Below are 245,656 nucleotides of genomic sequence, written 5' to 3'. Positions count from 1 at the left end.
TTAGTTTAGAACAGAGGAAAAGAAATCTTTCCAACTACAATTACTGAAATGTCTTCGTGTTTAGCTCTGAAGAAATTCAACACAACCTTGAGGACATTTATCTGGAATTTTTTACTGGTACACATGTATCCCTAGCATTGCTCGTGGACTTGCAAACCACAGGACTCTGAACAACTTTGTATGCTCCATCGCACACGTATAGCTGTTTACTCATGTGGAATATTAGTGTCTGCCATGACTAGTCCTACTTTAACCAGGGGGACTATTTCCTCAGAGAGGTACTACTCAACATGAGTAAGAACATGACAGCTTGAGAGAGGGTGAAGATGTGCAATGAGACCAAACCCCAGTATGTCTCCAAAAGGACTGATCGTTGCCTCTCTGATACTCTTGAAATCTGGTTGACATCACTGCGTCAGCAGCTCTCTGTCTGGACATGGGGCCGGATAGGATACCCCAGTCATTCTCAGGACACAATTTTATTCTTTTTCAAGAAGTCCCTTGAAAGACCATTGCCAGACACCTCGCTTCCACTGCCCTCCATGAAGAGCCTCAGAGAGAAAGCTGTCTCTTACCAAAAAAGCAGCTCATTAAAGCCAGTGGAAGGCTTCCTGCAGCAAGGTACCGTTACTCCCCAGTCGGCACCCACAGCCATTTTAAGCCTCTTTTCCCTACAGGCGTACTCCCAAGCGCTCAGTCCAAAACACAGAGGCACCGAAGCACAGCAGCTGACTGAAATCAAAAGTGATATCTCAACCATCTGTTTAAAAATGTGAGGCCATTGACTCATTAGTTTCATCTAACTCTACCAGCACAATAAAAAAACCCGCACGCCTTCTGGAGAACAATATCAACACACGTGGGAGGATAATATCTCTGCAAGATGAGGGGGGGTGTTGCAGTTAAGAGCATCTCTCTAGGGATTTGCACTGAGCACTGTCAGGTCAGAGCTTCTGTAGATGGTTGTATTGGGGTCTGGGCTGTCCGCTTCCCTGGTGATGAGCAGTTTTGTTTGAGTCCTCTCCTTTGTCTGGGCTTTTGGTGAGGTAAAGCTGGGTGGGAGTTTGTCTGCTTTTACCATTCTATTTCAGAGCACTTTTTAAGCAATTAGTTTTTGAGCTGAAGTTGCGCAAAATGACCAAAAAGAAAATGTAAGCAGCGACCTCTCCCACCCCTTCTGTCGGCTGTCCCAGTGTCATCTGGCAAGTCCCAATTATCTGGGATTGGAGTAATTCTGGGGGATTACTCACAGGCTGACCAGAGCCGCTCACAGCAACTTTTCCAGACAAGGAGGAGTAAAAGCCGGTGAAGATGAGTTTAACAGTGTGTGCCTCAGTTCATGGAAACTCCTGAACAAAACATAAATAAAGAGGGAAATCAGACCTCGGTCAAGTTCAACATTTGAAAGTTGAAGTCTCCTGCTTATGAGCTCACCATGCTCTGCTGAGCAAGTGGAAGGAAAACATTTTCTCTTCACAGTGTGACTTCAAGAAAGGAAGTTGTGTGGGCAGAAGCACCGGGGTGACTCTAAATACAGTGATGTCTCCTTCCCCAGGATGCAGGCTTGGGAGCACTTGCTTTCTTCCAGTTGGGGAAATTTCAATGGCAAGATGTAGGGAGGAAAATATCCAATACCTCCTGCTTTAGAGACATTTATTTCTACAGCCAATTATGACTCCAGCCACAAACTTTTTATTGCTACTTCTCATGCAGTTTATTTATTGTTAACTTCCTTTTTTGAGTGGGCTGTTTATTTTTAAGCAAGTTTTGTTACATTTTTCACTAGATTACTAATAGCCACGTGCTCTGGCTGCTGAAGCTGAATAAGCTGATGTAACTGTAGGTCAGGATCTTAGCTCCTTCCTTAGCCTGTCCCCAAAGTAAATACACAGAGGATGAACTCAGGGTTTTCTCTAAAAGCCCTGTGTACTTTCCACTTGGAGGATAAGGCAGAGTCCCACTTCCAGCCTGGCCACCAGACCTCTAGGGTGCAACAGCTGGGACTGAGACTTAAATTAAGTGAAATCTCTACCTACCATCAATAGAGCTTTGCAAAATGCAGGGTTAAGGCAGAATTTTGCATTTAAAATTACTTTTGCAACAGCCCCTTTTGTATGATGCAGCTCTTTCAGCTAACAATAATTTAGGAACTTCTCATCTCAGCTTTCCAAAGTTGTAGAGACTACTTTCTAAAGCCCCAGCAGAAGGTTTACTGCACTCTCAGGCTCAGCTAGCAGCATGATATTGCAGCATACACCTGAACGCTCTCCTGGCATTGGCATTTGGGGTGCTTTGGGGCTTCCTCGGTCCAGCAAGCCCTTGTCTATATGACATGGGCCATCTCAAAGCCCTTCCTCCCCAATATTCTCTACCCACCAGGTATTTTATCCTGCTGAGATTTTCTGACAAATTTTGGTTTCAGGGTTTTTTTGGTTTTGTGTGTGTGTGTGGAAATGAGGAAATAAAATTGCTCTGGGTTTTCTAAACATGCCTTCCTCTCATGAGAGGAGCTTACTGGAAGCACACATTCCTGGATAGGGCAAACAGCCCTGGGCTGCCCTTGCTGGGTCCAGAGTGAGCCTTGTTGAAAAACAGTTGCGACAAGCTGGCTGCTTTGGGTGTCTCCTTGCACTCATCTGCGCTTTGCTCTTGGGCATTGTGCAAGATGGAGCGGGGCCAAGGCCCTCCGAGCATGGCCAGCTTCAGAGACAGCCCCTCTTTCCCTGCCCAGGGGAGCTCAAAAATACTTTGTCTGCTCATCAGGCTGCTGAGGACCTGGGTATTAAACACCTCCACTCTTCCTAGAGAAGAGATTTTTAAGGAGATAATATACACCTTCTAGCAATTTTTAGGTTAATTGTGTTTGCAGGTCTCCCTGAGGTAAAATGCCCCTGTCTTATCAAGAACAACATCTCCACGTTATTTTCAGTTGCTGAGATCAGTCCAAGATGTGGTACCCAAATTTTCAGGTGATTGGTGTATCTCTCTGGCACCTCCTATATGTTTACTGGAAGATGAATTTGTTTTCTATTGTTCAAAGTGAAGATTATTGGGATGAGTATACTCCAAATTCCTCTGAAGCTTTGGGATGGGCTTTGAAGCCAATATGCTTTGGATCAAGCCTTCAGCACATTGCTCAATTTTCCATTCTTTTGCAGGAAGACAGTTTACCAGTTACAGGGTGGAAAAGGGCAGCAGAGATGTTTCCAAACAGCTCTCAGCTCAGCACAGCAGTGTCAGTCCTCTCATTTAATGACCTCACTAGGTGCTGTGACAGCCACCACCCAAAGACTGCTCTGTCCCAGAGCTTTCAGATGCAGAGGTCACATCTGAGCTTCCTCCCTTTATCAGATCAAACCAGAGGTTTCAACCAACTTCTATAACGAGGGCAGATGTATTTCCCTGTACCACTTTCCACTTGAAATGCCACAAAGGCTCTGTGGAAACTTGACATTTCCTATTTTAGCAAGACACATTAATATCTGAGTTTGTATTTCACTCAGAGCACCAGCTTAGTCCATTGCTGTTCACTAAGAAGCACACGAGCTGTTCCACTGAGCAACTTGTCTTAACATTTGTGTGATTTATAGCACGGCCTGTAGTCAGCATCGAGCCCTGATGTCCGTATTTAACCCCAAATCCTAGCGGGAGCTGAGACGGAGCCTTTAAATACAATTTTTTGCTGCATGAAAATAATTCACACCCAGGCATGAACAAAGCTTCCTTGCCAAAGGGGGGTGAGAACCATTTCCCAGCTCCCCTGACGCCCATCCCCGTCCGTAACAACCCGGGCGGCCCGCGGGAGCCCGGCGCTCCCCGGCCCCCTCATCACCCGGCCGCCGGGGCCGCGCTGCCGTTCGGCGCCGCGCGCAGCAGGGGGCGCTGCCGGCTCGCCGCCCTCGCTCCCGCCCGCGCAGCGCCGGGAAAGGGCCCGGGCCGTCCCCCGGTCACCTCTGGGCGATGCTGACGGGAAGCTCAACACGAGCCGGCGATGTGCGCTCGCAGCCCCGAGACCAAACGTACCCTGGGCTGCATCCCACGCAGAGTGGCCAGCAGAGCGAGGGAGGGGATTCTGCGCCTCTGCCCCGCTCCCCTGAGACCCCCCCTGCAGGGCTGCGTCCAGCTCTGGGGCCCCCAACATGGACATGGAGCTGTTGGAGCGAGTCCAGAGGAGGCCACGGAGATGCTCAGAGGGCTGGAGCCCCTCTGCTCTGGAGACAGGCTGAGAGAGCTGGGGCTGTTCAGCCTGGAGAAGAGAAGGCTCCAGGGAGACCTTCTAGCACCTTCCAGTGCCTGAAGGGCTACAGAAAAGCAGGGGAGGGGCTTTTTACAAGGGCATGGAGTGACAGGACGAGGTGGAATGGTTTTAAACTGAAAGAGGGGAGATTTAGATGAGATATGAGGAAGAAATTATTTGCTGTGAGAGTGGTGAGACACTGGCCCAGGCTGCCCAGAGAAGCTGTGGCTGCCCCCTCCCTGGCAGTGTTCAAGGCCAGGCTGGATGGGGCTTGGAGCAACCTGGTCTGGTGGAAGGTATCCCTGCCCATGACAGGGGGTTGGAACTAGATGGTCTTTAAGGTCCCTTCCAACCCAAACCATTCTGTGATTTTATGTCTTTGCATTTGTCACCTGTCAAAGGGCCCCTGGCACTAACTCCATCCCTGCAGGTCTCTGGCTAGCGAGCTGGCCAGGCATGGGAAGTTCAGGTTGAGTCAAAGAAACTATGTGCAAGCCATGTATTTGCTAACATGTGTAGGATCATTTTTGGTATTAAAAAATATATTTTCTTATATACCCGTAAAAACACTTAGGGTCCCATCCTAAAAAAATAATTACTTTTAGCTTTTTTCCAGTTTCCAATCAGAAATGCCATGTGCTCATTTCTAATTTAAATAGGGCATCACCTTTTTCCCTAGTGAAAGCAGGGATTTAGATCTTTCAGAAATGCTAGAAGAGAAGCTCATTTTCTGTATGACACCACCTATGCTGACTCCCTGCCCCTTGGACTGCTCCATCACCCTCGGGTCAGACCTTGTCGTCCGGCAGCTGCGGCCCCTATACAGCTGAACTATGGCTTATTTTTCCAAGCTCAAGTGGAAATAGTCAAAATAACCCTATGATTTTTCACCAAGTCAATATCTGAGAGCATAAATTCCTCACCACATAAAGCAATATATCAGTTCTAAATAATAAATGAGGTAGAAATGTACGGCTGGTTCAGAAAAAACAAAGAAACAAAGCATTACAACATCTACTTCAAATTACCAGCTGTCACTGATTTCATAAACAGCCTTACCTTGTGATCAATCAGCAAATCCTACTTTTCTGTAGCATAACTCCAAACCCAGGACAGCTGTCACATGTCCTCAGAGGGACCTGCAGTAACCATTTGATATATGCTCCTTTAAATTACTCCTCAGTACCACAGCCACTGAGTCCCACCCTAGGCTGGTCCCCTCTACCAAACTGTCTGGCTCCAGTTAATTTGGGCAAGTCTCTGACCGCAATGAGATATATATTTTCACTGTCACATATGACATCAGCTGGTGATGTAACACAGAATCTAGAAGAGGTATTGCTACCACCCCAGTGCATCTTCCAGTCCCGGAAGGAAAGGTCTGGCTTATGGGTAGCTTTAGGCAAAGTTCCCCACTGCCAGGGCAGCAGCTTGGATCCGCTGAATTATTTTGCCCTCGACTTTTTCTAGCAGGCTGCTGGGAAGCCCTGCAGATCCAGCCAAACCTGTATCAGCTGGACAAGGCACAGGGTTCCTGCCACCCACTGCCCATCCTGTCCAGCTTGTTTGGGGTAAGACAGCCCAAGCAGAGAGGCAGGATTTTAGGAATAAGATTCCTAGGTCATCTAGATTTCTAAGGGGCAAACAAGACATTTAACAGGCAGTTTGAAGCTCCCAGGGAAGGAGCACATACCACAGAGCAATGACCGAATATGCCAGTTGCAGGTTACTGTTTACTAAGCAGATGATTTCCACATCACTTGCTGGATGGTTTTAAAGCTGTCAGGTGCAGCGTCAATGGTTTTTAGTCTTATCATAAGCCTCTTTCCCTCACAGGGACTCTAAAATAGACAAGTCTACATTTGCAGAACAATGACAGAAATCCCCAAAGCATGAAAATTCCCATTTGGGGTGAAGATTTGCTGAATTCCTTTCCAGCCCAGCAAACCCATCTATGATCCGATCCGTGCACCGAAGCAGGGCCTCGCTCAAGCGCAGCAAGCCTTTCTGCCTGTGCAAAGCACCTTTCAGCGCAGGGGATTCAGTCAGCATTGATTGATGAACAGGTAGTTGCTGGCCTATAACAGGATTTAGGAAGAATATTTTCCATGCCCAGTATTATTTTGATCTATGTTACCAAATCAAATTCACCTCTTGCCCTCTCTGATCAGATTACAAACCCCAGCACATACCAGGGTGCACAAAGCAGAAGACGTGGCACTTCTGCTCGTGCTCGTGACACTCCTTTTGCAGATAAGCAGCTCCTCGAGATTTATGGCCATGCCCTCTCCTTCCCTAAGCAAGCAACAGAGAGGATTTTCACTTCATCAGGATATGCCCATGCTCTCCTGCATCGTTCCTTGTGGCTTAGAGGGTTAAGGGTAAATGATTAGCCCTGTCTTTCACTGGTACATGTCATTGCTCATTCCATATTAGCACAATCCTTATCCTGGAAGCAGGCAGGTGATGGCAGAGAAAGGGAGGTATGGCTGCAGGGCTGAGCTCCAGTCTTTAGCCAGGTAGCTGGATTTGGGGTCTGGGGGAGACAAAACCAGCTCCAGTAATGGGTACATCAGCTCTGCCAGCGACAGCAAAGCACCGCGGGGAAGGTCTTTGACTCCGCAGCAGAGATGCTTTCTGGGCATATCCATTCTGAGACAAAGAGGAGCCACACACAGGGAAAATAAAAGTGATCTCTGTGCAAGTGTTATTTGAGAATGGCAACTTTAAATATTAAAGCCTCCCTGGCTGCAGGTGCAGCACACTGAAGTTATCAACATTTTATATGGTACACAGCAAGCTGATGTTGACCCTAAGGCTTAATTTAGTAACAAGATTACTCAGAGAAAAATAATGTACTGAAAACCTTTATGGGACAAGGAAACATGCCAAAAGTAAACTTGGCCAGTGTACTTAATAGATAGAAAACCAGTTGTTTCTTTTTGAGAACTTAATTAAATTTCCCATGAATTCATTTGTAATAACAGTAATAAGCACCATATATGGAAATCTTCAATGAGCTGTTAGCAAGGTAATTTCCTGAATTTGGCTTATATCTTAATAATGTCTAAAGCCAGCTAGTTTTTAAAATACAGCTGGTATGCATTATTCCATTCTAAGTATGAGGGTGTGTATGGACTTATTTGCGAGCCTGGGTGTGTAAAATAAATGACTTTGGTGCTGCCTGACACCAAGTTTTATTGCCTGGAGAACAAAGCTTGATCACATTCTGAACAGCAGTAAGGAGAGGGTTAACATGATTTCTTCTGTTTAACAAAGAAGCCTTCAGGAGGGCAGCGCACATACCTCACACACTCTGACACGATCGCTCCTTGGATCACTCAGTACCTGGGAGGGGGAGGCTTTGAACCCAGCCACCTGGATTCAAACACAGCAAGCTGGAAGCTCTGCCATGCTCTGCAGCCTTCATGGTGAAATGCAAAAGAGAAGGAAGTTAGGGGGGGAAAGAAGAACCTCTTCTCATCAAGAGGGAAGCACACACCCAACTTCCAACCCTGCCTGCTTCTCAGGCCTTTTTCTGTGCTTCACATGCACAAACATGGTAAAAATCAGTAGCTAAATGGCCAAGAAGAAATAGTCATTGCTGACTAAGACTGATTACTGTATGGAAGAAGGAGACTTGCTCTCAGAGAAGATGAGCTCCATCAGCAGTTGGAAGGACCTTTCTCTCGTGCGCTCAGACACTCGGAGCCCAAGTGCTAGGGTGGGAACTGTAATTAAAACATGGACAAGATTTCTAAAGCCTTAATCTCCCTGCCATTAATTTTGGATGGTATTAAATAAGTATTCCAGTCCTGACAGGGGTAGGGTAAGTCACAGTACAATCAGACATCAGGATTTTCTTGGGGCATGAAGCTGAAATGAAGTGGGTGAAAACAGTTGTGGCATACGGAGTACGCATTTGGTCTTTGGAAGTGCTGCAGGAATGGTGGGGAAGAGCTAGAGGAGAACCCAGTGAAGAAAAACACAGAACAGACATCTGCTGCAGAGAGTGCTGATGTTTCCCCTTATGCCCCAGGCAGGAGAGCACTATCTAAATAACACAGAAGTGGAGTTCCTGCTCAGAGAGTGCAGCAGCCCAAGGATAAATTAAAGCCCATTTAAATCACTGGACTCATCCTCATAGATTTCAGTGAGATCCAGATCCAAGTGGGAAGAGTGTCAAGAAATCCCCCAGGGGATTAACTCTGTGCTCAGCAATGCCAGCTACCAAAGAGTTCACATACCTCAGAAGGAAGTGATATTATATTTTCCATCATGAATATATGATAACAAACCTTCTGCTTGGTGGGAAGCTTCCTAAGCTCACACAGTGACTCGGTTCAACAGCTAAAGACCTGCAGCATAGCCACCTCATCCATAATCTCCTTTTTACAGTCAAGCCAACGCTCCTCATGTGGTAACGCAGCTGCCTCAGGGGTTAGCTTGTATGTCTGTGCCTCCTTAGAAGTAGAGGTGGGGATCCTAGCTGGATCTTCTCTCTTCTTCATGACTCACGTGCTCCTCCTGAGACAATGCAGGATGCTGAGACATCCAATGCTGCCTGTACTATGGGAAACTGCTGCTCTACACAGCACCTCTCCTAGGCACTATAAGTGCCATACTACCAGGCAGCCTGCTAAGAGCTCTGCCCTCCTCCTGCCTGCTTAAATACCCTGTACTCAGCGCTGGCCAACGAGAAGGCACAGCTTGTTCGCATTAACTATATAATCACTCCATTCGATTTGATGGCTCTCCAGCTTTCCAGGGATGCCATGGCCTTGATTATCCCACCTGCCCAAGCAGTATGACAAGCCCAGGGAGAACCCCTCTGATGACGGTGGTGGATCTTCTCACCCCACTGTGGGTTTTGCTCTCAGTATGAGATTTGTTAGGGTTTTAGAAGTTTTATTGTTGCCCCACTATTTTGTGGACATTTACTCAAGAGTCTTTAAAGCTTCCTTTCCCTAAAGGCAACATGCCCACAGGGGTAACCTCTGATTTTGACATGACTTCTGTACTGAGGGCAAAGCAATCAGCAGTCTCACCAGTGATAGCTTCAAAGCAGAGTGTGAGATCTGGGATGCAACGAGGATCTCTACCGCATGTTAATGACTTGCAAAATTAATATCAAGAATTCCCTAATGAAACATGAAGCTTGAGCCTGCACTTGTGCTCAGGGAAAAGCCTCATCGGTACTTGCTCCATCCTCCTCCTCCGCAGCTCCCCACCGCCCTGCCTGTCCCTGTCTCACTGCACTGTAAGGGTGTACTGTGGGACTGTGCGTGGCTCAGATGTCTGATGTCTCCTCTGGGTGATCTCCTGACTCTCAGCGGTTGCGGGGAGCACAGCTGGTGGTGCAGGACCACTGCCAGTCCTCAACTTTCTGTTGTTCAGTCGAGCTCCCCACCCATCAGATTCCCCAGACCGCTTTGGCAAGCCCTTCTCCTAACACAAACTTCATCTCAAGGCCTCCTTGCTGAAGCATTACCCTGTATTTCTTGTTTCTTAGATCATCTAGGTGAAACTGGGAGAGATTTTCCACCCTGGGAAGCTCTGCTCTGGACCGGTTTCCTTCGCCCATCCCTCCAGGCTGTCCTCCCTGCCTTTTCCCAAGGAGCTGGGGCTGCGAAGGGCTGGCCTTGCGAGAGCTGCCCTCACTCCAGGAGCAAGATTCTCTTACGCTGGGTACATCCAGGCTCTGAAGAAAAATAATTAATGGATTATCGCTTTGCTTTTATGAGCAAGAGACAACCAGTAAACCTATGATATTTAACGGTCAAGAAAATGATCTAAACAAAATTGCCATCGGATATCACAAAAGCCCGACCTGCTCCTGTTAATTTGTTCTTGGAAAGCAGTGCACGTAACCGATACAACCACAAAAGGAACAGGAGCTTAGCAAAGATCCTGTGCAAAAGGGACCCTTTGCATTTGACATGCTCTGTCACATTGAATTTTAATTACAGCTCCCCTCTGGTGCTGGTGCGGGAGGGGAATGCTAATGACGTGCCGGAGAGGCAGCGCCGGGCAGGGAGCAGCGCTGGTGATCTCCAGCCCAGCACTTGCACAAAGGGCAAGGTCCCCAACCTGATGGCACGGAGCAGCTAACATAGGTGTAGTCAAAGCACACATCTTGCTGGTTTAGTTCCCCCTTTAGCTCCTACTATTTCATCCCCAGTGGTGGGCTACTGGTTGGATTAAAACACATTTAAGTGAATTTGATGTATTAAACCATTGCAAGGTACAGCCCATTTGTGACAAGAAACCCACTGAAGGGAATCAGGGTTTAGTTGAACAAATATGAGCACAGATCGCTTCCCTAATGATTAGTAAGCCGTGGCTTTGAATTATTACAATGTAATGATGCTACTTGCTCAGTGTAATGTCTGTCAGGATCCTGTTTGTTGAGTTTTATAAAAGCGCCTTTGGGAAGCATCACTTAAAAAATGTGGTGTCACCGTGGTGGGTCCATAGCGCAAGTAATTCCAGCAGTGGTCACGTGTAGGCTCCTTGCATGGAATAAGCGCTATACACACACTTAGTGCTCTAAAACAATTACAGGCAGCATCAGTAACATCCCTGCTGTTCTCTACCTAGAAGGAGAGAAAACATCTTAATCAGATGGTGATCATTAAATATGTGTCAAGTATTAGCGCAGCAAAAGCTTCCAAATATATGGGATGCTGATATATATCTCAACAAAAGGCAATCAGGACATTAGGGATCCATGTAAAGGTTCAAGAAAGAATGAATTTGGAGTACAAAACCCACTTTTAAAACCTGTATAGATATTTAGAGGCTAATCAGAATGTTATTTCTTCTCGAGGTCTAGTCAGAGACATTCTCAGTATTCATCTGGGCATCCTGTGCATTGTGAAGATACTTCAGACCTCTTCTTCCTTCCCCCCACCAAAAAAAGAAACAAAATTTATATTTCTCAAAATTATCAAAAGTACCTCAGGTTTTTTTTATTACTCTATTCAACCATGAGCCAGCTTTCACAGAAACGCAAAGTCTGCTTATCAGGACGAATGGCTGATCTACACAGATTGTGTGACAATTCATAAAATCCTTAGGGATCAGAACAAAGACTTTCACAACGCTTTTGTTGTAAGAGTGCGATCTGTTCCAGAGGGGAAATTCTGTGTTATATTGCTGTCTGCTTGCACAATAGAAAGATGCTTCTTCCTGCATTATTGGGGTTAGTAATGCAATGTTTGCTATTTCATCACTGTATACTCCTGCCAAAAGAATTCGTATTACCTCACGCACAATTGATAAAATGGAGTTGCTTGGGAGAAAAATGTTTGACCCAGTGAAATAAATCAGACAGGAGTTTTATAAAATGAAAATACCATTTAAAGCTATAAATTACCTATAAACAACAACACATGTTGCTGTGCTCTGTTCTTGGTTTCTATGGTTTCTAGTTTATTTTCTATATTTTTTATAGTTTCTACAGTTTGTTCTCACCTTATGTTTTGTATGGAGAAATTTTAATGGAATCTGGAGGGTTGGTAAAGTCCTTAAAAAGGGTGGACAGATTTCACAGAGCAGGAAGCAGCTAAACTTTAAAAAAGTCATCAATCATTTATTCCTCCCTCACATAAATTTTTGAGGGTGGTGTTCAATACTCTGATACAGAACTAGAAGAGCTCCTGGCATAGTTTGGAGTGTGACTGCATTGATGTAAGGGCATAAAGGCCAGCTGGGAATGTCTCTGCATTACAGAAGTATTTTTCAAAGAGATTTTAAGTAAAAAATACTCATCCTTCTACATATCTATATAAATTTATATATATATGCTATATTAATGTGTATTTACTTTCCCTAGCTGCATGCTTGGCGGTGTGGCCAGCCCCAGGCCAGCCCATATGGCTCCAGGCAGGCTGAGATGCTCTGGCTCCACAGGTATGGCTTTCACCTGAACCCCGCTACTCCCAGGTTACAAAGGGAGTGAGAAAGTTGAGCCCTAATGAACAGACCCGCTGCTTCTCAGTGTAGCAACATAAGCAGCATCTACTTCTACAGCTGTGTTTGATGCTATTTTCTCCTCCAGTATTTCATGTGTTTCATGTTTATAGCCTGACTGACCAGGATGGGCTCTGAGCATCCACCAGCCATCAGTGCAAGAGGGAAACTGAACCTTTAAGTTAGCACAAATTCCCATCAGGAGAACCTCTAATTCTTCCCTAATCAAGCTTGGCAGATGAAGCTGAATGAAAACCATGTTGTGTTCCATCCAGCATTTCAAGGGGTCTTTGCTAAATGAGAAATAAGTACTTTAATCTGTGTAAGGAGATATTTTAAGCACAAAACTGTGTCTGGGAAGTCAAATCCTTTATGCATCCCTCAGGCACATGAAAAGATCCCCCCTGGCAGTGCAGGAGAATACCAAAATCTCCTATAGCAACTGGCCGCTAGCAACGGTAACAAACAGTCTATTGTCCGATTATTTCAACTTTCTGAATTATTCTGTGAGAGGCAGAGCGAGCTGGAGGCTGACTGTGCACGAGGTTCAGATTTTGCACCCTAAAGGGCTCAAGCCTCAGCTTGGCTGGAGACAGAGAAGATCATGGGCTTGATACCTTTGTGCCTCAGTTTCCCTTCCCCAAAAGAGGAATAGTGTTTCGTTTCCTTTCTCACTCCCATACGGGACGCAGAAGTCCAGGGAAGTGGATAAACCAGGGGCCCTACATGAGTCAAAATTATTGCTTGTACGTATTTGTGCTGTATTTGCAAGGAATCCTGTTGGCTTAAGTAGGAATAAAAAGTTGGACAGATATTTTCTGGCATCTTGAGTGAACAGACTTAATATTTCAGTTGTTTTTACGTTTCAAAATAAAAAAAGTGAGGTTCTTACCACTAAAAGGGGCTCACAAAGTCAGGCAGCTTCATGAGATGAGGTTTTTGGGCCACTGCATTAGAGCTAACAGAGATTACAGCTACGCTTTTGCCATGCAATTACTGGAGCACCCACCCCTGCTGGAGACCCATGTGAAAATGAAGCAGATCCAAGCGTTTCTGCAGATTGTGAATGGCCAGTTCTCTTCACTCCACACCTCTCTGAGGATTATCAGTGTGGGGAATTATCAATCAAAGTTCACCTTTTGAAGGAAAAACCTCCTACCACCCTCAAACTTACTATTACCCTTCCCCATTTACTGCATTTCTCCTTCTGTTTGGATTCTCTGCTTGGGTTTCCCTCTGGTGCTGCCTAAAAGCAGAGAGGACCCGTCTCCCTGTGCTTCTCGGGGACCTCCCTCCTACCAGCCAGGGGAGAGGCTTGAAAATCCCCATAAAGTGCTCAAGGAACTGCTTTTGTACAATAAAAAGATTACAGTCGAAGCAGATAACCTTTTTACTTGGTACCTGTGATGCACATTACATACCGCCTCTGGCAACATCATGAGCTGCTGCTTGTAAGGGAGGTTTAGTCCACAAAAAAATAATGGATTTCATCCGCTCTGGTGCCCGGAGGCGAATGGACCATCCACCTTAATAGAAATTAGATCTATAAGGCCCTTGAAACACCTGGCTTGGTTTACACTCAAATGCCACCAAAATAGTCATATTTAATTGGGAAACTGTCAACACAAATGTCAAAATGCCTTACCGTAAGAAACAAGGGCAATTTACTTTAAAATTAACTGCTCAATTGGTTTTCATCTCAAAAGCAATGCGCTGACTCCATCATGACAAGCTTGCTCGTTTTTCATCTGTGTTGTCTTATTATGCAGGATCCCATCAAATGATACCTTTTTCTCTCCCCACAGCGAAGCCCAGGAAAAAAAACAATCCTCTTGTATGCTAGCATTTTACATGTAGAACTTGCCCAAAAGCCAGAAAGCCAGAATAATATAGGACTGATGAATAATACATAGCCAAAATGGATGGGTCATATATAATCTGTTGGGTTATAAATCTCAGCTTTACAGCTCTTCTTTATAATAATCCTTTCTATTTTGTTCGTTTTGTCTGACAAGGTTAAAAATAATCTTGTAACCCCAAAATAGCATTTTATTCCCATCGGTTACTCCTCCGCTCTCAGCGGGTGCTGAGTGGTGCCACCGGTGAGGTTGGCTGTGTGTGTGGAGGCATTTATTCTGCTTCTCAAGAAAAATGCAAAACGCTGACAACTCCGCGACTGCTGACAGCCGTGCAGGGTGTGAGAGGCATAGTCAGGTCATTCGCGTTTGCTGCTGCCACTTTCTTTCTCAAGCCCACACGATGGGTTTGATCTTGCCTCCAACACACTCTGCCATACGCGCAACTTGCGATTTGACCCCAGGATGGACTTTACAAACCAGAGAATAAAATATCCTGCCCAAAGCATCCTTTTGAGACCGAAGGATGAGGGATGTAATGTTTGGATATCTGGATTAATGGTATCCCACTGTCAAGGAAGAGCAAGCATGGGGAAGGAGTCCACAGGCTTTCCTTGGAGAAAGTGGACATCGATGAGAAATGGTGTTTTGAAATGAAGAGTGAAAACCATTTTAACTAAAACAAGATGGAGCTGATATGAAAATCCAGCTGCAGAAAACCTGCTGAGCAAACCTGGTTCACAGGAGAGCGAAACCATGAGGCGCTCAGGCTACATCAGGCGTATCACTGTGTTTTAGAATCAAATACTTTGCCTTTTGGAGTAAATATTGGGGAGGAGGGTCTGAGTTTTAATTTAAAAGCCCTTAATTTTCTGCCAAAGGAAGAAGTTCTTTTGTTTTTAGTAAAACATCCAGTTTTGATAGAACACACTTACCAACTTAGCTCCAGCTTCTGAACCAGAACATTCTGAGAAGGCAAAGCTGGTCCCAGCAGAACACACAGCTGCCACAGGCTCCCATCACCACCACTGCCGCGTCTGCACCATTGGATGCTGCCTGAGAGAGGATCGGTGAAGGAACCCAAGGCAAGAGGCTAACACGTGCCTTTTTTCCTACTGCGCTGTCAAAAGCAGAGCGCCAAATATACCAACAGCAACCCCCTCTGCCCCAGGAGCCTTGTCATTCTCATAAAACCACTTAAGCATGTTATAGCAATGTCAGTGTCTTCAGAGATGGGCAACGTCTTGCTATATGTAATATTTCAGAGTAGAAAACTATTATAATACAGCACATGCCGTCACAGCTGGAGGTCAACTTGTGTAACATATGCTAGGGTTATTGCTAAGCTTTCTTATGATGCATAATCTGATATGTAAAAAAAGGTAACATATTGAAAAAAAAAAAGCCAGTGCTCTCTTCTGGCCTCTTCCTTGAGGATGAAAAGAAAAATGCAGAAAGTGCAGAAGAAAATTACTTCAAGCGAATGACCTGATCTCAGAAGAATTCAGGTGCTTGTGTTCTCCATCACCTTTAAAAACGCCAGAGGAAATCTGATAAGAAGAAGAATGAGATTATTGTAATTTGACGGTAAATTGACAGCTGACCCCAGCCCATCTCTCTTTGAAGTCAATGGAGAGATGGCAATTTCATTAAGTCAAATGACAGTTTCATGAAGTCCTAGTGAAAGACTAATACACGTTGCTTGTTCACCCCTGTTTTAAACCGTAGGATGGATCACAGCTCTGTAAGTGATTCACAGCATGTTGGAGGATGTGTTCCTGAGACAGGTACGGAGGTACCGCATAACTCATAGTGACATATCGCTTCCTTGATGGGCTGCTACTTTGGCTTTTTTTCACTATTAAATCACTCTATCAGAATATGGCTCTTACGGGCATATATAATCTAAATGAGCCATTATTGCAGCGAGGGTTGCGCTGGGAAGCGAAGGAACTTTCTGCTGGCTGCCTAAGGGGGTGCTCGTGGAAGCTGCATTTATCCAGCACCTAGTAATGCTTTTAAATTCACCAAGAAACTTGGACCGGGCTTATTTTACCACACATCCAATCCATACAAGGTTAAATGTTCCTGATGATTGCAATTGCATGTGTAGCTCATCATATTTTCATCTGGAGGGATGATGTGGGGTAACAGGCTTTGAGTGATACTGCACCGAGGCACCTGCCACCTGAAAACCATTCGGTGAAGCCTGTAACTGGGTCTTCTTCATTACTTTGTGGAGTCTGGTCTTGGTGGCTTCTCCACACAGCTACAATGAGATCATACCAGGACAATACACTATTATATTTGAAGGGAGAATAAATGAAAAAAAAAAAAGCTCTTAATCACAAATAACTATTTCCCATAATTGATTACATCCATTTTGACCCTTATATAATAGGGCTCCTAATCTGCAGTGTGAGTAAAATAAGCAGGAGATTAAAATAAAGAGATAGGCAAGCAAAAAGGTGAAGAAGACAGAGAAACTCATTTTTTGAGTTTTATCTCCAATGTGCAGAAATCAGGATTTGAGAAAACATTCCTGAATAGTGCTGGGAGAAGAGGCAGCATTATATTGCTCTGATATGAAAGGAAAAATGCTTCTGGAGTCCAGGGCCAGTTGCACCTTAGAGTTGGGACTTAGACATGTTTTTAAGGCTGCCTGTTTCAACATAGCCCATTCATTGAAGATTTTGAACAAGCCAAGAGCTAAGACCTGAATTTCAGGTAAGATTCTACAGTCTCAAAATAGCAAAACCAAAAAACTGTGGCAATGCTAACCTCTGTCTCTGCTGTTTACCTGCTCTGAAAGATAGCTGTAATGCCCACCTGGACCTCAATGTGCTCTCAGAATTAATGCCTGGAAAGGATTTGAAAGATCATTCAAAGTTCAGTGTCATGTACCAACTGAAGCCAGGAAATGTAGATAAATCATAAGGAAAATAATGAGGTTCCTTCAGGAGTATTTCTATCACTAGGTCTTTGATTTATTTGCCTGATTCCAGAATACAACTCAGAAACCACTTCTGATGGAAGCTATTCAGTAAGTAGAAGGAATTTTGCATGATTTTGATGTATTAATTAAACTGCCACTGAGTGATTTGAGACAAAGATTGAATACTCTAAAAGTAATAAGATATGATTGAAGCTGAGGCCTTCTATGGATTAGAATGGACGGCTTTTTCTGCCACGCTGCTATCATTTATCAGAACACTAATAATGTTTATTACTTTAAGGCTTACAGCTCGCTGGTTAGATTTAGACAAAGCTAAAGCTGCATGGGTCAAGCAAACCCATTTACTCTTAGGCATTTAAAGCTGGACAAGGCAAAGTGTACAGAAAATGCACTAAAGTAAATCAGTGCTGCTGAGATAACTCTGAAATGGAAGACGCCAGTGCAGAGGCAGCAGGGCCCTTCTGGACCAGCCAGACCCAAAGTGGGGTATGTGTCTGGTAGTCCATCTGCCATACACCAGCCTTTGCACCCATGGGCATGAAGCATCTTCGCAGCACCCAGCTGAGAGCCAAGAGCCCATGACTCTCCTCTAGACATTGCTAGAAAACCATGAACGAATTAGTCAGAATGGAGGAATATGGTAACCACTACAATGCAAAATACACATCCACTCTGCCCTTTGCTGGCCACGCTCCCTGCTGCACCTCAGTGGCCAGGGAAGACCCGGTTCCCTCTCAAATCCCATATTTCCCACACAGGGCCAGAGAGAGACGGAGGTTTGTGTCCTTAAAGCATCTGACAGCTAAAATCCACAGGAAGAGTTATGAACTGCAACCATTTGAGACTCATTTTTTATCCGAAAATATGCTGGGTTTAGATTTTCTGTGCTCTTTCCCTTCCTCCTGTAGAGTTTTCCCGACAACATTCCCTCTCCAATTTCAGCAGATCCCAACAACCCCAATTCTGAGCACTCTTTCAACTAATTGCACAGCTCCTCTCTCAATAATGTAATCTCCGTTAATCATTTATTAAATATGTTTGAGTCATCGAACCAGAAAGGTCATACAAAGATAGCGACTATGAAATGGAAAATGTGTTGGTCGGGTTGCTAAATGAATTGCAGATGCATGCTCATAACGTGGAAAAACCGAAGTACATCACATTTTGGGGGACAATAAATCCTTGAAGTGCATTAATGGATTTATGACCACAAGCAAAGCTACAGCATAAAAAAATATTGTCATTACCTAAATATGCAAATATTCCAAGTATTCAGTATGCGAGAGAAAAGCATATCTATTTGTCTAGTCTTATAAGCTATTTGCAAACTAATGAAAATGAACTTTGCTGCATTATATGATCATGGAGCATGCAAAGAGCAATTTGTACTTCAATAGTGTTACTGTGGAGTTATGATTTAGGGGTCTGATTTATCAGCCCCGCTGGCTCTGGTGGGGCTCAGCAGCCCCCGTTGTGGGTTTTGCAGTTTGCGTGTCTACACAACCCGAGCTGGGGCTGCCCCTGGCTATTAGATAAATGAATATATGAAGGTAAAACGCCTCTGGAGGAAGACTGTGCATTTTTAGTCGACCCTGAGGGAATTTTAAAGGTAACATTCCCTTCCATCCCTTCCAGAGCTGAAATGTCTACATTGAGAAGCCGTCTCTGGTTCTCGGCAAGCTCAAGTTTTTGAGGCAAAGCTGTGGATTTGAAGCTGTTCATCTTTGCGGGGGCTCCGTCCTGAGCACATGCCCCGTGCCTGCCCTTGCCTTCCCACAGAGGCTCTCAGCTTGTTCAGCTCTGGGTAAATTGCTCCGGTGGTACATCCCTGTCAGTCATGCCAGGGGTGATCGGGCAGCAAACAGAATCACTCAGGTTGGAAGAGACCTCTGGGATAATCGAGTCCAACCATTGCCCTGACACCACCATGTCAACTAGACCATGGCACTAAGTGCCATGTCCAGTCTTGTCTTAAACGCGGCTTCATTGCAGCCCTGTTCTGCTTACTGGAGAGTGAGGGGGAGAACATGCCCCCACGCTTGGGTTTGGGGATGAGCAGTTTAATGGAATGCTGAATCCACTTCTCTGACCTTTCATGTCTGCCGGGTGCCCTCCTAGGGGCAGAGGGTGTATCCGTTTTGATGAATAAAGCTTTAAGGACATAACTTCACGTTATCTGACATCAAAACTAAACATTCTCTGTGTTACAGGGCTGTAATTCATTTAAATTTCTCGCTGAAGGGTTACGCCACAAAAGGCACAAGCGCTGAAGGCCCCATCTGCCAAGGCAGCCGGGTGTGCAGGACGGAGAGGCCACCACTGTGCTGAGGTGGCCACCGATAACCCACACCGGGCTTTTGGGGAGCAATCACAGGTTTCCCCCCTGGTTACTCTTTGCCATGAGAAAAGCCCACTTGCTGTTAGCAGCAGGGAAGGAATTTCTGCCTCCAAAACCCGTAAGGTGACCTAACAAAAAGAAATGACGAGGGTAGCACTGGTTTGTGCCATTTGTAACAGCTCTGGTGTCTACAAACCCATGCTAAAAAACGGACACCGGCATTTGCTGGTGATGCTCATCACGAGCATCCCGGTAGGAACAACTCTGCCCTCTAAGACAGCTGGATCGTTTAAATGAGCATTTGTCACGCACCCACGGACCGCGCCGCTCGCTCGGCTGCGGGTTTGCTTCTTAGAGGTCCCCAGGCAAAGCTGTCTGGCTTCAGAGATGTTAATTATTTGCGTCTACTGTTAATTAGCTGTCTGCAGTGGGTCATGGCAGAGTAGTGACAGCCTGGGAGCCTCTCCCCCAGAACAGCCTGTGGGCTTTGGTCCCCATCCCTCCCGCCTCCCCCTCCCCAGCTCCCAGCCAGAACATTTCATTTTAGTCACGGTGCCAGAGGCCAGACCCCGGAGGACCTTTGAAATTAAACACGTATGAAGTACAGTGGAGAGGGAGGGTGGGAGGGGGAGAAAGGGGCACTTTCAGCTCCTCAAGCGTGCAAGCCGAGAGCTTTTGTAATGCCTCTCAATGTGTTTTTTTCAGCTGGCCACAAATCATGTCCTCGGCCGTCCAAGGGAACCTGTCTCTATGCTGGAAATTTCCACACTTGCCTCAGCTGGTGGCCTGCTCTTTGTTGTTGCTTTGCTGCCTTCAAGACATTGTAAATAATTGAGTTTTTACAGAAAGAAGTTTTTTTTGTTGTAAAAAAGAAAATTCATCCCTGGTTTGCTAAGCCCAAAAATGCAACGTCCAGCATAAATTCTCCCTTCGATGTTTGCAGTTACAGGGAAGCAAAAGTTCTTCATTCACCAAAGATTCTGTAACTGAAGACACGTCACATAATTTTCATTAAAGAGGTTCATCACAAGACATATTTTCTAGCTGCATTAAGTCTGAATCATCTTTCTTTTGTTAGGATGTGTAACAGAAATAAGTAGTTTGGAATTTCAGCTAAACAGCTGTGAAATAGACTGGGCAAAAAAATTCACAGGTAATAATTTATTCATCACTTTCCACCTGCAAATTGCCTGAGAACAGGTTGAGTTCTTACCCAAATGTTACAGTGACTGGTAAAACATTACCAAATGATTTTCACAGATGTTTCTTGCTTGGTAATTTCCTGGTGCCTGAGTCACTGTAGATATTTGACATTTGAAATTCAGATTTCGAGCCCTTCTGACGGGACGCACAGATTGCAGGAACAGGCCTGTGCTCCGCTGGCCGAGCACACCTCCAACCTCTCTTGCAAGTGCTCTGATGACACAGCCCCAGCTGCTACCTCTCATTCAGCATCCCAAAGTCAACACAAGCTCCATCAGCTCTGAAGGCAGCCATCATCACCCTCTCTGCTTCTCCAACCTTCGTCTTTGGCCTTTCTCCCAAGCTGCAAGGTCACCTGCCCAATCCCTCCTCGCCTGCCAAAACGCAGAAGGACCGAATCATCCGTGATTGATTGTGATCGTCAGCTGTGATGAACACATGAACACGGTGATCTCTCTGACCACCACTGCCATTAGCACGCAAGCTCCTCGGGGCAGAGGTTGTGTCTGTAGCACCTAGCTCACGTGGCTCAGGGATGTAACTCTGAGGTGCAATGGCAACGCAAGCAATAAACAATAACAACAAATCTGAAGTTCCCATCAGAGGGTACTCTTTCTCCTGCATCCGTCTGAAACTCATTTGCTGGTGCATTCAACCAGAAGCGAACACAAAGGACATGCACACACACACCAACCATGCTTAAGAATTCACATGAATATTCATGGCGATGGGATGTTTTGCATTGCTCAGCCCCCTCTCCTTCTGTCATTGATACAGAAATGCCACCGGGAAGGGAGGGCTTGTGGCCATTTAGGCATTCACTGCCTCGACCACCAGCAGATGCTTTGATGCTCTGATGCTTGCGTGTGACGGACTAGCCGGCATTGGTGGCTGGAGAGGACAGGCATGGCACCCAGCTGCCACCGCCGCTCCCGCGCCTCTGCTGCCTGCTGCGCTCTCCGGCTTGGTGGAGTTGGGCCATCGCATTTTGGAGAGGAAAAACTGAAATGAGGGATGCAAAAGAAGATTTTCAAGGACTTAAAATAAGTGTTTTGCATGAAAGCACCCAAGATTTGATGGCTAATAATGTCCTTGCTGAAAAAGCCCTGACAAGTGCCATTGGGGGTAGCTCTGCTTGGGGCTCTGGAAGGAAACCTGTGTGATGCTGTAGTTATGTACAGTCCTGCCTTTATCCAAATTAGGCAGTTCTTGTCCTAAATGATTCTTTCTTATATGAATAAGACTTCTGTTTCTGTGAGGCCTAAAATGTCTCCTTCTACAATAGTTTTTCCTTTTCCCTCTCCCCAGCTCTCCCATCACTGCTTCCTAAAGCAAAGCAGCTACGCAGCGTTTCTAGCGCAAGCGCTCCCCGCAGCCCACAGCTCCGTGCGCTGTGTCATTTAATGTGTCTGTGTCCTCCTGTGCATAGGCTGGAGTGTTTAGTTGTCATTTACAGACTGAGCGAGGGTTAGAAACTTGGTGATCCAAACGCATGACATTTGGAGTGCTGGGAGTTGCAGGGGCAGTCCCTGCTCCACGGGAAATGGCACAGGTAGGATTTTCAGGGCTCCCTGGGGTGTGAAATGACAGTGCCCCAGGATCCCACCTCTCTGCAGCGCAGGGAGCAGAAGTGCTTCTCGTCAGCTCCTAAATCACCACTTTTGAGACACCCCAAATGATGCTGACTTACCCCAAAGTGCTGTGTTATAAGCTACAGCCTCTCAGGAGCTGGTTCTCAAGCAGCCCAAGCACGCCTGCAGCAGGGCAACAGGGGAGGCTGCAGGAGGGAATCTGGCAATGAAGCAGAGATGTTCCCTGGCAGTAAACGTGGGTATGTAAAAACATCTTTACTATCTGCAGAGCGAACCGAGAAGGGAGAGTGGGGAGCCATCTCACTGCAGCTATACGCTAAATGAGTTACAGAAGGTGAGAGTGAGGGAATAACATTGGAATTAAAAGGTTTTAAGATAAGATGGGAAGTGGCAGTTGAGCCAGGAAAGACGGCTGGAAGTGGAAGGGTGTTTAAATGATGTTAGCAAAGCTTGATGGACTGTGAGGGATCCTAAATCACCTTCAGAAGCTGCTGTTGATGGCAGCACAACTGTGGCCACACCTGGGATTCCCGCAGGAATGCTTTCCAGGGAGAGGTGGCAGAAACAGGGAGGTGCTCCTCTGCTGTAAGGTAGCATAACTCCAATGTCTTTCGTGGAGCTGTGCCTTTAGATCCACCCCGCTGCCACCAAACTGGTGTCAACGCCGGTGCGGGGTGGTGGGGTGGGAGATGCTGTGTTCCCACCACAGGCAGGGACATCAGCAGCTTTGGTCTGACTAGTTTGGATCAAATTATGGAAAATATGGAAATACTAACCAGCTTGAGTCTGATTAGTTGCCAAAAAATCTTAGCACAGCTGAGAAGACATAACTGTCCTGGCAGTTGTCTTGGCAGGTACTGGGGGTGCCTGATCAGCCTAGCGTCAGTATCAAAGGTGATTTAAATAAGTTAATGGATTGGACTGGATTGTGCTGATCTCTGTATATTGTCATTGTGGACCATCAGCTGTCAACAAAGGAAAATGTTACTGAACAATGTGTTTGAGGCAGTTTGATTTTGTGGATAGAGCTGTCAACAGCAATGAAAAAAAAACCTGTCACAAAATTAGAAGATTGTGCCCCAGGAAACAAAATGCTCTAAAGCCATAAAAACCATTTCAAACTTCACTACTTATTCATTTCAGGAGGGAGGGGAGAGGAAAGAGGGCAAAACTAATGAGGGGAGAGTACTACGTGTTAATCTTGCATGGCATGGCAAGTGGATGGTGGAAGAGATGCCTGGTCCTGGAAGGAGCAGGGAGTGGGCACCCGGGGGTTAAGGCCAGCGGGGGCAGGTGCAGGGGACGTGGGCTGACATCTGAGCACAAAGTGAAAAATCACCTCTTGCAGAATCTGGTAAGCGGCTGGGGAAGCTCGACTGTGCAAGGCAATTTAGGCTCAATAAGGCTGTAAGAAATGGAGAGATAAATCAACGCAATAAAATAGGATGCAGCAAACCCGAGTGGCTGTTGTGGCCCTTGATCGTTTTGTGTGTTGGGCTCTGCTGGCACTCATGGAGCTGGCGAGGATGTACAATTCAAGGATCTTTGAAGAATGGCTCCCAGGAATGAAAAACGCTCAATAACCAGCTGAATATGTCCCACATTAAACCTTTTCATATGGCCTTAAATGAGGCGATGTGTTCCCTGCATGGAATCATTTACAGCACCGTTGTGCCGTTTGACAGCGTTGGTTTTACACCGCTGGCCCCTACCAGAACGCCCCAGGAGCATCCGAAATAGAAAAAGGAGCACCCTCACCTTCCAGCAAACACATCGCTGGCCTATGGTAGGACAGGAAATTACAAAATGCACTTATCATCTCCCAAGTATGACATGGCCTCTGCGTCACAGGAAGAAATCTACCCCATAAGGTTAAATCACTACTTATCTGCTTAATGTCAATCAGACATTAAGCAGATTGACTGGGAGAGTCGATGTATTTATTTTCAAATGGAAACCCAAACAACTTCATACTCCTCCTTGACTTAATCTGCTGGCAGGCGGGGTATCCAATTTATTGTGTTTATTACTTTATTTATTTATGCCTCTTTTAGCCTCCCATGGCCTGTGAGTTCCTGGGGGAGTGGATGCCCCGTAACTGGGCTGTTGTAGCAATGCGTGAAACCCACACAGATTATCCTTGGTGTGCAGCCGTCTGCATTGGCTGCACCAGGTTTAGCAGCAATTTTTAAGCGTAGGCTTTTGTGGATTACCCACATGCTTCAGTGAATACAAATCAACTTGCAGTTAAGATTAAGATACAACAATTTCTATACCTGGAAACTGTACGATTATTAATCGAAAAAAAAGTAGTGAAGTGGCATACAGGTTGCGAGGTAGAGTCAGCAATTTGAGTAAATGGCTACGTGTGAAGAACACTGGAACTGGGAACGCTTTATGGTTTATGAAAGCAGAAAATGTAGATCTAAGATGGCATTCATTAAACACGACCCAAACTGTTCTAATCCTTTCCCATGAAATCGTCATCTTCTAAGCTGTAACATGTTAAGCATACTTAGGAAATACATCTGATTTAATAACCTTTTATACAGCTGTACCCCCAAAATGAAGGGCAGCGAGTTGCCCCCTCACTTCTATTCTTTTGATCTGGGTTCCTTAGTATTTTGGTGCAGATAAAGGAGGTTAGAGAGAAGCTAGCAAGGATCTGATGACAATTTAATCGCTGTGGTGATTGCCATGTGGTAATTAAAGGCTTGCTGCTGTGAGATGCTGTGTACTTTTAGTGCCTTCACAGACGAGTTTTTCTACTGGTAGTGGATAGTCTTTTCTAAATGAGCAGGGTGGGATTTTCAAAAGCACGTGTAGGAGTCCAGGTAACTGGAGTTTTAATGAGGCAGGCACTTGTGGGTAATTTCTGGAAGCCCCATCATATTGTGGTCTAATCAGAGATGTTGTTTGTTTATACAGTATAAACAGGTGTGAATCCTCTTCTAGACATAAAAATCTATAGAATCCAACCTTCCATGCTAACCTGCACAGGCCAGAAAAAAAATGAAACCTTTATTCTGGTTGTAAACTCTATTCTCAACTGCAGGAAGACAAGAAAACGAGGCATACTCGAGTTCAAGTTGTCTCATTGCAATGCATCCCGCCTCTGTGAAGCGGTTGCGCTGTTCTGAAGTCAGATGTTAAAAATCACAGCTGGCTTTATGGTTTCTTCCTGATGCTACTGTCCCCCGCCTTTCTCATACACAGACACATTCTGTATTATCTAAACCCTCCCTGCCGCACACTTTTCTGATCTCTTCTTTAAACCTTCTGGAAGTGAAGATGCCTACACTATCATGTAATGGAGATGAATATTTGCAGAAAGTGCAGATTCTATTTTGATTGTGGAACAAGCTTTAAAATCACTATGTGGAATTGTCCAGAATTCACTTGAAGGGGTTTCTGAGAGGGCCCTGAGGGCACTAATTAGCCTTAATGGCCCTGACCAGCCTCACCTGGTGCCTCTGCCCCCTCCCATGGGCCCAGCAGCCCATTTAAACTCAGCTGGGGGCATAGAGTCCTTTTCCTGAGTCATGTTGGAGGAGCGTTGGTCTCCGGTTCAACCATGCCTGGCGGTGGCCACCACTGCAGAGACTGAATTCCATGCTTGACCATGGATATACTTCATCAATGAATTTGCTTCATGATATGGACTCTCACCTGAAGCTGGTCACCAGCTCTACGCCTGCCTTGCTCAGCCCCGGATGGTAAGGTCCATACTCTCCTGTGGTGCCATGCTCTGCTCCATGTCGCTTAGGGATCTGCTGTCCCTCTTTGCTCTGTGATGGTCTCTTTGACAAAGGTAAGATCAACTATACCAGATTCTTCCATAGCAAACACTTTCCTAACCTGTTTTTTAAACCCTATGGAGTATTTTTGCTACTACTGTACTGTAGAAGTGAGGTTTTTGAGCAGAAGTTGCTGATGCAGTATCTGGAGGTGTCATGGTGTTGGATTTGTACTAATGTTTTTTTTTTCATTGATGTTGTGTGGATTACACACACAGGATTTGAATTGTAGGGTAAACATGCTGCTAAAATGTGGCTTAGATGATGAGCTTAGCTATGCTCATTCTTACTGGGTTTTTTGGGCGGAACATTCAATGTATGGCTTTATCTTCCTGGAGCTACATGACATTCTACTTTGAATCACAGATGGGTTTCATGATGAACATGCTTGTAGGCTCTACCCCTTGATATATGGAGAGACCAAGACTTTCCATGAGTGTAATTGCATAGTTGACTCATTCATCAGAAGTCATTTCAGAGTACCCATGGAGAGCACTCTGGAGGCTGAGAGCATTAATGGAAGGTCAGCAAGTTCATTTCAGATGCTTCAGGGTCAGAGTCTGATCTAAGTTGCATTACTGGAGAGACAGAGCAAATCTCATGGGCTAAAGGTCATTGTTCCTCCTTGACACTGGCATAACAAAATCCTTTGGAGCAGTTTCAGCTCGTATGATCAAATTAACAGGCTCCAACAAGCAGGACCCTGTTTGTCAGAATTATGTCTGTTGACCTGCTCATAGTATTTTTAGCTGGTTAAATGTCTCTAGTATTATGCTGTTTTCCATCTTAATGTGTCTTCCTAGACTGGCTGGTGGAAAGGCAAAACAAAAAGCCCTCACGTCAAACCTCTGTGTAACTATCAAGATATGCCTGACAGCTTGCAGAGTAGCTGTGCTTCTGGTTTATGGTTGTCAAATGTGCCTGGAGATAAAAGCAAAGTAGCCTCATGCTCTGGCCCTGATAAAGAGAACTAAAATAAGTGTAAAGCAATACTTTTTTAAGGCATCAGAAAAAGTTTGACAGCACTTCCCTAGTGAGCAAACAAAAGTCACAGGACAATCAAGTGGTGGAGAACAGGCTTGGACATGCTGTAAAATATTCTGTAGAAAGAGAAACTAATAGGTAAAGTTCTAAGGGCAATTATTTTATGGTAGGATGGAAGCTTAAGCAACCTTTCCCCTGCATCCCAGAAGCACTGCGGTTACAGCCACTGACTCTGGGTATGTGTACAGCGGCTGTCCTTGCAGCTTGCCCTGCCCATCCATGAGTGTTGAGCCTCCAGCAAAGCAGTGCTTCAGGGTGAATGAAGAAGCCCCTCCAGAGCCTCATTTTATCAGCCTTATATACTGGAGTAGTCCATAGTGAGTGTGATTGGTCTTTGAGTTCAAAATATGTAGTTTAGCAAAGATGGAAAAGGGAAGTAGGTGAAGTTCTGGAGACATTTGAGTAAAAGACACACAGAAGGTGTCTGTGTGTGAGGATGGATTTGTGATGAGGACTGGGACTCAGGAATGTAGCTTACTTGCTGGTCACAGTTTCCCTTTCTGATCTTCAGCTATCTCCATCTGTCAGAAATCGGAAGCTGCTAATACTTAGCTTTGTAATGTGCCTTTGGATCTCCTGAAGAGACAGAGTGGTGTTTTTATTAACACATGGCAAGGTCTATAGGTCCCCTTGGCATGAGAACGCTAGACTTTAAACCGTTTGGATAACATTTTGAAATGTGGGGGACACAACTTGAATCTTTAGGGGCTAATATGACTCCAGGAACAAACTGGGGAATTGTTTTATAAGTGTATATTTAAAAACTGATAAATATTCAAATAATTCTGAATGCACAAATCTATTGGGAATATGAATGTAAAAACTTTTTCACAATTTCTGATTAGATATAAATATATAGGGATGCAGAGAAATGCTCAGAAGCAGAGTCCCTTCTAGCATTAGAAGATGCAGAGATAAGAGTTCGTGTCCCCTGGAAAGACACATTCTTGCTCAAGTGTGGTTAGGAGACCTACAGTAATTGCTGGGTGAAGTACTGTGGCCTGTGGAGTGCAAGGTGGTTGAACTGAATGACTGTAATGAGACACTCTGTAATCTGCCTTTAATTCTACAGAGACAATAATAGGATCAGTGAATAATGAAGCAGGAGAAATGCAGGAAAAGCCCAGCAGATTGTGCTATCAGCCATCAGAAGAACCATCATTTCTCTGTATGGTTTTGGTGATAAAGGAGTAACACTTGTGCCTCCAGCTTGTTTCTCCTGTTATTATTGAGCATAGATAAGGGGAAGGTCTGTGAGAGCATGTGTAGGACTGGGGTGTGTGTTTCTCGTCCTGCTGTTAGCCTGCAGAACTGCCTCTTATTTAGGAACTAGAACAATTAAGGGCCTAGAAACCAAAAATTTGAAAAATTGTTCAGCTGCTTCTGCAGACTTTATCTGCAGTCTCTGAGCTCAGCTATTGTGTCAAGTCTGTGTGTAGGAGACAGTATCTCATCTGCAATATAAATGGATGCTATGAGTAGATGGAATAGATCATTGCAAGCTCAAAGCATGGATGTGCAGGGAGATGCCATGAGTAAAGCTCAAGTTCACTCCATCTAATTTTAGTCCCTTAAACTTGGGCATCAAAGTCAGTCTGCATGAAAGACAGAAAAGTGGGTTTTTATCACCAAGTCTTTCCCTGCCATGGGGAGACCAAAACTGGCAGTGGGGCACTGGGTATAAGCATCAGTCAGACCTATAGGAAAGAGCAAATTATCCAGACTAATTGTGGTTACAGTCATTACCATTTCTAATTGCCTTTGTAGTATTTTAGAAGAATATCTGCTAACAGAACCACATTGAAATGAAAACTGAGGATTGTGCAGCAATATTTAAGAGATTATTCACCATTGGACATATTTAGCAGCCCTAGTTTTTTGCCCATGTTTAAGTAACATTGATATAGCTTAGTGCCTTAGAATGGCATCAATATATCTAAATTTAAGGCAAGGGGTAAATGAAAAATAAAGTTAAAACCTGCAAGTTTGATCAATGAGCTCTTTAAAGCATAGAAGTAGGCAAGACAAATTTTGAAAGTTGTATATGGGCACAGTGTTCAATAAAAAGCAAGAATGTCATCTGTTTCACTTGTGTTTGAGGCTGGGCACAGCCCAAGCAGCTCACTTTCTGGCACTTGGAAGACTTGAAATTTTAGTTACTTTTCTACTAGTATGATAAGACTGGACAGTGCTATTTCTCATCTCCCAGTTTTCCCATCTGAACCAGGGAAAGTAACATCTTCCTTTGCAAAGCAGTTCAGGTCTCCGAACCCTGTGTACAAGCCAAGCTGCTTGTACAGAAATGCTGTAGCATTTTAAACTGTATGTTGAAAGCTCTTTTGCCTGGTGCCAATAATAAGGGGCGTTATTGCAACTGGGCAGGGTACTGAGAATTGTTATCTCAATAACCAACAAAATTCTTATTCCCAGTAATAATCCAACATCTGTTAGAGAATCTTCATGTCACAGATCTCATTTCAGCCACAAATAAGGCAGGAAAGACCCTTTGTCAGGTAAGGGTAAGAAAAGCACTGCTGATATAGAAAGGTTCCTCCTACATGTGGTTACCAGTGCTGAATGCATCCCACATCCTTTATTCAATAACTGGTGTTAAGGGAACCAGCTTGAAACAAGACAATCAGGAAAACGTGGTTAATTATTTTAGACAATACACAAGTGCCTATGCCTGAAGACAGGAGTTGTGTAATGGTGCAGAGGTGGAGGAAGACACTTCAGCCCTGTCAAGCTTTGTAAAATTGGCTGGTGCAAACAGGCTGCTCACATCAGGAGTGCGCTGGTGCCCCAGCAATACCCCAGGAGCCCCACTGAAAGCTGAGATTAAATACGTATCAATGTAGTTGCTGAATTTGGACCTTGGACTTGAATCCTGGCATCTAGAAGTTGGCTTTGTAAAGAGTTTCTCAGGGCTCAGGTCTGCTGGTGTATTTTTATAACAACACTTTGTGTGTTTTGGCAGTTAAGGTAAATTACATCATTTTACTCTATCTTTCTGCATTTTATTTACCTCATTTCCTGTTCTAAAAATATACAACAGTTGACTATTCAACCATATGAATCTGAAAACAGAGAAAAGCCAGCAACCCCTTGTCTTCCACTTCTTCATTTAAACCACATCAGCCACATCAAACCACACAAATAGATGGTGCTTGCAAAAGGTCGTGATGAGGAACAGACCCCAGGATATTCTGGAGAAGCAAAGGAAGGAAAGTAGGAAGGATGGAGGGGCTTCAACTTCCTTTCCTTATGGAGGAGGGTTGTGCTCAGGAGAGTGACCAGCCTCACCGAGCTCTATGCAGCTGCCTGAAGCTCTTGCCTGTCCTGGAGTCTTCAGTCCTCTTCATGACAGAAACATGGGATATCACTTTGCAGAAGCATAAAAGGAATGTGTATGGTAAAGACTTTTCTATCCAGCTCAGCAGACCTGTTCTGAAAGGGAAAAAACACTTAACTGGGAAATCATTTTAGATGGGAGCATCCAAATTGTTTTTCAGGACTGAGCAGCTTTTAGAATCTGCCCATTCTGGTTTAGCTTTGGAACACAACAGGTGCCTTGTGGTGTTTCTGGAGCTTCTGTGAGGCGGCTGTGGGAATTTGGAGTTGACTGTAGTTTACCTTGGATTGTTTCTAACATACGGTGTGCCCATACTGTAAAGGTTTATGCACATATTTGAAACTCCAGAACTTGCTTAAAAAATGAATATGGATCATGTCCAAGCTGTTTGCTATCGCTCTATTCTGGAGGTTTGTGCTCCACCGCAGGTGTACATCTCCAGCATGTGAGCTCTTGTCTCTGCTTTAGGACAAAACCAGCCAACTTAGCTGAAATCAGTAACAAAGGCATTTTGAGCTAAGCTGCCTGACTTTGCATGAGTGTATAGTCTGTTTTTCCAGTTGGGCTGCAAGGAAGGAACCTCCAGTCAGGAAAAGTGCTTTATTACTGGAGTGATAATCTCTTTCCAGCTCCAGAAGAATCTGAAAGAGGACTTTTGGCATCAGTCTAAACAGCAACTCTTCCCCCAAAAACTGGATACCCTCTGCTAGCACACCTGGATGAATATTGGCTGTGCAGAGGGCAAGAAATACTGCAAGTATGTGCCTCACGATCACTCAAGTGATGCTCACTTTAGGATCTGTGTATGTCAGTGGCAAACTACATAAACAGCTTGTTTTTATTGGGGTCTCCCAGAAGAATGCTGCAGTGGGTTAGACTAGCAGCCCATTTAGCCTGGCATTGCACGGTTCATCCTAAATAATAAATGATACCCGCTCTGGCAGTTTGTACAGATTAACATCAGTGGTAGATCTCAGCAGAGAGGCAAAGTACCTTTTTAAACATTAATATTCCTCCCTTGCTCTAAAGTGATTTTGCAAAGATCTATGGTCAGTGCTGGGGTCTACCTTTCACATAAGGAAAGCGGCATACATTCAGCCATTTTTTCCTGAAAGATCTTTAACCCAATCTGACTCTCATGTCCATAGGCTTTAGATATTTACTTAAGAAGTTGATATACAAAAATTAATGTTTCAGGGCTAGGAATGCAGAGTTTTCACTTCAGACTGCCAAACCTTCAAGAAATAGCTGTTGACTAATTGTGCTGCAATGCATTTAACCTCTGGAGTTTTGAATTGTGTAAACAGCTGTTGGCTGAGAAAAGCAAAAGGACTTTATTGTTAAGTCCTGTGTTGAGGTCTGCTCCCCATCATGGACTAGAAGTGGGATTTCTCACCAAACCCGAGGCATCTTAATGTGAGACAAGTAGTCTGAACTAGCTTGGTGGAAAGTAGAAGAAATTCTTTGTGGCTTGCTGTGGGACCCCAGACAAACCACATCTTCAGGTTCCTCACCCTGTGCTTCATTTGTCTGGTGTCTCTGCTCTTGAGGGCAAGAGACCTTGTAGATTTGTCAGACACCTACCACAACAGGGTCCTGGTGTAGGTTGGTAACTCGGGGTCAAGTGCAAAGCCAGCAGAGGCTACTCAGCTCAGGAATTTTGCTCTGCATCCCTTCATCAATCGCATCAGAAGGTCTTCTCTGCTGTCATGCAATGCTGTCACTCATTTTCTGTACATACTTGGTTCAGGTGCATCTGCATTATTTTCTGTAAGCTTTTGATTTTATTATAATACAGCTATAAAACAGATAAAGAGCGTTTATTTCAGCTACTATAAATATTGGCTGACCTTTCCTGTTCAAAGGAAGCTTACTCCTCTGTCTCTAGACTTTGATTTAGGATTATTTGTGGAAGGCAAATGGATGCATACATCATATCAAACTATCTGTCAGTGTAATTTCCCCTAACAAAGTATTACATGCAGGAAGGAGGGTATGGTGAATTTAATGGTTGAAGTAGTAGGTAGTGTTGGAATTTCTTGTGATACAGAACAACGTTTTTAGGGAGATTGCATAATGGCTGTTCATCTTCTGCAGTACAGAGCTCACTGGGGATTGGTGGTTGATGGTAGCTGGAAAGAAGGGATGAGGCGACTAATAGAGTGGTACATGTAGCCAAAATAATCTGTTTGGTATTTCTAGGGAGCAGATAAACTCTCTCACATGAATGTGCAGAAGTTTGTGAGGTCCTGTGAGTAAAGCAGGCAGAAAGGATCCGCAAGATGCAGAGCATAGAAGAAAGTTTTGGAGGGTGATGTGCAAAGCCTGATGACCTGAAGTTGTTGCTGCATTGCTCTTGACTTGTGGCAACTTGGAGCAGAAGAGGCAAGTGTTGCCACCTTCCTGGCAATGGGAAACATCTGAGAGCACAACCCCAGAGGAACTGAAGGAAAAACCCAGAAAAGTCAGATAGCAACAAAACCCAAGCATGGGGCCATGGGTGTAAGCAGAAATGAGGGAGGAGAGGCAAGAGAATGAGCTGGATGAACAGCATTAGCATGACTGATGCAGTAAGTACCAGGAGAGCATGAACAGATCATTGCTAAAATGGCATGTGTGCAATATAGCCAAGGAATCCTGCCCGAGTGTAGGTGGAGATGTGTGCAAAATATGTAAGTCAAGCTGTGTTTATTACCCTCCTTTGAGAAAAGCACAGGTAGTTTTGTACTGTAGTCTGTAGGTGTGATAAATAGGAAGACCTGATGTTGCTGGGGTTAATGACCAGTTTGATATGAGATAAACAGATTTTTTTTTTTCCATAAAATTACCTAGAAGGATCTTATGATCCTCTTAATTTTCGTTAAATGAATGATCAAGCATTTGTGAAATTCCTGGAAAAATAACAGCACACTCCTTCATAGTGAAGTATTGGAGTGAATTTCTTCACAAGTGCTGTTCTAGCTGCAGTAATTTGTTTTGTGGAATATATAGGACTTGCTGTGGTGCTGCTCATTTCAAACCGCAAGCCTCATTTCCAATGTTTGCCAGCACCTCCAGTTTATCTGACAACCCCCAAACAATAGCCAGACTGCTATTCATTACTGTACTTTAGTGGGTCCATTTCCATATGGTAATTAGAAGCCTGCATTTGTACCATACTCAGCGTGGATATTCTTGAACTCATTGTTCAGTTTCACATCGCAAGGATGACAAAGGGCCCTTATGAGCAGGGATAGGTGGATTTAGGCAAATCCAGCCCCCTTCCCATTGCCCTGTAGAAATCCCCATATATCACCTAAGGGAGATGACACACGTCTTCCGCCTATATTGTGAATTGCAGTAAATCAAAGGCAGGGGGAGGACCCACGGGGCTCTGGGGATGCCGGCGCAGGGGAATTGCCGGTGCTGCCCACTCTCGTTTGTGGAGTAGGGCTGGACAGGTTCCTCCGCTGCTCCGGCTGAAGTTGAGGACGAGGATGCTCTAACTTGCCCGTGTCCCCTCTCCCGCGCAGGGAGGCGGCTGCGGCGCTTTGTGAGGGGTGAGATCGCGTCTGCGTGTCCACACGCACACACACACGGATGTAAACATGACCCGAGCATCCCTCGCCATCGGCTCTCGTGCTTCTGGGGGTGGCTGCGGATCTGCCACCCCCCGGCGGGAGCAGCCTCCCCCTCACCCCCGAGGCGGGGGGGAGCGGGGCCGGCGCTAAGCCCTGCCCCGCCGGGGGTGCGGGACCCGCCGGCGCTAAGCCCTGCCCCCGGCGGGGGTGCGGTGAGGAGCCGCCGCGGGGGTGGATGCGAGGGGAGAGGCGGCGGCGGGGCCGGGGCCGGGCTGCGCTCCGCGGGCGGCCGCCAGCCGGGCTGCCCGCACGGCCGGGCCCCCGCCAAGGTAAGGCCGGGGCGGGCGGCGCATTGTTCTCCTGACGGGGCGGGGGCGACGAAGGGGATGCGGCGGTGCCGGCTGCGTGGGGGCGCGGCGCGGGGCTCCCGTGGGGTGTGTGTGGGGTGAAGCTGCGGGGTCCCCTCGGCCGTGACAACGCGAGTGAGTGGCGGAGGGGACACGCGCGGCCACACCCAGGCGGGGGGGGGTTCCCCACCCGCTCTCGGTTCTGCCCGCACGCCCCGTGCCCCGCAGCCGCTTGGGCTGAGTTCGGAGCGAGGGTCCGCCGGGGCGAGCAGCCCGGGGAGGGATGGGGAGCGCTGAATTCCCCGCGGAGCGCAGGGAAGAGCGGAGCGTCCCCGCCGCGATCCCGCTCTCGGCTCGGGCGGTGACAAACACCCGCTCGCTCTCAGACAATGAGTGCCGGTGGTGGGTTGGGGGGTCCGAGGAGTGTGCCCACCCCCACTGAGCCTGCCAAGCAGGAGGGCATCCGCCGGCGCTGTCATCTTGCCCTTCCCGGCAGAGAGAGGAGCCGCGCAGCTTCAGCCGCCGCGCAGGGCTGGAGCAGCGCGCCCGGACACCGGCCGGCCCGGCCGGGGGAGCCCCGGCGCTTCCTCTGCCTTTGTTACCCTTGTTCGCCTTCCCGGCTCGGCCCCGCATCCTCCCTCTCCCTGAGAATAGCCCCTTTCCCCGTATTGTTCTCGGTGCGTTTCCTCTCCCCTCTCTCTTCCTCCCCCCTCCTTAGCCACAGGTCCGCTGCGGACATGATACCCTGACACGCTTTTTCCTCCTGTACAGAGTTTTTAAGTCCAGACCTGCCTATTTGGAGTGTAACAGCCGGGTTTCTGTTTAACTCAAATTGCCCTTGAATGGGTTTGAACGAAATTGAAATAAACTTCGCTTAGAACCTGCTGCATAGTAAGGCTGAGATTTCTGGTTGCATATAGAATTGTTTTGGTTGGAAAGGACCTTTAAGATCATCAAGTCTGTTTTATACCAGTTTAAATCACACTGTGTGCTTGTAGACTGGGCTTTCTAACCCAGTCATTGATATGATTCTATGATATGATGTAAAATAATGTAATGCTTTACGTTTGACCTCACTGCTCCTTTTTTTTTTTTATACATGGCATTAGGTGGTCCTTGGCTAAATGAACGTAGCTTTGTTGAATGGAGCTGAAGACTGTTACGTTGAACACGCTGCTCTTGGAAAAAAGTTTTGGAGTGCCTGTAGTGGCTGAAGGATGAGACCTAGGGAGAGGCGAGTGTTTGGAGACACTGTTAGAACAGTGTCTCCAAAAGGGTCCAGTCTCCATCCTCTGTAGTGTATTGGTTTTCAGTCCTAGAGCCATTTGGAAGTGTTCATGTGTCTCTGCTGGAACAGAGGGCAGCGCATAGCTGCTGTCTGGGGGACTTGTTGGTTTTCCTGTTAGGGGATTGTGTTCTTTAAGCTCTGCCTTTATTTAGAGTTTTGCCTAATGGGAAGCAAAGAGCAGCTGAGCTCATTCTTGTAACTTTTGCAGGATTCCCAATAGCCGCAGTGAAATAGTTGAGTCTTTAATCAATTTTTACTTGGCTATGACTTGAGAAATCTTTGAGCAGCTGCAGGGGCACTGACTGGAGAGCTGCATCTGCAGGCTGGGGAAGACTGCAGTGCTTTGCTTATACCTGGTTCATAGAGAGGCAGGAACGTACATTTAGAAAAATGTACGTATTTTCACTTGTGTTCTCTGCTTTTTAAAAATTATTTTCTTGAAGCTCTACTTTCATCTTCTATTTTTTTAAGAGCTTATTCTGCAGAAGTTAGCAGTGCTTGCCTTGGAAAGATTTATATTGCCTGCAACTGCATGAATTTCAAGGTTTGGTCTGTTTTATATAGGGATTCATCTTGCTGATTTCCTTGGACTTTCATGGGTGCAGTTACATCAGACTTGATCTTTTCAGTTTGGTTCTGATGTATTAAACATGTCAAAACCCTACTAAGAATGTGCACTTCAGTCCATTAGAAATACGCATGTCATCTTGGTCAAAAGACGGGGGCTGTACAGAAACCTTTCATCAGGTTAACGAGCCCTGGAACCCCATAATTTTGAAAACATGACAGGAGTGAATGAAGTCCTGAGGTCTAACATGTAGGTGACCATTTTTCTGTGGTTTGCTGTGAGGATGCTGGATTTGTGTTCACTGAAGCCAGGGTGTTTTCTGGCTAGTGAGATGAAATTGCTGTAGAGCTCCCCAGAGTAAAGGTGGTGAATGCATCTCAGCTACAGAAATCAGGGTTCTTTCCAAGGCTTTGTGCTATGACATTAAAAACAAAACTCCATGTACCACCTATAACTTATTTTCAGTGCATGTTATTTGGTTCAGTCTTGTGAATGCATGGAAATGAAATGTGGCATGAAAAGACTCCTGTGACAATGGCTCTGTCACCACGGTGGGACTTGGCTGATGTGGCCATGGATGGGCTTTTTTGGTGTAGGCAAGTCTGCTCTTAGTTTCTGGTAATTAAAGCAGCAGAAGGTAAAAGGGAGGCCTGCTGCAGGGCTTATATAATTTTCAAAGAGCTCTTGCATATTTTCTGAATCCTGTTTTCTTCTTCCAGTGCTTCTTAATATCCATTGAATGGCAGGGAGGAGTGAGGGAAGGACCTGGATAAATGGAGTATTCTGGGATCCAAGGACTCTGTTCGTGCTTATTGCACCTTCCCAGGGAAATGTCGGGCCAATGTGTCAAATCCATTTGCAAGTGGTAGTATAAATTAAAGCTGGGGGATAAACAGGTTAGAAGGTTAATGAGGTGTCTGAACTTAATTGATTTTCCATAAAACTGGCTATAATGTCTTTTGTTTGCCTTTTTCCCCCTCCCTGGGATGCTCTGTTACAGCAGTTACATGAATATAAGGAGTAGCAAAAGGGATGGAGGGAGTCATGGCTATTTGGAAGACATGGCTAGGAAACCTTGGCCTTATTCCCTAGGGTGGGCTGACGTGTGATTTTTGGACAGAATAAGGTAACTCTGAATGAGGATCCTGCACCCCTGTGTCTTCTGGGTCTCAGTGCCTTTGACTGGTGACAGTTGAGCCACGGGAGTGGTGTGCCCTGGCTGTCATGCAGAGCTGTACAATCCCAGGGTGAATAGAAACCTTTTATTTAGGTGTGGTGTTGTACAGGCTTAAGCTAGGAAGACCAGTAGAGGAGGGGCTATAATATTGTATAAAATGATTTCTAGGTCCTAAAGTTGTTGGGCAGCATCCCAGTCAGGGTGGCACTACTCTTTCTGTAAGCCTGTGCCTAGCTTTAAAATCCAGAGTAGTGGAGCTCAAGGGGGAGGATGGCTAAGTAAAGGTGTTGACTTTACGAATCTGACTGGAAGTCCCTGACTTAACACTGGGATAAATAAGATGCTCAGACCACCAATTTTTGGTCTGTCTTTTCTGTGTATATTTCCATTCCTGTTGGGAATATGTTTGAGGTAGTGATTGGAGCCACACCAGTGCCATGGGAGGGTGAGAAGAGCTGAGATCCTTCCAGCTCACGTGGTTCCTGAACAGTGCAGGTGTCATTCAGTGCTTCTTCCCATCTGTGCTGGTTTCAGCTGACAGGTTCAGCTCAGGAGCAGACACGGGTTGGTCAGCAGCACCAAGCTCTGCCTTTTCATGGGTCTGAGCTGGGTGTCACAGCCAGCCCAGAGAAGAAGCAGCACATGGGGAGAGGAGCAGACTTTGGAGATTCTCTCCGTCACCCTCTCCAACAGTGGCATGGGGGAGGAAAGACATTGTGTGTTCAGTCTACGTGGCAATAAAAGTTACAGCTCTTCCAGAGCTCATTTGCTATGAGACCCTTGTGGTTAAATCACTTTTTAGACTTTTCTCAGATTATATACCAAAACATAAAAAATAAACCAGCAAATTCTCAGGGGTTAATGCTAGGTTTTGACTCATGTTCTGTTTTTTTCCACACTGGAGTACCATGGTGAAACAGGTTTTTTGTGCTTAACATGGAAATTGATTGCAGAGTGAATGTGAAGAGTTGCCTGCAGACAACAGTTCTCATAAAGCAGCTATATTTTGATTTAAGGGTTTCTGAGCAGCCGAGGACAGCAGTAGAGCATGCACAAGAGAGAAAGAAAGATCAAGGTTTTTAGATCAGCACGTCATCACAGGAAGGACTGATTGATGGGAGGCTTGGGCCTGGCACCTCTGTGTTTGTAACCAGGCTTCAGATAAACCAGCATATGCCATACGCTGCAAGATTGGTCAATACTTAAAATTAGTTGCTGAGAATATGATTAAGTCAAGAGCGGAGTGCGGTAAGTAGGTTGCTGGGCATCATTGATAAATGAGCTATGTCCTTATCTTGCGTACATCACCAGCGGTGTTGTATGACAATGTTTAGTTGTAGGAACGATTCCTTGTCCGGCTTAGAGCATGTGTATCTGTTTTTTTTAACAGGCTAAGCAGTTTGCATCCGATATAATGGTGAAAAGCCACGGGCAAAGCTGCTATATTGTTTGGTTGCAGCCATTTCAAAGCATTAAGCCTTCCTCTTGCCCCCAGTTGTAATGCATCAGTGCTTTTAGCAATGGTTAACAGTTCTGTGGTTAAATGGTATAGATTATAGAAAGAAGGGATTTCTGTTTTCTTTTGCTATTTAAAGCAACACAACAAACCATCAAACTGTAGTTCCTTCAGAATTGTAGTAATTTTTGGAAAACATAGACTCCACATTGAATACATGCAAACTGTAATTTCAGTTCTTTGTTGTCTGTGTAGTCTGTTTACAGGGTGAAGTCAGGAAAGGGTATACTCTTATGTGATGGGCTCTTTGTTTAGAGACTAAACTCCTAGTAGGTCAACTGTACGTAGAGCTGATGAGCTTCAGATTTTCAGCAGTTGTCAAAGCTTCAGTGCAAAGGAAGGGGGATGCTGAAGGGGGAGAAGAAATGCAGTTCTACTGGGGTTATCTTGTTAGTTATCTGCCAGTTTAACAAACTATTATAAAAACTGTTGTCCAAGAGTGTTTGCCAAGATGCCCCAAAACTCAAGTGTATGAAGCCCCAATCCACCCGGATCCTTTCATTCCCCTGCAAGGGCAGGACTGATCACTACTACCCTCCTCTATTTCAAAGCTGAATTTTTTTCAAACCCTTTACGTATGTTTTGAGATCGTATAGTCTAGTTACTGAGCCAAAAGAATTGCTTCAGCCACTGCTTGTTGATCTTAGAGCATGCAGGTGATCAGTTATTGTAGTTATTGATCAGCAGTGATCACTTCAAATCATCTCAGCACGGTCCTGTTCTGCTGTGTGGCTGTGCCTTCACAGTGGGAGGTGGGTATCTAAAACCCTTTCTAATATGTGTAAAAAAAAAAAAGTACCCCTAACAGTTTTTCTCATGCTAATGTCTGAGCTATCTTTAGTTCCTTTAGAAGAGTTTCATAGGCTGGTTAATCTCCCCCTATATAAATCTCTTTCATGCAATTAATCCTTTATTTTTTTCAGATCCCAGTGTAGGAGAGAGGTGGTTTTAGAAACAAATCCATTTACTTTGTGTTGCATTGAAAACAAACCCCTTTCACTTGAAAGCAGAAACAAAGCAAAAATACAGAGAGTTTTCTGCACACTCTTGGTCATTACTGCTGTAATGGTGTTAAAATAAAAGATTTCAGAGAATTATTCTCTCCCTAAAAACTTTCCAAGAAAGATTACTTTCAAGGCTTTCTATCCTGAAAAATCTTATAGAAACTCAGTGACAAAAGAGGCAAAATCAGTTATTAAATCTTGACCCTCTTGAAGTTAATGGGAATCTTAAGGCCAGAATTTTCACCTGGAGTTTTAATTATCTCCTTGGCACATCATATTTGTGTGCTTTTAGAAATGAACTGCAGAGTTTTACTGACACACCAATTCCCAGGTGTTCCAGCTTTATTCATAAATGATCCAGCTGATTTCTCCCCCCCTGCCTTGAAGTGAGGCATAAGATGAGGAAAGGGACTCCTAGAATATTTCAGTTATTTTTAAATAATAGGTTAAACAGCATCAGTGAAAGTTGTGCATCCTTTTTCTTTCCCAACAAGTCCTAGAAGGACTTGGAGAGACATTAGAAGTATCTTGGGGCAGAGACCATTTTCTCTTGTTTAGAAACAAGTCTGAAAGTAATAAAAACAGTCAGATATTTTGAAGAGTGTTTTCACTTGTGAGCCTGCTCTGGCCATGAGAACACAGCAGAGGTGGTTGGTCTGTAGTCAGACCTTGCAGAGGAGTTTTGTATGGCAGTGCTTGATGTGCTCATTTCTGTGGTTTAAGGCTCACCTAATGGCGAGGAGGAGGATGAGAGATGTAGTAGAGAGATGTGGGGTGGCTTTAGAGCAGGAAGCAAACCCAGGTTGGTAATGGGGGCAGGAGTCTAGACAACCAGGAGGCAGTGGAGGAGAGCAGCTAGGCAGAGTCATCGTTCTGGACCAGGCTGGGCACTGCACAAAAGGTGGCTGCCATCAGTAATGTAGCCTTGGGCTGCAGTCATAGCATATTGATGTTTTATGTGACATAACTCCTCTAGAGGCATTGCAGTGCTCAATGTATAGGTTACATGAGCACGGTTACTGCACCCATTGTAACAGTCCTGCTCGGATGTTGTGGAGAGCAGATGTACGCGTGTTCAGTAGCTATTGTGTGAGAGAGCAGGGGCTGAATCAAACCAGTAAAGAAAGCAGCTCTTATAAAAGGTAAAGTGTCTTAAATCTCAAAAGATTTAAGAAAAAGGGGTGTGTGTAAGATTAACCCTTGATGTGGTCTGTTGTGCTGTTTGTCCCTGAAGGTGAAAATGATGAAAAATGTGTGTCTGGAGCTTGGGAAGCATCTCCAAACAGTCCCCAGTGCACAGAGGTAGCTGCAGTTGTCTAATGATTTGTGGATTTTCTCCACCTTACTTTTCTCTGACACTTTCTCCTTACTCTAAATTAGTTTAGACTTTTGTTTCTAGTTTAGAAAACAAACTGCCAACCCCTCTGGATTGCAGATCCAGCAATTTAAGCGTATTAACTCTGACACAGTTTCCTCTTGTGCATAATATGAAGGAAACATCTTTGTTTGCAGGAATGCTGCCTGAGAGCAGGGCCTGGTTAAAAGTAAATTTAAAATGACCAAAATTTTAATAATATTCTTTCAGTAAAATGACTGCACCACATATGATAGTTGCATATGGAGCAGAAAGGTGAAGCGTGGGAGATATAAAAGGATGTGCTTCAGTCAGTCTTTCTAATTCATACCGTATTACTCAATTTGACAATAAAATAGAATAAGTGTTTCAAATCACTTGTTCCTCCTCCAGTGTCAAAAAAAGCTTAGCAAAGAGCTGATAAAAGCTAATGTTTTAGCAACTGAAATACAATCAGCACTTATTGTCAGCATCCTTATTAGTGGGATGGAGAGATGTGTATGTATCGTGTAGCTAATGTATTAGAGATTCTGAATGCCTGGACTTGGTTCGTCCTTCTGTCTTCAAAAATGAACACTTTTTTTATCTAAGTAACTGAAATTTTCTTAGCAACTTTGCTGTTGTCTCAACCAGCTTGAAAACCAGTTATCTGTCTGATTTAACAGTCTGTGCTCCTGTGCAGAGGAGAAAGTTTGGAGAAGTAACCTTTCTTCATCACTTTCTCCAGCCCCACATGATTTTGTTTACATGGGAGGCAGAACTGGGAAGCTCCAGGAGGTGTCTGTTTGTCAGCCTCGAGGCTGATGCATTATCTGGCATGGAGCAAGCGGTTATGTGCTTATCTGTCAGTATTTCCTAATGCTGACCACGTAAGTCTGCATCTCTTGGCAACAGCATAACTCCCTTTCCATGTTTTAGCCTTCCTCGCACTTACAAGTAAATCGCCGTAAGGGTTGGATGTATCTGCTGGAAACGAGAAAGGAGTTGTCTAATGACAGGTTTCCATGAAACAGAAGGTAAATTGAAGTTGAAATCTGGTAAGTAAATGTGCCCTAGTTGGCCTGGGACATCCAGGAGACACCAGCAAACCTCTCTGGTACAGCTGTTTTTGTAGGCAATAGCATGAACCTGATGAACATGCTGGTGTTGAGGATTCCCGAGTGTCTCATTTAGATGAATTGATTATCATTGGGGGAAGAAAAGGAAAACCATGGGCTTTCTCAAATCAGCCTGGCAGCAGGTGTGGGCAGGGAAGAGGGGGTGTATGTGTAGGTACTTGGGGGTTACTGATGTGATAAAAGAACCTAATTTTCCCTTGCAAACCTTGCTCATCTTTTAAAATGTTAGTGACTACTGCTTCAGTGCTACGGACTTGCAGGAAGATTTACTGTGGGGCACTACACTACTTGTTTTAATGATCTTCAGGGATGGGGATTTCTTGATGACCCACTCCTAGTCAAGGGGGGATGTGGGTCAAAGCCATGTGGGTATGTGGTGGTTTAGAAGGGAGGGGAAGGGTCTCCAGCATGTGTGTGTATAATCTAGATCTGTGTGTGAAAAATCAAACTGGAGGAAGAAGAAACCTGGAAAGAAAAAGGAACGGGTCCTGCAGCAGTGTGTGGTGTATCAGATCTCAATTTATTGTTACACAAGTTTCATAACAAGGGTATTTGAAGAAATCTTTAGGAACAACTATTCAGCCAGGCTAAAGTAAGCTCCATCTTTAACCTTCTGTTGGAGTACATTGAAAGTATCTTGATACCTTGAGTTAACTTGGCTGCTAACTCGATTCCTTCCACTTTGAGCATTGGGGTGCTGGTGTTAGTAGAGTATTTTTAACCCCCTTGTTTTCAGCCTGAATCTTTTTTTTTTCTTTTTTTTAACCTAGCAGGACTAGCTTTGTTGCTTAATGGCAGAAAGTGTTGTTAGCGATGCATTAACGTCTCATCTTTCAGAAGTTACACCCTGTCACAGCGTCATATGCTTGTTGGGGCAAGCTGTGCCTCTCTTCTCCCAGGGAGAGAAATCCGTCCCCAGCTTCAGACTCCCCCGTATTACTTGAATGGAGCCTGGGCTGTGCGGTAGCTGAAATACGGTATGTTTGCTCAAGTATATTTGAGTGTGTCATCTTTGCTCTCAACTAAAACGTAGCTGTGTGGGATTTTAGTGGCACCAGAAATAAGTCTCCCAGTTTGCTTTAACAGTTGTTGTCTCCGGCTCTGCTGTTTAAGTACAGGGTGGCAGGGTGTGCTGCGTGGCAGACTGTGTGTCTAGCACTTCCTCTGCAAACTTGTACTTGTTTGGTTTTGTTTTTACATACTAGTGGTGTTCTGTAGTCCTGTTCTCCTAAAATAAAATGTGGGGGGGAAAAAAAGTCAAGAACAGCTAGCCATGGGTGGGACTGAGCTGGCAAGAGCAGCCGGAGGAGAAACAAAGGCGAGTGGTGTTAAATGAACAGCAGCAAGTGTGGAAACGCTGCAGGGGTGAACTGTGCCTGGCAGTTTATCCTTAGAAAGCTTCACCCAGTGAGCCCAGGTAAGTGGAAACTTAATCTAAGATTTGTACTCAGACCATTGCTGTGCTGAGTGTGTGCAGTCCTGCGGGAGGCAGGGAGGAACGTGTTTACAGCTTCTGTGGCTCTTCCTTTGTCTCAGTAAGAAAGCTGTTGGGTCATTCTTTTCCCTTATGTGTGCAAAAGCATGAAATGGGGCTGGGAGATGGGGTCTGTTGTTTCAGCTGAGACCTGAACTGTGAAAACTGCCAGAGATGCTGGCTCCCTGGGGCAGGTAGCAGGGTCGGAGGCTGCAGCGTGGGACTCGGTTGAATGGTGCAACTCCTCCATGATAAACCTTTTAGAGATGTGTGTTATGAAGGAGCAGTAGTTGCAGGATCAAACCTCTGCTTTGAGGTGCCAGAAATTGCATTTAATGTGTTTTCTTTTTTTAATGTGCTGTAACTTTTATAGTTGCAATCCAGCCTTTTAAAATCTTACTACAGGCTACCCAGAGTCCCTGGCTAATGCTTAGGTGTGTTGGCCTGTGTTGTAGCAGCTAATCTTAGACAACAGTGGGCACACTTTACTTGGTGATGGAGCTGTTAAGTGCCTTCAACGGGCACAAGCTGAAACATGGGAAGTTCCATCTGAATATGAAGAAAAACTTCTTTACTTTGAGTGTAACAAAGCACTGGAACAGGCTGCCCAGGGAGGGTGGGGAGTCTCCTTCTCTGGAGATATTCAAAACCCACCTGGATGTGACCCTGTGCAATGTGCTCTGGGTGACCCTGCTTTGGCAGGGGGTTGGACTGGATGATCTGCAGAGGTCCCTTCCAACCCCAACCAGGCTGGGATTCAGTGCACAGCAGGAAGGTGGTATGTTACTGGGAGAGGAGGAGGAAGGTGGGATATTGTTGTCTGGCCTAGTTGTAGTGTCTTCCACACCTCTCCAACTGCAATGCAGTGGGACCTGGCCCTCACACGCTTTAATTTTAGGTACGAGCTTCCCTCTGTGGTTTTGTAGCCTTGGGCTGCAAGGTAGTGTGGCACAGAACTGCCAGAAGTAACAAGGAAATGGCAAGTGGAGCTATTTGCAAAAATTAAGATCCTGGTTCCTTTCCCACAGGAGGAGTCTTATTTGCTTCCTTGAAATTGGGAGGAGGAGATGGAGGCACAGGTATAAACTCCAGTAATTTCTGTTTAGAAGAGCATACTAGTGGACCTAATGCAGTATCTATTGATGGCACCATTGACTGTGCTGCTGAGATGTTCCTGCAGTGGCCTGTTTGCTCAACTAAAACAAGTAGTCAAGTAGATTGTTTTACACAACAAACTGGAGAGAATAGAGGGGAAAAATGGGATTTTTGCTTCCTGCGAGGTTCATACAGGACAGTATGGCACGCAGTTATAAAATACACCATATGTGTGTACTGTATTTTGTACTAACGGGCTGTGTCAGTGATGCTTCACCAGGATGCCAAGCTCATACTGTGGTTAAAATGAATTTTGCTGGCAATTTATTGTTTGTGCCTGTTGTCTTCCTCTGAAACTTGTCTGAGTGAAAGTACCATTCTGGGTACAGCGGGACAGTAGTGACCAGCCTCTGGAGGTGTTGTGGATGTGCTGTGGGAGCGTGTGTGCAGGAATGCGGGATGGAGAGGAGGGGGATCTTGACTGATGCTGTCTCCAGATGTTCCTCCCAGCACTTGCCAGTCCTGTACCCCAGAGCCATCAAACCCCCAGGGCTCTCCCAGGTCTGGGGAGGGGGTTCAGGGTGGCTCTGCCTCCTGGGTCGGGTGGGAGTGGAAACTCCCGTTGTACAGGAAGAGATGGTTGATAATGCTCTAGGTACTGCTCTGCCCAAAGCAGCTGATCTCTTATGCTTCTGGAAAAGAATAAAAGGCTTGGGAGGAGGAGATGGTGCCTGACTAGGAGGTCTGTAGTAGATGAATCACAACACCTGTGTGTAGCCTGCTTTCTTCCTCTGGGGCTCAGACAGCTGTAAGAGTAGCTTGCAGCAGCAATGCCTCAGGCTGGAGGGACTTTTATTTTAAGGCTGCACGTTGTATTCAGTCCCTGATATCACTGGGGTATCTTGTGCAGGCCTTGCCTGGGCCCACACAACTCACAACATACCCCCTCTGAGCTCTGGAGGTCCCAGGGTCAGTCCCGATGCTGGTTATCATGCTAGCTCAGCATTGCCTACCCCCCAGAAAAAGGACAAGAGGCTCATGTGGAGTTAGCTTATCTTAACTAGTTTCTTTATCCTGAGAAAATCTACATGTTCGTGACCAGTACCTTCTTTTGTGGAATGTGAGAGGCTGTCCTGAGGCTTGTGACTTTAACTTCAGAGGTTGTTTCTGTGGGGAAGAATAAAGAAGGTGAAAGATGCTTGTGCATAGGGAGAAAAATCATGGAAAGCTAAAACCAAAGCAAAATCTGTGTGTATTTTTTCTTTTTGAGGATTTGGAAATATCTGCTTGAAATACTTCCTTGTTTTAGTGGTCTCTCATGTGAGCTGGTTCTTGTAACTGGTGTGGTACCTCCTAAGTAAATGATTTTGAGGGCTGCAGTTCTGAGCCAAGAGTGGCTCTTCACAGCACAGGCCAGGTCTGCGAAGAAACATCAAAGCAAGAGGGGGTTTGCACAGGGCAGGGCGAAGAAACACCATGATGAATGTTTGATGGGTGCAAACATGAAGGCAGCAGAGCTACTCAATATAGTGTAAGAAGGGGTGACAGCAGAGAAAGTTGAGAAAGCAGGTACAAGCCTGATTTGGGGTTGCACCATGTCAGGGAATTTTTACATAAAAATCTCTGCCAGGCCCCAGAAAGTTGGTTTGAAAAACTCACGGAGTGTTCAAGGCAGACCCATGGCTTGAAAGCAGGTTAAGTCTGGAGCAGACATACTAATGGGATCCAAGGGGGTGGGCTTTTTTGTGAGTTCATGCAGTTCCTCAATGTTAGCATCTCACACCTAGTGACTGGCCTGTAAGAAATAATTAGCACTTGTAACTGGGTCTGTCCATGTGTAACTTTCAGTTGTCTTCTGTTCTATTGTGGCTGTTTTCTTGCTTGAAACAGTTTTTCTGTGCTACATCCTGATGATCTGGTATTGTGCCCAACGACGCTGGGTAACGTATGGCATCTTACTCTGGTGGGAGGAAGGATTCAGAGGTGTTTATCGATGGTGCTTTGAGCCTTTCTCAAGCACAAAAAGTTGTGACAGTTTTGCATTTGCCACTTCAGTGTGCAATTATTTCAGGCAAGCAGTTTCTCTGCAGTTGTGACACCCATGTCCAAGGGGAGGATGGGGCAAGACAGGAAGAAAAATGAAATTAGATTCACATTTACCACAGTCTAGTAAATTCTCAGTACTAATATGACAGTAATATAACATTAGCAATGTCTTTATTACCATAAAGCATAGTTCTTTACATACAGGATGCTTTTTTTACCTGCCAGAACCTCCTGGCATGGTTACAGCTACTCTTTTTGTCTAAATAATACAGTTTAGAGGAAACATTTACTGTGATAAATCTGTCCACTGTAAAAGTTTAACAATATTGATTAGCAGAGGACAAAATCAGTTATGTCATGTCCTTGGTTTTAGTGAAAAACCAGGCAGCAAGGCGATAGCCATTCTTTCAAATTCTGCTCCTGCAATTAGAATCCAAATTGTTTGTGTGAGCTGGGCAGGAATGTGCTGGTATTTACCCAAATTTTGAAGACACTTAACAGAGGAATGTGCTCTGCATGCTCGCCATTCCGCTAAGAAACTGTGCATATAAAGCAAACCTCAAGCAAATATTTGGAGGGCCAGGGGGGCTTCAAAAGAACAGCATGTCCTCTAGATTTTATGAAGAACAAGTCATCCCCGCATACTCAATTGTCTTGTCCTCTCTGCAAGCTCCATCCCAACCAGCGCTGCTCCCTGGGTGGTTACAATAAGCCTCTTTATTTCATTTTAATATGTGTCTGTGTGAGTACCTGATACTCAGAGTGGGATTAGGAGAGATGAATTGCTGCTGAAATTGGTAATAACAGAAAGCAAACCTGTCTGACAGCATCTGCCCTGTGATCTTCTGAGAGCAGGTGAAAGAATCCTTAATTAACTTTTTGCAAGGGTGGGGTAGTGTTTTTGTGAAGAATTCATTTTGGAAAGTTACAGCATTAATTGTTGTGGCCTGAATTAGAGTGGCCTAATGAATTGCCATAAACTAGCTCCTAGCCTATAGTGAATACTGGATTTAAGGAAAAAAGCTGTAATGTTTGCTGTAGGCTGAGGGGGAGGGAGCTGACTCGGAAACTTGTTAAAGGTAACAGAAGAGTGTGGTGGCTCTCAACTGTTGTTGTCGAAGCATTTCCAAAAGCTCTTTGCACTGCTCCTGTTTCGCTTTTCTGCCTCCTGTCTGCATGAGACACCTCAAAGCTGGTCAGAAGCTCTGGTACAGGTGTGATGAGTGTGTTGTGGTTGCGCAGGTCCCAGGCTGGTTACTCCATGAAGATTTTATCTGACAGTTAAACTCCTGGGACTGGCCCAAGTCAGAACCAGTTTGAGGCCTTTGGTGTTTTACCTTCCAACTTCCATAACATTGGAAGTCACCTAGTTGATGGTTATTTGTGTGCACAGCTGTATCAAACCTAGAGCAGTGGAAGCAGCAGTGTGTTAAGCTTGTCTCGCATGGTGCTGAGGGCTCAGTGCAGAGACGGTCATTGCTAATTGCTGTCGTGGCAGGAACATGTTTTCTTCCTCCAACAGTGGAAGTTTTCTTCCTCCTCAGTCAAACTGTCACCAAACAAGACTTGTGTCTTGGATTGCTTCAGATTCCTTATTAAAAAGTAAACTTGGGTGATGGAAAATGGTTATTGTAAAGCAGCAAATAGTTGAATACTTATTGTGGGACTAAATTAATGTTGGTCCTGAAGAAGCAGCATTGATGGACTCTTCTGTCAGCTGCTGGAGTAATTAGAAATGGGGCTTCACCTCGGTAAGGGCTGCACCATGGTTTGATTAGGGTTGCTCTGGATGTCTCTTCGTTTCAGGAAGATTGATAAGCGTGTCCCCTCGGTGGTGTGGAGTTAGCTGCTGGTCAGGAGAGGCAAGCAGATTACCACCGTGGGACTAAATAGTGTGTTGTCATGCATGTAATCTGGTAGTTTGCATAAAACAAGAGGTGTGGGGTGGTTTGAGGGCAAGTTTGGAAGAGCGAAGGCAGGGAGGGTTGGGGCCCCAACGTGAGTGTCCCTCTGTTGTCTGTGCCCTAAGAATGGATCTGGGTGGCTTTACCTGTGGGACAGAACTAGTGAGAGACACTTTGCTTTCCAATAAATCACTGTCCCAAAGTAAAGTACTCCTCTTCACAGATAATAAAACCACAGTGGGTTATTTGAATGAGAGGCAACAAGTACCTTTAACTCAGTGTAATTGCCTGGGAGGCTTAGCAAGTTTGTAATGCTTATGTTTGAGTGAGCTCTGTGCTGCTATATTGGTGCACTGAGATTCATGTGCTTCTTGTGTTAAATGCCCTTTCAGCTTGATCACTGTTGATACCATTCAGTTCAGCAACGGTTTAGCAAGAGTAGGCCTCAGAGTAGGCTCTAAAAGGAGATGAAAACTTTGTACAAAATACAAAGTCTCAAGTGAAACCTGTAGAAATAACCTGAATGAATTGGGTAGTTTAATATCCCATCTCCAACAGCAGCCAGTACCTGCTCCTTCAGAAGCTGATATTTCAAAAGCCCTCTGTGTGTTGGGATGTTTTTTCCCAAGAAATTTTTCTCAAATCCCGGTTAGTTACAAACTGGCTCATGTCCAGATAAAACTCCAATTTACTTAGACCTTGCTCTGGAAAAGGCCAAATGTTGTCATGTCTTTATGCTTTGGAGGTGCAAGAATTTAATCGTATGTGTTTGGCTTGCTGGAGGCACATGGTCTGAATTGCTGAATTCAGGGAGGAGGAAAAAAAGCTGTAGCATGAATTAAACATAGTCAGTATTTCTAAAGGCATGATGTCTTGATTGAATGGTTTTAATTAGCATCATTTAAATACTCTGTCATTGCTTAGCAAACAAAGTCCTGGTTGGCTCAGAAATATTGAAAAAACAAACTAGGCAATACCCCTGCCAGGGTATTCTCATCTTCCCAGTTTGGTTTCTCTCTATACACAAGCAGGATGAAAATGGTGCATGTGGAGGAGCAGATCAGGGGAGCTCTTCTGCATGACTATAGAGGTGCTTGTTTGAGATGTCAGTCCAGAAAACAGCTACCTGTCTGCAAAATGGTTTGAGGCCCCACTTCTAGAAATAGCCCTGGGCACCTCCTGGATTTTGCTGTGCAAGTTATTTGGGATTAAGCATGTTTTGAGTGGAGAGGGTCTGGTTAAAACAGCTGGGCAGAGCGGAGGAACCCCCCCAAGATGTATTCTGTGGAGATTCATTTAAAGAAGAATTGCTAACATAAAGCTGCTTGTGTGTTCTTAAAATGCATGCACAGCTCTGCAGTGTAAACTGCTTCTTCTGCCCCTTGTTTTGACACTCTGCATGTGAACCTGGATTCCTCACATAGTCATTACGTTAGGCAGAGGACTGTATTTGAGCTTGCCCTTTCTGCACAGCTCTCCTGCTTGCCTGGGCTTAAATGGGAAGATGGCAAGTCCTGGAGGAGAGGTGTAACAAGGAGGTATGGCACATGGCCTCTCCCTCAGTGGCCTTGGAGGTAGCTGCTGTAGGAAGTGGTAGGCAAGCCATGGCTTGTTTTCGTGTAGGGATCCCGGCACTCCTGGAGGTGTTGGCAGTCTGTTACCTGGCTGTGGGGAGAGGGTAGCCATGTGAGATGGGTGCAGCTCCCTGGATCGGAGTGTGGTAAAGCAGGAGGTTCATATGAATCGATGCTGCATGAAATGAATGCAAATAGAGGAGACAGAGCAGAAGGAATTCTCATGTTGATATTGAATTGACAGGCAGGTGCTTGTTCAGTGCTGCTCTGTATTTGCAGTTGATCCTATGTCTGAATAACAGACCTAGTGGTCTTGGTCCCCCCTTTCCAAAAGAGGATATGTAAGTGTACACTCTGAGCCAGGGTTAAGCCCCAGACTTCCTGACAATATCTTTCACTACATCAGCTTAAAGGCAATTTCTCTCAACAGGCAAACACCCACCGCTGGGTTGTCTGAGATGAGGATGCACAGCACAGCTGCCCCATGGGGACTGCACATTCGTGTGTGCAGGAGCATGCCTGTAGGCAGGAGTACCTGCGTGGCTGCTCTCCAGGAGTCCCATAAATCTAGCCCCTCTTCCAGGCTCTTGTGGTGGTTGCACAGCCTTGTGTGTAAGGAGACTATAGTCTTCTGATGTCCCTGTATTTCTGAAAGCTGATTGTTAGATGCCTGGTAGTGTTAAACGAAGTATGAATTCTCGAGGCTTTCCAGGCATGTTGATGCTGTTATGCAGGGATGTGTGCCAAGGTGCTCTCATCCGAGCTGCTTAGGGAAATCTGAAGCTGTTTGGAGCTATCTGGCTTTCAGGGTTGCTCTGAACCAATGAACCTGGGCTGCTACTTTCATAAAAAGGCTGCTGAATCCATAGTTCTCTGTTAAAGGAAATCTAAGCCAGCTCCAAAATAACCCTAGAAAAAGTGGTGTTGCTTTGAGGAAGGAGAAATACGACAGACCAGTGTCTGCGCCTTTGCTAAATTATACAGGGAACTATTGCAGTGAGCAGGAAAACTGCTGTTCGCTGATGTTTCTGTGAGTTATGACCACATTATCCTGGTGTGTGTGTGCCGCTCCTGCGGATGCTCCTGGGTGTGGTGATCACTGCAGTGGGATACAGCTGCTTTCCTGCACTCATCTGCTCCCTTGAAATCTTCCCATATGTTTTTCTTGTTGCTTACAGTCTCCACTCTGGTGTCATCTTTTTCCCTCCTTGTTTTAGGCTCCCTGGTTTGGAAACTGTCATAAGGTATTTTCAGATAAATCCTTCCCTCTTCACCCCCCTGCACCCTCCCCATCACCATGTGGTCTCTGGGTCATCTTGTAGCTGTTTTGCATCCTGCGTTGCTGAGACAAAGGAAGACCCATGTTCTGTAGGGCTGGTTTCAGGCCAAGCCTGCCTTATTTAGAACCAGTGCAGGTGCTTTCAAAAAAGGACATCAAATCGCAGTGTTTGAATTACCACTGCCCTGCCCCTGCCTGTAAAGGGAAGAGCCAAATCATACATGTACACGAAACTAGTTGACATTTTTACGTCTAGGTGTGCACTTATAATGTGAAAGTTTATAGCCATGCAATGGGAACCCAGCTCAGGTAGGTACAGTATATTCCCAGGGAGGTCTCTGCCAAGGCAAGGAACAAGAGCAATGTATCCTCTTTGCATTTCTCGGGCTGCTGGCAGGGAAGAGCAACAAGGTCACTGGTTTTCCCAAATGGTTTTCGTGTTACGAGGATATTTATGGCATGTGTTCTCCCCATGTTGATGGATATGAAGAGCAGGTCAGCCCTCCATGTAGGTCTCCTTGGCCCAGGAGCAGTGTTTGTGTGCACAGCAATGCAGGGAAGGGTTTAGACAGAGAGGGGAGGGGGGCTCTGGGGTTGTAGAGTATGTCCAAAAAATAATTTAATAGCCCCTTTCCTTCATTTAGTGTAGCACAGGGAATATAAAGAGACAAATCTTGAGCTGGGTTTTTATTAGAGGGCTAGATATGTCTTTTTGTGACAGAAAGCTTACTGCTGCTCTGATTTGTTGATAATCAGGGTACTTTGCCCTGGCAGGTAAGTAGGTCACTGTGGTTGGAAACAAGATGTGTGCTACAGCTGTAGAAAATGTACTTCACTTGTTCATCCTGTCTTCTGGATGTCTATGGCTGGTTGTGCTGGGGCTATAGCATTTCATGGACAGGACCTTTTTTTCTGGTTTTGGGGATGAGCTCCTGGCCCGGATGGATGAACAGCTTGACAGGCACTAGATGTTGGCCACTCCTGCTTCCACACAAGCTCTTGGGGACAGCTGGTGTCTGCCCTGCTTTGCATGGGCTGTGATGTCCATTTGCTGCTGTACCTCACACCCAGTTCCTTGTCCTGTGGCAGCTGGACTTTCTTCCCCTGATTTGCAAAGGGGTAGGCTTTCTTTTTCCCCTTTTGAGAGCAGCCTCATATCCCCAAGAGCCCTTTGAGGGAGCCCTGGCTGGTTTGCCTGGGCTGTCCCTTAAACATCCCTTGTTTAAGAGACATTGCAATGCATATTGCATCTTCAGCAATGATTACAGGTCCCATACCTTGGCCCTGCGGTGAGAGCAATGGTAAATGATTTCATAAGACCCACTGAAGCAGGGGTGTGATGTTTGATGCGCCATTGAGGGGAGCAAGTGTCCTGGTGCCATTTGTTGCAGGGGTGGGCACAGCCCTTGCTCCTGGATCCGTGCAAGCCTCGGCAGGGGCACAGTGAGCGTGTGCTGCCGCAGACTCTTTGTTCCTTTTTTATTGGACCTGTCTAACAGCAGAGCAGGGATTTGCCCTGCCACGGTTTCTTCCGTCTACTTAATAGGTGCTTGTGGGCATCTAATAAACCCGAAATAAAATGTGTAAGACAGTAAGGTTGCAAACAGGAGATGTATGAGCTTTCACCTCTGTATGTGTGGGATATGCATCTCTGGGGATGTATGTTCATAGATGCCATATTTGTTGATGGCACAACAGAGACCTAATTACAGGTCTGTTCTCTGTCACAGCTGTGCTGTCCTCTTGTACAGACCAGGCATAAATTTGGGTTTCCCAGGGGAAAATATTGTGCGTAATTATGTGTGTGTATTTTAACATTACCCAAGTAAGCTAAAATGAAGAATTTCCAATCTTTTTGCTCTCTATCCTGTTGTTGTGCCTGTCTTTTTTCCCTTGCTCCTTAGCCAGGAGCTCTGGATTTTTAGTATTTTGCTTTAAATTTTTTCCCCTCTCCAATTTTATGTTCTGTATTCATAAACTTTAGAGGGTGCCTTTTTCTGGGTCAAACCTGGAGAATCGGCAGGTTTTGTAATTTTTGCTCATTGCATCTGCATGTCTCAGAAGTCAGCAAGTTATCTGACACTTTTTCCCCAAAAAGTATTTTTTTAAAAATGTCGTGTAACAATTTCCTGCAGTAAAAGTGGTTTTAAATAGAAGCCCTCCTTGGAGCTATTGAACCTCAAAGCTTAATGCCACCCAAGACTGTAAAATAAAGGAGGGGAGGGAGGGGCAAATCTCCATGTTAAATCACAGTAAAGCCAAAACAGAGTCCCTTGGGTATCCCTAATGCTATGTGATGGATGACAACTTCACAAAATAGACATTTGGAAATTTTTTTAAAAAAGGACTTTCTTATACCATGCAATTGCTGACAGTAATACAGAAAAGCAGTACAGGGAGCGAGCTCTTCTCTTGCTTCCCTTCCTCTGGTAGAGGAATAGAATAAAATCTGGTTTGGATTCATCTGCCACATTTCTTACTGGGGCAAATGTTGAAAACATTCCTGTCTATGGGCATAGAGCCTGACTGCAGTTATCTCGTGCCTGTGCAGAGTGCCTGGTTTGATTTCTGTGCAGCCACTCAGGACAGAAGGTGGAGATGTGAGCTCAGGGCATCACCTTCCCAAAGACTGGTCATAGGGAGCATAATATTGCAATGCACATGTCCTGGTTTGGCCTAAACCAGGCCAATTTTCCTTTCAGTGATTTTTACTTTCAGCTAATTCTCTTCTAAGTAACTGCACTTTCTGAAAGTAACTGCATGTTTTGCAGACAGTGTCTGCTTCTAGGACTGATAATGCTCAAAGTTTGTAGTTATCACTGAGGCACCAGTAGGCATGTTACGCAGAAAGGCTCTTGCTGTGCTTATTCTTAGAGAAACCAAGGTCACTGCTAAATTCCTCACTGCTTACGAGTGAAGAGCCGAAGGGGGGTTGCACCTGCAGGGAGGAGTGGACAGGGCAGGTGACACAAAATTGACCAACGAAGGTATTCCGTCCCATACATGTCATTCTCAGTATAAAGCGGGGGGATCACGAGGGTCTCGGCCTGCTGTTTTTGGGGGCCTCTGCCTGTTTGGGCAGCTTTGGGCTGCTTCTGCGGCTTGAGCCTTTGGCCAGTGTCCAAGGAGGACTCTGTCCGTTTTCCTGCTGCCCCCGATCCCGATCTGTGCATCCCTGAATCCAGTTCTCAACCATCGCTGGGCCCAGCCTGGGCCTTCCTGGAGCCTGCCCTGCAGTGCCGGTGGTGGCGTGGCCGACATCGGGGGAGCTCGATCTTGGTTTCGTATGTATTTGTATATATTTGCTTATTCCAATATTATTATCATACTCTTTTTCATTATTATAGTTTATTAAAACTGTTTTAACTTTCCAGCCCATAAGTCTCTCTCCCTTTTCCCTTTCCCTTTCCCTTCAGGGTGGGGGGAGGGTTAACAGAGAGTGTCTGCCATGGGTTTAATAGCCGGCCCAGCTTTAAACTGTGACAGCACAGTTGTTGCATTAGCCTAATTGTGGCATACAGTTGAAAACAATAAATTAAAGCTGTTTTAATTTCTGCTTTCATGCTCTCTTTTCCCCCCATACCCTTACTTAGGACCTTTGCAAAGACTTTATTGAACTGTGGTGGTTGAAGTGTAGCAACATCAGGTGAGGCATCTGTGGGGAATGGTCGGTTGCTCCTGGTCACACAGCTGAGAGTCTGAGCCAGCAACATCTAAACAGACTCACAACTTCCCAGCTTCATAGCAGGAGCCAAGAAATTGGCAGAAAAAGAGGGACTAGATTTGAACCAGTGGTACAAATTCTTATGAACTCAAGTGCTGTGTACAACCCAAAATATTTTGAAGTTCTTTTTCCTAGAAAATAGTACTTTATTTTTTTGGCAGGGGAGGAGGAATAATCCCCCAAACTTGTCCTGTCCATTCAAGAAACAAATCTGCTCATAGTCATTCTGTGTCTCATTTTTCTATGTGACTCAGACCATCTAATGCCTTCAAATAACCAGTGTGATTGGTCTTGGATTCCCAGGTCCATCTGAAGGAGGGAATGGTGTATAAACTAAGCTCTATGGGAACAAGCAGTCTTTGGGGGAGAGCTGGTGTGCTTAAGCAAAACTGTATCTCTTGAGTGATGAAGAAGGTGGTGGAAAGATCCAAATTCTCCAGATTGTATTAAAAATCTCACTGATTCTTAGCAAAAAGAGGTGATACAGCCACCCTAGGCAAGGTGCCACAGCTTGGTGCCTGCTAAGTTAGTGGCAAATAAACAGCTTGAACTTTCATGTCAAGTCTGAGAGAGGTTAATAGGTGCCCAGTTTTCTAAACTATTCAACAAAGTGCTACATCAAAACAGTCACTTGTGACTGTGTGCCCTGAATTCATGACTCTTGACTGTAAATGGTATGGGAGTGTGAATCTGAGGACATTAGCCATCCAGTGGCTCAATTTGCGTGAAGAATTAATGGTTGAGAATCAAATCACGTTCATTAACTGGAAAGTGGCTGGATGTAGGAGGGTGGCCCGCAGAGCTTTGAGAACTTCAGGAGAAAAGCAAACTTGGCTGTCACCCGTCAAGCTTGTAGAGGATTTACAGTTCAGACCCTGATTCTGTTGAAATTAGTGGAAGAGCTTGTATTCCTGATTAAAAACAGGGAAAATTTCTTACTGTGGCAACAGAAGCCTCTGTGTGTGTAGATGTCATTTACATAATGCACCATATCAAGACACCTGCTAAACTGAAAGTGGCTTTCTCAGCTGCAGTGAGCCACCTTATTTTCTGCTATAAATAATGAATCCATTTTTTGCAGTGCAAGTAGGTCCCTTTGGGGGAGACTGATCACGGCCATTCCCAGGGTCTTGGAGCTTTTAATGTGTTTTGCAGCTGGGCTGCTTTGTGTCTGTTGTGCTGGTCCTCAAGCCCTGGCTGGCGATTGCACAAGACTAAAGGTGTGTTTGCAACACTGTCGGTGTGACGCAGATCCAGCGCAATGCGGTCATCCTGTAAAGCTGTAAGGGAATTGGCTTGTGTCATGTCTCAGGCTATTGACTGGAGAAATCCGTGGGCAACTGCTCATCCATCACTTCCAACATTGCTTCTAGTGGGATAGGAGTGTACAGTAATCTTAAATGCCCTCGCTTTGCCTCTGTCAGGTATTTTTTACCCTTTTAGACTCTTGAAAGGATCATTATTTGGTTGGAGTTTGGTCTGTGAGGATTCATTGGTGTTTGTAAAGCAATCTGTGATCTCTTACTAAGACAAAAATCATATTGTCTCATTGCTGTGAAAACGTAACTGGTGTTGACTTTGAATGCAATAAGGCTTCTGCCAGGGAAGGCTTTCTTGACTCTGTTCTGAGGATAAATGACTTTAGGAGCACTCTATTATGCAGGGTCATGTCGGTGGGAAGACTCGATGCTCTGGCTGGTGCTGCATCAGTGTGAGAAATTAGAGGTGCTCAAAGGTGCAGCAGTTTTAAACACAGTTCTTGCTGGGAAGATGTGGCGTTAGCCGGTGGGTCTTGCTGAGAGGCAGCTTGAGGCCTTTTCGATTTTTGTGTAAGTGTAAGTTCTCATGTGAACAGTAGCAGAGGAGTGGTGAAGGTTGGAGCTGCAGTAGATGCAGTGATATGTGCGTCAGCCTGCAAGCAACTGAAGGCTGCTTTCAAAATTGGAGTGCTTTTTCTTTCCTTGATACTGTTGAAGACTGAAAAGCGTAGCTTGAATGATTAGATGTTCAATTTGCAAAATTCAAATGAAAAGGAGCTGTTTCTCTTGTATGTTTTGAACAGTCTCGGCCAGTAAATAATAATGCTTTGGTGGTCTTTGATTAAAATTTGCAGTGAGTTAACTGCCTGAGAGCACAGTAACATCAAAGTTACTGGGCAGAACTGGAACAGCCTCCTGTTAGTGTTGCTCCTGCTTCATTATATCAGTGATATAATGGGAAAAAATCCAGTGTTTTGAGAGACAAAGCCATTTTCCCTGGAAAAAAATGAGGAAAAGCTTCTGCATTAGCTGTAGTTGGCTTGAGCTGAAATTTATCACTTTCATTTAGTAGTCAAGTTTAAAATTACTTACTGATGCTTGCTTAATTCATAAAATGCTGAAGAGAGAGTACTCCTTGGATTAAAGCAAGTGCTTTTGCAACTGAAGTAGATAGATACCACATCTGCTGCAACCTGGGCTAAGCCTGGTCCCTAAACTCTGCAGCAGAAAATTGTGTGGGCTGGTTGCCTGTGTGAATCTGGGGAAGCCTCTGTATTTGGTAGCATGGGTTAGAGCATCAGGTGGTGTAATAACTTAATGGTATCCTAGTGATTTATGTTAGCTAAGGATCTAGCTGGTTATTCTTTAAGCAATGTGGAGAACTGGGAACCAGGAGAATGTCTGTGGTTCCAGATTAGATGGTGGCTGGCGTCAGTAACTCAGCTTGAAAAGGACACCTGGTGACCCTGTCTGTGGGATAACGCTTCTTCATGACCCCATCTTGTAATACCACCTTATGCCTCGAAGCACGAATTTTGATTACCAGTGTGAGCAGAGCCTGGTAGCTATTGCCTGAGCCAGGAGGGGACAAATCTGCCTCCAACTATGGTTCAGCTGCTCTGAAATTGCTGGAAGTGAGGAGGATGCTCTGGGTGTTGGCATACAAGTGTAAAACTGTTCTGCTCGAAGCAGAGGTGTGAATCTATATATATTGTCCCCTTACTCTTCCACCAAACAGATGTATTAAATGGTGTAATACATTTTGTGTGTGTGTGTTTGGCTGGGGTGTGTGTATCATCCCTTTGTGGCAGCTCTGTTATGAACAGGAGCAGCACAGTGTTGGCCACAGCGTGCTGGCTCTTCCCAGTAATGAGCTGCAGCGTGTGTATCAGCCTTTTCAAAAGCTGGCCCTGACACTGCTGCACTAATCCTGCACTATGGGGTGCGATGCTCTGCCAAAGATCTCCCTTGCCATTCCCTGTACCTGGGCTGCAGAGCGGTGGCAGGTGCTGTGCTTGCTCGTGTTGGTGGGTGCCATCGCTTTTGTTGCTGTTCTCATTTGAATTTGCTCTCCTACTCCAGCTCTGGGCTTTAAATACTTGCAAGTGGAATGGGCTGGATTTTGATCTAAAATAAACATGATACAGCTGTTATGAATGTGATCATAGAATTTCTGCTCCCACCAATGCTAGGTGGGTTTAAACAAAAGGAGGGGGGTGGCTAAAAGTGGAACTAGTTTGTATTAAAAAAAAAAAGCTGAGTCTTCTTCAGGGCTGTAAATCTGTTTGTCAGATTCATAAGTGCTTTGATTCATGGCAAAGTCCATAAGATACTGAAAACTAGGCTTTCTGTTGCTGCCCTGAAATAAAATGAAGCCAAAAATCACAGAACCAAATTAATCATCTTTGAGTTAAATCTTTCAAGTAATACTGTATAAACACTTTAGATCCAAAGGGGATTATAGGCAAATACTGAGCTGATGGAGGAGTTTAAGGATGTTCTGAATTGCAAAGCAGGCATTTAGCATTTCTGGAGCCATGTGGGCTGGGAACGCATGGAGGGGAGGGATGAGGTGGTGCTTAGGGCAGGCAGCTAAGAGGAAATTAGACTTGGCTGAGCCTGGAGAGACTGAATGAGAGCAGAAGGCCACAGGGAGAGAGAAGGTAAGACTGCAGATCCAAGAATGGCCAAAGGTCCGTGGGTCAGCAGTGCCTTACCCCTGTTCCATCCCATCTGCTCCCACGTGCTGCCTGTGCCAGTGGTGTTTCCTACACTTGGTTTGCTCGATGGGCTTTGGGGTGTTTTCTGCTGGGTACTGTGGCTGAGTGGGGTAGGTGCGAGCCCTGTCTGCTCCTAGCCCCAGTGCTGACTTGCTACACGGTCTTGGGCAAAAGTCTTAACCTTTGTATGGATCTGTTTACTCACATGTAAAATAAGCATCAGCCATAGTAGGGAACTCAAATAAAGTGATCATCATTAAGTACTTGGGATGGCATTTTTCTTTGGATCAGTCTGTGAAACAGTGGGGTATGCAATTCTGTGTCATCATGACGTGTTATGGGTCACTTCATTTATTGTGATTGGAGGGGAGAGGGAGAAGAGCCAACTTATGGGGGTTTTGTGCTGAAGAAAGAGAATTAGTGTATTGTGTAGTTTTTAATGCTCTATCAGAAGGAATATCTCCAGAAAACCCAGTGCCAGACTCTTTCTTGTAGAAGACAAATTCTCAAGTTCTTCATCCTCTTTCTATCTTCAATAGAGTACACATGATTAATTGATGGCCTCATCTCCCAAAGAACAGTAGATGAATCTAAAGTCTCCATTATCCTCCCTCTTCAGGCACCTGCCCAGATTTTATATTTGTTAGAGAAATTAGTTGTAATATATTATTTTGGTTTCCTAGTATTTTGGAGTTTTTCCTCTGTTTGAAATGCTTTGACTTCTCTGTTATCATTTTTACCTGCCTGTGACTTGTGGTGCAAGCTCCCTGCACAGTTAATTTCCTTGAATGATTTATTTACCAGTGACACAGCAGAGCCCTCAACGTAATAACTGCAATGACATGATCATCAAAACATCAAAGGCAGGAGCCCGTGGTTTCTCATCTCCATCATGCTGCTGCAGTCCTCCCACCTCTCCCTTTGTGCTCCCTCTCTGTTGCTTTAATCCTCTTGGGGAAGGAAAAAATATATCCCATAACTAGATAAAAACTGGGTGAGTGCTGGAACTGCTTTCTGAATGTAACTGCTTACATGGTTTCCTTTAGTCAGAGTACCAGAATGCCGTGGGCATGATGGGGCACTGGGCTGGGATGTAGCGATGCTGCCAGCTCTGAAACGTTTTGTGTTGAGTCAGGCCACTGGTGTGTGCTTCAGCTTCTCTGTGAGAAGGGAGCTGGGTCTGTGAAAAGTCTTCCTAGGGATGGAAGAGCATTTACGATCTAGCTTTGAAACAAGATGTGTTTTCTGTTTTGATCTGGGACAGTGGCTTGAAAATACACTCTGACTTTCATGTGCTGCAGCTAAACATATCTGTCTTTGTAGAAAGGGATATATCTGCCTTGGTGTCTTGCTGTAAGGCAAATACTGCAGAATCTGCTGCAGGAGGATGATCTGCAAACCAATTCCTGAGCAGTGGGATACCACAAACAGCTGCATGGGATACAGTGATGTCCCTCTGCATTACACCACTCCATTTATGCAGGGCAGCCTGTGATGTACCTGGTAAGTGAAATAGGAAAGTGTTGGGGTTTTGAATACTTTGTTAAAAGGAGTAGCTGGTGAATATGATTCTTTCTTTTTTTTGGGGGGGACGACTCAGTTGTAAAATATATTAACTCTAATCCAGTCTTTTGAGAGGCATCCTCCCAGTGCATTGAAGCTGAACATCACTGTGATTCAGCCCTGTATGTGTCAAGTCCAGTGCTCTGGGATTGCCATCCTGGAGCAAAACAGGTTCTGTTCTTCTGATCTGGCTGCTGAGTGCTTCAAAACACACAGCAAGAGCCCTTGGTGTGTATTAGGAGGTCTCAGGGTAAAGCTCTACTGTCCGAGGGCGTGACAACACATGGGATGGGATGGAAGCATCTCCTAGATGGGAAATGCCTGGGACTTGCCTAGATGCTGGCCAGCTTTGCTGCCAGGGTTGGTGTGTTGGACACTAGTGTGGGGCATGTCCTTTGTATCTTAGTGAAACTTGTAGGACCCAGGGAGGAGCCATCATCTAACTTCTCCCCCCTGTAACAGGAAGGAGGAGTATGTTGGGAGGCAACTGCCATCATCCTCTTCTGTGCTGCAAAAAAAAAAAAAAAAAAAAAACAACCCTAGGCAGGACTGTTTAAATCTGCCCTCAGAGCTATAGAGCAGCATGGAAACTGTTCTTCCCAGTAGGGAATTCACAGTGGGGTGTGGAGAGAGAGATGTTTGGTTGTAAGGGCTTTGTTTATGCCAGAAGCCTGGCTATCAGTCTGGGTGAAGCAGATGGAAGTAATTTTAAGGGACAGGAGCCAGCTGACAGTTGCATCTTGATACAGAACAACTATGGGCTAGCCAGTCCTTGGGGAAGTTTTTATCCTAACCCCTGTCATTTAGTGGTTGGCCTGTGCCCTAAGAATGGGTTTTTATACGCCCTTACTGTCTGTGCATGGGGTTTTTAGATGCTGCTGCAGCTCCAGCCCTCCCCGGGAATGATGGGGAATGATGATCTTCACCATGTTCACAGCTCCTGCAGGCTTGGGGCCCTTTGGTCTTGTTTTCTCTTCTTACATCTACAATTCCAAACTCCTGGAGTCCTGATACTGCAATAGCTGCTCTCCCTGTGGTAGGTAGGTTGGTAGCTTTCAGGGTAGCTGAGGAGATCTTGGAGATAAGAATCTCCAAAGACAAATGGAAAGAAGCCCAAATGATAACTTTATAATGTGTTTCTCACTTCTTTATGCTCCATCCCAGACAAAGCTTTATCTTTCATCTCGTAATTATGTGATTCCCTGTGGGCAACTTAATCAAAGAGAGTTTTTGAAAGTGTTAATTTTATCTATTAGATGCTTTTTATGATCTCCAAGTGTAGACATTGGTACTAGAAGGAAAGTTTTGAGGGCAAATTCCTATAGTTTCAGTGAACTGCACGAGGAGACCAGCTTTGAGCCTGTTTAACAGGATTGTCTGCATTTGCATTTGTAAGTGATAGGGGTAAGTAATGTGCTGCTGCAGGGGGCTGCTTCCTCTTCCCACCTTCCCCTTCGGATTAAGCTGTGTTGAGTGTATTTCTCCAAGATCCTATTCTTTTGCCATTTTTTGCAAAAAGTGCTAAAACTTTTCATACGCGTCCCAGAAAGTGAGCAGAACCCATGGCTGAAATTTTTTCATCTTAAAACTAATGCTTTGCGCTTTGTATGCATTTTGCATTTTATAATGTGTCCGCTTTTATTTTTGTGTGTCACCTTCTAGATTGTACTATGTGTAATGGTTCATACTAAAAGAAAACAAACATCAATAGGTGGTAGGAGGGGGAACAGATGTTTTTCTAGGCTGGATTAAATTGCAGCTGTGTAGGACAACACTCTTGCAAAGAGCTGCTCAGAGATATGATTCAGGGCGCAGAGATGGGTCAGACCAGTAATTACAGAAACCACATCCACTCCTAGCTCCTGGCTGCTGCTGAAACCCACAGCCCAAGCTGGTATGTGGCCCTTCCCAAAGGGAAGGGGAGAAGAGCAAGCTTGTGAGCTGTAGGCTCAAGTGAACAGATAAGAGGCTTTGAAAACAGAAGGGACTGGTTTGAATCAAATCCTGGAAGGGGGAGTGAAAGGAATTGGGGGCCTGTACACAAGGGAGGTGACTCACTGCTCTTGTCATCAAGGTCTCCTCTTACAGGATTAGTGATTATTGCCCAAGAATGTGATCACTTATCAGAATCCAAATTGAAGACAGAAGTCTCCAGCTGGAGGCTCCTCAGCTAAGGCGCAGGGTGCTGTGTGGTGTCATCTCATTTCTCCAGCAAGGTCCTTCTGCCACTTGGGCCAGGGCTCTGGCAGAGCGAGCTCTCAGCTTGCTGCGAAGGGTCCTGCAGGCTGTCAGGGGCTGAAGACTTGCCAGCCCTGCTTGTTGGAAATCTATAAGCAGCAGGAACCCCATGGGATTGCATCAGGGATTAATTTGGCTGGTGTAGAGATGAAGTGGAATGGTTGCAGTCTTTTTTGGAGAGGAGAGCATCTCTCTTTCTAAAATGCCTGATGCTATGGGAAACTCCATTTGGAGGATGCTGCCAGTTGAACCTCTGCACTCCCGTGTCAAAATACTTTCCTTCCTTTCAACCAATTAACTGTGAGTTCGGGTGCCTGGTACCCTGCTACTGCAAACTGGCCCATCCATGGGGGTATGTGTGGATGTGTGTCGGGGAGGAACCCTGCTGCCATCTTCTCACAAGCCCTAGTCCCACAGCAGCCCCCTGCTTCCTCTGGAGGGCAGCATGGCTTTTAGGCACAGCTTGTCGTCGCTAAGTCCAAATCTTGGTTTTGTGGTGAACTTTTTAAAACTGTAAGAGAGCAGTGCTTTGCTCAGGAGGGGGCTTCTTGGTAGACAAATAGATGAAAACGGGGGCAATGGGGAGACAGTGGCAAGTGAGAACATCACTTGAAATCACCCAAAATCACTTGAGTTTTCTTTCCTTGTCAAGGGCTGGTTGCCACTGACCCAGGGAGCTGTGAGTGCTGCTGCAGCCTTCTCTGCTTCTGCTGAGCCTGGATCTGTCCCAGCACTCGCCCAGATAACTTCCCAGCTTGCATGGAAAGTAACAGCTCATAAATACAAGGCTGCATCTCCGGGTGGGAGGTTTCCCAGGGCAGCCGGTCCGGCTGTCCACATTAAATCTTCCTGTGCTGGGAGGAGATAAGTGTTTGAAAACGCATGGCCACAGGACCCTGAGCTCCTCCTGCTGAGCTGCTGTTTGCAATGTGCAAGGCTGGAGTGTGCCCTTCACTTGCCTTGATTTTTAGGACAGGGGTTGCTTTACATAATTTGTTCACTGCTGATGTGGCTGGTGCTAGTGGGAGCTTCTGTGGCTTCTTCCTGGCTGGTGGGTGACAACTGATGGAGAACAGGACTTCAGGCCCCTTGTTTTCTTCCCATATGATGGGACACAAGAAGAGCTCTGAACAGCCTGAGCACAGTGGCTGCCCTTAAGTGTCCCCCTAGACGTGGGATTTGTCATGGGAACACTGGCCCAAGGAGGACTCTCCCCTAACACTTTCTGCTGGGTGCGTGGAGGATGTTTGTCTTTCTCCATGTGGTGATATGGTCCCTTCTCAGAAATGGCACTGTCACCTGTACTGAGGATGACAAGCTCAGGCCACCAACTGCTGAGTTTTCTTCTCTGTTGTGAAGTAAAACCTGTCCTCTTACTGGGGTCCCAGCATGTCCCAGTGGGCTCTGTTTTGTGCAGCTGGGGATGAGACCAGCCGAGGTATCCCACCCTGGGATGAGCGGGGAGCAGCTGGGATGTGGCATCTGCCAGGGGTGTCGAGTAAGCCTGCACACATGTGAGCTCTTGTCACTGTGCTGTAGACCCCCCTCTTCTCCCCAGCTGATGCAGGATGCACATCCTGAGCAGATGGAACTTCAGTACTTTTTTTCCCCCTTTTCTTTTTCTTAAAAAGAACCAAAAAACAAAGCACCAAAACCCAACCCTAACTCTGCACGTGTCATTTAACAGTAGAAAGCAAGAGTTGTCTTGCTAACCTCCCCATTGCTGCACATTTGTTCTGTGCCTGGTTAGAAAACATCAGTTGGAGACTATAATGCTACATGACAAGTACAGCAGAGTCACAGCTCTGCAGGAACAGGGGTTTTTCCTCTCCTGAGGTAAGGTGGCAAAGACTTCAAATTGTGCCATGTATCAAAACAGCCTCTTCAGAAGTTGTGCTCAGCAACTGGAGCCAAGATCCTTGTTGCCTTGCAGGGCGCTGCAGATTAATGCTGGTGCAAGATTGGGCTCTTACTACAATCTCAACCCTTTAATTAAAATAACGTGGAACAAAAAGGGAGAATTAGTTAAAAATAACAACTCTTGGAAGCCCAGCTTGTCTTTTTATTAGACTTGTCCTCACTTTCTCTGCTGCTCTGATAAGAAGGATATTCTCCCTCTGGGATGGAGTGAATAAACTGGGATGAAACTCATTTATTTGGGCATTATGTGTTAATTAATTTCTAACACTAATCCCTTCCCCGTACACTGTTTCTTTTTTTCTTCTGGTTTTTTAGATAGTTGAATACAGTCCTGTTCCAAGGAGAGGATGGGCAGGTTTTGCCGTGTTGCAGAAGGATGAAGGTTGTGTTGTCCTCGTTGACCCTGGGGCTGTGGGGGTTTTACGTCTCCCTGTGCAGCAGTTCATTTTTGGGGAGTACAGAGGTTTCCAGAAAGCCAATCCAGACCATGTGAAACTTAAATTCACCTGAAACATTGCCTTGGCCCTCAGCTGTTGTATTGCAGCCTCTTGCTGGTGTGATTTCCCCTGAGGGCAAGGTGAAGGTGGTGCTCCTGTGTGGCACTGGTGCTGCTGGGAGGGAGTCCCGTGGTCCTGTACTGGTCAGGAAAGCACTAGAGTCACTGATGGATAATGTTTTTAGTGGGGGAAAAAAAAAAAATACTACATTCTCTTTTTAGAATAAACTGAAATAATCTTTGAGCCTCTGGACAACATGGGATGGTTTTCCTTTTGCACCCAGGCTTTCCTAGACTTCTGATGGAATAAATTTTGTTTTTAAGTGGTCTCTTTAAACTGATGGGAAGTTTGCCATTCAGTCGGGGGCAGACATGGACTCTTTCTCTGATCTTTCAGTGTTTTAGTGATTTTATTTTTTTTCTTAGTCCTTTCTCTCACTTAGCAGTTATTCCTGCCTGCTGCTGCATCCTGCTTACTTAGCTTTGTCCATTCTTTCAAAATCAATATGTGCTGCTAAATCACTGCAGTTGGAGAATAAAATAAAGAAAAAGTCCCATCTGAGGCTTTGGCATGTGTGTATTACTTATGAAATGATGGCATGGTCTTTAATTCAGACTGGCTTGCTTTTCCATTTCTAACCTGTACATAAGTGTATGAGTGAAAATCCCTGTTCAAGGAGAGGCAAAATAATAATAGGCAACCCTGGAAAAGGGCTAATTTTTCAGTCTGTCCAAGTATCTAAGTTACTGAAGGTGTCTTGGGCAGTGACTTTATGTGCTGCCCTGCAAATGCTTTCCCACAGTGTGATTGCTCTGGGCTCACCTTCCAGTCACAGAGCAGAGGGTGACCTCTGTCCTGTTGTCTTGCTGTGATTTCAGGTGAATTAAGGAACAGACTGGAAAAAATGTGTATGAAACAAATTCCAGCTTGCCAGCATGCTCTTAAAATACCAAAGCAGGAAAACATCACTTATACCGTGGCTATGGACTGTGGAAAGGACTGATTTCTCACAGGGAATTCCTTGGATACAGTGTGTTTGACTCCGTAGTCACAAAGAGACATTTGGGACCTGACTTAGGTCTAGGTGTGGCGTTGGGACTTTGGTGGCCTTGAAGAGCTCAGAGCAGCTTATATAATGAGGAGGAAAATCATCCTCTTAATAATCGATGTTGTTTCTTGTGGTGTATTTTAAATTATGTTCCTTTCTAGTCTGAGAGCAATTTTCTTCTATTAGATATCAGTTTGCAAAGACTTTAGCTATAGTAGAACTGACTTTGGTTGGTTAGGAAGCAGAGCTGAGTGAAGGGTAGCCACTGCTGAGATGAGCTGGGGCTGTCTGTGGAACTGTGCTGGGTTCAAGCCCCTGCAGAACCATCTGTTGGCCTTGGAGGGGACTGATCCAGGGTGGAAAGACTCTGACGGACTCCAGTAAGCTTTGGGTCAGGTTGTTGGTCCCTCACGTGAATAACAAGCTATCAGAAAAGGGTCTGTTGGCAGCGTTTGATCTGATTCACTGTTGATATAAGCAAATGAGTCCCACTGGAGATTATTAAAGCCTGGTAAGAACTTACACTATCTACCTTAAATCCCTATTCCCATGGTATTTCCTAATAGGATAATAGATTGTTGCCATACAAAGGCAATTACACCCTGGTAAGAATTTACCAAGAGAATAAATACTTAAGATACAGAGGAAATCTCCAACCAATGGGGTTAGATCTCACTGTTTCTGCCTCGCATGAAGGAGCCTGGCAGATGAGCTTGTGGGTATTCCTGTACAAGAGGGGGACTTTTCTGGGGAGAGGGGGATGTGTTTGTTGGTGCTGCTGGCTGACTGATTTATATATGCCCAATATAAGCTAGAAAACAAAACTATGGCCTGTTTCTTTTTTAATGAACTCTGTTTTTTTTTTCTCCAAGAGTCCAAGCCTGTGTCTGAGCCACACCACATGCATAGTATAGGGTTAATAAGGTTTTTTTACTTCTCCCTCACTGCACCAGCACTTGTGCAAAGTCAAATGTGCCTTTTATATGTTTATATTGGAGCCCCCCAAGGCTGTGTGGGGCCAGGCTCTGGGGTGGTGGGGGTTTGGGGTGGCGGGGGTTTGGGGTGTGCTGGCTGCCCTCGAGTGAGCTGCTGCCCCCCAATAAATCACTGCAGAGAGTGTGGCTCTCCCTCTGCAGCCTCTTAAAACTTGTGATCGGTGCAATCCTTTAAATCTCAAACTGATGGTGCTCCATCTTGCTGGTAGGAGTCTGATTGCTGACTAATTAGTGCGTGTTAAGCAGGGGGGGAGGTAAATTTTGCATATCTGAGGAGTATCACTGCTGTGGGAGGTGCGAAGGAGCGGTATCAAACCTCTGCATTTCCACTGGCAGTGGGGCTGGTTCTGGCCCTGCCCTATGCTTTTTGGTGTGAACAGCAGCATTGCTGGGGACTGATCCCTTGGAGGAACGGCTGGCTCAGGTGAACAGCAAACTTCTGCACTAGATTTCTGTCCATATAGTAAAATTTGTAGGGTGTTTCCATAGGGGAGAGATACTTCAGGGTGGGCTGCTTTTATCCTGTATTTCTCTGGCTGTTTGTGTATTGTGGTGGTCTTGGTGGGTATGTGTGTGGGGAGGATTGAAACTGATGCAAGTCCTGTCTGACAGCTACCATCATCATCATGATCACTAGCATTCAAAATATAATTATTAAGATGTGGTTGGCAACACTGAAAGCCCTGGGGGGGCTGCCCAGGCGGTGTCTTGGGGAGTTCCTCCAGGCTTGGGGTTTACACATGTGGGTCACTAAAATTATAAGCAATGTGTGCTGCAGCCTGCTGAGGAGAAAAGCCACAGAGAAGAGACCTCAGCAGCCTTAGATGGTTTTAGTGCTAGAGCTGCCCTCTCTGAAGAGCAGGTCTGTGGATGCAGGAGGGGCATCGTAGCAAAATTCACCCGGGAGGTGAATTGGATGGATTCCCTACATGAGAGCGGTCTCGAAACAGGCACCGGTGCCCTGGGCTGTTGAAAGACCGGTCCTGCAGCAGCAAAGTGCTGCTGCTCTGAGGAGCTGCTTGTAGGGGATACCCAGGGGGTAGGATTGGGTAAGCGGGCTTAGAAGAGCTTAGTCAGGATGTGTTTGTTTAAAGGATCTGCTTCAGCCTGACTCTTGTAATTAGGTAACGTGTATATTTGTGTTCCTTGGAAACACTTCATTCATTAATCTAATGGAGGGAAGGATTATGCAGAGATGAACTTAAAAGATGTTAAGCAAGGTTGGGTTTGCATCTGGAAGGAACCAAGGCATGCAGCAGTCGTATCAGGGAGCTGTACCACAGTTCAGTCTGTGCACCAGTGTCTTGGCAATATACCTGGTTTCATCTGTAGACCAAGTCTACTGTTAGGCTTGGACAGGGAGGTTGTTCCGTGTGGCTGTGGGTAAAAATTTGGGAAACTAACAGTTTAGGATGCATGAGACTTTTGTAAAGGAAAATAGCCACTACTTGCTGTAGTGTCCCAGCAAAGGGACTGGATAAAAGGAAGAGTGAAATGATGAAAAGGATGAAATCCATATGTGGTGATGGGGAGTGAGGATTAAGCAAAGGCAGGAGACTACACCAGAACTACAGGTATGAATTGATAAAGGCTTCTCGTAGCAAAGCAGTCTGATAGCGTGCCAGAGGTGCACCTGCATGGAGATGTTTCAAATTCTGAATGTTGCATTTGCCACGCTGAGCACTCTGGATGCTGTAGGGAAGCCAGCGGCTCCTTTGGGGGTGCTGATTTTATGTGCATCCTCTGGGGATGCGCAGTGAAGTGGGTGAACATCTCCCTGAACAGCAACAGTTCTCTACTATAGGCAGCAGTAGCTGAAATGCAGCAAAGTGCACACACTAAAAGGGCTGCAATGATGAAGAATGAGACATCTAATACCTTGATTTCTCCCTAGGAAGATCTCCCGAGATCAGCCTTTCCCTCGGCACAGTGCTGGCTCAGAGCTGTGGCAGCCAGTTGCTGTGTGTGGGGCATCCTGTGTACAACAAAACAGCTACTGAAACCTGCAACTGTGGGAATTGGGATATTAAAGGCGTCAGAAAGGTATCACAGGTGATATTTCTAGATCAGGTTAAACTTTCTTGGAACATTCATGGATCCTCTCCTTTCCTTCCATGGAAAGATAGGACAAGGGGGCTGGTCGTTTGTAAAGTGATGCTGGTTGTCTTGATTCCTTACAGCCTGTGTGGTAGATGAGGCTGGAGGGGAAACAAGACTCCCCATTCCTGACTCTGAACAGTAAAACTAGGGCTGTGGAAGGGGAGGTGTGTATATGTAAAACAGAGTATGGGAGAAGGAAGAGCTTGTTTCGGTACAACTTTGGCATTGAAGTTCTAACTCTTGTTTTGCTCTTTTTTAGTCATCGAATATCCCCTTTGAAAATAGTTAGGTGAAAGTCTTAAATGCTGTGGAGCCACTTTCTCTTCTCTTTTTTCCTTCCAAGCTGGGGCAGGAGCAAACACATGACTTGAACACCTCCTGTGCCGAGCTGGCCTTTAGCACAGGCAGCAACAGGCTGAACCAGTTTGCTCATTGCTTTCGTCTCCTGACAGGCGCTCTCTTGTTCCGGGCGCCCTGGGAGGTTCTTGGCCTCTTCTCCCAGCGCTGCAGGAATTCCCCTGCCTCCAGCCACCAGCTTGAGTGCCGCAGTGTGTGGCCAGCAGCCTTCGACCGGCAGCAGCCCCACGGAGGAGGCTTTGCAGAAGACCCGAGCTGAGGTTGGGTGACTGAGCAGAGCATCCAGAATACAGAGTTAAGGAGAGGTTTTTATGGCGTGTGGCAGAGGGTAAGGTGTGCAAGCAGCTTTCACCTCCAGAAGGTACCTGTCTCCCGAGTCTCAGGTGAGAAAAACTTGCTGTTTGAGTTGACAAGTTGAGTTGCTTGAGCCTGAGAGGCTGTTACTGCCTTTTGAGTTGGGGGGGTGTGTTCTTGCGGTTGGTGGAGGTGTTCCTGGGAGCTCAAATCAGAAGGGACTGAGTGTGAAGGGGGTTCAAAAGCTTCTCCTAAGCTTACTTTGTGTGAGTGTTGCCGGTGGTAGACCTGCTCCTGGTGCAGTTCCTGATGCTGGGCTGGCTGGGGGATCAGGCATTCATTTGGATGCAATGTCTATGATCAATGTCAAGGGGACCAAGGCTTAACCATGTGGGGACGCTGCCCTGCCTTGGGCTGCGTGCTGGCGCCTGTACCGAGAACCTCACAGGCTAAAAGCGTTTGCTACCGCAGCAGGAGCCAGCCCAGACTGTGGTGGCCTTTGCTTTCCTTGCTGAGCACAGAGCTTCAACAGCTGCTCTGCAGGCAGAAGAGCAAGAATTCGGGGTGAGTCAGGGGTGTGGGTTTTGCTCCGTTGCTTGCCAGGGCTGTCCTTTAGCAATAGCTCCGTACCCAGCCGAGGGAGCCGCAGGATGGGGCAGCCCACCCTCAGCTGCACCCCGAGCCCCCATCACTGGGCCTGGGCACCCACCGAAACCCCACTGGCGATGGTTGCCTTCAGGATCTGCTCTATACTGGGTTCCCTGGTGCTTTGGCTACTATTTGAGGTCTGCTTGGAACAGATGCAAGAAGTTGAAAGCTCCCTGATTAATGGCAGAGACTTTCAAGTGTATTTGTATAAAAGTCCCTTAAATTTCTATCTAAAGATGTGCAAATGTTGGCTACTTTTCTCCTCCCCCGTCATCTATCATAATAGAAAAACTTGCAGCAACCCTTGGAATATTTAGAAATGAAATTGCTGATATGTGCTCTGGCATGAGGCACAAACAGCTGGAAAATGTACTTTATCCTGCGGTATTTTAAGGATGAGTAGCATCATCAAGGGCTTTTCACTAGAGCTGGCACTGTGAGCCTATCCTGTATGTCAGAAAATAAACGCTCTGTCCCCACCTTTTGGTAGGGTGTATCCCAAATGTGCGGTGGGCAGGTGACAGATCTTTCTTTGGTGATAGACGTTGTGCCCATCAGCTCAGCCGTACCTTGGAAGGGATATGTGGATAATCCCTGCTCCGGGAGCTGGCAGCGAGCATATTGAGGAACAGATGGTGCTGTGCTACAATTTTACCTCCCGTAAGCCCAACGCATAATTTAGCAATACAGCAACATGAATTGTATTCCAGTGGCTGCTGCATTCTCGTGGGGTTTTTTATTTGATTTAACAATCAGCAGGAGAAAGGGATAAAGGACATTATATGTAACTTTTTTTTAAGTCCCAGAGGATTTGGAAATGTAACATTCACTAGATTTGTTTTTGAATCCCTGAATTTATTTTCCTCTTGCCACTTCTGTGTGTATCCTAGGAATGAACTGTGTGCTGAAGGAGCTTGCTGCTGCTGTGTGGAAGGGGCAGATGCCCCTGTGTCCTGCCAGGGCCAGTCAGTGTGTGGGAAGGGGTGGGAAGGACAGGGCTGTGTAGGGGAGGGACAGTCCCCTCTCTCTGTGGCCCTAATGAGAAGTTATTCTCTCTGTAGGCAGCCTATGTACATTGGAGCCCCTTTCAGCCTACAGCTGTGCTTTCTCTACCTGCCAAGACCCTAGTCCCAGAGTTTTTTACCACCCTAAAGCTACTGCCTGTCTCCTGGCAGTTCCTCCAATCCTTTTTCCCCACTGTGGCCCAAATATCCCTGTTTGCCTTCCTGAAGGATGAAAAAGATGTTTAGGATGTAGGGGGCAAGTGGCATACAGCAACCTCAGCTTTGGGGGATGCTGAGGATGGGACAGGACCTGGTGAGCCACCTGATATCCCATAGTCCACAGTGTCCTGTACTGGGAGGGGCAGGTGCATGTAAGGAAAAGGAAGTTTGGCCCCTCTGTTCCTTGTGTGGCTTTTCAAGACTTGAGAAACAAGTGTATGGGACAAGAGGTAATGAAACTGTGGGTGTAGCAGAGCCGAGTCAGCAGTACCTGGAAGTCCTCCTTCCCCCTGATGTAGTACTAGAGGAAGAGAAGGACTGGGTGCTCTGGTTTCCCTGGGCTTGATGTCCCCTGTTCCCTTCCACCCACGTGTGCAGGATGGGAGCAGGGCTTCTGGGAAGCATCCTCCAGAAGCAGCTGGGCAGGATGGCATGACCTGCTGAAACAGGCAGGCAAAGGGCTTTTTGTGCTATAAACTTGCCCATTAACATGAATGAGAACAGCTATTTTTTTTAATGTCAATTTGATCCTCTGACCTCAGAAAGAGCCCAATATGAGCACTCCAGCTCCGTTTCCAAGCATCCTCTTCCTGCTCCAAATGGCTTCCTTTCCCTGGCTAACCTCAATCGTGTCCTCTCCAAGGAGGGTGGGAAAAATGCATTATGATTTTGCAGTCTTGGCAAATGAGGAATCATGCCCATGAAAACAAATACCTGTTAATTAGCACCATGAAATGCTGATTGAATCACAGCTCTGATAATGGCAAGGGCAGTTTGCAAGCCTGCTTTATATCCCAAAGCGGGAGAAAAAAAAAAAATGAGAATTTTTCTTGTAGAAAGCCATTTCAGCCACTCCTATCCATCTATTTAAAAGTTTCTCTGCCAACAGGTACTGCTCGGTTACTGCATTGTTTCCATTTGAAGTATGAGGGGGAGACAAGTTATTGCCTAGGATAATTGCTAACAAATGCTGAATTCTCATTTATGCCCATTATCGCAGGAATAACTTCTTTAAGCATACGAATGGTCTCGGATTGACCCCCATTGGGGAGTTTATGTTGTTGCAGGATGGCCAGAAGAGAGATGAGGAAACTGTGGGGAGCCTGGCTGGGGTAAAGCCCTGCTCCCAGCGTGTCTGCTCAGCTTTCCTCTCTGCCAAGGTGACTAGGGAGAAGTTTAAAGGGGTTAAACAGAACAAACCACTGAACCCAAACTATATTTCAAGTATTTTGCTGAAGATGAGCTTTAACAGTCCATGCTATCAACAGCCCTTTGGTAAAGTCCCTTCTCCCTTTCTGCCATCACCTCTCCCCAGTAAGCTACATAACAAGTGACTGTGTGGTTTAGTAGCGGGCTGGGGTAACCCACACCCCTGTGCCCATGTCATCACCCTCTGCATGGATTGGGTAAGGAGTTTCCCAGCTTTGCCTGATGGATCTGGACCCAGCTGTGGTGGCAGATGTGCTGGCAAGCGGGGAGCTGGGATGGGTGAGACAGCCGATGCTGTGCCCCACACGTGTCTGGTGGGGGACTGTGAGAAAGGGGTGAGGTGTGGGGAAACCTCACCTGGCAGGGGCAAGGCTCTGTGCCTGACACCTGCACCCTGCTTTCCTCCTGCCTCCATCAGGATGGCTCAGCAGCTGGGGCCATCCCATCATCCCCTCCATCACCTCCGCCTTTCCCTCCCCACTTCTTCTCTCCTTGTTTGTATTTGAGTTTCCTGAAGTCACTGCTCCCACCCTAGGGGCAGCTGATAAAGACTCAGGCCTTTCCCTTGGAGCTTTTTTTTTAAAAAAAAAAAAAAAGAGGGAAAATTGGACTGGAACTCCTGTGTGTGTTCTTGGAGGGGCTCTGCTCAACTTGAATATGCAAAATATGTGTTGTCTTAACTCAGCCCGTCTTTCTTGGCAAGAGGAACTTTGGATTTCTGTAGTATCAGTGCAGATTTCTTCTCCAAATACTGAAAGCTTCAGGGCAAGTGCAAGGGTGGTAACTGGGGGAGGACTGACCTGTGTGGTGGCTCCAGAAGGCACATCATGACTTATGAGGCAGAGTTATGGTTCAGGCTTTCCATGCTGATAGATATCTTGTGGGCCCCAGCTACAAGGGTGATTGGTTCCTGACCCATCCATGTTCCTGTATTCCCAGGGCTGGCTAGAAAAAAAACTATTTCAAAATAAATTGTTTTAATTTTAATACAACAAATAATTTTGTATGGCTTGAGTAGCTAATGACTGCAAAATGCCTGCTGAGGCCGAGGAGAGAAGAACAGAGCAATGGCAGGAGGAGCTGTGGGACGTGGTGAAGAGTCACCATTGGGGGTTGATGTGTTGGTGGGGCAGCGCGTGGAGCTCTCCTGGCATGCCCGGCCTCACTGTGAGCCTATTGAGGGCAGTTGGAGTCTTTCCATCGATTTCAATGGGCTTTGGATCAAGCCCATGCCATGCTGCTTGTTTATTTTGTAGGCCTTTTGAGGATAAAAGCACTCTTTCAAGGCTGCTCTTTTTCTTTCTCCTTTGGTTCAGTTGCTCCTTGTGCCCCGTGGCCTCGTGCTGTTGGATGCACACAGATGTTCTGAACGGCCCGCAGCTCGTGTGCTTTGGAAAGCTTGCTTTAGTCCTGCTTGTAGCAACGTTTAGTGCCCTGTGTAAGTAATGTGGTCCCTCTGTGGCGAAATGCCATGAGCTGCTTGACTTGTTTCCTTTTCCATGGTCAAACACTCGGCACCGGAGCTCACCTACAAGAAATGCTTATGCCAGAGCTCATCTGCTCTAACAGCAAAACCTACTGATCTGCCTGCTTTTGAATTCTAGATGGTTATTCTCTGTTTATTTGTCCAGAGCTGGCAAATGTGCACTGTGCAGGTATTTTGTTAGTAAGATGAGGCACTAATTCCTGTAGCAAGAGATGATACATTGTGAAATTATGTTTTCTTGCTTCCTAGCTTGAGAAGCACAGTTGTAGCAGCCCTGCATTCTTGAAAAACATCACTGTAGCACCAAGAGTGCTGGCAACCTGTTATATAGATTTACAGTACCAATTTCTTTTTGCCTCTTCTATTTACCGGTGCTGTCTCTTCCCACTGCTGTGCGATTCTCCCTCTGCACAAATTGGCTGGGAAGATGCACTGCTCTGAACTGAACTCACTCATGGCAGGTGGAGCAAGACCTGTTGACTTCAGGTGGTGCTGCATCAAGTCCAAAATAAAAATGGTCTGAAACTGGGGGTGGGGAGCAGAAGCACAAAGGCGTCCAAGATGGTCTCTTTACTACATCCTATTAAATATGAACAATCTAAACTGTCATTTGAGTATATGTACGCAGGGAAGGACAAGTCCTTTCCTGGGTGTACACCTTTCCTGGGCTAGGCATGACCCATAAAGTCTAATCAAGGGCAGAGCATTGCTCTGAGTCATGATTTTTCTGGAGGCTACAGCATCCTGGGTTACTCATCCTGAGAGAATGAATGCACTGAGGATATAATTATAATAGTTAGACATCATTTATTCTCACTCTTTAAAAGATTCTTGTCAGGAGATTGATAGGTTTGGGTTATTTTTGTCTTCGTGGCCATATATATCATACAAAATGCTGAAACTTTACTATCTCATTTATGCTGCCTCTTACAGCGTTATAGATCTCTGCCCAATATTTAGGTTATGTAGTAATTCTACCCCATTTGCCAGAGATTAACAAGGCTATGAAATAATCATAAAGCTGGGGCAGCCTTGGTTTTTCATGCTCCTCACGTATTTGTATCTACCACGAAATACTTCATCCAAAAGCAATTACTTGACTTCAGGCTCCCTTTAAATACTCCCTGGCAACTCAAAGTGCTGGAGACACTGCCCCATTTTTGGCAGCAACAGCAGCAGTGCGATGCCAGCATCCACTGTGGACCGGTACCTGAGGGAAGCTGGGCAGGTTTGGTACCTGTCAGGGAGTGCAGTGCCTGCCCGAGTGGCCGGTTGCCAGAACTGGGGAAGAAACTGCTGCTGGGGCTGGGGGAAGGACAGGACAAACTGGTGGGGCTGGACGCATCGCCCTGCCTGGCACTCCGGCCCCTTGGTCCTCCAGACTTTGAACCTGACACTCCTCTGATAAGACCCTGAAGCATTTTGTGGCTCTAGTAGGGCGATGGACAGGAAGAGTGACATCCATTGCTAAAATACAAACCACAGAGAGACGTGTGGCATTGCTCCGAGCTGCTGGGAAGCTGCTGAAGCAGGTCTAGGGAGGAGGTGGGGGGGACTGTGCTGACCCACCTGAATGTGTGTGAGATGGAAGTTTGGTCAGAATGGTGTGTCAGTGCACTTGAAACTATTATAACTTTTCCTCAAAACTAGGATGCTAAAAGTATTTTGTGCACTTTGTTACTCCCCACCAGTCTGGGAGAGGTAGAGGTATGATACTGCTGAGACTGCAGGCGTAGAGGGAAAACGTGGGTTTGTCCTTTCTTATAATTTATTTTTGTGGCATGTGACAGCTGTCCCTTTGCTTCACATGGTCTCAACCCCTCTTCTGCAGAGGCAGCAGGCTGCGCAGCCTGAGTCACTGCCCCAGCAGTGCTGTCACCGCCCTGCCCACAGCGTGGGTCTGGGCAAAGCCCTCCCCAGGAAAGGCGGTGGCAGTGGTGGTGGTGGTGTCACTTTCTCTGCAGCCCTAAGGATGCCCCAGGTTTCCACCCTGTGCTCGTTTGCTCTCTTGTTTTCTCCAGATGTGACTTGGGAGTAGCACCAAGTGCCGAATGATTTCCCATGTCGCTGGTGGTGACTCTCCTCTCCTGATGGAGCTTCCCTGAGAAGGAAGCCCTTCCCTTCCCACAGAGCAGAGGAGGAGGATCTCCAGGCTCCTGCCTCATCCTGGAGCATCATCACGTTAATCCCATGGTACAGGACACTACTGTGTCCCTGGGGCAGAGCTGCAGACAGCAGCACTGGTGGCTGGGCAGATGGCAACCTTCCCGTGGGTCCCCAGCCTGCTCAGCTTGCCATCACCTGCGCTGCTGAGAAAGGGCATGAAGATGCAGTTTGTCTGAAAGCATTCGCAGACTCTGTGTGTGTGATTGAAACAAATCCTCTTTCAACTGGAAATAAATTTTTTTCATTTTTTTTATTATTCCTTCCCCAGAAGTCTGGGGTGCTGTTTCCCCTTATGTATGTTCTCTGTGCAAACTGACTTTACAGGGCTATAGGCTTCTACTGACTTAAAAATATGCATGTATAAAAATTTAAATACAATTTGTATATAGGTGTATGTTAAATAGTGACATACACTAGAAGTTGTGCTCACTGCTGCCAAATTGCACGTAGACTTCTTGAACTCCATCCTCACCTGACTGTGCATATGGACATGGGAGGTTTCACTGGAGTCAGTGGAGCTGTGCCAAATTATACCCCTGATGCACTGGCCGTAAGCTACTGGAGGAGTTGGATTTGTGTTATTAAAAACTGGGTGACGTGTTCTGATGGCGATAATGCAGTAGTGAAAGATGATAAACCCTGACTTGTGAAACTGGAGCGTGTGCCGCTTGTTTTGAACCTGACCTGATTTTGTAGTTCTAGGTCTAGCAGGTATGAAAGTTCGCTGTTCGAGGAGTCAGACTGCAACTGTTTAATCATTTATTAAGTTAAAAGGTGGTGGCACTTCATTTCTGATGTGAGGGGCTAATTAGTTTACTATGGGATATAGACTGCAGGAAATTCATGTTTCTGGCATGGTGGCTGTTCATCTTTAAAAACATGTTTATTTGTCGGGGTGTTATGTTTATATCATTAGTGTAGAGCAATACATGTACAGCCCGAGCTCTCTGAGAGGAGGGAGAAAGGCAGCACCTCATTTAAAAGTATTTAAGGCTGCTGTTAATTGAGCTTATTAGAGGCTGTGGATCATTTTGGGTGTAGTTGTGGCTTTCAGCTACATCAGCCACTTGATGTTGGGGCAGTTCAGTGTGTAGAAGCTGGGAATGGAAATTTCTGGTGCAGCACCCAGAATGGGAGGGGATGTGTCTCCAGACACCAGCATCGGATGCTGTTATTGGCCTTAAAGGAGGGTGGCATGGCCCATTCATGCAGGTTTCATTTGCTTTCTAAATTAAGGTTTGGTAACATGAATGATGGTAGATAAATCTTTGTGCAACTGTAGACTTATTTCTGCAAAATTTGTGCTAATATAAAGAATTAAAGTCGGTGAGTTAGGAATATTTTGTGATTTTTTTACGGTAATCTCAAAGAACCAAATTGGTTTGCAAACACCTTTTACCAGAAGTTGAGTCTTGGTTCAAAAGCTCTTGATCAGGGCAGGTTGGATTACAGACTTGTCCTGTGCACCGGTGCTGCTTTTTAAGCATCTTATGTACTGAGAGGTTACAACATCAAAGAGAGCCAGATGACTGTATTTCACTTTATCTTTATTAACTTGGTAATTAAGGGCCAGAGTGTGGCAAAAAAAGATTTTTTGAAAAGTCACTTCATCTTTATTTGGGATTAATTGTATTAGTGGTCACAGCTTGACAAGCTTGTTTCATGACAGGAATTTAAAAAAAAAAAGTCAGGGATATGCAGCTTCAGCATTGTCTGAGAAAGTCCTAATTCCCAAGTGATCCTGTTGTTCATGCTCATGAAAGCTCCTATAAATCAGCACCTTTGGGCATTTTTTAAATGTAGTTTTAAAAGCAGTGTAATCATGTGCCGTTGGCTTGTAACTGGAGCACAAAGGGAAAATTGTGATGAAAATCTGCACACAGATTTGTGCAGAAAGGAGAAGCGTGTCTGGGTGTAGCAGGATGAGGTGGGATTGCAGCCGGTTTCTGGTGGGAATTCAGTGGACAATGTGGTACCATAGCCCTTGGAGTCCTAGCATGGACCTCAGTGATGCTTGTCGTTGCCCTGAGACCATCCCAGCGTATCAGGGCTTGAGGGTTTGAACTCTGGGAGTTGAGGGTAACAGCAGATTTCAAGATAGTGATGTGTACCACGAAACAGAACTGTTTCCCATAACCTTGTGAGGGCTGTCTCGGTGTTCTTTCTGCCTTTGCTCAACTTTACTACTTGCTCTACAGAATACTATGAATATCGTTTGCAATCATGTGTGGTCAATATATGAGGACAAATGATGGATTGAAGTGTGTTTTAAAGCACTGGTTAGGATAGACATCTAGCCTATATAATTAGGCATTTTGTGCATCTGCACAGTAACTCGGATTTTACTGTTGAAGGTTCCGAGACCAAAAATGATCAAAGCTTTAACTTCATTACCTGCCACTAGGGACTTTGTGTGTGTCCTTTTTCCTATATGTCTAATCAAAAGTCATATCTAGGGGCAATACTGCTTTGTAGATATAAGGGAAGATTGATGCTCTTGTCCTGTGGTCTCACAGGTAGATGAGTTCTCTATTCCTGTGAACTTCATATGAGCTACTTTGAAAAGAAAAGCAGCGATTCAGCTAAGCCTCATTCCATTCATTTTGGCACAGAAGATAACATGCAAGGAAGCCTGAGAATCCACTTGGGATCATCTTTTCCTATTATGTTGCTAGCAAACTCTTTTAATACTTATTATTCTGGAGCTACGATCAATAATGTAAGGAAAAGCATGAATCTGCCACACATCAAGCTTTCTGTCATCTTTTTAAGTGATGTTCTCCTTAGATTCCTGTTGTGTAGGCTTATCCCTTACCAGAAATGAATGCTCTCTTGTTCATATGGCTGTATATCAAATAGATTTGCAGTAGCCATCTCTTGTGTTCTCTTGAAAGTGGTACATACATCTACAAAGACCTTTCCTGAGATATCTATCTTATCCCCCATCTTCCTCATAGAATAGAGATCTGGATACTACAGCCTTTGGAAATGATCCAGGTATCCTACTGGTTTTCCCTTGCTGAATTTTGTGTGATCTCTGTTCTGACTCTAAGGAGCCTGGATATTATTTAGGTACTTCAAATTAACCCACTTGCAACTCTAAGGAGCCTGGATATTATTTAGGTACTTCAAATTAACCCACTTGCAATCAGGTCTTGAAAGTGGAAGTCAATAAAATACTAAGATTGATTTGAATAGGTAATTCATCAGCTGCATATTAAAACACCACAATTATTCTAAATTGCATTTAGCTCTTCACATCATAAACTTTCTTTGCTCTTTTTTGTTCTGTGGGTGTTGAACGCTATGCCCCAGGTTCAAGAGACACTGCACTATGGTGTGATTTCTGCCTTAAGTACTTGGGTCAGCTGGACTTCAGCTTTCTTTTATAGTTCTTTTATCACCTGCTTTTTCTGCAGAAGGGATGACAAGACGTGTGTGAAGCTGTTATTCATGAGACTGGACTTGAAGTCCATGTAGCCTAAGTAAGGGTGTGGAAAAGGTTCTTGCCTTGCTCTGGAGCTCTAAGTTTACTATAAGGGCATAAAGTGTGCACAAGGTAATGGAAATATTGATGAGTAAAGCAGCTGGGAGCACTGAGGAGGGGAGGGCCTGAGTACATATGGCTCTGCCTTCTGAGATGGAGCTATCTGAGGCCGTCGCTCAGGCACACAGTAACTTGCAAAGCATAAAGAGTAACTGTGCAAAACATGTAAGTTCTTTTTTTAATTAAAAAAAAAAATCCCTTGTGCTATGTTAAAGGAGAAAATCCTCATCCTTAATTTTTCCACTCTAATTACATGATAAGAAAAACAAAAAGGCACTGAAGGCAGCAGGCACAGTAGAAGCATTTGAACTTTTCGTAGTGGGTTGGATTTTCCTGGCTCAGGACAGGCTGCTCCCTGCACTTTCTTCCACTACAAAACTCCTTTTATTTTCTTTTAGAAATGGAACTTGCAAATTGGATTTTCTTTTTATCTGTGTTTAAATTTGGGTATGACTTGACCATAACACAGATGCCACTGGAGCTTTTCCTGGCTGGCTGCTCTCTGAAGCAGTGTTATCTGAGGGAATGGCAATTACCCACTGCCAAGCCAGGCACTGGTACTGGATTAGGTTATTGGAGTAACCCTCTCTAGATATTTGTCACTGCTCTCTCACGATGGAAAATGGAAACTTTTTCCATTTTGTACGTTCATGTTGATGTTAAAATCCTCTAAACACAGAGCAGTGATGATGGGCAACACAGCAGGAGGAGGAAGACTTCCTTGTGGCCACAGGCACTAAGACAGCATTCAAAGGAGTAATAAAGCTCTTGGGGTGGGTATATGGGTGCTGGATTTCAATTGTAGAGCCTGAGTCTTTACTTACCTATTTATAACAAGCTGCATCTCTCACTGCACAAGCTCACTTCGTAACAGCTTTTAATAACGTTTGAAATATTGTCATTTTCCCCATGGGAAAGCAAGTCTTGGAGAGATTTAAACTCCCTGGCAGCAGCATAGCCAGCAGATAGCAGCACCAAGAGGAGCAGAGCTGCTCTTGCTTTGTTATGTGTAGAAGGGAAAAGTGTGATGCTTGGAGACACCCAGGTCCAAAGCCTGTCTAAAATGGGCACTCATCTGTCTGCAGAGTGGTATCACCCCAGCTACGACATGGGAGCTGACTGTGCATGAGCATAGGCTCTGGCAATAGGAAGAAGGTTGATTAATATGGAATAAAATGGGCTTTGTGAGTACTTGTGCTGTGCTACAAGCATGCAGGGTGTCTTCTTCCCAGGAAGAGCATTTGGGACAGGGCTGCTGCAACGCTGGTGTAGAGGCCATTTGCAGGCAGTGCCCTTGGGGAAGCAGTGCCAGCAACACTGGGATTTAGCTCTCCCACGCAGACTTTATGCAAGCCATCCCTACCCCCTTTTCATTCATTTCATTGCACAAGAGAGATTACTTTTACAGAAAGGATGGTCTTGCTGATGGTTTTAGCCAAAAATCTGCTCTTTGAGGAGTTTCTTCAGCAAGGTGCTGATGGTGGCATGTGGGGCCTCCTGCATCTTCTGTCCCAAAAAGCTTAGGAAATGTCAAATCTTCTGAGGGGTCTTAAAAAGATTAACTGCCCTTTGACTTCCACCTTCCCTTAGCTTTTAACAGGAAAGAACTCACAAGTGAAAGGTGCAGCTTGCTGGCATTAACAGTTTAATCCCCAGAAGGACAGAGTGCTGCTTAATTTTATACTGTCTATCGAGGCAAGGCTGGAGTCTCTTGTGGGCTATTATTTCAGTGTTTACTCGCTGTGGGCTGTTTGTGAAGAGCTCAGCTAGCGTAAGCAGCTTTGTTTTTCTCATGCAGCGAGTGCTGCATTAATGGAGTTATGTTAGTTTAAGAGTAGAGCAAAACTGTCTCTTTAGCAGGTGTTGAGTGTTTAATCGGTACCCAGAGCCAAGTGGGAGGTGCGGAGCAGGGAGATGGCTCTGTGCTGCGGGCATCTGCTGCAGTCTGAGCTGGGGGAGAAGTTAGTGCATTTAATTGGTACCCCCAGCCAAGTGGGAGATGGCTCTGTGCTGTGGGCATCTGCCGTGGTCCGGGCTGGGGGTGAAGTTAGTGCTTCTATTTCTGCAGGAACCTTCTGATCCTTTTTTCCCCTCTCCATTCTCTAGCTCCCAAAAGTGCTTTTTAAAAATAGCATTTCTAGTGGTTCAGCGGGGAGAAAACGATGATAGCTTTGTTCCCTGCGTGGCAGATAAGGAGGTGTCGGAGGCAGATAGTGCTGTGTGAGGTGGGAGCTGTGCCTGCCCCGGTGGCCATGAACGCTGGCCAGTAGTCACCTCCTTTTCCCACGCTGTCTAACCGCCGTTGTTGTCAGGACGTAGGGCAAAAAGGTTCAAATTTAATTAGAAAACATAGTGGTAGCTCCTGGAGCTTAACAGAGATTTCTATAAGCTGCTAAGAAGGACAAGGCTGCTGTGTGACCTGCTGGTAGGGCTGAGCTACTGCAGCCGCTGGCTCGGCTTCGGGCGCCGCCGGCCGGGCCGTGCCTGGAGCCTGCCCAGGAAGCGCCGTGAAAGAGGAGTTTGTTCTCGGGCTTGACCCTGGCTCCGCGCACCAGCCCTGCCCGCCGCCCGCCCTACAAAGCCGGGGGCCGTTATGCCAGGCGGTTGAACGGGCGAGCGAGAGCCGTTGGGAGCCAGGCGGTTGAACGGGCGAGCGAGAGCCGTTGGGAGCCAGCCGGGACGGGGATCTAATTCTGCCGGCGGAGCAGCTCATGGTTTCGGTGTTCGTGTGCGGGGTGGAGGATCTGCTCTTCGGTGGGAGCCGCCTGGTCCGGACGATGACCATGGCAGCGCTGCGGCGGTGGTACGCTGCCGGGCTGCGGGCGTGCCGGCAAGCCCTGCGAGCGTGTTTCGGCCTCCACGATGTCTACCAGGTAAAAAAAACGTTAATCGCCCCAGGCTTTGGTAAAAAAGCATTGTGCCACCTGATGGACATGTGCTCGCTCGCCTGTCTGGGTTCTCAGGTGGCTGGGATGGGGTGAGATGAAGAGCATCGTGCTGGAGCCCCAGCTCCCACAGCCCCCGTGTGAAGGTACCTGGCAGGTTTATCCGTTGAGTCTGCGCTGATGTCCAGTATCGCTTTCAAACAGCCAGTGCTGTGCATCTGCCTTGAATTCAGGGTTTGGGGGAGATATTTTCCAGTATCTGAAGGGTGCCTACAGGAAAGCAGGAGAGGGGCTTTTTGCAAGGGCAAGTAGTGACAGGACGATGGGGAATGGTTTTAAACTGAAAAAGGGGGGATTTAGATTAGATATTAGGAAGAAATTATTTACTGTGAGGGTGGTGAGACACTGGCCCAGGTTGCCCAGAGAAGCTGTGGCTGCCCCCTCCCTGGCAGTGTTCAAGGCCAGGTTGGATGGGGCTTGGAGCAACCTGGTCTAGTGGAAGGTGTCCCTGCCTGTGGCAGGGGGTTGGAACTAGATGGTCTTTAAGGTCCCTTCCAACCCAAACCATTCTATGATTCTATAATATTGTCTGTTAAATGTGTTTTATCAGCGAGTTTATCTAAAATTGTTTTGGCAGCCAAGTGCCCCTGTATGGCAGGGGGCCCCTTTTGCTGCTGTCACTGTCCTCACCCTTGGGGTCTGGGGGACAGAGCTCAGCTCTCTGCCTGCGCTGCTATCGGGCACTTGGAGCACGATGCTGCCGTGGCAGAGACTGGCTGTAGTTTTTCCTGCTGTTTGTGGCACTGAATAGCAGCAGACTGTAACGTGAGAGTACGTTGGATTGCAAAGGGATTGCTGTTCGGGGGGGACTGCAATGAGTCCCGAAACAACTATTGGGAGGCTCGCCTTCCTGCAGGCAAAAAATACAGCTCAATCCTTGCAGTTACTGTGGTATCCAGTTGCAGTTAGTGTGGTGTCACTCTTTTTGGAGTCTGTTTCTGCTGGCAGTTATTTTTGTCTGTATTTCTTTTCATCTCATGTGTAAACTTGTGCTGTGTGCCTGGTCACAGTGTCAGTGTGTGTGTTTGCTAGATCATGTTGAATATTTCAAAGCTGCTTCTCCCCTCTCCCTGGTGCGTTGCAATACAGAGAACGGCACAGCTCGTAGCAAACAGTTCTCCAGAACCATCAGGATGTAATGTCCATGGGAAAGTCATGCTAAAAGGACATCTGTGCCTACTTAATCCCAAAGGGGTCTGTTGCTGTTTAGCTTTAAGGTATGCCCAAGAGTGTGAGAACAGCTTTATGGTGATGGAAGTGCTTCCAAGTGCTTGAATGCATCTTGGCACCTTGTACAGATGATGGATGTAAATATTTTGTGATGTAGGTGACACGTGTGTCACGAGGAATATGGATTCTGTATAGTTAGGGAATGCAGGAGTACAGGCATCATTGCTACCCATTTGCCCACCTTTACTGACCTGAAGAAATGTGGGATGCAGCCCTGGCTCCCTTCTTTCTCTATAAATCCAGCTCCACCTGTACTGTGTGGGTGTTATTTCTGGAGTCTCTTCCCCTGAAGAGCATGGAGCTCAGACTGCCTTTGCTCCCCGCTGCATCCCCAAGGAGGCAAACCCCATCCCTCCAGGGCTACAATAAGGGCTCAGTAAGGACCGGCTCTGACCACAGCTGTATTCAGCCTGTTCAGCTGTGATTCCCCCATGGTTGGCACAAAGTGAAAAGAGATTATTTTTTTTTTTCAAAACAAAGCATGACTGTACCTCTGTCCAAACTTACTGTGTCCCCGTGGCTGTTGGTGGATTAATGTCATCTTTATGAAAAGCATCGCTGACTTGTGCCTGTGTCCTAAAGTGGGGATGTGAAAATGTGCAAAATGAGATGGATCCTCACACCATCCTGTCAGGGGGGTGGGCAGGGAGCTCCCCTTCCCTGCTCCCCTCTGCCCGCAGTGTGTCACAGCCCCAAGGAGAGCACAACCAGGCTGCTGGGGACGTGCAGTGACCTGTTGCTCTGGGCTCACAGCTTCGAGGGTCCAACTGTGCCGTGTCATCCCTGGAAGATGAAACAGGGCAGAAACAAGGCGACTCTCTTAATGTCAGGAATTTCCTAGTGGTAATTTGGAGTGTATTCAAGAGAGATGGCTGAAAGAACCACCCTGCAGCTCTTCCTGGGGTTGTGTAACATGTTGCTGTCTGTGCTGAGGTCTTGGCTCTTCACTGTTAAAACCCCTGGCAGTATCCTGGCGGAGTCCAGTGGGCACAGGACTGAGCACAGAGCATTAAATGTCACTGGTCTGTTTGGATATCGGAGCCCTGTAAGAGGTTGAATGAAATATGACTTTTTCCTTTTTTTTAAACACTTGAAGCTATGGAAACATCTGGAGTCAGTAGCTGGATGATCCTTGCATGCAGAGATGTACTCTGAGCCATGCTGTTATGCTTGTCCACCTTGGGCTTGGTGGAGCAACACAGGAGCAAACGCACAGGGCAGAGCTCTCCACGGGGTCGTTTCTCTGAGGAGGTGGATGTTGCTGTGTCTATAGGACTAGGCTCTAATTTTGGATATGAGTTTTCATGTCCCATCATTACCATAGATCCTGCATTATCCTGGGAAAACTGTCTTCCATCTGTGCCCTTCTTCTTTGTCTATAAAATGGGTATGACAACACTCTCCTACTTGCCAGGGATGCTGTTTGTCTTCAGTTCTTGCTAGAATAAGTCCTGTAGTCAGTGCAGCCAGATAAAAGCACATTTTTGCCTTGTGTTCTTATTAATATTGGCACCTGGACAGGTGCTTAACAAAGTCCTTTCCCACCTTGGCTTCATCAAGAATGTTCATATTTCTATAACTCCTTCACATTCATAATCCAGATGTGAAACATACCACGGGTCGTATATAAAGGCTCTTTTGACTAAACTTACACTTTTGCCCCCTATGAGGACTCCATGGGCTGAGCATGGTGTAACAAATCAGGAAACAAGTCAGAACTTTGTCACTGAGCTGCATGCAAGGGACGTGCAGGGAAGGGTGAGGTGACGGGCACTTACACTGCTGGTCAGCCCTGGAGGCTTCAGTTTGCTTTGATCCATATTTGGGGTTCATGTTTTGTGGGTCAGCGGCTATTTTCAGGTGAGTTGAACACTGCCAGCAGGTTTCTTTTTTAATTATCATTACGTTATTGTGGTGAAAGGAAAGCCACTAGGATTGATCCTCCCTGGGCTGGTAACTTTGGGGATTTTTTATTTGTTTTTCTTTTTTGTGTGTGTGTTTTGTTTTTTTTTTTTTAATAAAATGCTTGCTAGCCTCATGGGAGACTGAGCTTGAGCCCCAGCACGGAGAAGCCACTAACACCTTCATGCTTCTCTGCAGGGCTCTTGCCTATGTCTTTTGAAGTTGGCATGTGCAGAGATTGTCACGTGGGCAGAGCCTTCTGGCCAGGGGAGGCTGAAATCCTCTCTGCCAGCATAAAGCCTTTACCTACCTTAGCAGCTTTAAGTAGAAAAAAAAAAACAAACCACAAACCCCAAACCAACAAGAACAAACCAGCCTTTGTCAGTCACCTTCTCTTTAGCCTTCTTGTTTCTAGCATGTGTGTGTAGGAAACACCTTCCAAGGTCTTACTGGCTGTTGTTTCACCTGGTCATCGGTGCAGGGACTTCAGCTGCAGCCCAGTGAGCCAAGCTCTGGCGCTTTCCCAAGCCGATCTCTGCTCCAAGGTGCTTGCTGTCATCTGTTTCTTCTGCCAAAAGAAAAGGGATGTCCTATTTGCCCAGGCCTATTCATCTGGAGGAGTCTGTGAGCCAAAGTGCTGATGGGGTGTCCCGTTTCACTCTGAAATAACCTCTGAGCCCATGCGAGGGGAGGAGGGCTGTACAGTATGTGAATTATCCTCTGTGAGCCCTCGGGTTGTATGCCAGGGAACATTGTCTTGTCCATGGCAGAAAGCATCTGAAAGCCTGTCCTAGAAAAGCCATAGACTTGCAGAGACAGCTGATGGAAGAGCTGGCATGGATCTTCTAACTGCAGCAAGTCAACACGAGCTGTTGGAGCTATTAGGGCTTGGAAAAAGTCCTAGGTGAGAATTCAGCATAGAAGCCTTCATGCAAGGGTGCCCGTTTCCTACGAGGGAAAGGAGCAAGGGCTGTATTTTGTTGCAGAGATCTGGCACGCAGTGCTCTGGCCTGCCAGCCGGGCTTTGGGGGGCCTTCCCGTCTTCTCTAATGCCCACAACAGGGCAGTGTGGCACTTCTGGGTGTCCTGATACTTCTTCCAAAATAAAGCTTTTGGCAGGGCTGTCCATGTGCTGGCTTTACAGGGCACTTGCCTTAGATGTAGTTCTAGAGCAGTAAAACAGAAAGTGAAAGTTTTATATAAATGAGGTTAACAAGCAGCAGCAAAGCCAAAAACTTCCAGGATCAACATCTGTCCTGTGTTTAGTTACTTCTGTTACCACGGGCCTGACTTTCACTGGGATGTCAACACTACCACATACTGGTGCACTTGTTCCCTGAGCTAAAAATACTAATTTTTTCCTCTAAATCCCCTGGCACAGTCATTCCTCCCTGTGCTTTAAGCATGAAAAAAATATTGCATCAAGGTCTATTTGATAATGCAACTAACTTTTTATAAATTAAAAACTGGTCAAGTGAATGCTTTAGTGTTGGGGTTAAAGTGCACGTCAGCCAGTCTGCTCGTTGCAAAGGGGAAAAGAGAAGCCAGGCAAACTGTCCCCAAACTCCCTGCAGAATATGATGACACGTTGTGGTTAATACCTGCTGGATGTGGAGCTGAGTATGGGACAGTCTCTGCGATTAAGCTGTTCAGTTACACCAGTGAGTTGGCTAACAGTCTCTGGTGTAAAAGTGTGAATTGAATTCATGTGGGTTTTTTGGACAAAGTGTTTTTAACCTCTGAAAGGTCATTTCCTCTGTGTGAAGTGAAAAAAAGTTTGCTGATGAAGCACAATAAGTAAGCTTTGTACGTGTGTCCATCTCCTACGTACCTGGGGTGGAGGAGCGAGAGAGGAAGCGGTTGACGTCTGTTTCCTATGGTGCTAACGTAGTTGGTTTGGGTAGGGAGGACCGTGTTTCCTCTGCTACCACACCTTAACTTTTTGTTATGAAAAAATGCTGACAACAGAATTGGAGATGCCTTTTTCCTTCTCGTTTCACAGTGATGAAAAGCGGTGAGGGGGGAGCGCTGCGCTGTCAGGGCAGAGCCTGCCTTCCTCAGCACCGGACAGACCCGGGAGCGATGCTCAGAGGAAGCGTCTTGGGCGTCCTTTATGGGTCAGGGCTTTCCAAACGAAGCTTGAAGACCTTTTTAGAGGATGCTGAATATGTGCCCCCTCAAAGATTTAAACTGGGGCACTGGGAATTAACGGTTGCTCTGGAAGAGCTTTGCTCTGACTGCTTTCATCTAGATGTTTTTTTTTTCTTTTTGAAGGGATCTAATCTAATGCTGTGACACTGCTTGTACATCACCTGCAGAGCTTTGGCTCTGCTTGCAGCCTCTGTCACATCTGAACAGGATACACGGAGGCTTCCCCGGGGCTGGGGCTTTGGGGGAGCCTCTTGCAGAGCTGAGAACAGGACTGGCTCCAGACACCACCTCCTGACAGCTTAGAGTTAAACTTGACTTTACACGCTTCCAACAGCAGCTTTCCAAAGCTCTGTGCCAGACATATTTCCACTTGAGCTCATGATATAGCGTTTTCTGTTCAAGAGAGTTTATTCAAACAAAAATATGATTTTGTACTGCTCCTCCCTCTTCCCCAGCAGACAAACTTCACAACCAGACTGTGAGCTTCACTTCATTTCCTTCAGGGTGTCGCGGTGCCAGTTTCAAACAGTGCCTTCTATTCACTAACCACTTTGGCCCGTATAAATATTTTTTTTCGATCTGACGCAGCTCACAAAATACGTTAGACTTCAAATCTCGCTGGCGCCACTTTTCAGACCCTGACTCCTGTACGAAGGTACCACTGCATGAACTTGCCTGGGTAAATCTCTGTTCCGGTCTTGCTCAGAGAGACTGGCCAGCTTGCTCTGATGGGACAAGAGGCCTATAAAAAGGCAAATTAAAAGTGTTTCGGGCACATGCTGGTTTTTCCATACTTCATGTTCTGTCCTTCGGAGTGTTTAGCTTTGTCACTCGTTTTGCTGGTGCTCTAACTGCAGCTCTTTGCAATCTTGGATGGGCTGTCCATGTGCTTAAAATAACACTGTGCTATCTTTGTCTCCTCATTTTCTAGAAATCAGGCCACCCTTGTACAGTCTGTGTTGCTCTTAAAACCTCTGAGTCATAATTAGTGATTAGTAATTCGACTAATCTTTTGTGCAGATGGACGCCAGTTCATTCTCAGAGACTGCAAAGAGGATAAAGCTATCAGCACTGGAATATATTAGCTTAAATACCCTCCCATACACAAATACACATGTACACTTTCCCTGCTAATTGGTCTGTCATTCATTTAAGCATGCATCAACTCTGAGTGTTGAAAGGAGAGGTGAGGAGATAAGGGTCATCAAAATGCTGAGAATACCCTGAATGTGCTGCTGTTTGGCCACTAAAAGCCATTATTGATGATCTAAGCAACATTAGGTTGAAAACTGTGATGTTTCTGTGGTTGGCTTTCCAGCTGACATAGAATAGGTGCTGTCCTTGTGATGAGTGTCACGGTGATGGGTGCCCCAGTGTTCATCTTCCTGCTCACCATTGGGTGCAAACATGTGGTGCCAGCAGAGCTGGGAGTGGTGATGGAGAAGTTACTGCGTACAGCAATTATACCGCGTTGCTGCTGCTAATTATGTGCTGTTTTCTGAGCACCCTGGTTTTACCTTTCGTTGGGTCAGTGGTTTCTAGGTAGGGTGATGTGGGCTGGGGTGAGGGTGCATGGTGGGAAGGACATGCTTGTTGGTATCTCGTGCAGGCAGGTTGCTGGCTTGTGTATGGGAGAGGAGGGCAAAGGACTGGAGGATGATCGTTCTGACCCCACTCAAGTGTGTGTCAAAACCCCCAATGCTCCAAACTGAGTGCAAACTTGCAAGAAAGTGTGGGAAAACAGGGCGGGGGGGGGGGGAAGCAGGAGTACAATAGGAGGGGAAAACTGTAAGGTTGTAGATAAGAAAAAAAATAAGAGGGGAGCAACCTCTCCAGAAAGGTGGCTGCCCCAGGCAAAGAGGTCCCTATCATGCTGAGCGTAGAGTTGTTTGGCTGATGCCAGACTGGACATGTCTGGTTGCCACAGTTGTTTTGGGAGAGCAAGTATGTTGGTGTAGATGAAGTCCGTTGGGGATCTGGCTGGGTGGGTGCACTTAGCAGGCGTGCAGGTCGGTGTTTGCTAAGCCATAGCGAAAGAGGGAGTAATTCCTCTCTAATCCCAGCATGTTGCATCTGCTCGCCTCATTCAGAGAGGCTGGGGTGTGCTGTGTTTGCTGTGGGGTTACGTACCCTTTGGTGGGGGGTCACAGCGCTGCCATCCCCAAAACCCAGCTCGGAGCTCTTCTGGTGGCCTCTGAGTGGCAGCGGCTTTCCCCCTGCTTGACTCTTGCTGCTCTAACAGCTTCCCACTGCTGGAACCTCTTAGGGGCATGCTGTATTTCTTTTAAACTCTTATTTTTCTTCTTGTTTAGAAAAATTATCCGTGGCACAGGGTAGAGGTAAGTTGCACAGCCCAGATCTGTATTTGTTTGGAAGCCCTGGATCCTCCAAGGATCTGTGCTCTTCCCCTGCTCCAGCTATTCCTGTCCCTGTGGTCATCCCAGCAGGGCAGGAGCTGGCACCACCCAGGTAACCTTCACGTCATTTCTCTAAGGAAAAATGACTCACTGTCTATTTTCCATCTTAATTTGGGGCTTTGGAGTCTGTGTTTTGGAGACAAACACATTTTTTTTTACTCTGAAATACTCTCCCAAAACTGTCTCGGCTGCCACCCCTTAGGTTGCTGGTGCAGTCTGGACCAGCTGGCTGGACCTGCCCTGGCATCCTTCTGCCTGATGTGGGGCCAGCTCATGGGTTTTTTTTTTTCATGAAACCTGTGATATTGAGCATTGTGTGGAGAGCTTTTGTAGTCTCATGACTATGAGAATGTTAGCTTTTACAAAGTAACTTTACGGGAAAAAATAATCAAAGGTGGATATTTGATCAAAGCTAGTTCCTCTGCATTAAACAAGGAGGGCGAGACACCTCTGGCACCATGTCCCAGGTGTGGGGGGTAGCTGGGGTGAGTTGCCCTCTGGAGGTGTCTGGAGTGATGGTAACTCACGGAGCCAGCCCCAGTGTCTGGCCCAGGCGTGGGAAGCAGGGCTGACTCACGCTCTTTGATCGTGTGGACCAGGCAGCCCTGCTTCTTGTCCAGCAGCATCAGTAAGGCTCTGGCTTTACACTGTGCAGCAGCTTAAAGGAGCCTGTTGTTTGCCTCAAATATCGATTGGTACATGGAGCCTCCTGTTCAGGGGAGTTTAGTGGGACCAAGAGTAGCTCTAAGAAGGGGGAGGTGTGCATCTCTGATCGGGTGTTGCTTTCAAAAGTTTGACCCTCAGGTTCTTGATTCCCATTCTGATAAAAACAAGCTAGTTTGTTCCAGGTGTTGAACTTAATTTTTCTATTAAAATAGATCTGTTGACTATAAAAAATGGGGTGGAAAAGTCTTCACAGTTTGTCCCCTCTGTGCATAGTCACTGCTCAGTCATGGGGAGCATAGGTAACTGAAGGAGAGCATCCAGCTGAAGGGAAGAGATGGTTCTGTCTCCCAGGTGAGGTTGTTTTGGTGCATGTCTGGAGCTCCTACCCACTCTGGTAGTGTTTCATGATGTTGCCCCTGGCCTGTACCTTCCAGCCCATGCTGGATGCTGTGGTGTTCCCTTGGCATCAGTCTCCCTACCATAATTTATGTGGCCAAAGGATGTGAGTCAGTGGTGTGATTTTGAAAGCTTGGGTACCCCTACTCACATCACATCAGAGGAAATTAATAATTCTGAGCTGTGTTTGGGAAGGAGGAGCAGGCCTGTATTTTAGAGTTTTGAAGGAACTGCGTGTGTAAATTTGAGGCCTCTTGTGTACCTGCCTGGAGGTCAGGTTGGAGCTCCGGAGGTTACAGTCTCCTGGATTGGAGTGCACAGTTCTTTGGTTTTCTGTTCTGTTTTTTTTTTTCCTGTTTTCAGTGGAAGCAGTGTTCTATAGCTATCTGATGTTTCTTTTGGAGGAGAGCTCAGTTTTTGTGCCTTTCTGTGATACCTGTGCTCTGCCTGACACAGTTAGCGTTGCTGTGTCAAAGCCCGGAGGTGTGAGAAGCCTTGTAGGCTGGTGTGCCAAAAGGGAGGAAGTCGGGGAGATTAAGTATAACTTGGTGTTTTGCACACAGAAAACAGCCCTGCAGAGGGACCAGTGGAACAGCAGGTAGATGATTTACTCCTGCCCCTCTACCTCTAGCAGCAAACCGCACTCCTGGAGATCAACCCTGACCCCAGGGACTGGAGATGTGAGCGTGTGGGGCGAGGGCAGGCGTGCTGAGAGGACAGGCTCTGGTTATCTTTGCTTGCCCCTATACCTTCAGACGGGCAGATGAGCCTCTGTGCTGTCGTGGGGCTGAGCCCCCGCTCCCAGGGACAGAAAGTGGAGGCGGCTTGAAGTTCTAGTGCTGTGCCAAGTTTTGGCATAAAGGTCCCTTCTGTCCCCTCAGCAGGGGTGAGTGGGGAGGAAGAGCTGGAGGGGCGATGGCAGCTCCCAGCAAACACAGAGCTGTGGGTGTCAGGGCCCTGACAGGGACCCACGGTCCCACAGCAAAGTGTCTCCCTGCCCCGGGGCTGGCACCTTGTGCTATGCCTTTGGTCAGTAGCTGCTGTTTTTTTTACTTGCTTTTGTTTCATGATAAAGGGGTTAATATTACAAAGGAAAAAAAAAAAACCTGCTGGTAATGCTTTCCCAGCTCGCCTCCATGTTTAACAATCACGTTTCAACCTCTTGTGTCTCCTGACTCACGCTGGAGGGGCTTTTGTTTCTGAATCTGTAATCAAAGCAACAAATGCGAAGGTCACTTCCTCGAGATGATATGGCAACGGAAGAAGTCCGGGATCGTGTCTCCCTTCTTCCCCCAGCTGAATGTACAGCAAACGCGAAGGCTTAGTACACGCGTGCTGTGGAGTGCTGCTTGGGTTTCCTCAGTCCTTTTAAACCAGTGGGGTGTGTGTGGAGGTAAGAGGCTATCTTTTAATTTCTTATGCTTAGCAGCGACAGATAACGTTGTTTAGTGCTGTTACATTGTGCCCTGACTAAAACATCACGCAGACCTCGGAGCTGTGAGTGCAGGAGAGCAGCGTGGAGCAAAGTGAGTTTGCTTTGGGGTACCTGGGTAGTGCAGGCTGAAGCCTTTTGACTTGCTCTTTTCTTTGCCCTCAAAGATCAGTCCATAAAATTTTCTTTGCATCTTTTGCACTCCATTGCAGTGCTAAGGGGCTGTTTTACTCCCGGCATTTACAGCTGCTTTTTCCTGCCGTTGTTGTAAGTGCTACCTTGGCTGCTTTAGGAAAGTGCTAAATCCAAGCTTGATTCTGGTAACTTTGCTGCAGCTGGAGAGCAGGTCTGTAATTTCTGATTATAGAGCAAACCCATTTTCAGAGATTACCCTTATAGACTGCTCTGAGATATCATTTAAACTGAACAAAGCACAGATTCATAAGTCCCGAGAAAAGGCGGTCAGCGCCTGGTACAGTAGCTCCTTTCAGCGTGTAACTATTAAATGTCTCATCAGTAAGGTCCCCACCCCTCTTACCCGAAGAAAAACCTCATGAAGAGATTGGCCCTGGAGATGCAGCAGTGCACATGGAGCTTGTTAACGGCTCTTGAGAAAGAGCCTTTGATCCAAAACGCTTGTTTTGCTTTAAAAGTGGAGTGTGAAGCAGTCCAAATCCGTCAAAGCCCCCGAGTGCCTGGCGAGGTGCTGGCGGCTGGGCAGGCTGGCTCCGTGCCACAGAAACGCTGCTCAGCACCCGCTGCAGCCGATACCTGCTTTTTTGACATCTTCCAAAGACCTTAGGATTTCAGGCTTTCCTTGGTTTATTTGCTTGCTCGTTGCGTTTTTTAAGAGTTAGATTTAAAGGCAGCTCAGATGGACTTGTGATGTAGCCCTTTTCTTTAATTATTTTTCATTGCCTACTTCAAGGCTGACGTGTGGGTTTCCCGAGGGGCTACTGCCAAGCATGAGAGCAGCTGAAAAGTCCAGGGAGAGGATGGGGGATGAGCTGGGTGCAAGGACCCTGATGGGGCAGGAGGGGAAGAAATGCAAGATGCCCTCAGAGGACATGGTGCTGCCTGGAGAGGATGGCAGATTTTGGTCAAGGCTTGCTCTGCCTGTGTCTCCTGCCTCAGGAGCCTTCCCTCAAAAACACAACCGAGGGACTCAGCATCCACTGATAACACTGCCAGCAAGATCCTGTGGCCTTTGGCGGTGTCAGGAGAGGTGAAATGTTGTCTGGATGCTGCTTGTCAGCTGAAAAGCATGAGGCCAGCGGAGCCAGCAAAGGCTCTTCTGCAGCAGTATGTCCCTCTGCCTCGTGCCGTGGGAACTGGTGCTGCCTGTGCACTTGTAGCGCGCTTGTCCGCGTGCTGGGGCACAGGCTGTGCGTGGGTGAACACCCCCTGCACCCCCACGTGAGAGGGAGCAGCAGCAGGTCCATGAAACCACCATCGGTAGCATCAGGAAAGGCAGCCACGCTGCCAGATTTCCTTGTGGGGAGCAGAGGGGTGAGGTTTTTACATTGCACGCTCCTGGCAGAGACCAAGAAGCAGCAACTCCTCCTGTTCATATTTTGCTCTTGACAAAGGGCTGTATCTCCTGGCTGGGATCCTGTATTTATCATTTTGAGGAAGACTGAATTAATTTGTTCCCTGGCTTTTCATTTGTCACTGGTTTTGGTTTGTTGTTTTTTTTTTTTTTTATTGGTGTGCTCATCGTTACTTCTGAGCATTGCATTTGAGCATTTTGGGAGAGGAGGATGAGACTGAGCGTCCCACGACCTGTACAGGATCTTGTCCTGTACAAATCAGCAAACCATCAATAAAGTGAAAGAGTCCCTTAGATTTGCCATCCCCTGCAATGAGAAATAGTAGAATAAATAGGGAAAAGGAGAGTTGCATGGAAAGCGTGCTGGCACTTGGCCCTGCAAAGCTACAGTGCCTGCGGTGAGGGAGAGCACTTGGGCTGTTGCTTTGCCAGATTTTTTTACTGGCTCAGCTGGTGGGGCTTACATGAAAGTCAGTTGATGCTCTGCAGGAGCCAGTTTTTTCATCGTATCTTCAGTTCATGTGGCTATTTTAGGAAGGTGCCATGCAACCCAGAGAGCCTCTCGGCCCCCTGTTCCAGGCACTGTGTTTTATCTTTAACTCTTTGCCAAACTTGAGCAGAGCCAACGTTTTTATGGAAAGCATCATCAAAGGGGTATTTGTACCAGCTTGCACTTAAGTAAGTTTTCTCCAGCCTGTCTCATCTTAAAACATTATTTCTGTGCATGTTGTATTCAGTCTGGTCTTCAAGTGTCTGTCCCTGCCTGTCTGGTCCTGAGACAAGAAGCACAGGGACACCCTGAGGTCAGGAATGGCTCTGTACAGTCCCTGCAATTGCTGCGGGTAAATACCCCATGAGTGGTGGGACGGGAGCGTGCAAAGCCGGGGGGGCTGTGCAGCCCTTGGGAAGGACAACCTGGTGAGGTGAGACGGGTCCTACAAAGTGGCTTGCCATAGCATGAAGGGTGAAAGATGTAGCCAGCCACCTTGGTGCATCACCAGCTATTTAACATTAAGCAGATATTGGCTTCTGTTAAGGTTAATAGCAAGATAACCAATGATTTAAGGCAAAATCCTGGCCCTATTAAAGTTAACGGCAAAATCTATTGACTACCTTGGAGCCAGGACTTCAGCCGAACGTTTCTTTATGATTTGAAGATGAGGAAGGAGAGGCAGTATGTCTGGAGACATGGTCTGCTCCCTGCAAAGCTGGTGGAAGCTCTGCTGTTGCCTTTGGAGGGATCACAGCAAGTTTATCACGTCTTCGTGAGCCAGACTGTGGCACCACGGCAGGGAACCCACGGGCTGCCCAGGCTGGCGTGTGCTGAGACTGGGGGGAAAACCTGAGTTTTTGGACCCAGAGCCAACCCCTTGTGTTTAGCAGGAGGTATTGGTGAGTCTAGGAGACTTTGTGGGGAGGGTGACCATGCAGAGGAGGCATCACCTGGGGGCTTTTGCACTGCACCCCTTCCTGGCAAAGGAGGTGGTGGAGGGGTGTGTGGTGGGATGTGATGTGGAAGCAGGATGGGGGTGTGTTTCTCTTCCCCAGATCTCCACCTGTGGGTGGGTGGAGGATTTCCAACCCTGCACCCATCTGTTTTCCCCTGAGCACCTCCTGCCACGGGGACACTGGGTGACGGGCACCTATGCTGGGTCAGGGAGGACCCGTGGGCTGCAAACAGGCTGACAAGAACTGTGTATCAAGGCATTTTTGGAGACCTGTGTGGGTCCTTTAAAAAGTTTCCATAGAAATGCTGGTATAAAACCAAAATCCTGTTTGTTATTTTTGTGCTTATTCCTTAAAGTTTTGAGCGACTCTGAGTGCTGGAACATGACGAGGCTTTGCTCTCCCAACAGACACACCAGGAAACTCTGAGGTCATTTCAAGCATTATAACTTTTTTTCCCCTCTTCCCCCCAGCTGCATGCAGGCTCCTTCCTTCCAGAAAGACAGGCAAAGGCTTTTATTTTCCTGAGATATGTGCCTAGTTATGGCAGCTCCATATTGCAATACATCCTTGCATCTTATTTCATATTTTTATCAGACTGTGCACATTAACAGGCCAGACATAAGCTGGCTGGTTGTATTGAAGTCAATGAAGCAATGCTCATCTAAGGCAGCTGAGGATCTGATCCTAAATGCCTTCAGGACTGAAGGGGGGAAAAAAAAACCCACCTAAATGCCAATGAAAATCTGAGGTCAGTGTAGGGGCTTCAGTATTAAGCTTTGAAATCCTACAGGCTTATGAGTTACAGAAGAGAGGTTTGGAGAAAAAAAAAAAAAAAAACAAAAACCCTTACAGGAAATTACTGGTCATGCTTTATAGCTGGTTAACTGCAGCTCAGGTAGGGATTTTGAGATGAAAATCTTTTAAGTGCAAGGCTGGTTCTCTGGGCTCCTACACCTGTGAAGCTGCTGCCTCTGAGTCATGGGTCAAAAACAGGACAGCAGGGTTTTGGGGCTCCCCCCATTCCGCAGGCTTTGTGGAGCCTGGGTCTTTGTGGCAAAGGGACAGCATTTCCTAACAGACTATGTGCATCTTGTGGGTGGGAATATTGCTCTTTTGGGTTTTGTTATCCATAAGATTCTCTTCAGCTCTTTGAGGCGCCGTGATGTGCCTGTTTCAGGAGTAAATGATCCAGCTTGTACAATCTGTGTTGTAATGACACACCGCAGTTTGATTTCTCACTTTTAAAAATGCGGGTTTAAGGCTTTGTGTGCCAGCCGTTTATTCAGTGGAAATGGTTCCCCTTTCTCTCTCAGTGCTGGATGCATCAGTGCAGGTGTTTTTTCTACCTGTAAAATATCTTCTGGAGCTTACCCACCTGCCAGGGAAGTTTAATTTCACGTGGTTCCCCTGCGAGGAGCTTATGGAAATACCATGTGCAGTTCTGTGCAGCTGGGACCAAGTCCCCCGTGTCACCCTCGGGTGGTTTCCAGGGAGAGCCCCTGTGGGGGCTCAGTGTCACCCGTGCCTGAGCACGAGGGTTTATCATGAGAGGAAGGGGATTGCTGCGGGAAGGGGTTTGCTGCTTCCGAAAGATTTCTCGTGGAGTTTGGGGTATTAAAGACGTGAAGCCTCACGGGATGGGGAGTGGTTTTAAAGCTTCCAGCAATGTGTATTTACATGGTGCAGGACCCTGGCGCAGCCGTCCTGTCCCTGGGCAGGTCGCAGTTACCCATCGGCACAAGGCGGTCGTGCCAGGAGCATGCCCGTGGGCTGCTGAAGCCCAAATCACGGCGTGTCCCACACGCACCCACAGACCTCCGAGCGTTTCAATGGTAGAAACAGTTCCCAATTTTGTCTCAAAATTATGTGCAGCTTATGTATAATCCTCTTCTCTTTGGCCACGGATTTGTTAGGGTTGTTTCTGGCTTTCTCTAGTAGCGAAGACTCCAGACCTTAAAACAAAAAAGGCTTAAAAATAGGAGTCTGTGACAGATACAGCCAGCGATGCCAAGCGATGTCTCTGTAACTTGCCCAGATCTGGGAGGTGAAATCTAGTCTGGAGGGAGTGCAACACATTTTGGTTTGCTTCTGACCTGAACCCTTCATGATTTCCTACTCCTAAGATGTGCTTCAGGAGATATGTTATTCTGTCAGCATTTTTTTTTTTTGGCTAAAGCTTTTCTGAGGTTTCCTGTTTACACCCTGTCTAATTACTTTTTTCTTTTTCTTATTTTTTCCTAACTGGATGACACACATGGATGTCTAAAAATATTGCGTGTAACAACCAGCTTCAAATTGGGAGGATGTTTCTGCTGAAGAGAAGTAGCATAAATATCCTGTGTATATTCCCCCCCCTCCCCTAAATAAACATTCAGGCTCAGGATATCACAGGGAATTGGCTTAAGTAGCCAAGAAATAGGCTTTTTCTCTCTGCCTTCTTGTTTTTTTTTTTTTCTTTTTGAAGGACTGGTGTTTTGGAAAATCTGTTTCCATGATTTTAGGTGGAGAATTTGTCTTAATTTTTGTGTCATAAGCAAGATGGAGGGAAAAATGTGGTTTCTTCTCCAGCTACATGAAACCTTTCTGACCATTTTAACCTGCTGTATAGAATTACAATTTCACCCTCTGCTTTATTTTCCACACACAGAGATTCTGAGAATTGTGCATTCCTCTTCCTTCATTATCTTCCTTTTTCGTTGAAGATCTGGGTAAATCAGCTCCTTGCTGAAAGCCTGTAAGTTAGGAGGGCTGCAGAAATACAGTGATCCCAGAAATATTACATTGGGCAGCGTTTGTCCTCCTTTTCATTCCTCTCCATGAGTTTTTATTGCTTGTGCACAGAGCATACGAGTGACTTCGGGGTGGGAAAAATAAGAATCCAGCATCCCTGTATCTCAGTATGGCTTTGCCAAAAATGAGGCTGTGTTACGTTGCTCTGCTAATTTCCTGTTGGGAATGAGATGAGATACAGGGATACTTAATGAATTTTATGCTGCTACTTCATTTACTGGGTAATAGCTTAAATATTAGCAGGCTTTTAAAAATAACTGCTACAAAGACCAACTTGGGGGTGTGTTGGAAAAATAGAACAAAATTGTTCATTTGCCCAGACAATGCAAAATCAATGAGAATAAGCTGGAAACACAGATGTGCACATATATATCTCAAGACTGCTCACGCCACCTCTTAACTGAGCCAGACAGCTGTGCTCATCTCGTGATGGATTGGTCCAACTACATAGAAAATCAATTACATCGTTCAGATTAGCCAGGCGTACTGAATTAAAGATGAAAATGTATTTGCAAAGGGCTCCCGGGTGTTGGGTCTCTGATGAGGGCGAGCCCAGCACCCCGAGAGCTGGGGAGTCAAACACGGGTCCCTTCCCAGAGCCAAAGGAACCAGGCCTGCGAGTGGGTGGGCTGCGGGGAAATAAATCAATCGGTGTCATTGGGGGAGTTAAAAACGAGTCCTTTGCTGCGTTGGCTCCAGGAGCTCAGGGTCTACGGTGCTGAGCTGGTGGCACTCTTCCATGGCCCAAATCCTGTATACGTCCTATGATGCTGTGGTGGTGAAGTCCTCTTTTTGAAGCTCCCCGGCTCTTCTTCAGGCAAGAGGAGAGGACCAGACCATTGATACCTGTGTCAGAGTGTGCAGCATTGCTGCACCGCAGTCATGGCACACCTCGGTGTCACTGCGCTGGGACAGTACGGGGCCCGTGAAGGTGACTGATACTCCAAAGTTTGTGCCGTGGTTTGCAGCTGCGATAGCCTCTGAAGCTTTCAGTTCTGCCTCCTGTACGAATGAGGCTTGGAAAATGTGAGTACTGTCTTGTACGTAGGAGAACTGTCCACACAGCTCCACGTGAGGAGAGAGGAGTCTCCTGGAGATGACCTCTCTGGTGGGCGACATTCCTGACGCAGGATGGGCTTGTGTTGCTTTGTGATAGTATTTGGGAGTGATTTGCTTCTGATTGTGTTTGTGAGTACAGAGCAAGCCAAGTGAAGTGCTCTCTGCCCCATCAGGAATGGGGTGGGGATACTTGGAGTGAGCTCTTGCACAGCTGCGGAAACCAGGGTGCTGGTTACTGAAGCCTTGGGTCTGCAAGAGGAGGATAAGGGCAGATGTTTGGACTGTCCTGGTTAACACCACTTTGCTTAGGGATTGGAGCCTGCAAGTGCAAAGCTGGTAGTCACCCTGGCAGCTTTCTGTTCCTTGATGGGGCTGTGGTGCCACACAGTGAGTATCCATGGTGTGCCTCTCAGCCCAGGTGGAGAAGGCATCTTAGCAGGGATGTAGCCCTCAGGTGTGTGCGCGTGGGCTGGGGGGGCAGAGGGGTGCAAGTAGCAAATAGAAAGGGCTCCAGAGACCACCCCCTTCTTCCTTGAGCTACAGGCAGCAGCAGACACTTTATGGCACTGGACACTCTTATGTCCCATCATGCGACAGCGTTCCTGGGGTGACAGGAGCCCGTTGCCACGCAGAGCTCTGGAGATGTGTGTGGGAGCTGGCAGGTTTGTCACAGGAATGGCATCTCACTGTGCTCTGTCACTGAACAACCCGGCATCTTCTGTAAATCCTTGATGGAGCTTTCCAGTACTCTAGGAAGAAGCTGTGTGAGTTCTTCTGAGATGAGATTCCTGGAGACTCAGGTACTAAACGTTACCTGTATCTATATCTGTAAATCAGACTTTTAAGATGTGTCCTTACGTTTTCTCATCGATAAAATCGGGGCTGATTGTATCTTGCCCATCTTCAGGGGTGTCATGAAGTTTAATTATTTTACTTTTAAGGTGCTTTGCAATTACCTCAGATAGCTGAATAGAAGCACAGATTGGTTGGCATTTCTTTTATGTTTTAATCTTCCCAGCAACCTTTCTCAGCACAAGGCTTTGTGGATGTGTTTGCTATAATAGAAACCTTTTTTACTTAACAATAGACAACTGAGGCAATTAAAACAGTCAGAAGTGATTAATGTGATTTCACTAGGTGAAAGCTAAAGCAGCTAGCAATTAAATAATGGCAACCCTTGTGCTATCTCAGAGCAACAGATGGGGAATGATTTAAAAACACTGTTGGGTCAGACACTTCGCAACAGGGGCAGATTGGTAACAGTATGCCAGAGCCAGGAATATGCACCACCTTGAAGGGTGCGCTGATGAAATGATTAATTGATGGCAACATGCGACTTATTTATGACGGTGCGATGGCAGACCTTCAGCTCTCGGGAACAAATGGACCCGTGATCAGATTGTAATGGATTTCAGGGCTCCAGGCAGCACGTGTGGTGAGCGGATAAATGGCAGGGAGCGTGCTGGAAGCTGGAATGGGGATGCTGCAGCTTTGCTTCCAAAGCCTGAAGGATGAAGGGCTGGAAGTGGTACCCTGGTGGGAGCATGGGCCTGGGGCTAGTGCAGCTCTGGCTGATGCCTCCTGGGGGTGCAGTACCGTGGTTTGCATGGGGAGCATCGCTGCTGTCTCTGCGATGGTGCAGTCTCTGCTCTGCACCCCTGCGTGCACAAGTCACTCTTCGTCTGACACTTCTCTACAAATTCACATTCGCAGCAGTAGAAGTGAAAAGGAAGGGGTTTCATCCAGCTACACTTGCTCTGCAAATGGTCCTTTTACCAGTACTGCTGTTTGGGTGGGTGATGTGATGATACATGTTTAGCTGGTGCCAGAAGCTGCCAGTGCTGGTGCCACAGATGCCGTAGCCCCGTTTCCCTGGGCGCTAGGCAGAGCGGTGCCCGCAGATGCTCATCTCTGACCCATCTGCAGAGCTCCTCGGGAGGGGGATCCCTCATGGGTTTTGGTCCAAATGAGCTCAATTAGTTGAAACAATAAAGCTTTGTTAATTTGGCTTCTTAGGGCTGAAAGGGGCTGACTGGTGACAGCAGAAGCTGTGGCTCGGCAAGCAGCCACGCATTAAAACGGGGACAGCGCTGGGGGAGGCGGGAGGTCTCTTGGGTTATACGACAATCGTGTATAAATTGTATTTATTTTTATGTCTTTATAAGGTGTGGATGTGTGGCATCCCGGGGCAGGAGGTGGTGAGGGGGTGCTGGTGGCAGTAGAGCTCATCCCTGTCCTTGTCCCCATCCCTGCGGAGCCGGCGGGATGTGAAAGCAGAAACCTCTGTGTGTTGCCATTTAATCCCTCCGGGAGCCCTTATCTAAGCAAACCACCCCCAGCCTCTGCTCAGAGCTCAGAATTTATGGTCTGCGAGAAGCTTGTGCTGTCAGGAAAGTGAGTTACTCTGAGGCTGGGAGTATCAATATAAAAGCCAGGTTCCCTTCACCAGCTCTCGCCCAGAGCGATGCGAAGCCGGTCCTCGCCAAAGCTGGCGAGAGGTCCAGAATTAGAACAGATTTTAAATAATGTAAAAGCTTTCATGGAAATGTATTAGATTTCAAAGGGCAGATATTAAAAGGGCATAATGTGCAGCTATTTCTGAATTGCTCTCCTCTTAAAGAGAGAAAGACACATTGTTTTCAAGAGATAAATGTGACACGAAGTAGGAACCAGGGTGGTCCAGATATGTTAGAGGTTGCAAAGCTCATCCTGTTCTTAATCATTCATTTTGAGCACCTGTCTTGATGTGTGCGAACACCTATGTAAGAACCCTGTGGAGGCAGTGACTTCTAATGCTTGTGAAAAGTTATCCAAGGGAGAGCATTAATGTACCAGTAGAGTCTCCATCTAGACTAGAGACCACGTCCTCTGGCAAGGGACCAAATTTAGGCTGACCTGTCTGCAGGGAGGCTTGGGGAGATGGGGATCTCAAGGGTCCTGGGTCATCTCTGCTTCTCACCGGAGCAAAAGGCCATTGCTGCTGCCTGTGGCTATGGTGGTAGCCAAGCTGGTGCATCCTCAAATTCTCGCAGCACTCATGTCACTTTTATCTGATCCCAAGTGCCACTAAGCACCTTTAATTCCGGCTTGAAGTTGATGGGAGCCGAGAGTGCTGAGGCAGCTTCCCAGACTGAGTCCTTGGAGAAGGACGCTCAGCTCCAGTATGGAGTTCGTTCCCCTTATCGGTGCAGATCAAACGCTGGCTACGCGCTGCCCTTGCTGCTGAGCCGCACGTGGGCTGGTGCAAGCCAGGAAAGCCGCGGGTCCTGCCCTTCCTCACAGGCTGTGTTGCTGTCTTTGCAGATGACAGAGGGCCGGCACTGCCAGGTGCACCTCCTCGATGACAGGAACCTGGAGCTGCTGGTTCAGGTACAGACCCCGCTCTTCTGGGCACCACTAGCCCAGGGCCAGACTTCTCTGCTTATTTTCTTTAGCAGTGCTATTGGGGGCTGATGCATAAGTGATGTTTGAAGAAAAGCTGTATTTCTTTCAGCCTGGAGAAGAGAAGGCTCCGGGGAGACTTTATAGCACCTTCCAGTACCTGAAGGGGCCGCAGGAAAGCGGGAGAGGGGCTTTTTACAAGGGCATGGAGTGACAGGATGAGGGGGAACGGTTTTAAACTGAAAGAGAGGGGATTTAGATTAGATATTAGGAAGAAATTCTTTCCTGTGAGGGTGGTGAGACACTGGCCCAGGTTGCCCAGAGAAGCTGTGGCTGCCCCCTCCCTGGCAGTGTTTAAGGCCAGGTTGGATGAGGCTTGGAGCAACCTGGTCTAGCGGAACGTGTCCCTGCCCATGGCAGGGGGTTGGAACTAGATGATCTTTAAGGTCCCTTCCAACCCAAACCAGTCTGTGATTCTACGATTCTTACTAGAGCAATGCACAGAAGTGGAATAAACAGGCATACCTGCCCTTCCTCACACCTCAATTAGCAGGAGGGTTTCCCTTGGGCATTGGTGCACTGTGGGCAACATATCTGCCATCAGTTCTGCATTCACTTTTTCATCTGCTTTCACCAAACTTCATAAAGTGTAAACGCACCCCCCCTTGTAGTGGTGTGTTTTTGTAATTTAGAAGGGCAGAAAAGCCTGTATTTTTAGGATGTGTTTTATTCCTGTGACAGAACCCAAAGCACGAGATCCTCTAGTACACAATATTTTCTTAATTGAAAAATTCCTCCTGCTGTAAGTGCAGGGAAGCCTGAGCTGCTGCCTTTCTCCACCGGAAAGAGGAAAGCAGCGGTGGGTCCATGCACTTCAGCTTGATGTCACGGGTTAAGCACACAATTGCCTCTCCGTGCTCCACGTGTCCCGTGCAGCTCCTCGGAGACACCGAATCCAACTGCCCCGAGACTGATGGAGCCACTTCTGTATTGAGTTGTACAATAGAGTTTTAACTTGGCCACGTGTACTTAGATGTCAGTATTTGCAGAGGAAATTTTGGGTATATATGAAAAGCGTGGACTGAAATTAATTAAATTCTTTTTATTCTTTCAATAGCCCAAACTTTTGTCTCGTGAGTTACTGGATCTGGTGGCCTCACACTTCAACCTGAAAGAAAAGGAGTATTTTGGGATAATGTTTATAGACGATACGTAAGTATGTTCATTTATTTTAAACAGCTGTGTGATTATTGCAATGTGAAGCCTATCCCTGACACCGTGGCAGCTCAATGTGATGGAAAAATGACTTTCTTTTGAAGAAGTAAGATTTTCCTACCTTGTGCTTCTTGGCTGAGGAAAGGGGAAGGCACAAAACAGAAAATAGTTGGAAAATATATTCTGGGCACTAACCAGAAATTACTTGTAAATACCTTTCTGACGCATTTTTCATGTTTACCTCACAAGGTGAAAAAATTGATTCAGCAATAATTTCCCACGTGAACACCCTCAGCTTTCCTAGTCTGCACTTTTAGTAACAACAAAAAGGTTTTGCATTTATTTTCAAAATGATTTGCTCCTATTGCTTTGCACTTTGATCTCAACTGTATTCTTGAGTCTCTTAAACTCAAACTTCCCTAGCAGCAGTGAAATATGAGGTTAGTCCTTCCCATAAACAACTTTCCTCTAGCTTCCCTGGTACTTTTACGTATCCAAACTATTCTGCAGGCTACCAAAAAGAGCTGCAAAAGCAGAACATGCTCCAAATGCACAACCCTCCCTTCCCAGGAGCTGCATTATTGCAAGTGCATGGTGGTGGTGGGTGCAGTTTGTCCTCGGTGCTGATGAGAGTGGGGCAGCTCAGGCAGTCGTTGCCCATTGGCTGCCGCTGGGCTGGGTGAGATGCTACAGGCACCCTCTGGAGCACCGTGGGAGATCTCCTTCCATGGCATTAACCTGGAGTTGGCTGGGTTAATTGAAATCTCGGCTGGTGTTCGGATTCATCTATCAGCATCGCATTGAAATGCTTCCCCATGGCTGCTGGGTGCAGGACCGAAACCTGCAGGCAAGACCCTGCTCCCAAGGGCCAGTGTCTCCAGAAGAGTTACCTTCAGCTCCCCAAAAAAGCTGGAGCAGAGCTGCTTAGGGCAGTGGGGAGGTGGAGTTGTGCACTAATACAGCCCCTAAATAAACCGCCTCTTGTCTAATGGGAATAATACTAGTCCCAGCTGCTCTATATTGCTGCTTTTTATGGTGTCCTGGATGGAAGCCTTCACCTACAAATCACGTCAGAGCTGTGTTTGGGGCCACCCTGCCAAGGCAGGTCCCACCTGCAGGTGCAGGACTGGCCCTGGGGAAGGGGCTGGTATGTACAGAGCTGGTGGGAGCTGCTCGCTCTGGGGCCCTCACAACAGCAGTGTGTTGTTTTTACTGGCCTCTCTCATCTTGGGCTCTCCCTAGAATATATTTGCCATGTCCTTGTCCTTTCAGGTGTTGGAAAATACTTTCTTCCAGCTCTTCTGTAAATCCCTCAAGGATGCTGTTTGCACTAGGCTTATTTCTTTTTCCCCCTAGAAGCGCTGCCATTAAATTCTTCTGGAGGTTTCTGGTTGCTGGCGCTGCCTCACAGTGAGCTTTAAAGTGCTGCCAGGGGAATACCTAAAAGCTGTTGGCTTCCCCAGGAACACCGGTGGGCTCCAGAGGCTGCCTTGGTTGTCCAGGGCTGGGCTGGGTGCTTGGAGGGAGTGTGTGGCCTCTGGAGGGCACCCATGCCCTGCCTTCCGGGGCAGCCACAGGCTGCTGTGCTCCCCCAGGGTCCTCAGGGAGGTTATGGGGGTTTGGGGGCATTTTTGTTTTCTTTCTGGCTTCCTTCCAATTTCAATCAGGGCAGCCACTGCAGAGAGAACTGTGTAAATTAAACGAGCGTGCCTGCAGTAAATCCCTTTGCTCCAGAAAGGGGTTTTATGTCACTCTGGGACTGGGGATGGTGCAGAACAGAAGTAGTGGGGATATGGCAGCAGAGCTGTGTGGTCCCCGTGCAGCAGGAGAGATCGGACCCATTTCTGCTGTAGGCAAACGTCCAGCCTCTGCTACAGATCAGATCCCCCCACTAGACATGAGAAGTCAATGGAAGCATCCCCATCTATAGCAAAGGAGGCTGTTTCAACAATATTTTGTTTTTCTGGGTGCTATGACTTTTGTGCTGCAGTGAAAATACACCTGCAAAGATGTTCTCCGCCATCCAGTGAGTTATATAAAAATCTGAAAGTTAGGAAAAAATGAAATAATTTGAGATGTTTGCCTGCCTCAGAGCTGAATCTTGCACGTTTTAAAATAACACTTGGAGTTAACACGAGCACTGAAAAGACCCTGTTTCTGTATTTCCCATCCCAGTTTTTAACTGCCTCCCCAACCTGTTTCCGCAGAGGTCAGAGCGTCTGGCTGCAGCTGGATCACCGTGTCCTGGACCATGACTTGCCCAAGAAACGGGGCCCAGCAACTTTGTACTTTGCTGTTAGGTGAGTAATTGTTTCCACAAAGAAAACGTGACCACTTGGGCTTATTTATCACCAGGGGTTTTTGTTTAAAAGAACTGATTACAGATTTGATAAAGGAAATTAATGTCAAAGCGATGTATTATTTTTAGAAGGAGATTAGGTCCTGGATAAGTGCTGCTTTCTTTTGTATTTAACTATGAATAAGGTAGTTTGGAACTTGCTACTTTTTAAACTGTTACTAGGACGTTGTTACTTTTGTTGTTTAAAACCCCATATTTTAAATATCTGCTTTGCCCAACTCATCTTTAATAGTGCTAAATTTTAATACAGTTTGTTTAAACAATCATACTTACTTTTTGTTATTATTAAGTTTACTTAAGGGTTGTGTGTACTTGAAAGGGATTGTTGGTGGCTTCTTTGCTCACACAGCTTAAGCCAGTCCTCAGGAGAGAATAAAATCCCTGGCAAAGTGATGATTTTGGCCAATGTAATTGCATTACTTCAGGGCTTTGGCTGGCCAAGCTCTGCTGGTTAAGGGCCTGAAAAAAACCCATGTCCTACAAGACAGAGCTCTCACAGAAAAGACCAAGCATCATATTCTTAATATTGTTTTCCTTACAGTCTATGAGCAAAATGAGAGCAGGCTGACCTCATTTGCTTTTCATATCTCGGTAAATTTATGCCTTGTGTGCTTAATTTTTTGAAGCATTTCCAAGGCAGAGCCTCTTGTGTAGCTGGGTCGGTTGGCACCGTCGCTTCGCCATGTCCTCCGCACCCTGGTCATTGAGGGAACGGTTCAAACAAGCGGCACTTTGTTTTTGCTGAATACGTGCTTATTTGTGATGGGAGTTCAGAGCTTCTCTTCCCTTCCCCGCTTCTAACAGAAAGAAAAAAACATTCATTTTAAAAGGGATGATGGGCTCTTCAGTGTGTTTGAGGATCTGGGAGGCTAAAGTCTATGACTGCCCAAGCAAGCTGTGAAGGCAATCATAGACCTGAGCACTTGGTTGGGATAAATGCTGTTGGCTCGTGATGTTCATTTTGGCCATCTCTGTTGCAAGATGGTCCTCCACAGGACGTGGACTGCAGAGACCTGGGCAAGAGTTTAACGTGTGAGGAGTGGGATTGGAAAGATCAACTTCTAGAAGCTAATCTTAAGCCTGACTACTCTGAGGTTGTAAGACCCAGAACAAGCAATTAGGAGACAAGGAGGTGGGCAGGGAGTGAGAAGCAGAGCAGGAGGGGGAGGGTACAGAAATAATAAGCAATATAGAAACTGTCTGTAGAAAATAGATTTTCTAGCAGAAAAGCCACTTCAAAACCAAAAGCTTTTTGGATAAGTGACTCCAGGCCTTCGCTCCATGGCATGTATTTTTCTTCAGTTGGCATAAACTTAATCCAGTCACATAAGTTTTCATACGGTACATGCAGCTGGTGAAGGGGTCTACAAAGCAGATTTAGGACTTATAAAAGCGTCATTCTAGTTTCGAGGATGCTGACAGCATCAGAAATACATTTTGTGGTGTTCCCAAACATGCCTGTCATCCCCTGAACACACGTATCTCTGTGATCCAGTGTTCCCCATCCGTACTGTGGTGATAAGAGCATACAGCTTGTACCATGGAAGGAATAGAGCATGCAGACGTGGCTGGGGCGGGGGGCAATGCCTCCCCAGTGTCCTCTCCCTAAATCCATAGACCCTACAGTCTCCTGCTCTGTACCAGCGGTGACTGGGAGCTGCCTCTCTTCAGAGCCAGGGGTACTATCCTGCTTCTGAGGATGTGAGCCACATCTGACTCTTAGCTGAGAGAAACTGCAAGTGCAAATGGGGTCATTAGTTGAGGAAAATCACCTTTTTGGTGCAGCCAAAGGGGAAAGGCTTTAGCAGGCTGAGGAAGGTCTGTGCTGTGAAGGGCTGGTCTGGCAGCCCTTCGTTGGGAAAGGATGAAGGGTGAGGTCTGTGTGCTCTGATGCTCTGCATTTCTGGAGAGAAACACTCGAGTGTATTTAAAGTGAAGTTTAGCAAAGCTGTTGGAAAGAAATTATATTGAGTGCAATCAAGAGAGGGTGGAAATAGCTGTGGCTCTTAGAGCTTTTGCTGAAAGGCAGGTCATGGAAATGTAAAACAGCCTTTCACATGTCTGGGGCAGGCGGCTGGGCGTGGGTCTGCCCCTTGGACAGTCTGCATGCCTGCAAAATGGGTCAATTATCTCCTCAACCTGCAGAGGTGTTCTGGGGAGTGCTTTAAAATTAATTCGATGGAACATGCTGTAGGAATGCGAAATATTAAAACAATTACTATTTAATGTATTGCCTGTCTCAAGTCACAGCATAAATACTGCATACGTTCCTAACAAGTGCAGCAGGTGCCAGTTTTACTGCTGCCTACCACGTGCTCTGTGCTGCTGCTGTGGACTTTTTCCAATGTCTTGCAAATCGTCTACACCAAGAGATCAGTGGCCAGAGCTTGAGGCTGTGAGGAGCCTTAGGAGCAGCACCATGGGGCTGTGGGAGGGGTTGGCCTGAGTGGGCTGAGTGTCCCATGTTGGCCATCCAACCCTCCTGCTATCAAAGGCAAGGCATTGAGAAGCCCTGTTGTGGTCTGCACTGCTGGGGCAGTGGTGGTAGTGGTCCAAATCTTTGCTTGGCTGGGAAAAAAAAAGCGTACGTTCTGTCTAGCATTGGGTGAAAGAGTCTGGAGCCAATGCATTCATCCTCCTTAAGGAGCTGAAGCACAGGTATCCTGCTTTGAGATCCAGCTAAAGGAGGATTGACAGGGCCACATTCACACAAATTTGTCTCTCTTTAAACTGACTTGGCAGTTCTGCACTCCTTAAATTATAGATGTTTTCTCTGCACCATGTAACACATCTCAGCACTGTTTGGTTTGATGCCCTGAGCGAGTCAGAGAAGCACACAGACTGGTTGTGTGTGATTTTGCAGAGTGCCAGTGGCATACGTGATGTTTGGTGTGGCTCTATAACAAACTGGGACCCATCTGCTAACCTTAGCTGGGCCAGAGTAACCAGTAATGGGAGTGCTTGTGTTGGTGTGTGCCTCTGTGATGCAGCCACGGCCCTGGGAGGAGGAAGGCGGGGATGGGCTGTGGAGGAAGGCAGTGAGTACTGTGCGGAGCTGTGCCTGTAAGGCTGAGCCAGTTGCAGCCCTTCCATATAAACCCCTGGTTTGGGGGCTCCTGTTGTCATTAAGATGGATGTGCCTGATGGGATGGAGACAACCCCAAAGCATTCCTTGTGTGGTTTTTTTTTTTTGTTTGGAGCAAAGTTAACAGCTCTCAGCCCATGGCTGCTCTCTCCTCCCAGACAAAGGCGGTCCTGCGGGGCTGCCACCAGCCCCTCTCCTCCAGCAAAGCTCTGGGCAGGCTTCCTGACCTGCTACAGGCCATTTGGAGTCACCTTTTCCACTTCTGGGACTTTATCTGCATAGGAGGGATGGGCTTTGCTCCTTCAGCATTTGACAGGGTTTTCAAATGAGATGAAAACTCACCCGATCTCTGTGATCTATTGAACAAGGAGGTTGTTGTTCCCTGTGTTCTCTCGGCCTGTGATTTTCTTCTTGTTCCCTCCTAACAGGCAGGAAATTAAGTGCAGTAGCTCATAGTTCCTCTGTGCTGTTTTATTGCTAGAGAACAAAACATTGAGGAAATAAAATGATTTGAAAGGAAGATGAAACCTATTCAAGAAAGTAACTGTTCTTTTTTTTTTCTTTTCTCATTTTCAGGTTCTACATTGAAAGCATTTCCTTTCTCAAGGACAAAACTACAGTAGAGCTGTTCTTTCTGAATGCCAAGTCCTGTGTATACCAGGTAAGGCTTGGTGTTCTTCGGAGCTTCTTGTGCATCTCCCTTTTATTGCTTTTCCACCATCTATACGGTCCTGCAAACTTGCTAGGAGCTGCGTTTGATTTCTAGATCTTATTGAAGTATTAAGGTCTTGGTGTGCTTACTCTCGTCCCTCACTTAAATGCTGATGTTTCAGCAAATGGATAAGGATGATGATGGTTTCCTGGTCCTGTTTTTGCAGCTCTGCTGTGTGCTCACTGCACTAGAATGAGTCTTAAATACTCAAAAGCTTTTAAGTTGTTTGAAATCTGGGTTGTAACTTCACAGGTAGGCTCTGTCTCTGAGGTGTGTACTCCTGTACACTGCATAGCAAATGCTTAAGCATCTCTTTATTGATCTCGAGTCAAACTTGTCTCAAGAAGAAAAGACTCATGAGGAAGGTCCTATGCTGTGAACCTGGTTCGTAGTTCCCCGATTTCCTGCCTTAATTCAGTGTAGTAGTAAAGAAATAAATCCTATAAAGTAGCAATTAAAGCTAGTTATTAAAACACTTTCTGTATTTACTCTCTGGTTAAGAAGCTTCCGCTGTTTTCTTAAAATGTTCAAATTGGTAAAATACTTATTTTTAAAAGTTACTTCATGAGATGGTAGCCAAAATCATAAAAAACTAAGGTTGATCTGCTGCAGATGCATCTTGGTCTGAAAAAAGGGTGGTAGGGCAGCCACGTTTGCAATGTCCTAATAACCAGTGGTGCAATAGCAGCTGCGGTTCAATGAACTTTAGCAATGCCTGATGTTTCTGGGATTTTGCAGTTAATGTCAAACTTGGGCATCTGGTCTTTTTTTTTTTTTTACCCATGGTTCAATCAGTCTAAGAGAGTTGCTCAATTCTTACAACCTTTTCTTGGAAAACAATCCTGTATCGTTAGCTGGTGGTGGAGCTTGGTGTAGCCAGCCCAAGTTTTCACCTTTAATATACTTCATATCTTGGAGGATTCTTATTCAGTGTCCAGTACTTGTTATTTTATGGTAGGATCAGAAACCTGACATGAAAGTGGTTAATGGCAAAGTTGTGACTGTGCTTTGTACAGGAATTGCTTTCTGGGTGAGTGGAGGAAACTGGTGCCTTTTTACAAAATGTTAAAGTTTTAAAGATGCTTGAAGAACTTGGGGCCTCGCTGGTTAAGATCAATAAAAAGCAAATCTCCATTTGACATACCTGCCATTTTAAATGAAGGGTCTTGGCAACTCATAGTCATACTTTCAGAGAAAACTGGAGCAGTTCAACTAGACAAACAGCACAAATGATTCTGGAATTGGAAAATGCGTCTGTTTTTGGGACGGAATGTGAAAAATTCCACTGCTATTGAAACAAGTGCTAGTCAACATTAAAACATTTGGGTGCAAGTGTATGTGTTTATGCATAAAGCACAAGGGAAAGCAAAGGAGAAGCATAAAAAAATTGCCCTCGCTGATCAGACATGCATGTCATCAAACCAATCAGGAGTCACTTCTGGCCTGGATAAATATTATTATTCAAGCAGGATAACTTCGTAGTACTGAAATGAAGTGCTGATGATGCACGGGGTGCTGCACTAAGACAACTGTGCATCACCCAGTGGGGCTCAGGGCTTCGAGAGCTGGGGGAGGTTTGAGTGAAGGCTGGTTTGTATTTCCCCCCATGGCTTGTGAGGTGTGTGTGCTAATTGGTAACAACCCAAAGCGCCCGCTTCCCTGTTCCTGCAGGCAAAACTGCCAGAAACAGAGAGGGTTTTCTGTCATGTCCAGTTTCTGTGGGCAGCAGTGGGATGAGGAGCATCGCCTCCTCCTGAGAGAAGGATCTCTGTGGGCAGAGAGATACGTTTAGTCCAGTCGCTTTTAACCTTCAAATTAGGTCTTTTAAAAATATTTTATCCTACTTGGTAAACTTATGGTCAGTCTCTAGGTTTCAAGTAGCGCATGAAGCACGTATGGGAGCAATTCTCCTATTTAAGCCCACGGGGCGTGGACAAGAGGATGCCCAAAGGCACCTCGGGTGCGCTCGCACAGCGTGTACGCTGCCGTGGTGCTGCGGGGAAGGAGGTGCAGGCTGCAGGACACGCCGTGTCGGCTCCTGAATATGAGCAGATCCCCAGCTCTGGTGAAGCAAGTGGCTGATGCTTGCTGATGACAGCGAGGAATGTTCCCTGGTATTTCTCAGTCGTTAATCCAGCTCCAGGAGGTTAGACCTGCCTCAGCACAGCTTTTTTTTTTTCCCCCGCCTCCTCTCCTTTCCTTACTGCATTCATGGAGTGAAGGAACCCCAGTGTCTCAAGAAGCAGCGACCTACCCCCAGCCCATGTCCTCTGGCTGCCCCTCAATGCACAGGGTGTGCTGGAGGATGTCCTGCTGGGGCCATATCCTAACCTGGATCTTTGCATGAAGCTTCTATTCTGCGTGGGCCAGGAATGTGGCTCAGAGGATAAATGCTGCCATACCTGGGGTGTGAGAAGACGTGTGGATAAGATTGCTTAAAAGCCAGTTGTGTTTTTTGCTTTCGCAAAGCTGTTTCCAAAGTTTTCATGGTAGTTTGTTCCCCCCAGGGGACACAGGGTGTGAAAAGCCCAAATCCAAGGGTGGTGCGGAGGCCAGATGCTTGAAGGAGTTTGTGTTTGTGTCCTTTTGACATTCCTGAGCGCTGGCGTGTGTTGACAGCACAGCGGTGTGTGGGTACCCGAGCTTCCATGGCTTGTGTGCTTTAAAGGAGAATGATGCTTTCCTGAGCAGGGGGTGATCGGGTGAGGTTGCCCTGTGTGCGAGATGGTGCATGTCGGGGCTCTTGCCACCATGTAGGACGTACCACGAGAGCCAACCAAAGACTTGGGCGAATGCAGCGGGTGCGTTGGCGAAGCGTCATGCCAGTCCCTCCTCTGGAGGGGTTTGTCTGTGGGTGACAAGGTTCAGGGGCTGCATCAGAAACGTATCTGCGCTATTCTTCGAGATCTGTGGGCAATCCTACGTGGCTGTATCTAATCAAACAGAATGGTATCTCCCTAATGAAGTCTGTCATCTCTAGGTCTGGGCTGGAGCTTCTGGGCAGAGCGTGTTGGCTGTCTTGCCCCAGATGACTCCAGGGAGGTTTTGTTCCCAGCTGAAGAAAAATTCAGAATAAATAATATAGGTTATTAAATATATTAACTATATAATATATTACAAAATGTCTTCTGAATAATTAAAACCTGCATTAAAACTCACCCTCTGCCCTGCCCTCAGCCCCCACGAGCAGCCAGGGAGCCGGGGGTGACCCCTTTGCCCAAAGCACAAGAGGGCTGAGACCCTGCACAGTGTAAGGTACCGCTGTTTTACACACCTGGAGAATAAAATTCCTCTGCTGGATTTGCCAATGGAGCCCATTCAGCGTTTGCTGGCCTTGCCCTCCCCAAGTCTGCTCGCATACAGACCGAAGGCAGCGTTTGCTGTTCCACTCATCAGAGCACCCGGTGCTTCCTCACCACTGGTGCGTGCACAAACCTTGGCCTCCAGCCCATATAACAAATGCTGCCAGTGCTCTCACCCTACCCTTCTTTCATGTCAAGCTGCCCATTTTTTTCTCTGCTTTGATGCTGTGGTCCCCAGGCCCTCTCGGTCCTGTGTGGTCCAGCCAGATGCCTGGCTCCTGCTCTCCAGCATCCGTGCTCTTTGGGTTGGAGCTTGGAGAAGCCGTATCTGCTGCCAGGAACAGCTTGGGCCACCGAGCCGGAGGTGGGAGCTGGTAAAACTTAGATCTGCAGGTTTACAGAAGGGCCTCCCCATGACTTAGGTATAAACTCATTTTTCTATGTGTGTTTTGGGAGAATGCAGTGGCTGGAAGGATGCTTTGTGTGTGCCTGGGCTCTGTTTTCCTCCATGCCTCTATTTTTCAAGGCTTTGAGAACTGCTGCCTGAAAACCTTCAGTGGTGACAACTTCAATTTAAAAGCTTTCTCTCCTGTCACTGACTACAAGAAGCTGGATTTAGATTTATAGCAATCTCTGAAATCTACTGTACAGCTGGAATTTAAAATAGTGAAAGCCTAGCACTTGCTTTCAGGTGAAATGGGTATCTCGGCACTGATGTGTTTGCACAGGGGTAGGGGAGCTTTGTAACATGTTCAGTGTGTTATTGCACAGTCCGTGACCATAGCTGGGATACTTCTAAGGAGGTGGGTCAGAACTGGTCACGCACATGTTGATGATAAATTTGGAAAGATAAATTAGTATTTTCTTCTTTCAAAACAGCCAAGTTTGGAAAAATAACACCCTACTTGGCTAGCAAAGCACTGTCAAGTTCATTATGCATTAGAGCTAACCTCCATATAGCTCTGCAGCCATACGGTTGACTCTTTGCCAGTCCTTAAAATATGTTCTGTAAACGAAGATCTTGGTCAAGTTGGCTGTGTTCCCCTTTTCCTCTCTATATTTGGGTGTCGGGGGGGTTATATATTTAATTTCCAATTTGTTTCAAGGACTTGCAAGGATTGCTTTAAAAAAAAAAAGAAAAAGAAAAAAGTTAAAGGCGATGGAAGTCTTCAGAGGAGCCTGTAAGTGTGACAGCTTCGTGAACAGCAATGCTTGTGAGCACTTGGCAGCCTGCAGACCAGCGCTTACCAAGAGGAGCTGTTGAAACAGACCCCTGGTGTGAGCATGAAGTCTGGCTGGCTTCCAGCTCGTGGAGAGCAAAGTGGTCATATATCAGAGAGCTCTCGAAAGTTTTATAACAGATATTTCCTAATTCTCCCCCATCTCTAGGGAGAGGGGAGTGTTCTCATGCAGCCTTGTAACAAGCGTAGTCTGATCCTAGCCAAGGCTGTTAAAATATGCTCTGTCCCCTGCCTCTATTTGCTGTTCTGCTCCCGAAGATGGCACATGTAAAGCCCAGGATGAGGATCAGCAGGGCCAGTTGGCCTTCTCCAAGGCTGTTATCTTCCATGTGTGCTGGCAGCTGCCTCCATGGCCCAAACCCCCCAGCAGCGTGTCAGCAGATGAGAAGGATGAAGCATAGTTATACCTGTGAACAGAATGTGACAGGAGGAGGAGGAGGCAAGACCCCTATGCTGATGTAAACTGGCAGATCTCCATGTGGCACCCCTACTCATTACTCCATGACATGAGACCTCACGTGGGGCTGTGCTGGTGGCTTGGGGAGGGACTTGGCCACAGTGTGGGTATAGTCAAGGGACTCCTCGCAGGACTGCCGAGAGTGGTTGAGGTTGGTCCAAGGCTGCCTGCTGTAAAGGGTGATGGTTCCCCAGGGACCTGTTGAGGCTCTTGTTGGTGGAGGTGTAGGTTGTGTCCCAGCTGGGCTGGCCCATTGCAGATGAAGGCTTAGTTGGTTTGCAGCCAAAGTTTCATACCATGCATCTCTTGATGCAGCCGCCACCTCTTGGGTCTAACTACAGGCGTTAATTGCGATGGAGGGTTTTGCACCTTTGATCTCCTGGCCACAGAGTAAAGATGCTGTGACAACTCAGCCAGTTTTGTTGGTGTGTGTTGGGTATCTCACCGTGGTGCTGCGGTAAGAAAGCAAAAGGCTGTGATTATACGTTAAGTCTAATGACACTTGTCATATACCCTGGCTTGCAAACAGGGAAGTCTTTATGTCCTTCCTCCTTTCTCTGCTTTTCCTTTTATATTAATGCAAAAAAAGCAGCACTAAATGTGCTCCTGTGGCACTGAACTGTGCAGACAAGTCTCAGAGTAGCTGCTGCTGTCCCTGGAGTTTCATCTAAGTGTTGGCTGCAGCACAAAACGCAAGCAAGGGCGATGGATGAGAGTGGCTGGCAGAGACAGCAAAATAAAGGGTGTAACAGAAACCTGAACCTTTGCTCACCACAAGGCACGACCAGCTTTTTTCTTCAGCTGGGTTGGCCTAAGCCACTGAGGTGGGAAGCAGCAGGTCCTGCTAGGAGAGAGCCATGTGGCTGCTGCACAGGCACTGAACTGTGTTTGGTCTCTCATGTCAGGCAGGAAGGTCTGTGAGGCTTAGTGGGTCAAATGAAAGATGTCATGGACCATCTAAATGCCATGAGGCCTCCTGAGCTATCCTGGCTGCGCTCCCTGCGGGGTAGATGCAGCATAAGTGCAAATCTGAAGTGCCTGTTTGAGGAGGGTCAGAAGGACCAGCTGTTAATTTGCTCCTATAACAGCTCGTATTCTGTATCTCCTGCTGGTTTAGTGCTTTCCTTGCCCTCCCCAACGTGCTGGAGGCAGATGCTCGCTTTGCTGTGCTTTTTCTCAGCTCAGCGTTTCTGTGTTTGGGAAATTGGTCCCGGTTGAGATGCTTGGCAAAGTTTGGAGCTTCTGATTACGGGATGGGGCATCTGGCACATCGCAGGGCAGCGTGAACGGCAGGTGACACCACCAGGATTGAGCCGTGGGTGTGAATGCCAGTAATCAGGACAGGCATTTTGAAGTCGGAGAGTTATTTGTTTCTGCCATTGTTTGCCTCCATGGTGTAATGACCGACTGAGCGAGTTGTTGAATTTGCCTGACCTAGTTCCTCCCGCACTGCTCAGCCTGCGTGGTGTCACAGGCATTGGCCAACAACCCCTCCCCAGCCTGTCCCAGGAGCTCAGGCCACCTTGTGCAGCCTCTGCTCCCAAAGAAGCCTCCAACGCTGAGAAGCTGCTGAGCTTTCTGCACTGCATCCCCTGGCTGCCAGGACACGTCGTGGGGATGCTGGATCCCTTGTGGGACGTCACGGCGGTGCTGGGTGAGGGCATGGGCACTGGCATCGCTTTATTCACTTGTACTGTGTCCACACCCAGCTAATTGCCTCCCTCGGTTTGAACACCTTGTTGTAGATGTTTGGGTCCTTCCTTTCCCTCTGTCTAATTGCACCCTTCTTTCTCTCAGCTTTTTTTAATCACCTTTCAGTAATCATGGGTAATTATATTCAATATTGTGGCTGTCTTGAGGCTATTCAATCATAGTGTGTGTGTATTTGGGGGTGTCTTTGGTTAATATAAATTTTTAAAGGAGTTGGTTTGAAGGAAGAGGCGTGTTAATATCTCAGTTCTCAAATCTCCACGTGAAATCTTCTGCCCAGAGAAGCTGTGGCTACCCCCTCCCTGGCAGTGTTCAAGGCCAGGTTGGATGAGGCTTTGAGCAACCTGGTCTAGTGGAAGGTGTCCCTGCCCATGGCAGGGGGGTTGGAACTAGATGATCTTTGAGGTCCCTTCCAACCCAAACCATTTTGTGATTCTATGAAATGTTTTTGCTGTCAGTCTTTAACTTCTGGAGGTTACATGTGCTTTGAAGAAACCGTATCAGTTTTCATTTCTTGTTCTGGCTCTAAAGAGTTAAACATGACAGTTCCTGTGTTGCTTATTTTTTTTAATCTGCTTTAATCTGAGTTTGCAGTCTAAAGATTTGCTTAGCACAGTTAATGCTCATCTGACTATCTTCACTCTTGATCTGCGTTTTCATCAGGATTTCAAACTTGTATCTCTGACAGTAAATTCTAGTGTTGTTGCTGTGTCTAATGAGGGTTCACTGCTCTATTCATGACCGAGCCTTGTGATTTTTATCACATTCATAAGTCTGTGCCTGTGCAGCAAAAGACTTGAGCTCCTGTCTGAATCGGGGGCTAATTTCTGCCTGTGGGTACTGAAGGCAGGAGCTGGTCTTTACTAGCTGCTGAGGTAGTGACCTGTTCCTGCTCTACAGTAATTGCCACCCGGTTTGGACATCTGCTACAACCTCTTATTATTCTGATGTTTGTCAGTACGACAAAAGCCACCACCTGAATCTGCTGGACCAAATGCCGTGTTTAGATAAGCCAGTGGTCTTTTGGAGAGCTACACAAGGGGCTGAATCTGTCTGGCTGGTTAAAATGATTGGTCCCAGTGCAAACTCTAATTGAAAAATACCAGTTTCATCCCCTCCCTGGAGCTGCACCCGCTAGTCTGTTTAAACTTATTTACATCCAAAATGTAGAAGATTCCATTATCTGAATTACATACATCTACTTAACCTCACGCTAGTGACCTTGTTCCCACTTGGGGTAAACGTAGGAAAACCTTCCATCTTCATCTTCAACACGTGGCCGTGAGAGCACCCACTGCCCTGGCTCCCAGGGCCCCCCGCCTGCTCGCTCAAGTCTCTGCTTAAATTACCCACGCAATTGCAGGCATTACAAATGAATCTTCTCACAGCCATTTTCCTCATCTATTTTTAAAATTTGACCTTGCTGTTAAAGCGATGCTAAAACAGAGACCCCCATCTGCCAGCCTTGGGGGCAGAAAGATGGTTATAAAATCCAAATACTGCCTGGGTGGGAAGAGTCGCGGTCCTGCGCTCCTGAGTGACACGTATCGCTATGTGGATTTGTGTCCAATCTCCCTTGACAGCCCAGGGCTGATTACATTATAGCAATGGCCAATTGGGGAACCAGATGGCAAATAATGTCATATTATGATGGAAAATAATTCCAGGCTCAGAGGAAATGGGAATTGTCCAAGAGACTGTCACTTGTATAGCATTAGTCTGTTAGATAAGACTGAGCTGGGCTTTGGGATCCCTTGCTTCAAATCCTTGCTCTGCTACTTAGCTACTGCGTGACCTCAGGGCAGTCCCTTTGCCTCCCTGCTTCTCTTTTCTACTTTGATTTTTAGCCCCTTTAAAGGGTAGGGGTTCTCCTGATGGCTCTTTGGGGTTTTCTTTGGTGCAGAGCCTCCCTCAGAGTGGCCCCGGTCTCCTGCCACTGTTATTTTATGGTGATAAGTGATAATAATTAGGGCTGGTCCACCCTGTTCTGAGGTTTGCAACAGCTGGAGAGCCATGGTGGCAGCTCTGTGCCTGGAGTGTCCTGTTTGTCCCCTTTGCTCTGGTCAAGACACCTTTAGTGTCTTGTTTGAGAAGAGGTCAGGTTAGGGGAGGACCTTCTTGCCTGTTCACTCCTCAACACAGCTTCTAAGCAAAAGCATTCAAAACTAAGGACATCAGCACAGCAAAACCCTTATCATGAAAGCAAAGATGGAAACTTCATCACCTCAAGAAGGCAGTCTTCCTTCAGGCTGTTTGGTCTCCTAAAACCCTAAAGGTGAAGTGGTTTGTGGGATCACTTTCAACATTTGTGGCAATGCCATAGCAGCCTAGTAAAGTGACCAGAGTTTCTTAACGCTTGTATTTAGGACTAAGTAAATAAACATGGAAAAGCAGCCTCGTAATTACTGTTGCTAATTAGTTAATGGTTGTGAGGTGCTTTGAAGATGAAAAGTGAAGAGGTGCTTGGTTATTAAGTCCCAAACACCCCTGTAACGCCAGCAGCAGCTATTGCTATGGGTCAGCAGAGACTCGCTGCTGCAGTAGCTCACTGAGCGCTGCAGAATTATTCTTGGAGCCAGCAACAAAGAGAAGAGTCCCTTTGATGTGAGAATTGCATTTGGATAGTTAAATCTTGATGAGTTTCTTGTATGCTTACAAGGTGATGAGCTGCAGGTAGCTGATTCTGCCTTGGGGCAGGGAGATGGTCTTGATGAGCTTTTTAAGGTCCCTCCTGGCCCTGTTTTCCCTAATTTTGTGGTCCAGGGACAGCTTTGCTGAACTAGAGGCTGTCTTTCCTGCTGAGCAGAGGTTCCCTGCGATGGCATTTTCTCATGGCTGGGTTCCCTGCGTGCTGGTGCAGGAGCGCGGTGCTGGGATGACCTGATCTCCCTTAATCCTCCCGCTGCCACAGTTGGCCTCAGAGGCTGTTTGAGCAGATGCAATTTAAGGTTAAAAAAAGGCTGCTTAGATTGCTTGACAAAGACTAACCTGATACGGACCTGGAAGTAACAAAGTGCCTTAAAATTGCACCTATGTGAAGAGTTTCTGGGCTGCAATCCTTGCCTTTTTTCTTAAGCGTCAACATGAAAGAGATCTGAAGGAAGGATGAACTTGAAGCTATTTTTTTTTTTCTCCTAATTTGTGATCTGCCCCTCCTCTTCTAATAAAATATGTCTGGGAATGCTTTGGAGGCTACTTCTGTATAGCTGTTGCCACACCTGTTGGGAAGGGGAAATTCCTCTTGGTCTGCCGTTGCGGAGCAGCCCTGGGGGAGTGCTGCTGCTGGAATGTTTTATTGACAAAGCTGGCAAAAAAAAAAAAAACTTCCTTTCCATGAAAACTGAATTATTTGTTTGTTCACTTCTGAATTTAGTCTCTGTGGGCCAGACCTGCAGCTGTGGTAAATTAGCTCAGCTCCAGATGTGCCCTATATATTTTGAGATGTCATTCCCCTGTATCTGTATGTAATTCTGTAGATCTTCCTGCTACCCTGGTTTTGGCACTATTTCAGCTTTTGGTCTGCTTTGTCCCCTTATTCAGCCAACAGATCCTGGGGACAGAGGATATGTTGGGATCTTGGTGGCAGGAGACAAGCATCGTGTCCACTACCTTCCCTTGTGGAAGGTCAATAAGAAAAAAATAATCTCTGTATTCATGGGATGGTTCATGGGCTCAGTTTTGTCCTTTTTATACAGTTTGTAGGGTGCAGTAGGTGTAAGGGGTGGCTTTGACAACACAAGGGTTGAACTGTAAGTGCATCTTCTTTACTCTTCCAGTGTTACTGCTGGTCCCAGTATAGAACCAAGACCAGGGTTTTTGCTTGTGAGAAACTAGCTTTGAACGATTACACTTAAGCTTGCAAGCAGGAAAAAAAGGATCCTTGTGTCATTTTGATGGTTTAACATTTATCAGCTGCACACCTCAAGTCACCGAGTGCGCAGTGCTGTCAGGACAGGACTGTGCACTCTGTCCTGACTGTGTCAGGACCCCTTCTCTTCTCAGAAAGGGTCATTAGCCATTGGAAGGGGCTGCCCAAGGAGGTAGTGGAGTCACCACCTCTGCATCTGTTTAAGAAAAGGCTGGACATGGCACTTAGTGCCATGGTCTAGTTGACATGGTGGTGTCAGGGCAATGGTTGGACTCAGTGATCCCAGAGGTCTCTTCCAACCTGATTGATTCTGTGATTCTGTGGGTTTGGACTGGAGTCAACACGCAGGAGGTTTCCAGCATGGGGGTCCACATGGTTTTTCTGAACGTTGCACAACAACTCCAGTGTGCTTGCAAGAACTGGAGGCTGTAAGATCCAGACTGTGCAGGGCAAAGGAAGCTTAGTTATATTATCCTTGTGATTAATAAGTATTACTGACCTAGCATCAGGGGTGTGTGTACCACCATCGCAACAAAGACCCGCGGTCCCTGCCCTGAGGAGGTGCTGTGCTTCAAGCCATAAAAATACCTCTCCTCCAGCCCTGCCTCTCCTCCAGCCCTGCCTCCCTGCTGCGGGGAGAGTTTTCCATGTGTTTTTGCAGCGTGCAGGATCAGGTCCCCGCGGAGGCGGGCGCAGTCAGATACAATAAGGCGAGCAGCGTCCAGGAAAACGCAATAAAAGAAAGATTTGTAAAGAAAATACGCGAGGGTGAGAGGAGGGTTTGGGGGGAGGAGGAAAGGCAGTGCCCGTGTGTACATGCTCACAAAAGGGTCCCGGCAGCGCTGCGAGGCGGAGCGTGCTCCCTTCATGTTCTCCTCTTTCCCTGCACAGGGGCAGATTGAAGTGGAAAGCGAGACCGTCTTCAAGTTGGCAGCCCTGGTTTTGCAGGTAAGCGCCTCTTCCTCCTGAATTTGGTCAGCTCTCTGGTACCGGTGACCTGGACTTGTTTTAGCTCAGCTGCCTGCTGCCTTTCTGGGTTTTCTCCCCTCTCTGTAAAGACAAGACTGTGCAGCGTTGTTCATAGTCTCTGTAGTTGTGGGGGAAGAAAAGCTAAAATAGTTGGGAGTTGTTTTTCTCATAGACAAGTGAGAGAAGTATTTATTTGAGGAATTTTAAATTGAAAGAGGGAAGGAAAGAGGAAAAACTCATCAAGGGAAGTAATTTATTTGGGCAGGTTTCCATCTAATTTATCACTTAGTCTAATTTAAATATGTTCTGGAGATCTGGGAAGAAGAGAGTATAATACTGCAGCTATATTTGCTATATTATGCCTGTGAATCTTACTTTCAGAGTGTATGTTTTTGATACCTCTGTTATGTTGAAATCTGTTATGTCAATTTTTTCTTTCCTTAATCAAGTTTCGTTGTACCCGGACTCAAACTCTGGTTATTTACCACTTTCTGTGAAATAAAATTCTCCCTTTAAAACGTTAGGGCTTTTTTCCCCACTGCGTTCTCAGTGCCGAAGTGCCACAGCAAAGCTGCAGTGGCTTGATCTGCCTGAACTGTTGTTTTTCATCTCGAGTGAGCACAATTCCTCTCAGCTGCTGACCTGCTTGTAAAGCCAACCTTTAGCTGGATGTGGTTGGCCAGAGAGAGAATTGTATTTCGCTTCTCGTGCAGTAAAAGTGACATTTGGTTTGCAATGTGAAATTCATCCTCATTTTGGAAGCGGTTTTATTTGTGGTGTAGGTGGATAATCTACAACTGGGAGTGTAAAGGGCCAGATTCTGTTGTTGAATACATACAGGCAGCTCTGTGCTTCACATTGGGTGTAAGTGGGGTCAGGATCTGGGCACGGAGCTGTGGGAGTGGGGAAGTGAACAATGCTGGGAAAACCGAGGACTTTTGAAGAGATCATGTTTTAATTCTGTCACTGTTTTTCAATTGTAGGAAGCTAAAGGGGACTATTCCAGGTAAATAACATTTTTCCTTTCTAATACTAGTGTGCTTGATGGATGTGTTTTTCTGTGCTGGCATTGTATTGCGAACAATCACAAACGGGGGTAAAGTCCAGCCGCGAGCAGTGGCTGAAGAAAGTGAAATGTGTCGCTGGGCTGGGTAAAGTCTGAGTGTGCAGGGTGAGTAATGCCTTTTGTGAGCAGGCTCTGAGTCAAAACAGTTTGTTCAGGCCATCCCACTTTGCTCCCCTCCCCGAACGTGGGTGCCAAAGTGGGACAGGGAGAAAGCTCCCACTCTTTACTACAGAAAGCCTCTGCTTTGCCCTGTGGCTCGGGTCCATCTGGGCGACCTTGCCCACAACCCTGCCCGCACAGCAGCAGCACGTGCAGCGTCGCGGAGCCAGTCAGCTGCCCGCGCCGGGGATCAATGAGCCGCTTTCTTCTGCAGCTGCCCCGCGGGGCCTCCCTGCTCCCACACTTGACCCGACAGTTGTGTTGTAGCTGGTGTGCGACCCGGTTGCTGGGCTTTAGCTGTCTAAAGCTGCGTCATCAGACTGGCCTTGCCCTTGGAGATCGCTCTTTACCAGGCACTGGTTGTGATAACTGACTGCGGGGAGGAGGTGGGCTCGCACTTGGACCTGTTAGAGCCGAGGAAAAGACCTTCCATTTAGAAACAGCTCACTAAGCAAATAGAAATTCAGAAGGTTGCCTTTGGTCACGTTAATATTTTACTACTCGCCGAGTTTCACTATAAGGAGAGGTGTGTTTATGCTTTAGCTTACAACAGCTTTCAAGAGCCATGCTTTGGAAGTGCTCGGTAACGAGCTGTCTGCTCAAATGCTGGGAACAAGTCCCGTCTGACTGCCAAAGCCTGCAGCAGTGACATACCCTGCTTTTCCTTCAGCACACAGTTGTTGAGTAAGTGCTGGTGCTGCTGCCCAAGACTGCTGCTTCTCCAAATGCTGGTCCCTTCTCCATGGAAGGATGTGCTCTGTGAAGCCCATCACAACCTCCTCCTCCTTTTTCTTGGTGTGCTCTCACACCCGCAGGGAGGAAAAGATGCCCTTGTGACTCAGATCAACTGGGTGGGCCAGCTGTACGGATGACTTCTGTTCTTACTCATGCTGTAGACCTGCTTTGTGGCCCACAGAATCACAGAATGGTTTGGGTTGGAAGGGACCTCAAAGATCATCTAGTTCCAACCCCCCTGCCACAGGCACGGACACCTTTCCACTAGACCAGGTTTCTTGCAGCCATAGTGTGCTGCACTTTCCCTAGAAAGACCACTCATCTTGCCTCATCTCCCAGGGACACCCTAAACTTAATTCAGTTTAGGCACAGATAGCCAGAGAACCTTGTTCACTTGACAAGAAGTAACTTGTTAAGCTCTAGCAACTGGTGGCACGTGCTCTCCATTCTCTAGAAAAGAGGTTAAGGTTAAAAACTACCTTTGTGGTGAAAACGTCCCTTATCAGTGAACACTGACTCCTTATCATTTGCCATAAATAGGTTTGTAAGTATTGCTTCACATGTGCAAGAACTGCCTCCGTGATTATTTTCCGTGCCTCCACAGACATGTTGCGAGGAGTGGATCGCCCGTGGTTACCTTCCAAAGTATTTAAAGAAAACTGGAGGAAAGAGTACTGTGCTCCAAGATTGATTTCCTTTTCCAAGTGCAGCTCTTCCCCCAACAGTTGCATGAAAATAGCCGCAGCAATTGTCCCCTCTGTTAAACAAAACACGTTCTGCCTCCACAGCAAACGAGCACGGCCAGCTGTCGCAGACACGGTGAGCGCGCCAGAAGTGAAGGAATTTCATTTTACATATCACAAGTGGTCGTTTGGACCACCGCCGATAAAGCACTAGCTTAATTACCGGCGTATCTTAACAGAGATACTGCGGGATGGGTCTCCCCTGCCAGACTCACCTGCGGTACAAAGAACACGGCCTTGGAGCGCTGCTGTTTGTGCAGTGCGGCTGCCTCCGTTTGCTGTGTCTTGGGTTTGGCGTGTTCGTTGGCAATTCCACCTTGAATCACTTGCTGGAATGTGGCTCTTGCACCGTTTCTGCTTAGTGAGAACCCACGGGTTAATTTTTTTTTTAATATCGGATTAGTGCTGAATGAACGTGGGTAAATACAGGAATTGCCTGAAGTCCTAGAGATTAGCTTTCTGGAAGCGAAAAATGGGCCAGTCCAGACAACGCTGTTGATCTCTGCCTGGCTGCTTTTTCACGCATCCCGCAGGGAGCTTTTCCGCGGGGACACGTCCCGCGGTGGGGTCACTGTGCAGCATTCCCACCATTTTCAGCTGGGAACAGGCAGGTCAGCACCAGCGTCCAGACACTTCTAACTCCTCCGTCTCTGCAGTAACCCCTTTCCCAACCTGCTGCTCAAGTTCTCAGATAACGTCTTGATGGCAGAGAGCAGCAATCTCCCGAGAAACACCCTCCCTCACCCCGTGCCGAGTGGGTGAGCACATTCTTTTGAAATCTGTTTATTTTCAATGAGCAAACCTGACGTGCCGGTGCTGGGAGAAAGTAAAAACTTTTGATTTCTCCACCACAAAGGTCACTCCGGAGGGACTTTGCAGTCTGGTAGCACTGACAGCATGAAAGTATCGGGGTCTTTGGGGTTTGGCCCGTGCAGGTGGCGTGCAATAGGACCCCAGGGTCCTGGGCTTGGCTGTTAGAAGGGTATGTGCCTTATCATTCGTAGAGAGGCTTTAAGATAAACTACCCAAGTCCCACTTTGAGGGGACCTTGGCTTTTAAGACATCTTGATAAAACTTAAGTACGTGCTTCAATATAGCACCCACAGCACGTCCATTGCATATGTGCCTGTTTTGGACAGCTCTGGTTTCTCAAAGGCAGTCTAAAATGATCATGGGCCGCAGGAGGAGAGATTAACAAAGATGACAGCGGACCATGGTCAGTGTAGCTCCCCGCACACCCAGTTCCTTTTCCTGTTTACCAAACCGGTGATCCCAGCCGAGATAATGACCCCCTGTGTGTGATGAAGACCATGGCGCAGGGATGCTCGGTGAGCCGTTCCTCTCCCCCTTAGAGGGGACAGTGTCGGGGCTGCCACGGGCAGAGCGGTTCCTCCTGAGAGTCTGGCAGGTGTGATGTCCCCAGCAAGCCTGGGATGCTGCGAGTCCGCGGCTCGCTGCCTTCCTGTGCAATGGCTGCTCTGCTTAAACTGAACTCACAGAATCACAGAATCACAGAATGTTAGGGATTGGAAGGGACCTCGAAAGATCATCTAGTCCAATCCCCCTGCCGGGGCAGGATTGCCTAGACCATATCACACAGGAACGCGTCCAGGCGGGTTTTGAATGTCTCCAGAGAAAGGAGACTCCACAACCTCTCTGGGCAGCCTGTTCCAGTGTTCAGTCACCCTTACAGTAAAGAAGTTTTTCCTCAAATTTAAGTGGAACCTCCTGTGCTCCAGCTTGCACCCATTGCCCCTTGTCCTGTCAAGGGATGTCACTGAGAAGAGCCTGTCTCCATCCTCATGACACTTGCCCTTTACATATTTATAAACATTAATGAGGTCACCCCTCAGTCTCCTCTTCTCTAAGCTAAAGAGACCCAGCTCCCTCAGCCTAGATAGGAACCTCAGACCCAGATAGGAAAACTCCTATCAGTTTTTCTTCAGCTCCTGTAATAAGAACCCAAAGCAAAGTATTAGTCACTGATAGTAGTTTTGAAACTCTGCATTAGTTACTTGTACTCCTCCACTCTTGCAAATGAAACAGAAAAGGCTGCAAGCCTGGTTTTACAAAATTGTGGTTTTTAAACTCTACGCAAGGGTTTTAAAAAGCGAATTTGATTCAAGTTGCAGCTTCTGGCATGGTTCCATTTTGGGGAAAAAAAAAGTCCCTATTATATTTGTTTTAGAAATTTTATTTAAATTTTAAAGAAAGCTAATGTCTTGTCAAGCAAGCAAAATAATCAGTCTGGTAACTGTTGCATATTTACACGATGAATATAAAAATTCTTGCCTCCTTGGGAAATAAATTATTTAGCTGGTTTTAGCTTACAAACTAAGCATCTGCCCTCAAAAATGCTGTACAATAGCATATAGTATTATTTTTTTTTTGTAGCTTGATGGAGAGAGTTTATAACTGAGATGAAAACTGACAGTCCTAAATGCTGTCCTTCTAGCATTAGAAAAAGATTTATTAAAATCAGATTAGCTACAGGGGCTATATAAGGAAAGTAACTTTTTTTAAAAGTTTTTCTGGCTGATAATCTTGGATCATATTTTCCCCAGTAACACTTCCAGGACTGAAACCCAGCCGTGCTCCCTGAAAGTTAATTAAATTGCTGGAGGAGGGCTTCCATTTTCTTTAAATAGCTGACGCATTTGATTTTGATTCTGGCCTGTGGGCAGCAAAGATAACTCTGGACTGGTATAACATAACACAGACAAAATAATGAATTCCTGATAGCTGACATGTGCGAGGCACCGGGGTTTATCATTGCAGGGGTGATAAAGGCAGTTTGTAAAAGGAAAAAGTTTGTGTGAAAGATACCCCTGCAAACTGTGGCCGTGCAGTAATTGGGTCAGAAACTCCTGGATTTAAAAAATTCACTGAGGAAAAAAATTAAGTACTTGGTCTAGGTGCAGAAAATGAATATTAACAATTTATTCCTAAGTAAGAGTGAGTGCTCGCTATTAGATTTGTGGATGGTGTTTGCTTGGGAAGATGACTATTTTGCCAGACAAAACTGGAAAAATCTCTTGGTAGAAAAGAATGTGGAAATGATAACTCGGGCAGTGCTAGAAAACAGCTGCTTGAGAGAAGTTAATAATTGTCTGTTACCAAAGCACCTGTTTGCTGTGCTGCTTACCCCAAGATTAAGGTAGCTTCAGAAACAGGACACACCTGAGATTTGTTGGAGGCAGCTTGTCCAGCCTGTTTTTGGAAATCTCACCAGGTTCATATGACCAAAACTCCAGGTATGGTCATGTCCAGGACTGGGGTTGGAGCAGAAAGTTTTGGACCAAATCTCCTAGTTGTTCCTACTCCCCTCTCTCAGGTTTGCATCCTGGGGAGGTCTCAGAGGGCTCAAGGTGGGTCCGTGTGGCACAGATGGAGCCCACCTCATGAGGCCAGCCACTAATGGGTGCTCAGGCTGGGGGGCCACGCTAGAGCTGGCCTAAAGAAAGCCTTGAAATGGGTACAGCATGGGTGTCAGGTCTCCAGCACAATCCCTTTTGCTCCACAGACCTGCTTCTCTTAGGCTGCACTGTTGAGGAAGACAACCTGTTGTGAACCGTTCACTGGAAGCTCTTTTCCAGGGCCATCGGGATTTGGATGGGTTACAAGGGGACATCTGTGCTGGGCTCAGTCTGGCTGCCTCTTTCAGCCCCTGAGGGTTTCCTTCCACATGTACCAGTGGGTGACACAAAAGAGCTGGTGGATCACCATAGGATTCACTCTCAAGCCATCCCTTTGGTGCCTGTCATAGGCAGCACTGTGGTTTAGTGTTTTGGGGTTTTTTTCCATGCCAGAGCACTCTTTAAACGCCTGTGCACTGATACTTACCAAGGCTTTCTCTTGCGTGACCCACTGCTCCCTGTGGGCTGGGTCTGCCTCACTGTAAATCAGTGCTCAGCACTGAGCGGTTGTGCTCCTTGTGCTCCACGGCTGCTTGTTTGCCGAGTGAGTCACTGTGTATTTTGCCTCTCAGCTGCGACTCTGCACACTTTTCTTTAAATACCTTGCTAGGCACTTGCTGGTGAACCATTAACTCTGTCTCAGACAAACCCACCTGTGTGCCTTCCTGAGCTTGCTCTTTTTCAGTAACTAATTTGAAACAAGATGAGCAAGGATTTATTAACTTAGAGCCTCTTTGCTGAGGGGGTTGATTATTTATTCCACTTTATTTGGGAATATCTAATGAACTGAGGTAGTAAATAAGCAGGTTTAGGGAAAATCACATTTGTGTATTTCATACAATGATAATGATCCCCCTACTTGACAGGTATCCGATACCCACTTTCCCAAAGAGCTCTCTGCTTAATTGAATTTTATACCCTCTGCAAAGAAAAACTGGTTGAAAACTGCAGTAATTTTTCTATAGCAGTGTGCAAGTCTCGCTTTCTTGATGAGTCGCTGCAGTTTGGTTTTGGGGTCCTACACCGCAGTGTACCATGAGGAACGGGTAGCGGAGGGGAGCTGGGCAGGGAGCTGCTGAGCTCCATGTCCCTGAGCACTTAGGCAGCTGTTCTGAGATGAAAATACTGCTCTCTCCTGGTGCTTTATTTTTCAATAAAAAGTGGAAATTCACTGTGTAAATCAGGTGCAATTACAAAGAAAAAATGTTGTTAAGACCCTAATTTTCTGCTAGACTTTTAACAGCAAGAGGGTTTTTTCTGCTGGTGCTACTTGTAGATTCATACAGCTCAGGGCAGATCAAAGTGTACATAGTCTCTGCAATGATGTCATTTTAATGTTTGGGGTTTTTTTACAATTTCCTATTTTAAAGCAGTTCTGTAAGGGCTCTAAAGAGATTCATATAGTGTGCTTATACAGCAGATGACTTAGGCTGAATTAGGTGGAAGTGCTGTGGGTGAAATGAGCAAAAAGAACTAGATGAAGAGTGAAAAAAGGATGTTTTGAGTAATTTAGTAATCTGATCTCATGGTATTTACTACTTGTATAAGGCAGTGTAACTTTTAATATTTACACATAATTATGGCAGTTTGATAAGGAACATGTGTTTTTAGATTTCACATGCATGATGTTGCAAGTCCAAAGGAGGGCAACAAAGCTGGTGAAGGGTCTGGAGCACAAGTCTTATGAGGAGCAGCTGAGGGAACTGGGGTTGTTTAGTCTGGGGAAAGGGAGGCTGGAGAGACCTTACCACTCTCTACAACTACCTGCAAGGAGGTTGTAGCAAGGCAGGTGTTAGTCTCTTCTCCCAAGTAACAAATGATAGGATGAGAGGAAATGGCTTCAAGTTGTGCCAGGGGAGGTTTAGATTGGAGATCAGGAAAAATTTCTTCACGGAAAGACTTGTCAAGCATTGGAACAGGCTGCCCAGGGAAGTGGTGGAGTCACCATCCCTGGAGGTATTTAAAAGACGTGTAGATGTGGTGCTGAGGGACATGGTTTAGTGGTGGACTTTGCAGTGCCAGGTTAATAGTTGGACTTGATGATCTTAAAGGTCCTTCCGACCAAATCAATTCTACGATTCTATGTTCGTACAGTTTCCTGAGGGGCACCAAAAAGGGGTGGTTGTGTTTTGTCGTTTTTCAGGGTCCCTCCACAGTCCTTTCTTTTCTTTGTTTTTCTTTTCCTTTAAGGCACTTTTAACTCGGAGGCAGTGCTATAGTGGTACAGCCCAGCTGCCTAGGGAGGGTTTTGTGTGTGCTCTGCATCCAAAGCAGATGAGAGACAAGGCAAGCACGGTGCCAGAGAAATCCTCATCCCCCAAGTTGTCTCCCATGCAGGGGACAAGTCAGAGACGTGTTGCTGTCATAGTTGTTAGCCTTGGAGTAGCATCATGGTGTCCACAGCCCTAGTTAAAAGATGCTCTCCCTCTTGTCCCTAGAAATTTCCTCCAGTACAGGTTCAGTATTAAAACACATTGCCTTTTCCTGATGTAAAATTAAATTTCATGGCTTTTGTATTATAATGTATTCACCTCCCTTCTGTTGAATATCTGGAAAACTTTTGTCTACAGAGAGTTTCTCCAGTCTTGCCCCGTCAGCTGGAAGCAGGAGTTTGGGCTCTGGTCTGACTCTGAACAATATCCTCACTTTAAAAAAAGCAAAAATAGATCTCTCGTGCTTTTCCTTCCTGTGGTGGCTGGGATCTGTCACGTGGGATGTATTTTGTACTTTGAGGAAATGGAAAGACAGCTTTTCAGCCTCAGCTTTTTGCTTTTGCAGATTTGTCAGGTCTTTATCGTTATTTGTGTACTTTATTTTTCTTGTGGTTCCATGTATCTCTGTATCAGCATGCAGGGCTGTGATAACAAGCTTTAAACTTTGCTGTGCTCAGACATGCTAAAAACCCACAACTAATATGGCTAAGCTGACTTTTGTGTGAACAGGAAGAAAGCGTGAATGTTAGAAATAACAGTCTGTTGCGAGGAAGGGCTTGGGATCCTTCAAGCGTTGTATCAACTGTGATTTTTTCTCTAGCCATGAAGAACTGCTTCCCCAGCACCCCGTTCCTCGTCGCAAAGTGGCAATATGAACGGTGCCTCATCTGCCAACACGGCTCTGGGAGCAGCTCAAGCTCTCATTTGTCTGGTCCCTGTGTCCTCAGATAGAGAGATGTGTGCATATAGCTGTTACGAGCAATGTTGCTTTTTCCTTGGTGCTCTTGGTCCATCTTCCAAAAGCCAACAAGTAGGGTCACCAAACCCCCATGAGATCAATAGACACTGCTGCCGCTCTTTCTGAGAGTCAGGCAGGGCTTGGGAAGCAGAGAAATTAGACTAAAGGAGCAGGGCTGGAGCTGGAGGTCAGGCCTGGGGTCTCAAGGCTGCAGTCCAGCCTGTGCTAAGTGTGGGGAACGGTTGCCCAGCCCCAGCCATGCTTTGTGTTTGGTGCAGGTCGCTCTTGAGCTGTGAAACTAAACCTGTTGTTGCAGTGGGAATCCACAGCATGGCCGCAGCATAGGTGTACAACAAGCCTGGCGTTGAAAAAGACATCTGCGCTGCTTATCGTGTTCCTTTTCACGTACAGGGTTGGAAGGCTCTTAGAAATGCTCCTTCAAATACCTTTCTGAGCAGGCGGTTCCTATCTGGTATTCAAGTGGCAGGCTTTGCAGTCCTGCCCCAGGCGAAGCTCCCCGCTCACTGAGGGGGTTAAGGTTTGGCTCTGGCTGTCCTCTGCTAATGGGAGCCCCTTGCTTATGGCCTTTACGGATCCTGGTCTTCCTTCAATAGAAAAGTAACTTTGAGTGTGCCAGCAGACCATTAACTCAACGGTTGGGAAATGATGGGAAACGTCTGGCATTTGTCACAAAAGAGGATTTGTCAGAGCGTGCATTTCAAGATCCTGCTGCTCTGACACCCTCGAAAGCTGCGAAATCCATCCGCTCTCCCCATACCTTCCCCTCTGTTTTCCTCCCCCCCACTTTTTTCTCTCGCACTTTTAACCTTGCTCATTTTTTCCCCTCCGTTGCCTTGCTGCTTCCTCACACCTGTTTCTTGGGGTACCTTGAAAGGCAGACCAACCTCCCCGGGAGCATGAGGTTGCCACGCTCTGCCCTTGCATTTATTTTGAAACAAAACAAAAACCTACAGAAAAGGCACCTGTTGCTGAAGCAGCCCAGCTGCAGTGTGGTGGTCCGTGTTGCTGGCTCTCATCTGTGAATGTGTGGAATGGGAGCACCTTGGTGATGCTGCCCGAAGTCTGGTTGCTTTAGAAAGTCACCTTAGGACCAGGCTGAGGTGTGGGCAGCAACACGGGATGTTCTTGTACTGCATTGTATAGCATTGCTTGTAATCGAATAGCAAAGGAATTCAGTGGCTATTGTCAAGAAATAGGACCATTACTAACGTCATCTGAGTAACCTGACCAGCCCTCTGAAAACTTAGATTGTCAGCTTTTAAGTATCTGATCTAATTGTGTGCTGTTTGTACTTGTTTCGCTAACTCTAAATATCTTGAACAGAATAAGAATAATCATCCGAAGGGAAAGTTTTGAAGCATCTTCATGATTCAGGGTAATATTGTATCGTCTTTTAGCTGTGAAGGTCCACGTTTCCTTGTATCTCACACGCATTTCACAGAAGTTGTCTGCTGATTTTTAGGTGTCTGTGAAATCGAATATAAAATAGTGACATTCTGAAAGACCCAGGAATGACTTACTCTAATGATCACACAGCAACACAAGAGTAAGTATTTATGTGAGGTCAAGAGGCTTTGGGAGTAGAGGAAAATCACTATACAATGAACTTTCCCCGGTGATAAATTCCTGCCTTAAAGTGTTATCAACACAATTCAGCAGAGGCAGACACACCTACATCACTTTAGTCAGTTAAAAGTTGTCTGAAGTCCTGTCCTTATCAAGCTGTTAATATTTACAAAGATGATGTGGGCTGATAAGCTTTTATGTTGTAGCCCAGTATATTGCTTTTGCTGCTCTGGGTGTGCCTATTGCTCTTCACGTTTTATGCTCATCTCATTAACATCTTATTACATCTTAGCTCTTACCTGCATTAGCAACAGGCATCAGCTATTTTTGACAGTGGGCGCAGGGAAAAGCCTGGGCAGCCGTTGACAAATGGTCCTAATTAGCACAGTTCTGTAAATCTTTGCCTAGCAGGGAGTGTTGTATCGCTCGATTACAAGCTGTGAAGATGCACTTTCTGGGAGCATAAATATGTACGTCTCTTAATTTTCAGTAATGTGCTTTAGGCAGAGCGTGCCACAATAGTCTGGCTTGGTTCCTTCCCAGATTTCTGTTGGGGTTTTAGCAAGATGCCTAAAATGTCACTGGAACATCAGCGGGTTGTAGGAAGCACGTGGGATTGATCCTGGTTTGCTGCTAGAGGTAGTACTGTGAATGTGGGAACTTCTATTCGTAGTATGGCATGTGGTTAAATATTGCTATTGGTTATTTTAGAGGCACGCTGCTCTTCCATCTCCATCGAGCTGGCACTGATGAGCGGGGCACGCTGATGGGGACACAGTCCTGCCCAGTGTGCGTTCACATTGGGACAGAAAATTAAATATGGACAGTACCAAGAACGCAAGCTGAGGTTTGGGGTGAGGAGGATCTGGTGTGGATTTTCATTTGCACTGCCCAGATCAGTTCCAGTTCTGTTTGGTATCTGCCAGAGAGGAAACTCCCATTTAGAGGGTGGAATGGGAAGGAAAGGGTCCGTCTGCTGGTTTTCTTTGTATCTTCTCCATAGTGGAAAAATACTTCAGATGAGTTTCCTATAGTCTCCTCCTGTGGGGAATAAACAAACCTTTTGCCAAAAACGTTCAGTCCTGTTGGCTCTGGGTGGTTTAAGTTTATGTATTGAAATTTTGCCAAGAACCACCAGTCAAGAAGCCCCCTGTGTAGCAAAGGTCAGATGAAATGCAAGTGGGCCCTTCCATCCCGACAGCTGAGAGTCCTCCTCCTGCCCCGACGAGAACTGACTGTGGACAAGCCAGATACAACAGTGGTGTGTTTGGTTGGTAGATAGCGTAGACGGTTGGACATTTGGAGCCGGGGCTGTCTGCCCTGTGATTTCTGTATCGTCTTGTGGTTGTTGTGAAACCAAACAGGAACCAGGTAATAATTCAAACTGTCGCTCCTGCTATCTGGAGTTGTCACCTCTGGGGAACGGCTGGGTCTCAGAGGGCTTGGGAAAGTGATCCTGAAGGTCAAGGGGAGACGTGCTCAGGCTCCTCATTGCAGATGAAGTGATAATGAACTCTGTGGAAGGAGGGGGAGGGCTATTTGAGGCTTTTATGATCCCTGAAGCCGTGAATCATCCCAAATGCTAATCCTTGTGTGCGCAGTCAGCAATCAGGGCTGCTGCGTGCCAGCCTGCGCTGTCTGAAGGCATCCAGTGTGCAAGGAGCTGTGCCCTGTTTCTCCCAGGTCTTTTTTTCTAGGATTGTTTCATGCTTTATCTTATAATTATGCAGGACGAAAAAAAAATCCTCATGTGGCTTCTCAGAGACTTTTAGGCCTTGTAAGTCCATTTTGATGGACTCTCTCCAGCTGCAGATGGACAGGACAGTGTGTCTGAACCTCAGGGTGTGAGATTGGGTCCCTTCAGGCAGGCAAGTCCCAAGGGCCAACTTTGCCTTGTAAAGGAAGTGTATTCTCTGCTATTGCAAGAAGTTGGGTGAATTTGTAGGTTGGCAGAACAGAGAAGGTCCAGCTCCCCAGTAAGTCGTCACAGCTCTGTGGACTCTGCCTGCTGTTGAACTGCACCAGGGCCCGTGGTGCTGGAGGGACGTGCCCTGCATTGTGGCACAGATGTGATTGCAGCCCTTTAGTCACTATACATGTCAGCTCTGAGCCCACAGACCTCATCAGGGAGGTGGGTGCGCTGGCTGGCTGGTGCTTGGTTTAAATTCAGTGGTAGACATTTCCATGTTGATGAGCTGCTGGTCATCACTCAAGCTTAACTAGTGCCCTCATTTTGGCATTTGATGGGGATAAAGTAAGTAGCTACTTAACCAGGTGCAGAGGCGAGGGGCCCAAAAACCAAACAGGAAGGCGAGTAGCTGGGCTGGAGGCCATGAATTGTGCAAAGGTGGCATTTCAGGGCACGGTAGGATGCAGCTGCCAGGATTCGTGGTATTTCTGCAGAGTCTCAGTGATGGTGAGGCTACTGGCCCCATAATAGCCGGTGAAGGAGAGCATGGGACCTCTCCACCTGGCTGCGGTGGTGACAGCTGGGAGATTGGGGGGGTCACTGTCCTGTCCCCCCTGCCTGCCTGCCTCTGCCACAGCTCAGCTCTCACCTCCCAGCATCAGCCTCCTCAGTGCTTCAGCCCTTGCTTGGGCGTTCTGTTGTTTGCTGGCAGCAAGGTTTCTATATAGGGGTTTAGAGACCAACCACTAAACTTCTGATTATGAATATTGTGGGTTGGGAATCTATATTTAGAGGAACAGCCCTTTTGTTTGGTAAAAATGAGCTATTTTGTTTCTGCCTCTTTCGAAAACCTCTCCTGCTTCCCTGCATTTCCCTGCCAACCCTGACTGCTACAGCAGCCATTGCACTTGTGAGTCAGGCTTAAAAATAGGAGGAAATTTTCATTTTAATAATTATCCTGTGAGTCTGATTGAAGGTGGAAGGGACCTCAGGAGGTCATCTGGCCTAACCTCCTGCTGTGGTCAGCTGTGAGATCAGGCCAGGTTGCTCAGGGCTTGGTTTTTTGGTTTGTGGTTTGGGGTTTTTTTTAAAAAAATTTTATTTTTTGCTCTGCTTTCTTGAGACCTCAGGAGGGTGTGCTCTGTCTGCATTTTCATGTGTCCCTACAAACCCCTGGTAACCTAACTTCTTGCTGCAAGCTGAGATGTCCTGCAGCCTTTTGACCCCATCAAAATGGGCTTTTAAGGGGTGAATAAAACCCCCTCAGCTTTTGTGAGCATTGGCCATATTTGAGCATTGAGAGGAGAGATGCTGATTTTCTACCCAGCTGTCCCCATTTGTGGCACTTGGGTGCTGGCCAGCTTGCAAAGAAAAGTTGTATATTCGTGGCAGAAGAGCACTGGCCCGGCAAAGCTCAGCACTCAAAGCTCCTCAGCACTAATTGACCCCATTCTTGGCAACTTCATCAAAGACAGTGAATAATAAATAGGCTGTTGATTGAACTGTTTCCTCATCCCCAGAGGTGGTCCCTCTTAGTGAGGGTTGAGGCACATTGTCAGGGCTAGGGAAGAAGCTTGCAGAGCGATTAGCCCATGCTCGCCAAGCAACAAAAAGCTTTAATTTACTGCTCCTTCCATGTGACATCTGCCACGTGAGACGGAAAAGTGCTTAGGGGTTTGCTGCCTCCTCTGTCGGCAGAGGTTGATCCGCGGTGCCCATGGAGCAGATTTCTGTGCTCTGGTCCATTCTACTGATGCACAGGGTGCTGATTTTGAGGGAAGAGGGGGGACGTAACTCAGATGAAATCTGTAGTAGTGGGATCTCACGAAAACAGAGGTTGGGAGCCAGGAAAGCACCTTCAAGGAAAGCCTGGCTGCAGAAGTCAAGGCGGATGCTGATGGACGTGACTGATGCATTCCTTATGTAGAAAAGTCATGTTTGTGCTTGTTGGCGCTGCTGCGAAGGCACGCAGAAGTCCTGCAGGAATGAGGCATGCAAGTTTCAGCTAATTAATTAATGGAGCATATAAGGAGAAAATATTAACCATTTTACTGATGCCTGTAAATAGGTTTTTAAATACTCTGCTGGGGTTTTTTGTGACAAATTGCTTTCACATACTTCAACCCTCTTTATTTCATTCCAGGCTGGGTCCGGAGTCCAAATACTTGAACTTTCTGTAGAATGAGCAGTCCAGGAAAACTATTTTCAGTGAAAATATTTTAAAGTATATGAACTGAAACCTTTTGTTTTGAATCAGATCAGTGTTAAACTCTGAGATTTGACAAATACCATGCTGCTTCAAGTGGGAGTTGGCCTCTTCTCCCAGGCAACTAGTCATAGGACAAGAGGACACAGCCTTAAGCTTCGCCAGGGGAGGTTCAGGTTGGACATGAGGAAGAATTTCTTCTCAGAAAGGGTTATTAGACATTGGAAGGGGCTGCCCAGGGAGGTGGTGGAGTCACCATCTCTGGATGTGTTTAAGAAAAGACTGGACATGGCACTTAGTGCCATGGTCTAGTTGACATGGTGGTGTTAGGGCAATGGTTGGACTTGATGATCCCAGAGGTCTCTTCCAACCTGATTGATTCTCTGTGTGATTCATGAAATTTACTGTCTAGAGGTAGGATTTTAGCTACAGATAGAGCAACGGTTAGCACTACAAGCCTTGCTTTTGGGCAGAGGCTTTCCTTGTGCAGGTGTTTCAGGGCTCATTCTGCACTCAGCAAATAGAGTGAGAGTGTGCAAAATAAATATTGATACAGTGCTTCTGCCGCAGTGGCCCAAGAATCTCGTGTCTGTATAATGAGTTACAACATGAGTCTGCGTGACACCGTATACATCACTGTCATGTGAGAGGGCCTATAAAGTTACGTTGCTATGACAGCCTGATATGGGGCAATGCACCATGTTCTTGGGTAACGAATCCAGCCCTTTCCTTCTGCTGAAACTAATGATTGCATCTGCGACTCACTAGCAGTGACTCTGTGACATTTTTGGTTTTAGTGATGAAGACACTAGAAAACACTTGAAGACACTGCCTGTCTTTCCTACCAAGACGCTGCAGGAGCATCCATCACTCGCTTACTGGTGAGCTATTTACTGTACAATGTAAATCATTGCTAGGAATGGTAATGACAAGATCACTTTTACACAGTTTTGCAAACTCTTTTAAGACTTTTCAGCCTGTATGATATAGGACTTGGAGTTAATTGCTTGTGTTCAAGCATTTCCAATTTTTAGAACTGGAATTATAATTGGAGTTATAAATTACGTGAGATCCGTTGCAACTCCCTCATTGAAAGTTCACTCAAATTAAATTGCTGGATCAGAAAATGCTGGATCAGAATATGTGGGGACCATGCATTAGAAAGAGCTGAAATCTGAACTCCAGCCAAGCCTGGGTTTGCAAAGAGCACCTTGCTCTTCAACCGTCACACAGTAGAGCCTCTGGTGGGTTGACCTTGGCTGGCTGCCACATGCCCACCCAGCTGCTCTCCTCGATAGGACAGGGGGAGAAAATAAGCTAGAAAAGCTGGAAACAGAAAGGCAGGTCCAGTTTTGTGGCTTGAATCTGCTGTAAAGGAACACAGTATTTGGGATTAATCAATGATTTTGTTTCCTTGGAATTGATGCCCTTTGTGCAAGTTTGACTTCCTCATTTGTTTCATTATTTTTAGGCTTGATGTGTACTGATAGATTTTCAAGTATAGCAGTACTTGCTTATGATTTGGTTTTTTTCAGAAGGAATACTGCTGGGTTTTTCTGTGCTTTCAAGTGTCTGACACTTAAATGCATATTTTATTTCACATTCCACTAAAACAAAATGTTGAAGTATGTAACAGGAAAAATGCAAGAAGGTCATTGCTGACAAATCTGTATTTTCACCTATGAAATGTCAGGGGAAAAAATACACTGGAATGAAAACATTTCTGGTTTAACTTCTTCTGTCTTACATATGGAGCATTAACCATCCTTTGAAGCTTTGGCCCTTTAGAATGTGAAAATGAATTTATACAATTAGTACCATTATTCTGCAGCAGCATCTGCAGCAGGGCAGGTTGATCCGAAACGATTCATTAATTAGTCTGGAACTTGGCATGCAGTGGTGGGGATCAGCCAGGCAGCTCCGTGCTGCTTAATGAAGGGTGGGAAAGAAATCAGTAAGAAACAATGTAAACCAGAGTGAGAAATGTACAGAGGGACACTTCTCTGCATGCTGAGCAGGTGTCTGAATTTCGACAGATGCCGTCACACATGAAAAAAGTCACTGAGCCTCTAAATTGGGTTTTGTGCTTGGTTTGCAGTGAGGACAGAGTAATTGAGCATTATACACAAATTAAAGGTCTGACCAGAGGACAAGCCATTGTTCAGTGAGTATGACACTTGTTAATTTGTGAAAACGATGTTTTTACTTTTTTTCTTTTTTTGTTGAGGAGTGGCAATGCAGGCTGTTTTGGTCATTATTGCTTGCAAACTTCACCATTTTTATCTGTCAGATTCTTTTTTTATTGAGTTACATTTCAAAGTTAAATTATTTGAAGTTTCAGATTTCATGGGCTTGCAGATACCTCAAATATAAAAAAAATTATTTGGACCTTACTTTATTGGAAGACTCTTCTCCATACCCTGCTTGCTATCAATTCGTTTTCACACCAAACTCTTAAGAGCGAGCATTACTTTTAGGTCCTATAAAAAAAATAAAGCTGTTTATTCAGAATTTGGCTTTCAAAAGAACAAGGTCTTCCAAGATGCATACAGAGCCTGTGGAATTTTAATTTAGCATTAATATTACTGTACTTCGTACAGGCAAATGCACTGGGATGCATGACAAACCGAGAAGTTTGAGATGATTGCCATGGTTGCACAATGTAGACAACTTGTAGTTTTTCTCACGTCCCTCGATGCCTGTAACTCTGTCTCTAATTCAGGGGTGTTTTTTTTCAAGGGGAACAAGGGGGGAAATTGTCTGTTCAGTGGTTGTCTGAATTGCCTCATGAAACAGTCATACAACTGCATAAACACTTTCATTTGGAGCCTATCCATTGTAACCAGAGTACCATAATGGAATAATTATAGGCAGGTCTTTACCACCAATGTTTCCCAAAAGGCTCACAGATTCAGTTCAGAATTTTTACTTTCAGCTCCCCGACCTTCTGATAAGAGACTGAATGTTTTGTTGTATGAGAGGTTTCCATTTGCTTTAGCTGGGCCAAAATACCCCATCTTTCCCCAAGCCAGGATGCGAAGTTTTTTCTCAAAACATGAGACTTCAATTAAGACCTTCAAAATATGCAAATGATAAATGACATGTCCTGAATGTATGTGTGAAAAAAATATGTTAATAGATATTATTCCCTCCAGAGAATATAATCTGATACACTATAAATCTGTCTACAGGTACATGAAAGTGGTAGAAGCTTTGCCAACATATGGAGTTCATTACTATGGAGTAAAGGTTAGTAAATGCCCATAGATAATGTGATTGCTTAGCTTATTACGTGTGATTACATTCCTATAGGAGTAGTTTCATGATTCAGTACTTTTCTATCAGAATTAAACCTCTCATTTTTCAACATCTATAACTTTCCCCCCGTCAAAATTCTTTAAAAATTGTTTCCAGAGAGCAGCAAAGCATTATGTGCTACAGAAGACAGAAAGGAATCTTTGTAAAACCTTCTGTAATCCTATCAGAAGCTAAATTCATATCAGATTAATTAAACTGGATATCACTTCTAGATCCGAAGCAGTTAATAGTTTCCCCAGAGACATTTCTAATCAAGATTTCTACGTTGTATTTTTTTTCTCTAAAGACTGCTTCGAAGTGGCAGGTGAATAGTGGGTGCGTACTTGGAGTGGTGAAATGCCGAGAAATATTTTTGGAGAGTGATGGAAATACACCATTTATTCCCGTTTGTAGAGCAGAGCCTGGGCCAAAGTGGTTTGTGCAGAAGAGCTCAGCAGAGATGATGTCTCCTTGCTTTGAGTCACGGCCATGACTGTGGTACCCGAGAAGCTGATGTTTTGCGCTGTTCTCCCCTCCTGCGGCTGTCCATGCCTGAATTTAGTGGATGTAGTCATTGGCCACAGTTTGTTTTTTTTTTTCTGTCCCATATCCTTCCCCCCTCACAGCCACTCCTGCAACGAGTGACACCTCCTTGTTTCAGCAGCACTGTCGCTTTTTTGTCCACTTTGCACAACCACCACCTAGTTTCTTGCCTCTGCCTGGGAAAGCAGGGGGAGAAAGTTTACACGTTCACCCCAGCAATCCACTTCACATCAACTTGTTTGCAAAGAATGTCCTCATGCCGTACCTACTGGTACTTGTCACAGAATGAAATGGGCTGTTATCTTGGAATTGCTTAATTCTTGAGTAGCTCTTGGTTATGTAGACATCTGTTTTTCAGGATAAACAAGGAATCCCGTGGTGGCTTGGAATAAGTTACAAAGGAATAGGCCAGTACGACTTACAAGACAAAGTTAAGCCCAGAAAAGTAAGTTTTTTGCATCTGATTTTTTTCAGGGGGAGGTGGGCAGTGTTGCATGTCAGAATATACTTTTTTAAGCTGTTGCTTATTAGACTAGTGAGCAAAAGACAAGGGGTGGAGGGAGGAGGAGAATTCTGCTGGCACTGAGGCGGTGAAGCTCTCCCTCTTCCCTAGATAGTGGAAACTCTCTTTGGGAGCTTTGGCTTGTGTGTTGTTTTGAGTTTGGTGGTCTCAGGACAGCCTGGACAAGAATTTTAGCAGCCTCTGGGGATAACTACAGAAGTATGAAGCAGTTGGGTTTTTTCAAGTCCTGAACTAAAGGCCTTGTACTCGAGCAGTGTTTCCACTTGGCTTTCGTAGGTGTTCTTTGTGTGTGAAGGGATAAAACTGCACTGATATCCGTGAAATATGAGGGGAACTGTGTGAAACTGCAGGCCTGTTTAGGCAACTGTATGTTTCCATGATGCAATGAATTATAAGGGGGGATTGAGAGTAAATGACAATACTGGAGGTTGTTCTTCTCTTTTTCCACCCCCCTGCTCCCCAGCGTGTCTCCTGCAGCATGAACTCTGCCAACAGCCTCCCTTGTTGTTTAAACAGGGCAGAGAGTCCTGTATCACACTGTGGGCTCCCTCGAAGCCCCCGTCAGCTGGCCCTAACAGAGGGTCTTCTGCTGGTGGCCCTGGAAACCCATCATGCAGCCCCAGCACACCTGTTGGGAGCTCCCCCAGTCCTGTAGCCGCATATGTCTGCTTCCGACAGGACTGAGCCCTAACAGCCTTTGAAGAGTTATTTAACCTGCTTGGCTGGGGGGAAGAGCCAGGACTGCATGTGTAGGGGCCATGCTGTTGGGTTGGGTGCGCGTGGTTTCTTTCTGGTCATGTCTTTGTTGGAACATCTAAGCCGTGAGGAGCTGGAGAACCTGGGGTTTTGCCGTTCTCCTTCCCCGGGAATGATCTGGGCAGGAGCTCACATGAAGTGTGTGCTTCCTGCCAGGGAATTTTACATTTGCAAAATGATATTGTTTCGTGAATTTGTGCCAAAAAACACGGCTTAACAAAACTTCCTTGTTAAGAGTAATTCCCCTTCAAGCTCCCGACTTGATCTTCTCTTTTTCTAGAGCAGGCTGTGACTTGGTTTCTTTTGGTATATTTATATACCTGTGTGTCCATGGTTGAACTCATATGTCCTGCCTTTGCTTTGTTTAGTAAAGCGATTAGTTGAGCCTAACATCTTTCTTACCATGCTTGTTCTTAAATGACAGTGACACAAGTGGAAGCCTAGAAAATCAAGTCAATGTTGATGCAGCCATTGATCATCAAAGGGAGAGCACCAAGGAGCTCCTCTTGCTCTTGAGCACTTCCGAGTTTCTATGCAACATCTACAAGATTTTCTGGTCAGGTCAAGCACAGATCATTCTCTAGCCAAGACGTCCAGCTGTGACCAGCAACGCTCTCCAAGAAAATGCAGCCTGCCTGTCTAGAAGCATTGCTTTGCCAAGCAGTTTTTATGCTTGTGGGATTTCAGTTTACAACATCAACCAGGCAGATTAAGAAAATTTTTTAAGGTCAGCAGGGCCCAGATAATAAGTCACACCCTGCTACAGTTAGTTATGAGGCGTTGCCTTTGAACGCAGCAGAAGTTGTGTTGAAGAAAAATAAAATAAAAAACAAAGGTCACCTCTGCAGTGGAAGTGTTACAATAGAAATTATAATAGTTGTCTGCTTTACTGTAATTATAATTGTACATCAGAGGATAGAGATTAAAAGGGAAGGTGGGAGAGAGGAGCCTAAATGCAGAGGGACAGTTTAATGCTAATAAGCTGATTGAAAAAGTGGGGAAGGATATGGTTGTAGTGTCCTTTTTGTGTCTGGTGTTAATAGGAGGGGACAAAATGACTTAAGCCACAGCTTGTCCTGAGTCATGACTACTTTTAACCTGTGGCTAAATATGCAGGTTTTTTTATACAAAACGTGTTTCAGGGTTTGAAATACAAAGTGCACTTTGGATGTGATACGTGGAAGTAACTGGAATCAGATTGCTTTTGGGGGGGAAGTGGATGCTGGGTCTAGAGAGGCACCCACGTCCAGTCTTGGGTTTGGAGTTAAAATGTTGAGATACTGCTGTTTATTTCGGTGTAGCTGTAGCCTTGCTGCCTGTGATGCGTCAGGCAGAAGTTTCCTTTTAACCAGTATTGTTGTTTGTTTGTATTTATGAATGTATCAGAATATATTTCAGAGAGAAGAGTCTGTATAGCTTGCCTGAATCTCTGAGGAGCCAGCAAGCACAGTCCTTTCCGAAGCAGCAGGTGAGAGGAGAGTAGGCATGTAAACCACGCCTGTCTCTTGGAGCAGAGGTGTTAGTTTTGCTGGATTTAGCAGAATTTTGTTATTTTGCTTTTCAGAATGGAGCCAAACTCATAACTGCCATGTGCTGGTGTTATCCTGCTGTTTATACTGTGAATCAAAAGTGCTGTTGTGTTTATCCCTAGCTTTCTGGGAGAAAGCATCCTTACTGTGCTCCACTTCTCCAGTTAGTGATGTTTAAATATACGTGCAGCTGATTAACTCAATAAAAGGGAAAGGCTGAGTCCAAGTCTAATGAAGACCAAGCTGGCCTTTCCTAATTTTAAATCTACAAGTGATCTCTGGGTGTGCAGACCTCTCTGGTACTGGCTGCAGTGGGAAGGCTGCCGAGTTTCAGGTGGGAGGCTTTGAACAGGAATTGGTGCCTGTGCTCCAGCTGAATTTACACCGGGGGATTTTATTCTGCTCCCTGTGTCTTTTCTGCGATGCTAATGGCTGCTGTCAGATGTAGCTGCATTTGTTTAATATGTCCACCATAGGCATCTGGCAAGAGCCAAGTCCATATTCAGAATAAAATTTTAAAAATAATATAATAAAAAAAAAACCGTAAAATTAACTGCACCCATTAATGCAGTGTCGATTAAATCCCAAGAAATATAACCATCCTCCTCCAAAAGTGAAATCTTTTGGCTTTACCCAAGTAGGTCTTTAGGCAAAGAGACCTAAATACGAGCCTTGGAGCACAGTGGTTATCCCAAGATTTCGTTGTTGGATCAGCACTGTTGTGTGAAGTCCAAGGCTGAGAACTCTTCACAGGAAGCAACTCGCACGACAGACCTGGATGAAGCAATCTCCAGATCCGTATCGCCCAGCCTTGCCAACGCTTGCGCATGTCCCATCAGTCATCCGTGAGGGGAACGTGTGTTGTTGGAGAGGGCGGTGTGTAACTCAGGGCTGGACCAGGAGAACCTGCTGTGTCTGTCTGTCTGCATAAAGCTGGCTGGGGAGGTTTGCGTCCGGCTATTAATATTTTGCTGGTTGACCTGAGATGGTTTGGAGAAAGGAGCTTTGTTGCTGTAAGTCACTCCTGAAAGCTTGTATCGCTTTGGAAGCGGTTTCTAGCGAAGCGAGCCCAGGTTTTACCCCTCTCCCAGGACTGTGAGCTGATGGGCACCGAGGGAAGCGCTGTGCTCTGGCACTATAATAGACTGAAAATGGAGAAGTATTTTTTGTCATTTATGAAAATTGTCTTTGTAGATAAAAGCAGTGACTCCACACTGGCTGGAGGTTACACTGAGCTCAGTTGATTATAATCCTGAAATCTCACAGGGCGTAAAAAAGCCTGGGTTTGGCAGCCCTTGTTCAGATTTCAACTCAGACCTGGGATTAACTCTGCAGTCCTGCTGCTTTGCAAACATATTCTCCCTTCAGCTGCACTTAATACCGAGAGCTGCCTCCTGCTTGCTATGGGGTGGCATGCCAAGATCCTGTCCCCAGTCTCCTCTGAATCAATTAGGAAAAGCATAAAGCGGGTCTCAGGACTTCGTATGCCATTTCACAACTGCATAGATCTCCCTTTTATCTCTACTCCTATTCTTCTCACTGGTGAGATAAACAATGCCTCATCTTGTTTATGGAGCGTGTATTATGGTACGAGTTGAGTTTATTCTGGGTTCAGCCAATACGTGGTGATCCTCTGAGGGATGGGAATTTGAGAAAGCAGCTTGCTGGCTTCTTGACTTGTTCTCCCACTTCATTGTGTTTCTGTGGGCGACTCCCTGGTGATAAATGAACTATAATATCTGAAGAGAAGAACTAATCTTGCTTATGGTATTGTTTCAAATCTACAAGAATTTCGATTCTGTTGCTGGTTGTCTTTAATACCTTATCTTCTCAGAAGTGTTTTTGTTAAGAGTATACTGGTTTTGAAATGTGTAATATTGATGATATTTTTCTTTTAATTCAACATATACTAAGAGCTGATGCTGAAAGTTTTCCCTTGCAGAACATTCACTTAATGTAAATTTGCTGTCGTGCTTTGCTGAATTGCCCAGAACACAACAGGATTCATACGGGCTTCTCAGCAGGCGGATCTAATTAGGCAGAGGTTTCTTTTATGGTGTTTATTTCTCACCAAGTAAAGCCGTTGATTTAGACATAAGATACCAAGCTCACGTAATTATTTAAAATAAACACAGAGCTCTTACGGGACTGCTCTGAAATTCAGTTCCTTCCAGATGTGCAGAAAGTTTCTTGAGCGTCACCTGCCCCAAAACACACGCATTTTGGGACAGTTTTGTGCTGAGACATCTCTGAGTCTTGTTAATACCAACACTAGTGAGAACTGAGCAAGGATGGATTGTAATGCATTAGAAAAAAAATGAGATTGAAGAGGTTTTTAGAGGAATGGCTTAATATGGAAGAGATGAAGGATGCCTCCAGGTGAGCTCTGCCAATTTATGCTGGTGCAGGTGGGAGCTGTCTGCCTCCTCCTCTCAGAAGTTGCTGCAGGTGGGGCAGTTTGGCTCTCCTGACATCTCCTCAAATGCCTCCCTCCATGGCCAGGTGTAGCAATTTGAGAGAAAAAGATTTCGGTTGAAGGTAGCATGACAGACAGCAAACTGCAGCGGAGGGGCTGAAACGCAGCCCTTCTTCCAGTGTTGATGGCAGGGCGGTAATTTCCTTCATCGGGGTGGGGCGCGTTCCTGTGGGCAGAAATCTTTTATGGTTCCGTGGTCTGAATTGCCAGATTTGTCTGGAGATGCCGTTCCCAGCCAGTTCCTGGGACTCCGGTTGCGGAACCTCCTTACAGGCACCGCACATCCCACAAGGTGCTTTGAAAGTGCTTCCCGAGGGAAAGGCCGCCGCGAACGCTGCAGCGTGGCTTGCACTTCCCTGCTGACCTCACCCAGTGATCCCTTGGGTGGAAAATCAAAGATGGGGGTAATTTAGCTCTTGGTTAGAATTTGCCATCAGCCTTGGCAACATCCCGGGTGCAACCCTGGCACGTGCTGCAGCTCTGCAGCAGTGCTTGGCCACACAACCCCTGCAGCCAGCTTCCCTCCAGACTTTCACCCCCTTGCAAAAAGAAAAAAAAAATAAGGATTTTAAAAAATCTTTTTTAAATAAAATGCATCAGGCTGATAAGACTATTAAGCAAAGGGCCCCTGAGCAGCTCTCTTGCACGTCTCTCAAGGCAGAGGCTCTGCCAGCTCCTGCCTGGGATCCTGATGGGGCCGTTTTTCTGAGCCAGTGAGCTCCTGATGTCAGGCCCAGACAAACTTGCATTTTATTCAAAACTGGATGCAAGATCAGCCAGGTAAAAAAGCCAACTGCTGCTTTTATTAAGGTCTCTCACTCTTTAGCAGTCTGTCTGCTTTGTGTCGTGTTAGACTACAATCGCGGCTCTTTTTGTATGGGAAAGAGGGTTAGGAGGATGATACCCGTTTGCTCAGTGTTCTGTAGTATCTCGAAGGGGATCGCAGGAGAAACGCAGGAAGCTTAAAACTCAGGGGCTGGCAAAAGCAGCAGCTGGGTGGTAGGAGTCTGGCTGGGGCACAGAGGTGCCCGAGTAATGAGGTGTGGTCAGAGAGCTTTGCACCTCCGCCTGCTCCAAAAAGACCCAGAAAACAAACCTTGACCAGGCCAAATTCTGCTTGTAGAATCGGACAGGCAGCCCCTGCTCTGCTCAATGGGAGTTTTCCGGAGCCTTTAAGGATCTGGCAATCTAAATGGATGGGGAGGCTATTAGGAAAACATTCATTAGCTCAGGTGGACCTAATAATCTGGTTAAAGGGAACATACATTGCAAAACTTCCACAAAAACATTTTAATTATTCCTAATTGTTCTGCCAGCCCTCAAAAACCAGTTTCAGATTTCCAGATTTTTTTTTTACAACTCTTTTGTCTTTTAATATGCATGTAGTTTAGGTAAGATTGAAATTAGGAATTATGTAGAAACATGTCTGTACAGAGTTAGGGTGTATTTGAAGGGAGCAGGAGAACTCTGGTGCAGTGACAGTTCCCTGAGTATTGCCTTTTGACCACAATTTAGAAAAATTTTATTTGAAGGAGTTTATAGAATTTCCTTTGCTTTACTCTGGTTTATTCTTTATTACTTTTTTTTGCTCTTGTTTGTATTGAGGCCTTTTTTCCTCTCTTGTGTTCATGAATCCAGACCTGTTAGGCAGACACTCGTTAATACATTCATTCATTATTATTTTTAAGTGCACCTATATAAATACTATTAGTCCACAACTTATTCTGAAGCTACTCATATCATCATTGGTCTTTTTTTTTAAGGACCTGACTGCAGGAGGGTTTGTCAGAAGAGTTGGTTGCTGAGGAGCTTATATTGTTCTTAAGTGAGATAGCTTAAGGACAGGGCACTTTTCAGTCTGTAAGAGCAAAAATGTGTCCTTTGTGCAGGATTTCAAACACGGCCCCGCCATCTCTCTCGCTGTGGGGGGGCTGGAGTTGTCCCGGTCCTGCGTGTCTTCGGGCACGGAGGCAAACGTCTTTGTGCTGAATGTATCCGGCTGCAAATGCTTGGGGCGCCCATCAGCTCCTTTTTGGGCTGGGATGGATCTCACAGGGTGGGGAGGAAATGGGGCAAAGCTCTGCCCACATCCTCAGGCAATGCCGTGAGGGTTTCCTTACAAAGGCAAAGGCTTTTTTTTTGTTTTCTCCTTTTTGGCACCACAAACGGTCTCCCCGAGGGCTGGCGTTGGATTTGCGCAGGCAGCTCCTCATGGAAGGGTCCACCCAGCCCCTTGGGGTGCTGCTGTGTCCCTCTGCCTGGGCAAGGGGCTGCTCGAGGTGGTGGGGCAGCTGCCTCTTATCCCCCTGCCAACTGCCACCGAGGAGAGGTGCCCCCTTCTCCCGCAGCCCTCGGGAACGCAGGGCACGTCCGGAGGAGGAAAAACCCAGAGGAAGTGATGGAGGGGACGGGGTGTCACCACCGCAGCCGATAAGGCTGTTTCCAGCGGTCACGGGAGCACGCCCGGGGATTGCCGGAGCGTGGGAGCGGACCGGCCGCGCCGCCGGTCCGACCTGTTGCCTCTGGGGTGTGAGTCAAGGCCGGGGGGGCCGGGCCCGGGCTGCCCGCTGCAGCCCCCCCGCACCCTCGCTCCCGCCTCCGCCCCCCGCGACGCCTCGGGGTGCTCCGCAGGGGCGCAGCCCCCCGGTAAAAACCCTCCTGGGTCCTCTCCGGGCTTCGGTTTTCGCTGTTTCGGGAGGAAGGGGTGGGTCGGGGCGGTGTCGCGGCGGGGAGGGGCGGTGATGTCAGGCGTGTGTCAGCGGGGGGAGGCGAGGCGGAGCGGCCGGGGAGGGGGGGCCCGGCGGCCGCCGCCTGCTCTGCCCCGGTCCTGTCACCCGCGACGCCGTCCGGAGCGGCCGGTGGGGCGGGAGGTGAGTGCGGGGCTGGGGCGGGGGTGCGGGAGGTGAGTGCGGGGCTGCCGGGGTCCTGCCGGGGGTCCCTGCGGGCTGGGGCACCCACGGGAGCTGTTGCTCGACGTCCTGCCGTGCTGCGTGAGCTGTTCTCGTTTTAATTGGTCTTAAAATGTATTTATTGAAAAGTTCAAAGCCAAGTTGTAAGGAGGGCGCTTCTGAACGTGGTGTGACTGGGCAGGGTGCCGCTAATACAGAGAGAAACTTAAGCAGCAGAGTAAAACTTAGACAATCTTTTAGAAAATGATTTATTAGTTCAAGTAAGTGATGTTTCCCCTTGCTGCATTTTTCATAGAGAAGGATCTAATAATAAATTGTAGTACTAGAAAGGAAAGTTTTAACTAAACAAAGGGAAAGGTCACTGAAAGAGATGGAGTTTTCCCCTACAATCCATGTTAATGTTTCAGCTGAAGCATGGCGTAATACGTAATTTTTTACAAAACTTGAAGTTCTGCAGTCGGAGCGCGGCGCGTCGGGTTTTGGAGGGGTCAGCAGGAACGTTGCCTGTGCTGGGGACTTCTGCTGTGGTGCCTGCAGCCTTGAAGGCTTTTGGGAAACTCCTGTGGGGATGGAGGGGGTCACTGCAATGTCCTCGGTGTCTCGGCTGGGTCACTGGGGTTGCAAGCTGGTCTCTCCCACTGAACGCTGGCCCTGCCTGCCCAGCCTGGGTGGAAGTACCTCGGGTACCTCCACGTGGGCTCCAGCTCCGGGAGGTGGCTGGCTGTAAAATACAGCGTGTGCTGCCGCACCTCTGGACCTCGTCATCTTCAGGTGACGTCCTTGGGGACGCCTGTACGGGTTTCTTTGTGCACCCACGCACCCTGGCGCTGCTGGAGAGGGGGCAGGAGGTGATGCTGCAGAAACATGCGCTGGGGGGCCAGGGAACAGCTCTGTTAAAGCTGGGCTGAGAACATGCAACCCCTGAAGAACCATCCCCAGAGGGTGGCTAATGCTGTTGCAAAGGGAGAGCGGATTGGGATGAAATTCTGATCCCACGGGTGCAGCTGCCAAACTCTTGTTGACTTTGATCTCTTCTCCCAGCTGGCACTTTGCAGGAAATCTGTGGTTTCCTTACAGAAGTATGTGTTACGGGGTGGCTTCCTCCTGTAGCTGCTCTTTCTCTGTACGTGTTGTACCCCTGCTCCAAAAATGTCACGCTGAATCTCTCACCCAATGTCTTCAGAAGAGAAAGGTCTTGGTTTTCCCTGAGCTGCTGCCATTCCCTGGGGATGTTCTGACTGAGGGAAGAGACCGTAGGTGTCTGTGCAATTACTTTGTATAGAGATTTTTGCATTTAATCAGAGAGAAAAGGACTTTAGCTGCACTCCCAAGATCTCTGTGGACTTCTAGCAGTGAAATTAAATGTGCTATTGAGGGAAACAGATGTTGTCGTGGGCAAAATCCTCAATCTGCAATGAGTTGTCTGTAAGAATGTGAAATTACTTGAGGCGTGTCCTATATATTTATATTTATGTGCTTATTTTAATTGATGTGAATGTTATTAGTGCTGAGTCCGTTCCATAGCTGAAGATACGCAGGAATTGTAATTTGCTGAAATTATGTAACCTTGTGGGGGGGAGAAGAATGGTGATTCTTGGAATGACAGTGTTCTACTTCTCTCTCCCCATTCTCCTAGCTATTTCAATGGAAACAGCTGGAAAATCTCTATTTCCGTGAAAAGAAATTTGCTGTGGAAGTACATGATCCCCGCAGGTAAGGCTGGAGGAGGCACTTGTAGCGGGATGAATCTTTCCCCAGATGGGGTATTCATCATCTCCTATTAATGGATGGGAATGCGACGTGTCTCTGAGTTCAACACAGACCTGAGTTTACTCTGGGCTTTGTGATGCTGAGCCTGATCCTGCATTTGGCAGGACAGACCAGGGCTGGATCCGGTCTGTGGGTGATGGACAAGTGGTGCTGTGATGTTACAGAGGGCAGTTGTCGTGAGCAGCCTGGAGCACCTGTTGATGTGTTACAGCTCTGGGCGTCCTTCTCTCAGGTTGCCTGTGATGTCCACCGAGGGAATCCTTGGAGCAGAGGGAGGACTACTTGTCATGGCCAAATTTGCTTCCTTTACAAAACCCTTCCCCGAGAGGCTGCTGTAACATGCGTGTGCAGCAGGAGACCCGGGAACGCAGCCCGCGGGACCTGGACATGACTTTCTTGCTCACCTTCTGCCCTCCCCTGCCTTGGCAGCAATGTTCCCTCCTCGGAGCTTGAGCCTTCAGGGGGCCAAAGGAGCACTGCTGGTTAGGGTGGGAGCTCACCTGCAGGCTGCTTTCCTGTGCCTTCCCCTCAAGATCCCTCCCAAGAAGAAAGAGCCTTTGCCTGGGGTGAATTTCTGACTCTACCTTCCATTCTGTTTCTCCTGCTGCCATCGTTTCTACCTCTGGCACAGGACCACTGTGCCTCTCAGCTGGGCCTGGAGGAGCTGAGAGGTACCCTGCGGATCCCCCCAGGTCCCCCATCCTGCCCGATGGCTCCTTTCAGCGTCCTTTCAGCTGAGCCTTGCCTGGTTGAGAGAGAGGCATTTGGGACTTTAAACCTCAAAGACCTGTCTTGAACTTGCATTTCTTTTCACCTCCTCAGAATTTCAGTGTCAAGAAGGACCTTAGGTCAGAGTGGACTGGTAGTGCAGACCTGGTATGCAAACACTTCCCTGATCAAATCCATCTGGGTGATGGCAATCAGTCAACACCAGTTTTACTTGGACAGAAAGCAAAGCAAAGTAAGTTGTAAGGCATTTCACTGTAGGCATAAGTTTCAACGCTTTTCCTGTATATCCTTCAATGTATTGTTGATCCATGGATAAACTAGTCTCCAGAGAAAAAATACAAATTGTTTTTGTCAGCTTTTTGAGCAGGCTATTAGTGACAGTATTGTTATTCGATCCATTTTAGCTTGCCTGCAATTAAACGCTGTGGAAGTGTAATCACAGAAGAGGGAATTCCCACATCTCGGTGTTTAATAGTTTGTTTTTTTTTTCTTTTGTCTCCTTCTTGTGTTTGTGTTTGAACACGGTGCAAACAGTAAAGAGATTTTGAGTTGGGATATGGTCCAGGCTTTGGGGCTGGGGGGAAGAGGATTGCCAGCACAGCCCTGTGCATGGGTAGCTCCTGCATGATGCTGTTGCTTTACCCCTTAATTTTGTGGTAGATGAGGTGTGAAACATCATCTTCTGTGATTCTGTGCTCTGAAGTTAATTAGAGGTAACTTGATGAGGCTGGATTTTTTTTTTTTTAACTCCTTCAGGCAAAAATTCCTTCAGCAAGAAGTTTGGATGATATTGCCATGGATCTGACAGAGATGGGAACACCAAAAGTTTCAAAGCTAGTGACTTTGGAGGCAAAGAACCAGCTTATTATGGCCAGCAACGGCAGTTTGATCTCATCAGGTAATACTTTGTGTAAATGCAAAAGTTATATGGATAACCACCCATATACTGTTGGTCCAGGAATAATTTGGTATCAGTCTCATCAAAGTCCGAGGGATATTTGATCCTGGCTAACTTTTAAGCACCTGTACTAGTTGTTGAATTGCCTTGAGCTTCCTCAAAAATGAGCAGAGAAGATAAATGCTTCCAAATAAAGCTCAGCCCTGGAGTGGACTTTAGATCTTTCCTTTGACTGTGGAAGAGGGGAAAAGCAGGGAGGTAAAGCCTGGCTGCCACACGTAGGTCCCTGGAGGTGAAGCCCGAGTGAGGAGCCTGAGTCTGTTTTGAATGCAAAGTCAAAGTTAACATGTTGAGTGTATTGTAGATACCCCTAGTGTGTCGATTTATATTCTAGGTGGTGGGTTTTTGGGGTGTATACTTGGGACTTACCATGCAAGTATATATATTGAGGGTTTGAAAAAGTGTGGATTTCCTAAAAACCTTCTTGGTGGATGACACGAGAGCTGGATGTTGCACTTTGAATAACGTGTTGTTTTACTGGGCAGGACTGCTTTGGGGAGATCTCCCTTTACCTGACCAGAAAAAAAAGGCTTTTACCTGCAAATCCTCTGATACAGAGAGTGTATTTTTCAGGCTCTCAGGACTCAGAGATCAGTGAAGAACAAAACAAGGAGAAAATTATGGAACTAAAGAAGAAAGAGAAACTCCTTCAGGAAAAACTGCTTCAGAAGGTTGAGGAGCTGAAGAAAATCTGCCTGCGAGAGGCGGTGAGAACTGTGCCTTATGCTGGGGTCGGGGCGGGTGAGAGCCCTTCTCTCCATGTGGACCTTCACGCGGAGCCCTCTCTGTTCCCCAGGAGCTGACAGGCAAGATGCCCAAGGAGTATCCTCTGAGCGCCGGAGAGGAACCTCCCCAGGTCAGAAGGCGTGTTGGCACGGCGTTCAAGCTGGATGACAACCTGCTCCCCAGTGAAGAGGTGAGCACTGCAGTTTGTTTTCATAGCAAAGGTGGGGTGGCCAGGCCGGTGGCCAAAGCTGGCTCTTCCCTGGTTGTTTAAGAGGAGGCAGCTGGGACAGGTGCTTGCAGAGGCTGGGAAATTTAGGCGGGTGCTGCCCTTACTTCAGCCATGCTGCCTTTGAAGTGACCAGGAAGTTGGCCATTTCAAAAGGCCTAAAAATCCTCTGACCTGAACCCCTGATTTGGCCACACTGCTTGAATTTTAATGGCCATTTTGCTGCCATATTGCCGTAGAGAAGAGCAGCTGCATAAAGCCATTTGGCAACCCATGACTATGAGCTTTTCTCAAGCATTGATTTGTGTCAGGTTGAGATTGTGTTTGAAACCAGAACATGGCAGGGGCATGCACTGTCCCCCTTGCAAAATACCTGTGCATGAGTGTAGTTGTGTGACAGGTGACAGCAGGAGGAGATTTATCTCTGGCTTAATGCAAGTTCCACCTAAGTAAAAGCTCAGTTTATTGCTCAAGAAGCTAATATGAACTTTGCTGGGAGAGACTGACTCAGGAGATATGGTAATTCAGATATATGCAGTTTCTGGACACATACCATTCCCCCTCATGCCCTGTGAGATTTGTTAACAAGCTGTATCATCCAAATAGTAAGTAGGTGTTGGGCACTTTGCATCTGTCTTTCACCAAAAACTCGCTGCCCTGGCTTCCAGGACTGGTGTAATCCATGTCTGCAGCAAACTGATTTTATGTAGACTGCTTAAATGCTGTTGAGACAAAATCCTGCTGACCAGATTTAATAACGTGTTGCTTAGCACCTCTGCAGCACCTTTCATCCGAGCCTCTCAAAGTTGTTTACAAACAATTAATTAAAGCCTCCAACTCCCTGTTATGTAGGTACCGGGATTTCAATTTTCATTTTTGTTTTCTCTAAAGCAGAGATTTTTGAACAGACGTTTTCAGGCTTGGACTTGGAGCAGGAGGTCTAACAGCCTGCAGGTTGGCTTGTGTAACAGAAGGGTCTGATCCTGAATTTAGGTGTCTATTTTACGTCACCCAGGCTTGAGAACTTTGGACCTTTCTCGAGAGATCTCATAATCTTACACTTGTCAGAGAAATAACATGTAAGGATTTCATATGCTTAGATTGTCTTGTGTATAAACTTAAGTATTTCTGTGTTTTGTGCTCAAGATTTCACTTAATTACCAGCACAAAAATAGATCTTCTATCCAATAACCTTCGTTAATAATTTCTACCCAGAATAGAAGCAAATAACTGATCTCATGAATTTGCAGGATCCCACTTTGCAGGACTTGGAGGGCACCTTTATCATACAGCAAAAGCTGGTGGAAGCTGCGAAGAAACTTGCCAGTGAGCCAGACCTCTGCAAAAACGTGAAGAAGAAAAGAAAGCAAGAGTACGCCGATGCTGTAAAAAAGCTGCAAGAGATAGAAAATTCCATAAATGAGTATAGAATCAAGTGTGGCAAAAAACCAACCCAGAAATCAACTCTTACTCTACCAGGTAAACAAGAGAATTCCCCGTATTTTGATGAAAATATTTAAAAAAAAGTAATTTGGCTCACAAGTTTTGTTTACATCAACTCTATAAGATATTTATCTTCTCCAAGGCAGTTAAGTAAGAAAAAGAGAGATGCAATTGCTGCATCTGATACGATAAGTGCACTGCTTACAGGCTGAGGGCAGAATAAGCTGCAGTTTTAGGAACGAGTGGAGACACGTTCCAGCACCAGGTACAGACCGAAGGTGCTGTATGTAGAAAGGCTGGTGGGAGCAGCTCAGCTGAAACTGGTGTGGTGTCCGAATTCTTAGTGCCTTGAGTGCAGCTGTACATCTAAGCTGCCACATGCAAGATCTCTCCTTCCGCGACGCTGCAGTTCGAGCAAAAATAGAGCGTGTGAGTTTTTCTGCAAGACAGAGGAAATAAGGATCAAAGACTTTGTTTCTTGATTAAAAATTACTGATTTCCAGGAAGACATAAGTGAAGTTCAGGAGTTTGAGTGCAAGTAGTGGCATGCAGATTTTTGACTAAATGTGTTTGCCAGTGACGAGCACAGTGGAGGCAGATATCCTTGGCCCCTCCGTTTTGAAAGTGTGATTTTTCCTAAGGGAGGTGAGATTCTTGCTGCCTCATAGGATAGAGCGTGGAAACTTGCTGGTATCCAAGCCAACTGAAGGAGTCTGGGAATAGTTAAAAGCGCAGAGGTGTTGCAGGCTTTTCTAGTGTCTATAGTGATTAACAGTTTTAGGACATGTTTTACTTCTCCCCTCTGTCAAAAATATATATGGACAATTGATAATGTTTAATTGATTTCTTTTTGCCCCCTTTGTCCCGGAGGAAATATTATTTCTTGAGGTTAGTGGCGTGTTTCCTGGGAAATGCAAGGTGGGAAAGAACATGCCAGATTTTTCTGCTGTTTATATTGATACCCTCTCACCGACCCTTGAGATGAGACCTCTTGCCAATATGTGTTTTCCCTGGAGGAGATCCTTCTCTTGTGCCCTGCCAGGTTTCTGTAGGGGAAACCTTTACCATGTCCCATTCCCATTGAGAGCTTGGTTTGGATTCTTACCCAGCACAAACTGGGGCAGCACTGGGCTATCCATCATCACAAAGTGCTTATTCTGAAAGGTTGATGATTGCTATTTAATGTGGCCCAGCTAGTTCCTGATTGACTGAGATGAGGAAAACATCTGTTTTTCCAGTCTCTTGCTTACCAATCTGGATACTAATTGTGGGAGGTTCTGTATTACCTGGGACACGTGGTGTGTAGCAACGACCAGGAAGCTACTGAAGGCCAGTGAGCAGCAAGAGCCCCGCGAGGCAGCATCCGTTCGTGGCAGGCAGTTTGTTGTCCTGTTGTGCAAACAAGCAACTTAGGAGTTGGTCCTTATACATTTAGCCTATCGTTCTGCAACATTTGATACATGACATCCTCGTTTGCTGTCTGAGAAGGGGGACACAGCCAGAAGGGACTGGACTCTGTGTCTTGGAGGATCTCCCTTCCTGCAGGTAGGGGCTGCAAGACAGCAAATACTTCGCCAGCAATAAGTTATCTGCATTCCCTTCCAGTTCCTGACTCTGGCAGTGCAGCGTGTATGTGTTTACGCTGCCTGAAGCAGAACTGTCATCTGCTTCAGTAACTGATTTTGTGTAACCTTTTTCACTGTTGCTGACTGTACTCTTGGGCTCAAGGTACAGGGTTTCAGAAAGCCGAGCAGTGAAGAGTCACTTGCAGCTGTGAATTTGGGGAATGACTTGTTGGAAATGATGCGTTAAATAGTAACATTGATTTACTGAATCAAACCATAGCTATTTTCATCCCAGCCCCCAAGGGATACTGGACATACTGGACTGTCTCCTGCTCTCCATGTTCCACTCTCCCTTTCCTTTGCTTCCTCTGTAGCCCAGAGTTTCTTCCAGTTTTGCAGGGAATCGTACAGATTTAGGATTTAAATGCAGAGCTCCCTCATATGTCAGCATTGCAGACCCCACGTGAATCCAGCAGCATAGCTTTAGACTGGCTTTTTTTTTTCCTAGGTAGGCTTTTTTTGTCCCCATTCCATATTTTACCACCATGTGGTCAAATTCATGTGAATAAGCTCCCCTGAAGGTTTTTCACAGTGTCGAGCTGCAAGCAGAGCTGTAACCCATCCTCGGTGGTCTGACAAGTCCCCTCAGGGCAGGGGCCAGACCTGATGTTTTGCTGTTCTTGAAAAGCTGCTCTGTTTACTGAGTTCTTGTAACCAGACCTTTCCTCGCAGCAAAGCACCACAGCAAGGGAGCAATGCAAGTTGCATGTGCTTACGATGAGTGATGGAGGGAGCAGGTGTCTTACACAAAGTGGCTGCCACCATCATCTTTTGTTGCTTCCCTTCCCTCGTGCATGGAGGTTCACGTAGATTTTTCCCTCACCAGTGCTGTGTCTTGCCAGAAATGGCCTAGGAACTGATTTTTCTCTGGGTTAGTTCTCTCTAGTGCTGCCTTTTATCACCAGCCTAATTTCTCTGCCACTGCTGGTTTGTTCTAAACCTTAGCAAGGACAGGCTGTTTCTGAGCGAGCAGTAGTGTGTAATATCAAGGTGAGAGGAAAGGCAGGTGCAGTAAAGCACTTTGAATAAATGACAAAATGTAAAAGAAACAGAAAAAATTTGCGATGTCCGTACAACAGTTACTGCTCTCTGTGCTGTTGGAACTTGCAATAACTTGCTTGAAGTCAGTGGAATTATTCTGGAGTGATATTAATCTAATTGAAACAGAATTTGTATGCTGATGAAACATTCAAAAGTGAATACCAAATTTCAAAAGGCATTTCGTACCTACCCGGTGGGATTTCAGGTGTACCTAGAGGAGATTCGATGCTCGCAGCCAAGATTTACATGTCTGTGTAGGCTTCTGACTCCTGTTGAAGCACCAAAACACCCTGTGAGATCTGTTGGAAGCTGAGTGAAAAAAACCTTTACAAATCTTGGCCTGATTCCTGCTGCAGTTAAAAAAAAATCTCCTTTGATAATTACACAGGTAGCTTGTGGAACTGCAATGAACACATCTAGGTCATGACATACTCCAAAGCAGGACTGTCTTCAGGCTGTTGAGGGCTAAAGCATACACACTGCAGCGTTACAAGTAGCAGCTGGCTCTGAAGCTGTAGAAAACAAACCATATGTGATATTTGGAAATTAATGTTGGGTCTCCTATGCTTAAAGTGCTTGTTTTCATTCACAGATGATATAATTCCATCTGAGAGCAGCTCCCTGTCCGATACGACAACCTATGATGATGGTATGTTGGTTATCCTTTTCTTCCTATGGAGTGTGCCCGTTCAGAGACATTCCTTTGAACTGATGTCCTTTAGCCTACTATTTTGGTGACTTTCGATGACAGATTACTTTATAGCAGAGGAAACAAGAGCTTAATCAGGAATGTCTTTCCTCATAATGGGTTAGTTATTAAAGTTTCCGCTCTGTGAGCTGATCCGAGTTGTCTTTAGAGAAGGTGATTGGTTTTAACGTGACCAACCTGCGAGCGGAAGGCTTTGAATTTCAAACAAATCCTCATCCCTAGGACATGGACAGAGGCGGGTGAGCGGCTGGAGGAGTTACGAGCTGGGAGGATTTGCCCAGCCCTTCTGTCCTCACAGCTACTATAAAACTTACAAAAAAGTAGAATAGGCACAGACATTAACGATCTGTTTACGTTTATCTGTTACCTAGCGAGCTTGCATCTTGCCTAGGTATGGTGTTTGCTCAGCTTACTCATTTCACACACACCCACAGACACACTAATTCACGCCCTGTTCCACAAGGTGGAAAGGACTTGGCTTGCCTCTCCCTTAAACTGGATAATCATCATTTGGGGACAAACATCATCTAAATTATTGCTCACTTTTCAGTTAGGGCCCGATTCTGATCTCACTTTGTCCCAGTTTTAGATTTGTACAACCCATCTGGTGCTTTAAAACAGAGTTACACCTGATTCCTGCTTGTACAAGTAGAAGTAGAGCCAGGGCTTTGGTTTCTGGAAGTGTTCTCTGCAATACTCGTCCTACATTGTCTGTATTAGTTGGAGTTTCCTGTTGGCTCTGATGGGACCTGGGTTGTGCCCTGAGCAAAGCAAGAACAAGAATCAAACCAGCGTCTTCCCAGTTGCCTTCAGCGAAATTTGTCTGTCAGTTGTCTTTGCTCATCCAGTCGCTTTTGAAGTCAGTCCCTTTTAGGTTGTGTTTCAAAACTCATTCTTAAAATGTCATTTTCAAGTAAAGAGCTGGAAGGTGAGGGAGAGGAACTGGCTTTGGCAAAGGCTGAGCTCGCCTGCTCGGCTCTGGGAGGAATCGCGCTGCAAACAGGTGTTTTCCCAAGGAAGTTCCCCTTTGTGATCTGGCACAGCCCCAAGCTGTGTGTAATCTCCGTAGGAGTCGGTGCTGCTGAGATCTGTACGAGCCTCCGCGATGTCCTGTCTGCATGGAGAAGAGCTCGGTGCAGGCAGGAGAGATTTCTAGGTTCACAGCTTCTGTCCTTGTCTCTGTAGTGCAAAGTGATTCTGCTTAGGGGCCACGGGTTTGCATATACAGGGCAAAAATATCAAGGATTTTTTGCTAACAAAATACATATTCCTTTCCAACAGTCGGTGAATCGCTTCCTGTGCCAGCACAGAGACCCAGCTCTGCGCAGCTTTCTCCAAGGCTTCCTCCACCAAAGTCCCTCGGGGTGGAGAGAATTCATCTCAGAAAGTCATCCATAAACGAGCAGCTCTTGGAAACCAGACACTCCAGGTAGGGCACGTCTCACTGCTGCCGTGCTCTCCACCTTGCTCCTTCCGAGACTCCTGTCCCTACAGGCACTCCAGCAGAGCCTGCTGCCTCCATGCTCCTCTACAGCTACGGGATTTGGAGATGGGGGCTAAATTCCCTGCTTAGTAACAAAAGTGTGTATAAGTAGTTGTCATGGTCTCTGAAATTGTAGGGCAGTGTAGTCTTTGTGAAGAGGTTCAAGACAGGTGAGAAATTTAATAGCAAGGGCTGCATTTAAGGAATTGCTTGTGCCCCCCAGTACTGTCAACCTTTGTCTTCGTTTCTGTGGTTTGTTTTCAGTATTAATTAAACAACTTGTAGTTTTCCTGATGACTGTGCTTAATGGCTTCAGATAACACCCAACAGTACCCATCCCTCCTGATGGTATCAGTGTTTCAGCAGGTACATTGTCAAAGCGTACAGAATTCGTGTAAGTCCTGATGGGGAATTCTCTGTGTAAGAGCAGAGTTACTGGGGTTCAACCAGCTACCATCAGTAGTGCCAGCTGTGGTGACTGGCTGAAGTTCCTGGATGTATCCGTGGGATTTGGGCACTTTCTGAGCTAGAAGAACAGTTCCACAGAGTGCATCGATAACAGTAGCTCTGCTGATGGTTGTGTGATCATGTTTCATGGGTCTGATCTGGTGCTGGTTGTTCTCGGTGTAAGGATTCCCACTGATCTTGATATTTCTTGGACGTGAGCAGGCTGTTGAAGGCATGCTTAAAAATGTTTTAAAGTTTTGGGCAATGTCATGTCTTTGCGTTTTTCTCATCAGTCCCTCAAGATACGCAGAACACTCCTCTACATGAAGTTCAGAAATTGAATTATAGCCATATGTAACCATTTAGCTGTGATGTGCTTCACTTTAAAACCTGATTCCTTTGCTTCTTGGTTACCTGCTCTGTCTTTTCTGCTTCATGCTTCTGTCCTTTGGCAGCAGCTTTTCCTACCAGTTATCCTGTGAGGACCTTCCTTGAACCAGAAGGAGGGGTTGAATTTTTCTGCATGTTTAATGGTTCTGTTCTTTATACAGGGAAGCACATCCAGTTATGCCCTTGCCTGTTTTTTTCTGCCTTTCACTTTGTTTCTTCAAGCCTTAGGGTACATATATTCTGTGTGCTGCGACTTGCGTGGCGTTTAACCTGACTGGAGTTGTCTCCTTCGTTACAGGGACCCACTCTCGACTCACAGCAGTCCTTACCGAACCCTGGACCGGCCACCCCAGCCCCATGGGGGAAGAAGCATGCCTACAACCCCTGTGCTCACACGCAACGCCTACAGTAGCAGCCACTTACAGTAAGGGGGCTTTGTTTTCAGTGCGATGTCCATCTTAGGCAGCGGAAGAATAAAAGCAGATGGTGTTAAGAGGGCAAAGGGTCCTTTGCTGTGCAGCTGTCCCTGCAGCGGGGCCAGGCTCTCAAAATGTCTTTTCTGGATATTGAAGGCATAAGGTTGATAGCAGCCGCTGTCTTCTGGCACAGTCCTGCCCCAGCTTTGTGATACACGAGTGTTTATGTGAGCACAAACCCTGTCTGGGCAAATAGCAGCACACACAAACGAGTGTCTGCGAAATTAGGAGAGAGGGAAGCTGGCACACCAGTATTGCCTGGCTATCATGAAAGGCTACAGGAGAAGGGTCATTTACAGATAGGGACCTATAAGGAGTTCTAACAAGTAATGCTTGTTCAAAAAGTTTCTGTAAAATACTTGTAAGGTGGCCAGAATTTATTTTACATTTCCTTTGTAGCCTCGTTTTCTAACAAGGTGAGGCTTATGAAATTCTATTGTCCATCAGCTAGTGGTGTCCCCACAAAAACCTGTTCATGAGCTGACAGATGTCTACTGTGGATTACACTTGTACAAGCCTCCTGAAAAAGTAAGTGGCCAGATAGAGGACAGAGATCCCAGTGAGTGCCCTTACAATGGGAAGAGAGCTGCAATGTGAGCTTAACTGTGTTATTAGGCAGTTATTACCCAGCTGAGAATCCATGCTGGGTAAGGGGAGCTGCTGTAAATCTTATAATGTTATCAAGAGCTCATGGTTTATTTGGCTGGAGTAATGCAGCCTTGAGAGAGCCATAGGAAACCCATCTTTCTGTGTTCTGCTCCTGGTGCAGTTACTTGTGTAGACTTCACCTACTTAAAAACTGAGAGCACCCTTCTGTAAATCACTGCAAAATGTGAGTTGGTGAGCTTTGCTGCATGTATCCCTGTTACAGATGAACCTTGCTCACCATGATAGATTTTTATATGAGATCTCCTACTGTTGCAGCAAATCTAAAGTTCAGCCAAGCTGAATTTCTTGCAATGCAGATACCCTGTGTGGAAAGAAAAGACTGGTTTTGTATTGTGCTTTGGTTGGGGAGGCAGCATGCCCGACGTGCCCACGCGTGCTCTCTCCAGCTCTGTGTGTACGTTTATGTGTGACAGCCTTTAACCGACCTACCTCTGTGTTGTTTCAGGCCAGATGTTTCCCCGCACCATTGCCGGCAGCGCAGCGGGAGTCTGGAATCCCAAACCCACCTGCTGTCCGAGACTCCTGCTGAAAAGGCAGCCTCCACCCTCTCAAAGTCCCAGCGAAGCAGCAGCACAGAGATCCTCGATGATGGATCATCCTACACTAGCCAGTCAAGTACAGAATACTACTCCGTGACACCTACTCCCAATCCATATTATACTACTCAGACACTCGACAACAGGACCAGGGGTCGAAGACGGTCCAAGAAACAAAACATTTCTGCTGCAAGTTCAGGAAGTATGCCAAATCTTGCCCAGAAGGATGTCCGCAATGGTGTCTACCACAAAAGTCAGGAGCAGCCTTCCTCTAGTTACTATATTTCTGGATATTCCCCATACACCGAATCTGACGTTTATTACAATGGAGGATATGTTTATGAGAGTGACACGGAGGGACAGTACAGTGTCAATCCTTCCTATCGCTCATCGGCACATTACGGATATGACCGTTACAGGGAATTCAGGTCTTACCACGAGGATGAAGTGGACAGAGTACCGCACAACCCCTACGCAACCCTAAGGCTCCCAAGGAAGCAAGTTGCTAAAACGGAGCATATAACCAAAAACATTCACAAGGCCTTAGTAGCAGAGCATCTCCGTGGTTGGTACCACCGTGCTTCCAGCCAAAAGGAACAGGGTCATAGCCTGCAGGCAGGCTTTGAGTCTGACAGAGGATCTCAGAGGAGTTTGGGCTTTGCTGGTCTGCAGGTGCCGTGCTCTCCTAGCAGTCGAGTGTCATCTTTCTCTTCAGGTAATGTCTGATTTCTTCTATGCCAAGTCTTTTTGTAAGTCCCTGCTGTGCATCAAATTCTGCCTCCCTGCTTCCTCGGTGAAGTCTGCAGAGTAGAAGCAAGGCTAGAGCTCTGTCCTGAAAGGTAGATGAGGAACTGAATAGGATCTTATTTTCCATGCTTGGGAAGAAAGACTTGCTTGTTGCCTTCTTCTATGGGTAAAACTGCCTTTTACTCTTTTTGAGTGCAGTAGTCCCAAGAAGCACAAAGAGCCATATGGGTTTCAAAGAGGTGTGTTTACCAACTAGGAGCAACATGCAAAACTTCATGCCGTGTAAATGCAGTTGCCGTGATGGCTTCCAAAATACAGTACAATGAGCATCACTGACTGGGTCAGAAAGTCTTTTTAAAGAGACTCCCAGCTCCAAAACACCACCCGCACAGTGCTTTCCTCTCTGCAGGGCTTGTAAATCATATTTTCTGTTTGCATTCTCCGCTTGTGTGCCCTGCAGAAACCCATAGAGATTGCTAATGAGAATTGTCTCATTTGTCTCAGCTGATGTAGCTGGAGAAAGATCTAATTTGCTGTAATTTTTTTTTTATTATTATTTTTTATTCCAGTATCTTCTACAAACACTGCTGGGAACTGGCGAAACCCAGTTGCACTGGGACTTCCAGACTACGATGCTTTGTCTCATTCCTCTTACACCAGCTCTTACGGGAATGTTTATGGCAACCTTCCTTTGCAGAGCAGGTGAGTAGAGAATATCAAGTTTTTCTGCCCTTCCTCCTGCATTTCACAGGCTGTTAAAACTTCTGAGAAAATCAGCTTGATTTCAAAGGGCCAGGATGAAGAGTAGTTATAAAACTGACTACTTTGAGAGCAAGTCTTCTCTGTGTGGGGTGGATCAGCTGTACCACTTGCAAAAATTCCTGCAGCGCTCTCGCTGCTTCTACTCGGTGTTTTTGGTCTCTTCCCCCCCCGCTATCGTACACTGTCTGTTGTCACTGAGGACAGAGCCCTCCTGCCCAGGGGAATGGCTCTGCCCCCACAAATGCCAGCACGTTTCAGTATGGTGACGCTAAGTGTAGCCGGCTGTAGTAAGTACCCCACGTTTGTGCCTCCTGCTTCATGGGTTGCAGCTTGGCTTGCTGCCAGGCTGACTTGCATGAAATCACTGAATTTTTAATGTTGTTTGTTTTAAAATAAACGGAAGTGTAAGAAAAGATATAAAAGCTGCTGCTAGATCCTCGTTTCTAAGCTAAATGCTGTGGGCTTTTTTATTGCAGTGATTTAAAAGAACTACAGTAACAGTGTTTGAAAATCAGGTTCTGCTAAATTCTTAACTTCCTATAATTGGGCTTTGGAAACTCTGCTTATATTGGCAGCTTTTTCTATATTAGGTTTATTAGCTATTAATTTCCCCTATTGTGAATCACTTGTCTGGTAGTTCATCTGTTTTATTTTCTATTTTAATGTGATTATGGCAAACGAGCAATCAATACACCCTACAGTCTTGACAATTTTGAGCAGCTGAGGTCCTGTTGCACACTATTTTACTAAATACAGCATGAAAACTGGGTTTGTGTTCGGATCCAAATTACGCTGGGGTGAACTCACAATAACCAGCTTCAAGCCCAAGGGAGTTGCGTGAGTTTGTGCAGCACTTGGGGGTCTGGGGAAGACCCTCAGCTCTCGCTGGTCCCTGATGCCATGTCTCTCTTACAGAGCGTACGCAGAGGTGAGCCAGCTGGGCGACAGTGAGGAGAGCCGGGTGGAAGACGACTTGCACAGCAACGAGCAGAGGTTGTTCTGGCACGAGGATTCAAAGCCCGGGACGCTCGTGTAGACCAGCCTGCAGCCCTGTGTCCGTACCCTTGCGTGCCTTGCACAACGCGCTGTGACTCCGAGGCAGATCTCGTGTGGGACTTCTTTTTTTTTTTTTTTTTGTTCGGTTTGGAAACAGGCTGTTTTCCTGGGAAAGTTTAAATTCGACATTAAGAGGGACTGTAGCAAAAGTCTTACCACGAATGGCGTTTCTTTCTGAATCCGGATAGCCTACACGAGCAAGGGCAAGGCACGGTTTAATCTATGACTAGATGCAGCACTTGGTTGAAGTATTTATATTTAGCAAGCACTTTTTTGGAAGATTGGAAGGTGTTGAAGGCAAACCTCAGAGGGGAAAAAAATAAAATGTGAAAAGGAGACTCTTATGGAAAGAACAGGAGTTCTAGGAGCACAATTCTGATCTCTGAAAGAAGAAGAAATGAAAATTTATTCTGCCATGGCTTATGATGACCTGGGAGGACTTTCATAAGCTTATGAAGGATAGATACTCTGTGTGTGAGTGAGGCAAAGGGTGACTTAATCAGTATTGGAACATTACTTGAAGGAAGGCTGGATTATTTTTGTTTTCATTGCGGAGGTTTGAATGAGTTTATCCATTTTTTGGGGTGTTGTTAAGAGTGTTTGTTAGCACCACAAGCAAGTTTTGGAAAGAAAAGAATTTGCTGACACAGTATGTCACGTAAAACTATAGGCGGTTGTGGATTTTGGAAACAGAAGTGGTGAATTTTGACCTCTCTTCCATGATAAAGTGTAATTAATAACCTGCCATTTAATGACCTTTCCATGGTACAACTTCGCTGTGTGGAGGAGTAGGCAAATTCTCACAGTGACCCCCGTTCATCGGGTGACGATGACGTTTTGCTCTGCCCCAGCGAATCGAGGGTCCGCGGTGGGGGAGCTCCAGGGATCGCACGGCGAACGGTTTGATTGTCACGGCCAGTATTCTGAGGTGGGTGTAAACACAAACAGCCAAGTGGGTGCCTTAAAATGAGGGGCATTAGGATTGTACCGTGAGCCATCTGAACTGCCAGGTGCGTTGCTAAGTCACTAAGTGACAGAACAGCATTTTCATGAAACCATTTGTGTAGGGGAAAAAAAGTGTGACTGCAGTCTTGATCTGAGAGGGACAAACCTACCTCACGTCATCCGTCTGTAGGAACAAATTGGCATGGGTTGTCTGGTGTGATTTCCAATGACTCGGTTGCATATGGTGAAATCTCTCCCGTTTCTCAGCTGTACTGTGCTTCAGGATTCCATAAATGGTGCTCTTTTTTTTTTTCTTTTATACAAAGGATTAGTTACTCCTTGTTCATATTGTGAATAGAAAAGTTTCTGATAAACTTTTTTGATGTTTTTTACCAATATTCCAGAGCATGTAATATATATATATACAGAAGGACACACTTGTTAAGCTGGTACTTAGTCGTTTGTATTATTAGAGTCACGATTTGGAATTAAACAAAAACAAAATAAAAAAATAACTTATTTCCTTGGTTTTGCATATTTGTATAGCCTTCTAGAAATGCGAAAGCTCTTTTTGCTTATTCTTTTACTACTTCTGAATTTTTTAGACCTATTATTTTGTATAGGTCAATAAACTAAAAAGTGTGCTTACCAAAACCACTTCAGCATTCTTCCTGTTTCTACTCGAGTGCTTGGAAAAGTGCAGTGTGTGTTATTCCAGTACCTGAAGGGGCCTACAGGAAAGCTGGAGAGTAGTGATAGGACAAGGGGGAATGGTTTTAAACTGAAAGAGGGGAGATTTAGATTGGATATTAGGAAGAAATTCTTTCCTGTGAGGGTGGTGAGACACTGGCCCAGGTTGCCCAGAGAAGCTGTGGCTGCCCCCTCCCTGGCAGTGTTCAAGGCCAGATTGGATGAGGCTCTGAGCAACCTGGTCTAGTGGAAGGTGTCCCTGCCTGTGGCAGGTGGATTGGAACTAGATGGTCTTTAAGGTCCCTTCCAACCCAAACCAGTCTGTGATTCTGTGATTTCAGGGCTTTAGAGTAAGAGAGAGTAAATCACCATGCTCTGATTTCTCTTGGCCTGTGGTGTTAGGTTGGGTGCAGAGGGTCAGTGGCCTCGGCTGGGGGAAGCTTGGCCCAGGGCAGTTCAGACCCTCCCAAAACACATCTGTAAGTATGAATTTCTCACGGTGCAGGGGGAGGGAGGAGTGGCTCTCGGTGCCTTTGCCGGGGCACAGCTGCCCCACGGGAGCCGAGCGGGGCTCATGCAGCATCCTCATGGGAGGGTCGCTCTCCCTGGACCCGCTGCCCAGCCCCAGCTCGGCAGTGATGCGCAGACAGAGGTGGCCTCGTGTTTCTGGAAATGCTTCTTGCTCATCTGTCCTTGCACCAAAAAGTTGCTGCAGCCATTCCCAGCTGGAGCGTGGCTCTCAGGGTTTGTGTTGCTCATCTGCTGGGTCCTTTTTCGGGTTTGTGCCCACTGAGACGCCCACCTTTCTGGAACAGCGACTTGGTTTCTAGATGTACAATGGCTTTTGCACCCTGGTCACCAAGCAGTTGAGGTTATTCAGTCTCACTCTCCTCTCTTCAGAGTTATTTGCCATTTCCTACTTTTTGTGGCATCCTTAAGCTTCACCACCACCACTGAATTTTAAGCTTGTTTCCAGGTTGCTGGTGGAAATAGGCATTAACAGGAACTTGTAGATGTGCCCACTAAAAATACCTCCATGACGTTGTACTTTTCCATTTCTCCAAGTAGTTTTTGAGGTTTGTGTGTTTGCAAGTTCTTCGTTCGTTGAATTGTGCTTGCAGCTGTTATAAAACATCGGTGTTTCGAGCACGAAGCTGAGGGGTACAAAGTCCAATACCTTACCCAGAATGAATGGTATCGGTGCGTGCTGGCGGTTATTTATCAGCACTCTCAGAGCTTTTCATTTAAAAAAGGAAATGAGGGTGTCACAAGGTCTGTGCCCCATGTGAAGTGTTGTTTGCATTCCTTTACTTTAATGCTTTAGCCGATGAGTTTTGTATTGGCTTTTCCGTTAGCGTTCAGGATTTAACTCAGTCTAACGCGTCCGTGTTGGCACAACGCTGGCACTCGGCCCGGCCTCTCGGCTTGCTCAGACAGGACCAGGACAATTTTGGATGATGGTGTTGAGAAGATGGGAATTTGAGGTAGGTTTGGGTTGAGGACGGTTTGCTGTATTTGGGGATATTGGGCATAAAACCTCCAGGGCCAGAGTTCGGAGCCTGACAGCAGCTTTCAGTAAGCAAGAGCCAAGCTGCGGAGGAGCTGGAAATCGAAGAGCAGTAGCATGGCAGGTGCAGCCCTTGTAACCCCTCTTGTTCTCTGCATGCCTAGCCCTGCAAGAGCTGTGCTCTTAGAAACTCTTATGACAAGTGGAAGAGTGAAGAAGGAGGCCCAGAAGAGGAGAAAATAAGAAGATGCAACTTCCCTTTCCCAGATGTTGCCTGGGGTGGGTAGCAAAGGGCTGGGGTCGAACTTGGGTGGCACAGGGAAGGAGAGGGAGGGCACAATGTCCCTGTGGGACCTCCTGCCCATCACCAACGAGGGAGCTGGCAATGCTGCGCAGCTTGTGCAACACCTGATTTTTGCCAGTTTTTCCCCAGGACCCTTAACTTTGCCTTTTGCAGACCTCCAGCTTGCTTTGTCGCACGGTGTTTCTGGAGCGATGTTGTGATACCCGTGTGTGACTGTTCAGAGACCAGGTGTCTATAGTGCAGCTGAAGAGGTAAGAAAGACATATTTGTAATTATTATCAGATTTGTTCACAGCTGGAACACAACTTACCTGTGCTTTGTTTGAATTGCTGCCCCGCCTGTGCTGTCTGCTCTGTAACCGCAGCCCTTCCTCACCAGGAGGAGAGAGGCCATCTAGTGACTGACCATTGAAGAGCCTTCCTGCCTCTCGTCCTCTGAAATCCCTCCTGCCCCTTCCAGTTTGAAGAAATATTTAGAAATTCTTATTTAGTATGATCCAGAACAAAGCCAAGAGGTGAGCGATGTGAAACACCAAAGTAAAACACCCGCAGGGTTCAGTTTTACAGCGTCACAAATGCTCTCTCTTTAGAAGGCAGAAGATGCTGCTGAGGAGAGCGTGGAGGGGAAATAAAAACCCACATAAAACCGTGCGTAATGGAGCATTTCTGAGTGCTTTTTAGTTGATGGATGAAGAAGAAAAACTAGTCCTTGCCAGGAATCCTTAAAAAGGCATTAGGGCACTGGGTTTAAAATAAGCCATGCCTGATGTTTTTAATTGCTGCCTGCTTTTTCTCTGCTGTTTTGAACGGAAACATGCTGGGATGTGGGAGGACAAACTCCCGTGGGAGCTGCCGCAAGCCCTACGGGTCGCTGGCGTCTGATGTTCCTCCAGCACAGGGACTGGGGACCTGGACCCCCCTCCCCGAGCACAGACAGATCTTTGAAGGTCACAAATCTTTATAACGCGCCTGAGTAGGCTTATGTGAAACTTGTTGGCCAGAGTGAATTAATATGCGGCTCCTGGATGGATGAGCAGCCTCTGCCCTGGCGCAGCCAGCCCCAAAATGTTTGTAGGAAATCCTACAAAGGCTGAAGGTTTGCTCCATCTCCTGGGCTTTGGGGATTAATGCAGGAGAGCGGCTTCTGAGCCTGGGGAGAAGCTCCCCATCCCTGCGTTTGCCTGGCACTTTCTGGATAAGTTCACACCTTTCCTAGGAAGATTTCTGCTTTCTACACTGTTCTTCGATCTCCTTTGTGCTTTTCTATCATATTTAATAAGTTTCTAAGGTAGAAAGCTGAAAGCTTTAGCTATATCAGGGCCTCACACAAATATTGAAATCCATCATGTTAAAGCAAATAGGAGCAAACTCTTAATTGTGTTTATTTTATTTAATGGTTATTAATTTAAGTCCAATTATCTGTTTTCCAGCACAGGCACCGGGGACCTAGACAAAGCAACGAACATGGTATTTGTGTAGAACAGAGGAAGGGGACCTACAGCTCTAATCTGGGGGCAGCCCATGTTTTCCCACATAATGCAGCCTTCGTTAGAATCAGTTAGCATTTGGATTTATGTAATTTGGGTAACTCTGCATATATGGATGTTTGCTGTTTCACCAAGCAGTGAGAAAATGGACCTTCATCCTGGCATAGATGATGTTGCCAGGAGAAGGGATGAGGTTGTGCGTGGCATCTGTTCATGTTTTCAGGTATAAACTTTGCATGATGGATTTTGTTGTGGCTGGTATTTCCAGCAATGGTCCTTGCCTGCACTGATGTGTTGTTGGTACTTTGGAGACTGCAGTCACTCTCGAAACCTGACCCCACCATTGGGACCTACAGGATGGGACTTCAGGGTTGATCCCACCCTAGGCCTGGATGGAGGAAGAAGAGGCAATTGTATGTTTTCCCTCTTGTTTAACTTCTTCCTCCACCTACCCTGTCCTGTCACAAACTGGCAAAGCACCCTTACATGCCAGGCCAGTGTGTCTATCATGTCTGGCTGAGGTCTCCAAAGAAGACACTCTCCCCTGTTGCCAAGCATTGCTGTGATGCCCACACTACCAACGGGTAAGGGTGGCAACACCCTGTCCGATGCACAACCTCCTGCCTTGTCTAGCAGAACCTTCCCCTTCCCCTCGTAGCTGTTGGACACAGGTTCAGGACCACATGGATCACCTCCCAGGACAGAGTTATCATCAAATGCAATTACCCCACACCCTGATGCAGCAAGTCAAACCTGATGTGATGTTCCTCCTTGGAAGAAGGGATGGTGTGAGTCATGATTGGTGCTAGTAGCCCAGGAGGACACAGGACACAGATGTCAGGGCCTTCATGAAAGAGCAGCAAGACTTTTAACCAAGAAGCAGCTCCTTGCCATCCATCCAACTTTGTTATCCATGTCAGTCCCTCATGAAGGGAATCACCACAAATCCTTCAGCAAGTCCTTGACTGCAGAGGGATGTGCTCTGTCTCCCAGGACATCTCCAGACCATCACAAACACAGCAGGCATGATTCTCAATTTATATTTAATGATTAGAGTGTCATCGAAGAGCTGCAGATGGAGAAGAGTTTGCAGCCAGCCAGGGCTCAACTGGAGTAACTCTAGAAGAAACCTTCCACCTGTTCCCAGGCTGAGGTTAGGGAAGGACATGCCCCGTATGTACGTAACAAAATTGCTCGTGGCCTTGCCTGCATCATTGCCCACAGGCACGTTTTAGTGGCGGGATGATACGAGCTATGGGGCTGTGATAAGTTTGAACGCTATAAAAGAAAGATACACCCTATGTTTACTGTGAAGGGTGACATTGTTTCCTAGAATGACTCCATTTCTTATCATGTCTCATCTGGCTTGTGCTGAATTCAGTGTTTCATATAAACATGGAGGCGATCACTCGTTCAAAAGGTTATGATGGTGGCTGTCACTCTTCCAAGAGTCCTTGGTGTTGTGTTATTACAGTTCTGGTTTAATAGTACCAACCTGCACCATTTCCAAGGAAATTATAAATTTGGCTGCAAAAGGGAGAGGATATTTTAAAGTTTATTTCTAGGAGAGGATATTTTAAAGTTTAATTCTAGCTACTGGTTTTAGTGTGAGGTTTTTGTGCGACTGAGGCTCTGCTGTGCAAACCCAGAGCATAGATAAATCAGAAGAATAAAGAAAGAGTTAAGAGTAAATAATTGCTATACTGGATATGCCCGTGCCATCCCGTCCCCACGCCAGCCACCGCCGCGCCTGCCGGTTGGCTCGGGGGCTTGGCTTTGCAGCTCTCTGTCAAGCGACTTGGGCAAACACCTCAAAAGTCAGATGTCCTTACTCTATTTAAGCAACAAACTTAATCTGATATATTTATATCTGTAACAGTTTGGAGGTTGTTTTTTTTTTTCCCCAAGACGATCCCTGGTGTTTTTCCCACAGGGTGTCTCTCTCTGATCGCTCTCGTTACTTAGTGGTTGTTATTGTTAAGATCCCATCAGCTGACCCTTTATAATCCCCATATTGCGTTACACTGCCTTGCTGGACATACTTGGTGTGTGCTACTGTTTGTCAATTTTAGAGTGCCCCATAAAGCCTACGAGTTTCTTACAAGTGATGCAAGGTTATGTTACACTCCAACTCATTCCAGTTAATGCCTTGGTACTTGGAAATGCCATGGATTGGTAATAACGGGAAATAAATGTGTGGGGTTTATAAGCAAAAAAATGAAAGCCAACATTATAGAAATTGCTCTCAAGCATCTGGCATCAGCATGTGTCCCATCAATTACTTTAAAAATAGAACATGTTTTAGGCACTTGAAGCATGGATTGATGGCCTGCTTCACGTCAAATGGTGACACAGGAGCTGGCCCCTCTGATATTTGAGTTAAAAACCTGTCAACCCTTTGGCTTTCAAGAGAGATAGGTTGGAAGTTTTGAAGAAAATGCACAAGCGAGAAAAATCAGCAAAGTGAAACAATCCTGCACGAGAGCCTGCTGGGTTTCATGCAAGAGTTCATCCACACGTGAGTACCTGCCTGAGAAGCGGTAAGTATGAATTGTTCGCTGCTGAGGGCAGACCTTCTCTTCTATCAGTTTGCTCCTAAAGTACTTTTATTTAATACTTGTTAGGTACCTACTTAGCATGAATTTTGAGCTGCTACCCTTTGTGATTGCTGCAAGTACCTCTTGTCTTCTGCTCATGCTTTGAGCGTAGCTGCTGGCACAGCTCTGCACTGGGTAACGGAGCACCTCGTGCAGCAGCTTATTAGTCTGGGGATTCCTGAGCAAGTGTCAAACTGGTATGAAAATAGCAAGTGCTACCGATGGAAGTGGCTTTCCTGTCTTGATGAAGGTTGAGGAAAGAGTGATTATTTTGGAAAGCTCCGATGGGAATACCTGCAAATGTTATCGGGAAGAAGATGGGAGTTTTGCCTTGGAAAGGACTTCTAAATCTGGCCGTGAGTGTGTCTCCAGCCTGGAGGGTGTCGTTTGTTGCCTTAATGTGCTGTTTCCAGAGCACCAAAACACTAAGCAACATGTTAGAAAAGGAAGTGAATTGTGTATCAAGGTAATTTAGGAGGAGACCTAAAGTAGGCAAAATGTGATACCCACCTTGGAAATCTGTGGTATTAGCACCCGTGTCACCAGGAGAGGTGTCACCGGGCAGCCCTTTGCTCTGCATCTGATGGAGAAGGCATCGCTCCCAGAAGTACGGCGTTTCGTACTTCATACAAGCGTAATCGTGGTATTGACAAGCAATGTATTTCTGCTTAGAGGAAAACTTGCTTTTCAAATACCTGATAGTGTTCTGAGTACCCTTGTTGTCCTTCTCGAGAGGACTTCATGGGTTTGACTCTATTTAATTTAGCAGATCTGACAACACCATGGCCCGGGATGGCCTGGCTGAAGATCATGGAAATAGGAGGAGGTGGCCAGGGGTTTTATTTACAGTCAAGAAATTAGCAAGCGATAAGTAACCACTGAATAGACAGCTTCTGTGACCCAAACAGCATCATTTGGGAGAATAGCATACCCGCTACTGAAGAGCACTGATTTATTTGATAACATCAGGAAACCATTTATGGACTCCATTATGGACAGCAATCACTGGGGGTTAAAACTGCTAGACCAGATAGATTGATGTGTGGGTCTGCTGTTGTGCTTGCTACTGCATAATATAAAAGAAGGAATGTCCCCTGAAATACCAAAGGGGCAAATGGAACCATTATGTTCTTGCCTTGGGTTTTTGTGATTTTTTTTCCTTTACCACTTATTTAGTTCTTAAATTTTTGCCCTCTTCCCTGCTGTGTAACAGCATTAATTAAATGAGGACCTTTGGTTTATGGCTTTTTAACAGAGGTTAACAGGGCTTTGAACACCACTTTTCTTGTTACAAAACAGAGCAAAGAGAGACCATCGTCATGCAGAGACTATTTTGCTGCTGGCAGACTCCAGCAGAGTGTGGTTGAGGCTGGAATGGGAAATATGGCTTAAAAATTGGTGGGGCTTGGTTTCACAGCCTGTTCTCTGTGGTTTCTCTCCTATGAAAGATGCGTTTGTAGTTGCAAGGTGAGGATTTTATTCAATACCCCTTGCAAAGAATATTTGAAATTCTGAGATGAAATCTTCCTAATCAAATGTACAGTATTGAAATCAGACTGTAGTGGGAAAATTACCCACCCACAATACTCTGCTCGTACAAAGCAGCCATGAGCGCAGTGGTGTCAGAGCTATGGCTTTCTGGTTTGCTGTGTGAATTTAGAAGCCTATAAAATATCCTGAACAAAGAAGGAGGTACATCCTAGCTGGAGTGGGCACGTAATGAAAAAAAGGATTTTGGGTATTCTTCTACAGTTGCATCAGTTCTGTGGATATTAATGAAGTAAATCCTTGTAATTGCTTATTATTTCTGTTAAAAAAGTTGGAAAAGGATGAACCTGAGATGAACCAAGTTAGGTTGAGAGTGCAGATAACACCCATGATAGAGACAGGCCAGTCAGACGGCCGCCTCCTGCCTCGCTCGGTGGGGGACGCACCAGCTGCACCCACATGTCAGAGGGGTTTGCGCAGCTGACGGGGTGCTGAAAATGGAGCATGGCAGCATCGCCATAAATTCTCTTTACCCAGCCAAGTGCAGCTTAATATAGACTTAGCCGCACGGTCTGTCTCCCGCATTGAGACTGGGAGCTGCCAGAGCTCATGACCAAAACATGAAGTTGTCGATTTAACCAAATGAGATACTACTAGTGTGTGTGTGGGGGGGAAATCCTTTGAAATTTATCTTTCTCTTTAGGTTTAAAAAATAATAGAGGAAGGAGAGAAGAACAAACATGTCTGAACTCAGCCAAAACTCTGATGAAGAAGTGTGTCCTGAGGACATCGATGAAGATGCAATCCTGGCAAACCTGTCCCCTGAGGAGCTAAAGGAGCTGCAGTGTGAGATGGAAGTGATGGCCCCGGACCCCGAAGTCCCAACTGGGATGATACAGAAAGATCAGACAGAGAAACCCCCCACGGGGAGCTTCGACCACAGGTCCCTGGTTGACTACCTGTACTGGCAGAAGGCATCTAGACGCATGCTCGAGGACGAGAGAGTTCCCGTCACCCTCTTGCCCTCTGAGGTAACAAGCAAAAAAATCACAAATATTTATTATGCATCTGCTGTGGGATCTGTTTTATAGCTTTAATACCTTAACTTGCCTCTGCTTCCGTCCCTCACGTAAGGTACGGTACAAACAAATTTAAATTCATCCTGAAAGCCTCGGCAATGTCAGGATCCAGCTTGGACTGACATCAGGGTTAGTAATTTTTGAATTGCTTTCCCTAAATATTTACTTAAGCTTTTTTAATACAAGAAAAATCCTAATTCTGTTTCAGTAAAGCAAATCACTGAGAAATTGTCATAAAATCACTTTGGAGGATGCAACTTGAACTTGTTTGACTTTGCATATGGAACAACACCATGTTGCTTTTCTATAGAAGACTTAGTTTAATACATATGATTAATGTAATAATTTACAGAATTTAATGTCATACTGGGAAAAAAAAAATCAAAACCACTGTGCTTTAACAATGCGAAACATTTGCTAATGACCAAGCATGCAAGCAACATGAACTAGTCCAACCCTTTTCAATCCACTATTTAAATTTATTCTAACGTCCTTATGACTTTGAAATAAAGTGAAGGTCATACTTAGATATTTCTCAGGATGAGGGCCACGCTTAAAAATAGGTTAACAGAATGGGAACTTGTCCAGATGAAACACATCCGTACCTGAACCCAAGTGAATTTAAGGTGATTGATTTTTATTTTTATTTTTTTAAAAAACAGTGGTTTTGCCAATACACAACAGCACAGTACATCATGGACTTCCCAGGGCAGGTTTCATGGGCTGTCTCTGGACCGGGGGGGAAATACATGTTTTTTCCCTCCTCCTGCAACACTCTTACCCTCAAAGAAACAAATTTTTTTTAACACTTCAGAGGTTAAATCTGGAATTTGAGTGTAGAGCTGCCTGCTGCATTCACAACTGGTCAAGCGATCCCTGTACTAACCCCATCCACTACTACAGCAAATGGGAACCACAGCCCTGAGGGCAGAAGTGACTTTGTGACCATTTTGTCTGACTTTTGATGAAGCACAAGCCATGACACTGCTCTGCCTGAAGTAGTGCAAATCTTTGAGGAAAACATCTTGATCTTTATTAGCACTTTATGAGTATTTCTCAGTGGTGGAGGATCCACTGCAAAAAAGATGGTTAGAAAAAAATCTCAGCTAGGAGGGTCTCTGGAGGTGGTGGAAGTTTGCAACTAATTTTATTTCGATGCTAGAAGCCCTGCTGCCTTGCAGCAGCTGTGTGCAGAGTCCAGTTTCCTATCTCTGGACTGAAAATAAAACTGAGCTAATGTTTTGCTTTATCTTCAGTGATGTGCTGCTTTAGCTGCGATGCTCTGGCAGGTACCAGAGCAGATGGCCTTGTTGTTTCACGTGCTGGGTGTTGCTGTTGTTACGATGTGCCCTCTTCCCTCCTCCTCGGGCTGAGCAAGCAGCCAGCGGTTAGCACTGATTTCCAGTGCTTTGTGGCATACGCAACAAACTTTCTCTTCTGTCAAGGGAACGCTAAAAATTATACAAAATGCAGAAAGAGACTTTGGATCAGAGGCTGTTAACCCCCAGAAGGGTTCAAGGACCACCTTAACATAGCATTAAATATGTACAGGATTTAATTATCAGGGTTTAATTTAATAGGCAAAGATGAGAAACTGGTTTGCATCCACTTCAAGAGCAATCATTGCTGTGTTCCCAAGCAAGCCAGCACAGCCCTGACTTACAGGCAATGACACTTTTAAGGATTATTCTATAATGTATGGGCATAGAGGTATCTAAATCCAGCCGCTACGTTTTTATTTGAGCAGAAAGTTCATGTAACAAAGCCATGTTCAATTATTTCAGCTGTGAGGTTTTGTCTCCCTCAGAGAAGCGCTGCGGAGGAGACGGAAGGAAAGGCCGGCGGCAGCGGCGAGGCGGCCGGCGGGAGGGTGCCGGGAGCAGAGGGAAAGGAGAGACATTACAAAAACGAGCACTTGTCCAACTCAGGAACCCAATTTGGGGAGACAAACAAAGATGGAAGCAATAAGGAGAGAGAGGAGGAGGAGGAGGAAGATAATGAAGAAGAGGAGGAAGAGGATGAAGAGGCAGATGAGACTGAATTGGAAACAAAGGAAAATTACACCAATGAGAACCATCACAGGGATCAGATAAGTAAGAAACCAGATACAGAACCAGGAGAAATCACAGAAAAGCCAAATGAAAATGAAAAGAAAATATCAAAATTAAACATCCCCAAAAAGTTAGCACTGGATACCAGCTTCATGAAGCTAAGTGCCAGGCCTTCAGGAAATCAAACCAATTTAGAAGGGAGTTTGGAGAAAGTCCGAAAGAACAACCCAGACGTGAAAGAGCTCAACCTGAACAACATAGAAAACATCCCCAAAGAAATGCTGATAGACTTTGTCAATGCTATGAAAAAGAATAAGAACATAAAAACGTTCAGCTTGGCCAACGTGGGGGCTGATGACAATGTGGCGTTTGCACTGGCCAACATGCTGCGGGAGAACAGGAGCATCACCACGTTGAACATCGATTCCAACTGCATCTCTGGCAAAGGGATCGTTGCTATCATGAGGTGCCTGCAGTACAACGAGACGCTGACGGAGCTCCGCTTTCACAACCAGCGGAGCATGCTGGGCCACCAGGCAGAAATGGAGATTGCCAGGCTGCTGAAAGCCAACGCCACCCTCCTTAAAATGGGGTATCACTTCGAACAGCCAGGGCCCAGGATGGTGGTGACCAACCTGCTCAGCAGAAACCTGGACAAGCAGAGGCAAAAGAGGCAAGAGGAGCAAAGGCAGCAGCAAATGGAAGAGCAGAGGGAGTTGATAGCGATGCTGGAAAATGGACTCGGGTTGCCTCCAGGGATGTGGGAAATGTTGGGCGGACCACTGCCCCAGCCGAGGATGCAGGAACCCCCGCGAGCCCCAAAACCACCCGTCCCCGCGGCTGTGTCTCTGAACAAAAGGCAGGAGAGCACGAGGCAGCCGGCCCCCGAGGAGTTGCGCAGAGAGCAGCCCGTCAGCTTCAGAGTGGTCAAGCTGAAGAAGATTCAGCGCAAACCCTCTGTGCCAGAGTACGTGGAATCCGCCGAGAAAACCAACCTGAAAGACGTCATCAAAACGCTTAAACCAGTTCCCAGGAGAAGGCCACCTCCCCTCGTCGAAATAACCCCGAGAGATCAGCTACTAAATGACATTCGTCAGAGTAACGTCGCTTATCTTAAACCAGTAAGTACTTAGCAATGGCCGTGAGGGGAGGGAATCGCGGTCACCCAGTGGGCTCCCGAGCTGTCGTTCTGAGGGAGCTGGGGTTGTTTAGCCTGGAGAAGAGGAGGCTCAGAGGTGACCTTATTGCAGTCTACAACTACCTGAAGGGAGGTTGTAGCAGAGTGGGAGTCGGCCTCTTCTCCCAGGCAACTAGCAACAGGACAAGAGGACACAGCCTCAAGCTTCGCCAGGGGAGGTTCAGGTTAGACATTAGGAAGCATTTCTTCTCGGAAAGGGTCATTAGACATTGGAAGGGGCTGCCCAGGGAGGTGGTGGAGTCACCATCTCTGGAGGTGTTTAAGAAAAGACTGGACATGGCACTTAGTGATATGGTCTAGTTGACATGGTGGTGTCAGGGCAATGGTTGGACTCGATGATCCTAGAGGGCTCTTCCAACCTGATTGATTCTGTGAAACGTCAGCTGTGGTGGGACTTGCAAACACACCCGCACGCTGTGTGTCGTCATCATTTTGCATCAGGCTGTCATTCCTGGGGTGCAGGTGGTTGCTTCCCCCGGCAGCACTAAGGTACAGCTTGCACAGAGATGTGACAGCAAGCACCGAGGCTGCAGCCTCATAGAGGTGAAAGAAAGGAAATTCACTCGGGAGGTAAACAAACCCACAGAAAGTCAACGTTAGCATGCTAGTAATAGCGTATTAGTTATGACAGGCAAATGCTGTTACAAGATGTTTGCTTCAGGAGAGCAACAGGTATTATTTTTCATGTTAGTCTGTCCTCAGTCCCCCATAAAAACCATGTTTCTCTTTTCAGCAGCCCTGTTTTTATTTAGCTCTCACTTTACACAAGAAAGCACCACCACTTGGCCCATTTGATCCAGGGTAAACTGAAACACAGGCAGCAACATAACTCACCCAAGGTCACTGAAGACATTGCACAGAGGCAGGAACTGGATTTCCAGTAAGGTGCTGGCCGCATGCCCCTGCCTTTGGCTGATCTGGTTTAGATGAAATTAAAAGCTTCAGTGTGAGGGGGAGGTCCCAAACTGTGATAAATATGGTAACTGCCTCTTGGTGATGCTCCTACTTGGGTACCAAATTCATGGGCCGCTTCTCGAAATGCTGGCCACCAGGTTTAACCTTTTGCTTTCCTGAAATGTTACAGTTCTTTGCCCTGTACCATTATTCAATACATACCAAAAGCTGACTGATCTATTTGTAGCTAGTGATGTTGATGCATCTGTTTGTGTTGCTAAGGCTAGAGGAAGAGGACAGAAAATCCTTTGCAATTAAGAATGGTCAAGTGGTATTTTGTAATTCATATTTTGTTTAATATTGACATTTTTATATAGTGGGCCACATTTTGCTTTCATTTATACTTACACAGATATAGTTTTTCCCTTAATAGTTCCAGAGGAGTAGTTTGTCCTGAAATTTTGGCAGGGGCAGGTCCTGCAGTGACCCCAGTCCAGGTTTGACATGACCGTTCTGCCCCAAACCAAGCTCTGGGGCTGTGGTTTCTCCTGGCCAGTCCGTCTTGGCTATGGCCATAGCCTCTCCTCTGGGCATTTCTGGCCTTTCTACATCTCAGTCCAGGACTTGCACTTTGGTGCCATGTCTAAGACAACAAGATCTGCTCTGGTAAGGGTCACAGTTTATCTGTACATGCCAAGACGGTGCTTGTGGTGGCAGGCTGGTCCATCACTGCTGCCGGATCTGCTGCCTCCCCTCCTCTCAGGAAAGCAGAGGACAATGGTGCTGGTGCTCTGCCCGGCACAGCCCTCACTTTGCACAGTGATGGTTAAGAAACCTGGGTGCTGCTGGGTGTCAGGGAGCAAGATGAGCCCCAGCCATTCCCCTCAAAGTCCTCAGGAGGTTTCTATAAATGAGGGCTGTGGGGTTTGGGGTGGAGGGATCAGTTAATGCTCTGTCCTAAATGGGCCAGATAACACTTGCTATCACAGCCCATGGAACGGCGAAGCCATGGACACGTGTTGGGGTTTAGGGGTTGGGTTTTGGATTTTTTTTTTTTTTTTGGTCCTTTGTCATTAGGCCAAAGGGCTTGGCTTTGGGGCATTAGGGTTTTATTCTCACCTGCCTGTGTGATCTTAGTAACTCCTTATTGGCTTCAATATCCTCAGCTTCATCTCTAAAACCTGCTTGAGCTGAGCTGCGTGTTTGTTCGCTCTGTGGTGGGACTCCTTGCATGCAAATCGATTTCCTGGGCATTAAGAATTGCAAACAGCAAGTGGGGAATTACAAACAAAAGCAATTCCTAACCAGAGCTCCTTGGGGCTCCCAGATGTTATATTTTTTATCTTTTTACAGTTTCTGAAGGTTTGTATTAAACTGAAGTGGTTTGGGAAATAAGACTGAGAAATTTCCTCCTCCTAATACTTACTGTCCTTGTCCAGGTGCCATTGCCAAAGCAGCTGGAGTGAGAGACCAGACTGACCTGAAGAAAACAACTTGGAATAAAGACTATTCAAGTTTTGCTTACAACTGTTCCAGCAGATGTTTTCTGCAGAAGCCAGGTGGTATATACGACTCTTTGGGAACAAAGCTTGTGATACACACTTGTAAGTGTGGTGAAAACGGCTGGCATGGGAAAAGTCAGTGCTAAGCGTTTCCATCAGGTATCAAACAGTCCCGGTGCCATCTGTCTGCCAAGTGGATTTGAGGCTCCAGTTTGTTGTGGGAGTATTTTCTCAGAGGCATCAATAACCTCATCTTCCTAGTTTGTCAGCAAACTATTTTGCTTCCACGTTATCCTTCTGCTGCCAGATTCTGCAGGAACATGCTGTGCTTTCTCTTATCTTTCTTTTCACACACATGCGCCTTTATTATTCTCTTGTCCATGAGAAATGTAGTTGGTTTCCATGTATACAGCTTCGTTTTTTAGGCTAAGGAAACAGAAATGAAATAAAGCTCTCTCTGTAAGACGTGTGCAGCGCTTCCGTGGCTAACGAGACGCTCACAGAACAGAATAACTGCTCTGGTACATCAAGCACCTCAACTTGATGGTTTCAAGCTACCTCTATTTCAGAACATGGTCTAGTTGGTATTGGACATGATCAGCATTATAAAAGATGATGCCATGCTCTGCTTTGAGAGCTGTAATCTTCATTCTCCACCACTCACCTCTGTCCATGACGTAATTCTTAATTACAGCCACCTTGGAGTACGCTGAAGTGCCATTTCGGGTCTCTCTCCACAGGACTCTGGAGTGGCAGGAGGATGAGCCTTACCTCTTGCTTTGCCAGGGGTTTAATATAAACTCATCATTCCTCCTAGTATGGGGTGTGAATAGCATGTCTCCCTCCTGCAAGGGCTGGATATGATGGGGTTAAACATGCATATACATGACTTATTTTTTTCCTTAATATTTTTGTGAATTTTTTTATTTTCCCCTTTTTTAATCACATTAGGTTTTTTTGCTGCAAGCCTTTTTTGTAAAGGAGCTACAGGTAAGTCACATGCTTGTGGAAGACATCTACAAGAGGCCAGTTGGTTTTGGTTTTTTTGGTTGGGTTTTTTTTTTTTTGGTTTGTTTTTTTTTTTTTTTATGAAAGCCATTTAAAGCTGTAAGGCATAGGGAAAGACCAAAGCCTTTCCCTTTGCTAACATGGTGCTCCCCTGCCTTCCTGTGGCTGATAGGCTTGCTCAAAAAGCACAGCTTTGCAGCTCCTGGCAAGATTTCCTTCAGGTGAGTCTCTCCTTGCTCCTGCCTGTAACTCTTAGCAACCTTCCCCTGGCAGCTAAATCCCAGTCCCACCCTACTCCCTCCTCCCCACATTTACTGTAATAGCCCTGTAGTATCAGCAATGTCCAGGACCTCTTCGAATCCAAGGTAGTCTCCACTACCATTAGTTCAAGTTTTTATTTATCCTTGTCCTTTTTTTATCTCCCACCTAGTCTCTTTCAAATCTCCATCTTCCAAACTTGTACAGCTCCTTCTCAGCTCTGATTTTCTGTCTGCAACTGTAGTGCCACAGACTCAGGCAATACATCAACCAGGTTTCCCAAGACATAGCAAATAGTTTTTAAGTATCACATAAGGAGGAGTGGAGAGCCATTGCTGCACGGCAGAGACATAAAAAAGCAAGTAACATTTCCATTGCACCCTTTCATACAGCCCTTTTTGTAAAGGACAGGAAACGGGGAAGGGAAGGAACTCGGTACTTTTAACCAAGCCCTCACATGGAACATGGCAAAATTACTGCTCCACCCAGAAGCAGCCAACATTTACTACCAGGGTAGATACAGCAGGACGTGCGAAGCCCTGCTCTGATCCATGTTCTCCCACAGCGCAGCCTCTTGAGTGATCACAGGAGGGAGGCAGCCAGAGAGAGAGACCACGCTACTAGTTTTGACTGCAGCAGAGTTGGCTTCCTAGCCCTGCTGAAGGCATGGATCCCAGTAATCTCAGAAGCAGAAATACCTCTCAGATAATTAAAAGAAATTTAAAACCTCAGTTAAGTAGAGTTATATAAGAGACTGAAACAGCACAAACAAATGCTTAAGTACTCCACCTCCACTGAGAAGCCTCTGTAACGATGCAAGAGCAAGGCCATAACATTCCTGCAGCTCAGAGGTCCCTCATGCCTCAACAAAATTAATACAGATACAGAGACTTCAAAGCTAGCAGCTCATCACATGCATGGGCTTACAGCATGAGCTGCAGGGTGACAGCAGATCTCCCACCACCACTCTGGGGAGTTCCACCAACCATAGAAACGGAGACAAGCGGTTTCCAACCACTTTCCCCAACCTGAAATAAATGCACTCAGTAATCACCATTAGACTTTATTTTTCTTCATAACTGTGCAGTTTTTAAAATTGTACAGTAATGATGAAGTCATAGGCTACTATGTTCTTTAAGTGTGGAAAGAGCTTTCAAAAAACAAAGACCATGCGCTACAAGTGAGGAACAGGCCACTGACTCTTCAGCTGGAATATACAGATATTTTCAATAAATACTGATCACCTTAACACTTAAATGGAATGACATGTTCAGATTTCTACACCGTTCACTATGGAAACAGCATGGTAAGTTACATAAAAGCTTCAACTTTAAGGATCCTTGCTTTTTTGTTAAATTAATTACTTTGTTAGAAAAGAGAAATGCAAGAACATTTGAAATGGAGTGTCACCTGGACAACTTTTTTCCCCCTATTGTTGGTAAGCTCCTGTTACCAAGATAATTGCATCAGAACTGGCAGTTAAGTTAAAATATATATAAAAGAATCCCACACACCACTTTCAGGAGTTGTTAGAGGCAAATATCTTCATGAATTTGGAATGGGTTTTCAAAAACTGTATCTTGACATTTATTGCTTTTACTTGTAAACCTGAAATCCAGTTTATTCCTTTGAAGAGTGTCAGAAGTACAGAGTCAGAGAGATGCATGTTTTACTTATATCTTTGCATTCTCGTTAAGAAGAAAGAAAAAGATGACCCACACTCAAGAACACACATACACCTCCACCTACAAAACAGCCTATACAGACTAAAGTAGAACAAGGTAAGTCCTAAAGTAGCAGTATTTAAAAATATCAATAGGGTAGAAACCTAGCTCATCCAACATATCTGAAAGCTTTTTTTTTTCCTCCCATGCCTGGCCACAGTTTGGCTGGTACACAAGGAAGTTTGGTTCTCCTGCAGAGAGGAGCAGTTTCTATAGATCAAGATTTCAGAGAAAACAAAGGTGCATTTTACTGGAACTGACAGAGGCACAGTGCCATGTATATTCTTCATGCTTATATCTATTTAGACTGTTTCCCAGCTGCTAAAGGAGGAATGTGAGGTGAGGACTGGAACCCATATTCGTTACAAGTACTGCACAGCTCTACTGCTTGCCAGTTAAGCCAGCAACGTGGTCTCAATACAGACCACTCAAGTGAGGGATCTGGAGGATGCAAGAGATACCCACTTTTGATATATTCCAGCTCACCTTGAACATCGCCACCCTAAAGGTGCCACCCAGCATAAACTGGCTAAACTGACATCTTGTAAAACTGAGATGAAAGGGGTGTTACTCTTGCCAATAGAGAAATTTGCTACAAGACAGAATGAGAGACTGCATTCCAGAGGTTTCCATCTCTTCCTCCTCTACCCCCCAGAAGAAGAGACAAGCAAACACGTTTAAGTTAGTATGTATTTGTGTAAACACCAGAACATTTTGCTATACAATAGAAAAAGGTTGCTGCTCTTATGTTCTTAGAGGAGCCCTGAAGACCTTGGGATACCTGTATCCTGCAACTATTAATCTGTACCACGTGCATTTCCTGTTTTGTACACAAACTGAAAGCAAGCTTGAACAATAGTAAATAGCAACTACACTCCTGCAACAGGTAAAAATGCCACGTTGCGGTTGCTTACTCCTTTGCTTTAGATATGTAGTCAGCTATTTTGTTGATACTATCCTCTTGCTGTTCTAGAGCATCCAGTATGATGCCCATTGGGGTCTTCTTCAAGCCTATTCCTTCCATCTTGTTCTCCAGCTTGTTCTTCATGTTCCGGAGCCTCAGAGAAGCATGGACAAACATCACTGCATGACAGAAACACACTTATTAATTGTTAATGTCCAAGGAATGCATAGTTCTTGCAGCATTCACCTTAAGACACACTCCAATGCCATGACATCACTGGAAGATGATGAAGTCTCAATGACCACTTAAGTAACCACAGGTACCCATTTATTAATAATATTAAAGATGGCTTGTGCTGTTTTGTGTCCCCTGCCCCCCAGTTTTGTTTTGGGATCATTTAAATAGAGATAGTAAAGGCAACAGCCAATTTAGACTCTGCAGACTTATCTGAGAAATCTCAAGTCACACATCCTTAAGACCCCCAGAGAAGAGGAAAAATACTTACAGAGGAGAGGAAGCGTGATCCCAAACATGAACACCATGACATCTCCCAGATAGGAGATCAAGAAGTAGCTAGACAGCATGATGACCACTACAAATGTGGTTGGGTACTGCTTCTTCAGCCTGCGGAGTATATCCTTGTTGTGTGATACCCACACAAACCCCAGGAACACCAGCACCACCACAGTACCGCCAATGAGCATATTCAGGGGGCTCAGAAATCTGGAGAGTAAGAGGGAAAAAAAAAAAAAGGAAGTGTCCCATTTCAGAGCCTTCATGACTTGCGTCCATATAGCAAACATCAAGCTCACTGGTAACTTGTTACGAGGGAGGTAAGACATTAATAAGTCAGTTGTTGCTATCAATACCTTGATCAACCTCCGATTTTTAGGCAGAAGCTAAATAAAGCAACAAGTGCAACTGAACAAACAATCCTTAGCGGTGAATTTAGATAATCTTTGTTCTCCTCCTGAGCATAGCTCAGAGTTTCTGCAGCACCTCATCAACAGAAGCACTTACCCCCAGGACCCCTCCTACCTGTGCAATCAACACATTCACTTGATATCAGACCCAGAGTTAGCAAATCCCAAGAGCTGATGGAGCCAACAATCAGTTGCCCAAGGGATTGAACTTTTCCTTACACAGGATGAAAACCAGGCTTAGCCTAGGCCTTCAGATGAACTAGCTTTTCTTATTATCTTGTCTAGGTTTGCAAAATGGGAAAGGGAATGTTGAGTAAAGGAAGTTACTTCACTATTTCTTATTTCTGAATAAACCTTCTTATTGGTTTACACAGAAACAAAATAATCTTATGAACCTGCAGAAGGAGCTCACCACTATCAGCACAACAGATGGAAGCCCAGTCCCAAGCAAGCATGCCTGAGAGTCAGAAGGAACTGCAATATGGCATAAAGGTCTTGCAGGAAGTAGAGCCAGGCCTGGCAAGAGAGTCACTGCTGAGGTTCGTGTTCTGTTATTGTTATCAGAGTTACCAAGCAAACCAAGACATCAAGTGGATCAGCTTTGGACTATAAACAGCAAGTCCCTTTTTTGGACCAGGGCAGGAACATCACCTGCTCAAACCACTTTCCTAAGTATTTAGAGCTTGTTTAGTGTCAAGCTTTCAGCAATGACTTTGCTTAGCTTTTTTCTGTACTCACTCAAAGTCCAGGCTCTATTATATTTCACTTATATAGTAATGAGCTATGTGACTCCATGTGCATTCTCATTTACTTGCTTGTATGTGCACTGATCTAATTACACAGCAGCTGAGGGCTCTGAGCTGCTACAACTATGACAGCGGCATAACACTGCCCCGATAAAGCCAGATGTAGTCAAGATTTCCTCTTGTAGACTTTGCAGTCAGTCGTACTGTTCCAAAGCTAACAGGCACAATGACTCACCACTCCACACCACTGCTGAGGAGGATACTATGGTTTGTGGGCTGTGCTTCACATCCGGCACAGGCAGAAGAAATCTGTTGCTGGACTGGTATGCCAGCACTCTACCTGCAGTGCCAGAGAGCATTTTCCAAAAGAAGGAAGAACCCCCAAGAATTATTTCAGAGCACAGACTGGCTCTTGATTCTTTAAGTGAGTTGGACCAACAAGAGACAGGACAACTGGATGGAAAGAGATTAAAGTTCAGACTAGTTCCCCACCTGCTTCTGCTATTCATGCTGAAAAGCCAACAGGGCTTCTTGGAAGTGGTGATAGGGCAGACTTGCTTGTTGCATCTGAGTCACTCCCTGTAGCCAGCCAGACTATTTTTAGCTCTGAATTGTCAATCTTAAGTTTCCAGGCTGGAAAAAGTGAACAGCATTGCTCGAGAAAGAAATTAGTTTCATCTGTGCTCCTTTGTAGCAGGAGAAGGAGGGTGACTCATGATTGGACCACATTAGTGCCTGGTTTATATATGTACTACTGGACATATGAGATTCTTAAAGTAGAAGTCACCTCCACATCATAGCTAGATTGGAACAGAAATGGCCAAACTTACTCAAATAACTCACGACAACCAACTTTGTTCCCAAAAATCTACAGACAAGATCATCCTGGAAGCAGCAAAGGGCTAGGCAGAGCTCCACTTTACATTTTCCATGCATCTGGTAAATACTCTCAAAGCTTTATCTTCCCTACCCTTCCCTCTGCTCTCATTACAACTTGAGAAACTGGCGGTGAAGAGCAATCCCTCCATATTTATAAGGAAGAGACCAAAGACTTCTCTGCTCTACACTTCTTTCTGGTATTACACAGATTCTGTATAGCTGACTGGCTGTGAGGGATGTGAAGGGAAAAAAAAAAGAAAAAGAATGCTTTCAAAGATCCCACTTTCCTGGGGAAAGTTATTTGAATTACATGTTTTCTGAAGTGGGCTGCATTCCAACACGTACAAGGAACAGTGAACATAAGTATCAAATGAAGTCATTCAGAGCCACATGAAAACAGATGGGGATAGCAGTTGCCACTAAAAACTGGTATTCAAATCATCAGCCATGTGTCCACAGACTTCAATACTGTTGATTACAGTACTGGATAAGAGTGCCATATACCAAGCTCCCCTTTACTGCTTGACTCGCCCACAGCATAATTTGCAGCACTACCTAAGATTCTCCTAGAAATTCGTATATAGAAACTTCTCCAGCCATGGCATTTTTTGGGAAGGCAGATCTCCATTATCCAGTTTCGCTCAGATCTGTTGGCACACTGCTCTCGATAACACAGTAGCTAAAGACTAAAAAGGAAAAAACATGGACATGTTCTTTTAGAACACCCATGTCTCAGGAAAAGAGAGCTGTATCACAGCCTGAGCAGTCACCTTATAATTGAACAATCAACATTGACACTGGCCTTATTTATGCACTGATCAGAATACAGTATGCCAAATTCATGCTCAGACAGGAAGGCTGGAAGTCTTTCAAAGCTGCAGAGACAAGGTAAGTGACCAGCCATTAAGTATGTTACAAGATACTTTCTAAATATAATTCCCTTTAGCAGGGATTTATGAGACCTCTCAAATACCTAAAAATGCATGGAACTATTAGCATGGCAATAGTGTGGTAACTTGAGTTTACACTGCTCAGATAACTTAGGGGAAGAAAAACTCTTTTGGGGTTGGAGAAGAAAATAACTCTCACTACCCTGAAAGGAGTCAGTACAGCAGGACTAAATAGCATTTGGGGGTGCTAACAGCCCAGAGCACTCTGGCTGGATGATCTCCTTCATTGCTCTCTGTGGCGGACAAGGTACAACCCTGGGAGGATGCTGTGACCCCCAGTACAGCTGGGACAAACTGGCAAGGAAGAGCTGTCACCCAGATTCAGTTCCAGCAGTGTTGCAGGCTGACTTGCAATCACACTCCCACTGCTCCCCAAAGACCAGGTTTCTTTCAGCATCTGCTTTGATACAAACGAGAGAGATGTGAAAAATAAGTAAAAGAAACATCCTGCCTGGCTGCAAGGACACAGGCATTGTCCTGTGCCAAGCAGCACCGTGGGACACTTTGTATTTGTGGAAGTAGTATCAGAAGACAGCAGAGATGCCAGCAGCTGGGGGTGCATTGTGTGGGAAGACGTACTGGCAGCTACCTCCGCCCAACAAAAACAGATTAAGATGAGATTTTTTTTTACTGGATTCACATTTCTAGACTGTGCTGTACATGCATCACAGGACAGGTTAGATTTCCCATACAGGTGCAGAAAAGCCCAAAGAGTTGTGCTATCAGTGACTTACCACATCATCTCTTCTCGACAGGTTATTTTCTATCTGCACACCTGCGCACAGCCTTACAGCAGGAGGTGAGCAGTTACTTGGAGAATACACAGCTACAGCGTAGGTAAAAAAAGAACTAGGCAAGATACATCCTTTGTGCAAGACAAGAAGCCTCCAGCAGCATGAGCCCAGAAACAGGACAGGCCACAGAAAAAGCAAATGCAAGCTAGCTCCATCCTCAAATCATCTCCATTTTAGATGACGGTCTCAGGGTGATTATTCAGCAGTTGCTGTCACATCTGTTTCTTCTGCACGTGACCAGGCAAGTCTGAACAAAGGCACTGAGACTTGCAGTCATTGAGAACATATTTTTACTTAGAGCTGCTCAGTTAGGCCATTACATCAAATAAGCATGAAAATTTCATTTTAGAGGACCAGGTCATAGGCCTCAGCATCCACAGATTTAGCAGTGCTTCTTTACTTACTGTTGCTCACTTACATTGCTTTGAGAACAGAAGACAGATTCCTTTCTGCAGAATTGCCAGACCTTTATGAAGTTATGTACTAATATTATTACGCAACATATGTTTTAAAGCAATGTGTTTTTGCTTGCTCATTCTTAATCTTTCATTAGGCATTAAAGAAACTAAGCATTTTGCTGCTCTGGAGTCTTCGTTTTGTCAAGGGAATCCCTACAAGCACGTCAGCTAAGTTAGTGGTCTGGGGGAGTAAAAAAAAGAAGAAAAAAAGACACACACTTGTTGATTGCTAGGAGTTGTGCAGATGGATAGTATGTGTTTTAGAGAAGAAGGGGCAAAGGAAAGAGACATCAAACCTCAAGCTGCAGGGAAGACATTATGCCAGAAGAGAATGAAGACTCTCTTAGATGCAGCACTCTGAAATCCAGTACACCTTTTAATACTGTCAGATTTAAAAACTGATTTTTAGCAAGTACATGGCAACAAAAGTCTAGAAGAAATTGCATCAGTTTAAGTACTTAAGTTTGAACTGCAAGACAGAAAAGCCTTGTTGGAGTAGGTGAAAGCACAGACAAATTCCACTTATTAACCAGACTGATTGTTTGAGGAAGAGTTGCAAGCTGTTGTGGGAGGCATTAATTTTAATAAATATCTGTACAGCACTCACAATGACAGGGCCCTGGCTCAGGGTAAGAATGGGCAGTCCAGTTCCTATACAGCTGGGAGAAAGGGCACAATTTGGTTTAGTAAGGATCTTGGTTTTTATCAGTAGTCTACTGCAACAGAGTTGTAGGGGAAAAAAAAATAGCACAGCAGTCCAGATTCATTCTTAAAGGAATCTGCAGGGTTGAGAGGGTGGAAAAGACAAGGCTGCTACCACCAGCCTGTATTAGAGTGGCACTGATTCAGTAGTTTTAGTTTCTTGTTTGCCTATTTATTATTTTCTACCTAGTCCTGTAGGCTGAAAGTAAAAATCTACATTATTGCAAAGCAGAGAACATCATTTACATGTAACAGTAGCTACCAGAGAAGGCAAATGGAGGGAGAAAAGCAGGGAAATAATGCAGTAGAGACCATTACAATTCCACTACACTCACGGTAAGGTTATTGCATACCTTATAGAGAGGTGTAAAAGGCTGGAGAGGTTAACTTTGTTGTTGAGGCAGTAAACTGAAGCCATGGCAATAAGCACTGTACTTCCAGTATTGAGAAAGCTCTAGGCTACAATTTCCCCATCAGCCCAGCACCACCACAGCTACCAAGTATTACAACAGCTGAAAATACCATCTCTGCATTCCAAGTCTGTCTATATAATTAGATGGCTTAAGGACAGGTAGAGTTGGTCACGGGCTAAATTTAGTTTTGATCACAGGAAGACCACTACATTAGCGGTTTCAATAATCCTGCCTTTAGGCCTGTATATAGCCCTGGAGTTCCTAAAAAGCCATGATTCATCATTTATCACTCAGGGATTCCTGCCCATTACAGAACAAAGTGCAAGACAACAACTTAGTCATCAATTTAAATTTATCTGGAGAACTTTCTTTACCTTTCTCCCTAAGTCATAGTTTGGCCAAGCAAAAAATGTTTTTAATAAAAGAAATGGATAGTTTACTGAAGTGTTATCCTGTTTCCTTTAGTTCTTCTCCCATCCTCTTTTACTTCAGTGTTAGAAGAATCAGATTCATCCTATACCAAAGGCTCTAAGACATGCAACAAAAAAAAAATATTTGAGATCAAGATCCCACTCCAGGTGTTCCTCACCTGTTAAGTTTTCAACTCAGAGCATTACCACTCAGTATTAAGAATTGCAGTTCTGATATTAATCTCTATCTCCTCTGGCTCTCTTCCTCCTCCACCTCCCACCCCAGCAAAACAGTGGGAAATATATCACCCTTGATCTGAAAAGAGATCAGAGTTCAAAAGGAAGAATTTAGAAGACTAAGTAAAAGCTGCTGCCATCCCAGTTTTCCAACCAGAGATATCAAAACTGTTGACACATTTTTTTCCCCATCTTCCTGGGGAGAAGAGCTGTCCCCTTGCTTTCCAGGGTCACTATGATTTACCTACTCTTTGAGAGCTAGCTACAGCATCACGCTACTAAACAAGGGTAGATGAACACAGAAGTTTAGACCAATGTGGTCTAAGAACAGCAAGACCATGGAAGTCTCATTTTACCAGTCTAGTAGCCTATTGAGCCAACTGCAACATATCCCCACCAAAATTAAGAAGAAAGGCTATGCCACTCTGCCAAACCTTTAACCATCACATGCATCAAGAAGAAAAAGCAGGGTTCTCAAACTATCCTTTCATAGAGCACAGGCCAAAACTCCCTGCAATCTTAGATGCTGGGTCAACAGCTTCAGAAGCCCTAACAAGATGCAGACTGCTTAAAAAAAAAAAAGGATTTAGGGGAAGAATTTTAAGCCTCTGCAACATACAAGATAAGATACACTTCAGCCAAAACCACTCTGGCCTAGCGGCTGGGCAATTCTCCAGTTTAAGCATCTGCGCATTGTTTGTTGTGAAGAGTGCAGTATTCCAGCTTCCATATTAAAAGCTTAATCATCAGCTTCTGCTGCATGTCTTGCTTAAGCACTTTCTGACCAAAGATCCTAGAGTAATACTTGAAGAAGAGTCACATAGGCTTTGATTCAGAAGATGTTTATAAGGTCATTTCCAAATTCTGTTCAGGAAAGCTAGGCCTGACAGAACATCGTACAGCAGATGGTCCTGCCTCAAAGGTCTCGATCCTGCCCACCACAATGAAATGAATGGGTACCTTATTTATTTTATATTAAAGGTTTTTCAGTATGAGCTAGCTCAGAAATAAGAACAGCGTGCTCTGTCGCCTGGACATAAGCTTAGAACTGTAACAGAGAGCAGAATTCAGGGTGATTTTTTTTTTTTTTTTTAATTCACAGTGAAGATTATCTCAGCCTGAGCAGTCACACTGGACAGATTGAGGGAGGAAGCGCAGATCACTGCGCAGGATGCGGCTCGGTTTTCCAGAGCAGCGACATCCGGCACAGAAAACCATCGCTGCTTCGTGCCAGGCACACGGTGCCCCGCCACAAGCTGCGCGCCTGAAGCCCTCTCCCTTGGGCCGAGGGCTTGGTGAGCAACCCGTGGGAGAGGGAGACAAGAGGCAGCCCTCAGATCTGTTAGACCCCCACCAATACATAAATAAAACCGTACTCCTTAACCTAACAAGCCCCTCCTCCACAAGGGAGGCTCTAACCAGATCTAAATTTTTTAAGCGACACCAGGAAAATCAGAGGTTTAAGGAGAGACAGAGGAAGGGAAAGGCAGCTTCCCTGCCCCTGCACCCCCGCCACCCCACCCGGCAGCGCAGCGCCCGGGGCCGGGCCGGGCCGGGCCGGACCCCTTCCCGTGGCACCGGGCCGGACCGGACCCCCGCCCGCAGAACGGGATCACCCCCGAGCCCACCGCCCCCCCCGCCCCCTCCCCGGCCGCCACTGCCGGAGGGAGAGCGAGGCGCCACGCACTGACCCCACGATGGAGACGACGGCAGCGGCCACCATCAGGTAGTTGGTCTGGTAGTAGAGCAGGTTGCTGACCACCCGGTTGTTCCATTTCGAGATGTCCTTGAAGTCGGGCCGGGCGAAGCGGTCCGAGCCGGGGAAGAAATCCTCCCAGGCCCGCAGCGGCGCCACCTGCACCTCCATGGCTGCCGCTGCCGCCGCCCCGCCGCCGCGCAGGCCTAAGAGCGCCGCGGCACCGCCCCGGGGCGGCTCCCGGACGGCGGCCCCGGCCTCGGGCCCGGTCCCGGCCGCCTCTCGGCGCGGGGAGTAAAGGCTGCTGAAACGGCGAAAAGCGGGAGCGCAAGCGACAGGCGTGTGTCGCCCCGCCCGCCCTTCGCACGCCCAGGACAGGCAGCCCACAGGGGCGTCTCGCTGCTGCTGTCGTTATATTCGTTGTTTATTCGGTAAAAGATGATGTAACGTTTAATATTCACATGGCGCACTGAAACGGTTGGGGGCCCCAAGAACAAGGAGGATGTTGTAAATACCTTAGACATTCGACTAACTTAGTTATACAAATAAGCAAAGGGGAGCCTTTTAATGAGGATGGCCATATCTCACTTCAGACATCTTGGCCTTGGGAAAACAGAGGCATGGAAATATAAAGATAAGGGAGTTACAACAGCTGCCTCGAGGGACGTGGCCTACGTGATCCCTGGACTGAGTTTGCACAAAAACAGGGGTCAGTCAGCGACCACATTGAGGAAGACTACCAGCCTTCATCTGAAGACCCCTGATGACCACCAGAGAAAACGACTGCACATGCGGAGTGGACATTTGCATATCTCATGGTTATGTACATGAGTTCTCGGAAATCTTATGACTATGTATAACTTTATGGTATATAGTCTCTGAAAATTTGCAAACTGGTGGAGCACTCATGGTGGATAATCCCCAGTGCTGCCCAGTGCTGCAATAAAGAACGCCTGCTTAATAACACACTCTGGTGTTATTGAGTTTTCTTTCGGACTCCTTACCCAGCCGCACCTAGCTTCCCACTTCGGTGAGGAAAGTTAGAAAGCAAGGGGGTTTGGAGATCTCCGATTTTTGTATCAGCATCCAGTTCGCATCCTCTGTGAAACAGGCAGTCAGGGGCTGAGTGTGGAAGGGGCCACAAAGTGGCTGCCCCAGCCAAGGAGGCACTGGGCAGGAGGGGGGGTGGGGGGTGTTGAGACACCACAGGGAGGTGATGGCACCCTAAACCTCCAGGTTCAGAGGGGAAGGCTGGTGCCAGCAGCCACGGCGGTTCATACCAAAGAAGTCCATGGGAGAACAGCTGCTCTTTCATATTCTCACGCTTCATCCCATGCAGCTCCAACGTGCGCTGTCCATGCATGTATGGCACAACGCCCCAGGCCTGCCGCACCACCGTGCCGGGCAACAAAGGCCTGCCCAAAATGGAGGCCAGCAGTAAGCCAAGTGTGACCGCGATACTGGAGGTTGGCAGCTGCTCCTTGCAGCTCTGTCTATGAAGGATTTAAACCCTTAAAGCTTAGGAACCTGAGGCCTGAAGTGCAACCCTCATAAGCCCTGCTCGTCTGCTTCCCAGCCTGCACTTAGATGCTGCCTCCTTGTATTGGCTTTGGGGAGTGAAGGCTCCTGCATGTAGGAGCTGCCTCACATGTGCTCCCAGGACAGCCCGTGGGCACTGCCCGGTTGGCCTCTGCCCAGGGAGCACCGATAGGGCAAAACCCCTTTGGAAACACAGCTCAGGCGGAGGAGCCACCTGGCTGGTGGGCAGCCACCGCCCGAGGCGAATCCCACCTCCACGTTTTGCCTTATTCATCCCGTAGGCTTTAAAGCGCCGCCATCACCACACGCTTTGTCCCCGAGGGTCCCGGGAAGCGTCAGGGAGGCGGGCGCAGGGAGACCCCTCGGCTGCCCGGGGCCAGGCGCTTGGGGGCGAGGGAGGGAGGCGCCGCGAGTGCCCCAAGCACTCCACTGGGGACTCCATGAGGGCTCTCCAGGCCGGGCTCTCCCTCGCAGCGTGGCCCAGGCCAGGCCGAGAGGCGGCTGCGGCTCCCCGGCCTCTGCCTCAGAGGAGCGCGGGGGGAGGGCGGGAAATCCCCGCCTTGTTGCCACGGAGACACGCGCCTCGCCTGGCGCGCGCTCTATCCCCCTCCCCAACTTTAAGGGCCCGCAAGCGCGGCGGCGCTCTGGCAAAGCACCGCCCATAGAGGCGCCGCGGGGCATTGTGGGAAGCAGAGGGAAATATGGCGGATGGTGAGGAACCGTAAGTGCCCTGTATGTGTGTGCTCGGCCGCCCCTTCCCCCGCTTCCCGGGGACGGGTGGGCCCCGGGGTCCCCTCTCCCTCCTCCCCGGTCTCTGTAGCGCGATACTGACCCTTCTTTTATTCTCTCTCTTTTAGGGAGAAGAAAAGAAGGAGGCTAGAGGAGCTGCTGGCGGATGGGTTAGTGCGGGGCTGCGGGAGAGCGGGCTCCCGGCCCGGGGCAGGGGTAGACAGCGCTTGCTGAGGGGCGGCTGGTAGGTCAGGGCGAGCCGCAGCCCCGCAGGAGAGGTGTGGGCTGGGAGGAGTTAGCTTAGGGCTGCGGGGCCCGCGGGAGAGGCGCTGGTAGGGGCGACCGTGCGTGAGCGGCCCGGGGCCCGGCGGGGGTGGTGCAGTCCAGGGCCGGGGCAGGAGGAAAGGTGTTAGGTGGGTCAGTGTGAGGAGGGGGAACGCGAAAGGGCGCTTGAACAGCAAGGACTGGGGAAGAGGAACCTCCTGGGGAGAGGACCAAGGGGCTCACCCGGAGTGGGGATGGGAATTGCGGGCTCGGAGCTTGGCATGAGTAAAGGCTGGTGTGCTGGAGAGCTTTGTGACACGAGTGGAAAAAGCTGCGTTGTCGGTCAGGGACCCGGGAGGGCCTCTAGGTTAGAAGCAGGTGACTAAATTTTGGCTTAAATTTAAAAATTCAGGCTACAGAACAGTTGCCTCTGCTTATTAAAACCCTAAATTCTATGCATCTGTCTTAACGGCCTTAAAACTAATGCTCAGAAATCTTTAACCTCATCTGCTTCCACCCCTTAACTGTTCCCTTTCATCTGCTTGTGTCCCTCTTCCCAAAGATCACAGAGCAGCCCTGCCTGCCTGAGTGGTGGACTCCTAGGCAGTGCATGTGTGTGTTGGGGTGAGGATCACAAAAATCCTTGAGCATGTTGGATTGAGGGGGTGCATGCCAAGCCCTTCAAAAGCATGGAGCTCTGGAGGTGTGAAGGTGGTAGGGAAAAGTCTGGGCCTAAGGCAATGTAAGGACTGTGGTGCTGATATTTTAAACAAGATTTAAAATTAGAGTAATTCAATGACATAAATAAGGATTTTGTTGAACTCTGATAATACAGATAGCTGGTAATGCTGTAATAACACAAAAATAAACACTTAAAAAAAAAGCTGTCTCTGAAGTTAAACATAAAATCTCAGGTTGAGTTATTGATGTTTTTCAGATCTCCACAATGTCCAACCCTGTGAAAACCAAACTGTAGTGTAATCATGAAAGTTAAACTAGATCTTACCATTTTATCACTTATAAAGGAAAATACACATCTAAACAGAAAAGGAGTACTGCCGATTAATGGCTTTTTATATGGACTATATAAAAGGATAAAAAAAAGTTGTTCTTAATGTCACCAAGCATAGCTTCTGCACTTATTTCCAGAAAAGTTAAAAATTATAACCCGTAGAAGTGGTTACTGTGATGTATATTGACCCATTTTATTTGCTTAGGTCAGTGCTTAATGCACATCCTGAAAACTGGTATCATAGAATCACAGAATGGTTTGGGTTGGAAGGGACCTTAAAGATCATCTAGTTCCAACCCCCCTGCCACAGGCAGGGTATACAGCAGACGAGCCCAGGGTTCAGCGGAGAGAGTGTTGTATTTATTCACACTATTTCACAGTATGTGGAATATTAATATTTTCACATTGTTGTGGAAACTGGGGGAGGTACAAAAGTGGAAGTCAGAGATCAGAAGACCCTCATGAATTGAAATAATTTTTTTAGGTCTTATTTAACTGCTAATACAGTAAATTAACTTACCTAAAGTCAACAGTTAACCAGGAATGATTCAGTCTGGAATCAAAATATAGGCAAATTACGATGTATTTATTCCTACACTTTACTAAAGTTTTTCCCTGTTATTGAAAATCTTTTGCAAAATTATTGCCTATAAGCTAAAATTCCTGTGGACATACTGTGTTGTCCATCTTCTGAATTCTGTGAGGATAAAGGCATTTGCTGTCTAGATGTTTTCACTACATTTTCCTTTTATTTTAAGATGAGTCACCAGGAACTAATAATAAATTCTAAACATTACCCTACAACAGTTATTGATATAAGCATTCTTTATATTACTTCATAGGAGGAAGCAAATAGTGCTCCTTATCAATGATGGCACAACCTTGCATACTTAGGACTGGCAAAGCTCTTTTATAACGAGCTTAGTTTTGTATTAATGTAGAACATAATCGTTCATATTTATTGAGTGGAGCCCTTATTTAAAAGGAGAAGTTTGCTCTGTGAAGGAAGGGCTTGTTCTGTGTAGGTGATCTTACACTGGAAAATTACTTTAGAGATTTGATTTTGAACTATTCCAGTAAGTCTCTTAATAGTTTAAATTTATAGTTAGGTACTACTAAAAGTGACCTGCGAAGGCGGAAAAAGGGTAGTGGCGTATTTGATGTAAAATTCTGTCTTGAAGATTTAAAAGCAAATACCTGCAAACACTCCCTTTTTCAAGTCAGATTGCTACCGCTGACAGGCTCAGGAGATGACTGAAAAATGGGGGTGTTCTAAATTACATAGTACTGATTGGGGGTGAAGAGCGTTCAAGATTTGTGTTTTTTTTAACACTTGATTAAATAAACTACTATGAAGATTCAGAGGAGACAGTGTTGGCGCATGTTACTGTTATTTATTCGGTGCCTTACAATTGTGGTTACATATTGATAATTCCAAATATGATTTGTGAACTTAAAAAGTCTGTCAAAAAAAGGATACAAGACTTGACTCTGAAAAAACATCGCCCTCAAAATCTAAAGGGACAACCTCTTTTTGTGTCCCCTCTTTAAATATGAGGGAAATAAAGGCAAAAAGGCGAGACCCTTTTTTCAGTTCAGGTCAACTTTTACTAGTAACAGCTAAATCAGTGGGATTTCTTGAAATGCCTGGGTTTTTTCCCGTCTTTGTAGTATTGCTTTCTAGTTCCACAAATAAAACCCACTCATGCAAATGTTCATGCACATAACTTACATACGTAAAGAATATGCACATGCATTTGTATGAATGGCCAGTAATTGAGGTGTTTTTAAGATATGTAAAGAAAAAAAAAAAACATTTTAGAGGTGTGGCTTTTTCTCAATGATTTTGCAGCTGAATTTACTGTGTTCTGTGCAGAATGGCTGTTGATGGTGGGTGTGGGGACACTGGAGACTGGGAAGGTCGCTGGAACCATGTAAAGAAGTTCCTCGAGCGATCTGGACCATTCACACATCCTGATTTCGAGCCAGGCACTCAAGTGAGAAACACTTACTTTAAATAAAAATTTGTAGCGTATGTTGCAAACTAATGTAAAGAGTTTCATTAATTGACCACCAGCAGTGTATGAATGCTAAGACTGCATGAAAAGCTGATATTTTAATCATTTGAACATTATGATTGTAGAAGAACATATTGTATTCTTTTTATAAGCTTGTATTTCTAAATTGTACGCCGTCAACTGCAAGCTTGCTGTCATCATATATATAAATATATAATAACATATGAATTACGCTCTGTCTTTGAGTTCCACATGAAAAATAGCAGCGTTTGTGTCTCCATTTTTAAGTAATTAGATACAGTAAGGAATTTCTTATACTTAAAGAAGGAATTAAGGTTAGTATGAGTACTTAGAGAACTGGGAAAGATGCTTAGTAGGGAAAAGCAAAATTTAGACTGCTTCAGTTATTTCTTCTGCTTTCCTTTTTTTGGTACATTCTGTTTCACAGCTTACAGTTGAGTGTATTTTACTGTTACCTTTTTAATGTACTGTTCCTTTATTTACTAGTTTGAGGCTGGGGTCTAGTAGAACAGTTCACAGAAAGCAGTTATATAGTTAAATATTTCAATTCTTTTTGGCCAGCAATGTTTTCTGTCTGTTTAGATTTATTTTGTGTTATATATCAGTAAAATATTTGGAGGAAAAAAACATTATCTCCTTAAACTGATTAATAATAAATGTGGAACTTGCTTTTTTCATGGTCAAAATTAACATAAAGAGAATACTGATATCAACTCGCTTTTCTGCAAGTTGGGGTATAGGAACTGCATGAACTCAACAACCGATTAAAGTCCGATATGTAATTACTCCTCCAAGCACAAACTGGTTTATTGATCTAAGTTGTTTTATGTGAAACTTAACTAGGTACTGAAAAATTTATGGTAATGCATTTATAAGGGTTATGAAGCAAAGGACAAATTATGCTTTTTCCTATTTAGTGTATTAATTTTTTGTTTTATATTTTCCGCAGGCTCTTGAGTTTTTGTTAAGCACATGTAAAGTACTAGTTATTGGAGCAGGAGGATTAGGATGTGAACTCCTGAAAAACCTGGTAATTACTCAGTTTTCACCCTTTGCTTCTTTTCTTTTTCCTTGAGGAAATTATCTTTTCTGCTTTGCTAATTTGGCATTTTTCATTGTATATAGCTCCTAAATCTCTAAATTCTAATCAAAATGTATAAAGTACATGATATATCAATAAACTTGAAGAATGCACTTTATTAATAAGCTTGAAAGGTGGTAGTCTAATACATTAGTTATTAAGCTATTTCAAAGCTTGTCATGAGGGACAACATGGTGCTCTTTATGAAGTGTGGACAAAAGTTCACCTGCAGCCTTAGATATGGTCTAATGTTGGTCATTTTCTCTAACTACCAGATCTAGGGAAGTGAAGTAAACTAAGAACAAATCATAATGATACAAGGAAGTGTTGTTTGGAATACATGGCTAAAATGTATCTTTTCAGATGAAAAGCAATACTTCAAGCTGCCATAAGTAGCTAGTACAAAGTTTAGTATTAGCAGTCAAAGGTGATTCTAATTTCAGTTTATTTTACATCTTTGGATTAATTCCAAGTGATGTTAGAATTGCTGGAATTATTTATGTTCTTTCATAGTGAAATTAGTAGAGCCAGACTTACTGTGTCTATGGTGACCTTCATGTCCGTGGAATCCGTTTGGCCTTGAGTAGTGTCTCTCAGTAGTTGAGTAGTGGCTCTCAGGTTTTCCAGTTCCTCAAGATCAGTAAATAGGAGGTTGTCTGCAGCGCCTGAACACTCCCTCAGAGTTGTTTCTGTATTGCTGAATTTAGCCTATGTAATGGGAGCTTTGTTGAGTCAGACCAGGATGCACTGTCCTGTGTGGAAACGGCTAAGGAGGAATTGGTAATGGTATAAGAACAGGGAAAGAATACGACAGTACTTCCCTGGTGTACAGAGTGGTTTTTATCCTCACAGACTCTCATATTTATCAGTGTATCACTGTTACCGTCCTGTTTGAGTTTCGTAGTTTTGACTAATACTGTACTTTTCCATGCTTCTATTTAACAATAAGAATTTCTGCCCTTACGGATTCCATGGAAAACGTGTGGATTGGTATAATAACTTACTGTGAAATAACTTATTTCCTTAATTTATACCAACACATATGCATTAGTGTACTTTACTATAGATTTCCTATGAAATGAAGTTGACTATCTCTTTTCACAGGCACTGTCTGGCTTTAGACAGATCCATGTTATTGACATGGATACTATAGATGTTTCTAATCTTAACCGACAGTTTCTGTTTCGGTAAGTGATATTTTCATGATTCCAACTTTTTTTTTTTAAATGTACCTAAACCAAATATATGAATATGATCATTATTTTGGTTGAACAAAATGTCATTAAAGGTTACTGAACCTTCATATCACAATAGTGCCCGTAATTAACTAAATGTTGCATGTGATTCCTTCTTGTTTTGAGATCTGTGGTGTCATAGTTTGAGTGTGAAGAAAATTAACATACATTCCTTAGCATTCAAATACAGCTAATGACTAATGGCAAAGGTGACACCAAAGAATAATGCACGCAGATTGAGATACCAGTTTTTCTGGTACCCTTTTCTTCCAAGCAAAATGAAAAATTGTTGGATTTTTGGTGTTGATTGATAGCTGTAGTTATATGCATGTATTTAGGTAACTCTGGGGCCTGTCATGTCTGATGGTTTACAGGGATGCCTTAATATTATCCATATCAATAAATTGTCCTACAGTAACAATTAGTCCGTTAATTCAGTATTGCAATGCATAAGAGTCTGGAATGATTGATTCTACTAAGATAATGCATTTGAAATTGGTTGGGTTTTTTCCCCAGACCAAAGGATGTTGGGCGACCAAAAGCAGAAGTTGCAGCAGAATTCCTGAACAGCCGCATTCCCAACTGTGCTGTTGTGGCGTATCCTTTTATAGAGAAGTAGTAGCCCCAAAAGCTTCAAAAAACCTAGAAAAACTCTGTAGGTGGTAAGACTATCTAAAGTATTTTGCTGCCATCCTCTGGTTTTCGTACAATAAAGAACAGATTCATTCAGCTGGTGACTGAGGATTCTTTGTCAGTGACATTAGCATACAGAATATATGCATGGGGAAAGAAGGCTAAGCTTTAAGAAACTATTTTATATGTTTCCACTGAGTCTTTTTATTCAAATGCAATATTCTAATTTTCACTGAGATATTAGAATTACAGGTTTATTCACCAGAGTGTTTTGAGTACCTACTGGTGGGAGATGTTCGTTTATAAACATAGAGCAGCATTTACTGATACAGGACTTTGTGAGAGCACATGTTTTGAGCTTCCTAAATAGTTTGCCTGCTGAGCTTTCTCCTGTGTGTCACTATTACATTGTGTCCCTTACTTGTTTTGTCAGATGCTATAGTTTCAGCTGTGGGCATTTTTAATCTTTAAATCACTTAGTTTTTTAAAAAAGTGTCATATAAAATTATAGTAATAAATAATGTTTTGGCTTTAGGTTAGCAAATAGGAAACAGTAAACTACTTTATAAATATGTTCCTTTACTGTGCTTACATTCAGATATTTTAAAAAGATTCAAGACATGGATGAGAGCTTCTATCGACGTAAGTGGTATTTGTTTGCCTGCCAAACACCCACTGGTGCTTTAGGGGAACATTGCAGTTGTTGCTGCTTTTCCTGGTAGTTAGATTGCTAATTATTTTAGTCTTCTACAGTATACTGGAAGTGGAAGTAACAAATAGACACAACTTAAAAGCATCTGTCATACAGGTAATCTAGGGGAGATAGTTAAAATATAGTCAGTTCCTATGGAGTGTTATGGACAGAATACTTCGTTTGTCTTAAGAAGTATGCATTAGTATAGATGTCAAATGATGTTTTTTTCCTCCTAGAGTTTCATATTATTGTTTGTGGGCTGGACTCTATAATTGCAAGAAGATGGATAAATGGCATGCTGGTAAAGTCTTCGATCTTTTTAAAGCCTGGTTATTGCTTGAGTATAGATAACTAAAATTGAGCGCATTTGTGTAGAATGTGTCATTAAAATGAAATGAAGGCTGTTGAAATTCACAGCTTTCTGTATCTAGTTCTGTTTTCTTTTCTTTTTTCTTTTTGTGAACAGGATAAAATGCATGCTCTCTTACCTGCCTCTTTCTTGAGGAGTGTTAGCCACCATTTGTGCAGTGCCCTGCAGGGCTAATTTCAAAGTTAGATTACATTGTCTGTGGCCTTGTGCAGTCAGCTTTTGAAAATTTAAGAAGGGAAGTTCCACAGCCTCTCTAGATGCTCCCCTTGTGAATGTTTTTTTTTTCATTAGCCAAACAGTACTTATTGTGCTGTAACTTGTAAATGTCATCTTTTGGAACCCTGCTGCTACAAAGTAGTAGAAATCTGGTCATTGAACTGGGTAGTTTTATCGTTGTGAATCTGTTTATAAAATAATGATCTTGAGTATTTACCAGTATTTAAAAACAAAACAAAACAAAAAACAAACCAAGAATCAAAATGCTGCATCCTTCAACCATTTGTTCTGGTGTACTATAAGGAAATAATAGCATTTATCAGGGGGGTAAGGGGAGGAGGAGGTGGAGGGTAAAGGTGGTAGATGAAGTCCTGCACACTGACAAGTAAGTAGTTTTTATACACTATGTACTCTTAAAATAAACTGTATATTAAGCATTTAGTCTTGTGGTGTACCATTGAGAATAAAGTTTTTAGGATTTTTTTGTCTTAACTGCAACTTGTTTAAAAAAAATAAACAAAAACCAACAACCCCCCCCTTTATTTGTTAGATGTCATTTTTACATTATGAAGATGGTGTACTGGATCCAAGTTCCATCATACCTTTAATAGATGGAGGGACAGAAGGTTTTAAAGGAAACGTTCGTGTGATTATTCCTGGTATGACAGCATGTGTTGAATGCACGCTTGAGCTTTATCCACCACAGGTAATTGCAACCAGTGTTATTTCCTTTTTTAATATTTGTCTGTACATAATGTATTACATGCTTTCTTCTGATTGTCTTCCCCTGCCCATGCCAGGTCAATTTTCCCATGTGTACTATTGCATCTATGCCCAGACTGCCAGAGCATTGTATTGAGTATGTCAGGATATTGCAGTGGCCCAAGGAGCAACCTTTTGGAGGTAATTAGTATATTGCACTAGTGCTAAACTGACATTTCTCCTTTGGACTAATTTGTTTCATGTTAAGGATACACAGCTACTTTTAATAAAACAATCCTACCTTTTAACCTTATGTGGCTCGTTGTTGTATTGAATCTAAGCCTCCTCTGACCTGGTGATGGATTCTCTCTTCCTGGACTCGCTCTCCAGTTCCATATTTGTTCATGTGTTTCTCGCTCTAATAGTGCAAAATGTCTTTCCTGACTCAAAATATAACCTGTAACAGCTCCATAAATCTGTGAAGTTAGGATAGTTTGTATATAGTATGTGTTAGAACTTGCGATGTTTGTAGAAATGATATTTTGATTATTTAAAGTGTCAAGTTTTAATAGCTTAATGGAGTATTTGTTTTAACCCAAATTAGAACAAAGGGATTTTTTCTTTTTAGACAAAAAGAACGATGTGTTTTTGAAGAACTCTTATAACTGTAACTTATCTGTACATTCTTAACTTTGCTGCAGAAGGTGTTGCATTGGATGGGGATGACCCTGAACATATACAGTGGATTTACCAGAAGTCTTTAGAAAGAGCATCACAATTTAATATTAAAGGTGTTACATACAGACTCACCCAAGGTAAGGGTATGGTATTTCACTAAGGTTGTGGCATTTGCAGTTAGGCTGGATTGGCATTCTTTGTATTCGTTATGACTAAGCTGGCAGCTCTGCTGAGAAAGAAATAGTTGTATGTACTATGCTGTTTGACTGGATGAGCTCAGTAAGAAGGGTTGGATGAAGATGCCAATACAGTTTGGCAAGCCTGTTCTTGCAGAAGGGAAACCAAAAGCAAATATCTTTCCTTTATGCATTTCTCCAGTTAAACAGGAATAGAACTGAGTTTTAAAATAATTTTCAGTGCTAAATATAGAACACTTGGTTTTAGAATTTGTTCACTATTTCTCTTTGTGTGATACCTTCTTTTTCTCAACATGCTTGATCCATTCCTAAGATTAAAAAAATGCCAAAGTACTTAAGCAGCATGCCATTATACCTTACTGTTATAGAAATTCCCGGAAAGTGTTTCAAGTACCTTTGGGTACACCCTTCTGTAATTATTCTGGCTAAAAGTTGTCTCTCGATATAGTTTCTTGGAAAAGACAAAACTGTGTGTTTTTTTTACAGGGGTGGTTAAACGAATTATTCCAGCAGTAGCTTCTACAAATGCAGTAATTGCAGGTATGCTAGAAGAACTCATTTCACTTCTGCTTTACAGACTTCTGAGTCTTGTAAGGCAACAGTTTGGAACAGAGAACTTGGGAAGGATAATAGTAATTTTTAAATGGGTCTGTTTTATTCTTACAGTCTCATTTCTGTTTTCTATAGAGAAACTGCATATGACTATAAATTTTAGGCTCATGTATGACTGTGTGAGTGAGCAAAAGCATTTGAGACTGGGAAAAAAAATTGAAAAACACGGTATATAAGCTTAACATAGTCTCAGATTAGTGCTGAATCTGTGGTGTTAATGCATAGAACTACCACCTGCCTTTAGATGTGTATTTTTCTCTTTACAAATTGTTATACTTGATTTTTTTTGTCACTGCTTCTTTGGTACAACTCTGTGCACTAATGTCTGCATGTTCTGAGATAGACCTAGAAAGTGAAGAAATTGTTTTTTTTTTCTCATTCCAGCTGTTTGTGCCACTGAAGTTTTTAAAATAGCCACGAGGTATTTAATTTCTTATTAATAACATACATGATTTCCAACATAATGACGTGTATTAACACTACCATATTTATCATTATAGTGCATACATTCCTCTGAACAACTACTTGGTATTTAATGATGCGGATGGATTATACACATACACATTTGAAGCTGAAAGGAAGGTTAGTGCCACTGAAGGCTTGCAGGGTTGTTTCCTTGATTTTTATTGAACTTTTTTTTTTGTTGAACACAGTTTGTGTGTATTTCTGAAACCCAATATTGAATCTCTTGGCCCCTAGCACTGAATAATAATATTTAAGTTTTAAAAGCAGAAACTACGATGTTACTGGTCTGCTGCTTCTCCAGAGTATTGTTTTCAGCATGTTGGACTTTTTTTTTTTTAAACTTATGTGGTTTTGGGGTCTAATAGTGATGACAGTGGTGGTCTGGCTGTGTAGAGTAGCAGGACTCTTTACCTCCAGATCAACAGATGTTTTCTTTGATGTCCTGGTAATGAAACCTTTTCTTCTACCCATCAGTTTACTAAAAACTATTGCATAGTATATGTAATGGCATATTTAATTTTTGCCTGTTTAGCCAAAGTTTCTTAATATTTGGAAAAGCAGCTTCTGGTATAGGGAAGTTCTTCAGACAGCTATTTCTGTGGTGTCTGCTGGTGCAGCATTGGTGTGTCAACTGTTTCTGCTGCACCACCTGCAGAGGAGAACAGTACTTGACTTTTTTGAAAATGAATCCTGAAGATTTCCCCTGTGATACAGGAAACGCAGTTTACAAAATAAGATACACAATCTTAAGAAGACTAATAAGCAAATCTTCTTAAAAAGGGGTTATGACAACAATTGATTTGAATGCTTGTAGTATTAAATTTTATGTCAGGTGAAATTTGTAGTTTGTAAATACTTGGCTGCTGTTGGGAGCCAGTCGAACAGTGGCAGACTTCATGAGGAATTGGGTTTGTCATTAATATTTGCAACAGTATTGGTATTTCTAGAGCTAAAACTTTTTTAAAAAGAACAAACACACAAATAGATTTGAGACCTTATTAGCAGCATTTTAAAAATCATATTTAACTTAATATGCATTCTTGTGCTACTTTGTTGTAGGAGAACTGTCCAGCCTGCAGCCAGCTTCCCCAAAACATAGATATTTCCCCATCAGCTAAATTGCAGGAGATCTTGGATTACTTGACAAATAATGCTTCATTGTAAGTGTACAACTATTATGACTTATGTGATAATTTTCGGTAGTTTAGTGTTTCAAAAAGGTAATTTCTAAATGCGTTTTTACCTGATTGTTGTTTTTTTTTTTGTTTTTTTTTAAATGTTTTATATATAGGCAAATGAAATCTCCTGCAATCACAGCAACTATGTATGGGGGAAATAAAACACTTTATTTACAGGTAATGTGAACATACATAGTTAACTTTAATAATCTTAATTTGTTTAAATTTACTTGCCTGCATTTGAAATAAAATGTTTTGGCTTTTTTTTTTTTCCTTTTTTTTGCAGACAGTAGCTTCAATTGAAGAACGAACAAGGCCAAATCTTTCTAAGACACTAAAAGGTATCATGCAGCTGTCACATGCAGATTTTAAAGATACTGCTCTAAACAGTCAATCACTTTCATCCCTCTGTGTGGCATGTTTAGCTTTATTTTGCACTGTGCAATAGAATGTGCTTCATTATCCTTTTCTGTGCAATATACCTTTCTCTGGTTGCTCGGGGATGAGCTTTGAATTGCTTAAATGTGTGAGCAGATGTCATTGGTGAAGAAAAACATTGCAAGAAAGCAATGATAACTGATGTAGATTAAATGTACTTCAGTTGTGTTTTATATATTTCTTGACAAGGTCTGTTAATTTTCTGGTTGAATTAGATGAGTATTAGTTTAGCTAGTGAGCTGTTGGCAGCTTTATTTCATCATTTATGGTTTGTGTGAATGGCATTCATAACTTTTTTTTTTTTTAATTAAAAAAACCCAAACCACATGAGTTTGCTGTACTTAAACTTTTCTTTCTGTTTCAGAATTGGGGCTTGTGGATGGCCAGGAACTTGCAGTTGCTGATGTTACTACACCACAGACTATGCTGTTCAAGCTTCACTTTACCACTTAATTTATTCATAAGTAAACTGCACATACAGCGAGAGAAATCTCTACCCACCTTGTAAAACAAAGGTACTCTGTGGGCGTTAAAACAACCTGAAATGTTCATGTTAGTACTAGCATTGTTGAAGGTTATACAAATGAATCACCATATTTCACAATTGTACGTAGAAGCCAATATTTGGTGGATTATATTTGTATAAATGCTTATTAATGTACAGAACTCTGATGTATAGGAATACATTTTTTGCCCAGTTTTTGTTGTCAAAATGTTAATGCTAATATACTTTCAGACATATGGAAATTTTAAGGTGGCCAGAAGTCTTGTTTTCAACACCTATGCACATGTATGTGCAAAGAGAAGACCCTTTGAAAGGAACCACAGTGACCTGTTTTTGAATTGTAGCACTCCTGTACACTTGCTGAGTCACCTTAAAACCAAAAGAGGATAGAAGATTAAAATGAGCATTTTCCTTTTATTTGATACTGATTTGATCAATTTTATGAAAGGTGTCGAGTATGGAAGATTACTTCGTTTACCAGCAAACATGAAAGGACAAAATGAACAGCTGTACGTGGAAATACAGACATGGCTGCTCACAGTCCCCAAGCAGCTGCTGTGCATAGTATTGCAGGATTATGTTCAAGTATCATTGGTGCTGTTAAGGTATTTATTAATAAAAAATCATAAAGATGCTTTAGTTTGTGGCTTATTAGTGGGGATTCAAGAGCGTTTATAACCTCGATTAGAAAATCTAGGGCATCGTTGGGCTGCATTAGTCTGTGACCTTTCAGTAAGTGGTGCTGGATACCTCAATGTGAATTCCCTGATTTTACTTGATGCGTGTCCACTGTGTTTAAACTTTGTGTCTTCCAGCCTTGCACTTGGAACTGAAGTGGGGGAACTTTAATTTTTAACCAGATGATTTTTAACAGCCCTGCAGCATTTAGAAGTGTTGAAAGGTCCCTCGCAAGCTGTGGGACTTGAAGGAGCGAGTTGAGGCGCTGAGGTTTGGACGTGTAGTTGGTTATTTGTGTTAAGCAGTTGAAGGAAGCATTAAGAAGCGGGAACTAAAGTTGTCTTTTTAGCATCTAATCTGGAAGAGGTGTCACAGCAGCTGGGGGCCAGCGCGGGCCGTGCCAGGCCGCGACGCCCCGGACAGCCAGGGCCGGCGCCCCGCCATCACAGCGACCGAGGCGGACGCGGAGGCGGGCTCGCCCCCCGCCATGACAGGCACCGAGGCGCAAGGCCTTGCTCCGCCTCTCGTGACATGTCGGGGGCCGGAGCGCGGCTGCGCGCGGGCTTGTTTGTGACGTGGCGCCCGGCGGCGCGCAGGCGCGGGGCCGCCCTCCTCCCGGTGCCCTCCGTGCTGAGCCGAGCGGAGCCCGAGGCTGCCGGCCCCGCTGCCGCCGCGGAGCGGGCTCTGAGGGCGGGTCGCCCGCCGCCCTGCTTGTGGCCCGGTGCCGCCGCCTCCGCGCGGGCCCGGGCAGCGCGGAGGATGAGCTGGTTCAACGCCTCGCAGCTGTCCAGCTTCGCCAAGCAGGCGCTGTCGCAGGCCCAGAAGTCTATCGACCGGGTGCTGGACATCCAGGCCGAGGAGAGCTCCTGGCCCGACGCCGTCATCCCCGACTACGGCGACGGTAAGCGTGGGCGGCGGCGGGCGGCCCTCGCCGTGCCCCCAGCCCCGGTGTGGGGCGGGCTGCGCCGCCTCGCCTCACGGCCTCCCGCCCGGCCCTCGCAGCGGGCTTGGCCGGGGCGGCGCCTTCCCCTCACCCTCCTCCTCCGCCCCTCTCCCCTGTCTCTCCCCCTTAAGATGGGCGTGGGGTTACACGTGTGGAGGTTTAACCGGCCCTCCCTGTCCAGAGCGCGTTCCGCAGCGCCTGTGGTGCTTCTCGTGCCCCTCTTACAGGCGAGGGAGGGATAACCCTGACAGAGGGCTGAGGAAGCCTCAGCAGCACACGCAGCACCTGGTTGTTGTCACCAGTGTCGTGCTGTTGTTGCATGGGTAGCGCTGCGCTTCATACCTGTATTTGTCAAGGCTTTATTTTTTCGCTGAGCGACTAATAGGTGATAAAAACCGTTCAGTTAATAAAAAGGGGGAAATTATGTTCTTTCTGAGCTATGCATTTTCTCTCTTGGGAAGAGCAGAGGAGAAGCTGAAAGTCAGGTCTGTGTAAGCCAAGTGAAGTTTCCACTCTTTGTGGTGTTAGTGCATAATCTCCAACATCTGTCGAAAGGAATGTGTTGGTGGAAAAGTTGTCACGTCTTGGTTATGAGGAAGTGTCTCCTTTGTACGAGTGATAATGCAGAACCTGAAAGAATGATCAGTCCCAAATTGCTGTTTGGAAGTGAAAGAGCAAAAAGGAGCCCTCTTGCTAGAAACTTTTTTTTTTATCATAAATAATACCTTAAAGAGACGAGTGAATAAAGAAAATAATGGAAAACTAAGTCATCTGGGATCAGTGTCCTTACTGCAACTATATCTAGAAGAACTGTATGTATTTGTAGGAGGAGGTTATTTCCAGGTATACCCACAGCAGAATTAGATTTCTGAAAATTGAAAGCTGTAACAATTGAAAGTGTTTTCTAGGTTGGTTGCTCAGTAAAGCGTAGGGTCGGTTTTGCATGTCTTCATCCCTTTGTGGGAGCAAGGCCTCTGCAATCATGTAGTCTGGTGTTGTCATAAATTACAGGAATTGTTTATAGACGACTGTCATGTTTAGTTTCTTAAAACATTAGACTTGTCCAAACTGTTTTTAAATTTAATTTATATCTTAGTATTTGTAGTAGTTCTGTAATTCATAAGGAAAGCAGCAAAGATCAGCCTGCATCTGTTTTTCAGGGAAAACGTATTTGTTTTTAAAAGAAGTCAAAATATTTTCTGAAAGTTACAGTTTGCTCACAGGGCTTTTTCTGAAGCTATTGAATCATGGACAAGGTAGTAATAAATCAGATGTTTGTAGTATTTTTGGCAATGAGAGCAGTAATTACCTGAATGTCAGATCTTCAGGCCAATCACTATCAACAGTTTCTGAAAGGGGTAGTCTGAATGTTGTAACTCAGAGTTTTTTAATAGACACTGCTGTATAAAGTAAGCTTGTTTTTACGTAGCCTGAAATAGTTACGTTATCCAGATTAAGTTAAGTACAAAATCAAATTGGATATTATTTTTTGATTTATCTTTCTTTCTTGGGATGCTACGAAAATTTTATGCTGCAGTTCTTGTTATCCTTGCTGTTGACAAATCCTGGAAAACCTGCAAGAGGTACAATAATAGGAACTGATGACGTTGTTTTAGGGTAGCTTCAGAACTAATCAATTCAGTATTTCTCCACAGGAGAAGAAGAAAACTTATCATCTTAGCTGGGCTGTTGACTGTGTATTGTCAGCATCATGCTGTTGCTTGGTGTGTGAGGAAAAATACAAAGCCTATCACAAGTGAAAGGGCAAGAACCCTTCTTATAGTGTAAATTCTACAAATATTTAAAGCCTTTTTCCCCTGTTTCTGAATTGGTGTGTGAAGTGTTTGTGTGCTACTGGCAGATAACTTTTAAGACCTAGTAATTGTTTCCTCCTTTTGTAATCTCTATAATTCTCTACTTTTAAACTACAGCTTTTCAGATTGTTTTGTGGAGCCTCCTCTCACTACGGGAAGCAGGAGGTCACATTCCCTTTTGCTTGTTCCCTTTGCAAAGGAAATGCTTGCTTTTTGTGCCCAAACAGGCTTTAGACTTGCCCTTACAGCTTTCAGAATGCGGTGTGGGCTTATTTCCCTTTCCCAAACACCTCTCTCCCTCTTCTTTCTGAAATTCTCACTCTTGGATTTACTGCTGTAATTTGTGTATGGTTTCTTTCTGCCTTTGCTTAAGGAGGGAGCAAGTTGGTTCCATTGAGGTACTCTTACTTTCTAGAGGTGTCTGTGTCCACCTTAAGTCTTAGAATTACTTTATGTCTCCCTTAAGCGGCTTTTGCTCTGCCTAAAAGTCTGTTCCAAGCTTTGTAAGGAAGCAGTAAAGAAAATTATGCTGTTTGTGATCACGTATAATATTCACTTTAAGTTATATGATATTGAAAACATTTTTTGTTGCATCTGAAAAGACAAATACTGAAAAATAATACATTTTAAGTTTTCTTGGCTTATCTTTCTTTTTTTTTTTTTAATTATTGTTTTAGGAACAAATTCTCTCATAAGTGGAGGATGGGATACATCTTCCTGGGGCTTAAGTTCAAATACAGAACCACAGAATCGGCCAGTATCGCCAACAGCAATCACTAAGCCAGTAAGAAGGACGGTAGTAGATGAATCTGAAAACTTCTTCAGTGCCTTTCTCTCTCCAACAGATGTTCAGAATATACAGAAAAATCCAGTGGTGTCCAAACCTCCAGCCAAATCGCAGCGACCCAAAGAAGAGGTGAAAAGCACTTTAAAGGAGTCTCAACACCCGAGTCAGCTGGAAGTACCAGGGACGACAGAGGCAGAAGTGCAGGATTCCTCTGTGGCTGTCCTGGTGGACTTGAAAAACCTTGATATTCCCAAGGAGAAATTAGAAGAGAATTCTGTGCTTCAGTCTAATGCCAAGCCTGAAGAAAGCACAAATGAAGTTACTGACAAAAACGTGTCTGATCTAAATTTACAGGTACCTGAAGATGCTCTTAATGAAAAATCCAGCGTAGGAGGGGATGGAGCGGGAGGTGCACCGGATAGCACTTCGCAGCATCTTACTGCAGGTACTAAAGACATGGGTTTGGAAACTAAGGAGCGAAAGACTGAGGACAGGCAAAGCAATACACCATCACCTCCAATTAGCACTTTCTCCTCGGGGACATCCACAACTAGTGATATTGAAGTTCTGGATCATGAAAGTGTAATAAGTGAGAGCTCAGTAAGTTCAAGACAAGAAGCTGCAGATTCAAAATCCAGTCTTCATCTAATGCAAACATCATTTCAGCTTTTGTCTACATCTGCCTGTGCAGATTATAATCGTTTAGATGACTTTCAAAAAATGACTGAGAGCTGCTGCTCCTCTGATGCTTTTGAAAGAATTGATTCATTTAGTGTACAGTCTTTAGATAGTAGAAGTGTAAGCGAAATAAATTCAGATGATGAGTTATCAGGCAGGGCTTCTGCTTCAGCATCTGTCGCTGTCAGTCCTTTTGTGCCAAAGACAGAAACGGTTGATGACCTGAAAAATAAATCTGAAAACTTGAATGACATTCCTGTTTTACATGCTGAGGAAGCTGAGATGGAGGAGAGCGGGAGAAGCGCGACCCCTGTTAATTCAGAGCAGCCAGATGTTTTGGTTGCTACTGTGCAAACTGTTGAAGAACAGATTGTGAGAGAGGAGAGTGAGCCGCAGCAGAGTGCTGTTGAGAAGTTGTTAGAAGAGGACACTGAAAAGCAAGAGCTTAAAAAGGTAACTGTAAAACATGTTTTGCAAACAGACTCTGATTACAAATCAGACTCCTGTCATCTCCTTATATAGGTATTAGCTTCACCTTATTTGAATTAATTGATTGATGCTGAACTACCTTACCCTGTAGAAAACTGTTCTTGATATTCTGTGGTGGGTGGAAGAATACTGGTGAAATTTCTGGTCAAATAGTTTTGGATTTCATCTAATCCACATAGTTATTATTGTGAATTGTTAGTAGTGCTAGCAAACAGGAAGCCTTGGTAGGTCAAACGTGTTATTTTAATTCTTTGGTGTAATTTTTTTTCTGTGAAGGGTGGAGGAGATTCCTTGAAGTATTTTGATTGGAAATATGTAACTACAAGGCTTTAATATTTCAGCAGTAATCAAGATAATATTTTGCAAGCATTTTTTTCCACAGACTTACAAACTCTCAAAATTTGATCATGTTCCAGGAGCATTTTTCACTTTCTTTGAGGGATAGCAGTAGTGTAAATAAGTATTTTTTATTAGATAAGTTAATGTTTGTTTTTAGCAGAAATAATCTCTACTTTTAAAAAGAAGGTACACTAGGCTTTTTAATGAAGAAGATAAGCATAGTTATGGATAGTGATAGATTAAAATAAATTTGTATGGCTAGTTTAGATAGATGGAATGACTACAAATGTGGCAAAGTAGGATACTCAAGTGTATGGAAGGCTAAACTGGAGTTTGAAGCAGTGTGTTTTGTCCAGTTCTGCCAGTGTATTGTGTGCACTATCTTTTTTTTAATTTCCTTTGTCACCTTCCTGTCCCTCTATTCTTGTTTTTAATTTCTGAGCTCCTTTGATATGTGTTTTGCTCTCTTTCTTTGCATTTTGCTTTGCTCATAGTCTGTGTGCCTAATATGTAACATAGATGGCCTTGCCCTGTAGGCGTGTTTGCAATACTGATGCTGTTTGTGGTAGTAATAAAGGAAAAGCAAGTGCTTATGGGAGTTCATAAAACCCCACTGTAATCTGTGTTTTAAAGAAAGCATTTTTTTATGTAAATTGTACAGAATGTCAGTGTAAATTCCTTAGGGAAATCCAAAGCCGTGGACTGTTACCCATAAGTTTTCCTAATTTAAATGGTTCTACATTGTGGGAAATAGTGATAATGGACCACAGCAAATTTTGTCTTTCATTAGCCATATTGAGCTACACTTATAGAATCTGTTTCATTTGATTATATTTGTCTATTTGCATGTATGTTTGTGTTATTTCTCTATATTTAGCTTTCCAAAATCTGGTATTAAGAAATGATTTTGATTATGTGAGTTAAGAGCTCTTGATCCTGCCTGCAAGTTTTCTTCCCTCATCTGATGATGTTTTGCTGCTTTGTGCTAACGTATCACAGAAGAGACCTTCCAATGTAAATTATTCTGTGATTCTGTAAAGAGTGGTATAAGGAACACACTGTGAGTCTTAATGGTTAATGTTAGTTATAGTCTTATAGGCCATAAGCTCTGTTTTAAAACTTCATTTATAATTAAATATAACTGTTGATGATTTTGTTGAGGAACTAACCTGAGCCACGTGTGCTTGCTTGGTAGGATTTTTTGTTAAAACTCTAGAAAAACAGGTGTTGTCTGTAGATATTGCCTAGTTCTAAATTAATGTGGCAGAAACATTGTAATCTTCACCAACTTTTACCTCAAATTCCTAAAAACATTGAGAAGTTCAGCTTTAAATAGTGTTGGGAGGGAATGGTGGGGGGAAAGGGGAAGCCTGCCCCTCTTGTGTTTTAATTGTCCCATTCATCTGATCTTTATCTGTAAAAACATTGTCCAGATGATTGATTCATTAACTGAGAAACTGGAGAAGAGGGAAATACAGTTATTAAGTACTAGTAAAGAAAAGGCGCGCCTGGAAGAAGCTTATGATAACCTGAAAGAGTAAGTATGAAAATATACACAGTAGTGGGTGTAACTGTAACTTTACTGTGATACAATCAGTAGACAATATCATAAAACAAGTAGCTTTATAACTAGAACAAAGATTGCAAGGGATGTGCACTGTTTGGGAAAGGTGGAAATAATGATTGCATGTGCTGTGATGGTATTTTTGTAAAGACTCAGTATTTGTTGGGGCCAAAATCCCTTTTGGGAAGAGGCTAGTGAATGACTTTTCAGTAAGTAAGCAGTAGGAATGACAAACAGATGTGTAGAGTCAGACTTGGTTATTAACAAAGATCTTTGTTATAAGACTGGATTTAGCTATTAAGGGAGACTGACTTTTCTGATACAGATGGATGAACCTGATTTACTAAGTAATTTGATGACTAAAATGTAGGCAGTGAAAGTGTGGTAGAAGGGCTGGTTGTAGGGAAAAAACTGAATTTGTTATTTAATTCAGTTAAAAGGAAAAAGAAAATGAAAAGTTGGATTTACCAGTTTACTGATCAAATACTGACTTTAAAAATTTACAGTTACATGTGAAGGTATTATTTGATGACTAATCTTAACTTAAAAATACATTTAATCGTTTGCCCGGTATACGATACAGACTATGGTTAATCAGAAAGATCTCAAGGGGCAAAACATTTAAGGTAAATCAAACATTTCATTGTTTTCAGGGGTAAATTACTGAATTAATAAAGATCTTTGATTAGTACTTCTAATATGGATGTACTTCTAGTAACTTCTGGTTAACATGTGTAAAATAAAATTTTAAAACCCCCCACATTTTAAAAGCATTTAAGACAACCTGTTGCAAAGTGCTTGGAATGTCACATAACCATGCAACTGTTCTGAAATGTTAATTTTAAATGTAGCGAAATGTTTAGAATGAAAGAAGAGAGCAGTAGCCTTTCATCTCTTAAGGAGGAGTTTGCTCAGCGAATTGCGGATGCTGAAAAGAAGCTCCAGCTAGCCTGCAAAGAGAGAGATACAGCTAAAAAGGTAAACTGGCTTTTTAGTGAAATTAATGTTTATTATTTTAGAACACAATTGAATTTCTTGAGGTAAATTTGTAAAAATTAAGCTAGGGAAAAGCATGAAACCAACAGGTGCTATCTCATGGTATGAGTAACTAGCGTAAGCCGATTCTAGCCTCCCAGGCTGTATGTTATTGCCTTGTTTTGACACATGTATTCTTGCAGCTGTGTTGTGAACCAAGTTAGGGAGTCATTTAAGTTAAAGTTAGTCTGGTTTGGAAAAAAAAGGTTTAACATCTGCTCTCATTTACCTTTATCCATATATGCATCTGCATTGATGTGAGGGAGAAGAATGCCCTGGGGGTGTGAGGAAGTGGTGAAGAATGGGAGTGGCTTCTTTAGAGGATTAAGTGGTAGGAAAATTAAGGACTGATGACGAATTGGTTTGGAGAGAGCAAAGAAGTCTGCAGCAAATGGAGTTTAAATGTTCTTGACCTGGTATCACAGCACTTCATTTCTCCAGCTTATTGCTAGTCTGAAAAAAGTCAACTCGAATCTGTAACTGGGAAAAAAAAGTACTTTTCACAGTTGTTTTGTCACTCTATGTGTCACTGTGTTGGCACGGTGGTAAGTTGAAATAGAAAAATTATCTGATACCTGTGTGTGAATATAAGAGTTTGTTTTTACTATATTGTGAAAGTTTGAAGTATAGAAAGTGAAATGGAAGGAGGAGCTGGAACAAATTGTACAGAGAATTTGTGGAGTCTCAGTCCTTGGAGGTTTTTAAAACTTGATGGAATAAAGCTCTGAGCAATCTGATTTGATCAGATAATCTCGAGTTCACTTCAAACCTAAAATGTTTTCTAAGAAAAGCCTTTTGAGAGGAAAGGGAGAAGAAAAAGGTGATCAGTGTACCTTACTGTATGTTTTTCCCTAAATATATTTTAATAAATGGTATTTAATCCTATTATTTAGGAAGTTAAGACCATTAAAGAAGAATTGGCTACTAGACTTAATACCAATGAAACTGCCAAATTACTGAAAGAAAAAGAAGAGCAAATCAAAGGACTAATGGAGGAAGGTGAGAATTACAATTTTTTTCGTAGTAAAAACTTGTAGAATAATTTGAAATGTACTGCCTTCATGTATGAGCATTCTTTATGTGGGAAAAAAATACATCATTTGAAGCATGTTAGATGTTTCTGAAATTTAAACCATTTAGTTCATAGCAAAGAGCAAGAGGAGGGATCAGTCAAGTACAGATGGCTGGAGGGGTGCTTTCTGCAGCGTGCATTAAAAGATGCTGTGAGATAAAACCAGCATGCAGCAGAATTCTCCATGTTCCATTCAGCAGAAATCTAACTAGGGAGTTGTTCAAGGCATTTCTACAGTCTCTCCCTTACTACTTTTTAATTTTGAAAGTAAAATACAGTTACTAAATGAACAGGCCATTTTGATATTTTCCCTGATATACTGAGCTCATTTGCTTTACTTTCAAAGCCTTTTACTGCCTGTCCTGTCTCACTATAGCTGAGTATAGCATGGTCATCTCAAGATAAGGTAGATTTAAAACTTAAGAACTTGCATGAAAAAATGTAAGAGTATGTATTTTGATATATATTTGATTATTATTTTCTTGGGACTGAAGAGCAGGAGGAGGTGTGAATACAGACAGTTATAGAATAACAGCAATATACACTAGCTTACTGTTCATTTTTCTTTACAGGAGAAAAACTTTCCAAGCAGCAGCTGCATAATTCCAACATTATTAAGAAATTAAGAACCAAGGAGAAAGAGAGAGAAAGTATTAACACAAAACAGAACAAAAAGATTAAGGAATTGGAAGAGGAGTTGCAGCATTTAAAACAGGTGAGATGCTTGTTTTGATTTTTTTTTTTTTTTTTTAAATAAGCTTTTTGTATTAGCTGCAGAGTATCCTTTTGGGGAGGCTCTAGATAGACTGATTTTTTTTTTCTTTTCTGGGAGGCTTCTCTATTTCATATTATTGGAACACTGAGATGTGGTTTCTGGGTGTGTTCTCAGAGCCGTTTACCACTGTGGTCAGGTATCACTCCAGCTCCTTGTTTGCACTTGCACTGCAGGTTGCCAAGTGGGCTGACCAAATTCAGTTCACTAAATTTCAGTTGGAAAACATGTACCAGCAGAATTTGGGCAGGCTTTTTTGCTCAGTTAGTGATTGAGTCAAGACCCTAGAGGCAACAGACCCAGTATGAGGAAGTATGTGAAACTGTGGTGAAGAGCCCCCTCCTCTGGGGGAGACGCGGGGACAAAATCTTTCTGTTTTGGCAAAGTGTTAGACTGGTTTAGTCGTTTTGTGTAACTTCATCCTGCATTGGTTGCCACAGTTGTCATTGTCCTCAGATGGCGTCTACCCCATGTACTGGGGTGAGTCTTATGCTTCTTGTTTGCACTCTTAATAGGTGCTTGATGGCAAGGAAGACCTTGAGAAGCAGCATCGAGACAGCATTAAACAACTGAACAGTGTTGTAGAGCGACAAGAAAAGGATCTTGCTAAACTTCAGGTGGAAGTGGAAGACCTTGAAGAACGGAACAGAAGTGTCCAGGCAGCACTTGACAGTGCATACAAGTAAGCAGATATTTGTGTGCCTGTCTTCAACCATACATTCAGCTTCTGTGTCTATTTCTTGTGCAATGCTTGTGAAATGTTAATACACAACAAAGTTATTCGCAAAGTCACTGTTGGCATTGTATAAACTGTGAATGCGTTGCTATTGCTTTTACTTTTTTTCCTCCCCAGGGAACTTGCAGATCTTCATAAAGCTAATGCTACAAAGGACAGTGAGGCACAAGAAGCAGCCCTAAGTCAGGAAATGAAGGCAAAGGAGGAGCTTGGGTTAGCTCTGGAGAAGGCCCAGGATGAGGCTCGGCAGCAACAAGAAGCTTTGGCAATTCAGGTGGGTCTTAACTGCAGTGAATAAAACCTTTTCATTGAACGAATGAATGTATTCGGATGGTGTGTGCGTCTGACTTAATGAATCAGATGCAATGTAAGGTGGAACTCATTTTTGTGTACTTGGCAAATACCCAGTGGATTTCTTTCCTGTTAGCTTCTTCAGTCTTTAGTGGTAGTTTTGCTAAGCTTTAAAATATTAATTTTATTTAAAAATACTTTTAATTTTACTTGTCTGAATTAAATGACTTAGGCTCTATGTTAAGTTTGTAGTGCTCTTACCATGCTGCAAAGTTCAAGAGATGTAGTTGGACAAAATTCTTAGTGATAGAGAGTGTAACTATTTGTGTGCATGCAAAACTTAAGTCTTTAACTTGTAAACAGACATACCCTGTCTGACAGTGTTTAAAAATGGTATAGGACTGTAGCAAGGAATAGGTGGTACTGTAACTTTTGCAAGAGATTAGTGACGATGTCTCGTTTATTTAGGTGGCAGACCTGAGGCTAGCGCTGCAACGTGCAGAACAGCAGGCGGCGAGAAAAGAAGACTATTTACGGCAGGAAATCGGTGAACTACAACAGGTGCTATAGCAAATAGATGATCCCAGCTTGGATCTGCAAGGAGGGATTCAAAAAACTGAAAATGAAGGGCTAGCATGACATTAATAGCCTGGAAAACAGGCTTTGTTTTCCTGATTGCTTGCAGTATTTGTACTGGGTAGAACAACAATAAAAATACTAAATGAAATTTTTTTTAATCATATACTGAAAACAAAATCATAATTTTTATGATGCCTTTTAAATGTAGTTCTATCCTTTTAGACAGTGGCTATAACACAAAGTATAGCCATTAAGTTTGTAATAGTCCTCTAAAACTGCTAGCAAATCTATTTCAAATTACTCTTTAGCTGCTGCTTAAGATATTTTTCTTGTTCTTAAGGTCCAGCAGATAGATTGTTGCCAAAATGTTTCAAGTGATGTCCAGAGGGCTCTTGAAATGTAAATTACTGAGCTGTTGCTCTGTCATGCATCTGAAAATATTAGGCTTCTATCTTGAAATTTCACACTTTGCTGTGAGTCTGAACATAGAAATTTTAGAATGTAAAGCAACTGCTATGTGTTTAGCTGAATTCTGTATTAACCTTTTAATCCATCATATGATTTTAAAGCTTAATTATATTTAATTTGTGATTTCAGAGACTCCAAGAAGCAGAGAGCCGGAATCAAGAACTAAGTCAAAGTGTTACATCTGCTACACGGCCACTTCTCCGGCAGATAGAAAATCTGCAAGCCACACTGGGAGCACAAACCTCTGCGTGGGAAAAATTGGAAAAGAACCTTTCTGACAGACTTGGTAAGGTATTTTAGCTTTTACTGAACAGTGAGGCTCTTGATGAAGATGTGAGATGGCTGAAGGTAAATGAAAAGGGCTTGACACTTGCCCAAAGCATAGATGGTGGGTCAGGAGAGATGAGCACAAAATGCTTTTCTGTAAGGAAATGGTATGTGGGGTATTCTGCCAAGGTTCTTGGACGGGTAATTCAGTGATTCTCTTTAGAATGCAGTGTAACATAAGATCGTAAGATAGACGTGTTAAGGTGTATGTGTCCTTATGGCATCTAAAGGAAGGATGGACATAGAGACACTGGAAGTACACCAGCGTTTTCAGTTGTCAAGCCTGGTGCTTAGAGTCTGTTTTGTAAAGGTTCGAATCATTTACTTACATAACTGCATAGGTAGTGAGCCATATATTTGTTGATACAGTAGTAATCTATTATTTTAAATGAAAAATGCATAAAATGCCCAAAGGTGGACCCAGAGAAATTACTTCTTTTCTGGAGGCAACCTGTAGTTATATAGTGCATTCTGAAAGAGTGTGAAGTCTCCTTGTTCTGTATTACTTTGTTCCTCTGACAGTATGGTGGAAAAATACTGAATTTCCTTTACAACAGAAAACAGTTCTGGTTTTGTTCGTTTGTTTGTTTTTTTTTTTAAAAAAATAGTTTAATCTAAAAAAATCTCAGATTCCATTTTGATGCTTAAATAATTGGACCATATTATAGATCTTTGATGAAAATGTTAAATTCCATGTTTTTCTTTACTTAATATTAGGTGAGTCTCAAACTCTTCTAGCAGCAGCTGCTGAGAGAGAACGGGCTGCTACAGAAGAACTTCTTTCTAATAAAATTCAGATGTCTTCTACTGAATCTCAGAATAGTCTTCTAAGGCAAGAAAATACACGCCTTCAGGCTCAGCTGGAAGTGGAGAGAAACAGGTTGAAGAAAATGGAAAACGAAAACAGTAGGTGAGTTGCATTTTTGGTTAGCAGCACCTCTTTAAAATTGTAGTGAAATGGAGTGAGCCATCTCTTGCATGACTATCTGCAGCAGGTCTCTTTTTGCGTTGGAAGATTTGATTCTTTTGAGTGTCGATACGACTGTGCAAAATGATGGCAGCTATTGATAAAGTTGCCCAGCTTGTTAAGGGTATTTTGTTTCATGCTAAAGATTGTCTGAAGTATGTTACTTTCATAATGTTTTAAAGCTTTGAAGTTTAAAAGTATATGAATCTAAAGTAAACACAGAATACTTACTGACTTTCTCTACCTCTTTCTTTCCTCCATGTAGGTATGAGGTTGAACTAGAAGGACTCAAAGATGAGTATGCAAAAACCTTGGAAGACGCAAAGAAAGAAAAGGTATTGCCTGCTTCAGCTTTAAGCTATGTTATTGTTGAAGTCTGAGTTAGCAAGAGTTTAACAACCTGTGTTTATTTTTATAGACGCTGCTAGCTACTCAGTTAGAAATGGAGAAGATGAAAGTTGAACAGGAAAGAAAGAAGGCAATTTTCGTGCAAGAAGCAGCAAAGGAGAAGGTACCAAAACCTAACATTTCTGTTCAGTCTTATTGGTACTATCATTATTTTAGTAGATATCTAGAACCTGAAGCTGTCGCAAGCAACAAAGCAGACTCAGAGCAGTACAGTGTATACTGTCAGCCTAGGCATTAGGGACTTGGCTTTTTCTTTATTGTGACTGCCTTTTATTTCCAGTAAGGAAAGTGCTTGTGTGATACTCACTGAGTCTTGAGTAATAGTCTGTTTAACCTGAGAAGACATAAAATATGGATAATGATTGGTTTAATCTTCTGCTTTTCCTGGATGCTCCTGGATTCTTTTTCTTCTGAAGCTACTTGTTCTTTGCTAAGACTACTAGCATTGCTTCCACTGAATTCCTGTTTTGCACTTCATGTGACTGTATGTAATGGACCACATGCATTCCAGCTTAAGTCACAGAACAGTCCTCAATAGTCAGTAACTTTCCTGCTAGTTAGCAGTTGATATTCAAGTAAAACTGTTTCTATTACTGATTTCTTAACCATCTCCAGTTCTAAAATCTAAGTGCTTTATCCTTCAGAGGCTAGCGTACTTTCAGATGCTGCCTGTAGAAAGGGGTTAGTCTGGGAGGTATATCAGTAAGGTATTAGCATGTGAGAAATGTCAGAATTGAATTCATACACTTTATTTAAAAAAAAAAAAGGTATTAACATGCATTCTAAAAAGTCATACTTCTGGGTTTAGGATATTCTTCCTGTGATACATTTAGGAACACAAAACTGCCTCTGGATCTCCCTTGGCTACTTGAAAGAGAAATTTTTTTGGTATGATTTGCAACTTCTGTCTGAGTTTCCTGAAAAGTCTGAGGATTTGAACGTACGCTAGAAGTGTTAGTAGCACAGTAATTCTTCATTGTTGAACTTTCATATATTTTAGGGATGGGGGAAGGGGAAAGGTTATCTGTCACATTGTGTTCTGTAGTTGATGGTGGAAAAAGGCAGTCTGTTCTTTACAGAACCTGTTTTTCACCACCTTGTAAACTTTTTTCTTTATCTAACTGGTGATGTTGTGTGTGCTTTTTTTTTTTTCCCCAAGGATCGGAAGTCATTTACAGTTGAAACTGTTTCAAGTACTCCAACTATGTCACGCTCTAGTTCCATAAGTGGAGTTGACATGGCAGGTCTTCAGACATCTTTCCTCTCACAGGTGGTGTATATCAGTTATATTGGCTTTTTTTTTTTGACAGACTGCTTTTTTTCTCTCTTCAAGAACTTTTATTAATGTAGAAAATGACTCTTCAAGAGTATATTGGCCTTAGATCAGGCAATTCCTGTGCAGAAGCATCTAAAACCTGCTTACAAGATGGTTATGATTGTAAAACATCTGTGAAAGTGTGAAACTACAACTTTTATTGCAGAGTAACGTATACATGTATTGGTGCTGAGTTCATGTGTCTAATTTCATCGAGAAGAATTGAATAACACTAGTAGGAGTCAAATAAATTGACTGACTTCTGCTAGCAATCCTGGTTTAGGGCACAACCCTGCTCCCTAGGCAGTATCATTGACTGTTGTGGTCTGTGTGAAGTCTGCTGCTTCTGCTGCTTTCCTATGGATACGGTTATCAATGTCCAAGTTAAATGACATTTGTAGAGGTGACATGAGAACTTGCCAGTAAGGAGCTATCTCAAATCATACCTATTCACCTTAAGCTTTTGTTTTAAAAACAAACTTCAAGCATTGAAATGCTTGCCTAATAACAGTATAATTTTAAATGTTAAATGAAATGATACTTTGGGAGAGGGAAGATTCCAAAGGGTGCACATTTTTGCCTAATATTAAGCTTCTCTAACCTTTTGTTTGTAGGATGATCCTCATGATCACTCCTTTGGGCCAATAGCTACTAGTGGGAGCAATCTTTATGATGCTATAAGGATGGGAGCAGGTTCAAGTATAATCGAAAACCTTCAATCACAGCTAAAGCTAAGAGAAGGAGAAATTTCACATCTACAGGTACTGTAGTTAATCTTATCTAACCAAACACAGCATTTATAAATCCTAATGCGATCAATATTATATTCAAACTTTATATTCAATATAAAATATATGCAATCAATTCTATGTTCAGAAAGCTTGGTCTCTCTCCTCACAGCAGAGTGCATTCACTCTTCCCTTTCACGACAATTCTGTTAACCAGGATAGCCACCAGTGGAGGTATGTGGAGGGATGAGCAACAGAAGGATTTGTTGCTTCCTTTTTGTTTTGGCAAGGACCTATCTAGAAAACTGGACTTGTCTATCTGAAAAAGAAGAAAAACACAAACCACTGATCAGATTTGGGAAGAACGTTGAGGGTACTTCCAGGGTGTGCTGTTTCATGGTCTAGCTTAAGAAAAAGCCTGAATTACTGTATCAAAATATTTTGATACAGTCTCTTATAAATATGGTAAATTCTTTCCTCCTCCTAATTGTTAAAAGTGTTTACCTTAGCTGGAAATCGGAAATCTTGAGAAAACGCGGTCAATAATGGCAGAAGAACTGGTTAAATTAACAAATCAAAATGATGAGCTTGAAGAAAAAGTGAAGGAAATACCAAAATTACGTGCACAGTTAAAAGTAAGTGTATTTCTGTTGTAAATCTGATGTAAAATGGACATATTTGGGTTTTTTTAGGAATACCCCTATCAGTTCAGGATTATAGTCAAATTTGTCCCTAATCATGAAGAGCTTGTGAAGATTGCATGCTAAATCAGGGAGAGAACCTATTTTCGTTTCTCTCATCTAAGACACTTGTCTGGAAGTAGTCTTTTTAGTAAAGGGGGTGTTTTGATAAAGAGCATGGATTTATGAGAGTCTGATGCAGAAGCTGGATGAATGTGCAGTAGTGATACAGGTAATAGGACAAATACTTTAATCCTCTGAATGTTTAAGAACTTAATATACTAGAAATTGTTTTGGAATAAGTTTGGAAATTATTATTGTTCTTTAAATGCAGAATGTTAAATTTTGTGATGAAACATTTCACAAACTGTGGTCATTCCTGTAGTAAAACTTGAAGGTGCTTCAGTAAGTCCTCCGAAGCCAGCACTAATTCTTTGTAATCAAGGATCCTTGTCTTTGCAGTATCTTCCTTTTGTATCTAGAGTATAAATCTAGCCATATGCAGAGAGTCAAAGCATAAAGTATTTTTGAAGAGTTTACTGTGTGCTTCATTGTAACGTAGTTATACTTTGATAAAACAATGCTACACTTACTTTCCCTAGTAGTGTTAAACACTATCCTAGCAGCAACTTTTTAAAGTTGAAAAACAGTCAAATAACAAAGCCCATGTTCTTGCAGGATTTGGATCAAAGGTACAATACAATTCTTCAGATGTATGGAGAGAAAGCAGAGGAAGCTGAAGAGCTCCGACTGGATCTTGAAGATGTGAAAAACATGTACAAGACTCAGATAGATGAACTTTTAAAACAAAGACAAAATTAATTCCTGCTGGAACTCTTAACATTATATGATAACAGACTGTAAAGATAATTGTTTATGTAAATGCTGAATTTAAATGTCTTGTAAAAAGATAACTGTACTATAGAAAATGTGACTATATAATAGAGTTCATATGTTGACAAAAAAATGAATGCTTTAAGTGTCTTGTACTGTCTGCAGTTAAATTATTTGTGCAATATTTAAACTTTTTTTTTTCAGTCATCCCTTTATTTAAGTTTTTGCTAAACGGTGGACCATTTTACTTATGAACAGTAGCAGAAATGATGGTTGTTACCTCATGAGACAGCACTGGAAGGCATGAGTTCTACTAAAGCAGGCCTTGATTCATAAACTCTGTATACCTATGAAAATGACATTAGAAATCTTTCTTAAGTGTTCTTAATACGAGTTTTTCTAAAATCTCATCAGTTAATAACAAAAGCAGTGACTTGCCCTCTGAAGCATAATTGGGGGGTATTTTTATGACAGGAAAATCTCATATTTGTACTAGTAACACCTGAACATGTTAGGATGATAATTTGCTATTCTTAGACAAATCACAGATTAGACTGACTATTTTACACTAAGTCTCTAAGGAGAGTGTGAGACTCAGATGAGACTGTATAAATTACAGCTTCATCTTGTATATTGCTTGTGTTGCCTCATGAGCTGTCTAGAGACAGCAGCTCTGCTTCTAATTCTAAATGTATTTAACTTCTAACACCAGAAATCTGAACTATGTGATACTTGTTATAGGGCTGGATACTGATATTTAACAGTTCAGAAGAACGCAGAAAAAAGACTTTTTAAATCAATTACTTCTGCTGTCATGGTTCCTTGTCTATAAGTAGCAGGGCGTAGACTTTTTGCAAAACTGTACTGTGACTTAATATGGTTTTCAAGCAAGTCTCCAGTGACTGCAAAGTATTTCTTATGCCATTCCTTAAGCAAGGTATTGGTCAAATAGCATCCATGTGGCTTGACATTTAGCCCTGTTCTCAGTAATGTCAGAGGAAATGTTTGAGTTGGACCCTTGGGAATGCTGAGAATCCAGGGAAGAAGCTTGTGTCTTCCTCTCTGCATTCCAGACAGCCAATATTTTGCTGCATCTCAGAACTGTCGCCGTGATAGGCACTCATGTGAAATACAGTTGAAATTCTTTGCTTATCATGCCATTGCCTCTATTGTGAGAGGTTGTTTTTCTCATCTGTGTGCGCTGTAATTTGTGTTAGAGAACTCTGTTCCTGCTTGTGAATTCAGGGGCCTGAGAGAGACAGAGGATGTGAATGATGAGAAATTGCCTCTGGAGAAAAGCCTCTTGGTAATGTGACTTTTCTACGGGTGTTAGGGATTTGTTCCTCCTTGAGAGAACAGTCAGTCACTGAAGTTTCACAGGCAAGGGTATGTTTGTGGAAAAGCCTAGTTCAGTTTGAGATTCAGGCAGTTATTCTGAGGATTTCAGTAAAGCCATAGAGCAAGAACACTAAAATTTGTCTTAACTCCGCATCTGTCATAGAAACTTTAACTTCTTTAATAAAATAAAATACTTTTTTTCTTTTCTGTTTTTTTTGTTTGTTTGTTTGTTTTTTTCATGGGGAGTTGGGAAGGAACTGTGCTCTTACTGTCTTAGTTTCAGTTTTGGAAACGAAGGTGAAACTTTTTCTTCTAAAAACCTCAGAATTTAACACTTTGCCTTCATATTGAAGCATGATTGGTTGCTCTAAGTTTAAAAAAAAAAAACCACACACAAAAACCCCCCAAAAACACACTCCATATAAAAGCACTTGTTGGAACTTACAGATGTGCTGTGTGTTAGAATTACGATGTGCAAATGTTAGAAATTCAGCCTTTTCTTAGAAAACAGCATTTTATGATGGTCAAAGATTAGAAGTTCTATTCAGCTTTTATCTGCTGCAGCCAATCAATAAATTGCTGATTTTCACTATTTTTTTTTACAGTCTTGGTAGGCAGACAAATGCAGCACTAAAAAAAAAATCCTTTGAACAGTTGTTTGGGCCTTTTGCTGCCAGTGCTTTTGAAGGTAACATTTCCTGTGTAATGTGGGAGTAGATACTCCTTAAGGTCTCACAGAGCTGCCATTTTGAGTATGTCTATGACTGTCTTGGGTTTTCAGGAAGAGCTTAAGTAAATGGGCAATTCTAACATGCAGTCAGCATTAACTGGTTTAGATATAAAAGCATTTGTCAGAGTATTAGATTTTTAAATTTTACAAAAGTAGATGTAAATCTTTGTATTGACTCTTTGGCTGCTTTATTCCCATTTAGTGCAACCTTTGCTATCACACGAGAATCCGATGGCCTACTGTGTCTTAGTCATCAAAGCCTTAGAAAACAAAGTGGCTGTTGGAAGGTAACAGACTTCAAAGTATTCCGTTTTGGTCATCTTTGATAAAAATCTTGTTGCTTATTTTGTAGAAACAAATGTCTGCTGGGAGACCTTAAGTTCATTGCTATTACTGAGATGGCCTAGAAAAGTAACATGCAAAATGAAAGGACTTAGGTCAGAATACTAACGTCTACTTCTGTTTAAATTTATTATTTTAGAAGATTCCTTCTGAAAGCAACTAATTTGTCCGTCATTTTCACTGCATATGCAAGTGTGAAGAAATGCTATTTGAAGGCTTACACAAAGTATTCTGTTTGGAGGGGGCTTATTTCCCAGTCTGTGGAAGGTAACAGAAGGGCCTCCGTTGGGGTAGGGGGGTCGGGTGAGGTACAAACTACGCTGGTACTCACTTCTCTGGGTGTTGTGTCATGTCCTTTATCAACACAGGAGATGATGTTCAAAATCCAACGTATCCATATGTGAAAGCAGGTTAGTTCTGTGAATTCTTTTGTCCTGCTACAAGTTTGTTGCAATTTATGTACGTATGTTTTACTAAGGGCTATAATGATCCTGGATATGAAACGAAATGGGTTATCACATGGTGAAATTGGAACCCTTGGTTTCTAGTTGTAAAATGTGTATAAACTGTAAAAAGCATGGGTCAGGGTAAAATAAAATTTTGTGCTAAGAGTGTGCTCTGGGTTCTCTTTGAAAAAAGACTAAAAAATAGTTTTGTGGTGGATTGGGTGTGCATGAGCCTAGTGCTATGTAAGGAAAACATTGCTAAAGTTAGAACAGATCAAACGTACTTTGCATTTAGAGTTACAAATGCCAGTTAAAAGCTTGTGGTGTCATGGGTATTTAGGTACAAGAGGCTGGTTTATTTATAAATTCACTGTAGTAATGGGATTAAAGGTAATGGGAAATTTAGACTAATTTCCTTTATTCAAGTAAATCGGCTTTTGGTTCAGTGGGGGGTCAGCATATCTGCCCGTGCCCTCGGGTCCCTCACGGGGGTTCCCTGTCTCAGGCCCGGCCTTTGCCACCTCGTACACCTCCGCTCCCACCTGTGAAGGAGGGGAGAAGAGAGGGGTCTGTCCCGCGGTGGAAGGATTCAAAGGACTCGAGGGCTGGTGCCTACGGCCCCCGCGGCGCTCGTCAAAGCTGCATTGAGTGAGACTGAACGAGGGTGGGAGTTGCCAATAAAGGCAGCGCAGGAGCGATGCCCTGTGCCTGACGGGCAGCTCAAGCGAAGCGGGGGCTTCATTAACCTCCCCGCCTGTGAATGGGAGTTTCTGGAGGCGGCGGGGGCGGTGGTACCGTGCCGGGCCGCCCCCGGCCCCGCCGCTCCCCCCCGGGGCTCTCGCTCGCCGTGTGAAAGCCGGGGCTGCCGCGGGGGAGGACGCCTCGAACAATGGGGTGTCCGGAGGCTGCGCTTCCTGCTGCGCGGCGGCAGGAAAAGGCCTTTTCCTCCCCACCCTGAGGAGGCCGTCGGCGGTGCGGGGCCGCGGCAGCGGTGGGTTTCCGGCAGCAGAAGGAGGACGCGCCGCCAGCCCCCGCTGCCGCCCCGCTGTCCCTCCGCGGGCCTGCGGGACGTGCCGGCGCGGGGGCGCCGTCCCCGGGCAGGTGCCGCACGGCCCAGCCGCGGCCCGAGCAACGCTCCCGGGCACCGTCACGGCTCCACCTGATGGCGGCCGGGCCGGCGCGCTCGCAGGCGGCAGCGGGGGCCGACCCGCACCCCTCGCCCGCTCGGTCGGGCTCCTCCCTCTCTCCCCGCCCGCCCCCGGCGGCTCGGCGCTCCCGCCGCCTCCAGGTGGGGCGCGCCCCGGCAGCTCCTCAGGCCGCGGCTGCTCCCCGCTGTGCGGGCCGGGCCGGGGTGTGGCGGTGCCTCCCGCCCCGCTCCCCGCGGGTGTGAAGGAGGGGCGCGGCGGCGGTGCCGCCCTGAGGGCGGGCGCAGCCCTCTCGCGGCGGCCGCCTTTCCCCCGCGGAGCCTGGTGGGGCCGGGCCGTGCGCGCTCCCCCCCCGGACGGCCGCCAGCTGCCGCGGCGGCATGAGGATTAAGGCCGCCGGCGAGCGCGTAACGGGAGGAGCAGCTGGTCCCATGGGCCGCGGGGCTTCCCGGGGCCGACGGGTCTGAGCGGAGGTGAGGTGCCCGGCGCGGCCTCGGGCGTGGGTGAGCGCCGCCGGGGTGGCTCGGGCGGGACACGACGGGGTAGCGGCGCCTCCCGGGGCTCGCTGTGGGCCTGGCACTGGGAGGCGCGGGGTCCAGCGTGGGCCAAGCGTGGGCCGGGGGCTGGGTCCAGTCTAGCATAGGCTTGGAACCGGGTCCGGCGCGGGCCTGGCACTGGGTGTCGGGCGGCTTCCCGAGGCGATTGATCCGCAGCCTGGGAAGGGGCGCGGGACAGCGCTGGTTTGGGGAGCCGGTGCAGAGCTCGGCTTGAGCTGGGGATGGGGCGCGATGCGGGGCGATCCTCCCGAGACCCCCCCGTGCCCACGGGTGCGTGCCATGGGGAAAGGGAAGCGCTTTCTTACAGGGATCCGGGTACACAGACGGTCAGAAGCGCTCCTGGGCTGTGGGAAGGTCGCTGTCATTGCTGGGAATGTTTCTGGAGCAGCAGGACCGTGTGCTGAGGAAACTCCGTCTGCAGAACGCATTTAACGCAGCTTTCCTCCCCCTCCCTCCCCCAGGTTTGTGTACTTGGGAAATCCGAAGCAGTTCTCCTCAAAGCAAACAGGTAAAACTACTTGTATTGTAGGAATACTGCTAAAGGCGCCAGTTGCAAGCAAGCATGCAAATTTTGGCAAATTATAATGCCAAAAAAGGATTTTTAGGTACAGGCCATAATTTTTTTTTCTCACGAAGTTTAATGGTTCAAAGCAAGGGCATTTGATGAGGAGGTTGTATTACTAGAAAGGTATCTAGTCTGCTTTAGAGTATATAGGTATGTGTGGGCCTGTGGTTAATTTTAAGTATATAATTCAATATTCAAAGTTTCTTTAACATGATGTTAGATACTAAAAACAAGCATCCTGAAATGGACTTAAGTTTGACCATTTATTTATGGCTGCATAGTTTTCCTTCAGCTAATGATTAGTTTCTTCCAAAGTGGAGAATGTATTATTTTTATACTTATTTTTAAACTAAAATTCCTCCTCTTCTCACCCCTCCCCCCAATACTTCTACATTTTCTCCCTGCTGTCTGGATATTATATGCTCTATACTTAGTTTCCACATTTGAACTCTTGGGATCCCTTGGGATTTAGCTAAAGTAAACACGCCCATTTCAGTCTGACTGGGAGTTGGTAGTGCGTAATAACCCTCAATGAGTAATGATTCAAAGATAATCCTGATGTTGTCCAGTCTAGTCTCTTAGTGAAAGTTTACTTTTCATAGGAATGAGAAACCACCCCAGAAATACAAGTACAAATCTTTCAGTATATGACTGACTTTGGCTGAATATTGTCTAGTATGCTTGAAATGTGCTATGCTGCAGATATGTTCAGTGTCTTTATTTTTTTTTTATAATAAGTACAGAACTCATAGGTTGCCATGCTCATGTTGCTTGCATTTGGATTGCTACTGCAAGAAATTCTGGCTAATTCCCAAGCTGAAAATCTTACGGAATTCAAAAACACTCCAGAAGAGCCATTATATAGCTACGAAACTATCAACTTGCCAGAGGAGCATATTCCGTACTTTCTGCACAATAATCAGCATATTGCTGGCATCTGTAAGCAAGACTCTCACTGCCCATATAAAGTAGGTTTGCTTTTGTTTGTTTGTTTGTTCAAATGTCAGTTGGGGTGGTTTATTCTTGGCATCACAGCGGTTAAAGATGGTGAGCACTGTGCTTTGTGTGAGCTTAGCTTTGTTACCTGTATATATCAGTGTCAAATTGAAAGCCTTTAATGCAAGATTTATTAGCAAGAGGTAGTTTATAAGCTAATAACTAACTTAAGTAATTTCCCGTTTTGCTGTTGCATAAGCTGATTTGGTTATTCTGTGTTACAGAAATACTTGAAGAAACTAAAATCCTGCTGGGGCTATGAGAAATCTTGCAAATCAGATTACAGGTTCAGTTACCCAGTGTGTGATTATGTTGAAACTGGATGGTAAGTTTCATTTTAAATGTATAAAGTACAGTATGTTAAAAAAAGAATATAATGCTCACTTTCGTATTAGCTGTGAAGTTAACATTGTTGTGATATTTAGAGTTTAAAGGGTGATTCTTTGTGGAGATATGTGTGTGTGTATATATATGTGTGTGTATTTTTACATAACATATGTCTTTCAACATGATTTTAAAAATTTTACTTTTTAAGGAACAAAATAGTGTTCAAAATGCTTCCTGCCACAATGTTTTCATTATTCTCATTTAGCCTTGAATTCAGATTCCTAAAATAACTTCGTATTTCCTTTCTTAGCTTTAAAAACAGAGGGAAAAATGTTTAAAAAAATTTATACCCTTTTACGGGAGAATAGCTTTAAATTCTCATTGATGTTTTCACTTGCATGCAGCTGATAAGTTGCTTCCTGTTTTGCGTCTTAAACGTCAATGAAGTAACTGGCTGGCTCTTGTGTTCCACTTTTAGTGGAAAAAATGTTATCTGTTAAAGTTATTACTAGAATTTAGCAACGGACCTTGATTTTTTTTTTTTTTTTTTTTTTTTTTTTTTCCCCTCTCTCCTTCATACATCAGGGCAAGTGACATTGAGACAGCCCAACAGATATTCTGGAAACAAGCTGACTTTGGTTACATTCGAGAGAGGCTCAGTGAAATGAAAACCCATTGTAAGCCTGCAGCCACAGTAGGTATTTCTGATAGGCAGGATACTTTTCACTTGTTTTTAAACATAATTTTTGTTATTGACAAAATCCTACTTGTTCTTTTCTTAACAGGGAGATTCATCTCTGACCTGTTCTCAGTACCTTCAGCACTGCAGAGCAACAAACCTGTACATTGATTTACGAACCGTGAAGAGAAACCATGACAGGTCTCTGATTTGCTCATGTTACAGTAAAACCAAGGGATGGCAGGGAAAAGGACTTCAGAATTTGTTTAACAAAGCTGGTGTGCTTGTTGCCATGGGCTTCTCTGCTGATCACAGACTTGTTGCTGAAGTCCTGTTGAGATCTACACCTCTTGATTGCTGCTGCTGTCAGCAGTACAGGTTATTTAAAAACCTAAGCTCTCAGTTTTATGGAATGATGATCAGTGATTGAAACCCTCCCTTCTGACAGAAGAGAGGAAGACTTTTCTGTGTCTTCAGTCACATCCTTTCTGTGTCTTCAGTCACGTCCTTTCTTGATCTGGTGATGTGCAAAGTAGAATTGTTTTTGTATGAGGCACCAAGAAGACCTTTCCTATGCTAGGTACCTTTATACCAGAACCAGGAATTGCATTTTTAGATACAGTGAGATTGAAGAGAGATCTGAACCTGGATCTCCCATATCCCAAATTAAAATGCTACATGTTGGAAAACTGAGTAAAAAAAACATACCACTGATGCTGGCATCACCCATTTTTCTTCTGCCTTATCTTTGAAGTCCGTGTCTTGGGCACATGACTTGAAAAGAGCTGATTCATGACTGTGACACTGATACCCTTCAGAATGGGTTTTGTCATCTTCTCAGCCTATCCTAAAAGCTAATTTAGACAGTGCTTTTAGTTGGTAATTTTTTTTCATGAAACCTGTTCTTGCACCTCACTCTTTGTATGTTGTATAAAATTCTTGGGTTACTAACTGGGTTGTGAAATCTGAGGTGAATTTCAATGAGAAATTATTATTAAAAACAAACAAACAAAAACCCCAACTAATGATGCTTCTGTAATTAATCATGTAGCAAAATCTAATTAAATTACTCATTTGGGTACGTGAAAATGATTCCTAATAACATTCTGGGTAGATTAGTGCTGTTTTCTAAATTGTTGTGTAGAACTCCAAGGACACCACTATCTTTATTTGGGAATTGTGGGAAATGCGTGATTTATGCTGAAGAAAATACTCAGGTTTTAAATATGTATGAAGTACCTTGCTGAATTGAGACTAACTGGCACTGGCTTGAGTATGTAATCGAGATTGAAGAGCACTTGTAGCACTGTTTCACAAAAGCTGATAGACTTTTACTAATTTGCATTAGATTCAAAGAAGACTTTTTCCAGAAGGGAGAAATTGGAGGTCATTGCACCCTTGACGTTCAAGCATTTTTGGCTGAAGGTCAACGCAAGAGCCCGCTGCAGTCTTGGTAAGAATCCCTTGTCAAGGCTGCTTCCAAGTTCATTTACTAATTATTTTTATTTTTTTTCATTGGCACTAGCAGCTGTGTGTAGGGGATTTCATACTGAGGAAATAGTTGCTCCTTTCTAAGGTCAATTTGAGAGTTCATGTAAGATACGTCTTGTAATGACATCTATGAGAATGTTCTGAACTATGCTGTGCGTAATTGTGTCCTGCCTAATTTAAAGCAGCAAAAGATCTGCGACTGTCTTGTAGTTTGAAGTTCTAACCTTTAGGTATTTTCTGGCCAAGATGCTGGTTGTTTGTTAATCTGCCTAGAGGAGGAGACAACTGTGTTGTTGTGAAATGCCTTGAAGTTTGCACTCGTGTCTTAGTTCACACAGTCCTTGGCGATGTTGGGGCTAATACAACAGCTAATCTGGATATATATTCTTATGGTGCTCCCAGGGAGACTGTGTTTGGAATGTGAAATGGGCAACAGTCTACAGGCTGAGCAGGAAGTGCAGAGAGGGCTTTGTGGTAGCTGGTTAAGTATCACAGGTTGCATGTTAGCAGTTCAAAACTGCATTGCCAGTTAATTGATGAAACATGAAGGAACTGGTGCTATTAAGATCCATATAAGAATTCATTTTTATGCTTTTCTCATGTTTTCATTTTTTTTCTCATTTTGCACTGATGGTCAGTTTCAGTTAAGAATAGCTGAAGAGGAGGAAAAGATTTTTCTTCTCTACCTGCTATTGTCATCTCAACTGCTCATCCTTGTTTAGATCCAGGAATAATAAATATTGCATCTACATTCGTTATTCTGACCAAAGCATGGAGATCTTGCTGAAGTGTCTTTGGCAATGCGGATCAAGTTGGACAGACACACAGATCTAGGCTTCAAGGCTCTTTGTTACATCTCTACTGCCTTGATTTGTAGATCAAAGATGCTGTTAGCTCCTGAGATCAAAGGTGGTGTTTAACCTCTTGAAGCTTGTAACTTGAAGAACCTTCCATTACAATTTCAAATCATTTTAATTGTCAGACTCTATCAGTTTTCAGCAGTCCTGTTAAGTCAAATGGACTAGATGAACAGTTGCTAAATCTTAGATGTGAGAAGTACATTTGTTTAAGTATGTTAATGACAAAGCATGTTCTGTGTGATTGAATCTTTGTAGGTTTGCAGAACTCCAGACATTTACTGCATTAAACTTCAGGCCTCTAGAAGATGGGAAGTGTGATGTTGTTATTGAAAAGCCAACGTACTTCATGAAATTAGATGCAGGTAATTGATATCTTTAGGTTTTTTTTTTATCCTACAGTACTGCAGTAAAAAGGCCCCATATCCGACTTGCCCATCTATGTTATGCCTTTGTGATTGTCAAGTTTACTTGTAATACGTTTTTCTGTTTGAAAAATGATGTGACTTTTAAATTTCTTTTTTTCTGTAGTTCCATTGATGAACTCGGAAACTTAGATTTAAATCCTTACATTTTGCCACTGATAACAAACAAATAAATTGGAAAAAATTTCCTGCCACTTGTTTTGCACAGTCATTGACTCTTGACTGGGTTTTGACAGAGTCTTTGACTTTGTGCCAAAGACTCTTCTGTACAGAATCTTTGATTTTGGCTGTGTTTCTGCATGACAGTTTTCATACCATGAAACACAAGGCATGTGTATATGTGTCTTGTAGCATGTGTTCAGTAATTGAGGATTCTGTGTGTATTGAATGATATGGAAGAGGAAGCAGCATTCAAAGTTCAAGGGAATGTTTTGTTACTTGATTAAAATACTTTCCCTCACCTACCCCAGAAAAGCCAAAACACACAAAACTAAACACAGCCTTGTTTTAATTTTAAAGTTTCAAATTTAGGTGAAAAGCCATTACAGGAAGAAATCCGCTGTCTCATTACAGAGAGCTGTGGTGAATGCTGTGCAGCACTATACCAAAACTCATGAGAGGGGCAGCGCCCAAGCATCTGTAGGAACCAGCCAGTGGTATCTGACATGTTTTGAAGTTCACCAACCTTTTGTTCATGCAGCATATTTTGCAGACAAATGTTAATGAAAAGTGGTTGTAGACATACAAACAAGCTGCTGTGGGATAAGCTGTGGTTTAAACTGGGTAGTTGTCTGCTGTGTTCTGACCCTGTGACATACTGCAACTGTAAATTGGATTGCCCCTCTTCCTCTGCAGGCCAGTATCTTATATTTTAAGCAAAGTTGTTGAAGGCCCCTGAACAGTTACCGTGGAAGAGTTGCTGTGCTGTCAGTTTGCACCTTTGAGCAGGGTGCTCTAGCTGTGGCTCAGGAGGTGATTTTGTCCCGCTCCTTTGTTTTAGGGGAGGTGGGGGAAAATTGCTGTTTGAGCACCGTAAGAAGCCTGGCAGCTAGTTCCTATCACAGCAGCTCTTCTTGGTCAGAAGCTTAGAAACAGGGTCTGTGTGCATGTGGTTCCAAAACTGGGACCTGGTCTTCACTGGCAAGTAAACTGGGCTACGTTACCTCCTTTGTTACGTGGTAGTTTTTTATGCGCCATGGTCTTCAGGTATTAACTTAAGAAACCGAGATGGACAAGAATGCTCTGAGAAGAAACCTGAGGAATTACTTGGGCTTTGGCTCATGTGCAAGCACAAGTTCTGTCTTGTAGTCCTGCAGACGGAGCTTCCCTTAACCCTCGTAAAGCAGAACTAAGATCAGTGCCAAAGGCCTGTTTTTAGTGTTTCCTTTGTGTCTAACTAGCTATTATCACAGCAGTAGTTGCTTTCATATACTTCAGAAAGCAGCTGCAGACTGTTTTGGCTCTTCTAATTTCTCTGAACTTTTTAAAAACACGTTTTACTTCAGATTTCTTACCTTGATTCTTTCCCTTTAAAGGTTTGCTTTTTTAGGGTGTGTAAGAAGCCTGCAGTCAGAAGCAGGGGAAAACTAATATAAAATGCAGGATACTAAGGAAAAAATGCATGAACCCATAAAAAGTGGAGTGAGTCATGTAGTATTTTGCTAACAATTCTTTCTTTCTCAGGTGTTAATATGTACCATCACTTCTGTGATTTCGTCAATCTTTATATTACACAGCATATTAATAATTCCTTCAGTACTGATGTCAACATAGTCATGTGGGACACTGTAAGTCTGCTGTGCTTTTAACCTATTTGTAATGGGTTGTATTTCTGCTTTATAGAGACTCTGAAGCTTTCGGTAAACAATCCTTAGCTTTCTGGTGGGCTTAGCCATGTGGAACTGAGAAGTTTTGGGATCTTGTTAATGCACGTGCATGAACAATAGTTAGGTAACAGGTTTTCTACAATAAACCATGTGCTGTTTGAACACTACTCTGTAGCTCATCTTTTGCTAGTACGTAATTATGCCTTTTTTTTGGTGTGACCTCAAAAATAACATAATCTGTATTTCTAATATGTGGCATTTGAAGATTTTATGCTGTTTTCTGTAGACTTTTTTTTTCTGTGAGAATATTGAAGTAGATTTACTCAAAACTGTTTCTTCTATACTGTAAAGAAATGGTAGCCTTGCATCTTTCTAAATCAGTGATGTGCAGCCTGTAATAAAGAAAACAACTACATGAAATCCTTATATATATATCAAAACATGGTATAATACTTAATTCCTTTACATAGCCTTCATGCAGTTACTTCTCTCAATTACCTCTTAGAATGCCACGATGGCATATAAAACAAGTTTAAGTGGGGCTATTTCTGCTGTACTGCTGAGTTGAAACCATGACTGTGTTTAAGAGTAATATTAGTTTTACTGGCCAGAATTTAAGTTGTGTAGGAGAGTGTTTAAATGGAAAACTAGGCAATTTGTAACGTGCCAGATAACGTGTAATCAGGTCCAGAAATAACGCAGCTCTTGACCATGGTATTGTCCCCCGCCTGTTTTGTTCTCATAAAATACTGGGTTTTCTTTCTGACTATTTACTGCTAGCACAACTAACATTCAATAGAGAACTGCAAATTTTCCCTGCTTGCTATTTAATGAGAAACCTCTTTGGCTAGGAGAGACCCTTTTTTCTAGTTCTCTTACATTTTGAAAGCTAAAATAAATGCACCTGCCAGATAAGCAAGCTCTCTAGATGTTATACAGGGACCTGTTCATCCAGCTCTGATGACCCTCTGAGAAGATCAGATGTGTCAGACAGCACTGTAAATTACTTTGAAAAGCAACTCTTTGTCTTATATCACATTGTTGAATCAAATAACTTTGAAATGTACTGTTCAAAGTAAGTATTGTCACAGTATTGTCATTTTAAATGAGTCTTAACTGCTCAGTCTGCTTGAGTTCATTACCATGGACAACCAGGTGATGGCACCAACTAACTGCTGATGAGCTGTCTATGCTGATGGAAAAATGGATTTGAGCTTATTGTTCATTCTTTTTTTTTTTTCTTTTTCTCTTGATGTAATTAGATTTGGCCGTACTTTCTAGCTACTGTAGAATCAGTGCACTGTTCTTATGAAACAGTAGTGCCCTTAGATGTAGGTTAAACAAAGCAGAAAATGAGTAGGAAATCCACTGGGTGTTGATTTGCAGACTGTCTCTGCAAATGTAGGAAAGCAAAGTATATAAAGCACTTTTAAGGAGAGCAGATAGGGTTAGAAAGTAGTACTTAGAGCTTTGAAGATCAGTTCTCTACTTCTAATCCCGAAGAGCAGTTCTTGTAATACAGGTGGCCGGAAGGTAGTATGGATTGTAAAATTCGTTAAAACTTAATGGCAGAAGAAGAGGAAGGAAGCACCTCTTCAAGTGAAGGGAATCTGGCACCCTTTAGATTCTGTTACATGCACTAGATGTCTGCTCTCTTCTGTGGTCATTTGTAGTCTTATTCTCAAATTTGTTGTTGAGAATGTTTCCACATGACTCTCCAAGCAGCCTGAACCAGCTCCAGAGTTGAAAGGAAGCTTTAAGCAAGAATTTGCACCAGGGCTACTGAGGTCGTATTTAATTGCATCCAAAGATGGTGACTCTTAGCCCTCAGATGTGCAGGAACTGTTACAAATTTGAAGGCAAGAGCCTAGGCCAGTGTTGTAGGGAGGAGATGGTTCTTAAAAGGTTCCACAGAGCATTGCTGCAAAGGGGGAAGTTTTATATTGCTCTGTAGAGAAACTTCTTGGTAGCTTGTCAGAGTAATGCAAAACATAGATTCCTGGTTGTCTCTTCCATCAAATCAGATCATTGCCTTCAATTTGTGATAGAGGTGACCATCCCAAAACAGAGGCGAATGTGAAACAGACTTGTTGTGACTTTTTACTTCAAACATTACTGCTGCACTTGAAATCCCAGGTGGTTTTTTTAGTCTCAGCAGTCAAGGTTCATGCCTTCTACCATCCTTATGTTTCTGTCACTTCAAATTTAACTTGTGTTCTGTTTTCTCTGGGGAAAGTAGTAGGTACTCCTTGCTCCTCACTCAGAAATTCTAATCTGCTGCTGAAGAACTAGTCTAAATTGCTAATTTATAGGACTGTTTTATTAAAAATTAATTACCTCACAGGTAATTTGAGTTGGCTGCCGTTGTAAACGCAGGGCTCGGCGTTCTGTAATGTCTGTGTTCTGTGCTAGGCTGTCTTAGGTCCCATGGTGGTGATGCGAGTATCAACCGTATGTTAAAACTCATACATAGAACTTGTAAATCATGAAGAGAGTTTTTATGTACGTTTATGTAATCATTATGCACTTGTGTTTTTTACTTTCCTTCTAGAGCTCATATGGCTATGGTGATCTGTTCGGTGAGACATGGAAGGCATTTACTGACTATGAAATAATACACTTGAAAACCTTTGACTCTAAAAGGGTATGGAGTTTTATATTTTGTTTTAATTCATAGTCACTAGGTAGCAAGTATGACAACTTCTCAAGCTGCTTGTTTATATGGGTGTTTTGGAGGAAAGCATTAATGCTTTCCATGCATGTTTAATTTGTGTAACATGAGTATTCTACCTTACAAACAAGAGACAGAGCTGTAAGCTATTTCTATGGCGTGTCTATGCTTTATATAGATGGACCTAACTTCTGTGTCTCCTGAGAGGTGATACTTATGTATTGGTTTCACTTCTGCAGGACCCACTACTGAAGTTAAGGGTTTTCAAATGGTACTGTCTTTCTAAGTCTTCTGATTCCTGCTGAGGTGTTTATCTTCCCCTGCAACTGTTAGTATACTTGATGCTTATCATGAAAAAAATTTTTACTCCCACCAAAAAATGTACCCATTCATGCAGAGTTCGTTTTAGTCTCTTAAATCCCTTAAAGCCTGTCTTAAACTCTAACTGGTTTTCTTCTATTTAGTTCATGTTTGTTCTGTTTTGGGGTGTTTTTTTTCACCTCATCCCACACTTGCGTCTGTAGCATACTAAGTGAGAGCTCTTGGGATCAGGATTCTCTTTGTTCTATTCATTTGCACAGTCAAGGAAGTGAGGATGTACTTGACAGGAGGATGTAATTGCTAGCTCATTATAAGCAGTGATCCCACTGAATGAGCATGGGATGTGCCAGCGGAAGGTAGCAGTGCAGTGTAACTTCTTGTGATCTTCCTTTGCAGGTATGCTTTAAAGAAGCAGTCTTCTCATTACTGCCCCGAATGCGATATGGCTTGTTTTATAACACACCATTGGTGAGTCCTTTTCATCCATCCACTGTGTTAACTATATGTGTGTGTGACAGTGTAAAATCTGAGCTAATGAACCTCTCAAATATCTAGCTGAGCTATCACGAAATGTACTGCATTGAAAGTCTGTGCAACTCCAAATGAAGTGATCATCCCTAAAGATTAGGATTTGGAAGTTACTTTAGCTGGTTGATACTAACTGGCTGTGTGCAATCTCTTATGTCACAGCTCAGGAGATGCATATTTATTATTCCTCTTTAATGGGTGGGCACTGTGAACTTACTGGTATTTTTGCAGAGCACAAGAGCTTGTACACTGACAGACTTTCCTGGGAGTATTAGCTCATGCATTCAGGCTTTAATGTTATATTTCTTTCTAAATGTTATGTTATATTTCTAAATGTTATATCTAATGTTATATTTCTTTCTAAAAGAAAGTACCACTTGTGTTGCAGTGAACAGTGACATGTTTAGCGCTGTGCATGATACTTGGCTTTTGTTCCACAAGAATGGCAAAAGACTGATCACAAAGAGGGGTTTTCTGAGCAAAATAACTTTGTATTAACAATTGCTTTTTTAATTTCAGATCTCTGGCTGTCACGGTACAGGGCTATTTAGAGCATTTTCTCAGCATGTGTTACACAGGTTAAATATCTCACAAGAAGGACCCAAGGTATGATAACTAAATAATAATAAAGTTCTAATATGGAGCTGGTGGTTCTTAGCAGAGAAACAGCATTAGCAAGCTGGACTCAGTGGGGAATAAGGGCATATCGTGTACTCTTTGTCCTCTCCTGTGATGCTCAGGATTTTTTTCCAGTAAGTCAGCCTGTTCTATAAAGGCCTTCAGCAAACACTTGTTTGTGAAAGTTGCCCTCATGTCTTATTTCCATAGGACAGACTTTAGAACATCCTCCTTCTGACCCGAGGATCTCTTCCCCATCTCCATTCTCTGTGCTCAAGGCCTTTGTGTCCTTCCTAGTTAAGGAAGATCCATGGTGCGTGGTCTCTTCTGGAGCATGCTGACAAGGCGCTGTTCTTGGGCCCAGCAGAGGGGATCCCACAGAGCACTGCAGTGGCCTTGCTCTTCATCGATCCTCATAGTTACTGCTGAGCTCGGATCAGAGGAGGAAATGATTGAATCTGGTCCTTCCGATCCCTGCCCAGTACCATCTGTCTGGCCCTGGGTTTCTCTGTTGTACACACTGGTAGTTTTTGAAAATTTTTGTGATGGCTGCATTGATGGATTTGGCAGTTCTGGGCTTCTTGAAGCATTTGCTAGAGTAGCCTACGTATTATCGCTGAGGGGCACACATTCAAAGCACTGCACAGGCATTTAGTTATGCTTCTCCTGCTGACACTAATGGGAGTCATGCAGTTAAATCTCTTTATTTCACTTGGAACACTTACCCCTGTGAGTCCAATTAATTTAAAGAGGTAAAAGAAGTAACTGTTATAGATGTAAAATATTTTTTTCCAAGGATTTTGTGCACTCGCCATCCTGAAAGCTGCTTTCCTGCTTTCAAAAATGGCTGTATCATGTGTAATATGAAGGCTCTTTTGTACTAAATAAAACAAATCTTTCAGAAAATGTTTTAGTCTTTGTTAATAGTCAGACTTTCACAAAGTTTTTGACACTTCTAATATGTTGGAAAATACAATGTGAATTTTAAGGTGGTTACATCATCTATTACATGGGGAGGGAAGATATTTAGTTGCACAAATAATTGGCAAAAGTAAATATGGAAGTGTTCGGGGTTTTTTGTGAGGTCTCCTTCACAGCTAATATGCTGCTGCTTCTTTCTTTTCAGGATGGGAAAATTCGAGTCACAATACTTGCACGCAGTACAGATTACCGGAAAATATTAAACCAGAATGAGGTGTGGTCCTTTTTATTTTTAAAACAAATTTATCAGAAGTTAAATTTTGCTCATTGAATGGATTTTTTTTTTTTTCAGGGACAGCCAAGACATCTATCGGCTGACAAATCTTGGACAAATACATTCAGTGCTAACATTAATTTCTTCTAGCCAGTCTCTATTTCTGTACACCAGGCACTGAACCTTGCTGCCCTTTCTAAATATCCAATGGAAGACTACAGATGTAATACTAAAAGTATTTCCTATTAACAAACGGACACTGCAGAGCTTCTGATAACACTAAATAATTTCACTTTCAGATTATCTCTTTTACTTCTAGCATCCCCAGTGTTGAAGGCTCTAACAAAACCTTTGTTATGCTTGCAGATTAAAATGCATAAGCTGTTGTATCTGAGCATGTGCATTCAAAACTTAATGAATTTTCATATTGATTCACGTTTTCGAGTCATGCAACTTAGTGGACTTATGGTGTAGCTTCTCTTGTGGTAAAATGATAATACCTAATGTTTTCATACCTGTCTTCATTCTTAGGAGTTAGTGCCTGACAGAAGTGAATTGGTGTTATCATCCCCACCCTATGTAGAGAGAAACTGGGGCTTGTTCGATGCAGTACCTCAGTGGCAGAATAGACAGAGCGCAGATGGCTGGATTTGTGCCTTCTCTGCTAGGCTGTCCACAGCATGTGCCTACACTGCTACATGTAGGATGTTTTCTGGTAATAAGCACATGACAGAAAGGGAGAAGTTAATCTTATCTTTACTACACTTTTGTAAAAGAAGATACTTGGTTCTTTCTCCCTCATCTGCTGGCTATGGATTGGAGACTTAGAAAAAGCCCTTTAGGTCAGCAGCCCAGGTTCAAACATGGTTTCACTTCTCATGTAAGTAGGAGTCTGACCTAGTAAAGTATTTTTGAAAATCCTTCTAGCTACCAATTTGCTTCTTTAGGTATTGGAGTATCTTTTGGAAATCCAGCCACATCTTCCCACTGTTCCTGGCAAAACTCCTACTAGTTTGAGTGGTTTAGGATTGGGTCCTGGAGAATGTAAAAGTCAACAGTAGCCTCTGTGAGAGTGTGGGAGATCAGAATCTCCTTTCCAGGGCTTGGTCTGCCAGGAATAACGTATGTATTTTAGGTGGGAAGGCACAGAAGGAGGGGAACTTGTCCTTTATATGGTAGTGACAGTATGTCATTGTAATTCCTTGGTGGGGAGGAGGAATGTGTAAAATGATCCGGAGTGCAGGGGAGGAATTAATTGAAGGAGAACACCAAGTCCTTGTCTTTTCATTTTCCTCCTTAGCTTGTGAATGCTTTGAAAACAGTATCGACGTTGGAGGTCAAAGTGGTGGACTACAAATACAAGTACGTAAGTTGGTAGAAGAAACCAGTGTGATCTCATGCTGCCTATCACTGATGAAAGCTGCTTGCAGGCAAAGCTACATATGCCCCAATGTCTAACCTTTGCAAAATCCAGGAACTGGTAAGGAAGGAAGGATGTTGCTGAGGGAGTGGTGGGTGAGCTAGTTAAGCACTCCCATGCTATGATGGACTACTTAGGAATGAATCTCTAGAGTTAGTAGGCTCAGGTTAAAGCTACTATAGGATGAGCAAGTTTTGAAATCACTTTTTTTTCCTGTTTCCTGTCCTCTCCCAAAACCAGCTGTGTTCCCATCACCCTTTTGGATTTGCTAATGCTCTGCAGTAACTGTGGGTCAACGAGGATATCTCTTGTATGATGTTAGTGTCTTATTTTATATGACCCTTCATTTAGTAATGAGTAACAACTCAGCTTATTTGCTTCTCTGGTGGTCCCTGAAGACCCCACTTGAGGTCAGTTTGTGGTGCCCAGATGTAGTAGGCACTGTGCCAGTAAGAAATGGCTTGAAGAAAAAGTTCCCAAGTGATGTATGCTTGTGTCAAATAGCAGCAGCTCCCATCTACTCCATGGTGCTGTCATGGATCACGCAGGAAGAGTGAGAAGCTGAGCAGTAAGAGATTAGTGTTTTGACCAAAGCAGAGACAGTGTGAGGAAGTAGAGTTGCTTCTGATTCTGTTGTCAATTAAAGCACTCGGGCAGTCTAATAATAGAAAAGAGGGTGGATACCCTTGAGAGGGCATCTAGACCATCCCACCTGAAAGCATGACCAAAGTGGTACTCCCAATTCCTGTGCTTGTCAAAACTGTTAGTGATACCATTCCACTTTACAGATTTTCACAGCTATCCTGCAGCATCACTGTTGTCGTAGTTAGAAGCGTTTCCCTGACGTCTGCCCTTATAACAGTTGAAGCACTTTAAACTTTCTTGTTGTGGTTTAAGCCAGTTTCTTTCTGTTCTTTTCCAAATGGTCAGAGAGGATGTTACTATTTTCCTTTTTAATGTATGAATTGTTTGTACACAAATGAAGCCTGTTGTAATTTCCCTTTCTGGTTGTCTCTTCTCTTACAATTAAGTATCTTTTAGTCCATTCTTTCCTTGTGTGCTCAGGGAACACCTGGTTATTTAACGAAAATACTTTATTTAGAGCTTACAGTCAAACGATGGGAGAGAGTGACAGTTCCAGGAGCTGAAAAAAAGCCTGGTCTCCTTATTTCTGCTTGATGCCCTATGTATAAGTTCAGGTTGGATATCCACTCCTTTAGGCAGGAATTGTGTACTTCTACATTACATTAAAAACAGTTTATGTTGTGGTTTTTTTTTTAAAGGAGGTGATGCAATTTTTTTTTTAAAGGCAAGTAAAAACACCCCAAACTTACAAAAACTTTAACTTGTAAAAAAAAAAAATTCATATTTTTGGAACAGTCTCGTGAAATTTTGAAACCTGTCTGCATTTCTTTTAATTCCATGCTGAGTTACTGCTGGCTGCAGCATTTGTGATTCTTGATATTGTTCCTTGAAAAATCAATTCTCTCTTTCA

At 44.8% G+C, this 245,656-nt stretch overlaps 6 protein-coding genes across 15 annotated transcripts in view; 5 read left to right on the top strand and 1 right to left on the bottom strand.

Moving 5' to 3' along the window:
* Positions 1–34,180: 34,180 nt before the first annotated feature.
* FRMD4B (FERM domain containing 4B) lies at positions 34,181–167,236 on the top strand. Of its 2 annotated transcripts, none has more exons than XM_068408807.1 (23): positions 34,181–34,238; positions 103,937–104,002; positions 105,132–105,226; positions 107,437–107,529; positions 111,250–111,334; positions 122,855–122,911; positions 123,916–123,938; positions 138,722–138,805; positions 140,023–140,088; positions 141,116–141,173; positions 142,123–142,209; positions 151,594–151,670; positions 152,550–152,688; positions 153,213–153,354; positions 153,988–154,121; positions 154,211–154,330; positions 155,617–155,845; positions 159,068–159,124; positions 160,466–160,613; positions 161,803–161,928; positions 163,095–163,900; positions 164,502–164,634; positions 165,610–167,236. In XM_068408807.1, exons 2-23 carry the CDS (start codon positions 103,937–103,939, stop codon positions 165,728–165,730), a joined length of 2,946 nt encoding a protein of 981 aa, XP_068264908.1. In that variant the 5' UTR covers positions 34,181–34,238; the 3' UTR covers positions 165,731–167,236. The 2 variants fall into 2 exon arrangements, with proteins under 2 accessions (XP_068264908.1, XP_068264907.1); XM_068408806.1 differs by lacking the exon at positions 34,181–34,238 and adding an exon at positions 83,359–83,520.
* A 5,848-nt stretch (positions 167,237–173,084) lies between these two features.
* On the top strand, positions 173,085–181,954 carry LMOD3 (leiomodin 3). 2 transcript variants are annotated; one of them, XM_068409230.1, is made up of 4 exons: positions 173,085–173,222; positions 175,471–175,798; positions 177,654–179,018; positions 181,429–181,954. In XM_068409230.1, exons 2-4 carry the CDS (start codon positions 175,508–175,510, stop codon positions 181,453–181,455), a joined length of 1,683 nt encoding a protein of 560 aa, XP_068265331.1. In that variant the 5' UTR covers positions 173,085–173,222; positions 175,471–175,507; the 3' UTR covers positions 181,456–181,954. The 2 variants fall into 2 exon arrangements, with proteins under 2 accessions (XP_068265331.1, XP_068265330.1); XM_068409229.1 differs by lacking the exon at positions 173,085–173,222 and having other exon boundaries at positions 175,287–175,798.
* A 1,850-nt stretch (positions 181,955–183,804) lies between these two features.
* On the bottom strand, positions 183,805–193,834 carry ARL6IP5 (ADP ribosylation factor like GTPase 6 interacting protein 5). Its single transcript, XM_068409231.1, has 3 exons — positions 193,589–193,834; positions 185,891–186,108; positions 183,805–185,564 (listed from the first exon to the last, which is right to left on the bottom strand). Exons 1-3 carry the CDS (start codon positions 193,762–193,764, stop codon positions 185,392–185,394), a joined length of 567 nt encoding a protein of 188 aa, XP_068265332.1. The 5' UTR covers positions 193,765–193,834; the 3' UTR covers positions 183,805–185,391.
* Positions 193,835–195,806: 1,972 nt separating this feature from the next.
* On the top strand, positions 195,807–208,815 carry UBA3 (ubiquitin like modifier activating enzyme 3). 5 transcript variants are annotated; one of them, XR_011048817.1, is made up of 19 exons: positions 195,829–195,853; positions 195,990–196,031; positions 199,014–199,134; positions 200,126–200,206; positions 201,362–201,444; positions 202,009–202,089; positions 202,724–202,767; positions 203,056–203,120; positions 203,956–204,111; positions 204,206–204,308; positions 204,809–204,922; positions 205,469–205,522; positions 205,979–206,015; positions 206,095–206,176; positions 207,119–207,219; positions 207,351–207,414; positions 207,524–207,578; positions 208,040–208,190; positions 208,629–208,815. XR_011048817.1 is itself a non-coding variant. In XM_068408613.1 (18 exons), exons 1-18 carry the CDS (start codon positions 195,834–195,836, stop codon positions 208,126–208,128), a joined length of 1,392 nt encoding a protein of 463 aa, XP_068264714.1. In that variant the 5' UTR covers positions 195,807–195,833; the 3' UTR covers positions 208,129–208,815. The 5 variants fall into 5 exon arrangements, 4 of the variants coding, with proteins under 4 accessions (XP_068264714.1, XP_068264711.1, XP_068264712.1 ...); XM_068408613.1 differs by having other exon boundaries at positions 195,807–195,853; positions 208,040–208,815; XM_068408611.1 differs by having other exon boundaries at positions 195,840–195,864; positions 208,040–208,815.
* A 709-nt stretch (positions 208,816–209,524) lies between these two features.
* On the top strand, positions 209,525–227,233 carry TMF1 (TATA element modulatory factor 1). Of its 3 annotated transcripts, none has more exons than XM_068408951.1 (17): positions 209,525–209,759; positions 212,461–213,533; positions 215,342–215,445; positions 216,324–216,450; positions 217,401–217,506; positions 218,152–218,294; positions 218,867–219,033; positions 219,205–219,361; positions 219,847–219,939; positions 220,555–220,711; positions 221,470–221,662; positions 221,985–222,054; positions 222,138–222,230; positions 223,287–223,397; positions 224,057–224,203; positions 224,680–224,805; positions 225,529–227,233. In XM_068408951.1, exons 1-17 carry the CDS (start codon positions 209,618–209,620, stop codon positions 225,670–225,672), a joined length of 3,153 nt encoding a protein of 1,050 aa, XP_068265052.1. In that variant the 5' UTR covers positions 209,525–209,617; the 3' UTR covers positions 225,673–227,233. The 3 variants fall into 3 exon arrangements, with proteins under 3 accessions (XP_068265052.1, XP_068265051.1, XP_068265053.1); XM_068408950.1 differs by having other exon boundaries at positions 212,293–213,533; XM_068408952.1 differs by lacking the exon at positions 225,529–227,233 and having other exon boundaries at positions 212,293–213,533; positions 224,668–224,754.
* Positions 227,234–229,988: 2,755 nt separating this feature from the next.
* The window catches only part of EOGT (EGF domain specific O-linked N-acetylglucosamine transferase), a 20,488-nt gene continuing 4,820 nt past the window's right edge, over positions 229,989–245,656 (top strand). The window contains exons 1-14 of one of the 2 annotated variants that reach the window (XM_068409428.1): positions 229,989–230,158; positions 230,704–230,750; positions 231,551–231,775; positions 232,028–232,128; positions 232,716–232,824; positions 232,916–233,010; positions 234,158–234,262; positions 235,416–235,522; positions 237,266–237,369; positions 239,960–240,052; positions 240,797–240,868; positions 241,448–241,534; positions 242,673–242,741; positions 244,042–244,103. In XM_068409428.1, coding sequence (XP_068265529.1) covers positions 231,566–231,775; positions 232,028–232,128; positions 232,716–232,824; positions 232,916–233,010; positions 234,158–234,262; positions 235,416–235,522; positions 237,266–237,369; positions 239,960–240,052; positions 240,797–240,868; positions 241,448–241,534; positions 242,673–242,741; positions 244,042–244,103 — 1,214 coding nt within the window. In that variant the 5' untranslated portion in view covers positions 229,989–230,158; positions 230,704–230,750; positions 231,551–231,565. Of the gene's footprint in view, positions 230,159–230,703; positions 230,751–231,545; positions 231,776–232,027; positions 232,129–232,715; positions 232,825–232,915; positions 233,011–234,157; positions 234,263–235,415; positions 235,523–237,265; positions 237,370–239,959; positions 240,053–240,796; positions 240,869–241,447; positions 241,535–242,672; positions 242,742–244,041; positions 244,104–245,656 lie in introns of both variants that reach the window. The other variant, XM_068409429.1, reaches the window with a different exon arrangement.

Source organism: Nyctibius grandis, chromosome 10 (genome assembly GCF_013368605.1).
Source record: "Nyctibius grandis isolate bNycGra1 chromosome 10, bNycGra1.pri, whole genome shotgun sequence".
Taxonomy (NCBI): Eukaryota; Metazoa; Chordata; class Aves; order Nyctibiiformes; family Nyctibiidae; genus Nyctibius; species Nyctibius grandis.
The sequence above is the reverse complement of the archived record's forward strand: the minus strand, read 5'-3'. Positions and strand labels throughout refer to the sequence as shown.

What these genes read in the sequence shown, in the direction of transcription:
- FRMD4B (XM_068408806.1), top strand. Translation starts at nt 83,359, where the DNA reads ATGGTTTCGGTGTTCGTGTGCGGGGTGGAGGATCTGCTCTTCGGTGGG. An exon ending in CCAAGTCCTGTGTATACCAG is followed by an intron (nt 111,335 to 122,854) that starts GTAAGGCTTGGT and finishes TTCCCTGCACAG; the next exon opens with GGGCAGATTGAAGTGGAAAG. An exon ending in ACAAAGTTAAGCCCAGAAAA is followed by an intron (nt 142,210 to 151,593) that starts GTAAGTTTTTTG and finishes CCATTCTCCTAG; the next exon opens with CTATTTCAATGGAAACAGCT.
- LMOD3 (XM_068409230.1), top strand. Translation starts at nt 175,508, where the DNA reads ATGTCTGAACTCAGCCAAAACTCTGATGAAGAAGTGTGTCCTGAGGAC. An exon ending in TCACCCTCTTGCCCTCTGAG is followed by an intron (nt 175,799 to 177,653) that starts GTAACAAGCAAA and finishes TGTCTCCCTCAG; the next exon opens with AGAAGCGCTGCGGAGGAGAC. An exon ending in ACGTCGCTTATCTTAAACCA is followed by an intron (nt 179,019 to 181,428) that starts GTAAGTACTTAG and finishes GTCCTTGTCCAG; the next exon opens with GTGCCATTGCCAAAGCAGCT.
- ARL6IP5 (XM_068409231.1), bottom strand. Translation starts at nt 193,764, where the DNA reads ATGGAGGTGCAGGTGGCGCCGCTGCGGGCCTGGGAGGATTTCTTCCCC. An exon ending in GCCGTCGTCTCCATCGTGGG is followed by an intron (nt 186,109 to 193,588) that starts GTCAGTGCGTGG and finishes CTTACTCTCCAG; the next exon opens with ATTTCTGAGCCCCCTGAATA. An exon ending in GATCACGCTTCCTCTCCTCT is followed by an intron (nt 185,565 to 185,890) that starts GTAAGTATTTTT and finishes TCTGTCATGCAG; the next exon opens with TGATGTTTGTCCATGCTTCT.
- UBA3 (XM_068408613.1), top strand. Translation starts at nt 195,834, where the DNA reads ATGGCGGATGGTGAGGAACC. An exon ending in CAAGGAGCAACCTTTTGGAG is followed by an intron (nt 204,309 to 204,808) that starts GTAATTAGTATA and finishes ACTTTGCTGCAG; the next exon opens with AAGGTGTTGCATTGGATGGG. An exon ending in ATAAAACACTTTATTTACAG is followed by an intron (nt 207,415 to 207,523) that starts GTAATGTGAACA and finishes TTTTTTTTGCAG; the next exon opens with ACAGTAGCTTCAATTGAAGA.
- TMF1 (XM_068408950.1), top strand. Translation starts at nt 209,618, where the DNA reads ATGAGCTGGTTCAACGCCTCGCAGCTGTCCAGCTTCGCCAAGCAGGCG. An exon ending in AAAAGCAAGAGCTTAAAAAG is followed by an intron (nt 213,534 to 215,341) that starts GTAACTGTAAAA and finishes AACATTGTCCAG; the next exon opens with ATGATTGATTCATTAACTGA. An exon ending in AGACATCTTTCCTCTCACAG is followed by an intron (nt 223,398 to 224,056) that starts GTGGTGTATATC and finishes TTTTGTTTGTAG; the next exon opens with GATGATCCTCATGATCACTC.